A 217141-nucleotide genomic window follows, 5' to 3' on the forward strand; every position below is an offset into this window, starting at 1 on the left:
AAAATAAGATTTTACGGAAATGTGATCTTCAAGCAATGGTTAATACAGCCCACCCAGTTCACTGCCGTGTTTACCTGTTGTTCCGATATTGATATCTTTATACATGATACTTTTATATACTATGTTTCCCATATTCTTATGAAATTATAACTGTATATGCCATCCTGTCGTGGTGACCCCATGACGGAGCCATGTAAGCCACATTGAGCCTGCAAATGTGTGGGAAAATGTGGGATACAAATGCAATAAATAAATAAATAAATAAATAACACAATGTATTTTATTAGTAATTCAGTCACACCCTGCAAAATAGTTATCACAGAATAAAATACTGCATGGAACAGACTTGGACAAAGCCATGCAGTGTTTTCTGCTCATCAATGGGGTGATCAAAACATGGGGAAATAGCTGAGATTACAAAATAAAGTGTTTCCTGGGCACTGAATCTAGCTTTTGAGTATCTTTACATTGGAAAAGCTACAGTGAGGTGTGCAGAACTTCAGTTTTCGTTAAGGGAAGCACTGAATGTTCTCTTTAGCTCAGATCCTGGACAAGCTCTAGTTTGTACTTCAGGACTTCAGTTTTCTTCAATGGACAGAGCTGTAGTTAACTCAGTACTCTTTCAACCTCAGTCCAGTCAGGCAAGATCCTACAGTTAGGCTTCTCCTGCGATTTTGCTTTTAAAAGGGAAGATGAGGGTTGACACCCAAGTTCTAGTTCTGTTTCTAGTTTGCATTTCCTTAAAGGCTTATCTGCTACCATTTGAGTGGTTTCTGTAACGTTGAGATATCTGAATCTAAGCATTTATCATAGAGTTCACGTATGCACAGTATCAGCTCCTCCACATTGTGTCCAGTCAGTGCAGACATTGCAATGATCTTCTCTTCCACTCTCTCCCGCAGGAGTGGCAGGTTAACCCTAGACTGCGGCAAGTCAATCTTATTCCCCACAATAAGGCAAGGTCTTCTCGATAAGCCTTCTTCATACTGTTCCAGTTCGTACTTTAGGTCCTGAAGCTGAGTCCAGGGTTCTGATACAGACAGATCCAAAACATACATGAGAAAGCGGCAGCGCTCAATGTGTCTCAGGAATGCAAACCCAAGGCCTCGATTCTGGTGAGCTCCACGTATTATCCCAGGTATATCAGCAACTAGAACAAGAGAGTCAGAGGATGACAATACAATACAAATCAATATATACTTCTATCCCGCAAGTTCCATTAAAAACAAAAAAGTTCAATGTGGCATACAATCTAAAAGATACTGGGCATCACCAGATAGATTAAGAAGGAAATGCAGTAGGAAAATTCAATACAAATCAATATTGCTTGTAAAAAACCACAAAGAGATAAGTTGAAGGTAGAGAGTTCTACCATTGTGGAGACTGATATGAGAACATTCCATTGACTATCTACTATAATAAAACGCACCCTCAACGTTCTGAGGACACTGACGTCACTGCAGGCACTCAGACACCGATTCGTAAGTTCATGGTGGTGAAGCCAGAACACTCACCATGTCTCCATGCCCCGCCCTCACGTCACACGTGATGACGTCGAGGGCGGAACATGTACACAACCACGCAACATGTACACAACCAATGAATTGCAGCCGCCGAGGACATGCCCATCACCCCGCCCCTTTCACGCCATCGCCCCGCCCCTTTAACGCTACCACCCCACCCCCGGTCGCCCCCTCTTCCCTCCCATCACCTTCCCTCCCCCTATCACCTCCCCTCCCGCTACTATCCCTGGTGGTCTAGAGGTACCTGTTCGCTCGGGGCAGGAAAGAAAGAGCCCCCACTTTCCTGCCCGGAGCGCTGCTGCTAGCTGCCCTGATGCATCCTCTGTGAGTCGGGCTCTCGGCGTTTCAAATTGGCCGCCAAGAGTTGAAGCAGCCTCGCGAGACTTCAACTCTCGGTGGCCATTTTGAAACGCCGAGACCCAGACTCGCACAGGTTGCAGCAGGGCAGCTAGCAGCAGCGCTCTGGGCAGGAAAGAGGGGGCTCTTTCTTTCCTGCCCCAAGCGAACAGGTACCTCTACACCACCAGGGATACTAGCGTAAGGGGAGGGGAAGGGAGTCCCGTGCCCGCTAGGGCCCGTTTCATCACAGGCAGAAATGGGCCTTTTTTACTAGTAATCTTATAACTCACGCCTTTTGCACTTGGAAACTGCAACAACAGAGGCAGCCTGCAAAGCTAATGCCAAATACAATGGTAAGAAACCATACAGAATTTAAAAAGTCATTGAACACACTTTAAAAATGATTTGCGCTTTCACTGGAAGGCAATGAACCCTCAAAAACAGAGGAGAGACAGATTCATATCTCGATGAACTAAAGATCAGACGTGTGGCCGTATTTTGCAGTTTGTAATTTTCTTATAAAGGACTCATTTAAAACCACATAAACTGCATTACAGTAATCAAGATGGGATAAAATAAGAGACTTTCTAACAATCTATATAAGCTGTAAAATTAAAGCAAGGTCTGATTCTTCATAAAGTAACATAGTAGATGACGGCAGAAAAAAGACCTGCACGGTCCATCCAGTCTGCCCAACAAGACAACTCATGTGTGCTACTTTTTGTGTATACCCTACTTTGATTTGTACATGTGCTCTTCAGGGCACAGACTGTATAAGTCTGCCTAGCACTATCCCCGCCTCCCAACCACCGGCTCTGGCACAAACCGTATAAGTCTGCCCAGCACTATCCCCGACTCCCAACCACCAGCCCCGCCTCCCAACCACCGGCTCTGGCACAGACTGTATAAGTCTGCCCAGCACTATCCCCGCCTCCCACCACCGGCTCTGGCACAGACCGTATAAGTCTCCCCAGCACTATCCCCGCCTCCCAACCTCCAGCCCCGCCTCCCACTACCGGCTCTGCTATCCAATCTCGGTTAAGCTCCTCAATATACAACTTCCTCAATATACAGAAAACAGCTGTCAAAAGTTTAATCTGGGGGTTCAAATGTTAAATTCTCATCAAAAATAACTCCAAGGATCTTAAGCATTTTGTTTCTAACTGAAATAATCTCCCTTTTATCACTAAGGATGTTTCCAGGAATGGTTTATGTGAATTTACTTATGAACCTCAACATGTATACGCTGGGTGAGAGGAGATATGATAGAGATGTTTCAATATCTCAATGGCATTAATGTACAGGAAGTGAGCCTTTTTCAACTGAACGAAAACTCTGGAACGAGGGGGCACACATTAAAGTTAAGAGGGAATAGGCTTGAGTAATCTAAGAAGTATTATTTCACAGAAAGGGTGGTGGAAGCATGGAATGGCCTCCCAGTGGAGGTTGTGGAGTTGAGGACTGTGTCAGAATTTAAAAAGGCATGGGATAAGCATGTGGGATTGCTTAGGAAAAGGAAGAGTTAGGGGTTACAGAGGATGGGCAGACTGGATGGGACATTTGGCCTTTATCTGCTGTCATGTTTCTATGTTTCTACTAATACTAAAAGTTTGGTTTTATCATTATATAATTTTAAAGTAACCGCCATGTAGAGAGAATTTCAAATCCTTCTTCAATTGACCCAGAAATTGAAAAATTGTTTTATCAAAAGGAAGAAAGGTAGTCACATCATCAACATAAATGTAGGAGAGAAATCCTGTTGTCATCATTATGGGAGACAGAGGTGAGACCTGGGGAACACCACATTCAAGCACCCAAGAATTTAACAGGTTGTTACTCCCCTTCTTGACTTGGTATGATCTAACTTTCAAAAAACCACCAAAACACTTCCACACTGAACCTCCTACCCCATAATGTGTTAGTAAATTCTTCAGTATTTTGTGATCGACACGGTCAAACGCAACTGACATGTCGAACTGCATTATCAAGCCCCTTTGAGCCAAGCAGAGAAAATTTCAAAACAAATTTCATGCGGAGTCTAGGGATACTCATGGAGCAAGGCTGAAAATCACTAGGGCCTACGGTTGCAAACAGGCTCCACGTCATAAGAGACAGGCTGAGCTACTCCTGGTTTTATCCCAGTATATCCATCTAGAAGCCGACCAAATTTAAATTTCAGCATCAAAAGTGAACCAAAATCCAAGTTCGGGTTTTGTCCGAAAATGCCTGTGAATTTTCGGCCGATATCCAGAATTCACTTCTCCCCCCTTGTGATTACTTCCCCCCAATTCCACCTGTATGCCCTCCCCAGGCCTACCTTAGAAGTCTTGCTGGTCTGGTAGCATCTCCGGAGACAGGAATGAACCCTACTCGTTCCTTTCCTGTTTTGCTGCTCCATTGCAATGTCACATGATGTTTCGGCAGCCATTTTGTCATTGGAATCGGAATGGGCAGGAGACTCGCCTCCTGCCTGTGCTGTTTCTAATCGCAAAATGGCTGCCGGGACCTCCCATAGCAGTGTCACAAAGCTGCCACAGGAATTCTCGACAACCAATGTGATAGAGCAGTAGCATGGGGCAGGAACAAGTGGGGTTCATTCTTGTCTCCAAAGACACCACCAGACCACCAGAAATTCCTAGGGTATGCCCGTGGAAGTCTACAGGTGGGATGGGGGGGGGGGAGTCTGAGAACATTTTTGGTTGGGTGTGACAGAGAGTGTGTGTGTGTGTGCATGGGTGGGGGGAGGGTGTTCATTTATGGTTTCTGTTTCTATCAAAATTGAGCAGCCAGTTTCGGTCGCCGATTCAGTTTCAGCAGAAACCGACAATCCTGGATTCGGTTGAGCTCCACACCCATCTTTCTTAGAGAAACTGCCTCCTCAAGTCCAGATATGCAGCCAGCTGTTTCTACCTGTCACTCAGAACAAAGACCACTGTGGCACTTTCTCACCTGCAAGCTGTTCAAAGTCTTGGTACTGAATGATGCCAACATGAGGATTTAGGGTGGTAAAGGGGTAAGGGGCCACAGCAGGCTTAGCATTGGAGATGGTTCGCAATAGTGATGATTTTCCTGCATTGGGAAATCCCACCTGGAAGCAAATCGGAAAGGAGGTTAGCGCAATGCTAGAGTGTAAACACTCAAAAGTTCTGCAGCTGTTCACTTATTACACCACAAGGAAATAGCAGCATTATTTTAATATTGCATCATCTGTGATCCCAGCAATGATGTAGACACAGAGGGCCTTGGGGACATGGGCTAAGGCCCCCTCCAAACCTGCAGCACCCTGTTAAATGACTTGCAGGGATACCTAAGCCCCGCCAGCAAAAGAAATTCAGAGCCCAAGCCACTCCCCTCCACCTAGTGCAGCTGCCGTAATGTGGAATTCGGTGGTGTGCCTCTAGCCGCCGACACTGCCATTTCTTGTGCATGCTCAGTTTGAGCAAGAATTAAGTATGCTTGGGGAGTCCTGGAGTTGGCGGCTGGAGGCATGCCACCGAGTTCCACACTACAGCAGCAGCACAAGGAAGCGAGAAGTAGCTCTGAATTTCTTTGGCTGGTGAGGCTTTGGCATCCCTGCCAGCAAAGGTAGTTTTAATGTGTGCACTGGGGGGGGGGGGGGGGGGGGGAAGAGAATGTGTTGCTCTCCCAGTCCACCCCTGGGCCCCCCTCCAAAATTAGAGGGCTAGCTTCGCCCCTAGCTTCCAGCACTATAAGAGCACTTACATAGTTATAACAAGCTCACAGTCCAAGTCTGAGCACCAGGACAGTCTGCTCAATACAACACCCGAGTTTGCAGCAGCATCATACACAAATTTTATAGAAAGAGGATGGATTCAAAACAAAAATACTTAAGTGATCTCATGGCAGTTGATGCTATCATGGGCAGGAGTGGTGCTTAGAAAGCAACTCTAGCAGTGAGAAAGTAAGGACATTATTGGGCAGACTTTTAAGGTGAGTGTCCTGAAAATGGCAAAAGACAGATCAGGACACACACTTTCAACAGCAACTACAGTAGTTGATAAGTAAACTCAGTGCTGAGCAGACTTCCACAGTCTGTGTCCCAAAAATGGCAGACACACATCCGGTTCAAGTATGTGTATATTATTCCACCTGTTGGGCAGACTGGATGGATCATGAAGGTCTTTATCTGTCGTCACTTATTACGTAGGTAACTTCATCCAATCACCATACTCTCCTCACACACCAGAATTAAAGCAAACTTCCCAGCTTCTCCCACTACGCTTTACTTTGCTGGGATCAATCTTTGTACGGATGTGACACTTTGGATGCAAAAATAGAAACATACATGGACTCCGGCATGTCAAGCAAATACAGGTCAAAATTCGGCCACTCTCTACCAACTGTAATGTCAGTCTGGCATGTAGCCAAAGAATCTGAGGCCAACATCTCATTACTTTTGCCATGAGAATAACTTCTGGCTTTCTGACTACAGGAAGTAGAGAGATGGGTGACATATAGGCATATTTTCAAAGCACTTAGCCTTCCAAAGTACCATAGAAACTTTGGAAGGCTAAGTGCTTTGAAAATACGCCTCTTCTGATGCGTGGCTCACCATTCCAACATGCGCCATGGTCTTCAGCTCCAGCTGCAAGGTCCTCTTCTGGCCATTCTCTCCCATTGTGGCCGTTACTGGTGCACGGTTCTCATTGCTTAGAAAGAAGCGATTTCCTTTGCCTCCATTTCCTCCCAAGGCTGCAATGTACTCGTCCTTAGGCTGCGAGAGGTCAGCCACAACCATCCCATCCTCCTTTACCAGAGTTCCCAGAGGGACCTTGCATGTGGAAAAATGCAGAGATCACAACATAGCAGCTGCTGGTGCTACCTCTACACAGAAGAGTCTCAAGTGGCAGCAGTAAACATAGCAGCAAAGGATTACCTTAATATATAGGTTCTCCCCATTACATCCAAAACAGTTTTTGCTTCCTCCAGGCACACCATCCATCCCCTGATAAACCGGCTGCACCAAAGAAAGTGACTTTATCCGGGCATCCGCTAAAAAGGAAATAATCTTTCTTTAAAATTATTTCCAGGGATTTCAACATAGTAGTTACAGCTTTGGCAGCTTGAGGTTCCAGTGCTTCAACTAAGGTCTGAATGGTTCTGGTATCTCAGCTATAGCACACACTATATTAATATATACACCTTTCTGTGCCTCAATTAGCTACCTCAGTGTTCAGTTCCATATTAATCTGGCTTCACTTTGTTTTCAATCACTCATTCATCCCAACAACAACTTCTGGTTGTACCATCCTTCCACCATATTAGACATGCTGCTACGCATGAGTCCGTTTTTTTTCAGTTGTACGTCCCACTTTATGGAATGCTATGCCCCTCTGTATAAGTGAGAGTGGGATGTTTGACCACGGAAATTCAAATCCTGGAGATAAGAATCTTAAAAAGCTTGTTTATTGATGAAAAGACTCGACACAACTGTTGTGTTTCGGCCGTCAGGCCTGCATCAGGAGTCTCAGACGCCAGGAAGAACAGCTGATATGTGCAGTAGGTAGCACGTGATGTGACGGCCGAAACACAACAGTTGTGTCGAGTCTTTTCATCAATAAACAAGCTTTTTAAGATTCTTGTCTCCAGGATTTGAATTTCCGTGGTCAAACATCCCACTCTCACTTATACTTGTGTTTTCCCGTGGGGAGTTTGAGTTCTCCGCTTGGTAGCGGATTCTTCTGATGCTATGCCCCTCTACCTCAGATCACAGACCTCTTTAGCTAACTTTAAAATGGACCTCAAAGAATTTCTTTTTGAAGATGCCTTTCTATTTACGTAGATCGACTACAGTATGGGCCTGCCAGCCAGCAAAGATGTGTTACCCTTCCCTATTGTCCCAACTACAACCCTATCTTTCCCGTTATTTATTGTAGCGCTGTTCCCCCCCTTGTTTTTCTTTCCCATTTCTATTTTCTCTTTCTTACTTTCTCTCTTCTATTTGAATTTTTAGAATTGTAAGCCGCACAGATATATTGCTTGATTTGCGGGATAGCAAGATTGAAATAAACTTGGAAACTTATTCAAGCTCACTCCTGGACTGGATGCCAAAGTCCACTTACATACATTTTATACTGTCCAAAAAACATGCAAAGGAGTAAATCCTCCTTGCATGCTGTTTTTTCCTCAGTGATTAAAGTGAAGCTCACTTTGATCTGCTTCCAGTGTGAACAGATATATAAATGAGTCTGGAGTGAATGTGCATTCACTACGGTATTAGAGATAGAGGTGTTTGAGAGAACAGTATTAGTCAATCACAGATGGCATGGTTTTAAAAAATGCCACCTTACATGGCTTTCTGGAGAGAACAACAAAGTGCCAACAGCCACCTATCTGTCTTTCACTTATACAACAAGAAGTGACAGGAAAGATTCTTTAAACAAAAGCATGATCTTTTCTTACTGAACCCATATTCATATAGTCATCTGAACAATAATAAAGGTATATTCAATACAAATATATAGGTTCTGATATATATTTTGTATTGAATATATAGGATCTGATTCACATCGAGGAAAGCTGAACAAGTTGTTGACCCCTAGGGTCAAATCCCTTCTATCCTCATCCTCTTACCTTTTAAGATCACGTGGCCCCCATTACCCCCATCACCACCATCAGGTCCCCCAAACTCCTTCCTGGGCTCACTGTGGAAACAGCTGGCACCTTTGCCTCCTTTTCCTCCAAGCACAGAAATTCTGCGCTGGTCAACAAAGTATCGAGTCTAGGTGAGAGACAGGAGAAGGATCAGTTTCCAGGCTCTCATACCAGCAGTATTCCTTAGTGCACCAACATACCTCTTTCAAAGCTTTCTTGATCCCTCATTGAGTATTATTCATAAGCTTCCTTTTTCGTGTCCAAAAAACATTTTATTGCATTTACAATCTTTTTGGAATAAAATGTGTGTATCGTTTATTACAGGTACCCTTTCGAAAATCTTGTATGTTCTTGTTGTTCAGCAGTCTATGCTGAATTTGTGCTTCCCCTTATTAGAATTATCCCTGCCTGGGACTATGAGGAAGACATATTCTTCAGCGGCCTGTGTTGTGTGCAGGTTTTCCTTCAATCAATGTTGTGCCTACATGAGGTTCTGATGAGAACCAGCACAGCAGCAGAACCTCCAATTTATTTAAGTTCATATGGAGGAAGAGCTTTCAGAAATGTTAGACATTGCAAGTATTCTCAGTAGCCACTCTGTGACTCAATACGGTAACTAACAACAATACTGCAGAATTCTCTCTCAGAGCCAGCATCTGTGCCATGTGATATCATAAATGCACTGAAACCTATGCAGTACCATACTGACAGGTTCTTTGATATTATACAGGTTCCTTGATATTAACAATATGGCCAGACAGAAAAGCACTCAAATTAGAAGACATATATATAAATATTTGGCATATTTTCAAAGCACTTAGCCTTCCAAAGTTCCATAGGTTTCTATGGAACTTTGGAAGGCTAAGTGCTTTGAAAATGAGCCCCTTAAAGAGTGGTGGACACACAGGGGGCAAGTCTATAACTGGGTGTCTTCAATTAAGTGCCCATAGGGCACACGGTAGAAGTCTGTTCTATAAAAGAAAGTAGGTGTCTACTTTCCTTTATAAAATACTAGTATAACCAGATATTAACATGCCTAACATTTTGGTGCTCACACTTACAACAGCCATAGAGCTGGCACAAATATGAACGTTTAAGTGCAGTAGGTACATGAGTAACTTACAGTATTCTGCAAGTTACACATATAAGTGGGAGCCCTGCCTATGTCTTCCCCACTTGCAAATATGTACTATCACCTGTATTCTATAAAGGGCACCCAAATTTGTGAACGATCTTGAGATGCACTATCAATTATTGATGTTAATTGGCACAATTAGTATAAGTGTGCGCATCTGGCTGTGCACTATTCTGTAACACTGTGTGCCCAAATCAAATCCCACTGAGCGCAATTCAAAAGGGGGCATGGCTATGGGAAAATCTGCATGCAGTGCTATAGAATACCAGGGATGCACACCAGGAATTGCACCTGGTTTCAGCAGGTGTAAGGCCTGGCACCCAAATTTGGGCATGGGAATTGGCACTACGTGCTATTCTATAAAGGAAGCACAGCTTGAAGCAACCTTTATAGAAAAGTGCTGAGCACTGATTTTTGAGCGTCATTTACCGAACCCAGCCCAAAATGTAAGTTAAGTGGGTATTTGCAGAAATAGCACATACGCATGTAAATGCTTGTATTGTAAACATTTGCACGCACAGAATTGTCCTGACAGCTGTTCATGTATATAATAACCATGATGGCAGTTTTCAACTTCAGAGCAACTACAGTAATCTTTCATCTCAGAATTTACCAGTTTCTTTTCAGAAAGCTCTTTTTTCTTTCTTAGCTGTCGCTGGTTGCCCCATACTGCACAACTGCGGGAGAAGTTCTTGCACTGTAAAACTTGTTGCTGCAGCACAGATCCCAACAAAAATGATGCACAAGCGGGTTGCCTACTCAAAAACATGCCACCCACAGCCCACTCCAGCTGACCTGGAAAGAGAACATACAAAAATGGTATTTATCACAGCGGAAGAATTAGTGCATCAGTCAAGATTCAAGATGTCTAATGAGACAAACAGTACTAGCGGTCTAGCCACTTTGTGCCCTCTGACAAGGAGTCTGCTCAGCCTGGCACTGTAACCCATGAAATGCCGCACTGTCTTATCAGGGGAGCTCAGAGCTGTGCTGTGACATTACCGGAACTCAGAGTTGGCCGGTCATACTGTTGGACCTCAGGGGGGGGGGGGGGCTACGTGACATCAGAGGAGTACAACATCGCAGAAGCATTTACTTATTTGACTGTCCTCTCTTGACGAGCGGGGAGGCACGCCCTCGCCCCCCCCCCCTCACCGTGGTCCAGCCTCCTTCTCTCTCTCTGCTCCACACCCCCACCCCCTGTTCTGCCTACCTTCAATCTAATTTCTAAGTTCACCAGCAGCAGCGACTTAGACCAAGGAGGTTGAGACAACTTTCCCCGGAACTGTCCTTCCTACCGCCGCCTGATGCTGTCCCGCCCTCCTACTCCGTCCCCGACGATTTAACTTCCTGTTTCCGGTAGGCTAGGCGCTGGTGGTGTGATTAGTTCCGGGCTAACTTAGAACTTAAACAAGATGCACTAATTTAAGGGCAAATGGTGACCTATGCTGTTGATGTTCGTTGTTTTCTTCTTTTGTATTTTTTTGCAAAAAAATCTTTGAATAAAGAAACTTGCACTAAAAAGAAATACGTTTGGGTGAGGAAGAGGAAGTGAGGCTGGCCCGGGGCTCAAGATGCGGATAGTGGGGGGGTGGAATTGAGAGAGGGGGTGGGCTTGTGACTGGGGGGGGGGGGGGGTAGTGTTGTTCATTTGTTGGGTATTTGAGTCATCTTCTGCTTTGTCTGTCATTGTCACTTGGGTCGGCTTCCATTAAGTACCCGTGTTGGGGGTCCTCCGGGTCGGGTTGCCAACTAGATCTAGATTCGCCAGGACTGATTCAGTCCTGACTCCTGGGCTTCTCCCATTGCATTCAGTGGCTTGTTGTTCTGATTTCCCCATTGGATTCCCTAAGATAAGCATGGCTACAGGTCTCTGCGTGCATTGATCTAAGCCCAGGACTGGATCAACCCTGTCTGGCAAATCTAGATCTAGTTGGCAGCCCCTAGGTCTGGGAGCCTCCTGGAGGAAGGGCACAGGCCCCGTCCTTGGAAATCCCTAAGGAGAGATTTCTTGTCCTGTCCTGTGTAATCCAGACCACAGGTTGCCATAAGCTGTTCGTGTATCCAGTAAAAAGCATCACAACAAGCCTACAAAGCATCTCCTAAACTCCTGCTGCTGGACCCAGTTTTGTGCACCCATGCATGGACTCGTATATCTCTACATTTCCACACTTTTTATTTATTCACTTTTAAATATATTGCCTGCAAGTCAGAAAGTTATCAAAGCAGTGTACATTCAAGCAATAGTATATATCTTTTTGTTCTTGGAGGGCTCACAATCTAGGTTTGGACCTGAGGCAACAGAGGGTTTAAATTACTTTCCCAAGATCACAGGGAGTTGCAGTGGGATTTAAATCAGGCGCTCCTGGCTTGCAACCCACTGCTTTAACCAAGAGGCTTCTGCCTGGATGGCACTTATGTGCAAGAGACAAGATTGTAGCATTAGCTCCGTCCACTTCCAAACATTTATGTCTATCAACTCTCAGAACTTTGTTAAGCAAAATCTTCTTGTGAAGATGATGGCTTCCCCAAAACATCGAAAGCACAAAAATGCCTCTCAAAATCAAGGGGTGAAAAGAACTATGTTAGAACCTTGCAAAACAACTTGTTGAAAGAAGAAATTTCACTCACCATGCTGTTTCAAGAGATAATGTAGGTGAAAAATCTGATAAAAGAAAATGGTGATTATCTGATATGAAAGCGGATATATTATCTATCAAACAGTTATCTTCCCAAGCATTGACAGTGAACAAATGGAAAATTTATTTTTGAAAGAATTCACTCAAGGCAGTGTACAGTAAGAATAAATCAAACATAAGTAATAGACAATTACAGCAGTAAAAATATTCAAATAATACAATGTATGGTGTGGAGGGGCATTTTCATTTTGATGTCTAAGTCTGACTTTGGACGGTTTGCAAAAAATGTCCAAAATCTGAATAGGTCATTTTAAAAAAAGAAAAACATCTTTTTATTTTTTTTAAAATACTGTTTTGAACAAGGTTTTGTGATTTGGATATTTTGTTTTTTTGGTCCATTTTCGGGAACATGTTCAAGTGCAAAACGCACAAAATGAAGCCATTGGGATGTAGGAGGAGCCAGCATTTTTAGTAGACTGGTCCCCCAGACATCCCAGGAAAGCAATAGGGCACCCTAAAAGGCACTGCAGTGGACTTCATAAAATGCTTCCAGGTACACATCTCACCATTGCTCCCTTATCTTGTTTGATGAGCCCCCCAAAACCCACTACCCCCAACTGTTCACCACTATCACAACCCTTATGAATGAAGGAGGCACCTATATATAGGTACAGTGGGTTTCTGGTGAGTTTTGGAGGGCTCACAGTTTCCTCCACAAGTGCATCAGGTAGGGGGGAGGTATGGACCTGGGTCCACTTGTCTGCAGTGCACTGCACCCACCACTAGACTATTTCAGGGAAACCTGCATGCTGTTCTAATGGACCTGAGTATAACATCTGAAGCTGGCAAGTAATATTTTAAATCACATTTTTGGGGGGTGGGAGGGGATTAGTGGCCACTGGGAGAGTAAAGAGAGGTCATCCCTCATTCCCGCCAGTGGTCATTTAGGGCACCTTTTTGTGCCTTATTCATTATAAACTAATAATATGTAGTCAATCCCTAAATATACTGGTGAAAAAATGGGTGTCAATGGGATGTCTGCAGAGAACCTCTAAGGGTATATATTTCACTTGAATTTAATTTGTATATATTTCCTTGTTATTGGGGGTGAAAGAGGATTCAGCATAGGCTGTATATACAGCCGAGCAACGTATCAGTGAGTCACACCACTAAAAAGCGGCTCACCTGAATAGCTCTACACATCATGAAATATCCTCCAAAATCAACAAATTTTTATATATAAAGTGAATACTTTAACCCAAGTGATGAAAAATCAAATATCAATTTTTAGCATATTTAAGTTCTCCCCAAGCATACTGTGACCCCAATATTCATCTGAAGGAAAAGCAAAAATATCACTATAACATAATAGAGCCCAAACTTGAATATTAGCAAGACCTGATTTGACTCCAACAAAACACTGGAATAAAGAAACCCCACAGGAGCCAACTTATCTGAGCTGTGATTTACGCTGCTTATTCACTGAGGGGTTCAGCACGTCCTAAAGAAATTTCTGTTTCAAGACAAAGCTCTTCTTCAGGGACACCAATGTATGTCTGTATCTGTCCTCCATTCTTTTAATTTCCAACTGATAGCAAAAGTACCTTTTAAATTGGAAGTTAGAGTATGTAAATCACGTGATCACGTGTCCTTCAATTTTTTGTTGGAGTCAAATCAGGTCTTGCTAATAGTCAAGTCTGGGCTCTATTATGTTATAGCGATATTTTTGCTTTTCCTGCAGGTGAATATTGGGGTCACAATATGCTTGGGGAGAACTTAAATATGTTAAAGATTGATATTTGATTGCATCACCTGAAGACAAAGGATTATCTAGTGTTTGAATTTGGAGGGCCTTGATTTGCCAAGCATAGCACAATTTGATAGAGATTAGACTCCCCTATTAATTTAGAGGAGGTACACTGGGCAATTACAGAGTCCCTTGATGAAAGCACCAGGAACGGATGGCTTTCAAGCAGAGTTCTATAAGCTTTTGGGTGAGGAAGTGGTAGCACCATTGACAAACCTATTTAATGTGCTAATGGAGGCAGAGGCCTTGCCAGATACCCTAACCTTGGATCAAATCATTGTACTACCAAAGTCAGGCAGGGATCCTGCTCTCGCTAAATCTTACCAACCAATTTATTAAACTATGAAGTGAAACTCTTGGCCAAAGTCATGGCCAGTCGCTTGGCTAGAATGTTGCCAGTGATTATACATGACTCACAAGTTGGATTTGTTAAGGAGCAATCAGTAGCCAAGAACTTAAGACACATCCTAACTTCTTTGGAATACAAGGAGCGAGTAGATCAACCATCTTTGCTAATAAGTTTTGATACAGAAAAGGCATTTGATTGCGTTCATTGGGACTTCCTATATGACACGCTAGACAAATAAGGTTTCACTGGGAGATTTACATCTATGATAAAAGCTCTCTACTCCTCACTCAGGGATCAACTTTTGGTAAATGGATATGACTCAGAAAGCTTTTTTATCTGTCAGGGAACAAGACAGAGGTGTCCACTATTCCCTAGCTCACCCACACTGCCTGCAACTGGCCTTGGAGCTTTTCCTCTGCCACACCTCACCTGCTGGAAACAGAAACTTGCATCTGAGATGGCGGAATGTGTGAATCGCTGCTACTGCCACGGTCATTCCATTACTTAAGCAAGAACACTGGCTTTCTCTGTCTGCTCGTATGCCCTATAAAATCCTCACCGTGATACATAGCTTCATGTACTCTGGTTCTCCTCCTTGCCTCTCATGTGTGCTCATACCATATACCCCAGCTGCACCCTAAGCTCAGCTCATCAACAGTTTCTTGTGATATCAGATTTTTTTACACATCCATACACTCTTCTGTCTTCAGTGTTGTAGGACCAAAGCTCTGGAATAATCTCCCAGTCCCTCTGCAAGTAGAGGCTTCTTATCAAAGATTTAAATCAAATCTGAAAACACATCTTTTTAGGAAAACTTATGATAACCTAATCAGTGGCGTACCAGGAGGGGGGGGGGGGGGGTCCGCCCCGGGTGCACGCCGCTGGGGGGTGCCATGGCGCGCGCCTGCTCCCATTTCGCTAAACTTCGTTGCTCGTTCGCTGTAGCTCCCTCTGCCCCAGAACAGGTTACTTCCTGTTCCGGGGCAGAGGGAGCTGCAGCGAAGCGAAGTTTAGTGAACTCGGAGCAGGCGCGCGCCGCGGCAACCCCCCCCAGCGGCGTGCACCCGGGGGGGGGTGTCATTTCGCCGGATGGGGGGGAAGGTGTCATTTAGCGGGGGGGGGGGGGGGGGGCACATCAGCGCTCCGCCCCGGGTGCCATCCAGGCCAGGAATGCCACTGAACCTAATTGTGGCACCGTGATGCAGCTGTGACATGACTCATGGAGAAAACCTTTACTTTCTGTTTGAATTTGTACTTTCTTTTCTCACTTTATTTGCTGTATACTGCTTAGATGGTTTTCTGTATGTGGTATAGAAAATTTGAATAAACTTGGAAACTTGCTACAAATCCCTCTGGGTTCTTTTGTTCAGAAAAAGTGATATATCCATGTAAATTAATATTAGCATTTTCTACTTGAGTGATGAGGATATGTTAACCTGATACTAAAGATCATCGGAGTAGTGTACAGCAATATAAAGAGGGAGGTCTGAGCAACTGATAGTAGTTGGGGAGGAAATGGGAACAGAGGGCGATTTTTCTTGGGCATATTGGAAGGCATTCTACAAATGGCACCCAAACTTGGATGCCGAAAAAATTCAGGGGCCCTTTTACTAAGCCACGTAGGTGCCTACGCGCACCCAAACGTCAATTCGGAACTACAACCGAACTACTGCGGGGCCTGGGAGGTAATTTCATTTTTTACGCACGTTCAGTATGCGAGCTGAAAATTTTCCAGCGTGCACCACTAACCGGGCAGTAATCAGCATTTTACACACACTGACGATTACCTCCCGGTTAACATGTGAGACATTACCACTAAGTGAATGGGTGGCGGTAAGGCCTGAGGCCCAAAAATGGATCCGCAACAATTTTCATTTTGTCGTATGTCCATTTTTGGCCAACAAAAGGCCTTTTTTGCAGATGCACTGAAAAATGGACCTGCACACATCCAATACACGTGTCTACATCAGCGCAGGCCACTTTTCAGCACACCTCTCAGCGCTAAGTGCTATTAAGTATATAATAGGTCTTAGTGCGCATACTGTGCCTAATTTTTGGGCACCGGCCTTACACATGCTAAAAAGTAGTTTAAAGGCCGGCGCCCAAGATAGGTGTGCTTAGGCATTCTTTAATTCTGCGTGTAACTTTTTGGAATACACCCATGCCCACGACCATGCCATTTGAGATACGTGCTACGGGACAGCGCACAGCCAGATGCGTCGGCAAATTTAATGAGTGCAAATTAACATCGATAATTGATTGTTAGCACCCGATTAGATAGTTTAGAGCTCATTATCCAATTTATTTGGTTGTGGAACTTTGGCTCATAAAAGCTTTACCAACAAAAGCAGGAAAATAAGAGACCACAGCACGTCCAAGCATACAAAAAAGGTCTCCCGATGAAGTGCAAAGAAAATGTCAAAATTTATTCACAGTGGTGTTCCTTGGTCGGCTGGCACCTGTGGCAGATCGCCGCTGCGCACCCCCCCCCCCCCCAGGTGCAGCGATGTCGTCGTCCCCCCGGCGCATCATCTCAAGAACCCCCCCCTCCCAGGGTGCATTGCCTCTTACCGCCTGGGGTGCTGGGAGCTGCCGCGCAGCTGTCAACTCCACCAGTTCCCTGCTCCCTCTGCCCTGGAACAGGAAGTAACAACAAAGGGAGCAGGGAACCAGCAGAGCCGACAGCCACGCGGCTGCTCCCTGCACCCCCTCCTGCAGTGTGCAGCTAGGGTGGACCGCCCCCATTGCCCCGCCCTCAGTACGCCGCTGTATATTCAAAAATATCAAGGAAACTAATCCACATATTTCAGCACAGGAAATGCAGCTGTAAACATTGTGGAACTTTGGGTGCCATATATAGAATCCAGGAGACTGGGACATAGTGTTGTAAAGTCCTTTTTACAGTATTGCCATGGATAAGCAGCAGAAGGTAACTCTATCATGAAATAACCTCACAGCTAAGTGAAGGAAGAAATACATTCCTTTTAATATTTTTTTAATAAGATATCAACAAAATAAACACCATCAGCAATACGGCTGCTGCACTGTATTCTTCAAGCGACATGGACACGCTTTTGATGTATCAGAAAGGTGGGCAGGGTTGAGGAAGGAAAAGGTTTATGGGGCTCCTGCCAGTGATATCATTTCAAACATTACGCATGTACATGTTGTATGGTAGAAAATGAGACAGAGCTCATAAAAAATGAGAAAAAAGTAACCAGCATCACATTTGCTTTTCCCTCACACCCCTACTGATACACAAAATGACCAACAAATTCAATAAATATTTTGTTCTTAAAGAGAATTGGAAATAAGACAAAATCATATACAAATTAAAGGCATAAATGTACAACAATTTTCCAAAGTGCTCATTCTTATATACATATACGTATATATATACAGGACATCAAGATATTCTTAATGTAAGAATGTAAAGAATCGGCACAAAACATTGCACATTCTAATTTCCTTCAAGTCCATCAATCATTCCAGCATTTTGAAAGCCCTTTACAGTAATATTGGGCTTTGCACAAGTCTGTTTAAAGTCATATTCTGATAGGTGGAGCTCATAACATGTATCTTCAGTTGATCATTATAAAATCCACCACTATCAGTAAGGGCATGCAGTCAGCAGACTTGGAACGGTTTTAAACTGTGTTAGAGGTTCCTGTCTGATTGCAGATACACGTAAGAACACTTAATGATTCTCCAATCATCATTTCTGGTCCACTATCAGGCTTATTTTCGAAAGAGAAGGGCGCCCATCTTTCGACACAAATTGGGAGATGGGTGTCCTTCTCACAGGGTTGTCCAAATCGGCATAATCGAAAGCCGATTTTGGGCGTCCTTAACTGCTTTTCGTCATGGGGACGACCAAAGTTCACGGGGATGTGTCGGAAGCATAGCGAAGGCGGGACCGGGGCATGCTTAACACATGGGCGTCCTCGGCCGATAATGGAAAAAAGAATGGTGTCCCTGACAAAATCTTGGCCGACTTTACTTGTTCCTTTTTTTTTTACGACCAAGCCACAAAAATGTGCCCTAAATGACCAGATGACCACCGGAGGGAATCGGGGATTACCTCCCCCTACTCCCCCAGTGGCCACTAACCCCCTCCTACCCTAAAAATATTTTTTCCAGCCTCTATGCCAGCCTCAAATATCAAACCCAGCTCCATGACAGAAGTATGCAGGTCCCTGGAGCAGTTATAGTGGGCACTGCAGTGCACTTCAGGCAGACGGACCCAGGCCCATCCCCCCCACCTGTTAAACTTGTGGTGGTACATGTGAGCCCTCCAAAACCCACCACAAACCCACTGTACCCACATCTAGGTGCCCTCCTTTATCCCTAAGGGCTATGGTAGTGGTGTGCAGTTGTGGGGAGTGGGTTTTGAGGTATTCAGCACACAAGGTAAGGGAGCTATGCACCTGGAAGCTTTTTCTGAAGTCCACTGCAGTGCCCCCTAGGGTGCCCGGTTGGTGTCCTGGTATGTCAGGGGGACCAGTGCACTATGAATGCTGGCTCTTCCCACGACCAAATGGCTTGGATTTGGTCATTTCTGAGATGGGCGTCCTCGGTTTCCATTATTGCCGAAATTCGGGGATGACCATCTCTAAGGTCGACCTAAATGTTGAGATTTGGGCGTCCCTGATTGTATTATCGAAATGAAAGATGGCCGCCCATCTTGTTTCGATAATACGGGTTTCTCCGCTCCTTCGCGGGGGCGTCCTGCGAGGACGCCCTCAGGGAATCTTGGGCGCCCCGTTCGATTATGCCACTCCACGTGATGGTAGAATGCCCAATGCTTGTGTTCTGACAGGAACTCTTTTTTTTCTTTTTGGCCTTTAAGAACTGTCTTGCTTGGAGTATGATTATACAAACATTGCCATGTGCAGTTTCATGTGTGCCACGTTCAAACCAAGATGGCAGCAGCTGTGTAAAAATCTGGGATTCAATTATGAACTTTTATAATTACTTTAGAATGGTTATTTTATGAACAGAGCACAATTTTACATGTAAGAAAGATGTTAGAGAAAATGCATGACAGTGCTCCTGGAAGCACACCTTAAGGTTAAAAGGTCTTTTTGAGTTTGCTGATTAAAGACCCTTGCTTTACTGCACAGTTCAAATGGAACACAGTGCTAAGGCTGTGTGCTCTTTTTTGAGGCAACAACATTACACAGTTCTATTTTATTGCCCAAGGAAGTCAGCTTATTGGCAGGAATTTGCTTGGACTTCAGAATGCCCTTGAAGTGTCCCAAGGTCAATTATTTAAATCTCAGATGATGAATGAGATCCCTTCCCCCACACCCAAGATATTTTACAAACATCAAGAATGGAAAGACAGGAAACAAATCTTCCATAGTTTGTCAATCTACAGAACTATACAAAGCAGAGTATCAAACCATTCAAGCGCTGTCTTGTTCTTGGTGATGCCTGGCAGCTTCTTATGTAGCATGAAATGAACACTGTTTACAGACAGATGTGGAACCAACATATTACCATGAATGAAAACTGTCCATGCACCCAGGCATATGGTAGTTTTCAACTTATTGCTGGTAGTTTCCGTATTGGCTCTATGCACAGAAAATAAAAGATGAACACCAGTGTTAGAAGTAATAGTAATAATAACAACAACAACAAAAGAGTTATTTAAATGACTTGCAAAAGAAGGGCACGTGGAGAGGTAGGGGAAGTTAAAATGGGGATGAGAGGCAGAGAAGGTAAAGTGTGGAAGGGTGAGAAACGGGGAGAATAATATCAAGGGATGAAAGACAAAAGATTCAGGAAATGAGAAGGTAGAGAGGTAAGAGGAGATGAGCCAGTGGGACTCTGTGATTTCAGGGTACAAATTATATTACAATAAGAGGGTGGATCAAGCTGGTCCATTTATATTTATTCAAATGTTATATACTACCTTTCTTTAAAGTAGAAAGAAAACAGTTTGCATCGTAATTACATGAAAGAAAAAAGTAATACATTTCACATTACAAAAAACAAGAAACAAACAGTTTATAACACACTAGTTGAACCATGCCCGTTTCCTCAACAATGAAACGGGCACTAGGAAGGCTGTGATGTAAGCTTTTTTTTTCTCTCTCCCCTGCCCTCCCCTCCATGTCCAGTGATTCTTCCCTTCTCTCCCCTTTCCTCCATTTCCAGCAATTCTCCTCTTCCCTGCCCTCCCATCCGTGTCCCGCCATTCTCTCTTTTACTGTCCTCCCATCCCATCCATGTCCATCAATTCTCCTCTGACCTGCCCTGCCCCTCCCTCCCCTTGATTTCCCGCGATTCTCTCCTCCCCTCGATTTGTACCTGAACGTTCTCTGGCTGGCTGGTGCTGGCTTCATAACATCCCTCCTGACGTCAGCTCGCCTCCAGCGTTCCCTTCCCTCTCACTTTTCTGCCCTCTGACGTCATTACGTCTTGACGCAAGGGCGGGACAGTGAGGAGGAATGGAATTCTGGAGGCTGGCTGATGTCAGGAGATGTTACGAACCCAGACAGCCAGCCAGCCATGGAATGTTGGAGGTGCAAATTATTATGTAGGATTTACATAAACAACATTAACTAGCCTAATGGTTAGTGCAGTGGCCTGCGAACCCACTGCAGCCCCTTGACTCTGGGCAAGTCAGTTAACCCTCCATCACACCAGGTACAAAATAAGTACCTGTATATAATATGTAAACCGCTTTGATTGTACACAGAAAGGTAGTATGTCAAATCCCATCTCCATTAATCAACATGTCAGAGTGGAAAAAGGAACCCAACATTTGTGTACAACAGTTCTTCCCAATATATTCCCAAATATCAAAACTCACACACTGGGAAAGCCTGAGACAATAGTAATCTCATTAAACCAGTCTGAGTTTCCCAAAGGAAGTATCTGAACATAAAGTGAAGGAGTGGCCTAGTGGTTAGGGTGGTGGACTCTAGTCCTGGGGAACTGAGGAACTGAGTTCGATTCCCACTTCAGGCACAGGCAGCTCCTTGTGACTCTGGGCAAGTCACTTAACCCTCCATTGCCCCAGGTACAAATAAGTACCTGTATATAATAGGTAAGCCGCATTGAGCCTGCCATGAGTGGGAAAGCGTGGGGTACAAATGTAACAAAAATAAATATGAAGGTAATGAATTCCATAATGCTGGAGCCAGGGACATGTTATAGAGTTAAACAGGATAAAAGCTCTTGAGGAAACCAAATACATCGTGATATCTCAATATGTGATGAGAAAGGGGGGGAGGGAGGTGGTATACTACCAGTCAACAGGCCAGACTAAACAGACAAAAGAAGACATGCTAACAGAAAACTGTTTGGCAATAGAATAATATTGAGTAGTTTCAATATTAACTAGGTAAATATCACATCAGGAGACCCCACAGAGGTAAAGTTTCTATATGAATTAAGATGGGGGGAATTCTACAAATAGCACTGAAAATTTGATACCAGAAAAGTTTAGGTTACAGCATTTACACCTGCTCAATCCCAGTGTAAACGCTGGCACCTAATTATTGGAAGCTAAGCACGCAAACTATAATATTATATTTATTTATACATTCTTGTATCCCACTATTATCTAAAAACAAGTTTCGGATCAAAGTGGCTTACAATTTACATTTTGGTGACGTTACAAAAGTGTTGTGCAATGTTGAGAGGGCATCTATAGTTCATGTGGTTATTCCTAGAGCTTTTGACGAGATAGATTTGAAGTGGAAAAGATAGTGGTAGCTTTTGTGTTCAATTGTAGAGATTTGGTGATATTTATTCATATCGTTTTTGAAGAGGTAGATTTGAAAGGAAGGTGACGATATCTTTGTGATTAGCTGTAGAATTTTTTGAAGAGGTAGGTTTTCATCACGCATAACTTCTAGGAATATCCCCTGATCTGCCCATATTCCTCCCATGGCCACACCCCTTTAAGCTGCATACTAGAAAAGATAGGCATGGATGTTATAGAATAGCACCTAGGGCAACTCTAAACTGGTGCCAACTAAGTCCAATTATTAATTGTTAATGTCTTGTTAACTAATTGATTTGCGCACCTACGTTTTGGTGAACTGTACTGAATCCAGGGGTAAATGACTGCTTCATTGAGTAGCTGGCCCAGGAACCAAGACAGTGGCGTAGCTACAGGGGGGTCACGGGGGCCTAGGGCCCCCCCAAAATTGGCTCTGGGGCCCCTGGTTTGGCTGGCAGGAGTCCCTAACCCCTGCCAACTGTGTTTGTCCCGCGCTGGTCTTATATTGCCTGGCGCCCTGTCCTGTTTTCGGTGCCTAATGAAACTGAGCTATTTTAGTCCTAGTCTTTAATGGTATGCAGGATTTGGGGCAAGAGGTAACGGCAATGGGACCACTTGGCAACAGTGATCATAAAGTGATCAAATTTAACAACTGGAGGGAGAACCCAAGGATTAGGGGGCATGCGATGAAGCTACAAAGTAGTAAATTTAAAATGATTCGGAGAAAATGTTTTTCACTCAACATGTAATTAAACTCTGGAATTCATTGCCGGAGAATATGGTAAACGCAGTTAGCTTAGCAGAGTTTAAAAAAGGATTGGACGGCTTTCTAAAGGAAAAGTCCATAGACCATTATTAAGTTGGACTTGGGGAAAATCCACTATTTCTGGGATAAGCAGTATAAAATGTTTAGTACTTTTTGGGGATCTTGACAGGCATTTCTGACCTGGATTGGCCACTGTTGGAAACAGGATGCTGGGCTTGATGGACCTTTGGTCTGTCCCAGTATGGCAATACTTATGTACTTATTATGTAAATCTATTGTGCTAGCATTTTAACTTTCAAAAGGGAGATTATGATAAAATGAGGAAAACTGTCAAAAAGCTAAAGGAGCAGTGTAAAGGTTAAGCATTTACTTCACATGTAGATTGTATTTAAAAATACCCCAGTCAATCAATGGATGGCATCATGGAGGGTGTTCGGATCTCTCCTGTGTTTCTAAAAACCATGTCTGATTGTCAAAAGATTTATGCTGCTAAAATGGTTACAAACAGATCCACCAACTTTGAATGAAAGGCGTAATCCAGTGGTTCCCAAACCTAGTCCTGGAGGCACTCTAGCCAGCCAGTTTTTCAGGATATCCACAATGAATATTCATGAGTGAGATTTGTATGCACTGCCTGCACTGTGGATATCCTGAAAACATGACTGGCTAGGGTGCCTCTAGGACCAGGTTTGATAACCACTGGCGTAATCATATGCATGAGTTATTACAAATGGAGCACCTATCAGTACAGGTGGAGGGGCATTTTCGAAAGGGACATCCAAGTTTTGATTTGGATGTCCTTGCAAAATGTCCCGATCCAGGGGCGGGGAAACCCTTATTTTTGAAACAAGATGGACGTCCATCTTTCGTTTCGAAAATACCGTCAGGGATGTCCAAATCCTTAAATTTGGTCATCCCTAGACATGGACATTTCTGATTTTCAGCGATAATCGAAACCAAGGACGTCCATCTCAGAAACGACCAAATGCAAGCCATTTGGTCATGGGAGGAGCCAGCATTTCTAGTGCACTGGTCCCCCTGACATGCCAGGACAACAACCAGGCACCCTAGGGGGCACTGCAGTGGACTTCCTAAATTGCACCCAGGTACATAGCTCCCTTACCTTGTGTGCTGAGCCCCCCAAAACCCACTACCCACCACTACCATAGCCCTTATGGGTGAAGGGGGGCACCTAGATGTGGGTACAGTGGGTTTCTGGTGGGTTTTGGAGGGCTCGCTGTTTCCTCCACAAACGTAACAGGTAGGGGGGTGGGGCTGGGTCTGCCTGTCTGAAGTGCACTGCACCCACTAAAACTGCTCCAGGGACCTGCATACTGCTGTCACGGATCTGAGTATGACATTTGAGGCTGGCATAAAATATTTTGAAAGATGTTTTTTGAGGGTGGGAGGGGGTTAGTGACCACTGGGGGAGTAACAGGAGGTCATCCCCGATTCTCTCCGGTGGTCATTTCGGGCACCTTTTTGTGCCTTAGTCGTAAGAAAAACAGGTCCAGGTGAAAACGTCCAAGTGCTCATCACGGACGTCCTTCTTTTTTTCGCTTATAGGTCAAGGACGTCCAATGCGTGCCAATTGTGAGTTTGTGGTAAAAGGTCTGGACAAGCTCCTGGAGGAAAAATCCCGAAACTGTTATCAAGGAAATAAGCAGCATGGAATATCGCTGCTGTTTTGGGATCCTGCCAAGTGCATGTGACCTAGATTGGCCACTGTTGGAAACAAGATATTGGGTTTCATGAACTTTTGATCCGAGCCAGTATGGTTGAGGTGATGGAGGAGTAGAAAAGGTGATGGCAGAGGCGAACCCACAAATGATGAGGAGCAGACAAAATATATGAATAGAGATGGAAAATGGAGACAAGAGGTGGAGAAGGGAAAGACACATAGAGAAGTTCAACAAGAGAGAGGAGAACAATCAAGATCAGTTAGAGGAGGTGGGGAAGGAGGGAGAAATAAAAGAAAATGTAAGATGGAACTTGCCTGTTCATATCCATAAGGCCTCTGCTGTTGTGCTGCTGGGCCTGTCTGAGATGTTCTATAGGTCCCATACTGCTGCCCCTGGCCCTGCTGGTAGTTGGAGTACTGAGATGCAGCTCCTTGTGCCGGGCCTGAGAGAACAACAACATGCCATATATTGTATAGTGCCCCATTATGGGTTTCTGCCTGAAGCACTTTACAAACAGAATTCAGCAATTCTTATTAGCTAGTTAAATTGGCCCCATGTTGCATCTGCCTCAGAAAGCCCTGACTTTTCACCCTTTGGTGGGGGGAATAAATTTTCAATAGGATGTCTAAGGGGCAGGGGTTTCTGGAAGCGGTGCTTTGAAGATGAGGGAAGGAAGCACTGCCAGATTGCAGGGGTGTGTTCGTTTATTGCCGTCACTGCCTCCTCCGCGCGATGCTCCCCCCCCCCGCCGCCATCCCACCCACCGTTGCGTAGTTTTGCTGGCGGGGGACCCAAAATCCCGCCAGCAGAAGTCCTGTGTTGTCTGCTGACTCCGCTTGATCTTCGGCATTGCTAGCCTGTGCTGGGCGGGGTTCTGTGCGTCTGACGTCCTGCACGTGCAGGAAGCCCTGCCTGCAGAGGCTAGTAAATGCTGAAGATCACGCCGGAGTCTGAAGACAGGACTTGTGCTGGCGGGGTTTCGTATCCCCCGCCAGCAAAGCTACGCGACGGTAGGTGGCTTGGGGGGGGGGGGGGGGGCAGCTCGGGGGGTGGGTGTTGCACCGCCAGCATTTTGTGGGCTGGGCTTCTTTTCTTCTGATGAGCTTTGTTGGTTGTTTTGGGGGGGGGCAGTGCACGAGGGGGGGCGGCGCGGGGGTGGGTGGGTGTTGGACCTTGGTCATTCTGTGTGCGGGGCTTCATTTTAACTCCGTAGCTTTCGGGTGGTTTGCGAGGTTGGTGGCCAGCGTGTTTCCCTACTCCTCCCCCTGCCTGGATGCGGTCCCTTCTTTCATTTTTCTTTAGGTTTTCCGCCCTCGACGTTTGACGCGAGGGCGGGGCAGCGAGTCATGGTCAGTGGCTTCACCACCATGAAGTTACGAACCGTTCTGGGAGTCTGAGTGACTTCAGAACGTTGTCCTCAGAAGGTTGAGGGTGAGTTTTATTATATTAGATGCTTCGTATATGGAAATAGGCCCTTCTATAACTCCAAGGCTGTATACATGCCTATAAGTATGCAGACACACAAATGGTATGTACTTATATATGCACTGCACATAGGTGTTCCTGGAACAATAGTTTGGGCAGATTGGGATAGAGCTGCAATGTGTGTGTGTGTGTGTGTGTGTGTGTGTGTTTGAGAAAATATGCAGGCCCATGAATGGAAAATCCACACATCTTTGGAGCTAGTGTCAATTTGTATGAAAGCATTTGCATACTGCTAGGGGCTGGTTCTGGGTGGCCATTTTATGAAAGCACATAGGCTCCTATGCTACCTTATAAAATAGGGCTTTTCACATAGACACCCTGGGCCAATATTCAAAGCAAGTTAGCTGGCCATTGACCGGTTAAATCGCTTGGTCGAGGCTAGCTGCTAATTTTCAGTGGCACCTAACTGGCTAAGTGCTGCTGAAATTTGTGGTTAGCATCTAACGCAAAGTCAGCTATGTTGGGGGCATTCGGGGGAGGAGTCAGCACAGCCGCTTAAGTGCTGATATTCAGCCGTTAAGTGGCCAGGTTTAGCGCATAAAAGTCTGTCCTATTTTTATGCGCTAGGCCATGGCCACTTAAGTGCTGAATATCGACTTAAGTGGCTATGTGTTAGCCTGATATTCAAAGCCGAAGCCCGAGCAGGGCCTGCCTTTGAATATCTGGGAATAACTCCGTTGGCGGTGAGCAAAGCGCTCACTGCAGCCGGCTAAATATCGGCCCCTTTAATGGCTGATTTAGGAAGGTTAGCATTATTTTTATCCAAATAAAAAGCACCTGAACCCATCCATACCACAGACAATTTTCTTTCTTTCTTCAGACTAGAAAATGGAGAGATACTGACTCTTCTCACTATCAGACCCCAGCTGGGACTCACCATAGCCTTGCTGCTGTCCAGGGTAGCTTTGCTGATTCTGGTACTGCTGCTGTGGGTATGACTGTTGTTGTGCTGCTGCCCCCTGCTGGTAACTCGCCTGTTGCTGGCTGTACTGTGAATTCCCTAGGAGAAGAGAACCTGGGTTAGAATTGGTGTTCACAGATTTTCTCCTTTAGCAGAACTTCTGCTGTCCATCAGAAGTGGGACTGAAGGTTTGAGTTAATTAGAAGCGGACCGATATAGGATTTGTTTCCTGCCCGTTGTGAATTAAATTGTTTTGCTTAGGTTTTTTTTTTCTTTCTTGGATGTTAGTCTTGTTGGTTCCCTAGATGTGAGCTAGATGGAAAGAATGTTTTTTTTTTCTTTTGGGGGGGATTAATACTCAAATGCATTGCATTTAATTAATTCTGTTTGTTTTCTTGATTTTTGCTTAATGCACATTTGGAAAGTTGAATTAAGAAAAAAAGGTGTGGGACTGAGAAACCCTATAAAGAGGACGAATCAACACTCAGGTGCTGCTAATGTCTGTACAAGAATCCACAAAGAGACCACCTCACTGGCTCATATATAGCAGAGTGTCCCCGGAAGGAAGAAGAGAGAGGGATTGAAGGCATGCAGGACTCCTGGACATTTTTAAGGAGGTATGTTCTTTTAGCTGAGAACACACATAGGACTAGATTCTGCAAACAGAGCTGAAAAAATGAGTGCCAAGTACTATTCTATAAATGATGCCTCAAGTTGGGCAGCGTTTATAGAATAACAGCGCCAGGATCTGCGCCCAATTTTGGGCGTGATGATTTACACCAACTGAAACCTGCTGTAAATCCTCGCACCTTAAATTTGGCGTGGATCTATCACATTATATAACACTGTACACAAGTTCTAGGAAAGACCATACCCCTCCCATGGCCAAGCCCCCTTTTCAGATCCGCGCAGAAAAATTTTAAAGGCGTATCTTTATAGAATCCCAACTAGGAAGATGCATGTGTAAATTCTAATTATTGGCACTAATTGGCTCGTTCAATTACATTGTGCACACAAACTACTACTACTACTACTTGACATTTCTAAAGCGCTACTAGGGTTATGCAGCGCTGTACAGTTTAACATAGAAGGACAGTCCCTGCTCAAGGAGCTTACAATCTAAAGGACAAATGTACAGTCAGTCAAATAGGGGCAATCAAATTGGGGCAGTCTAGATTTCCTGAATAGGTTAGGTGCCAAAGGCGACATTGAAGAGGTGGGCTTTGAGCAAGGATTCGAAGATGGGCAGGCTTGGCGTAAGGGCTCAGGAAGTTTATTCCAAGCATAGGGTGAGATGAGGCAGAAACGGGGAGGAGAAGGGTACTGAGAGGAGGGATTTGTCCTGTGAGCAGAGGTTACGGGTGGGAACGTAAGGGGAGATGAGGGTAGAGAGGTATGAGGGGCTACAGACTGAGTGCATTTGTAGGTTAGAAGGAGAAGCTTGAACTGTATGCGGTACCTGATGGAAGCCAGTGAAGTGTCTTGAGGAGAGGGGTGATAAGAGCATATCGGTCCAGGCGGAATATAAGATGTGCCGCAGAGTTCTGAACGGATTGAAGGGGGGATAGATGGTTAAGTGGGAGGCCAGTGAGTAGTTTGCAGTAGTCAAGGCGAGAGGTAATGAGAGAGTGGACGAGAGTTCGGGTGGTGTGCTCAGAGAGGAAAGGGCGAATTTTGCTGATGTTAAAGAGAAAGAAGCGACAGGTCTTGGCTATCTGCTGGATATGCGCAGAGGAGAGGGAGGAGTCGAAGATGACTCCGAGGTTGCGGGCAGATGAGACGGGGAGGATGAGGGTGCGTTCCCAGATTTGCACGTATAGTTTTGAGCGCCATATATATAATTTGGGGGCTAACGTTTGTATAGGGCAATTAAAGCACAAAGTCTGTTGTCCATAGTCTGTACAGTAGTCAGGTACAGTCCGTAGTCAGGTACAGTAGGTATTTCCCTGTCTCCAGTGAGCTTACAATCTAGCAGGCTAATGCTCAAAACTGCCGCAGTAAGCCAACAGAGCAGAAACCATACTGACAGAACAGCACCAAAACTTGGCTAATTAATTCTCAAAGGAAAGGATATTCAAATGAAATGCATGCTGCAAAAGTGAAAGAAGGAGGGGGTGGGGGGGGGGGGGACGTGCTTGGCGCATGCACAGAACAATTTCGCTCAGCTCCTGTGCGCATGCACCTGGCAAACACGAACGTGAAGCACATATTGGCATCTGTTTTCTATGCCTTAAATTGAAACGTTTATATTTAAACGCAGGAGACAGGCACCAATGTGTACTTTTAGTTTTGGGGTTTGCTCTGACTTGCATACGTTTGTTTCTCACTACAAGCACTTAGGGGTTTGCATGGGCTTCTTTCAGCTTCCAAATTATATAAGAACCAGCAGATTTTAAAGAAAGAATCATGAGAAATCCTCTCAAAAGCCCTAATGCCTGATCCGAGCTGACGTTATTTTTTTCAGCAGTAAGGTGGCTTTGTTTTGCGCGCTGTTCTCTGAGCACTGGGAGGGAATAGGAAATGACCTCATTAATATCCGTTTGACTGCATTAGCATGCTATTTGTGTTAATCTTTGGCATACTCGTCTTCCATGTTAGAGCCTCCCGCACAAATGTGGGCACTAGTCTGGTGCAAGAGACTTCTAGTGCCCGCATTTGGTTCTGAGCATCGGGGCATAGGTTTGTACCTGAGGCAGTAGAGAGTGAAGTGATTTGCCCCAAATCACAAAGAGCTGCAGTGAGGTTGGGACTGGGCTTCCCTGGTTCTCAGCCTGCTGTTCCTCCACACTGTCAGTTTGCGCCATGAATCTGTACCACACTGGACATCAATGCATATTACAGTGGAACAGCACACATGTGGCATAGTTACATGGAATACCACTGTGCATGTATGGCTGTAAACGCAAAGAGCAGTTATGGCCAGATGTGCAATCTATACATTTGTAGAAACTACACCTGTGTGTGTTATTTATATTGATACAGAGCAGGGGATGCAGCACCTGTGTCTGCTGTTCACACTGATATGAATTGAGGAACACAGATGGGCTCACAGCACCTGTGTTTGCTAAACACAATGATATGGAGCAGACTGCACAGCATATCTGTGGTGGAACCTAAGTTTAGCTTGTGAGCTGGGAGCTGCACTGGGCATTTTCAGACTTGGTTTGATTGGTAACTGAGGTTACCTGTGTCCTAGTCCCACCCACCCCTAGGTAAACTCCCTTTATATAGGGCAATCAAGGGACAAGTATCTTCATTACACTTAATTGGCCAATCCTAATTCTTGTTATTTCCTCTCATAGTTCACTTTTTCACACTTGTGAATCACATCATTATGACCTTCATTCGGTGCAATATATGTTCTGCTTTAATCCTAAGGCAAACTATCTGGAACCTTAGAGCTTGTCCTATCTGTCTCCAAATATCAGCCTTGAAAGAAGAGATCAACAAACTCAAGAAGGAATTAACTACAATTAAAGAAGCGTCCAGGATTACTCATTTCCCAGCTAATTTACCACCACCACTGTCTCAGAGAATGAAACATCAGAGGAATAGATGGGTCACAGTAGGCTCTGGTAGACTAAGATCTGTGACACAGAAACACTAGCCCTTCCAAGTTTTGTCCCTATCAAATTCTTTTGCAGCGTTGCATCATTATGATAGCGAAAAAAGAAGTACTGTGGTAGAACCAGAGGCAATGAAAATAGTACAACCCCAGAAACATCCCCCAACTAATGACAGACTTGTGAAAAGCAGAAAATTATTACTGCTTGGAGACTCCATTATCAGAGGCATTAACTTAGGAGCACAGTTCAGGGGTTCCAACGTAGTGAAATGTCTTCCAGGATCTTCAGCTACAAGATGTACAGACCAAATACTGAAAGTGATCCAAGAAGAGAGCGAGGCTTCTAACGCTGATGTTGTAATTCACCTGGGGACAAATGACCTGGCCAACAATAGCAAGTTTACAGCACAGAGAGCGTTCCAGAAGTTTGGGGAGGGACTGAAATCTTTGGTTCAGACTGTGGCTTTTTCTGAAGTAATTCCTACGTTGGGGAGGGGAGAGGAAAGACTATGCAAAACAGAGGAACTCAATAAGTGGCTTGAGTCTTGGTGTAAAGAAGAAGGTTTTAGATACATAGGAGAATGGGGTAATACATTGAAAAATAACAGGCTGTACTGTAATGATGGGCTACATCTTTCTGTGATGGGAAATAGGATCCTTGGGGAGAAATTCAGACAGTATGTTTCTAGACATTTAAACTAGAGGGTGGGGGTGACAAAAGGAAACAGGGGATTTCGGAAAGTCACCCCAAGAATAAATATGATGGCAGAGGGAAAGGTCATGTAAATATAAAAAAACACCCAAACTCACTAAGCACATGGAAAGCTATGTGCACAAATGCTCGTAGTCTAAGTAAAAAGGTTCAAGACTTGCAAGTCCTGATGTTTGAAGAAAACTTGGATAATGTTGCTATTACGGAGACGTGGTTCAATGATTCTCATGAATGGGATGTGACCGTACTGGGCTATAATCTTTTTAGGAAGGATAGAAAGGGCCAAAGAGGTGGAAGAGTGGCTCTGTATGTGAGAGAGAATATCAGAGCGGCTGAAATGCGGGGAACCTGGGGAAAAGAAGAATCTTTATGGATCGTCCTGGAAAGAGAAAACGGAAACTGTATCCACATGGGAGTTATCTACACACCTCCTGCGCAAACGGAGAAGTTAGACAAGGATCTGATAGAAGATAGTCAAAAGATTGGTATGAAAGGGGAGATTTCAATTTGTCTGATGTGGATTGGAATGTCCCATCTGCAGAATCGGAAAGAAGTAGGGAGATTGTGGATGCCTGTCAAAGTGCCTTGCTCAGACAAATGGTGATGGAACCCATGAGGGAAGGGTCGATGCTGGATCTAGTGCACACTAATGGAGGTAGTGTTTCCGATATCCAGGTGGGTGCCCACCTATGTAATAGTGATCATCACACTGTATGGTTTGATATAAGGGCGAAGGCATAGTGCGGACGCACAAAACTCAAAGTACTGGATTTCAGACATACTGATTTTGATAAAATGGAGGAATACCTGAACAAGGAGCTGTTGGCGTGGGAAGGCGTAGGAGAAGTGGAAAAACTGTGGTCCAAGCTAAAGGCTGCTATAAATATGGCGACTGATCTTTTTGTGAGGAAAGTATACAAAAACAAGAGAAGCAGGAAGCCTTTATAGTTCTCCAAACAAATTAGCTGAAAAAATAAGAGCAAAAGAGGCTTTGTTCAAGAAATACAAAAGAAAGCAACGAGAGGATCACAGAAAAGATTATCGGATTAAACTGAAAGAAGTGAAGAGGGAAATATGGCTAGCGAAAGCGCAAGCGAAAGAAAAAATGGCTAAAGATGTAAAGAGAGGTGACAAGACTTTTTTCAGATATATTGGAGAAAGGAGAAGAGATAGGATTGGAATTGCGAGACTGAAAGATAATGAGAATGGCTATGTGGAGAGTGATGAAGATAAATCGAACGTGATAAACAATTATTTCTCTTCGGTGTTCACGGAGGAAAATCCTGGAGAAGGACTGCGGTTGGCTGCCAAGGGAACATCTGGGAATGGAGTGGATACTGCGCTATTTAAGTTTATAAACAGCTGGAGAATCTGAAGGTGAACAAAGCTATGGGGCCGGATGGGATACATCCCAGGATACTAAAGGAGCTCAGAGGGGTCCTGGCGGAACCTCTTAAAGATTTATTTAATAGATCTTTAGAGACGGGAGAGGTTCCGCGAGATTGGAGACGAGCGGATGTGGTCCCTCTTCACAAAAGTGGAGACAGGGAAGAAGTGGGAAACTACAGACCGGTAAGTCTCACGTCGGTGGTAGGAAAAATAATGGAGTCGCTGCTAAAAGAAAGGATAGTTAACTTTCTAGAAGCCGACAGGTTACAGGACCCGAGGCAACATGGCTTTACCAAAGGAAAATCCTGCCAAACGAATCTTATTGACTTTTTTGACTGGGTGACCAAAGAACTGGATGAGGGACGTGCGCTAGATGTAATCTACTTGGACTTCAGCAAAGATTTTGATATAGTCCCCCACAGAAGACTTGTGAATAAGCTGAAAGGGTTGAACTTAGGACCGAAAGTGGTGAACTGGATAAGAAACTGGTTGACCGACAGGTGGCAGAGGGTGGTGGTAAATGGAATCCACTCGGAGGAAAGGAAGGTGAGCAGTGGAGTTCCTCAGGGGTCGGTGCTGGGGCCTATTCTGTTTAATATATTTTTGGGAGATATTGCTGAAGGGTTGGAAGGAAAGGTGTGCCTTTTTGCAGATGACACGAAAATAGCCAATAGAGTGGATACCCTGGAGGGAGTAGAAACAATGAGAAGGGATCTCCGAATGTTAGAAGAATGGTCGAGGGTCTGGCAGTTAAAATTTAATGTACTATTCTAATTACCGGGTTTCCTAGAAAAACGATTCCTGATGACTCAACTGGTGAAAAAGTTATAGAAACCTAAACATATAGTAAAAAGTATCAAACAAACATTTTTTAAGAACGTTCTTTTTTCATATATGCAGTGTATAGTATTATATTGTGCTCAGTTTTTTTGGTGTATTACAATGACCCAAAGACTCGGGATGTGTAAAAGCACCTTACCGACATCATTGCACACCCTGCCTCCAACCTAAACATAGCACTCAAGTACTAGAGTAATTTCTGAAAAAAATGATAATAATAAAATACCAGCTACTTAGCTTAGGTGGATTTCAGAGGGTGGAGTGGTTCAACGGTCTCGATGTTATAAACAAATCAGGAGGTGAAGTAAGGTCCCGGTCAATGCAATACTTTTAAAATAAACAGTTAGTGCAAGACTACTCCATCAATCTTATGATCAGTGTCCAAAGTTTCCTACATGGGCCATGAAAACCAGGTTTTCGCTGAACTATCAGTTCCCCTGAAGATGCCGCTATTTAGGTTTCTATAATTTTTTCACCAGTTAACATTTAATGCCAAGAAGTATAGAGTGATGCACTTGGGGTGCAGAAACCCAAAAGAGAGATACCAGATAGGAGGGGAGAGATTAGTAAGCTCAACTCGGGAGAGAGACCTTGAGGTGTTGGTTCGGAGGATCTGAAGGTGAAGAAACAATGTGACAAGGCGACGGCCGTGGCCAGAAGGATGCTAGGCTGCGTAGAGAGGGGCATAACCAGAAGAAGAAAGGAGGTGTAGATGCCCCTCTACAAGTGAGGCCCCACTTGGACTACTGTGTTCAGTTTTGGAGGCCGTATCTTGCTAAAGATGTAAAAAGACTGGAAGCAGTGCAAAGAAAAGCTACAAAAATGGTATGGGATTTGCGTTGCAAACCGTATGAGGAGAGACTTGCTGACCTGAACATGTATACCTTGGAGGAAAGGAGAAACAGGGGTGATATGATACAGACATTCAAATATTTGAAAGGTATTAATCCGCAAACGAACCTTTTCCGGAGACAGGAAGGTGGTAGAACTAGAGGACATGAATTGAAGTTGAAGGGGGGCAGACTCAGGACTAATGTCAGGAAGTATTTTTTCACGGAGAGGGTGGTGGATATGTGGAATGCCCTCCCGCGGGAGGTGATGGAGATGAAAATGGTAATGGAATTCAAACATGCGTGGAATAAACACAAAGGAATCCTGTTTAGAAGGAATGGTTCCGTGGAATCATAGTGGAGATTGGGTGGCGATGCCGGTAATTGGAAACAAAACGGGAACTGGGCAGACTTCTACGGTCTGTGCCCTGAGAAAGGCAAGGAAAAATCAAACTCGGGTATACATATAAAGTATCACATACCATGTAAAATGAGTTTATCTTGTTGTGCAGACTGGATGGACTGTACAGGTCTTTATCTGCCATCATTTACTATGTTACTATCTGTGTCTGCATAGCATACAGTATGTGTCTGCTGTTCACACTGATGCAGAGTGTGGTTCACAGCACCTGTGTCTACTGTTCACAGTGATACAGAGCAGGGTTCACAGCACGTGTGTCTGCTGTTCACAGTGATACAGAGCAGGGTTCACAGCACCTGTGTTTGCTAATCACACTGATGAAGAGCGGGGTTCACAGCAACTGTGTTTGCTAATCACATGGATATAGAGTGAGGTTCACAGTTCCTGTCTCTGTTCTTCATACCCGTGTCTGCTGTTCACACTGATACAGAGCAGGGTTCACAGCACCTGTCTCTGTTCTTCACACTGGTGCAGTGTGGTTCACAACACCTGCTGTTCATACTGATACAGAGCGGGGCTCACATCACCTGTGTCTGCTCTTCACACTGATGCAGAGCGGGATTCACATTCCACATGAAGATAGCAGCGTGGAATCATTATGGATAGAAATTCCATGTTTGAAGGGAAGGAGTATTCTTTTAGGGCTGTACTACCGTCCACCGGGACAGAATGAACAGACAGATAGAGAAATGTTTACAGAAATTAGGAAAGCTGGCAAATTGGGCAACACTATAATAATGGGTGATTTCAATTATTTTATTTATTTATTTTATTTATTTTTGTTGCATTTGTACCCCGCGCTTTCCCACTCATGGTAGGCTCAATGCGGTAGGCAATGGAGGGTTAAGTGACTTGCCCACAGTCACAAGGAGCTGCCTGTGCCGGGAATCGAACTCAGTTCCTCAGTTCCCCAGGACCAAAGTCCACCACCCTAACCACTAGGTCACTCCTCCACTACCGTACAAAGTTGAAACAAGTAGAATATCATAACCACAATATTCAAGAGATTCTGCATTCATGAACTGCGAGTATTCCAGGGTGAATAAGGACTTTATTGGATGGTGGAGAAAAAAAGACCTCAGTAGAACCAGTCCTACCTCTTTTTAAAGGACACGCCTTTTAGATAGAGAGGAGACCTCTTTAATCATCAGTCTTCAAAAAAACTCCACATCATTTACTTTCATCTTAAATGTGCCAACACACCCTTCCAAACACTCATAGGGGCAGACACTGTAATTAAATGCTGTCAAGCAAAAAAACTCCACTACTTATATTGGATGGTGGACAGACATGGATTTCTTCCACTAATTAGTGCAACTTCTTAGTTCTCATTTCGCACCTTCCTTCTGTTCTCCTTCACTCCCGACAGGGAAGCCCTGTTTCGCCATGATACGGCTGCGTCAGGGGAAAATATTCTTAATAAACACCATCCAAGAAGGGTGTGTTGGCACATTTAAGATGAAAGTAAATGATGTGGAGTTTTTTTTGAAGACTGATGATTAAAGAGGTCTCCTCTCTATCTAAAAGGCGTGTCCTTTAAAAAGAGGTAGGGACTGGTTCCACGGAGGTCTTTTTTTTCTCCACCATCTTTCAATAAAGTCCATATTCACCTTGAAATACTCACGGTTCATGAATGTAGAATCTCTTTGAATATTGTGATTTCAATTACCCCAACATTGACTGGATAAATGTGACATCATGGAGATAAAATTTCTAGATGTAATAAGTGACTGCTTCTTGTAGCAACTGGTCCAGGAACCGACAAGAGGGGGAGCAATTTTGGATCTGGTCTTTGGTTGTGTGCAGGGGCATAGTGCGAGAGGTGGTGGTGTTGGGTCCCCTAAGAAACAGCTACTTTTAATTTTTGACAGGGCGACTATAATAAAATGAGGAAAATGGTTAAAAAGAAACTAAAAGGATCAGCTACAAAGGTTAGGACACTAAATCAGACATGGATGTTATTCAAAAATGCCATCTTGGAAGCCCAGGCCAGATGCATTCCATGTATTTGCAAAGGTGAAAAGAAGAGAAAATGATGGCTAGTATGGTTAAAAGGTGAAGTGAAAGAGGCTATTACAGCCAAAAGAATGGAAAATGAAGAACATAAGAAGCAAAATAAGAACTGGCAAGTCAGATGCAAAGCATAATAAAGAAGGCTAAAAGAGAATATGAAGAGAAACTTGCTGCACAGGCTAAAACTCATAGTAACAACTTTTTCAGGTACGTCAGAAACAGAAAGCCTGTGAGGGAATCCGTGGGACCATTAAATCAGGAAGGAGCAAAAGGGGCACTGAGGAAGGACAAGGCCATAGCGGAAAAACTGAATGAATTCTTTACTTTGGTCTTTAAGGAAGAAGATGTAAGAGATCTGCCTGTACCAGAAATGGATTTCAAGGGTGATGATGTGGAGGAACTGAAAGAAATCTCGATGAAAAGATGTACTGAGCCAAATCAACAAATTAAAGAGTAATAAATCACGTGGACTGGATGGCATGCATGCAAGGGTACTCAAAGAACTCAAGCATGAAATTGCTGATCTGCTGTTAGTAATATGTAACCTATCATTAAAATCGTCTGTAGTACCTAATTTTGGAGGGTGGCCAATGCGATGCCAATTTTTAAAAAGGGTTCCAGGGGTGATCCGGAAAATTACAGACCGGAAAGTTTGACGTCAGTGCTGGGCAAAATAGTGGAAACTATTATAAAGAATAAAATTATGGAACACATAGACAAACATGGTTTAATGGAAGAGAATCAGAATGGGTTCAGCCAAGGGAAGTCTTACCGCACAAATTTGCTTCATTTTTTTGAAGGTGTGAATAAACATATTGATAAAGGTGAGAAGGTAGTTTGTCTAGATTTTCAAAAAGCCTTTGATAAAGTTCCTCATGAGAGACTCCTGAGAAAATTAAAGAGTCATGGGATAGGAGGCAATGTTCCAGTGTGGATTAGAAACTGGTTATTAGACAGAAAACAGAGGGTAGTGTTAAATGGTCATTTCTCTCAATGGACGAGGGTGAACAGTGGAGAGCCATAGGGATCAGTACTGGGACCAGTGCTATTTAACATATTTATAAATGATATGGAAATCGGAATGACAAGTGAGGTAATTAAATTTGCAGATGACACAAAACTATTCAAGGTTGTTAAACCACATGCAGACTGTGAAATATTGCAGGAAGACCGTAGGAAATTGGAAGACTGGGCATCCAAATGGCAGATGAAATTTAATGTGGATAAATGCAAGGTGATGCACATTGGAAAGAATAATCCGAACCATAGTTACCTAACTTTAGGGCCTACCTTGGGGGTCAGCAACCAAGAAAAAGATCTAGGTGTCATTGTAGATAATACGCTGAAATCTTCTGCTCAATGTGTGGTGGCGGCCAAAAAAGCAAATAGGATGCTAGGAATTATTAGGAAAGGGATGGTGAATAAGACCAAAAATACTATAATGCCTCTGTATTGCTCCATGGTGCGACCTCACTTTGAGTAATGCATTCCGTTCTGGTCACCATATCTCAAAAAAGATATAGCAGAATTAGAAAATTTTCAAAGAAGAGCGATCAAAATGATACAGGGGATGGAACTCCTCTCATATGAGGAAAGGCTAAAGCAGTTAGGGCTCTTCAGCTTGGAAAAGAGATGGATGAGGGGAGATATGAATGAGGTCTACAAAGTCCTGAGTGGTGTAGAATGGGTAGAAGTGAATCAATTTTTTACTTATTCCAAAATACCAAAGACTAGGGGACACTCAAGGAAGTTACATGGAAATACTTTTAAAACAAATAGGAGGAAATATTTTTTCAATCAACGAATAGTTAAGCTCTGGAACTCTTTGCCGGAGGATGTAGAAACAGCGGTTAGGGTATCTGGGTTTAAAAATGTTTTGGACAAGTTCCTGAAGAAAAAGTCCATAGTCTGCTATTGAAACAGACATGGGGAAGCAACTGCTTGCCCTGGGGTTGGTAGCATGGAGTGTTGCCACAGTTTGGGTTTCTGCCAGGCACTTGTGACCTGGCTTGGCCACTGTTGGAAACAGGATACAGGGCTAGATGGACCATTGGTCTGACCCAGTATGGCTACTCTTATGTGCCCAGCAACTGTGTTTGCTAATTACACTGATACAGAGCAGGGTTCACAGCACCTGTGTTTGCTTATCACACTGATACACAGTGTGGCACAGCAACAGTGTTTTCTGTATATGGGAGGTTCATTCTCTACTGTTAGCCATTTCCTTACCTCCTTCGTAGTAATGTTGGGAGGATTCTTCAAATGACCTATCATAGCCCTGCTCAGTGTATGATGACTGTTGATATGTATAATCACCATGACCTATAAGGAATAAGTGTACCATGGTCACTGGCCATTAATAACAAATATCTTTTAAAAAAAGCACCCTACTTTAATTAAATCAGTCTCAACCATGACAGCTTAGCGATGGTCACTGTATAATCGAAGCAGTCATGTGATTGATAGAGAGACCACAGCAAGCAATCCTCTGGCCCCCAGAAACATTATCCAAAATATGAAACCTCTGAAAATATCCTGAAGAGGACATTTTAACCCCCATATATCGTCATCAAGGAAATAGGAAAAAATACTAATAAAATCTATTCAATCACAGTGGATCTGTTCATACGCATGGCTTTTGAATCTCTCTTTGACTTATTGTGGTTGATAATGAATGACATGTGAGATCACGTATGTAGATCGTTAGAGTGACGGGCCCCTCTTATTTCACATGAGGATACACTTTCCACACTGCTAAACCTTGCTGGATCCTTACCATCAGGGTAGTATTGCTGACTCAGGGGTTCTGCGGAACCTTGTCCGTGGCCATACTGCTCACTGTAATACTCCTCCTGGCCCATGTACTGCTGGGAAGAACCTAGAAAGGAAAAGAGTCTCAATAAGGCCAAAGGCAAGAAAGACACAACTTTTGTAGACAAACTGTAGCCTTCAATTCCTGCTTTTTGTTTGGCTAAAGAGCAGCAGTGATTCAATACTGGGTGCCAAATTCCAGTACACTCCATGGCTCCAAGATCCCAAAGGCAGCCTTCCAGTAAACCTAGGCATCATGAGGGTAATCCTATAACAGGGCATCTACTATGGATGCTGGTCATGGCACTTATTGTTAGCCTAATCTACAAAGAATAGGTGCCTACTTTTCTTTACAAAATACTATTGCTAGTAGCAGAGAACACACGTACATCTAGACATGACCATTTACATTCGCCCTATAGCTGGTGTAAATGCCCACATGCTCTCTGCCTATGAGCATACCCACTGGCAAAGTACACAGCCGTTTCCTTACCTCCTTCGTAGTAATGTTGTAAGCCTCAAAGCACAGTGTGTACTTTTCCATTAGTCAGTATTCTATGAAAGGTCATTGCATGCATAAATGACTGGAATAGAAAACATAAGAGAGGCAGAAGATCTGCGATGCAAGCACAGCAGAACAAGCATGGGACCAACAAATGCAGAAAATGATGGCAAGGACTTTAATTCAACCAAAGAACGCTTATGCCTGATGTGGCCACGTTTTGCCAAAAGGCTGCGTCAGGCAAAACTGTCTGAGACGTTCTGTAGGTCCCATACTGCTGCCCCTTCTAACAATCAATTTAAAAGAAAAATTACATATAAATAAATAAAATCATAATACAAACTTGCCTATATAAAACATGCAAAAGCATAAAATTACTTAAGATGAATCATATAGGACCCATGCAGAGCTAAATCAGACACGCAGCGAGAACAACATAAAAGTCTGTGAAAGACGAACGTGTGACAAGTGGGCAAAATATTGCATCAAAGTGTAAAAAGTGAAACAGGCTTGTGAGGCAACTAGTGGAAAACGATGACAGTACATTTGTACATACCTAGAGAGGTAAGAACTAAAAACACGCTTCTCTCTAGAGTAACACTCAGGATGAATTCTAAAACAATTGCCAAATCAGTTTAAATGAACACCATGAAAGCATCTAAAACCAGTTATTGAGAGATGATGGTGAAATGGAAGATCAACTTGTTGAACACTGGGAAGGTGTGATCAGATTAAGCAAATGGATGGTACACACAGAACTTCATTCTTGCACTTTACTAGAATACTGTAAACCAGTGGCGTAGCTATGGGTGGGCCTGGATGGGCACAGGCCCACCTATTCTTGGTTCAGGCCCACCCAACGGCGGAACCACATATCAACATCTCTCCTCCTCTGCGGCATTCTGGCATCTCCCCTCCCGTCGCTGAACCCCGTCCCTCCCCAGTGTATCTTACAGGCGTCCCTGGCGTCTGCAGTGATCCATTATTGATGCCTAAGCCAGCCCCGAAGGCTTCCACCGGCCGGGTCCTGCCCTTGCTGATGTCATTTCCTACTTCCTGTCTGGCAGAATCCAGCTGATGGAAACCTGCGGGGCCTGCGCAGGCAGCAATAATGGATCACTGCAGGTGCCAGGGACGCCTGTAAGGTACACCAAGGAGGGATGGGGTTCAATGACGGGCTGGTAGATGCCAAGATGCCGTGGGGCTGGCACAGGCAGCAACAATAGATCATTGGAGGCGTCTGGGAAGCCTGTAAGGTACAGCGGGGAAGGACGGGGTTCAGCAACGGGCAGGCAGATGCGAGACACCGCAGAGAAGGAGAGATGTTGATGAGGTAGGTGAAAAAAAAACCCTACATTTTTTAGATCTCCGGAGGAGGGGGTGTGTGGCATGGTGTGGAACAGCCTGTCTAAGTTAACTCTGGGCCCATCCAAAATACTGGGTCTGGCTATGCCACTGCTGTAAACACAAAATGATACCTAGAGGTCTAAGAGTTAATAAAGAACTGCGTATGTACAATGATTATAAAGAATGAATGAAATGGGAAGCGATTTTAAATAAATGCTCACTTGATCTTATGATTGTATTAATCCAAACCTACAATAAAAGGTTAGAACAGGTAAAGGAAGAATTAGATAAAGAACTAAGTACACTTAAAGAGCAGGACACTTGTTTTTACACACTCCTTGTTGATTATAATAAACAACTTGATCATCTCAGGGGTGAAATTAGAAAGATTAAATCGAATAAATTAAACTGTGATGAAACTGATTTATAAATAGAAGACAATTTACGCTTGTCATAATAAAGAGGGAATAACTGGGGGCGGGGTTATAGGCAGGTGACCTTTACCAAACTTAGGGCTCAGATTCAAGAAGCTATCATGAAGCTAAAAGCCCACTGGCAGAAAGAAAGACCAAGAGGATTAGGAGTAACTCAGATGAAGTGTTTGACCCTTCTGCCTCTCTCTATACTACGCCACCTAAACACAATGTAACGCAGCAGGTTTTTCAGCTAGGAGAAATGTGAAGGAGAGGATCAGTAACAGAAACTCGTCCACAGCAGGTCAGGAATTATTTGATATACAGAGGAAGAGGAAGGGGGAGGGAGAGACGGCAAGATGTGAGAATGGCAGACAGTACAGAGGGCAAGACTTGGTAAGGATATCAGAACCAAGATCGAGAGTTGTAAATCACTTGAGCAGAATATTAGATGATAATTAAATGCCATTATTGGAAAAAGGACTCTCGGTCATCCTTCTCCCCCACCCCCCATAATGCTTTCAACATTAGGGCTCATCTGTTTAAATTCACAAGAAAGTTAAAGATTATGGATTACTTTGCCGGTAAGAACATGCATAACACTGATATGTCCATTGTAAGGACTAACAGTACTATGAGTGGCTAATTCTTTGATAGACTCATATGAAACACTGGTTCTAATAGATATAGAGAGACGAAGCAAAAGAGAAGAAACCTTTCTTTAACATATCTAAGTATGAGACACTAGCTATGAACTCACTTAAAAACAACCCTAACATCATTATTAAGCAAGCAGATAAGCGGGTGCTGTGGTAGTCATGAACAAATTGGATTACATAGCAGAGATTAAGAGACAGCTGAGCGATAATATATTTTATGAGAAATTTAACAAAGATCCTACACCAGAGATTCAGACTATAATTACATCTACATTGGAAACAGCCAAATTGGGAGGATTCCTTACAGACAAAGAATTGGACTTTTTAAAAGTCCCCTTTCCGAGGACTACTGTTATTTATGTTTTGCCTAAAATTCATAAGTCTTTTATCTCCCCACCTGGAAGACCTATCATCTCAGTGATAGGTTCACTCCTAGAGCCCTTATCTGTTTTCATTGATAAAGTCCTTAGACCATTTGTACCGTCTATTCTAACCTATATAATTGATTCATCACATGACATTCAAATTCTTGAAAATATAAACATCAATGCTGATGTTTTACTTCAGACAATGGGACTGATATTGAGACCACAGAAGGGAGCCCAGCTAACTTCCGCAGTTGGCGGCGAACCCGGAAATTCAATGCCAGGGCCATATCCAGTGACCGGCACTGAATTTCTGGGTTTTATTGGCCGCTAAAACATAGCCGGTTAAGCTGATATTCATCGGCTGATCAGCTAAGTTATAGTGGCCAAAGACAGACCTGCTATTTACACAGGTCCATCTGGCAAGTCAACCAATTAATATTGGCGCTAACTGGCCACATCACGTGACATAACCGGTGACCGGGCTAGCCGCTAAGTAGTAATATTCAGCAAAGATACCCAGCTATCTTGTGCTGAATATTAGTGCTCTGCTGGCTTTAGGCTTTTTAATTGGCCAAGAGTCGTTCCTGGCCGGTCAAATGGTTTTAAATATCAGCCGGCATGGATATTGAATCTCTATATTCCACAGTTAGAAACAGTTGAGATCACTGGAAATAATCTAATTAAAAGAGAAAATAATTTAGGAATCCCTATCGTGTTTGTAACAGAATTGGCAAGTATTGCCTTACAGAATAATTATTTTTATTCTGAGGGCAATTACTACAAACAAATCAAGGGTACTGCAATGGGGGCCACTATGGCCCCTTGAATTGCAAATCTCTATGTTGCTGAATTTGAGAATACATTTCTGAAGAGCCATGCATTTCAGGAACATATTGCTGTATGGTGACATTAGATAATTTGGACAGGCAATGAAAGTCAGTTGGTCTTCTTTCATGAATGGTTGAATGGAAGGGATTATAATCTCTGATTTCAAATGAACTATGATAAATCAAAGATATCACATCATGATTATATATGAGAATGGTAAATTCAATACAATAGAGAAGTCAACGACAATTTGCTATTGAGAGATCTACTGCCCTCTGTGTTTGTGTAACAAGTACAAAGATTGCACTTACAATGCTCTATGTACTTCACCAAACCTACATTCTGTTGGATTATTTGTAGTAAATAATTAGCAGATTTTAGTACACACAGCTTCAGCTTTAGAAATGTTAATTTCTTTCTTCATCTCTCTCTCATTCACCCCTGAATAATTCACTGCTGAGTCACTTTAAAGTTGAAGTAACAAAACATCTGTTTACTCACAGTTTGTAGTTAGATTATAATCAGACAGGCTTATATATACATATTACTATACATTTGTATTATCAGCTCCTTCCATGTGCTTAGATGGTAATGGATGCTCACACCACCATAGATCCTCTCAGGTTAGGAGAGATCATGAGCTCCATGTGCTCCATGTGCTGCATGTGCTGCATCTAACCCCCACAGGAAGTTACATAGCTGTGTGACCTCTCTAAGTAATTCACATCAGAGGTCACAGAGTAATCACAGAGAAATAATAGGTGACAGGCAATGCATGTAAAATACAATTACATTCCAACAAACCCCTTCTCATGCATAACTGTCATGCAATTATTTATTCATACAAAGTCCAAGCTTTATACGCAGATTCACAAAATGTTCTCTGGGTAACGGTTTGGTCATGATGTCAGCTGTCATCTCACTGGTGTGACAATAGTGTAGACTGATGACCCCTTCTTTTGCCAACTCTCGCACGTTGTGGTATTTCGTTGCGATGTGCTTGGTGCGTGACTGAACCTTGTCATTCTGTGACAGTCGGATGCAGCTCTGATTATCTTCCATTATCTGGATTGGTCTCTTTTCAGCTATTCCAAAATCCAGCAAAAGTTTTTCAATCCACATCAGTTCTCTGCACGCTTCCGATACGGCCACATATTCAGCTTCTGTAGAAGACAAACTCACAATACTTTGTTTATGACTGGCCCATGAAATTTGTACATTTCCATACATAAACACATATCCACTTGTGGACTTATAATCAGAATGATCCCCTGCCCAATCTGAATCACAGTAACATATTAGTTTTGGATTACTATTGGCTGAAATCTTTAATTTACAATCAATGGTACCCTTTAAATACCTTACCATCCTTTTAACTGCAGTCCAATCTGATTTGGTAGGTGAGCTGACCCTTCTGCTCAAAATTCCTACTGCATTTGCTATATCAGCCCTGTATGTGGTAGCTAGATATAAAAGCTTACCTATGGCTGATCTATATTGGATGTTATCTGGTAAAGGTTCTCTTACTGTTTCATCCTTCAGAAAATCAGTGATCATGGAGTGCTTACAACTTGGGCATCTTGCATACCTAAACTTTCAATAAGCTCATTTATTTTCTGCTTCTGGCTTAGAAGATAAGAACCATCATTTTGTTTCTCAATTTCTATACCAAGATAGTATGACACATTACCAAGTTCTTTTATCTCAACATAGTGGTTTAAACACTTTACAATGTCCTTGTACTCTTGCTCACTTTTGCTTGCAATGAGCAGATCATCAACAAAAACTAAAATGTATGCATATTGTCCATTTGTGCACCTAGTGTACAAGCATTTATCTGCTTCACCTTGCTTAAATCCCAAATTTGTCAATATTTCATGCAATTTATCATTCCAACATTTTGCACTTTGCTTTAATCCATAAAGACCTTTGTTTAATTTACACACTAGCTGTCTTTGTTTGTATTTATGAAACCTGTTGGTTGTTCCATGTACAAGTCTTCAGTTATTTCTCCATGAAGAAACGCTGTTTTCACATCAATGTGTTTGACTTGCATGCCTTTTGAGACTGCAATGCTCAGAAGTGTTCTGATTGTCGTGTGTTTCACTACAGGTGCAAACACTTCATCAAAATCTTCTCCATATTTTTGAAGATATCCCTTTGCCACTAATCTGGCTTTATACCTTTCCACTTTTCCTTGTGCATTCCTTTTTAACTTGAATACCCATTTGCATCCTATAGCTTTCTTGCCAGGAGGTAATTTTGTAAGAATCCAAGTATTATTTTTATCCAATGCATCAATTTCTTCTTGTGCAGCTTTATGCCATTCAGCAGCTTCTTCTGCTGGCATTTTCTCAATCTCATCCCATGTTAAGGGCTCTTGAGCTTCTGCTGACTTTGTTAGGTAAGACAGTCTTGGGGGTGGAACACCTTTGTTTTCCCTGGATGAGCGTCTGACAACAGGTTGGTCTGACCTTTCCGCATCCTCTAAATCTGAGAGTCCTTCTCCAATTGATTCCCCTTCTCCAACTGTACTGTCTCCTGCGATGATCCTTTCTGTGCCTGCTTCCTCTGCCTGTTCCTCGCCAGATACAGGTGAGTTGCTTTCAGACATCTGCCTTGGTATGGCATTTATATACACTGGCATGTCTATTATGGTTCTAGTTTCATATTCTGGATGATAAGGCTCATCTGGGATAATCCAGCCTTTATCAACCCTTTTGTTTTCATCAAAATATGTAACATGTCTTATGCCAACAATGCCAGTTTTCAGATTCAAAATTCTATATCCTTTGTGTCCTGGAGCATAGCCAACTAAAATGCCCCTTTCTGTTGTGGAATCCAGCTTATGCCTTCTTTGCTTTGGTACATGAGCATATGCTGTACTTCCAAATGTTCTTATGTGTGACAGGTTTGGCTTCCTACCATGCCATGTCTCATGTGGTGTGCGCTCAGCGCCTTTAGTTGGCATTCTGTTTTGTAGGTACACTGCTGTGAGAATGGCTTCCCCCCATAGTCTTTTAGGGAGATTGCTATCTGACAGCATACATCTGGTCATTTCCACAAGTGACCTAAATTTTCTCTCTGCAACAGAATTTTGCTCTGGTGTATAAGCTACTGTTGTGATATGCTGAATGCCTTCTTGTTCTAGAAATGTGCGCATGCTTTGTGAAGTGAACTCACCACCATTGTCGGTCTGAAGAACCTTTGGTTTTCTTTCAAATTTGTTGCTCACCATGGCTACGTATTTCTTCAGCATGTCTGTGACTTGACTTTTCTCTTTCAGCAAATAGGCCACACAATATCTAGAGAAATCATCCAAGAATATTAGCACAAATCTGTTATTTCCCATGATGGGATATTAAACGGTCCACATAAGTCACTGTGTATTAAGTCCAGCACTTTATTACTCCTATTTCCTGTGTATGCAGGAAATGAGGGTCTCACACTTTTTTGAGTAACACAGTCTATGCATTTCTCAATTTTACCAGCATCTGCACTTATCTGAATGCCGGTGGCCAGTTGCCCACTGTGAAGATCCTGGATCACCTTAGAATCACGATGTCCCAGGCGGCGGTGCCAGATTTCCAGACTACATTTACCATCATTCTTCCTTACTTGCGCCATATGTGAGGCTTCACCTGAAATGTTCAGCTTATAAACATCATTATGCATAAAAGCTTCAGCATACACTTCATCATTTTTAGAGATTGTGCACTTACTGTTTTCAAAATGAATCACAAATCCCTTCTTATCTAATGTAGATACACTAGCATATTGCAAACTGCTTGGGGAATATACAAGACATCACTTACAGGAATTTCTTTAACTTCATTAGACACTTTGCATTTTAAGAATCCAATACCTTTTGCTTGGATCTTAGCAGTCCCTGCGTTTGCAGTTTTAAGAATACCTTCCTCTGGACACATTTCCTGAAAGAAATCCTTACAATTGGTTAAATGGCATGTGCTCCCCGAATCCAAAATCCAAGTACTTTCATTTGAATTATTATTTACCATAGTCAAAGATTTTTCTGCCATTAGAAAGCCCTTGTGTTTATCTTTGTCCTTCATACATTTCCTGGTTTGAAAATTCTTTAGTTCCATTGGCTTAGGTGAGCTAGAGGGAGTGTTTTGTGTTTCCTTACACCATTTAGATACATGTCCCTCCTTTCCACATGAGTAGCAAATCAGCTTGCCCTTGGGTGGAGTTTTCCCATAGCTCCGCCTTCCTCTGTTCTTTGCCAAGAAATTTGTTTCATTTCTCTCTGACTTGCTTTGAGAACACATCTCCTCAGAATCATTTATTATGCATTCCTGCCTTAGTTTTGATGTTGCCTGTTCAAAAGATTGCCCTTCAATGGCCTCATTTACAGACCTAAAAACATCAAACTTCTTTGATAGTGAGGTAAAAAGAAATGCTCTTTTCAATGCATCACACATGGGAATTCCAGAAAGTTCTAACTTTTGAAATGAAGACATAAGATGCATAATGTGATCATTACATTTACTTTTATCCCTTAATTTGGTTTCATTCAACTCTGCCAACCAAATTGGTTGCTGCTTTGCATATGTAGTTGCATACATAGTTCTCAGTTTATATAAAATGTCCTTTGGTGTATCTTTTCCCTCCACTAATATGGCTTGTTTCTCTGAGAGAGCTTCCAAAAGCATGCACTTCACATAATAGTTTGCATTGTCCCATTCAGCCATATTTTCAGCTGTTCTGTCTTGGTCTAAGCATATATTTAATCTTTTTGCTCGAAGGAGACATATGAATCTTAATTCCCACTGCCGATAATTAAACTCAGTTAATTTAGGCACCTTGAGAGAATAGAAAAATGGTGAATTTCTTCCCTCAGCCATTTTCTTAGCCTTCTGTCTGCTGTGTGGGGGGAGAGAGAGACAGACTGAATCTTTCCTTTAAAACTTAAGAGAAAAATGTGGCCTTTTTTTCTGCCTGGTAATATTTCTCTTCTTTTTCAATTCCTGGCCCTGGGCCCATAACCCTTTTGTTGGATTATTTGTAGTAAATAATTAGCAGATTTTAGTACACACAGCTTCAGCTTTAGAAATGTTAATTTCTTTCTTCATCTCTCTCTCATTCACCCCTGAATAATTCACTGCTGAGTCACTTTAAAGTTGAAGTAACAAAACATCTGTTTACTCACAGTTTGTAGTTAGATTATAATCAGACAGGCTTATATATACATATTACTATACATTTGTATTATCAGCTCCTTCCATGTGCTTAGATGGTAATGGATGCTCACACCACCATAGATCCTCTCAGGTTAGGAGAGATCATGAGCTCCATGTGCTCCATGTGCTGCATGTGCTGCATCTAACCCCCACAGGAAGTTACATAGCTGTGTGCAGGGTTGCCAGGTAGAAATGTTTTTTCCAGCCCAATCCGGGCCAGAAACCAGCCCAAAACCCGCCCAAACACAAACCCCGCCCCTGACACCCCCACCCCCGCGTCACCGGCCCCGCCCCCGCCGTCACCGGCCCCGCCTCCCATGTCATCGGGCCCGCCTCCCCGTCATCAGCCCCGCCTCCCACGTCATCGGGCCCGCCTCCCCGTCATCAGCCCCGCCTCCCCGTCATCGGCCCCACCTCCCACGTCATCGGCCCCGCCCAAAACGTCACTAACCCCGCCCAAAAACGTCACTAACCCCGCCCCCCGCGGCCGAAAAAAATCAAAAAGCCGCCCAAAAAGCCGCCCGGAAGCCTAAAAAACCGCCCAAAAAACCGCAACCCGCCGCGGGCAAAAATTTCCCGCGGCGGGTCGCGGAAAACCGCCCAATTGGGCGGTAAAACCGCCCACCTGGCAACACTGGCTGTGTGACCTCTCTAAGTAATTCACATCAGAGGTCACAGAGTAATCACAGAGAAATAATAGGTGACAGGCAATGCATGTAAAATACAATTACATTCCAACACATTCTCTTTAGTTATTGAAACCTTTTATCAAGCGCTTATTCCAACTTCAAATGTAAAACTGATTTAACATGTTCGCACAACACTCGAGTTCTAAAGTTCAATGCAAATCGTTCAAACCAGTGCTGCTTGCACACCAATGCTCTTTGAGGCTTTGAGCAGTCATGGTTTCCGCCTCCATTAGCTACCTGACCTGTTGTTTCTTTACTTCCAAGACCCAGCAGACAGTGAAAGAAGCAGATTTGCCTCGAGCTTTCCCTTCCCTCACAGTGTACCGCCCTCATGGAAACAGGAAGTTACATCAGAGGAAGGCGGGACACTAAGAGGGAAGGGAAGGCTAAAAGGCGAGTCTGCTTCTTTCACTGCTGCCACCACTGCCGCTTTGACTTTGAGGTACAAGATTTAAACACAGGGCGGTAGGAATAAAAATGGGGCTGTTGGGGGAGCTGAGGGCGGGCAGGTGGGGACCGGGGGGCTGCAGCTGGGGCTGGAACTGTGAGCCGCCAGTGGCGGAAAGCATGGCTTGTGGCACCTTCCGGAGGTCGGTGCCCCCCTGCTATGCTTATCGCAAGTGGGAGGAGGGGTGTTACAAACTTTTCTAACAGAACTAAAATTGGTAGATCCCTGGCGCCTCCTTCACCCAGAAGTTCAAGGTTACTCATACGTTTCAAGGGCACATGGTACCTTGTCCAGCCTGGACTACATACCAGTGGCGAGGTTCCTATTTCAGCAAGTAACACAGGCAGAGATGGGACCGTGGGGAATACCTGATCATTCTTTAGTATGGGTGAACCTGACACTGTTGATTGCCCGCCTACTTGGCACATAACCAAGACTTCCTTAGATATCTAGCTGATAAATGGGACCAGTTTTTAGAAACCAATGGACAGCACGCAGATCAGCCCTTATTTTGGGACACAGCGAAGGCAGTAATGAGGGGAGACGTGATTGCGTATGTTAGTGCTCACAAAGCCCACTTGACAGCTAGAATTATTCAGCTTGAATGCCAGTTGTCAAAGGCCAAGAGAGTATTTATACATTGTTCCTCTCCAGCAAATAGAAAGATTTATCATGCAGCCCAGATAACATTGAACACAGTAATTCTTGAGCACACAAATTATTCCATTTTGTTTAGGAAGTACCATTTTTACAAATTTGGGAACAAATCTGGGAAGCTTTTAGCACAGTTAGTCTAAACTGGGGGAAGAACAAGGGTGGTCCCCATCCTTAGAGACAACCAAGGGAAGGTGACCAGAGATCATGCCAGTATCTTAAAGATTTTTCAGGCACACTTTGCTGCCTTGTATGGAGGAGAAGGGGAAACCTTATCTCCCACAATGCTTAATGATTTTCTGATCAAAGCCTCCCTCACCACCACTCCAGAGGAGGGACTGAGGGATCTTAATAAGCCAATTCAGACTAAAGAATTGCAGCAAGCTATAAAGTCTTTAAAGACTTACTCAGCACCAGGCAGATTCTCGGAAAGGTTCTACAAATAACTGCAGACACAGTTATTGGGGCCCTTGATCTCCTATTTCACTCAAGTGGTTGAGGAGGGTTCCCTGACACCTTACTCTAATTCGGCCTTAATAACTCTGATCCCGAAGCCCAGAAACCTGCGAATAGGGCGGACTCATACCAGCCAATTTCTCTCTTGAATGTTGATGTAAATTATTAGCAAAACTTCTGGGAACTTGCTTGAGTACCCTTTTATCCATATTGATATCGGACGAGCAAGTGGGCTTTGTTCAAACCCGTCAATCGGTCCATTATGTTCAAAAGGTTCTGTTGGCCATGAAGCATTGTCGGCAGTAGGGGCCCCCAGCGTTGCTCGCAAGCCTAGATGCAGAAAAAGCATTTGACAAAGTTTGGTGGCACTATAACTTTGAGGAACTGGCCCATTATGGGTTTGGGGGATGGTTTTGTCAAGCCTTGTGCACACTAAATAAAGATCCAATGCCACAAGTTATGGTTAATGGGGAGAGATCATCGTCCTTCCAGATTAGACAGGGTACAAGGCAAGGCTGCCCTCTGTCACCAATGCTATTTATATTATCTTTAGAGCCTCTCTTGCGGACACTTAATAGTGAATCGCGAATAGCTGGAGTGCAAATATTAGACACTCAAATTAAGGGATTGTCATTTGCAGATGATCTCCTAGTAGTATTAACAAATCCTCAGAGCTCCCTGCCAGCACTCCTTACTTTACTTGCTCAGTATGGGAGGCTGTCAGGATTCTCCCTTAATCTCTAAAAGTCAAGTGCCTTACCAATTGGGGAGGGGGTGGGATCAAGTTGGGCAGTGGGAAGATGAGGCCCTTCGGTATTTGGGAGTAATCATGCCCTCTGACCTGACTACCCTTTATGAGAAGAACATACAGCCATTGCTAGTGCTGACCAGAACAAGGTTGGGCTTTTGGGGTACATAAGTACATAAGTAATGCCATACTGGGAAAAGACCAAGGGTCCATCGAGCCCAGCATCCTGTCCACGACAGCGGCCAATCCAGGCCAAGGGCACCTGGCAAGCTTCCCAAACGTACAAACATTCTATACATGTTATTCCCGGAATTGTGGATTTTTCCCAAGTCCATTTAGTAGAGGTTTATGGACTTGTCCTTTAGGAAACCGTCCAACCCCTTTTTAAACTCTGCTAAGCTAACCGCCTTCACCACCTTCTCCGGCAACGAATTCCACAGTTTAATTATACGTTGGGTGAAGAAACATTTTCTCCGATTTGTTTTAAATTTACTACACTGTAGTTTCATCGCATGTCCCCTAGTCCTAGTATTTTTGGAAAGCGTGAATAGATGCTTCACATCCACCTGTTCCACTCCACTCATTATTTTATATACCTCTATCATGTCTCCCCTCAGCCATCTCTTCTCCAAGCTGAATAGCCCTAGCCTCCTTAATCTTTCTTCATAGGGAAGTCATCCCATCCCCGCTATCATTTTAGTCGCCCTTCGCTGCACCTTTTCCAATTCTACTATATCTTTCTTGAGATGCGGCGACCAGAATTGAACACAATACTCAAGGTGCGGTCGCACCATGGAGCGATACAACGGCATTATAACATCCTCACACCTGTTTTCCATACCTTTCCTAATAATACCCAACATTCTATTCGCTTTCCTAGCCGCAGCAGCACACTGAGCAGAAGGTTTCAGTGTATTATCGACGACGACACCCAGATCCCTTTCTTGGTCCGTAACTCCTAACGTGGAACCTTGCATGTTGTAGCTATAATTCGGGTTCTTTTTTCCCACATGCATCACCTTGCACTTGCTCACATTAAACGTCATCTGCCATTTAGCCGCCCAGTCTCCCAGTCTCGTAAGGTCCTCTTGTAATTTTTCACAATCCTGTCGCGATTTAACAACTTTGAATAACTTTGTGTCATCAGCAAATTTAATTACCTCGCTAGTTACTCCCATCTCTAAATCATTTATAAATATATTAAAAAGCAGCGGTCCTAGCACAGACCCCTGAGGAACCCCACTAACTACCCTTCTCCATTGTGAATACTGCCCATTTAAACCCACTCTCTGTTTCCTATCCTTCAACCAGTTTTTAATCCACAATAGGACATTTTCTCCTATCCCATGACCCTCCAATTTCCTCTGTAGCCTTTCATGAGGTACCTTGTCAAACGCCTTTTGAAAATCCAGATACACAATATCAACCGGTTCCCCTTTGTCCACATGTTTGTTTACTCCTTCAAAGAATTGAAGTAAATTGGACAGGCAAGATTTCCCCACACAAAAGCCGTGCTGACTTGGTCTTAGTAATCCATGTCTTCGGATGTGCTCTGTAATTTTGTTTTTAATAATAGCCTCTACCATTTTCCCCGGCACTGACGTCAGACTCACTGGTCTATAATTTCCCGGATCTTCCCATTATCAGTTTGGGGATGAATTAGGTTGTTTAATTTGATATTAGCTCTCAAGTGGCTGTATACTTTCCAACTGCTTCCTCTCTTTCTACGGGGCTGTGAGGATTGGAAATTACAGAGGATTCTGCAACATTATATTTGGCAAGGTAAAAAACCTGGGCTTTCCATGATGATATTGCAGACTCCAATAAAACAGGGTGGTATGGGGTTACTTAACTTGAAATACCTGTCTGCAGCAAGTAATATGCACCATATTAATGACTGGTATATGTTATGATTGGGGTCAGAACCCCTCTCAAACTTACCTCTTTCCTGGGGGTCAGCTTCTTAGCTGGCTTCTGTTTCTTTTGTCTGTCCTGTCTGAGCTGGCTCTGTCTCTCTGTGCTGGCAGCTTCCAGCAGCATGGGGTTAATTGTTTCATTTTACCACAGCTGTGTGGGTGGACTGAGTTAGCTCTACCTGTCTTTGGGTGTACTGGCTTCAAGTGCTTCACGGTTTTGCATTGGTGTGGGTTGGGCCTCTCTGGGTCAGTGTGCTTTTGCCTAGGTCTAGGGAGTGTGACATCATCAGGGAGGGCCTTGTTAAGGAAGTGGTGTTGTTTCCTTCAGGGCCTTTGCAACAGTTGTGTTTGCTTTAGGTAGGGTGGTGCAGTGTGCACTTCTGACTTTGTGTCTAGTTTCCATGCTTGCTTTTGCTAAGGTCCAGGTTAGTGTTAGTGCAGTGTGCACTGGTGTTTGTGTGTTTAGCTTTCCTGCTTTTCCCTCTTGGTTTTGGAAGCATTGCTATGTGTAGGGCTTTGGAAGCTCTGTTGCTGATAGAAGTACTTCAGGGTTTGGTGTTGTTAGGAACACTGCAGAGTTTGCTGTTAGAAATACTTCTGGTGTTTGTGCTATTAGGAGCATTGCAGTCTTTGTTGTTGGTGTTTGGTGATTTAGAATCACTTTTGGCTTATGTGTTAGCTTCCCTGCTTTTTCCTTGTGTCTCCCCTGTCTTCCCTTTTAGTGCTAGGAGCTCTTCTGGTTGCTTGCCAGAGTAGTGCTTAGGAAGCACCTTGTTAGTTGTATCTAGCTTGCTAGAGCAGTGCTTAGGTAGCTGGTTAGTTTTGTGTTTAGCTTATTAGTGTAAAGCTCTGCTTGTAGTTTGGTGCTTAGTAGCACCTGTGTTAGCTTTGTGTTTAGTTCCCTGCTCTGTTAGTTTAGGGCTTAGGAAGTCCCTTTCTTGAGCAGGGCTTAGGAGCTCCTGTTTAGTATAGGGCTTAGGAAGTTCTTTTGTCAGTTTACTGTTAGGAACACTTCTGCTGGTTTAGGGCTTGGGAGCACGTAGATCAGTTTAGGGTTAGGAGCACTTCTGTTTCCAGTCCTGGTCCCTATGTCTTCCGGTATCCAGTAAGTCCTGTCGGCTACTCGAACCCAGGAGCTCAACTCCTGGGGGGCTTAGTAGCTAAGCGCAGGTGAAGCTGTGCGGACCAGTCCAGTGTGCTCCAGTCCAGTGTGTTCCGGACCGGTGTGTGTTCCAGTCTGGTGTGCTCCAGTCCAGTGTGTTCCGGTCCGGTGTGTGTTCCAGTCCTATGTCCTCCAGTTCGGGGGGATTCCAGTCCATGTGTTCCGGTTCGCTGGGCAGTGCCTGCAGTCCCTGCCGGTGTGCTTACCCAGTGTTGGTTGGTGGGTTTTGCCTGCTGCTGTCGCTCCTCGGCAGCAGCCCAAGGGCTCACGTTTGCTCCAGAGCCCGGCCCTGCGGGCTCTGAACTTGAGAACCTGACAGTATACAGACACTAACTACTTTTCCAACACTCGACTAGAAACAGGATTGCTTCCAGATGTCCATTTCACCAGTGTACTGCATGGCCTAACCTCCTTGCCCACAGGAATTTACAAAAGATATCACCAGAGAGATGTGGAAGTGGATTTGCAGGCGCCTGGACTTTTCGTCTAGAATGACACCATTTCTAGTGCTCAGTGATAACCTGGATTTCCCACCGGGACGAGGAAGGAGTCTTTTTATTTGATGGTGAGAGCAAGGCATAGTTTATATGCTCCAAATGGTGGACTTAGAAGGCAGACCCAAATCTTTTGAGCTATTGTGGCAGGAGTTTTGTACTCCTGCTTCAGATTCCTTTTCATACATGCAGGTGCAGCATTACATTAAAATCTTTATGTTGGACAGACCTAACAGAGGATGTAAGATCTTCTGGCAGAAACCTTCACATTAGGATCATAATTGCTGGTGCCATTGCTCTTTCATCATCGACAATTGTTGTACACGACTCATTCATTGATTACGCCTGACTAGCAAAACAATAGAATGTCGAGCTACACACTGCCGTAACAAGTGACCAAATATAAGCTTTTATACTCAATAGCTCGGCTTATACTACATGTGTCCTTCACAAGAATACTCTATATCAATTTGCACTCAGATTATATTTAGTGCCTAATCGAGCTTGTAAGACTGGCATGACCAGCAGGACATTGTCCCAAGAGTCATAGCCCCAATGCCCATCTGGGACATATGTTTTGGACTTGGTCAGAGGTTTAATTATTCTGGCGTTCCCTACTCCAGTATTTTGTTCAATTGTGGGGCATCTCCATAGCCTGTACTCCTTTACTCCTTTTTGGTGATTGTTCTTTGAATTTGCCGAACAGCCAAGGGAGCAACCGATTCCTGAAAAGAATGGTGATTGCCATCAAAGCAATTCTACTGCACTGGTGTAAGCCCATCGGACCAACAAAACAGTCCGGGAGAACTTTGATGATACATGACCTTCGCATGGAGCACCTTCGGATTCAGGATATTACCAATGGAAAGGGGCACCAATTTCAGGTTACATGATCCCCGTACTGGGAGACCATGACCCCACAGGCCAGAAGCCTGTTACTGAACATGTGAAATTGTTTTACTAGGAAAACTAAAAGTGCACGGTGTGAAGCCGCTGTAGTAGGAAGAGATAGGGTAGTTTTTTTTTTGGGGGGGGGGGGATTGAAGGGGAGGGTTGTGAAAGGCGTGAATTACCCAGAGGATACTTGAATATCCAGGTTGTTAGTCTTATTTAAAGCTGATAAAATCCCATATGTGCTTGTCCGTTTACAAAAGCTATTGTTATCTTCTGAGTTCAATAAAAAGAATTTATACATAGAATATGGACCAGAATGCTTAAATCTATGAACTGAGATTTACGCCATGCTTTCGTTGGTGTAAATGGATGTGCGTAGTTTTAGGCACTGAGATATCAACTAAGCATATTCTATCATCAGCACCTAAATCTGGGTGCCAATTAATACGCTTAGTCAGCACTGATTTCAGCGCCAATTTTTTTAGGTGCCATATATAGAATCTCCTCCAATATGCAGTTTTGATTTTGACTTCAGTCTTACTGCTTTCCAGCTGGCCCCGATTCCAATGATGTCATAGCTGCATTATTGCAACACATAACATGGCTGCTGGCATTTTTAGCTTGTGCTAAACATTAGCGCGCGCTAACCGTGTAGATGCCCATAGGAATATTATGGGCATATACAAGATTAGCGTGCACTAAAAATGCTAACGTGCCTCTAGAGTGGCTTAATAAACAGAGCCCATAGTTTTTTCAACTTTTTAAAAGTGTGTTTTTACTTTTTTTTTCAGCATTTTGATGCGATTTGAGGTGGGCATCTACTTATTGACTTAATATGACCTCTAATTTTGACTTTTAACATTTTTTTCTAAAACAGCCCTTTGGAATTTAAACAGGATTTTTTAAACATTCATTCTGCTATTTGAATATGACGTTCAATCTTTGGCAGATATTTTGTCTCTTATTTTATATTTTTGCAATTTTTTTTTTGTTTTAGTTTCTAATGATTTGTGATCTTTGACCTGTCCACTAGACATATAAACCTTTGGAAACAAAGTTAGGTTGAATTGCTAGAGAAACTCTGGAGGACTTGCAGCAAGGCTGTGCGTTTTCTGATATTTTCTTTTTTTAATAACTGGTTTTAGATGCTTTCATGGTGCTCATTTAAATTGATTTGGCAATTGTTTTAGAATTCATCCTGAGTATTACTCTACAGAGCAGCATGCTTTTACCACTCTAGTTATGTACAAATGCCACGTTAGTCTTTCACAAACTTTTATGTTGTTCCCTCTACATGTTTAATATAGCTCTGCATGGTTCCTATGGGGCCCTTTTACAGAGCGGCAGTAAGCCCAACGTGGACTTACCGCTCTCTGTTCCAGGACTATTGCCAACCCAACGCAGCTGCCAGTAGTAGTTCCACCCCGAGCACGCACCATTTCCAGGGGAAAAGGAAAACCCCGGAAATGGCTTATGCAGCGATAACCTGGCAGTAATCGGACTTCGATTACTGCCGGGTTAGCGCAGGAGCCCTTATTGCCACCTCTATGGGTGGTAATAAGGGCTCCCTGTCACACGGTCATGTGTGCTGGGGGCTTTTTTACCCACTGTGGTAAAAAGGGCCTTGGCGTACAGGAAAAATGGCCCCTGCTGCTAGCGCAGGGTCCTTTTTCCTGCAGATTGGTAAAAGGACCCCTAAATGATTCATCTTAGGTAATTTTATGCTTTTGCAAGTTTTATATAGGCAAGTCTGTATTATGATTTTATTTATTTATATGTCATTTTTGTTTTTAAATTGATTGTTAGTATGTGACTATAATTTGTTATTTTTCTACACAGTTTTGCCTCTGGTGCAGCCTTTTGGCAAAACATGGTCAGGTCACGTATTAGTGTTTATTGGTTGAATTAAAGTCCTTGCCATCATTTTCTGCATTTGTTGGTTTGCTATTTGTTCTGCTGTAAATGACTGGAATACCACCATTTATGTGCAATCTTACTGGTATATGAACATATAAGTACACACAGCACAAGAAAATGGGGACTTCTACCCATGCCATGTGTAGGTGTTTCCAGGGGCAGAGTTGGAATGTACATGTGTATTTTATTAAATGTATGGGTACACAATTAGAATACATAACTTCAGAGCAGGTGTAAATTTGTGAGTGGGTATTTGTGCATTAGAGGGGCTGGTTCTAGGTGCCTCTTTTATAAAAGCAGATCAGTGCCTCTGTTGCCTTTACAAGTTAGACCTATAATAGGTGCTTTTTTAGACTACATACATAGGTGATCTGTTATAAAATCTGGTTGTATATACAGTTGTTTTCTAGGTTTTTATTCTATTATTGTCTCACTTTTCCCATTATTGTGGTCTTAAGTAATGAAGGTTTATTTTTCCTTACTTACTTAATTTCCTCTTGATTTGTACATTCCTATTGCTAGATTTTCCCATATAATGAACTGAGGTTTGAGTATTATTTTCTTTGTGATTGTTTTGAGATAATTTAATTAATAATTGAAAAAAAATCAGGTGATATAGATTGCTTTTAATTACTGTTCACTGATTAGCTGGTGGCTTTTTGAATGCAATTCAAGATTTGGCCTATTTTCCTGGCAATGGATGTCGGTTGGGAAGGACATTTATCTGGTGGGGTGGGGGGAGAAGTGTCACCGTTTTGTAAATCCCATTGGAGTGTAAAGCACAGGCCCAAAAACTAAACCCCACACCCCAAATGAAGAACTGCATTCCTCACTCCTTCTTTAACCTTATAGCTCCATGTCAAGGAGAGAGGCTGAGCCAGTCCTGGTTTTCCACCCTGCATGCATAGAGTTGTAGAACAGAATGATATTGTCATGCTTCCTGCAATGGGGTAAAACCAGGACTGATTCACCCTGTCCCTGTTGAACTGGAGACATAAGGTCTAATACAGGGCTACCCAAACTATGCTGGAGCTTGCAGAGCCAGTCATGTTTTGAGGATATTCACAATGGATATACTGGAGACAAATTTGCATGAATAGCTCACCAAATGATGTAAATTTATGCCATGGATATTCTGAAAACACAACCAGCTGTGGGATCACCAGGACAGCTTTGGGCAGCCATGTCCTATCCCTTAATTCAGGGTTTCTCAATCCACCTATGACCAGTTGCATTTTCAGGGTGAATCTGCATATATTGGATAGACATCATGGAGGTAATTTTATAAATGGAGGTGGGCACCTCCATTTAAGTGCCCCGAGGCTGCATGGTAGGAGCCTATGGTATTATGGAACCTCAATGCTTAGATTCCATTATAGAATACTAACATAGGCTAGTATCGGTCTGTCTAACGTTTAAGCACCTGCACTTATAGGTACAGGCTTCCCACACCTTTCGTGCACAGTTCAAGATTCTCACTTTAGCTTTCAAGATCCTACACACCAGGAACCCCTCCCTACCTCTCTGCTCTCATTTCTCCATACACTGCTTCACATCCCCTGCATTCTAATCTCTCCTTTCATTTATCACATCCCTGGTTCACTGTTCCCATCTTGAGTCTACCCACCATTCCACTTTTTTCTGTTTTGCCCCCTCTCTCTGGAATGCCCTCCCCCCCTGACCAATCTGAGCACCCCTTTCCCTGGTTCCAGATCCTTCTTAAAGCCCACCTTTTCTTCCAGGCCTTTCCCTTCCTTTCCATCATAACTATTGATCGTAGCCTGGATGTCCGTCCTGGAGCACAGTTACCCTCTCCCTGACTTCTCCTCAACTTCTGACCTGTGCTATCCCTATTTACACTTTGTTGGAGTTCTTTTCCTTTATGTCATTTTTACTTATTGTACACCCATCTGATTTACCCCTTGAAGGGTGGTATATCAAATCCAATAAACTAAACTAAATGGGGCAGGAATGCTCTGCCCCTATACACGCCCCCTTGCAAATAAGTGCTATGTAAGATAAGTGGGTATTTGCAGAATAGTGTTTAGAAGCCTGATAGCATGTACACGGGTATGTGCAGATATATATGCATACGTGCTCTTATACATTTATGTGCATAACACATGTAAACGTGGGTACCTAGATGTGCATGTGAAGGGCAATTCTACAGCCTTTACCGTGATAATGCTGAAAACCTGACTCACTAGACATGTGTCCACCAGAGGGTTGACAAGCACTGCCTTAACTTACCCACAGAAGCCCTGCAAAACTATGGTAAAGCTGGATGCCATTCTCATCCTCACATAAAGACTAGTATTCCCTGTCTTACCTTGTTGGGTGGGTCTGTAAGGGCCCAGTGGTCTCTGGCTCATCATGCTGTTGCCTTGGTTACTCTGGCTCATCATTCCAATGGAAGGCTGGCCCTGATAGTGCTGGCTCCCTCCTGTTGCCGAGTTGTAATGTGAGGTTGCCGCTTGCTGGTGCATCATAGACACTAAACATATAGAAACAGCAGTGTCTGAAATGGAGATCATTCACCCCTCACAACCACTCAGAATTACACATGAAATCATTTGTCCCTTATTGCATTTGGAAAAGTTCAGTCTTATTGCGTTTAATGCAAGGTTCAGAACTAGAGAAATCCTTACTCCTTGAAGATTCATCTTTTCTTCTCAGAGACTGCATTATAATGGCAGTTGAATCCATTCTGGAAGACAGATTACTTATACCTAGGTTCTGAATCTACCCATTACAACAGGTGAATCCTTTATCCTTGCTGTTTAATTGATAGATGGCCTGGCTGCTCTGCCATCTTCCAATATATCCACCACAAACAGTCTTTGGTAATCTGTTGATACCCTTTGTTAGGAAGGTGTTGAATAGGTAGGTTTAACCAAAATTACACTTGCAGGGAGAGGAAAGGCCAACCTGGGGAAATAGGAACGGGGAGGACAAGTGGAAGGTCAGTCAGGAGAGAAAGGGTATTGTCTGGAAACCAGATTTATTTATTGCTAGCAGAGCAGCACCACACAGAACCCAGAAGAACATAAGAGGAACTTGGAAAAATAGGGAACATAAGTGGTCAGTTCCATTTCATTGGGGGCAGGATGAGGCAGTCCTGGTTCCCTGTCCACCGCCCCCCCCCCCCCCCCCCCCGCATGATGGGACTTGTTGTTTTTACTTTTCTAGAGTAAAGTGGTAGGGTAGCCGTGTTAGTCCTCTTCTAAAGGTAATAAATAGAAATAAAACAAGACAAAGAAAAAAAAATAAGATGATACCTTTTTTTATTGGACTAACAATACATTTTTTTGATGAGCTTTCAAAGGTAATCCTTCTTTTTTTTCTGAATTTCTGATCCAAAGAAGGGTTACCTTCGAAAGCTCATCAAAAAATATATTAAGTTAGTCCAGTAAAAAAGGTATCATCTTATTTTTTCTTTTCTTTGCCTTGTTTTATTTCTATTTATCACTTTTCTAGAGAAATTGGAATAACAAGTCCTTTCAGTAAAACCAGGACTGGATCAGCCTAGCCCTGATGACCAGGAGCCAACAGGTTACCTGAATAAAGGGGCATTCCAGAAAGAAAAGCGTGTTAGGGACTCATGCCCATAGGTGCTGGGTGGGAGCAAAGCAGAGAGATAATAAGAAAGAAGAGAGCTCATTATATGAGCAGTTAAAACACAAAAATAATTAACTAATCTGAGCTAGGTGACATACTGTATTTGCATTAGATTCTTTCTTTCTTTAAATATTTCTACTAATTTCAGGATTCACTGACTTTCTGCCCCAATCAAAGATGGCTGCTATAGGCTTTCTGCCCCAATCAAAGATGGCTGCCAAAGGTTTCTAGGAAAAGACTCAGGCTCTTATTGTACATGGTGTGCCAGTAACTGAAGAAAGTAAATTAGTGGCTTCAGACTGGCTGAACTTTGCCTCTCCAATGTTCTGGCCTTAGCAGAGTTCTCTAAATTCAAAATACACCAGGATTATCCCTATGTAGTACTAAAGTCTACTACAGTCACAGCAGCGGCCAAAAGGCTATCCAGTTATGCCTATGAAACCCAGGATCTATGGTTTCCCAAAACAGCTTTACAGAAAGGGCCCAGTTCCATATGCCTACACTGCTCATTTCCCCCTGAAGGATTCCTCTTCATAAAAGTAAAGGACAATACATGGATTGCAGGTGATACTTTTATTCTGTAAGTAGCTTTCAACAGAGTGGCACACCCTTTATCAACTCAGTGTAAAATGAGACTTCTTATCTAGCTAATACAGGAAATAGCACTCTCCATAGCCAGTGGTAAGTGACTGGAATTTCTCTGATAAGGTAAGTCACCTGCAGCCCATATACTGATTTTATTTCTTCAGTCAAGATGGACATTTGTCATTCTTTTAACAATCTCCATAATAAAATGCTGTAAAATTCCCAACGTGCCGAATCTGGCATTTGCTGGTAACTTCCAGTCTGGAGAACAGGCAGCTAAGGTAGTAGCCCATATTCAAGATGAAATGCCAGCTCTGTGTAGCTGTAATTGCTCTGGTAAACATGACCGCACAGATCAGAGCTGAACACCACTCAGGCAAGGCCTGCAAATCAAGCCATTACTTTTCTGTAATGCTTTGGAGTTTTCCAATGACATCTGCATGACATGGTGGAGTTTTGGCCTGCCAATGATGCTACTGAGTAGCTCAGCAAAGAGAACTGCCTCACCTGGGTTGGATGGCATGCTGAGATTTGCTCGGGAGACATAGTTGCCTATTGTGCCTTGGCCCTGCATTGGCACATTCTGGGAACTGGGCACCGTGTGGCTGAACCCAGGCCCAGAAGCGTGACTGCTGACTGTCATGCTCATGGAAGTGGTAGGCAGAGTGCTGTGCCCTGACTGCTGCATGGACACGTGGTTAGGACCTAGAAAGAAAAGCAAGTCACCAAGAGAGAGAGGTAATCCGGGTTCCAAACACACAGAATAAGTGCTGTGCAGAGCTCTGCAAAACGCACATCTGATTGCACTGGCCACTTTTTGTTATTTGTAAGAGACTTTAGCACTCCTGAAAGCCATAAATGTGAGAGCACTGGAAACCAAGGGGAATCTTTTATCTAGACAGCAGGTACTACTACTACTACTTTGCATTTCTATAGTGCTGCCAGGGTTACGCAGCGCTGTACAAGTTTAAACACGGGGAGGGACATAGGTTTCCTTTTTCATGAGCTACTTATTTAATCCTTAGCTGAGGTTCCCAGAGGACTCCAGCTCATCAGAATAGACTACAATGCTCTTAGGCTCTGTTCCCATATATCTATTATTTGGGGGGTGGGGGGGTGGGGACCAGGAGCAGATCAACTATTTCCTTGTCACATGGAAGCATCTAACAGCCCAGGTCTCTCACATGTCTACTGCTAGAATGACCATTAGTACATGATATCAGTTGTGTATAATTTAGGAACATTTTTGTGTAATAGAGTGGCCCCCTTTCTTGACTTACGTAGGGTAGGTATAGAAAGAAAGCAAAGCGAGGGACTGCCACATTTACTCATACTTCAGGAAACCTAAACTGACCTTTGGTTGCTCCATGACCCACCCAACTATCAACTCACAATTCGCTTCAATTTTACAATCCCAGATCATAGTTCAAAGGAAGCATGCTCTGATTAATATGGAGTGCTTTGACTGTAGTGTGTACACATATTGAATCTTGCTATTTGTCTGTCTGATTATCTCTTTGGACAAATAGAGGCTGCAGATAGTAAATAAGATGGGGGAAAAGCGATGGAAGGGGAAGGAAAAGACACGATGAGGAGAGAAGAAGGGGGAAGGATAACAAAGGCCCATAACATCAGCCTGGCAGAGAAAACCACAAGCAGCTCATTGATTTCTGCTTTGTATGGGTGGTTGCCCTTATGATGTATTGTCTTAGGATGGGGAGGGTCTACATGAATACGTGAAATGAGATGAATTATGCAGATTACTTTTGTATGCTGGGACATGATTTGGTTTTTGTTTGCCAGGCCTCCAAAAGTAGTTATCTCACAAATACTAAGCTTGAGGATTACACATAACAAAGAGAAGAAAATGTTTAAGGAATAACTGCATCCTTTGGATCCTACTCACCCTGTGCAGGAGGCTTAACTCTTCCTGCTTTGACAATGGTCATAACACAATTGTGTCCCCAGTGAGTTCAGGTAGTGAGGCACCAACACCTTCCTGCCCTTGACCACCACCACCACCAATCTGAGAGGGGCCATCCTACACTTATAGCTTAGTTCTTACACTTATCTTAGCTAAAAAGAGGCCGAGGAAGAGTCTATCCCATCCCCTTTTCAAGAGAACTGACAATTTGTTATCCAGGGTCTCTCCACTCAGCTCTGTTCCACTCAATGAGATAATCTGTATTCACAAAATACTGCATCAAGGGACTTCCAGAAATCCCCACCCTCAAGGGCCCTATCTTCCATGCCATTATGGGGAATGACAAAAGGAACTGATAAATAATTAATTATATGTTACACAGTGTTACATTGCTCCTAGGAATGCTATTGATAAAGAAATTCCTGTGTGTTCTGAGAAGTGAGTGAAAAGGGTTGGTTTGTTTGGGTTTTTTTTTTTTTTTGCATGTATGCATTGGTTTGTAAGCAGCCCATAGCTGGGGAGCTCACCATTACTGATTTGGCTGTGCATGAGTGAGGAAGGGGGCAGGCCACCCCCAATGGTATCGCCGAGGCTGTTCTGCCCATGCAGGGGCTGGTTTGATCCACTTTGGTTCATCCCTCCTGGGCCCAAGTTCATATTTTGGGTTGGTGGCTGGAAACAACATGAGAAGAAGCAGATTACAGAGTTAACCAACGCAACATCAAATGAAAGTAATAACTGTGCTTCCAGAGCAATTGCATTATAGAATACTAGCATAAGTCCGCAATTAAATACCTAACTTTAGGCGTCAGCACTTATACTAAGTAACTGGCTGGTGTAAATATTTGGAACTAACTATAGGCAGCCAGGTGTGTAAATGCAAGTATTCTATAAAATGTGCGTGTAAGTGCCAGGCATGCCCCTGACCAGCCAATGTCCTTCCTCAGTCCATGCCCCACCTTACAGTTGCACGTTATGGAAATTCTCCACACATTTTGTAGAATGCCGACTAACATCAGTTATGCACATACTCTCAAATTCTGTATATGGCGCTTTAAGTTGTGTGTACTAATTTGGCCACAGGGCCAAATTGCGTGCACAATTTAATTAACAAGCCAATCAGTGCCAATAATTGGCATTTAGTGACATTAATTAGCAATAATTAGAATTTACACACACAACTTTCTATGCGTATTCTATAAAGTGCTGTCTGTCAATTTCTAATACTCGCAGTTGAAAAGAGGGTGTGGCCACTAAAAAGTATGCAAACTGCTAGCCTAACTTATACATAGATATTTAGGCCTGGTTTTAGGTGGCCTAAATGGGTGTACCTAAATTTTAGGCACAAGAACAGCCACTAAGTGTATTCTATAAACTATGCCTACCTTTAAGCATGTTTTATAGAATCATGCTAAGAGCGTGTTTTTTGGTGCTACTTTTTGAGACGCCATATATAGAATTTGGCCCATAAATGCTAATTAGTGCCAATAAGCATCAATTAAATCCAATTCGCATCTAATTATTCAATTACATTATGCGTGTAACTGACCTTAATCTATAACTTGGGTGTTCAACTTCGCATGCTAAACATCAAGTAGGGTCACAAGTTTATCGAATGAGGGGGCATGTGTATATTTGTGAATTCTGCCCAAACTCTGTCCCACTAAACACCCACCTTCAAAGTACATGACACCATGGAATTGCACATATTTTTTACACCGTCAAGGAGTCTTTTACAAAGGTGCGACAGCGTTTTTAGAGCATGCTAAATGCTAGAGAGGCCCATAGCAATATATGGGATCTCTAGCGTTTAGCGAACACTTATTTTTAGCGCACCTTTGTAAAAGGCTCACCCAATATTTTATAAGAGGACATTCACATATGACCAGATATGTGTGGGAATGTCTTTATAAATTTACCTCCATAATCATCAACCTTTTTACTCAGATTGAAAATGGCAAATTTCTTCCCTGTGTTTTTTTACACAAGGGCATCAGGTACTTCAGCTAATGTAAATAATTCCAAGTAAATCTGGAGTAGAAGCCAGTCAGATGTTCCAGTGATTACAACTGCTACAAGCTCCCGCTCATAAGAACATAAGAATCGCCATACTGGGTCAGACTAAAGATCCAGCTAGCCCAGTATCCTGTTTCTAACTCTGGCCAATCCAGGTTGCAAGTAGCTGTCAGGGTTACAAAACGTAGCTCTTTGGACTGATTCTGAGACCAGAGTTGCTTCCTGCTCAGCCATATACCAGATTTCCAATAGGGCTTAGTAGTCATGAAAAGAACAGTACTGTAAGCTGGGGGGCAGGGGGACTTTCAGTCACAAGAAGTCATCACAGAGGAGGGCAAGATGGCTGCCAGCAAGGACACTGAGAAGTGAGCTCCATCTGAAACCATGATTTCCTGGCCCCTTAGGGAAGTATACCTTTTTTTTCAATGCCTAAATGGAAAGAGAAGCTTTGGGCACCCTCCAGCTCGACTGGTTCTCCCCTGCGTCAGATGGAGATAACTCAGTTCACACGTTTAAATGTCACTGTTGGGCTCATTTTTGAAAGAGAAGGACGTCCATTTTTCGACATAAATCGGCAGATGGATGTCCTTCTCACAGAGACGTCCAAATCGGTATAATCAAAACCCGTTTTTGGACGTCTCCAACTGCAGTCCGTCGCAAGGACGTCCAAATTTCAAGGGGGGGGGGGGGTGTTGGAGGCATAACAAAGGCGGGACTTGGGCATGCCTAACACTTGGACGTCTTTGACCCTTAATTGAAAAAAACAAGGACGTCCCCGACAAACACTTGGACATTTTCACCCGGACGTGTTTTTATTACGAATAAGGCACAAAAAGGTGCCTGAAATGACCAGATGACCACCGGAGGGAATCGGGGATGACCTCCTGTTACTCCCCCAGTGGTCACTAACCCCCAACCACCCTCAAAAAACATCTTTAAAAACATTTCATGCCAGCCTCTATGCCAGCCTCAGATGTCATACTCAGGTCCATGACAGCGCATGCAGGTCCCAGGAGCAGTTTTAGTGGGTACTGCAGTGCACTTCAGATAGGCGGACCCAGGCCCATACCCCCCCCCCCCCCCACACCTGTTATATTTGTGGAGGAAACAGCGAGCCTTCCAAAACCCACCTCAAACCCACTGTACCCACATCTAGGTGCCCCCCTTCACCCGTAAGGGTTATGGTAGTGGTGTACAGTTGGGGCTAGTGGGTTCTGGGGTTTTTGGGGGGAGCTCAGCACACAAGGTAAGGGAGCTATGTTTCTGGGAGCATTTTATGAAGTCCATTGCAATGCCCCCTAGGGTGTCTAGTTGCTGTCCTGGCATATCAGGGGGACCAGTGCACTTCAAATGCTGGCTCCTCCCACGTCCAAATGGCTTGCATTAGGATGTTTTTGACATGGCTGTCTTTGGTTTTGAAACTTGCCGAAAGTCAGAAACATCCATGTCTAGAGATGTCCAAATCTACGGAAGTCCAAATTTAAGGATCTGGATGTCTCTGATGGTATTTTCGAAACAAAAGAGGGACGTCCATCTTTTTTCGAAAATACGGGTTTCCCCGCCCCTGGATTTCGCCGTTTTGCAAGGACGTCCAAATCGCAACTTGGACGTTTCTTTTGAAAATGTCCCTCCACGGGTGTTTCCACTGTCTGCTGTCCAACCATCCCTGCTGCGGCTCCGTTGTCCTCCCGAGAGATTGAACAGCTCCCTGGCTGTCTCTTCGTCCAGAGTCTATGAGAGTGGAAGAGCCTTTTTCATCTGTCAGGTTGTGACTGTTCTTTTTACAAGTGCCTGGGAGTTAGGAGTCCTAATCAATTCAGGACATAGATTATATAGGGTGCATTATCTTTACCACGCCTTGGCAGGTACATAAGTACTCATTGCTTTACCATCATTGTGGGTAATTTAGCACAAGTGCGTCATCTCTGATTTACACTGTTTCTAGTGCTGCCAATATAATAAATTAGCTTTTATATTTTATAATAATTTGAGCCTTGTGTCTGTTTCTTTCCCAGTAATTATTTGGGGCTGCAATTAATTTGGATCTGTAGTAGGAGGGACGTTTAATTACACCTACCCAGCATTCCAGAGTGCTACCTTTCATATTTTCTTATCTGTGTATACGTTCCCTCATTGCCTCCCCTTTCCTTGAGGTGAAGTAATTGTGTTACCCCACATACATATCACTGAAAAATCATTTTTTAATGGACAATGTTTCCCATACACAAAACATTTAAGAAGGCCCATTTTAGTTTCTATTTAATTAACCAAGACTCAAGAAAATATCTAGCATGTTTTAGGCCTCCTACCTAGTGCCCTGCAACACCAGTTGAAAACTCTGTAAGTCAGAGGCTATCTTTTATGAATAAACTGGAAGGGATCCCTCTGCAGAAAGCGTATTTGGCAGGATTACTCCTTTACTGTTCTGTGTTCCTCTTCTACTCACTATGTCAGGGAAGAACATTCTAGGTTGGCCTTGGAGGCTGTATGACCAGTGCTTCTTTATAGAACCCTTTTGTGTAGGAGCTCTACCATGAAGCTCTAGAGAGCTCCCTTCCTCATCCCCTCTTTGGAAATCCAGGTACATAGGGCATAATTCCCCCCCTACCTGCACAGGTCATCACTGGGGTACGACTGGCCCTGTGATCACTGTGGTCCTTTGCTGGTTACAACCAGGTCTACGGTTGCCTACTTTTTAACAGAGAAAAACCTGACACCTGCCCCGCCCCATGCATGCCCCTCCCTCTGCCCTGCCCATGCACCTCCCTTGCTCAACCCCCAAGCCCCTTGCTGCACCTACTGTTTCACCCTTTCCTCACCCCACTCTTCTTCAACTAACTGTCCACACTAGGGTTACCATCTCAGAAGATGAAACTACCTCATATAGACATGTTCTATGATTAGTTCACAAAATCTACATAACAAAAAGAGGCTAATTTTCTATGAATATGTAATTCTGGCATGTATATTTTTCAGATTTTTTATTGGATTTATAAAACATTCCACAGCATAAAGAAGATTCAAACCTTATGGATAGAAACAGGTGGTATCTTATGACAGACTAGTTAAAATTATACTACAGTTTTGATGTCACGTCAGGCTAACACACTATCACGCATATTTTCAAAGCACTTAGCCTTCCAAAGTTCCATAGAAACCTATGGAACTTTGGAAGGCTAAGTGCTTTGAAAATATGCATAAATATCTCCACTGCAAAACACTATGCAGAAACTTGTGTAAAAACACACTCAGAACCTTATTGTAATATAACGGCACTAACTCCCTGGACTCAGATAGCAACAACCTTACTCGTGAAAAAGTGGCCCTAAAACACCAATACACCTCCTAGTGAGAAAACAGATCAAATGCGACTGCTGCAAGATCTCTACACAGAAACTACATGAGCAAAACACAGACAAACCCTCAACTAACCTGTTTAAAAAGGCATACCCTACTGATCCAACTTAAATGCCTGATCTCTGCAACACAACAAAACTAAAGTATGTAATGGACGTGACACAACTCTTCCGTTGTACGATTCCCTAATGTGGCTGTGCCACATGAACTTTATCTTACCACAACATCACTTTGTATTTGTTCACACTGGAGTCTGCAAATGCCTCTCCGGTACTATGTAAGCCACATTGAGCCTACAAATAGGTGGCAAAATGCGGAATACAAATGTAACAAATAAATAAACAAACAAATATGAAACGAGGGACCACAGATCAGTAATAGAGATATGAATGCAAAACACTGAACTGGAAAGCTCAAGAAATCAGATCCAGCAATTATACCAGAGAAATGAAAACTGAAATGTAAGATAACAGAGATGTGAAATTCTAAAAGAGAAAAGGAAATGGGACTTGATATACCACCTTTCTGAGGTTTTTGCAACTACATTCAATGCGGTTTACATATATTCAGGTACTTATTTTGTACCACGGGCAATGGAGGGTTAAGTGACTTGCTCAGAGTCACAATGAGCTGCAGTGGGAATCTAACTCAGTTCCCCAGGATCAAAGTCCACTGCATTAACCACTAGGCTACTCCTAAAAGCTGACAGATTGCAACTACTGTATTAACATGTGGAATAACCCACATTTTTCTACCTTGGTTATCTGAGCATTTTGGTTTTCCATTTACTTTGTTCCCAAATTCTCTTTTCTACCTTTCTTTCTTTTTTTCCTGTCTTTGTAGGGTCTCCTGTCTATTTGACATTTCTTATCTCTCCATGCCCACTGCTCATTCCCCCCCTTTCCAGCATTGCCCTTCCCCTGTTCCCCTCTCTTATTCACACTCCTTTCCAGCATTGCCTGGTCCCTAGACTCCCCCTGTGGCACTGCCTAGCATCTCTTCTCTATGCCCCTCTTCCCTCCCTCCCTCCCTCCCCTGTCCCCGCTTGCTTTGCTTCCCTTCCTCCCACACTCTCGCCGTCTCAGCCTCCACCCTGGGGCCAAGGCTAATCTAGCATTTTCTCCCTGTCTCTCCCCTGACACCTTTGCCCCAGTCTGGCATCATGATCTGTCTCCTCCTTCCCTCTCTGTTCCCATTGGGTCCATCGGTCTTCTTTCCCTCTCCACCCTCAACCATCCAGTCCTCCTCTCTTGTCCCCAGTCCTCTCCAAAATGAAGGGGCAGGCACATGAGCATCTAGTATCAATAAATGTTCCTAATCCTATAGGCAAAGTGGAGCACACAATTCAGGCAACTCAGCTGCCAGGTCTCCTCCTCCTTTCCTTTACAGCCTGCAGCAGCCATGTTCCCCTCCCTCCCACTGTACCATGGCAAATAAATAGCACTTGTTTGGTTTAACTACTACACTTCCCCAGTCCCAACCCCACTCCCCTCCCCCTCAATCAACTTTCTTGCCTTCTTTGGTCGTTTGGCAGGGTCAGTGGCATGGCAATTATCAAGTTCATGCCATGGGCTGCTTTTGCTCTGCTGCTGCGGCCCTGCCTACGAGGAGGAGGAAACAGGAAGTTACAAGGGTGGGCCGCAGCAGAAGAGTTCCAGTGGCTGGCTGTCGAGCCTGAAGGAGGAAGAGATTAAAGTTCCCTTGCCTGCGAGAGTGATTCTGACTCTGTAAGTTAAAAAAAAAGAAAAAGAGCAAAAGCAGCAGACTGTGGGGAGGGGACAAAGGAAGTTAAAGGGAGGGTCAGGCTCTCTGACGCTGAGCCGGCCTGACGGATGTTGGTAGGGCAGTGCAGGCTAGCTGGCAGCTGCCTTTTGCCACAACAAAGACAAGAGAAAAAAAATGGCTTTTTAACTGCTGGCTTGAGGGGTCTGCCATCAGCCAGCCTGGCCTTTCAAAAACCGACCAGGCTGGCTGAATACCAGCCAGTTGGCAACCCTAACCAGGTCTGCTTTTAAAATAAGCAAAACATGTTAATCAAGCTTCCTACCCTCATGCTGGATTTTTTAAACAGCCAAATTTTGGGGAATATTAATGATTCCTACGCTGGCTCAAGTGACTTTACCCCTGCACATGAAATACAGGCCAGAAACATTAAACTTTACACACGTCAGAGAAACCACTGAATAGTAAGATTTGTAGTAGTGGAGTGGAAGAGTAGCCTAAAGATTAGTGCAGTGGCCTGAGAACCAGGGGAACTGGGTTGAATTCCCACTGTAGCTCCTTGTAACTCTGGGCAAGTCACTTAACCATTACCCCAGGTATAAAATACGTACATGTATATAATACGTAAACCGCTTTGATTGTAACCACAGAAAGATGGTATATCAAATCCCATCCCATTTCCTTTCCCCCTGTATTTGTATCTCATGACTTGTGCAGCCAGCTGTAATGTAACACATGGCCTGTAGAACTTCCAGGATTACAAATGGAGTTTGGCTGATGGGCCGGATCTACTAAACATTTTTCTCAGACACATAAAATAGGAAGACCCCTTCAGTACATCTGGCCCGTGGTTGTTATACTGTTGACATGTCTTTGTCTGCTCGTTTGATGTTTACTCAGTTTTCCTTTGATAAATAAAAAATATACATATTTTTATGATTAGAAAGAAGAAACAGGCAGTGTGCCGCTGGTGGGCATGCTATGCTCCTCGAACATGAACATGTGCACGATAGGCAGACTGATACTTACAGCTGGAAGCAGCGACTGCATATTCTGATTAGAGTCTGCTATTGTGGCCAGGTACACCAGGTTCCTGTGCAAGATTTGTTGGTATCTGTGAGAGAGGAGCAAATGTTACTCACTGCAAGACAAGTTCAAATGAAACAGTGGGAGCAAATGTTACTCAGTGCACGGTAAGGTCACCCAGGGATTAATCTTCCAAACTCTTCTGCTTTTCAGGAAACCCAGAGTGAGTGTGTTTTAGATATATTTGTATACACTGAGCATAATAACCAGATTCAATCTTGTATTTTATTTCTTCTGAAAACCAGATCTATTTGGAGGTCAGAAGGATTAGAGCTCATAACCACTGTACTCATAATTTGTTAAACATGCAAGCTCATTTTCAAAGCACTTAGCCTCCCAAAGTTCCATAGAAACCTATGGAACTTAGCCTCCCAAAGTGCTTTGAAAATATGCCTCTAAGTGTCTCATGACCAAACAACAATCTGTATCTACAGTGCAGCCTCAGCTCTAGGACTTACATAGTAACATAGTAAATGACGGCAGATAAAGACCTGTTTGGTCCATTCATTCTGCCCAACAAGATAAACTCATTTTACATGGTATGTGATAGTTTATATGTATACCTGAGTTTGATTTGTCCTTGCCATTCTCAGGGCACAGACCGTAGAAGTCTGCCCAGCACTCTTCTTGTACTAAACATTCTGAAGCTAACGTCGAAGCCCCTTAAAATTTACACTCAAGCCCATCCATATCTATTTAGTCACGATCAGGGCATAGACCGTAGAAGTCTGCCCAGCACCGGTTTTGCTTCCCAATTATCGGCGTCTCCACCCAATCTCCGCTAAGATTCTGTGGATCCATTCCTTCTAAACAGGATTCCTTTGAGTGGAGAAGTAGCCTAGTGGTTAGTGCAGCGGACTTTGATCCTGGGGAACTGGGTTCGATTCCCACTGCAGCTCCTTGTGATTGTGGGCAAGTCACTTAACCCTCCATTGCCCCAGGTACAAAAAAAGTACCTGTATATATGTAAACCACGTTGAATGTAGTTGCAAAATATCACAGAGAGGCAGTATATCAAGTCCCATTTCCCTTTATCCCATGCATGTTTGAATTCCATTACCGTTTTCGTATCCACCACCCTCTTCGTGAAAAAATACTTCCTGACTTTTCTCCTGAGTCTGCCTCCCTTCAACCTCAATTCATGTCCTCTAGTTCTACCGCCTTCCCATCCTGACTTCCAAAGCCATAAGTGATCAATAGCATTAACTGACCTATAGACACAGGCCAATCCACATTTCAATCTGATATACATTCCCCCTCTCTCTAGACAGACAGGGACAAAGATATAGCACGGATTTGTGACTGTTTTCTGTCAGTGACATAATAGTCTCCACATCTTTCTATTCCTGTATCTGTTGCTGAGTTCTGAAAACACTGATCCAGTCCTAGTTTAGCCCCAAGGTCCGTTATATAACTGAAAATTAATCCTGCTTTCTTAGAGAAATCAGAGCTACAGCTCAAGCACCTCCCAATTCAAAGCCACAGAACAACCTCAGGTCTTCAACATTTTTCCTACTTGATTCTACTACTCATATTATTCACCCTCCCCAATCTTCTTGCCCACTGCAAATCCGTACACCATCAACTCCACTTTGCACCTCTTCCAGCTCAGCAGTCATTTTCTCTTCTAACTCTCATCCACCCCTCATTTATCTCACTGAGAGCATCACAAGCTTGCCACTTTCACAGCACCTCCACTTCCTCTGGGCTCTTCTCCTCATCTTCCTTTCAGCCAGAGGCATCACTCCCTATCCTGGCCCTCCAAGGCAGCTGCTACTCCATCTGAGCACTTCAACCCATCACCCCTGCAATCTTATCTCTGCTCCCTTCTTCCAGCCTCTTCTCTGTCTTTCTCTTCTTCCCTGTGGCATGTCCACTCTATTTCCAGTAAGCTTGCCTACAATCATGACCCCTTTAACTCTCATTTCCACCATCCTCTTGCTCTGTCTGAGTACTGGCTTTGCCCTAAGGCTTAAGTGCTCCTATATGCTGTTACAGAATTAGCACTCAGCACTGGGGCACTTAAAATGAGGTGCCAAGTTATAGAATTGCCACTAGTGGGTCCTCAGGTTTTCAGGATATTCCTAATGAATGTCTGAGATAGATCTGCACCTCTGTATACGAACCTCTCACTCACAGCAAACAGGAAGGACCTCTATGTAGACAGCGCGCTCAAACTGAAGTAGAGGTTGGCTAACAGACACTCCAACAAAGGAAGTAGTGCTTATAAGATGCTTTATTTACTGCTTGGACAAAGGGACCTCCTGTGTTGGAGTGTCTGTTGGCCAACCTCTACTTCAGTTTGATTACAAACCTCTCACTGACATACTGAGTCAGGTTTTCAGGATATCTGCAATGAATATGCATGGGATAAATTAGAATATACCATCTTTCCAGTGTGTGCAAATTTAGCTCATACATATGTATTGCAGTTATCTTGTAAATCTGGTTGTGGAATTCCTAGACCTTAGAAGACCACAAATGAAGGTCACCAGCTTGTTCTGTTTTCAGGATAAGCCAGTCCAGTTCTGGTTTTACCTCGCTGCAGGCACACAGGCCGATTCTCAGAACTCCTGCGGTAAAGTCTAACGCACAGATCCCATACCGACAGCGCAGAAAAATAGCTCTCCAAAGCTCTAAGGAAATAATATTCAAATTATAAGCATGCTGTAAAAGCAAATGTAAAGGAGAGGAACTTGCTTGGCACATGCACAGAAGTTTCTTGGTAAGCGCCCGCTCCTGGTAAACTCGACCATGAAACACACATCAGTGTCTCTCTTCTGCGTCTTTAAACATAAGCTTTTCAAATTTTATTTTTTTTGAAGGCTTATATTTCAGCACAGAAAACAGGTGCCAATGTGTGCTTTCACTTTCAGGTCTGCTCGGACTCGCGCACATTTGTTTCTCAATTCCACTGGCTTTCTTCCACTTCCTAAAGAAATCAAAACCAAAACTGGAAATCAAAAGAAATCCTCTCTTCAAACCTTCCACTGCCAGCTCCGAGCTGAGGTTACTTTCTCAGTGGTGAGAGCAGGGTTTGTTTGTGCACTGTTCTCTGAGCATTGGAAAGGGATAGCAAATGGAGTCACTAACATACATTTGACTACATTTAAATACGCTAAAGCCCTCTGGGCATTCCACACAGATTTATATGCGAGCTATTCCCACATTAATTGGCTTACAGCTGCCAGTAGTTTTTGAGAATCTGCTTGATGGACTTTTTAGGGGAACTGGAACTACAAGTCCACTCATGCAATATGGAGAGAAGGAGGAGGGTAAATAAGGACTGGATCACCTTGTCCTGAAACAAAATGGAGCCAGCAGACACCTTAGTCTAAATAAGAATTGCTCTTTGTGTAACATGTAAATCTGTCATGCTCTATATTTGTTTTATTGTCAATTTGATGTTTGTTTGTTGTCAGCTATTTTAGGTTTTATGTTTATTTGTTACCCATGTAGTGTTTTGGACAGCACAAGGTAGAAGATCTTGGAAATAAATAAATATCTGCTGTGAGAAGTTTGACATTAAATGAAAAAAAAAATCTAATTAAATGAAAAAAAAAAAATCCAAGAACTTTATAGTCCTCTAAGTCATGGTGAGCAGCCCTCTGTCACTAACCCATCCCTAAGAGTTCTGAGATATGCAGTGCTACATTTCTAACAGGAAAACCAGGAAGACATAGTGCTGAAGACTATTTACAGAATAAGTAAATGATGGGGATCAGAACTGTGCTTGATGTCTTTGGGTTTGGCTGGCCAGCCAGTAAGTCTGGCTAACAAACAAGCTTTCAGAGAAAAGAAAGGTCCTTACACCCTGAGGCTGACTTACAAACAGTGGCACAAAGAAATTTTGGACATCAAGAGTTGCTCACAAATTCCAGACCCAGTGAAGAATGGATTTCTGCATGTGCTGTTGCTCTTTGGTAAGTGCTCAGCACTTTGCTGTACTTACTGGGTGCATTCTGCAGTTTTGCCCTTGCTCTGATAGTCCATAATACACTGTATCAAGTGATGATTTTCATCTAGCATCTGGACAAAAAAATATAAAGAACTGATAACAGTTATCAGAAGAATATCACAACAGTTACATTTTAAGAATTCTGCTCATTTACATAGGAACAGAACACAACAGCAGGTAAGGAGGACCCTACAGCTGACCTAGACTACCCATCTGACTAATGTAATTTAATCATACATTTACCTGGGAAAGCTTGGCTCTTCTCCAATGTCTTTAATGGAAGAAGCAACGAACTAGCTAGTCACTCACACATAAGGACTAACACTTCCTATAGCAGGACTTGCTTATCTACTCATACCCTAGCTAAGATTATATTCATGCACTTTTCTAACTTCATATGCAAATTTCTTTTAAGTTGGCTATCATTATTTCCATCTAACATTTGTTATTTTTATCTTTTCTGTCTATATGTTCTACTTCCATTTAGACATTGCAATGTGTCTTGTGTTGACACTGTAAGTAGCATAATATGCCATAAAAGGCCAGATTCTATACATGGCACCTAAAAAATCTGCGCAAATTTAACCTATTAGAGCCCAATGTTCCCATAATAAGATCCCATGTGGGAACGTTGGGCACTAATGGGTTAAGAGTATTCTATAAGATTTAGGTGTGGTTTATAGAATACACTTAGTCGATACTGTAGCGCCTAAATCTATGTGCGCCCATTTACGCCAACAAAAACCTGGTATAAATCCATGTGCGTAGATTTAGGTGCACTGACCCATATTCTGTAATTACGTGCGGAAATTCTGGCACACCCACGAAACGCCCATTAACACACCCCTTTTAAACTACGCACATTTATTTTGAACTGTGCACTTTACAATTTAGGTGCAGTTCTTTATAGAATACGCTTAGCGATTTCCGCATATAAATTCTGATAATTGCCAATTAGTGCTTATTATTGCTTGTTAAATGCTGTAATCAATGCCAATTAGCTTGTTAAGCCAATTAACTTATGCACAGTGTTATAGAATCCATGCCGATTTTGGCGCCTAAATCTAAGCATACTATATAGAATCCGGGAGAAAGTGTATTGTTATTTGAACATTTTTTTCTGCTATAATTGTCTATTACCTATGTCCAGGATATTCTTGCTGTATGCTACCTTGGGTGAATTTCTTCAAAAAGGCCATATATAAGTCCTAATAAATTTTCTGCCTATACCCCATTGCTGAGACTTACAGCAGAGATGAACTACTTTGGTCTTTTGAAAAGCAGTGAAGTCAATATTACTTAAGAAATATGTACAGAGTCGATATGTTAATTATTTTATTCCACTACTGTTCTTCTTTGGTTTGCTGGTCCTCTTTTAAATGTTATTTGTATAGAACTAACAAGGTATTTTTGGAATATAAGCGTACCTGTAATGTAATGTAATACATAATGTAAAAATGCTAGTTAATAAAACCGTAATATAATGACAGTTCCATATATAATGTATAAAAAGAGCCACATCACATTATTAATTAATTTAGGAGTCCTTTTACCAAGCTGCGGGGAAAAGGGCCCTGTGCTAGCGGCAGGGGCCCTTTTTACTGCAGCGGGTAAAAAAGACCCCAGGCACACATGGCCATGCGGTAAGAAAACTCTTACCACGTCGCCATGCGATGGAGAGCCCTTACCACCACCCACTGAGCTGGTGATAAGGGCTCCCATGCTAACCCAGAGGTAACTGGGCAGCACGTGGCGATGCCCGATTACTGCTGGTTTACTGCCACGCAAGCCGTTTCCGGGGGTTTTCTTTTTCCCCTGGAAATGGCGCATGATTGGCGTGGGACTACCGCCAGTGGCTACGCTGGGCCAGCAGTAGTCCCGGAACAGCGAGCGGTTAGCCCGCGTTGGGCTTACTGTCACTCTGTAAAAGGGCCCCTAATTAATTTCTTGGGATTCATTAGCCTCGTTTATGAACAGATTCACCCAAGGTGGTGTACAGTAGGTATAGTAACATCAAATTTACAATTTTGTTAACAGCATAACAACAGTAAAATGACAAGTATAAACATAAATACAATGAAAGAGGGAAACAGGAAATTGAAACCTAATAATAGATCTACCATGAAACAGGATCAAAAATATACACATTTAACAGCACTGAAATTCAAATAATAAAAATATAATACAGTGTAAGCATAATAGTGATAGAATATCTAATAAGCACACAATTAGAACATTCAAATAACACTGCTATGATACTAATACTTTTCTACAATACAGCTTACCATATAGCTGAGGGACCAAATGTAGATATAGATGGGGACAAGATGGGTGGTACAGAACCAGTTAGGATAAATAAATGGGTGGATAAACTAAAGGCAAGTTCTTTGTACAATTAATCAAGATATAAGGAACTGATCTAAGTTACAGTGTGTGTAGCAAGCTAGTCCAAGTGCAGAATGGGTGTATAGTCAGTCATCCTTTGTATTTAAGGCTTGGGAGAAGAGCCAGACTTTTTTTACCTGCTTCCTGAAGTAGAGGTAGTCTTGAGTTATACGAAGACCCTCTGGGAGTAAATTCCAGAGCATGGGGCCTACTGCTGAGAAGGCTCACTAACGGTATCACATCGTACAATTTCTTTTGATGAGGGGACAGATAGTGCTGATCCTTGAGAGGAACTTAGGGGTTCTCAAAGGTGTGTAAAGGGCTACCTTATTCTTTAAGTACTTTGGCCCATTTTGTCTGAGGGCCTTGAAAATCAAACATAGGGGGGGGGGGTCTTTTGCGAAGTGGCGGTAAGCCCAACGTGGGATTACCGCTTGCTAATCTGGAACTACTGCCAGGCTACCGCAGCAGCCCGGTGGTAGTTCCCACCCCTGGTGCACGCCACTTTTGGCGCTAGTTTTGTAGCGCTGGTGTTTACCCAGCGGTAATCGGGCAGTGCCACGCCCTGCCCGGTTAGCGAGGGAGCCCTTACCGCCACCTCAATGGGTAGTGATAAGTGCTCCCTCCCGAAATGGCCACACATCAAGTGGTTCACTTGTGTCATGTTTACAAAGCTGGAAACTGGGTTTGTGAGCCCTTGGACCACTGCCGAGGAGCAGCAGTGGCAGGCAAAACCACCCCACACTACAGACAGGGCAGATCTCTGACAAACAGTTAGGCTTCACCTGCACCTGGCCACTTTTCACCAAGAGTTGAGCTCCAGGCTTCAGGTGGCCGGCAGGACTTACTGGACACGGCAGGACTGGATAACAGCTAGGCAGCACAGGGACAGCAAGGCAGGGAAAGGATAGGCTAAAGGACAGGACTGAAAGCTGCAAGCAGCCACTGAAATAGGGAACAAACACAGCTAGATAGGAGACTGAACTGAAAGCTGCAAGCAGCCACTGAAGCAGGGAACAAACACAGATAAACCCAGAACTAGGCAAAGACATACAAACAAGACACAAGACTGGGAAACAAGCAATACCCTAAACTAAACATAGACTAACTAGAACAGGCAAGACTTCAGGCAAGAACTACAGCAAGGAAACAAACTCAGGCTGAAGTCCAAAAGCACCAACATACCAAGGCCTTAGACACAATGCAAAGGCAACGCAGCAAGGTTTCAGAATGGCTAATAAGCCCAGCAGCACCTGGAGCTCACTGCAACAATCACCAGGAAACTACGGGTGCTGTGTAGGTTCAATCCAAGCAAGCAAGTCTGGCAGCCCGGAAGATCCAGACCGGACTCAAATCTGGAACAGGTGACGGTCCACAGCAGCCACCGGTTCTGGCCACCAGAGGGCGAGGTGAGCACAGACGTAACAACTTGCTACACGGCAATTTCTTTAAAAAAAAAAAAAAAAAAAGAAAGACTGCCTTTTACCCTCTGCAGTAAAAGGGGGTCTCAGAATGCGTCAAAAACACACGCTGACACCAGCACAGACCCTCCCTTTTACCACAGCTTGGTAAAAGGACCCCATAGAGTTTTAAATTTAGCCCTGTAAGGTACTGGTAGCCAATGTAGTTTTTGCAGGAAGGATGTGATGTGGTCACCTTCTATCAGTTGTGCTGCAGCATTCTGAATTAGTTGGAGCTGATACAAACTCTTTTTGGTTTGAACAGTATATTTGAGACATTTATATCCCACATTATCCCAAACAAGTTCAGGTTCAATGTGGCTAACAGCAAACAACTACTACTGTACAATGCAAGTAATGTGAGAATACACAAGAAATGGAGAATCAAAAAAAAAATCGCCTCTGTACAGTAACCAAAAGATGACACCTAACATGCTCAGGAACTAACAAGCACTAGTGCAGGTGAGGGACTGATCAAATAGAAATGCCATCAGCAACTTACGAAATACTAAATAATCATTAACATATGGCAATACATTTGGCAAAGAGTTCGACATCTTAGAAACCTGGTGGGTAAAACCTGCAGTATGAATAGATGTATGAAGATTCTTACAACTTGGATAGTGAAGCATGAGATATTCCCTAGACACAAGAAAAGACTCCTTGAAGGAAGGTCTGTCAGGTTCTGCATGTAACTAGGCAACAGGCCATACAAAATTTGGTAAACAAGTATGCAAAGCTTAAAGGTGATCCAAGAATTTATTGGAAGCCAATGCAATTTGAGCAGGAGAGAAGTTGCCCTAGAATAGCGAGGAGATCCACACACAAGGCGGGCAGTGGTATTCTGTGCTGATTATAATTTCCTGACTAGGGAGTACTTCAAACCTGAGTAAACAGCATTATAATAATCAAATTTAATAGGACTGTTTGGACCAAAGAACAGAAGAGTTTGAAAAGAAAGAGCACACTCACTTCAATTTCTGCAATGTACTGAAGACACAAGAAACCACCTTAGACACCCGAGGTTCAAAGGACAAATACTGGTCAATAGTTATGCCCAGGATTTTCATAGTAGTAGCTAATGGGCAAGTTATATTATCTATCATGAAATTCTGAATAACCACAGGGTGATAGGGATTAGTCAAAATCAGGCATCTGGTTTTGTCTTTGTTAAGTTCAAGTTTGAATTCAGCGGCCCAGGATTCCATCAGATTCAAGCTAGATTTGATGGTAGGCAAGATCTCTGAAGGCCAGTACGGAGACAAAAGACCAGCCTACTTTACTTGATAGTGTCTTGATTTTAGAAATCCACTGAACCACTGCAAGACTGTACCGCAAATACCAAAACAATCCAAACTACATCAAAAGCACTAGACATGTCAAATTGCAAAATTGAAATGTTCCTACCTAGGCTCAGTTCTCTCCTGAAATTGGCTATCAGGGTGATTAATACAGTTTCTGTACTACATGCAAGCCTGAACACATTGACATATTATTGGTATACTGGCCATTTACAAGCATATTTGGCAAAAAATATATATACACTAGTAAAAGAGGCCCGTTTCAGAGCAAATGAAACGGGCGCTAGCAAGGTTTTCGTCGCCAACAACCCCCCCCCCCCCCCCCCTGGCCAACCCCTTTGTTGTTCTGCTATTGCTCCGCCCCCAACATCATGACGTTTGACGCGAGGGCGGGGCCCGGAGCGATTTCCCACCCTCCCTGCCAACCCCTTCGTTGTTCTGCCAGTGTCCTCAGAACGTTGAGGGTGAGTTTTATTATAGTAGATAATATTTTGTCCTCCACCTTTTAAGGCACTGCCTATCCAAGTGGAATAGCTTTAGACTTTTTACAGAGGGACCATGCATAGGCAGTCCCTCATTTCGACTAATCTTTTGCTATTGTTTTCAATTATTTGGATTTCCCATCATCTTTTTCCTCAGGTAGATCGGAACCCTGTTTGAAATTAAATTATCCGTCCTTTAACGGTATCCGGAAGAAATCCATGCTACAGTGTTCCTTTTTGCATCAGAGAGTTAGGCTTTGGAACAGACTGCCTTTAGAAATTTGGAAAATAACACAATATTATTCCTTCAGGAAAGTGTTAAAGTCTTTTTTGATTGATGAGAAAGATGCTTTTTAGTGTCAATGTATTAGATACGCAACTGTAAATTCTCCTGAAAAAGGACTTATTGTTTGTAATCTGCTTAGAATCTCTTTTGAATTTAGCGGAAAACAGGAATCATATAGCATAGCATAGCAGAACTACATGTTGGCACTCACTTTATAGAATTGCTCCCTTACCCCTGGATTCTATATATGGTGACTAAGGGGCCCTATTACTAAGCCATGTAGGCACGTACGTGCATCCTACATGCATTAATTTTGAACTACCGCCTGGCTACCGCATGGCCCAGGTGGTAGTTTCATTTTTTACACGCATCCTCTATGCACACCAGAAAAATTTCCTGCGCGCAGTGCTAACTGGGAGTAATCAGCATTGTATGTGTGCTGATGATTACCACCTGGTTAACGCGTGAGACCTTAATGCTAAGTCAATGGGTGGCTGTAAGGTCTCAGGCCCAAAATAGATGCGCGCCAATTTTCATTTTTCCATATGTCCATTTCCGCCCCCCCCCCCAAAAAAAAGCCTTTTTTGCAGGTACACTGAACAATGGACTTGCGTGTGTCCAATACACACCTCTATACCAGCGCAGGCCATTTTTCGGCACACCTTAGTAAAAGGACCCCTAAAGTTGTGCATGCAAACCAGTGTGCATTGCCGATTTGTGTGCAGTGCACAACTTAATTGATTTATGAGTCGATCAACACTAATAATTGACTGCTAACAACCAATTATTGCCATTAATTGGCCTTAATTGGGATTCACGCACGGATCATACTCAATAACAATCTGTGTATAAATCCTAGGACGTGCTTTTTTTGAGGGCATGTTTAGGGGGTGTTCCTATGAATGACACGTATTCTTATAGCAGGGGCTGGATGAAATCTTCAGCTGGCAGGGGTTGGGGACCCCCGCCAGCCAACCAGGGGCCCAGTGCAAATTTGGGGTGGGGGGCAGGCCCCTGTGGCCCCACCTAGCTATGCCACTGTCTTATAGAATATGCCTGATCCGTGCCTAACTTAGGCACCGACATTTACACCCGCAGCCGACTTAAATTAGGCGCTATTAGTAAAGCGTAGATACCCTTTATAGAATACTACTTGAGTAAATTGTTGTGGTAGCTGTGTTAGTCCACTTTTAAAGGTAATAAATAGAAATAAATCAAAACATAGAAAAGAAAATAAGATGATATCTATTTTATTGGACTAACTTCATACATTTTTTGATTAGTTTTTGAAGGTAACCCTTCTTTTTCAGATCGGAAATAAGGAAATGTTGACAAATATCAGAATATATAAGTGAAACACAAAAGCATTCCGATTTGACAGTCTCACAGGAAGAGGAAGGGGTAGGTTAGGTGAGAAACAGGGAGAACTGGGTGGGTGAGGGACAGAGAGAGATGGATGGCTGACAAAAGAGTGACAAAGCAGTAGAATTTTATGGTTTATAGAGGGACAGAAAGCCCAGATCTTTGTTAAGTGTTGTCTGGTGGGTGTCAAAATATTTCATCAATTTGACTTCAAAGGTCTTAAGTTCCTGGATTGTCTGCTTTTGTGTTTCACTTATATCTATATATATAAAAGGCAACCCCAACGTTCTGAAGCCTCCACGGAAGTTGAGGCGCCCGAGATATCCGGTGTGCCCTGGAGTGTCTGCACTGCCCTCGCGTCAAAATGTCATGACGTCCAGGGCGGAGCTATTGACACTCCACGGCCGAAACGGCCCACAGCGAACAAGGCAAGTAGCTTCGACGGACGGAGGGAGGGCGAACAAGGCAAGTAGCTTCGAGGGATGGAGGGAGGGGACCCCTTGCTAGCGCCCGTTTCATTCCGCTCAGAAACGGACATTTTTTCCTAGTATTCTGATATTTGCCAACATTTGCTTATTTCCGATCTGAAGAAGAGAGATATGGTAGCGATGTTAGTCCACTTTTAAAGGTAATCAATAGAAACAGAATAAAATAAAACATGGAAAAGAAAATAAGATGATACCTTTTTTATTGTACTAACTTAATACATTTACTAACTTAATATATTTTTTGATTAGCTTTTGAAGGTAGCCCTTTTTCGTCAGATCAGAAGAAGAAGGGCTACCTTAGAAAGCTAATCGAAAATGTATTAAGTTAAGCAAATAAAAAAAGGTATCATCTTATTTTCTTTTCCATGTTTTATTTTATTCTATTTCTGTTGATTACTGATCTGAAGAAGGATCTGACCTTCAAGAGCTAATCATAAAATGCATCAAGGGGAAAGGGATTTGACATACCACCTTTCTGTGGGTTTTACAACTACATTCACAGCAGTTTACACAGGTACTTATTTGTACCTTGGACAATGGAGGGTTAAGTGACTTGCCCAGAGTTACAAGGAGCTGCAGTGGGAATTGAACCTAGTTCCGCAGGATCAAGGTCCACTGCACTAATCACTAGGCTACTCCTCCACTCTAGTTAGTCCAATAAAAAAGGTATCATCTTATTTTCTTTTCTATGTATTGATTTATTTCTATTTATTAACTAGAATACTGCTCAGAGCATAAATTTTTTTGTGCTGATTTTTCAGTGCAATTTACAGAATCTAGTCCTTAGTGTGTGAATTAGTGCATGCTAAGCTTCATTCCAGCATAATAATAGTTACCACGCTTGTGTTTGTAACACGGTGCATATGAATTCACATGCTAACTGCTAGTGCACTTTTGTAAACATGCCTCTAACAATCAATTCTTAAAGCAATGTAGCAACAAAGTGGAGTCCTCAAAGCTCATTTCTCTATAAACTGGTTAACCTATAAAGTGCCACCGGTCCCTTTGTACTCATTTGCCCTGTTTCATTTTTGGTGCAATAGTACATAAACTCTGTTTTAGCTGATACTTTTAATGTTCTACACAATAATTTTTATTGTCTAAAGACACCTCCTGTGTGCAAGAGAACTTGGGGGCCCTTTTACTAAGCAGCAATATCCCCAAGTTCAATTTAAAATAGTCTTAATATAGTGCCTAATTTCTTAGGCACTTACACCAAGATTCTATATATGGCGCCCATATTTGGGTGAACTGTTGACATGTGAGCGTATCTTTATTGGCTAAGAAGACATTAGCGAGCAATAATTGGATGCTAATAAATGATTATTGGCATTAATTGGCACCTGTGCACGCATATAGCTGGGTGCTGTTCTATAACTTTGGGTGCCCCTCAAAAGGGGGCGGGGCATGGCCATGGGGGGGGGGGGGTAATATTTCAAAATGTTATGCTCATTGTTACTGAATAATGGATCAGCACATCCAACTCGGGTACCAGCATTTATACCAGGTTTCAGCAGGTGTAAGTCCAATGGCCAAAGTTAGGGCACAGGAATCAGCGCTAAGCACGATTAGCGCCAATCTTTTACAGTGCCCATTTTTGAGTGCCATTTAGAGAATCCAGCCCTCCAAGCAAACGAAAAAAGGCTTTAGCGTTTTTGGGAGGTGAGAGGTGAGGGAGGGTATGAGGTAGGTAGGTTGACAAGGATTACTTATTAGTTTAATTATTCAGTTATTGTGAACTGCTTGGAATGATCAAAATGAGCTATGCAGGCAGTATGTAAGAATTTAAATAACTAAATAAGGCCCATGTCGCCTTTCAAAAAATTCTGTTGCACACTAAAAAGTATTGGCTGCATAAACTAATCCAGTACCAGGTGCCTGATCAGATGTAGTCTGCCACCAGGTGGCGTAGTTCTACAGAAACATTCTCATTGCATTTCAGGTAAGTTTGGATTCAATACTCCAATTGACCAGGCCTATTCCACCTAGATACAAATGGAATATAAATAAATTATTCAGAAGGGGTTTTTGTACTTAAGAAAAATCATTTTTATTAAATAAGGCCCTTGGTAGTTTGTGATACCTTTCTTTGGACCAATATAAAAGATGAGCTTTGGAGACCTCACAGGTCCCTTTTCCTTCCTGTAAATACTGCAAAAGACAGTTCTGGCGAATTCTTCTAAAGTGTTATACTGCAAAGTGGGTTGGAATCTGGTTTTCAGAAAAAGATACTTGGATAAAGGCAAATAAGTATTAAGATTTGTCATCTGCGCTGTGAATATGGAACTGATTTATAAAATTTAGGATTGATTACTTTTGTTTACTTCCAAGCACAATTCTGATGAATAATCACTGTAATATTTAATCATAACACTACAGCACAGATGTCTGCACTGCTCTCATTTGAGGTTTGTACCTTGCCTGATAGTTATCTAAAGGGGAAAGAAAGGACAGAGCAAAGCTGTCACTACCAAAGAAGTACGGAATGATTTTGCTCAAGGCTATTTACTGCCAGAGCTAATGATAGAGTCAGGGATAATTCTTTTCTAGTCCAGGCTCCTGGAGCACGAAATAAGAGTCAGGACTAGGAACAATCAGCTCTGCTGCAAACTCCTCCTGCTGCGCTCCATAATTTTTGTTGTTTTGATTTAGCTCATGCCTTTTCAGTAGTAGCCGACGATGATTTACATTCAGGTACAGTAGATATTTTTCCTGTTGTCAGTGGGCTCACAATCTAAACTCCCCCCTCCCCCCGTTTACTAAGCCGCGTGTTAATGCCGACATAGCCCATTCATTTTGAATGGGCTGTATTGACAAATGTCGCGTGGCTTAGTAAACATGGGGGAAAGTATGTACTTTTTACCAATGTGCGGTAAAAAGGGCCCTGCGGTAGCTGTTTTTGCCGTGCGCCAAGGTCCTTTTTACTGCAGCGGGTAGAAAGCCCCTAAAAGACATGGCCATGTGGTAAGATTATTCTTACTGTGTGGCCATGCGCAGAGGGGGCAGCACTTACCGCCACCCACTGAGGTGGCGGTAAGAGCTCTGGTGGTAATCGGGCAGTGATTACTGCTGGGTTAGCGCCATGCTAGAAATTCAGGAATTATTTTCTGTAGCACCAGAAATGGCATGCGCTCAAGATGGAACTACCACTGGCAGCCACATTGAGCCAGTGGTAGTTTCAGGTTGCCACATGGCAACCCTTTAGTAAAAGGGCCCCTAAGTGACTAGGCAAGGAGCATCAGTGAGATTTGAAATGAGCTTCTCAGATCTCAGCCACCTACTCTAAACATTAGGTTATTATTCCATGCCACATTCTGGTACAGTCGACATTTCTCTATTTCCTGAAGGCTTACAGTCTAAACCGGAGAGTGGTTTATCCAAGGTCAGCAGAAGAATCAGTGAGATCTCAACTCTGGCATTCTCAGCCTCTGCTTCAACCACTAGGCTGCTCTACTCTCTACATGAAACAAACATTGCTGTCTGAATATGATTTAAAAGTCTTAGGGGAAGATCAAACCCCCCTCCCCCCCCCCCAATAAAATTAGATTTTCTAAATATATTGTTGCACCAGAAAATAAGTACGAGCTTACTTACACATTAATTTATACAGGGGCAAAATCTATGGGAATCAGAAAATCTTGCTTTCAACAAAGTCTACAATATTGGGGCTTTGATTGTTCTTTGAAATTTGAGCAGCATCTTCTTCACCTCTCTTTTCCCCCAGAATCAATGCTACCTGTAGAAGCCAATACAGGTCCATGAATATCTGATTTTCACTGACAACTTGTTTTCCATAAAATAACCCCTTCGCTTAAAATAATAGTACAGCAAATTCTGAAATGATAGCACAGTGCCAGTAGACTGCAATCTGCATGCTTGTGCTGAAAAGTGCATGTTTCTAAGGAACGAGCAGACATGACGCTCCCTAACCCGATATTCAGCACCATTCCTAATTGTCAGCCAAGGGATCCACGCAAACACATCAGTCCCCCTTCCTTTCCTCTCGCGGAAGAATTAAGTAACTTCATATCCTGCGTATGTCTAACGTCCACCCCGAGAGAGGGATTCAATGAACAGTATGGCACGAATGTCAAGACAAATCTGCAAAATATTTCTCATGCTCCATAAAACTAAATATGTGTACATGTCTCGGTGTGTGTGTATAACACATCCACCTATCTACCTAAGTGAAACAGAAAGCTCTGTCATATCTCACATAATCCCAGTTAATATCCATAAAATACCGTGGCTGACATGACGAACTGGGCTGCACTTTTCAGCATCTGCCGCTGCAAGAACGAAAATCTTACATCCCTGAAAGAAATCCCTGTAAGTTTCAGCGCCTGCTGTCGTGGTTTCTGCCAGCAGATTTGAGAAATGAGCCGAGGAAAGGGCAGGGCGCAGAGCTTTTGCAAGATCCGCACACCTTGCTTTGTTCCACTTTCCCCCCCACAGTTGTCCATCTTTCCAATCCTTGAAATTCACTAGTTTCCTCCTCCCATTGAAGATTCATTAGCACCTTAGAAATAAACCAGTCAGAACGCAGAATAATGGTAGAAAAGCCAGCAGGAGCTTTACCTTTTGGATGGTTTGCTGGGTCACCTCACCTTTCCCTCTCGGGCGAGCTGAAGCAAAGGCAACCGACATGTTTGTTTAAATATTTTTATTTCAATCTTAATTTTTTTTTATTATTATCTGGCCGCTATTACTGGCTGAATGTTCTCATTCTCTGCAGCGAGCGGGGTGGATACGTGTCAATGGAATAATCTAATTTTCTTTGTCCTTTGGCGTTCACAAAGTAGGATGACTTTATTGGATAATATGCCTGAAAATTGGCTTATATAGCTTAGAAATGAAAATTATACCGAAGGAGAAAGGTCTTAAAAACCGCAAGTATCTAAAACGAGAACCGTGGGCTCCCCTAATTCATAGTGGTACGGTCGAATTCCTTGGAGTTTCCTGTTGCAGGCAGACAGCATCTATAATCCGGCAGGGTTTGCGTTGAGTGCGTACTGTGCGTCGCTGGCGGTGAAAGGGGCGACCTAGCGCCGAGTGCGCACCGTACGTCGGAGGCGGGGTAAGGTTGGAAACAAGGAGCAGCAATGCACGCGGATGACGTTGTGGCGTTTGGAGAACACGGGGTGTCACGCAGGCGTGCTGCCGGCCGTGAGTGTGCGCTTTCGCTTTGTGCTCGAGGCTTGCTGGTGTTGTAGCGTCGCCTCATCCTGCCTGGACATGAGCTACGACCGCGCTATCACCGTCTTCTCCCCCGATGGGCACCTCTTCCAGGTGGAGTACGCGCAGGAGGCCGTGAAGAAGGGATCAACGGCGGTGAGTGGAGCGGGATGGAGGGAGAGAGTGGGCTGTACCCAGTGAGTCGCACAAGGAGCGCTACCTGTTCCTCACGGAGCAGGAAGCGACCCCCTACTCAAATTGCCCCCTAGGTGATCGGAAAGTGACCCGCAATGTATGGGAAATGATTCCATCCTTCGCCCTGACTTCCCTCTAAGGGAGTGACAAGTTCCACCTGAATTACCCTTCATGTCCAGGGAGCGATCCCTCCCCCTGTTCTTCGTCCTTCTCCTCTTCTTCCTCCACCAAAGTGCCTTTCATGTCTTGGGAAATGAAACGAATCCTTCTCTTCCTCCTCACCCACTCCTCTGCACATATATTGCCCTATGATGACCCGGAAGTGATCCCGTGATGTACAGCAAATACTACAGCTTTCACTCTGACTTCTTTCCTCCCCCCCCCCCCCCCCCAATGAATCCCTGCCCCTGAAGACTTCCCCTCATGTCCACAGAAAGACATTATTCTTGATGCCCAGGGAGTGATCCCTGATGTCCAGGGAATAACTCTTTCACTCTTCCCCCCAAATTGCGCCTTCATGACCAGGGAGTGAGCCTTTCCTCCCAAAGCCTAAGGAATAACCATCCTGCCAACTACCCAATGCTGATCAGGGAGTGACCCTGTTCTCCCCCCCCAAAAAAACAAAACAAAACCCAGTCTGAACATGAATGTTTACAAAAACCAAATCATAACTGAATGGGCTGTTCCTTTGTTGCCCTTAGCTGACATTCATCATGGTCCCCATAGTCCTGGTTGCTTTTAATTTTGCTAAGATACAAAATTCTACTAGGCATGTGTTTGGATTAGCTCTAATTTCAATATGTGAAACTGTTTACAAACATATTATTTGTCTTTACTTTTAATTTAATCCTCATTTTTCTGCTTTGAATATCCTCTTAGAATTTTTCTGGGGCTTCTCATGCCAAAAACTGCTTTGCCCCAAAGAGTTGGGAATATCCAAATGAAGGCTAGACACTAGAAATAAGAGATCTGTGGCTCAAGTTATCACTTAAAAGGGCACATGGATGGATAGCTTTAAAGATGCTAGAAAGAGTAATTTCCAGCAAAGAATGACTGGTATGATTTTTTCATAGATAATTTACACTTAAGGAAGCCAGAATTTGTTTGCATAGGGAAATAGGGCAGCAGGCCTCAGTGACTTGACATTAATTTTTTCACAAGAACCTGCAATTCCTTAGTGTCCCTCCGGACAGGCCCACAATGTGACTGAGGTTGTGCATGCCTTCCTGCAGGTGGAGACTCAGAACTCTGACTCTATAGAGCCAATAACAACCCTGACCAGCTAGCCACAGGTCCAGTTTTCTCAGTCCCCAGCAGGTGGAAGGTGATGAGCCCTTCAGTCACCTTCCCTTTGGCTTTCTTTTTCTTTCCTGGTATTTTAGAACTGAGTAGCAGAGTTTTATTACTCTTACAACTATTTTCTACTTTCTAGTTTCCTTTTATTCTGTGTATTCTTGACTTTGCCTGCTTGTGGAGGCTGACGCCCGTGAGGGGGGGGGGGGGTCTTACAGCCTCGGGGGTGTCATACTCGGGTGGCCGGGTCCCTCCTCCCAAGTCCTTCCTATGGTCAGCGTGGCTCGCTGCTTAGTTTGGTAATTGCCTCAGTCTCTTCGGGGGAAGAGCTGTTTAAGGTGACCGCTTTCAGGGGGAAATAAAAGACAATAATTCAATAAACAGTATGGGCTGTAAATTCTACTTAGGTAATCTAATACTATAAAGACTGAAAAACAGCCAGACACAATCTCAAAGGGTCGTGCAAAGGGTAAATGTCAGCAATGACGAACAAATGGGAAATACCCTCAGAAACCAAGGTCTCTGCCAAGGTCTGACCACCAGAACACTGATATCTATACAAGATTTTTGTGCCTGTGATCTTATCTCTTTCATAGGGTATATTTTCCCACAGATTTTCAAATAGAACTGATTGCTCAAAACATTACTGAGTACAAAAAACTTTCCAAGCTACAGCATGGCTTAAGTAAATAAACGTAGCTTTCTCATAGCTGGCTTGATACCCCCCAGCTCCCTTTCCTACTTTTGGTGCGGCTGGCCTCGGGACGTCTCCAGTGTCTATGCAGGAGTTCCTGCTTAAAAAAAAAAGACGCACCACTGTTATGCAGCAGCGCAGGCTGCAGGGAGTCTGCCTGTTCTTTTAGCAGGGTCGGAAGGAGGTTTTCCTCCTGAATTTGTCCTATAGATGTACAAAGCCTTTCTTTTGCACAAATCAGGACCTCCCTCAGCTCCTTTGAGAAGATCCTTGGAGGGTCAGCTGGTCTCTGCTAAGTGTCCTAGGGAATCCTATGATCTGGAGGAAGACCTAGGTTCTGACCCAGACCAGGGGATGCCCTCTCTGGAGGAGACGGATTTTCAAAGTGAAGGACAGGTGTCTGAAGACTCTGGTCAGGTACTTGGGTGCTGAGTCTTTACTCCCTGGGGAGGACCCATCGGTGGTTAGAATTTTTCACAAAGAGGAGTTACAGGAGCTAATTTCTTTGGTGTCCTCTACTTTACATTTTGAGGAGGAAGAGGCTCCTGCTGTAGAGGGCTGTAAGGTGGATCTCCTAGTGAAGGGCATTCGTAGGCCAGGTAAGTCCTTTCCTATGCACCAGGATTATCAGAGAGATCTTTCAGGCACAGTGGGATATGCTGGATTCTTCTTTTAGGCTCACTAAGTCTATGGTTCGCCTTTAACCAGTTCTTGATTCAGACAAATCCCTTCTTAAGCCTCCTGTAGTGGACGCGGTAGTCTCTGCGGTTACTAAGATGAATAAGGTCCCCGTGGATGGGGGCACTGCGCTTAAGTATGTTCAGGATCACCGTATGGAGGCTTTGTTAAAAAGCAGTTTTGAAGTCTCTGCTATGGCAGTTCATGCAGCTATTTGTGGTTCCTTGGTAGCTAGAGCTTGTTTCCAGTGGTCTGAGAGGGTGCTGGATAGAACTTCAGTTGATCTGTTCTTAATTGACACCGAAGTGGCTAAAATTGAGATGGGATTGGCCTTTTTGGTGGACGCTTTATATGATTTGCTGAGAGTTTCATCACAGGCTATAGCTTTAGGTGTAGCTGCACGACGGTCCTTTTGGCTACGAGGTTGGTCATCAGATGCGGCTTCTAAGTCTAAGCTCAGTAGGTTTCCTTTTTGGAGTTCCCTGTTATTTAGTGAGGAGTTGGATAAGTTGGTACGCAGTTTTAGAGATACTAAGGTGCCATGGCTTCCTGAGGACCAGCCTAGGGCGTCTGCGCACGGTCCGTTTTTGGGATGCGGTCGGGGATGTGATTTTCACCAGTATAGACCAGGTAGAGTGGTTCTGGTTCTTTCAGAGAAATCTGCCCTTTCGTGGAGCTCAAAGGGGAAGAAGAGATAAAGGGAGCCCCTTTCCAGTCTACTGCTCGTCCTGCGCAATAAAGGTTTCGAGGTCCAGCCTCTGATTCCTATGGGAACTCACAACACAGTTTTATTGGAGGTGGACCCAGACTACCTCAGATCGGTGCGTGCTAGAGGTTATTCGAGACGAGTACGCTTTAGAATTTGTGCGGCATCTTCAGACGTATTCTGGAGTCTCCATGTCAGTCTTGCCTCAAGGTGGGTGCAGTCAGGGATACTCTAAAAAGGCTTCTGGAGCTTCAGGCTATTTGTCCAGTTCCCTCTTTAGAGCTCAGACAGGGCCGGTGCTCCATTTATTTCATTGTCCCGAAAAAAGAGGGTTCTTTTCAGGTCGATTCTGGATCTCAAAGTGGTCAATCGGACTCTGAGTAACCACGTTTTGTATGGAAACTCTTCGCTCAGTCATAGTTTGGTTCGAGCCAGAGAGTTTTTAACCACACTGGATTTAATGGAGGCCTATTTGCACATTCCGATTTGGCCCATGCATCAACATTTTCTGTGATTTGCAGTGTTGGGCAACCATTTTCAGTTTTGGGGGCTGCCTTTCAGCCTGGCTATAGCTCCTTTCATGTTTACAAAAATCATGCTGGTGGTAGCAGCGGCTCTCAGGGAAGAGGGGATTCTAATTCATATCCTTACTTGGACGATTGTGTATCAGGAGAGTCTAAAAGTCACAGGTCATGTGGTGCAGTTCCTATAATCCCTTGGTTAAGTGGTCAACTTGCAGAAGAGTTGCCTACAGCTGCCTCAGTCACTGGATTATCTTGGGGTGTGCTTCGACACTCAGCAGAGTTTATCTTCCCCAGTCCCGAATTTTCAAATTGCAATCACAAATCCGATAGTTTCTTCAGTCATTGGTGCCATGTGCAAGGGACTATCGTCCAGTGTTAGGCTCTATGGTGGCGATAATGGAGGCGAAGCTTTGGACCAGAGCACATATGAAATCTCTTCAGAAATCCCTTCTCTCCAGGTGATCGCCACAAAAGGATTCCTTGCAGAGGAAATTGCCACTGACAGCTCAAGAGCATGACAGCCTGTGCTGATGGATTTGGGTGCCCAACCTATCCAAGGGGATGCCTCTGGATCCGCCGTGATGACAGATGCCAGCCTCGAGGGCTGGAGGGTGCACTGTCAGGGCAGTATGCACAAGGTCTTTGGTCTCGGCTGGAGACATTCTGTTCAGTCAACCTCTTGGAGACCAGAGCGATTCAGCTGGCACTAGAAGCATTTCTTCCTCGTGGCAGGCGCGTCTGTTCGCATCATGTCGGACAACACCATGGCAGTGAATCGACAAGGAGGGACGAGGAACTGGAAACAGCACAGGTCATGAGTTGGACGGAACTACATCTGGTGGCTCTTACATCGTCCCGTGTAGCAGGGACAGAGAATGTCCAGGCAGACTTTCTCAGTTACTACAACATTCTGGATACTGGGATTCAGCGAAGCGGTGTTTCAAGCAGTCGTACATCTCTGGGAGCTTCCAGTCATGGATCTCTTTGTCTCCTCTATCAATGCGAAGGTGCCTCTATTCAGTTCCCAAAAGGATCCCAAGGCGCGGGGAGTGAATGCGCTTCTTCCGCCTTGGCCGGCGGGGCTTCTCTACGCATTTCTCCTGTGGCCTCTATTAGGGTGGCTAGTTTAGTGGATCGAGGCACACGGGTCGGGTGATCTTGGTGATGCTGGATTGGGCCTGAAGGCCTTGATATGCTGATCTCCGCCTTCTCGTCGACTCTCCTCTCAAGTTTCCAGAGGCTTTTGGTCTTCTGGTTCAGGATCTGGTAGCTCATCACGACCCGGATCGCTTTTGTCTTACGGCTTGGCTCTTGAGTGAGCGCGGTTGACGAAGAGCGAGCACTCAGCAGGTGTGATTGCCACGATGCTTCGGTCGCGGCAGCGATCTACTTCTCTTAATTATATTAGGACTTGGAGAGTTTTCGAGGCGTGGTGTGCTGTTCGGAACTTCTCTTCCTTTCATGCGTTGGTGGCACAGATCTTGGATTTTTTACAGCAAGGTTTTGAGAAAGGCCTGTTCGCTTAAGGTACAAATTGTGGCCTTGTCTTATTTTTGGGGACGCATTCAGGGGAAAGCCCTAACTAGCCATCCGGATATTTCTTGATTCTTATGCGAAGCTGGTCTCCTGCACCCTCCTGCTTGGGCTATCTTTCCGCTATGGGACCTTAATTTGGTTCTTTCAGTTCTCACTAAGTCACCCTTTGAGCCTTTGGCGTCCTGTACTTTGAAGAATTTGATGCTTGCGGCATGATGCAGTTTTGGTGGCTATTGCCTTGGCTAGGAGAGTGTTGGAGTTGTAGGCCCTTTCTTGTCAGACTCCATTTTTGGAGTTTGCTAAACACCGGGTAGTAGTATGCCCTGTTCCTTCCTTTCTCCCTAAGGTCTTGTCTAGGTTTCATTTGTCCCACTCTGTGAGTTTGCCCATTCTAGGTTCTTCCTCCGGGATGGAAGATCAGCAGCGCTTGAAGTGCCTCAATGTCAGGAGGGTCCTGAAGCACCATTTGAAGACTGTTTCTTTTGTTTGGAGGTGCTCGTAAGGGGTTTGTGGCTTCTAAACCCACCATTTCTAGATGGCTTTAAAAAAATGATAGCCTCCGCGCGCCTTCTTTCTGGGAAAACAGTACACGAAGGGGTGAAAGTGCATTCTACCAGAGGACAAGCGGCGTCATGGACAGAGGACTCCCTGGTGCCTCCTTTGGAAATCTGTAGAGTGGTGACTTGGTCATCTTTGCATTCCTTCTCGAAGTATTACAGAGTAGATGTACAGAGCTGTCTTCTGCTTTGTTATGATAATGAATCTGTGGCTAGCTGGCCAGGGCTCTTATTGGCTCTTTCTAGAGTCAGAGTTCTCAGTCTGCACCTGCTGGAAGGCGTGCACAATCCCATCGGTAACATTCTGGGCCGGTCTGGAGGGCCTAAAGGAAAGCAAGTTAGCAGGTAAGAACTAATTTCTCCTATTTTACCTGTTGTGGTGAGCTAATTTTTACAGTAATCCTGACTTCATCTGCTGCCCAGTTATGTTTTGGTTTTTGTAATGTGATGTAAACATTCATGCTCAGACTGGGTTTACATTTTTTGGGTTTGGGTGGTGGTGTCAGGGTCATTATTTCACATCATTGCATTATTTGGCCTTCCAGCTCAAGTTGAACTGGCAAGTACTGTTATATTGGTGTCACAACCATTTGGGGCCTCTCAATATTATTTTAAATATCTTCTAAAAGGCTAGGGGTCTTAGGCAGTAGCGCTCTCTAAACTTGATTTGTGTGATGCTAGAAATTCCTTCTTCAGCAGCTGCTGTGAATGCAGCCAGCCTGACAAGGAGACTCCAAGTCAAAACTGCTACTGACCCATCAAGCCGGCCTCTAGCCTGGTGTTTATAAAAGGGTAAAAACAAATATTGTTTGGTTTGAAACTTTAGAACAGGGGTGGGTAACCTCGACAACCCAGTTGAGTTTTCAGGGTTTCCCCAGTGAATGTGCATGAGATCTATTTCCATTCGCTGCCTCAGTTGTATGTAGGTAGATCTCATGCATATTTATTGAATGTACTCAACAACTGTTACAATTATATCCATCTTTATTACATATTTAATCATAAATCTAACAATTATTGTCTAAAATTCCCAATATATCCAATCATTCATCCACTCACACAATCTTAAATCCCTAAAATCAGTAACATTAATATACCATTGCAGTGCCCAGAATAATTGTGTCACTCATAATTACACCAAAATTTCAATAACAATATTACTATAGAGCCTGTCAATTACACAGTCAGTCAGAGAAAACGTTTCTTCATTAACATATTCTCTCAATCCACTTGTTACCAGTCTTTGAATTTCTCTATATCTTGCCTTTCAAAGACCAGCCCGCTGCTCATATAACAGTTCACCACCACACCAGGCTCAAACCAAAGTCTTGCTTCACAGCGTGAACCACTGCTGATTCACTGTTCTCTGTTATAGCAGGCTGACAACACAATTTCTCTCACAGCGTGACTCCATAAATCTAACAATTATTGTCTAAAATTCCCAATATATCCAATCATCCACTCACACATTATATAAATTTACTGCAACTATTTATTGAAATTAACCTAAGATAGCATTGATGCATATTTATTGGGGAGATATTGAAAACCCCATGAGATCTATTGGCATACAATGGAGGCAGTGCATGCATTTTCATTGGGGAAAATGTGACTTGAGTTGTGGCCCTCGAGGACTGAGGTTGCCCACTTCTGCTTTAGAAACACTGAAGGCCAAGTTGGGTAGGATGAGGAGCTCTCACTTCAGTAGCTAATTTTTGGCCCTGTCCATAAGAATAGGTTTTATTAGTATTTTAAAAGGGTTTTTTGAATTTGTTTTTAGGTTGGTGTACGAGGAAAAGAAATTGTTGTCCTTGGGGTTGAGAAGAAATCGGTAGCTAAGCTCCAGGATGAGAGAACAGTTCGCAAGATCTGTGCCCTTGATGAAAATGTCTGCATGGCTTTTGCAGGTATGGAATATATATATATGTAAAAATGAGGCCTTAAGACACATTCAGCTAGATGTATAAATTAGAGCGTGTAGTCTGGATCCCATTTTATGCAGAGGGAGCCATTATACACACAGTAGCACAGATTTTACATTGATGTTTAAAAACCTAAATTCAGCTTAATTGACATTTGTGGGTTCAGATGACTGTGCTTTGTGACCATTTAGTTTCACCTGGACTATTAGAAATTAGGGTAAAGCACTTCTTCCCTACCCAGTCCTCAGGACACACCCAGCCAGTTAGGTTTTCAGGATCTCCACAATGAATATGCATGAAAGAGATTTGCATATAGTGGAGGCAGTGTATGCAAATCAAGTTAATGTATAGTCATTGTGGAGATCCTGTAAACCTGACTGGCAAGGGGTACTCCAGGACTGAACTTGGGAAACACTGCCCTATACCCATGGATTTTTCTCCTATTTTATCTGCTCCAAGTCTGGTTCCTTGCCCTAGATAAGCCATGCCCCAGTGTTCCTTTCACAACTCTTCAGTCATAGGCCCTGGTTCGTGCACCGGGAGCTGGGAACTGGCTCTAAGATGTGCTTCTTTTCATTTGAAGGCCTCACAGCTGATGCCAGGATAGTTATAAACAGAGCCCGTGTGGAGTGCCAGAGTCATAGGTTGACGGTGGAAGACCCTGTCACAGTGGAATATATCACACGTTACATTGCCAGCCTTAAGCAGGTAAGGGAATTTGTGACTATACAAAGTGGTATTTAAAAAAAAAAAAAAAAAAATTACCTTGATCTGTATATTTTGAGTTCATCAGTTTCTTTTTATTTTGTCTAAAGGGGGAAAGAATTCTGTTTCTCATGATTTTATGGTAAAACCAACTCATTTGTCTTGTGATCCATGTTTATGGAATGCATTTCTAGAGCAGGTTTTTTTTATAAGCATTTTGTAAAAAAGTTGAAGCTTATTGCCTTAGCATCCGTACCACACCAGTCTGTAACAAGTAGATTTTGACCATCTACCAGTGGATGGAGACAGACACAAAATAGTTCTGTGTGATTCGCTCTAGAAAGGGATAGAATGTTCAGTATTCTGTCATCACTGGTTGGTTGACAATTTACCATGCAACTCCTGGACTGGTTTCTGGATTAGCTCATGAGCCAGTTGAACAGCTGAGCTTCCTTTTGAGCTGGGGGATGCCTTCCTAGGTATATTCTCCTGAGTCGGTTAGCTCGGGCTTTAGTTGAGCTAGAAGTGCCATGTTAGGATTAGTCTCCTGAAAACTGGGGGTGCTTGTTTTAAGCTTTTTCTCCTGAGCCAGTTGATAAACTGTGCTACAGTTGAGGTGGTGGTACCTTCTAGGGTTTAGCTCCGTTCAGCATTTTAAAATATGTGTATTGGTGCCGAGGTATGTCTTAGGTCTTTGAGTTACAACCCTGCTCCTTTATGACTGCAGAAGTGAGTCTTTCTAGGGAAGACAACCTGGAAGTGATAGTCAATTAGTTAATTTCATTATTGGGGTTGGTTGGTGTGTGTCTGTAGCAGCCAAAATTAATGGTGCTATTTTATATGTGGCTTTGGTCTGTGTACCACACAGTATCAGGCTCTATTTCCACATTAGCCTGATGTTTGAGGTACTCCCTCATTTTACTTGTCATGCTCTGTTTTTAGTTATGAAGCTGATCGAGCGCCATTAAGCATTCTCTCATTCACTATTTCACTTCAGCAGAATGTGTACATATAAAATTTGTTTACAGCTGTACTACTGTCTGCCAGGACAGACGGAAAAGACTGATGAAGAAATGTTTACAGAAATTAGGAAAACTGGCAAATTGGGCAGCAGTATAATGGGTGATTTAAATTACCCCAGTATTTGGATAAATTTTAAATCGGGGAGGTAAAATTCCTAGATGTAATAAATGTTTGATTATGTTACCCCTTTGCTCAAGAGGAAGCATTGGCTTCCTATAGAGCAAAGGATTATTTATAAGGTTCTTGTTACCACTTTCAAGGCTTTTAAAATGGGTGTCCCAGATTACTTGGCTTTCTCCACAATTCCGCATGGAGGATAAAAGCAAGAGGCAGATGTTAGAAGGCAAACAGTCTTGATTAAAATCCAAAAGCTCCCAGAAAATTCTGTCTTGATTTAGTTAATGCAATGTCATTGTATTGAACTTATCTTATAGATGAACCTCTGTTCAGTCTGTAAAAGTATTTGTCCAGGTCACCCCACCCCCCCCCCCCCCAACACACACACACAAAGAAACTATAGTCTTCAAAAACATGATTCTTTTCAATTGAATGTTGAACCAGAGGCTTTCCCACCACAGATCTCTTAAGTGTGCTCTTGTACTTCAAAATCCGTTTGTTGAAAGGTCACATAGTCTTCCCTATGTACAGATTCCACATGACACCAGAACTCTTACAATTAGTAAAACTTCTAAGTTCAAACTTTTCTATTGTAGTCAGGTGAATAAATGTTAAATATTCACCTCACACACTGAGCATGCACCACACTTGTGGTGTCCTGCAGCTCTCCAAGTGTGTTGTGGATTCAATCCTGGAAGAGCAGAATGAACTAACATCTTTCAGGTTTCTTCCTCTCTTGCAAGCAGTCGTGATACCCTTCCTCTGAAAATGCTTAGTCCCCTGGATAATATACCAGTGTTTCTGTAATATCTTGATAATGTCTCTTGACAGATGTGTGAATGGCAAAGCACATATGACTGTTGGTAGGTTTCCTCACTTTTAGGTTGAAGTAGATCATCTCTGTCAGCTCTAGCTGCTCTGTTGCATCCTTCAGTAATGGCTTCAAGGGGGTATCCTTTGGATCGAAATTGGCAGGTCATCTCTTGCCTGGTTTTCAAAGAAGCAATCCTTGGGGCACAGTCCTTTACTCCTTAAAAACTGACCATATGGGAGGTTCATTTTAAGTGTTCGATTGTGGCAGCTTTTAAAATGTAAATACTTGTTGACGTCTGGTTTCTTGTATAAGTTACTGTGGAAAGTACCATCTTATATGGTGTGAAGCTCCGCCCAGCGCATCCCAGGATACACTGGGCAGGGCTGGGCACTGTCGAAGGAAAAGGATGGAGGCAGGCTACCTCCCTCCTCCAACTCAAGGTAGGGGATGGTGGGGGTAGGGGGATTGACACTGGACCACCAGGGACCCCTTGTTAATGTTAGGGGGGGGGGGATCTGGAGACCCACTGGATCTCCAGCCCTCCCTGAACTGTGTCGAGGGGACCAGAGGTCCGGTGGACCTCCAGCCCCCCTTTCACTGGGGGGGGATTGGTCGCCCACTGGGCCACCAGGGATCTTTTACAAATGCTGAGGGGAGTTAGGGGGGGGCTGGAGACATTCCGGATTTCCAGCCTTCCTGAACCTAGGGGGGGGGGGTCGTCGGGGGGGGGGGGGGGGGACTGGAGCTCCGCCGGACCTCAGCTCCCGTTTTGCCTTGCTCGGGGCAGGGATAGTTGGGGTCTGGTGGTCCCATGGACCTCCAGCCCCTGTGTTTCACAGGTCTGGGCTTTTGACAGCCCAGACCTGTCAAACAAGTGCGGGAGGATTATGCTAAGCGCATGCTCAGGCACAATTCTCCTGCACTTCTACCCCATGATCAGAGATAATTGCATGCTTAAATTTGTATGTCATTATCTTTGATAATAGGTCTAATAAAGCCCCATGTTGTTCCAGTTCTATTTATAGAGCGCTGTTTGGAACACGCGGGGCCTGTTAGTTTGTATACCTGTTCTTTTCTTGATATTTTTTTATGTGTGTGTAAATGTTTTGATTATATAGTTGATTAGTAGCCACTTGTTTTGCATTTGGGTTCATCCATTTTTACATTCTACCATTAATAATGTATAATTTTTAAAGATCTTTTTTTTTTTTTTTTTTATATTTTTATTTATAAGTTTTTAATTTCTTACAAGTGCAAAACTTGTTACAGAAAAACAGCCAATTTTAAATTTTTAAAGTAAAAAAAAAAAAAAATTAAGAATAAGTTTAACAGCTTTCTTAGACCTCAATTAAGGGGGGGGGAGTTACATAATCAGTGGAGATTTAAAGGTATTATTGCCAAATTATACATAACGCGGTTTATGTGCACTAATTCGTCTCTCATCATTTTACTATATTTGCATGCAGTTGTTTCATGTCCAGAAAGGATTTCAGCTGTTCTGGGTCATAAAATACATACTTTATCCCACTGAGCTTGACCAAGCATTTGCAAGGATATGCTAACAAAAATGAGCCACCTAACTTAATGACATCCTGTTTCATTAGTAAAAATAATTTTCTCCGTTCCTGAGTTACCTTAGTAACGTTAGAAAATATCCACAATTTGTTTCCAAAGACCAGTTCTTTTGAATATTTAAAGTACAACTTAAATATTGTGTTAAAGTCCTGTTCAAATACCAGGGAAACCAAGAGGGTAGCCCTCTCCGGAACAATTTCAATAGATTGTTCTAAAATTGCTGATAAGTTGTTGAGATCTACTCCTTCTACTCCGAGGCCATCTTTATTTCCTTCTTTCCCAGCAAATCTTGCTGGCAAGTAATATATTTTACTTATAGGGGGAATAAGTTCTTGCGGTATTTTCAAATTTTCCAACAAGTATTTTTTAAATAAGTCAATAGGTGTTTTACCAGGAATTTTAGGAAAATTCAGTACTCGGAGGGAAGTGTATTTCCTCCTAGCCTCGAGCTAAGGGGCAATATCTCCTCATGGTTGCCTGACCTGCTCTTATCCCGGCTGCATAGGCAACCTTCGGCTTCTGACAAGGAAAAATTGTCATACCTGATAATTTTCTTTCCTTTAGTCACAGCAGACAAATCCAGAGCTCCACCCTTTTATGAGGTTGACACTATCAGTTCAGTCTCTTTAGGTTTCTTGCTGTGGTTGCCTATGCATTGTTCTGCTAGTTGACAGGTTTATGCCTCATTTCTATGAGGAAGGAAAAATGCCTTATTATTCTCTTTATGAGAAATATTGACTGCCAAGGAGCATACTGTCCTATGTGGCAGAGTTAAGTTTTTTCATACTCTTATCTCCACCTGCTTGTAAGTGGTCATAACTTGCAAGTCTCTGGATTCGTCTTCTGTGGCTAAAGGAAAGAAAATTATAAGGTAAGACATAATGACATAATGTTTCCCTTCTATCCTTCTAAGTCTGGAACTCTTTTTCCCTCTCAGTTTTAGCAGTACTTAACAGTCATAGGTGTATGTTACCTAATTTAGTCATAGCTGTGGCTAAAATTCATTTGTTTCTCTATTTATAGAATTAATTCTACTTCTTCCTATTGGCTTGTTCCCTTTTACCCTGGAGATTGTGCCACAGAACCTTGGTATCTTGCACTATTATAGAGCTTAAGTTATTGTCAATCTATCTCCTGGAGTGCTTACATGGAAGCGCCAAACTTGAGTTCTCTTAGTTGGAGATTTTCTGGTAATATTAATTACAGTAAAGCCCAATTGGCAAGCTGTTGAATGTGGACACTGCCATGTTTTTTTTCAGTGTAGTATTTTTTATTTTTGTTGCACAAATGCTTACTCATGTTCTAGATTTTTTTTTTTTATGCCTCTGATGCCAGTGGAAATGATTAATTCTTTAGGAGGCCTTATCTATCTTTCTCTCACTTTCAGATTCTGCTCAGAGTCGAGTTATATTTTAGCAGGAACATCTTTTCCGCTACACTTTGGAAACTCTGCCAAGTATTGTCCCGTTTGTCATTTTTTAAAGGAAAACGCCTCCCAATTCTAAAGGTGTCATTAATATAGACCTGGCTCTACCTTTCCTCTGGGTCTGTCTGTGCATAAGCTCTGGAACCCAATTATGAAGGCATTTTTTGTAGGTTGGAGTTTCTTGCAGAAACTTGCCTTGAGCCTATTACAATGCTTGTCTTATTACACTTATTTTTCTTATAGAACCTTTCAGCCTGTCCGCCTGTTGGTTAGACCGATCTTCTCAGGACTAATTCTAGAGGTTAGAACCACCTCAATCAATCTGCACTTTTTCTGATATCAATGTCTGTTATAAGTGGCAAGTTATAGAATCTTTGTTTCTGATGCGTACTTTCACTACTAAAAGAGCATATAGTGTTACATATTTTCTTTTGGGCTTTATCCTTTTTCAGTTCTGTTTTATGGTATCATGTGTAGACTTCTGATGCTTTGCTTCTACAGTTTGCTCTGGAAGGAAAATTAATTCTTTTTCTGATGCTGAGTTTCAGATTCTCCTTGGTATGTCTGTTGTATTGCGCTCCTGACACACCAAACATTTTCTGTGGAGAGTAGAAATGTGTACCCAGCAGCAGCTTATGGGTCTCTCTATTCTGGAAAGCATACATTCAAACACAACATCTGAGGTTAATGCACTTCTTGAAAACAAACCTAACTTGGGTATATGGGCTTTCCAACTACAGGGAACGCTTGGTTTCCAAATCAGGTCGTCTTTTTTTTTTTTTTTTTAAAGAAAAGGGGAAGGAAGAGTTAGACAGTCTTCACATAATTGGGGTTCTCAATTGTCTTTTGCTACCCTTTAAAATGCTGGTGACCATTCCAGTTCTTCATACTAGTGGACTATGTATTCTTTTTATCTGATTCATCTGTCTCTTCACAGATAGCACTCTTTTCTCTCCATTATGCGATGAATTTTTAGTTAATTTATCGTTACTTGGGTTCTTCACTGAGCCTCAGATTGAATCACATTTTCTTTCTGGAGGCAAGTTTTTACATTCCCCCAATTTTTCATAGCTTAACATCTGTATCTCTAGATATGTTCAGCCATGCTACTTTATATGTGACTCTGCCATTGTCTGATATTGTCATTCCCTAATATTCAACCTTTTCTTGATTTCTACCCTTTCCTATTTGGACATACTAACCTGTTTTGGTTTGTTGGGAGATTTTTTTTGTCCATACATAAGATTTCTTCTTCTGAACCAGAACAGGAGTCTAAACCCACTGTCCTAATTTTTTTCAGCGGCCAATACAGGTTACAAAACCCTGACAGATTCCCAACAAGTAACACGATTCTACTTTATCTCGGGAATAAGCATGAATATTCCCAAGTCTGTCTTTAATTACAAGGTCTGGTCTTTTCCGCCAAGAAATTGTCCAAAACCTTACATTGCCACATATACTACTACTACTATTTAACATTTCTAAAGCGCTACCAGGGTTACGCAGCGCTGTACAATTCAAACATAGGACAGTCCCTGCTCAAGGAGCTTACAATCTAAAAGACATGTGTACATATCTTTCCAAAGGCTGCTATATTGGTAAGCCTCTTTCTTTCACAGGTTTTGAGCTTATTACTTACATCTCTTTTGTCTTTTTATTCGGCTGTCTTTGCAGCTGTCCTTGTCTGTGTGATATTATTATGGTGGATATGTCTGGAATGTTTTTACGTTTGGGGAGCGTGCCAGGTGCCCTTGACCTGGATTGGCCACTGTCGGTGACAGGATGCTGGGCTAGATGGACCTTTGGTCTTTCCCAGTATGGCACTACTTATGTACTTATGTACTTATGATACATGTGGCTTGTATTCCTGCCTTTCTGCTTCTCCCTGGACCACTGTCTGTATCTTCCTTGTATATAAAGAGTTGCTTAATGGTTTGTTACAGTGAGCTGCTGCACACTTAAGAGTCTATAGTAAGTCCTACTTCAGATGAGTCTCCTCTAGAGCCCTTATCTTAGACTAGAACTAATATGGAGCCATAGCTTAAAGCAGCGGTTCCCAAACTATGTGCTGCGGCATCCTGGTGCGCCGCAGCGAACTGTCGGGGGTGCCGTGGAAAATCCTGACTTTCCTTCTGCCGACACCCGAACCATCTCCTCGCTGCAGAAAACATGCCTCACCTGCTCCTCTGGCTAGTGTCTCCCATCCTCTGCCCCAGGTCCGGCACCCCTTCCCCCCCCCTTTGTGTCTGCTTGCAAGCATGTCTCCCTCCAGTAGCATTTCTCACACTGCTGCTGGTGCCAGTCCCGAAGTCTGCTGTGTTCATCCCGCGCAGCAACAGGAAGTTACATCACAAGAAGCTGAAATCAGCAGATGGAAGGTTTCAGACTGTTGCCAGCAGCGTTGTGTAAAATTCTGCAACTGCTGGGGACCTCTGGAGGGAGAAACGTTTGCAAGTAGACAAGGGGAAGGGGGTGTTGAGAGAGGAGGAATCTCAATTTGGGGATGGAGAGGAAGGAGAAAAATATGCTTGGAAGAAGCAGCAGCATGGCAGGGAGCCTGAAGTGGAACTGAAGTTTGCAGAGGAGCCCCCCCCCCCCCCCCCCCCCCCCCCGGCTGCTCCAGATGGAAGGTGAATAGTGGAAAAAAATGTGAAGCGGGGGGGGGGGGCAGTATAGAACTGTGTGGCTGGGGAGACTGGAGACCTGTTTGGCCAGGGGAGGTGGAGACCTGTGTGGCTGGGGGGGTGGATACCTGTATGGTGGGGGTGGAGACCTGTGGTGTTGCTGCGAAAAATTGCAAGAATACAAAGGGTGCCGTCTACCAAAAAAGTTTGGGAACCACTGGCTTAAAGCTTACAGTAGCTATCTATGAGCCTAGGGCTAGAATTAAAGGTTGAAGGTTCAAGACCCACCTTATTACTTGCTATAATCTTCTAATCCCTTTTTGGCATGCACTGCATCTATAATTATGCTGTTCTTACTTTGCAGGTTGTTGTTTTTTTTTTTTTTAATCTCAAACAAATAAGCAGCTATTCTCTTCCTCTATCCCTTATGTTATCTTGGTGAAAGGAGTCTTTTCACAGGGACCAGATGTTTATTCCAGTAGTATACTTTATCTGGTGTGGCGAGCCTGTCCTAGCAGTGGCCACTCTTACATATCTCAGGAGTATTTCCAAGTTTTTCTTATCTTGCACCACGCCTACTACGAGGCTGAAAGGAACCAAGTTTTTTCTTTTATTCTGGTGTCCTGTATTTCTTAATTAAATGTTGCCTGCTATTCTTCCTGTGCTTTGTGTCTCTGTTCTTGTTCCTTTATTTGGGACCACCTTTACAGATATCTTTTTTTTTTTTAATGCAGCGCCTGCAGTCCCTCTCTGTTTTCCTAGACTATTGTATATTTTTCCAAACTACATAGTCTCATTCAGCAGGAGACTACTATACACACCTTCAACTTTCTTGTGATATCTTTGCCTCGGTTATCTACTGTGTCTTTCGTTCTTCACTTCTTTTGTATTTTAATCAGGAGAATGACTTCCTCTCTCAAAGATCCTACTCCATTGAGTTCAAATTTGGGGAAAATAAGCTATTGATTTCTTCTCTATACTGCTCTTAGTTTGTTTCCGATGTATTATAAAATACTATTTGGGGGACACTGGCAGTTTGCCATGCATAGTTTTAAGCATCTTGCTAGTCTTCAGATGGCCTTCCCTATTTCCTGGCAGGGCAGTATTAATGATATGTTCTGCACACGTTTTTCATTCTCTCTTCACGGGCCACATTTTTTTACCTGTCTGTGTACACTTTTAAGAATATTGTTCCCAGGGATGTTTTGGATGCTGAAACTTTCTTCTTGTGTTCAGACATTTTTGATATTGTTGGATCCACTGGAGTGAAGCCACAAAAGAAATCTACAGTAGCAGCATTTAATTGTTGAAAGGGTGACTATGATAAAAGGAGGAAAACGGTTAAAAAGAAGCTAAAGGACTCAGCTGCAAAGTTTAGGACTTTAAATCAAGCATGAACTTTGTTTAAAAATACCATCTTGGAAGCCCAGATCAGATGCATTCCATGTATTTACAAAGGTGGAAAGAGAAAATGACAACCAGCATGGTTAAAGTGAAGTGAAAGAAGCTATTAGAGCCTAAAGAATGGAAACAGGACCCAAATGAAGAAAATAAGAAGCAACATAAGCACTGGTGCGTTATATGTAAAACATTGATATAGAAGGCTAAAAGAATATGAAACTTGCTACAGAGGTATAATCTCGCAGTAACAACTTGTTCAGGTACATCAGAATCAGAAAGTCTGCAAGGGAATCTGTGGGACTTAGATCATGAAGGAGGACAAGGCCATAGTGGAGAGACTGAATGATTTTCTTTGCTTTGGTCTTTATGAAAAAAAGGTGATGACCAGGAAGAACTGAAAAATCTCTGTGAACCTGGAAGATGTAAAAAAGTAAAAGGTAGTAAGTCACCTGGACCGGATGGCATGCATCCAAGGGTACTGAAAGAAGTCAGACATGAAATTGCTGATCTGTCAGTAATCTGTAACCTGTGATTAAAATCGTCCATAGTACCTGAAGATTGGAGGGTGGCCAGTGTAAAGCCAATTTTAAAGGGTTCCAGGGGGTGATCTGGGAAATAGACCAGTAAGCCTGACATCAGTGTCGGGTAAAATAGTAGAAACTATTTCAAAGAATAAAATACGTAACACATTGATAAACATGGTTTAATGGAACGGAGTTGGCATGGATTCGGCCAAGAGAAGTCTTGCCACACTAGTTTGCTTAATTTCTTTGAAGGTGTGAATAAACATGTCAATAAAGTAGGGCTGCATGGTAATCATTAGCCGTGATTTTAAAAATTAATCGCGTCCAGTGATTAACCGCCCACCCAGTCTGGCATATCTTGTTGCCTCCGGGACCGCAGGCGGTTCTCCCCTCCTAGTCTACCTCATTGGTTGTGTTGCAGTAAATCTTCAGCTGGCATCGTATTCAAATTCTGCCTCGGCCTGCACTGGGCCTTTCCTTCTGGCCCATCCTGCCTCCTCCTGGGGCACGTTCCTATTTTCAGAAAGGAGCGCCGGGTCAGAAGGAAAGGCCCAGTGGAGGCCAAGGCAGAATTTCAGTATGCTGCAGGGTGAAGATTTATTGCAAGACATCTGATGAGGTAAGCCAGGAGGGGAGAGCTGTCACCGCGGTCTGGGAGAAATGGGCGGGAGAGCTAAGGAGAATGCGGGAGGGGAGGCATATTAGAGAGAATGGGTGAAGGCACAGGGGGAGCACGTGGAGGGGGAGAGAGAATGGGTGAAGGCCCCCCCCTCCAAGTTACAGTACTGTTCAATGGCTAGTGGTGTAGCTGAAGCCCCGTCAGCTGACGAAATCCACTTCCTGAGTCATCCCTTTCCTCCTTGTACAGACTCAGGAGTGAGGAAGCCACCGGGGTGCCTCCAGCCACCAATGCTTGCACTCCCCAAGCATACTCTGTTTGTGCATGAACTGAGCATGTTTGGGGAATGCTGTATCGGTAGCTGGAGGCACCCCGCTGACTTCCTTGCTGCTGAGCAGCACAAGAGGAAGGGGGGACACTTTGGCAGTGGATTTCTTTGACTGGCTTTGGCATCCCCACCAGCAAAAGTAAGATATCTAGTGGAGGGGGGAGGGAGAGGAAATGTGCCCCCCACCCCAATGAACAGCTGTCTGTGGCCCAACTTTAATAGTGCGATTAATCACAAAACTAGAAGTTAAAATTATACAATTAATCGTAATTAGACATTTTGATCTAACTGCAGCCGTACAATAAAGGCGAACCAGTTGATGTAATGTATCTAGATTTTCAGAAAGCTTCTGACAACATTCCTTATGAGACTTCTGAGAAAATTAAAGCCATGGGATAGGAGGCAATGTTCCGTTGTGGATTAGGAATTGGTTATTGGACAGAAAACTGAGGTATGGTTAAATGGCCATTTCTCTCAATGGAGGCAGGTGATAGTGGCCTGCTGTAGGGATCTGTTCTGGGACCAGTGCTATTTAACAAATTTATAAATGATGTGTAAATTGTAACAGTGAGTGAGGTGATTAAATTTGCAGATGACAGAAAACTATTCAAGGTTGTTAAGACACATGCGAACTGTGAAAAATTGGAGGAAGACCTTAGGAAACTGGAAGACTGGGCATTCAAATGGCAGATGAAATTTAATGTGGACAAATGCAAAGTGATGCACATTGGGAAGAATACTCCAAATCAGTTACTTGATGCTAGGGTTCACCTTGGGGGTCCGCTCTCAAGAAAAAGAGGTAGGGGTCATTCTAAACAATATGCTGAAATCTTGTGCCCAGTATGTGGCAGTAGCCAATAAAGCAAACAGGATGCTAGAAATTTTAGGAAATGGTTGGTAAACAAGACAAAATACTATAATGCCTCTGTATTGCTACATGGTTCAGTTCTGGTCGCCAAATCTCAAAAAAGATATAGCGGAATTTGAAAAGGCTCAAAGAAGCGTGACCAAATGATGAAGAGGACAAAAGGAAAGGCTAAAGAGGTTAGTTTGGAAAAGAGGTGGCTGAGGGGGAGATATGATTGAGATCTACAAAATCCTGAGTGGTGTAGAATGAATAGAAATGAATTTATTTATTTATTTCTTTACTCTTTCAAGTACAAAGACTATGGGACGCTCGGAAAGTTACATGGAAATAATTTTAAAACAAATAGGAGGAAATATTTTTCATTCAAAGAATAGTAAAGCTCTGGAATTCATTGCTAGAGGATGTGGTAACAGCAGTTAGTGTATTCGTGTTTAAAAAAAGGTTTGGACAAGTGCCTGGAGGAGAAAGATCCATAGTCTTGCTGTTGAGATGGGGAAGCCACTGCTTGCCCTAGGATTGGTAGCATGGCATATTGCTATTATTTGGGTTTCTGCCAGGTACTTGTGACCTGGATTGGCCACTGTTGGAAACAGGATACTGGGCTAGATGGACTATTGGTCTGACCTAATATGGCTATTCTTACGTTCCCTATTGCTAATTAGTATGAACAATTGACTGTAACCTCTAGGGTCCACACACGTTTTGTTTCTTTCTGTGAAGTTACTGATTTACCTAAATGTTTCTAGTCCCACCCTCTTTCAGGGCTGCTTTGCTACAACCTTAGATTGTAAGCCCATTAGGGACAGAAAGTACCTGCAAAAATAGTATATGTAAACTTCTTTGACTGTATCTGTAGAAGGCAGTGTATCAAGTGTGCAATAAACATAAGCTTATTCTGGACTAGTCTAGTATGGATTCTAAGAAAGGAGTTTTCTTTCCTTTTAGTCCCATCAGACCAGTCCAGAAACCTTTGGCATAATGTTTATACTCCTATTTTATTTTGAATTTCTTCTTAGGGTTAGCTGTACATTTTCAGGTGTGTTTGATCTACCTCTTTAGATGTCTGTTGTATAGTGCAAGAGTACCTTGCAGGCACAGATGATGCTTCCAGAAAGCTTTGACTGGAAATAGGAGGTGTGCCCAAAACCGATCATAATGCCACAACATTGAGGCATATTTTCAAAGCACTTTGGGAGGCTAAGTTCCATAGGTTTCTATGGAACTTTGGGAGGCTAACTGCTTTGAAAATGAGCTTGGTCGTTTCATTTGGCTAAGGAAATGTCTTGGTAAATGTTATGAATATACCTAACTCTGGCATTCAGTATAAATGAGCTCTATTGCTTTTGCTATTAGTAATACTGAACATTCTGTCCATGCACAGCGTCTTTCTAGGGCGAATCATATGGAACTGTTTTGTATCTCTGTCTCTGTCTGCTGGTAACATAGTAGACGACAGCAGATAAAGACCTGTAGGGTCCATCCAACCTTCCCAACAAAATAAACTTTATAGTATAAAGTATGATACGTATACTTGATCTTGATTTGTAGATAGTCATAACCCACTTGTTGTGGACTAGTCTGGTAGTACTGAAGGAAAGAAAATGATCAGGTAAGACATTTTTCCTTCTTTAATCTAATGTTTTCTGTTTGGTTTTACTCTGTGTATAAATATCTTATATGAGGGGCACTATTCAGTTGTTTTGTAAACCATTTTGGACTATAAAGCTGTTAAAGTAAGTCCAGGTACAGCTGTTAAGGTCTGTTTAACACTGGTGTTTCCTCTTCAGTGTAAGACTTATTCTAGATTAAAAAAAAAAAAAAAAGACAAATCACTCTTAAGTGTACTGTGTTCAATAGTTTGACATTAGGACTGGCGTTTGACTCTATCCTTCAACTTATGCCCATCACATGTAATAGAAATAAAGGATAGGTTTTCTCATTGTATAATATTATATCCACCTTATTTGATGTGGTATGTCTGAAGCTTTTGATCACCAGTTCAGTAGCAATCTAATCTTGTGGATGCCTAGAATTTTTGCACATGTTATGGTTACTATTGGGAACATATCCCTAAGTTTTAATGAGCATTTTGACATCCACCACTTCTGGCCTACTCTGAGCCCTGCCTAAAACGAATGTGCAGTGAAATGATTTATCACCCTTCTGAAACTTCAGCCAGTGTACAACATAATCATAAAAAAACATCCTGAAAATAAAAACAAACAAACCAAAATGAAGCTTAACACTAAAGTTTTAGTATAGAGACTTGCACGGGAACAGGGTTCATGAGAATCCCGCAGGAATAGGTCTGTGGGAGTGCTGTGAGGATAGAAGTAAGTTTGCAGGGTTCCCATGGGAATGGAAGAAGTTCCTATGGGGACAGGCTTACTTTTAAGCCTACTGCTTTCCTGCCGATCTATCTGGCTGTGCCAGTGAGGAGGAGGGGCTCTGGAGGAAGAGAGTCAAGGAGGGGAAAGAGCCATGTTCAAAATAAAGAGGATCGTGCAGCGCTAGGAGAGAACTGCTGCATTTGCTTACCTGCCTAGTGGATCGTGCCTGAGAAGGGTGTGAGTGTAGTCATTCCCTGGCCGGGGGGGGGGGGGGGGGGGGGGGGGGTAGAGGGGACCGTGGTAGAAGGAACCGACACTGTAGGTTGAAGCTAGGCCTGCAGGGTGTGTGAATGCGGGATGTATAGGCGTGGGCTCGTAGATTAGAGTCTTGTATGCAGATGGACACCAGACTGGTGAAGGAGGAATTGGGGGAGGGCAGAGTCGGGGCTGGGAGTAGCGGGGTGCTCTCGCTGTGTGCCATATTTCTGCCTAGGATGTCCGCGATGTAGATTGAAGGGATGGGGTGGGTGCTTACATCGACACCCAGTGCTGCTGACGAGCTCTGGTGCTGGTACTGCATGACTAACCCCCCCCCCCCCCCCCCCCCTTCAACTCGAAGCTGCCCTGGTCTTCCTTGATTGCTGGCACCCTGCCATGGACACAGCGAAGACCATGCAGAGTACTCTGTTCCTTTGAGCGTCCTTTGAGCTCTGTGCATTTCAAAATTCAAATTCAAGCCTCATTCTGGGGCTCCAGTGATGTTCTTAATCGCATGCCTAAGGGGAGGGCTCCTATAGGAGAGAAGGTGAGGGAAATGAGTCATGCTGCTGAGTGAGCAGCAGGCTCCAGCCGGATCCACTGCCATTGCCAGTGTATATATGGGCTCAAAGGCAGCAAGGCCATCAGCTGATTCAGCAGCACAGTGCCAGAGGACTTAAAGAGGAGGAAGCAGCTGACATGAGGAGCGAGCACACGGTGAGGAGGAGAGGAGTGAGGACAGAGGCAGCACGAGCTGAGCAGTGAACACACATCGCAGGAGGAAAGAAGGCAGCAGGAGCTGAGCACTGCTGTGGCAGCAGAGGATAGAGGATAGGCGGCAGTGAGCAGTGAGTCCTGACCCACAGAAGAGAACTGCACAGAGGTGGTCAGCAGACTACATTTATTTTTTTTTATATGCATAGGCAGTTTTATTTCTCTAAAGTGGTGGGAACTGAGAAATGGGTTTGTTTCTCTTGATCAACTGGCTGTTTGTATCAGAGCAGCAGCTAAAGCATACCCCCTTTTGTTGAGGGTTTTTAGTGTCTTGCTGTTGATTAAAGAGAGCTTTTCTACAAGCTGCATTGTAGTGTCCTGTGGTTTGTCTCTGTCACATTATGTTGACGTACTGATTTTTTTAAATGTTTGGGTAACCAATTCTCTCTATTTTAGTTTGGAAACTTCTGTTTATTGTATTTATTTATTTATTACATTATGTTACTTTCCACTATTCCAGGGTGTGTAGGTAATCATGTCCATCGACCAGCACGTGGAGATAGACAATACAGAACTGAGCACCACTACATAGCCCTCTGCTACAGCCCAGTTCCTCAGTATACTGTCTCCCAGCAGGTGGATGGACAAGACTGGCTCTGAGGCCTTGGCTCCTGGTCCCCAGTTGAGCATGGCATCCTGTGTTAGGGCAGACATACCTGATGGTCCTGGGTCCCTGTCATACCTCTCACCTGGGATCGTCTGCGCTTCTCCCTGTCTGATCAGCAACTGGTTCAAACAAAAGAAAATAAAGCGAAATTAATAGGGAGAAAAGAGAGAGAGAGAAGACAACTCTGGGCAGCTCTGGCTCTCAGCTCAGGTAATACAGACTGTGTGTGTGCAGGCCGGCGGTGTTCTGCTGTTGCAGGGGGATGGCTGTTGCCCTTTGCATTGGATTCTATGTGGTGAGTCTCCCAGGTGTGTGTGAGACTTTGGGGCATCGTCAGGGGAGCTGTGCAGACAGTTTTCGTTTTCCTCCGGCTTCACAGTATGGGAGAAACTTTGCAGCGGGTCCGGTGCACTTGAGATTGCAGCCTATTGCACGGTATGCCATGTGTTTCTTTTTCCAGGCATGCTCATCAGTATGGCAGCCTCCGCAGACAAGGTGAAGTGCTGCTCCTCTTGCGGGTGCTGATGCTCCTCAGGCTGCTGCATGCTGGTAGGCTGGTGACCCCGAGTGAAGGAGGTGATTCAGGATTCCGTCCGCAGGACAGTTGCTGTCTCAGCAGTTTGGAGGCCTGCTGCGGCTCCCTAGTCCAGCGTCTCGACACCTCACCTCAGCAGAAACATCTGCCATTTTGTTTGCTGCTGACCATGAGGTTCCCGCGCCAGCTTCTGAGGAGGTAGGACTCCAGGTGGGGGGAGGGGGCCAAGGGCAGGGTAAGGTCTGCTCTTCTTTCTGGAGTTTGTATTTCTGCTCCACCAGGCCTACCTACTGAAGCAGGGGGCCTCTTCCCAGGCAGCCTCTGCACCTCTAGGGAGTGTGGAGGTGGGAGTCTCCCCTACGAATCCCAAGAGGTAAAGGACCTAAAGGTGGGGCGGGCCACGGCCTGGAAGACTACCTTGCCGGTCAAAGGCGGCGTAGACTTGAAGGTCCTGCAGGATAGGAAGCTGGAACAGGCTTTTAAGCAGGCCTTTGAGGTGGCTGCCCTGGGGCTGCAGGCGTCCATTTGCAGCTCCTTTTGTTGTTCGAGCTTGTTTACAGTGGCACCAAAGGTCTAGCTCCTGGGACATTTCTAAGGCAGTCCGGCTGGAGGTGGGCTTGGCCTATTTTGCGAATGCTGTGTATGACATGCCAAGGGTGACTTTGACCAAGGGTATGTCATTGTCAGCCACCGCAAGACATGGGCTCTGGCTGCGAGCATGGGTGTCAGATGCTGCCTCTAAGGCACGTCTGGTCAAGTTGCCCTTTTGAGAGAAATTACTGTTGAGGGAGGACCTCAGCAATTTGGTTAAGAGGCTGGAGGAGACAAAGCCTCTGCGACACCCAGAAGACAAGCCTCATTCCTAAGGTCGCTTAGTTTTCTGGACAGCAGGAAATGCAGGCCTGGTTGTCTGTCCTTTGGTCAGAGGATGCAGCTTCAATCCCGGCAGTCTTCCTTTTGGGGGGGACCGGAAACCTATAGGACAGGCGTGTGGGCTGATAGGGGAACACCTTCAGGCGTTACAGGACATGTGGGCCACCGTAACCACAGACCAGTAGGTGCTGGATATTCTGCGCGAGGGCTACAAGCTGAAGGTCCCCCACCCGGTCCCTCCTCTCTTCTTATGGTCTCCTTGTCAGGGAGGTCACATGGACGGCGCATATCAGATCCATGGTAGAGGCCTTGCTGAGTCTTTGCACCATTGTGCCCATCCCTCCCACTGAGCGTGGGCTGGGGCAGTACTCCATCTATTTCTTGGTCCCCAAGAAGGAGGGCACCATGCGGCCCATTCTGGACCTCAAGGGGGTCAACAAGTGTCTGCAAGTGCCACATTTTCAGATGGCAACCCTCAGGTCTGTGCGAGTGGGGGAGTTTCTCACCACTCTTGATCTGAAGGAGGCATACCTCCACATTCCCATCTGGGGTCCGCATCAGCAGTTCCTTCATTTTGCAGTTTTGGGCCATCATTTTCAGTTCCGGGCTCTCCCGTTTGATCTGGCCACCGCCCCGAGAACCTTCTCGAAGGTAATGGTTGTGGTAGCAGCCTGTCAGCTGAAGCGAAGGATTCAGTTCACCCATATCTGGATGACTGGCTGATCCGGGGCATCATCCTACCCAGACAGCATGGAGGCCACTTCCAAGGTGATTTGCCTGTTGCAGTCCTTGGGGTGGGTTATCAACTTTGACAAGAGCAGGCTGGTTCCGTCGCAACAGCTGGAGTATTTGGGTGTCCTGTTTGATACCCAGCGGGCTCAGGTGATCCTAACAGAGGGGCGGCACAAGAGGCTGCTGCACCAGGTTCGCTCGCGCCTGCTCCTTCCCCAGCAGTGGGCCTGGGATTACATACAGGTCTTCGGGTCCATGACGGCGGCCGTGGAAGGTGGAGCCTTGGGCGAGGGCACACATTAGGCTGTTGCAGTAGTCTCAGCCGATGGTCTCTAGTTTCGGAGGATTAGTGTCCAGAATACGTTGGTGGTTGCTTCCCCAATCATTGACCAGGGGAGATGCCTTTCCGATCCTACATTGGTTGGTGGTGACTACGGATGACAGTCTGTTAGGCTGGGGAGCCCATTGCAGGAGTCACCTGGTTCAGGGCTCTTGGTTTCCGGCAGAAGCGAGATGGCCTAGCAATCGTCTGGAATTTTGAGCAGTGCATAGAGCTCTTGGAGGCCTTTGCTCCTCTATTGGAGGGGACCCCGGTTCGGGTCTTTTCGGACAATGCGACAGCAGTGGTCTATATCAGCAAGCAAGGGGGGACTCGCAGCTGACGGTGGAGTCCAGCTTGTTGATAGCCTCGATGGAGCAGCACCTATGGTACCTCTCGTCCACGCACATTGCGGGGTTGCGCAACGTGAAGGCAGCCTTCCTCAGTCAGCAAGCTCTGGATCCCAGCGAATGTGAGATGTCAGGAGGAGTGTTTCAGCAGTCATGCGTCGTTGGGGTGTCTTGTGCTTGGATTTCATGGCCACGAAAGACTATACCAAGGTTTCCCAGTTTTTCAGCCACTGTTGTGAACAGGATTCACTGGGTCTGGATGCCCTGCTTCAGCTGTGGCCAAGCTCAAGGCCTCCTGTATGCCTTTCCCCTTTGCCAATGATGTGGCAGCCCGCAGGGTGATCCTGGTGGACCCGGACGGGCTTCGGCACCTGTGGTCTGCAGATCTCATGCAGCTCCTAGACAGAGAGCTGCTGTTTTCCTCACACTCGAGGCCTTCTCCTTCAGGGTCTGGTGGCCGAGGATCTCTCCCCCTTTGGTCTTATGGCCTGGCCCTTGAGAGGGCTCGTTGGAGGAAGAAGGGTTATTTGGATTCGGTCATTGCGATCCTGCTCAGAGACAGGAAGTGTTCTACTTGGCATATGCCCAAGTCTGGCGTGTTCTTGAGGGCTGGAGTGTGGAGAGGGGGTTGGACCCATAGGTCCCATCCTGGTGTTCTTGCAGGAGGGTGTGCACTGGCCCTGGGTTGTTTGAAGGTTCTAGTGGCAGCCCTGGCTTCCGCAGTCATTTGTGGAACTTTTCTTTGGAGGCTCATCCTGATGTACTGCGTTTTCTGAAAGGGGTGAGTTGCCTTAGGCTGTGCTTCTGGGTGCCCCTTTCGGAATGGGACCTTAATCTAGTTTTTCAGGCGCTTCAGCCCCCGCGCCCCCCCCCCTCCCCCCCGGGTTTGAAAGGATCTTACACTGAAGATAGTGTTCTTTAGTATCAATTGCGTTGACCCGTCGTATCTCGGAGCTTCAGGCGCTTTCGTGTACAGACCCTTTTTTTGTTTTTTTGGAGGCAGGGGTCTCGCACACAGTTCCGTCCTTTTTGCCCAAGGTGGTTTCAGCTTTCCATGTTAATCAGTTGGTGGACCTTCCTTCCTTTCATTGAGAGGATGTGGGGGATCAGTTCGCCTCATTGAGGCTTCTGGACGTTCAGAGGACACACTTGAGTTACATGGAGGCTATTAATGATTTTCTTTGCTCAGATAGGCTCTTTGTGCTTTTTGGTAAGCAGAAGTTGGACCTCATGGTGTGTTAAGATGTCCATTGCCTGCTGGTTGAAGGAGGCGGTGGCCTCTGATATCCTGGCGAGGAAGTCCCCACCACAGGTGTTGAAGGCATACTCTACCAGACGTGCAGCGATGTCCTGGGCAGAGGCCTCACTGTCCTCTCTAATTGATATCTGTAGAGTGGCAACTTTGGCTTCCTTGTATACCTTTAGTAAACATTACCTAGTGAATGTTGCTGCATGGTCAGATGCCGTGTTTGGGGCATCGGTTCTGTATGCGGTGGGGTCAGCTGCCCACCCTCGTAGAGATCACTTTTCAATGTCCCACACGTTCTGGAATAATGGAAAGTAATGTAATGGAAGGAGAAATTGGATCTTACCTGATAATTTTCTTTTATTAGTTCTTCATACTATTCCAGGAGCCACCTCCCCCCCCCCCGGTGGTTCGATGCCCTCTTTCGTGACTTTATAGTCTGTCTTCGTGTCCTTCCAGGGGCCTTATTTTCGGGGTTGGCTAAGTCAGTTGCTGACCATGCTCTTGATAGGTGTTCTTTCTTCATTGCTTGCGGACCAATACTGAGGGAACTGAGCTGCTTATAGAGGGTTATGTAGTGGTACTCAGTTCTGTATTCTCTTTCTCCACCTGCTAGTCGATGGACATGACTACCGACACGTCCTGGAATAGTGTGAAGAACTAATGTAAAGAAAATTATCAGGTAAGACCTAATTTTTTCTTTTTGTCCTTTCTAAGCTTCAGTATATTATTCTGGATCTGGATTCTTTGATGGGTTGTAGTCCTTTTACATAGGCATTTATCATGATTGTTTGGTGTCAAGTGTTAGTCTATTTTTTGGCTACTTTTCAGCATGAATCTGGCTAGAAACATTTTTGCCACTGGCAAAACAAGCTGACCCTGCTACACCAAGCCCAACCCAATCCCTCCTCTGTGTTCTGGCATTTTGCACAATACAGTAGGAAATAAATGTTTAATTTTTATTTCTCCTGTGTTGTATTTTTTTTATTGAGGCTGACTTGATAGTTTAGTCCTGTGTAATTTTATGACAATGGAAAAGAAAGCCGACATTCAGAAATGTATTGATTCTTGAACTCGGCAATGGTCCATGCCAGAGAAGTACCTTTTGTGCTTTGCTCGAGATGCAAGACGATTCTCTTGGAGATCACGTGATGGGACCAATGGCTTCTGGACTCACAAGGACTATTGTGCAAACCGTATGCCAGCAGCAAAGATTACAGTAATACCAAGTTTTTCTCTAGCAAGTTATGCCAACAAAGTACCTGCGAACATCAAATCTAGCTGAGATAATATTTAACCATCTCTCTGACCTCACGTGCAACTTTCTTCAAATCAATCACCTTAACTTTCTAATTCTTCCTACTTTCTTACTCATCTATATGTTACAACTTTGCCTTACCCCTCACTACCAATTATAATGTTCTAGTACATATTGTGTTGTCATTGCAAGTAGTATACCATGCCATACTTTGTATTGTTGTTTGAATATTTTTACTGCTCTAATTGCCTACTGCTCATGTTTGATCTATTCTTACTGTACACCGCCTTGAGTGAATGCCTTCAAAAAGGTGGTAAATAAATCCTATCCTAATAAATAAATCTGAAGTGGCAGACATTGTGGTCACCACGTGTGCAACAGATGTGAGGCAATTCTTATATTATCATATCCATTGTTGCTAAATATGGGAATGTCCTAGACCAAGTCATGCCCTGTGGGTCAACTGTCTCTTGTCATCTTGATGGTGGTGTGGAGAAAGAGAAGATCACACTCATCGACAAGCTAACTTTAGTGCCACAGTTCAGAGTGACAGCTGTCCTCTGGACACACAAAGTAACCACAGCTATATGACTAGCTGTACAGTATATCGATAACTGGCAAACTGAGTCATGTATCTTGGCTACTTGATTACTGGACAGAAATCATACCTTGGGAAATATAAAACTGACAAAAGAAGTCGATTCTGAAAAAGTTTTGTATATTTGTGTTCACTACAGACTGTGAAGGATGCCTTTCAAGAAAACACTTGGATTGGATGTTCGTAATCTAAACCTTGTTTTGTTGCATGGATTGCAGCAGACAAATCCATATAGCACTGGCTTGCCACCTGAGGTAGCCCAACTTACTGACACCTCAAAAGAACTAGTGACATTGGCAAAAAGAACAGAACAAAAATTATCATTCAGCTGGTAACAACACTTAAACAATGTGTAGTAATACGATGGAACAGTGTTCTGTTAACACTGAAATCAGTGGCAACAAATCTCAAATCTCCATACACTGAGCGCTGAGCCAGGTTTTAATAGAAGAAAATTTTTTTCACATGCTGGCTGATATGAAATGAAGACTGTTGGCTGATGTCGTTCAAGTTTTGGAACCAGTTGATACGGCCACAAAATGCCTCTCTGACAAAAGCTGATTATTGCATCTGGTGTTGCCTACCAAAATAAAGCTGCAAAAACACTTCACTGAAAAGGCTTCTGACAGTAGCATCATCTTACAACCTAAAAAAACCCATCTACTTAATATGCTGAATAAACACAGTTCATCAGTTGCATTCTACCATGGCTCTGCTGGATTCACCTTTAAAAACAACTTTGGAACATTAGCACTTACCAAATATGCACAGGCACTATCCATCTTGAAAAAAATGGTGGATAGACTTCCAGCAGCAGACAACACAATAAGAAGATGAAACTAGAGGAAAATTCCTTGGGAGACCTCTTTTCTTTTTCAAATATAGCTATTCTTTATTTAGCTATTTCAATATTTTATCTACTTGTAATGACAATATTACTTGCAAAATACACCTTCACATTCAAAACAATACCATCTGCTTTTTCTCAGGTGGATGCATACTTGACTACTACTGACATCTTGTCTTGCTGGAAGTCAAAATCAACTAAGTGGAAAAGTCAAGTTGTCAGACGAGTCCTTGGAGTGCTTGCTGCCAACACATCACCCAAACGGTCATTTTCATCAGCTGAGCGAGTTCTTGAGGATAGACTAGCATAGCTAGGACCACATACTGTGGATGGACTTCTGTGTCTGAACGGACTAAAGAAATAACTGCCTGATATTCCTGACTGGTTACGTTCCTTTCTGTTTTGTATTCTCATTAAAACTCAATAAAAACTAGTTAACCTTCAGAAGTAGATGCAGTTTTTTATTTTTTTAATGGGGACGGGTGGGGACAGAGGAGATTCCGGCAGGGACGGGTTGAATTCTGTTCCCGTGCAACTCTATTTTAGTATTGGCTAAAAATAATTTTCACAAAAATGACCCACATACCCCTGCCCCAGCTGAAATAAGCCTAGAGATGAAATGTTTCTTCATCTGCAGTGTTATCCATAATGTATACTTTTCATAAAGCATCACCATAAGTGTTTTAAACACATTTTTTTAAAACATCTAGAACAAAAATGATTCTAGTCTTTGAAGTGTTTGAAGGTGTAGAGACTGTATGACTTAAAAATGTATAGCACCCCCCCCACCCCCCCAGTGGTTTTTACCTGTAACACCTTTGAATGAAGACAGAGCTGCAGATCATCACAGGAACATTGACACTGCTTGAGATTCCTTTTCCAGCACGATATAGTGGCTTTTAAAACTGTGAGGATCCTGTATGTCATAGACTGGTCAAATAGTAGAAAGCAAATTTAGGACCTATAGTGACACTTCCTCTTTTTGTCCTTAGCGCTATACCCAGAGTAATGGGCGTAGACCCTTTGGTATATCTGCCCTAATTGTAGGGTTTGACTTTGATGGAACTCCCAGGCTGTACCAGACGGACCCCTCTGGCACATACCATGCGTGGAAGGTGAGCAAATCTCATTGCACAGAACTTGTAGTTTCCTGTGGACTCTTTAGGGACAGTACTGTGAATACAATACATGTTACATATTATAGCTGTTTTTATTGCAACCTGTAATTCAGTAGTACCTGCTATACTGAAATGTATCATTTTAGTCAGTTATAGCTCGGGATAGTGGATATAAAGGCTTATTTGTGAGTTAATATGCTGGTTCTTGTCAGAAAGATGACAAATCTCATGAAGTGCTGCTCTGCTGTAAGCTAATGTTTTCTTAAACCATTCATATGATCACCAATGGAATAAACATCCAATTTTATAATTATAAGTGTATTTGACATACACTGACCAATGGTTTTAGTATCGGGAAAACTCAGCTTGATAATTATTTAGTCAGATAGTAGATGATGGCAGCTAAAGACCTAAATGGTCCAAGTCTGCCCAACAGTCACATTTATTATCAATTCATGATTTAAAACCATATGTGTACTTGGTCCTGAACTTTCACTGACATTTTCAGGACAGAGCGTAGAGGTCAGCCTGGCACTGTCCTTGCATCTTACTACTGGAGTTGCCATCAAAGTCCACTCCAGCTGATCCATTTTGCCATACATGGGACACAGATCATAGAAGTAGACCTGGCATTGTCCTTATATTCCAACTACTGGAGTTGCTATCAAAGCCCTCTCCAGCATATCCTAGTCTTCTCATACATGGAACACAGACGATAGCAGTCTGCCTGGCACTGGCCTTGGTTCTTGACAGCTAGAGTCGCCATCTAAGCACCACTCAAGCCATGCAAGCAGCCTTTATTTGTTTTTTGATCTCCTTTTTAATTAGGGATCCTCTGTGTTTATCCCACACACTTTTGAATTCTGTCACTGTTGTATAATATAGAATACAATTCAGTTGGGGGTGTTGAGGACCAGTGAAAAAGGATTTGGATTTAAACGCTATATGATTAGGAATATACATGCCATTTGTATTACCAGAAAGTACCCTCCGGGGTATAATTCAGTGTGCCAAGTTGATAAATTCTTGTTTTGCCATTATACGTTTAGTTAAGTTATTTTACGGTCTGTCACTGGGCTGACTTTCTCAGGCTAACGCTATTGGCAGAGGAGCCAAATCAGTGCGAGAATTCCTGGAAAAAAACTACACAGATGACTCAATTGAAACGGATGATCTGACTATTAAACTTGTGATCAAGGCCCTTCTTGAAGTAAGTATTGTTAATACCTAGCCATTTTTTTTCATAACGTTCAGAGTGCAGACCACTGCCAGTATGCAGTAAAGCTGAGCATTATTAAATGACGTGGCTGCTCTTATCTATGCTTCCTTCTCCTGTCTGAACAGCTAGAGCTGTGCTTTTTAAGTGGCGTCTTTAGGCCTTAAAGGGATACTGTGCAGCTTCTTTGCAGCAGAGTATACCTGAAGTGGCATCGTCACCAGCACAAGACAGGCACCGTAGCATCCAGCTTGAAGCGGGATTGGCCTAGTTGGCAGATGTTGTTTATGACATGTTATATATTACAGAAGCACCGTCAATGTCACGTCTAGTTGAATTGCCCTTTTGGGGTAAGTGGCTATTTGGAGAAGATCTTGGTAACTTGGTGAAAGAACTAGGGGAAACTAAGCTACAGTAGTTGCAGGAGAATACACCGAAAGCCTTTGGATCTCGAGACACCAGAGGGTACTGGCCTGGTTGTCAGCAATAATCTTACTTTTCTACGGAAAAGAAGTCATCCCCCAGTTAGCTAGGGTGCCCAATGCCTCCTGAGCTTTGCAATGATGTGAGGGTGGTCCACTCTTCTCTTCCTGTAGTGGGAGGACATCTTTAGCAGTAGTGGCCCAAAATCACATCAGACCAGTGAGTTCTGGATATTCTTACTGAAGGTTACACATTAGTCCCACCTGGTCAGTTCTGTCTTCTTGCAGACGCCTTGTCAAAAGGGGGAACCAAGGTGGTCTATTCTTGCTGGTTCTCCAGGCTATTGTTCTAGTTCCTCAGGTTGAACATGGACAAGGCAGATACCTGCACCTTTCCTGCAACCTTAGATCTCAAAGGTCTAAACTGCTGTCTGTGTTGCTTGGTGATGGCATATGCCACCCCTACAAAATGGCTTACCCGCTCTTCCCCCCCCCCCACCCCGCGGAGCCTGGGACCTCCCCCTCAGTCTTCCAACTTTCAATATGTTGCCATCAGTGTCAACCATATAGGCAGGGCACTGTCAGCGAGCTCTAAAGTGTGTTGTATACCTTGTCCTGCCTACTCTGATGCACTTCCTGTTCCTACTTAGGTGGGACACAGTACAGAGAACAGTTCTCAAGCCAGCCAGTGGTCGTCTGCTTGAGTGGCTGACACTGCCTCCAATACATTAAATGCTTGGAAGATCTGGGAGAGGGAGTTGGAGGAATGGGGGTGCCCACTGTGCCACTGGGTAGCAAAGAAGAGGAAATATATAGAACTTGTGGGTGGTGTTCTCTTGGGTTGGGAGAGATGCTGGACATGGTGAGTGGAGAGAGCCAAGAGATCAGATGAAGGGGGGGTGGGGTGGAGAGATGCTGGACTGCAGGGAGGGGGCAAGGGGAGAGAGAGATTCTGGCCCTAGGAAGAGAGAGGGAGAAGCTGGTCACTAGAGGGGACAGGGACACAGACGGGAGATGCTGGACACGGGAAGGGGCATGAGGATAGATACTGAGCGTGAAGGAGGGACAGAGGGCAGATGTAAGGACAGGTAGAGACACACAAAGAACGAGGGTAGACACAGAGGGAGAAGTGTTGGTGGACCATAAACCCTGGAAACGAGAATGCGGATGGGACCCGGGAGGAAACAGAGCAGAAGGTGGAAGAGACCCTGGGGTACAGTAAGGTAACAGGTTACTGGGACATGATGATTGTGTGGGAGAAATCTTTCTTTTTGGGTGGGGAAGCATGGAATTGTGGGTGGGAGAGGGAATTTTGAGGAGATAAGTTAGACCTGGCGATTGGTATGAAGGAGTGTGTGTTTAGGGGTTAGGAAAATGAATGAAATGAGGAGAAGTGTGGGAAAGGTTAAGACATAATGTGAATGACCTGGAAGACAGAGGATGAAAGGTATTGAAAACTGACAGGCATATTGGGAAGGAGATGGATCTCTGCAGGGGTGGAATGGAAATGAGGTTAAAATGATGGTGAAAGAGGCAGTAGGAGATGGGGTAGAGTGTAAGAGAGAAAAGAATAGGCTGGAGGGAAGGGAGGGAAAAAGAGCCAGGGATGGAGCTGGACTGGTAAGGGGATGAGAGACAGTGGAGGGTACTGAGCATAGAAATAGAGGACTAGGATGTGGATGAGGAAACTGGGGAAGGAGAGGGATAGAGGGGGCAATGGTAACACTAAAGGGGACAAGAGGGAGATGGAAAAAGCTGGTAGGTAGATGAGAGCTGAAGAGGATAACAGAAAGATAGAGTGAGGGTAAAATCAAGTGGGCAGGTAAAAACACGGAGAAGTGGGAGGGGGGGAACATGAAGAGATCAGTGGCAGACAGCTATAGAGAATTAAAAGACAAGAGGAGAGAGAAGAAATGGAAAGCAAACATGGACAATTTGGGCGAGGACTGACGCAAGAAATGGTAAAAAAAAATTAATACTAAAGGATTGGGATGTGTCCACTCTGCTAAACAAACAGAAAAGATGTACATTTCCCAGATTATAGGACAAATTGCATTTGTTTCTTTTAACTATTATTGCCCTGCATATAGAAGCTGACTGAGTGGTGGCAAGTGTGTGGGAGGGGGGTTGGGGGTTGCTGTTTAAGTTTTTGTGGTCCCCTATGGTGTGGATCTGTGTTCTGTGTGTGTGACTGAGGTGAAGGATTCTGCTATCATGGGGTGTCTGTAGAAAATTTTAACTGTCCAGCTGCTTCTGCTTTCCCAGATTGGTGCTATAGGGCCCAGTGTAATATTTATAGCATTGTCCTTTTCATAGGTGGATTAGTACTCTTAGGGTTTGGTATGTAGGTTTTGAAAGTGCCTTTACAGGGTTTGGTGGTGTTTTGAATAGTGCCTGGCCCTATTTGAAAGCAGGCCCTGGGCACCCAATATAAAAATACTTAAGACTGGTGGTCTCCACATCCTGTAGAGTCACCACACAAGAAAAGTCATCTGCCTGGCAGAGGAAGGAGCATGTGCTGTTCCTGAGGTGATACAATTGTGATTGGTGAATTGTAAGAAGGATTGCTCCATTGTTATACAACATGCATTTTGTAGTACAGAACAGCAGGTGGTTATATTGATTATCTCTGCTCCTGTGGAGAATCCAGACGTCAGGCCCCTCAGAAGAATTTATTGAATAATGCTATCAATTATAATGTTGGTTTTACAGGTTAGCTGAAACTAGCTGGAGGGAGAGGGTTTCTTTATGCATAGAAGGCCATGGTGCCCTATTTTCCTAGTTTAAAAAAGGCAGTGGAGAGGGCATGATGTGCAGAAATGGACTTTGGCGTGCTTTCCTGTATTTGGGTTTGCGCTCTCATTTTTCAGTAGTAGTTCAAGGTGAATTATGTTCAGGTTCACTGGGTATTTCCCTGTCCCATGGAGGGCTCACAATCTAAGTTTGTACCTGAGGCAGTGGAGGTGTAAGTGACTTGCCCAAGATCACAGGGAGCAGCAGTGGGATTTGAACTGACAGCCTCTGGATGTCAAGGTTGGTGCTCTATTAGGCCACTTCTCCACTACTTAGCTTAGCTAGCCCCCCTGTTGCCACCCCAAATATTTATTTCTGAAGATGCCCCTAAGAGTAGTTAGTCTTGGTTCAAGCAGGAGAATTTCTCACCACCCTCGATTTCAAGGTGTATTTGCACCTATCCAAGTGGCAGACACAGCAGGTTGCTATGGTTGGTGGTACTGGGCTGTCACTTCCAGTTCAGGGCTTTACCCTTTGATCTCCCTACATCTCCAAGGTGATTTAGCAAGGTAATGGCAGTGGTGGCCTTCCTTCGGCAGCAGGAAATCAGTTTACTCATATCTTGACTGGCTCATTTGTGTATCATTTTATTCGGACAGTAACAAAGTTGTCTTCTACAGTTGTTGGGTGATCAATTTTGAGAAGAGCAGACTAACTCCATTGCAGACACTAGGGGGGGGGGGGGGTCCTTTTACTAAGGTGCACTGAAAAATGGCCTGCAGTAGTGTACACGTGTGTTTTGGGCACGCGCAGAATTAGCGCACCTACAAAAAAAATTCTTTTTTTTTTTTGCTAAAAATTGCCATGCATCCATTTTAGGTCTGAGACCTTACCACAAGCCATTGACCTGGCGGTAATGGTCTACGCGCACCAGAAAATTAAAAATATTTTCAGACAGATAGTGGACGTGTGCCAAAATTGAAATTACCACAAGGACTACGTGCTAACGGGGTGGAAACTCCAGTTTGGTGCGCGTAGGCACATAGGTGTCTTAGTAAAATAGCCCCTGGAGTAGCTGTGCTGTCAAATAGAATGCTTAGGAGAGGATCTTCCTGACCAAGCGTAGGAGGTCAAAGCTGCTGCAACAGATTCATCTTAGGGCGGGGCCAGGGTCTGGAGCTACCTTCAGGTCTGGGGTTAATGACAGTGGCAATGGAAGTGGTGCCATGGGCAACGGCTCATATGTGGCTGTTAACAGGAATTTCTTCTGAGGTACTGGTCTTTGGTATCCCAGGCGTATGACCTTCATCTTTCTTGGACACTTGTTGCCAGATTATATAGTGGTGTTTGTCGGAGCTCCCTTTCTGATAACAGAATGGGAGGGGGTAACAGCATATGCCAGGAAGGCAGGTTGGGGAGCTCATTCTACCTGCCAAAATGCATCTTGACAGAACAGGAGTCTGTAGTTGATAAATTGCTTGGAATGCCTTATATAAATTTGCTCCCTTTCTGGTGGAGGCCCTGGTCTGTTTTCTCTAACAATGTGATGGGGATGGCTTATAGCAGCAAGCAAAGGTGGGACCTGTAGCTGGCAGATGGGGGTGGAGGCAGCCTCCCTCATGAGTTGGGTAGAGAAAAATCTTCTTTGCTTCTGAGCAGCTCACAGCACTGGATCCTTGAATGTGGAGGTGGATTTTTCAGCAGGCACTCCTTGGACCCAGGAGAATGAGAACTATCTAGCTAGGGGTTTCAGCTGATAGTAGACAGATGGGGTTCTCTGCTTCTGGACTTGATGACAACAACAGGGAATGCTAAAGTTAAGTTCTTTAGCTGGCAGAAGGAACCACGCTCGATGCCCTGACATCTACTGTGTCTTCCTTTCATGGACCAGGGTAGGCTACGTGTTAAAGGGATCACATTGCACCGGCTTGGCTGTGGTAGACAGAACTGATTCAACTAGTGGACGGGGGTTCTGTCTACAGGTACGTGGCTTACTGTAACAAGGCCTGCGTGCTCAGAGGAGCTGTGGCTTGGCCACTGAAAGAGTTTTGAAACAAAAAGGTTGTTCTGATTAGGTCATTGCTACCTTGCTTCAGGCTAGGAAACATTCTACATCCATGGCACAGGCAAGGGTGTGGAGAACATTTGAGGGCTGTGTTCAGTTCAGACTTTTTTCCTTCTATTCTCAGATCACATACACAGTGGCGTTCCTAGGGGGGCTGATGCACCCCCGGGTGCAGCGCGACCCCCCCCCCTTACTCTGCTATCCCTGGTGGTCTAGAGGTACCTCTTCATCTTCGGGGCAGGAACGAGCCCCCTCTTTCCTGCCCGGAGCGCTGCTGCTAGCTGCCCTGTATCCTGTCCTGTGGTGAGTCCGGCTCTCGGCGTTTCAAAATGGCCACAGAGAGTTGAAGCAGCCTTGTGAGACTTCAACTCGTGGTGGCCATTTTGAAATGCCGAGAGCTGGACTCACCACAGGACACGATGCAGGGCAGCTAGCAGCTCTTGGCAGGAAAGAGGGGGCTCTTTCCTGCCCCGAAGAGGTATAGCAGAGTAAGGGGAGAGGAGAGAGATGACAGGGGGGAGGTGAGGATGTGGAAGGGGCGGGACAGGGGACGTGAAAGGGGCAGCTTCCCCCCGGCGCATCTTTGCCTGCTGGGGGGGGGGGGGGGGGTGGCGCGCGTCTAACAGCAACGCTCGTTCCCTGCTCCCTCTGCCCCGTTACAGTAAATAACCCGTTCCGGGGCCAGAGGGAGCAGAGAACGAGTGTTGCGGACAGACGCATGGCACCCCCCCCCCCCCCCCAGCAGCGTGCACCAGGGGCGGACCCCCCCCCCCCCTCCCTTTAGTACACCACTGCACATACATTCTAGCATTTCTCCAGGTAGCTCTACAGAAATGAGTGACAGTGGATTCTCTCAAAGTTCAGGTTGCCGCTTTGGCCTGTTTCTGGGACTGACTACAGCCAACAGCTCTTGCGTCTCCCATTTGTGTACACAGAGTGGGACCTTAATTTAGTCATCCTGGCTCTTCAGTAGCCCTTCTTAAAAGATCTTACATTAAAGACAGCGTTCTTGGTGGTGGTTGCATTGGCACATAGTGTTGCTTTCCTTCCTACTTTTGGAAGAATCAGCATATCATCTTATTCTAAGGAGCTGCCTTTTTGCAGACAGGAGGAAGAACCTCTGTATTCTTCTTGAAGGGCATAGTGTCTTCATTAGATATCTGGAAGTCAGGAATAAGTCCTGCACGTCAGCCAGACTGCCTGTGCATTTTGGTAAACACAGACTGGGCCTTATGGCTTTCAAGCCCACAATTGCTAAATAGCTGAAGGAGATTAGCATTTCATCTTATTTGCTTGTGGGCTCATTTTAAGAGGAGCAACATCCTGGGTAGAGGCTACCTTACTATTCCTACAGATATTTTCAGCATGGTCTACACCAGTGTTTCTCATATCCAGTCAGGTTTTCAGGATATTCACAATGAAAAGACCTACATCTAATGGAGGCACTGTGTGCAAATCAAGTTCATGTGTATTCATCGTAGATATCTTGGAAATGTGACTGGCAAGGTGTACGCTAGGACTGGCCCTGGGCAACACTGGTGTACATAGCATACCTTTGCCAAGCACTACAGCATGAACAGTGCGGTGTACTCAGAAGCCAGTTTTGGGGCCTTAGCATAGTGGTTCTACTATGGTCCCCATCCCCTCTAGGGCTTGTTTTAGAATATCCCAGGTTTTAACTGATAATTTTCTTTTCATTAGTTTTTCCCACTGCTGCTGAAGCCTGCCTGAGTTTGAGATGTTTTATTTGGTGTGAAATAATAGGGTCCAATAACTCACCTTGCATATGCTTCCTGCATATCTTATGCTCTACAAATTATGTATAGCTAAGGTTCACATGTTTGCTTGTCTGGTTTCTTGTAGGTTAGCAAGTTGTTTAGGGTTGTTGCTTGTTAATGTAAGTAGGAAGGAGCCAGACTGGCTGGCAAGAGATCTCCGCTCAGTTTTCTAGCTCCAGGTTCATTCAAGCTTGTGTGATAGTTAAGCAATTTTTGCTTTCTCTATCCTGAGTTCCATACGAATCAGGATTTTGAGTGCTAAACTTCCATGGAAGGGGAGAGACTAGGTTCAAGAGCTCAAGTTCTGTAATTAAATTACCTAGTTGTGTCCTACTGCTACCAGAAAGGGTGGTATCTTTATTCAAGTTGTGGTGATAGTAAAATATTTACTGAGCTTTACACATCAGTTAATGATGGTATACACATCTTAGAACAGAATGATCCTGTCCTTTTAACTGCAGTGATTTTGCTACATACTTCCCCCTATATTTACAAACAGATGAGGGACTTGAGTCAAAGTCTGGGCATTAATCCCCCCCCCCCCCCTCAACTAGTCTCTAATATTTCAGTTTTGGAACACAGATGGTGTTTGTATTCCTACTAGTCAAGGTATGAGGGACTTTTGTCCACTTTTGATGCAATTATCTGCATGCACTTTGCTGCTAGGGCATCTTCCCTTATCTTTCTTTCTACCTCTATTACTTTTCTTTTTCTCTCTGTGCTTTTTTAGATGTTTTAATATGGATTAACATTGTAAGTCATATATTGTCAGAAGCCACCTCTGGGATGTTTAGCACCTTGATTCAACAAGTGCTTTTCAAAGCACTTAGCCTTCCAACATTCCATAGAAACCTATGGAACTTTGGAAGGCTAAATGCTTTGAAAATATGCCTCTGTCTTGGCCAGGCTAACTTCTATTGTTTGGTACCCCCATTCATTTTGAAACCTGTGTACAGGCAGCTGAATATTTTATTGCTGTAATTGACAAACCTTTAGGATTCACCTACTACAAGTATATGAAGCCTTAGATTACAGCAGCTAGAGAAAGCATCTGTGAAAGTCATTTAGCATGCACCTTTAGAACATAATCTTACTGGGTTTTTTTTCTCTCACCATACCAAGGTTGTACAGTCAGGGGGGAAGAACATAGAGCTAGCAGTGATGAGGAGAAATCAGCCACTCAAGGTAACACTAACAGCATCTTCCTACTGTTCAGTTGAATCACCTCTAATAGTATAACAAAGCTAATTCATATGTTGTGTAAACAGATGGAAAACTGTCACTGTTCTGTGAGTTAGGTCTATTAGTGTGCAGCCTGCCTGCAAACCCTGGCCATGCAGCAGCAGTTGTAACCCTGAAAGCCTCCCTCTGGTGCACTATTAAGTGTGCTCCAGCAAAAATCTGCCCCAAAGTTAAGCTGCAAAATTGTACTGTTTAGAAGGTTGAGTACTCTTAGATAAATTTGACTTGGGCTACAGAAGGGTTTTTTTTTTTTTTTGCCTAGAATAACCCTCGGATTATCTTGCAGCAGTGGCAGACAGTAAAGCTCTAATGGGGGGTTTTGTCAGGCATATTTCAAAATTACTGTACCAAGTGAACAGGATTAAGAGCGAGGGCTGTCACTTAAAGGAAAGTCTTACATGAATTTAGTTTTAGAGATGGTATATAATTTCTATTCTTGTCTTCTAGATCTTAAATGTTGCAGAAATTGAAAAGTATGTTGCAGAAATTGAAAAAGAAAAGGAAGAAAATGAAAGGAAGAAGCAAAAGAAGACAGCATGATATAGTTTAGTATATTTCAGAATGATTTATTCTATAATAAACCAAAGCTAGAAGAATTGATCATGGATCTTAAGCTGAATAATACCCCTGGCCTTCCCTTAGATTGCATTCTGTATATATTTTTATTATTACAACCTTGAGCCTCTGGTTTCCCCTACATACACCTGTAGGTTTTTTTTGGCATATTCTCAACTCCCACCAGTTGCAGTTTTCTAATAAATTCTAACCATTCTTAAGGTTTACTGAGCCTCTTCATTACCTAAATACCCAGGGTATCCACTACAGATTATAGTCATCCACTAAGAGGCAAATCTTACCTTTGAGCCACCCCATAATATTGCTTACAAAAATGTTAACTAGATGAAGTTTGTCCTTGTAGCACACCACCATCTTTATTCTCTGATTGAACTCCCACTTATCCAGCCAGGTTTTTAACCCATTCACTTTAGTGCTCATGCTAAAGGCCCTCAGTTATCACCTATGGGGCACAGACTCAAAGGCCTTTTTGAAGTCTTAACACTAGTCAACTAGCCAGCAAAAAATCAAGATTGACAACAGTTGTAGAATCAGGCCTGTCACCTCCATAATATGCAAGTCTTTCAGTAGAGAACTTAAAAACCCGCCTGAAGCACTGCTCTAGATTTCTCCCTTCAAGGTCACACTGCTACAGCACTTATCCCGAAGAGTTAATTTTACCTCATCTCTGGCCCAGGAATTAAGTTTCAGGCTTTTAAATGTATCTCCTGCATAGAATGAATACCTTTTTTTTTTTAGTGGAATTTTTATGATGGTACTAATTTTAGTGCATGCTTACACACTGAGCTAAAAAAAATTAGATTGTGAGTAAAGTTTAACTCATAAGCTGTACTTACCTTTGTGCTCTTGATACAGGCCAGTAGATTCAGATGCATACCCTTTAAGAGCCTCTTGTACCACTGAGCAGCAGTGGTGTAGCTACAGCTGCGCCTGGGTGGGTCCAGACCTACTCAGTTGTAGTGCCACACTGCTCTCTTCCATCTGCACTCCAGTCTCTGAACCCATTCCCTCCTGGGTGTCAGTTCAAATGTCCTTGGCACCTGCAGTGATTTATTCTTGCTGCTTGCACCAGTCCCTTAGGCTTACATCTGCTGCCTTCAGCAAGGGTGGGACTACTACTATATGGCAGATGGAAGCCTGCAGGGCCAGCACAAGCAGTGAAAATGAATCGATGCAGGTGCTGAGGACACCTGTGCCTACATCAGGGAGGGATAGTGTTTAGAGACAGGCATGCAGATGCTGGGACTCTGCAGCAGCAAGGAAGAGGGGGTAGCTGGACCCCCCCCCCCCCCCCAAATAAAAAAACAACCCAACAACTTATGTTCTTATCTCCTGGAAGATGTGGTGTGTAGGTGGGGGGAGGGGCCCATCCAAACTACTGTCTGGCTATTCTGTTGTGCAGTGTTACTAGTGGACACTGCTGAACATTAGATCCTGCAATGGAGCAGATAAGGTGGCGGAGAGGAGGCAGCAGCTGCTTTATCAAACTGACCTCTAAAAGCTCCTACCCAGTCTTTGACCAAAGGGTTTCATTGCTGCGAGTTAAGCAGCTGTGGCTACATGTTCATTTCTACACAAGATGAATTGAGAGAATCCGTACAAAGTGAAGTTTCACAATTACAGTATTAGTAATAATTATATTGATATCTACCCATAACTGGTACCTGGTTTACAGGACAGGTTCTCTTGAGTTAAAGAGAGTGTTGAAAAGGTTCAAATGACAGCCCAGCTTGTAGTATTGCATTAAGAAAATATTTAGCTGCCAGAGCAGGATATCTGTCAATCTTTCTCCCCATTAGGAGCCTGTGGACTGTAAGCACCTACCCTATAACACCTTTTTTAAAAAAAAAAAACCTCACCTGAACCCTGAAGTGTAGCTCAGTGTTAGCCCTTACATGTTGGTGCCTTCAATTCACAAGGAGTGGGCTTAGGTACATTTACATAGGCAATCTATGAATGTTATGCATTTTTATTTATAATTTAATTTACATTACAATCCCACTGAGATGTGCTAGTCTTAGTATTTAAAGTCTACAAAAATAAAACAAAAGTAACTTAATCCAGGTATAACATAAGATATCTGCATAGTATCATTATTCAATTAGCAAGATCTGCTGAACAAAAATCTTTGTAAACAGGAAACATGCTTAGAAATAAGATAGTTCCCACCTCATATACATGCAACAAATTATGTCTCTGCCTTTAAAATTTAGGTTCTGAACTATTTACATATCAGGGAAACAAAGCATGCCCTTATAAAGCACCATCTCTCATGTAGCTTCCTTGAATTTTAGTTTAATTCCCACTATTCCATCTTAGATTTAGTTCAGCTAAGCCAGCTGCTTAAGGGCTTATCACCAGTGCTTTTGTTACAATCATATTCCACTTACAAAGAAAAAAAAACGTGTTCTCTACCCTTTACTGTAAAGTACTCAACCTTTGAAACTGATGGAGTTGAGTTTACCCTCAGATATTCTGCTGTTGATGCCACTTAAATTTGTTTACTGTTAGAACATCTAATTCTTTTCAGCATGAGCATAATAGTTGCATCCCTGTAATCACTTCACACCCTCAGTCCGAGGTAAATCCGCAGCACCTTACTGCTGAATCACTGAATCCTTTCCACATGGAAGTAAAAACAGAGCAGTAGGCCTGTTGCCCCCTTTGTGTCTGATTTGGCTACTCAAAAGCCATCTAATTAGTGGTATAAGCTTTGGTTCTATGAAAAAAATGACATGTGATGTCATAGGACTGGACCATTTAACTGAAATAACCAAGCCTTCCAGAAGTAAAGTGGCTGCTACAAAACACATTCTGAAAGATGTGTAAATAGTCACCTTAAAAAAAAAAAAAAAAAAAGTTATGATTGAATTTAGGTCCAGAATTTGTACAAATGCATACAAATGAAAACAGCTCAAACTTTGTACTCCCAATGCTTACTGCAGCACTTTTCCTATGTACATTTTAGCTTCATGCTAGAAGCAAGATCCTGCAAACGTGTAAAACATGCAGAGGTGCACTATACAGTTCCAAATGCACAGCAGGGCACTAGTACAATACGTGGAAGAGATGGAAGCCCAGTTGGTAAAGGATAAAGTGAAAAAAAATCATCTCAGTTCTTGTTTAAACAGTTCACATCTGCCACTACACACGTCCTGTCCCAGCTCTGTGTGAAGTCAGGTTGCGCCTAGGAGCTCCGCCACCTCTCCCACCTTGAAAGCCACCATGAAAACTGCGCCCACGAAGGAATCTGCCAGATACCCCAAATGTCTCGGTATTCAGCTTTCTCTCTTCAGCCCATGTGGTACGTCTGAAATCAGACAAAAACAAGTGATCCAACTTACTCCTGAAACATATGAAGAAAAAAAAAAAAGGCAAAATACTAGATATCAATCTTCCACAAAAGTAACTATTAGCACTTTAACTGCTAAGATACCCAGTGACAGTATTTCCACATCAATAAAAAGTATAGTGTACCTGAGCCAGAGTTATAACTGCTGAGAAGAAACTGCTCATGTGGAAGTTGCCCGATTGGCTTGAAAAGCTTGTACTTATCTAGCTCTCTATGGTTTCAAATAGAATCCTTACCGGGATTTCAGCTCTGAAGAGATATTGTCAAAGAAAGACTTTGATCTGTCGTAGTAGCAGTTGGGTCCTAGTGGTTCATCTTCTGGATTCCCCTCACTATTCTGTGTTTCAACACCAGAATCCCCCTTCTCATCACCTTCCCTCTCGTTTTTATCATCTTAAATGGAAAAAAAAAAAAAACATTTTTGTATTCTAAAACTAAAAATGACCTACAAGACAATCACTTGCATGGGCTAAGATTAGAAGCTTATAGATATAAAACAGTCCAGATTTGGAACTCCTTTGCCTATAGAGCTTTAAAACTATGCCAACATCTTTTCATAAGAAACTGAAAACCTATTTGATAAAGCCTAATCTTCTCTTTTTTCCCTTTTAGTTGTAATCCACTTTGAACCAATTTACATTGGGAGTTCAGTTGATAGACTATAAATTCTCTATATCATATCAATCTTTCTATTTGTAGTTGACATAAGTTGTAGGTACAGTAAAGTATTTCAGTTAACATGCCTTGTACCATATTAAGGCTGCAATATTTTATTTGTGTACTATTCCGCATTCCCTTATGACAGGGGCAGACATATTAGGGGAGATTTGATATACTACCTTTATAGTTACAATCCAAGCAGTTTACATATATAGGTACTTTACTTTGTACCTGGGGCAAAGGGAGAGTTAAGTGACTTCCCCAGAGCCACAAAGGGAGCTGCAGGAGAATTTAACTCACTTCTAGGTTCAAAGGCCACTAATCATTAGTCTACACCCCCACTAGGAGAACTTGCACAGAACAGAAGATGACTACAGATATATAGCCTATCCAGTCTTCCCCATCAACTGTTCAGCCCTACAAACTCTTCCTCTCCGAGACACTGCTTGTCCCATGCTCTCAAATTCAGACATTCCTCATCTCTACCACCGCTGCTGTAGGCCACTCCTTGCTTTCACCACCCTTTCTGTGAAGAACTACTTCCTTACACTTCGATGACTTGTCAAAAGCTCTTTCAATTTATTCCACAGATTTTTAAAAATGTCTTCACCCTCTCTTTCCAATCAACTTTCTTCCAAAATATACATTTTTCTTTAGTATCCCAGCATGCTTTGACAGGCCACTGACCATTCTAATAGCTACGTTCTCCCAACTGTGCAAGCACCCAACACAACTGGAAAAAAAAAAACTATTCTACAAAAACAGAAATTCACACTATGTTCAACTCAAGGCACAGAATCCCACATTGGAGCATCAGATACTGTCTCCCACTCAACCAATTTTTAACCTAGCTTTTTGCTTGTAGCAAAAGTCACATAACTTTAGGACCTACATTAAGGACACTGAGCCTACACAGAACTGCAACGAGTGCTTTTAATACAATTTAAGTATTCCACATCTAGTGCTCACCCAAAGTTTCAGATTTGTCTGAGGGCCTACTTTCAGTAAAACCATGCTGCCTTGACTTTCATAAACTGCACTATCCTCTAAATGATTCAGGGCAATGTACTTTAAGTCACACAACAGCTTTTAAAAACATTTATAGTAGCTACTTAGACCTTTAAAGTTCAGTTTTCGCTTGAATTCTTTGTCGAGCTCTTCTCTGTTGAACTGTGCATTTGCACTTTCAAAGTCAAAATCCCCTTCAAACTTAATAATTTTTTCCTTGGTGGTCACTGGTCGGTTTTGCCCTCTGGAACGATTCCTTGTTCTCCTATTACCTAGGAAGATTGGTAATACACACCATGATTTAGTATGATTGGGGGGGGGAGGCGTAAAATGAGCATTAGAACTAATGAGAACGTGTGAGGGAAGGGACCCAGCACACCCTCTGGCAGGTTTACTTAGTCTTAACTGCAGTCCTGTTTGCTGTGGAATGCAGCTGAGCCTTAACTTGATAAAAATGTACCAGCAAAATCTGTATTATTTTAGCTCACAAAATGAACTCGAAACTGAATTTAGGCCCAAAAAGTATTTGCTGACTGGACAAAAAAACCAGTAGATGAATATATATTTTTTGATACGGCCATCTGAGTTGTAGCAGCTGTTTGAGCTAGTGCTGCTGTTACACATCACAATACATTTTGTAGCGTCATCTGGAAACTCTCACTTCTTTACTAATACTAAGACGCTGTGGGCAAGTAGGCCATTTAATACTGTAGACTGCAAACTTCTCGTCAGTCGAAAAAGTGGACAGCTTGAAAAATTGGAGTACCCCTGCCCTTTTGGTTACTTTTTGGGAGGGGGGGGGGGGGGTACACACATTAAAGCCCAGAGACTGTCTTCCTCAGTTAACTATGCCTCACAATTTATACCCAAGCTCACTACATGGTAAGGGACAGTCAGGGAATCTTACAATACTACAGACTTAGAAGTGGCATCTGTTACTTTACCAGAGTTTAAAAAGGCAAACTGTTATACGGGTAAGCATTAATCTCTACCTAATGCCATATAAGTCCCCATTATCATACCCACATTCCATACTGTCATACTATAATCCTATGTCCAATTGAATGATTAGCAACTATCTGTACACATCCAATCACTGAAGCATGCCCATCTCAGAACACAGACTGCAGCATGCACATTTCAATTCCAGCTAAACAAGAACCATAGTAGGGAGGGAGAAGCAGACTGGACTCACGCTGGCAGGCTGGTAAGGGGATGTGGATACATTTTAAGAGGCCAATATCTAAAGTTAAAGGGTACAGAAAAAAAAAAGTGGACTAGGGCACACATACTGAAGTGTATTATAAACAGAGTAGCATAGGCAACTCAGTGCTCTTATGATCTTCTGTCACTGGGCAAACCAGATGCGTCTTCCCCTCATGCAAGGTTTGATAAATACTAGGTACTAGATCACCATGGCGCTTAATTGAACCCTAGGATTTTGTTCTGTTGCTACTGAAGGTTACATGCATCTTGCATCCACTGTGGCTCTCAGTTTTAAGTCACATGGTGTGGGGTTGTCCAGGGCAGGCAAGTCTTGCACCATACAGCTAATGCCTTTCATTCCTCAGCAGTTGCTGGCTGAGGAGATGGAGGAAGAGTGGCTACCTTGTAAAGGGTTGGGACTGTTTGCAAAGGGTGCAGGAGAATGAGTGAAGAGTGGGTGAGGTATGGTGTGGGGGTACCAGTATGCTGCTGACAGCTGTGGTGAGGTTTCAGTGGTTGGCGCCTAAGTTTTTAGGATTCCTCCGTAACTGCCAACACTGAAGTCCTGCCCAACACATTTACTGCTAGCAAAGAAAAAGCCATTGGCTAGACAGTGCAAGAGCATTTTTTGAAAATAAATGATACACAATATGTGGATTTATAAGATGTGCATATAACTGCTGTGGCCTGAGTGAATCATACCGTGCTTCACAAATTTCCTATTTTCTAGCAAGTAAAGTCTGCCATTAACAAGACAAACTTTTCAGACCCACAAAGAACCAGGAGATCCAGCTGAGGTTTACCTGATCGCCGCCGTGGTGGCCTTCTGTTCTCATCGTTTACTTGGACCTGTGGCTGCACAGGTGGGGGCGGTGGTGGTGGAACAGGATCTACACAGGGGGACAATGCTGTCACTGTTTTGAACACATTTGTATATTACAGGTAGCAAAAAGGTATAAATCTCACTACTGCCCCAAGTTGCTAAGGCTTCCTTGCTAGATAGATATGGTGATTTTTTTTTTTTTTTTTGGGGGGGGGGGGGGGGGGGGGGAGAGAATGCAACAGACTTACTGCTTTGCTGGGGCAACTGGCTGCTGTGTAGATTCATGGTGGGCCCCTTCCCCTGTGTTCTTTTCTGGGTCATGTTATCAGCAGGGCTAGTCTGTACAGCTTGTTCTACCATAGGGCTTTTCCGTACTGGGATGGATGGGAAGCTTGTTCCTATAGAAAACAAGACCTGGTCATTTCGCTTGAAATAAGGTTAACTTAGTTTTTCTAAAACCAAAACAGAAAAGGGAAGGTCTCAAACTGAAGCATTAAAACAAAAATGCCTTGCACAGGTTAGTGATGTTATTGCTCCCCGATGGCTCAATTGGATATATTCCCTGAACGTAGCAGTAACCCTAGAATGGCAACTCTCAGTCTTAACATCTAACCAATCCAGTTTTCAGGAAACTTTGCATACACAGGTGGTGGGCCAGTGGTCAACCAAGTTTCCCCATAAGAACTAAGGAACTTGGAATCAGGAATGGGATTGGTTTGGCCTTCACCAACCAAACAAGTGTTCTACTGCCTATTTGCACTCACTGGTATCCCAGAGTATGCTGAGTTATTAACTATAGCCATCCCAGAAAAAGTCTAAGTATGCCACCCAAATCAGGTTGGTCAACTCTACCACTAAGACCTCAGCTACAGAAATTTAACTTCCTTTAGTAGCTTTTCCCCGCTCCTGCTTAGTTCAAAGAAAACTGCCAAATGCATTGAATGTTAGACATCAACGAGGTCTTGCACATTTGTCAAGAATTCAGAGAAGATACCGCTACAAACTAGAAACCAGACAGACCCTGCCACCTTAGCTGTACTTGATCTATAATTTTAGGTCTCATTTTGAAAAAGAATGTGAAAAAAAAAAAAGTAGCCGGGGCAGCTCATCTCATTCAACCACATGAAGACAGTGCCACTTTTGAGAACAATGGGCACTGGGCCCTCACATCGGACATAAGGGAGGGGGAGTGGAGGAGGAAATAGAGGAGAGGGAGTTGGCATTTTATATTACACACTTTCCTCAACAGCATGGTACTACCATTTTCAAAAACAAACTATTTGCTGTGTTCTGAAATTAAAGCCCTTTACAGCACCACCCACCCCACTGGGTAAGCCTCTTACAGATTGTAAGCAATGCACCTGTAATGGCCTAGAACATTCACATGGCTCCTCCAGCACTATGCTTTTGATATACAAGGCATCTTGTAGATTGTGCCCACCTTAAAAAGTTTTTGGTATACCCCCTTTCTGGCTTCATTTTGTTCATGAGATCTTTCCTTCTTTGGCAAGAAAATAGATGCAAAAAAAAGGTGCTGCACATTCTCTAAACAGCATACTTAGTCATGCACTCAGAGCCAGTTAAAAGGACGACAGCCATCAAGAGTAATGCTTTGTAGTAAAAGCTTAAGCAACAGACATGCATCTGTGTACATTTACATGTAGCATGCAAAATTCAAAACCTCAGAATTGTTCACCAACAGGCCAAACTGTATGCACTTAAGCAGGGCCACCAAGAGAGCCAGGTCCGAAGCAAAAAAAAAAAAAAAAAAAAAAAAAAATCAACCTTCACCCCCTCCCACCCCACAACAAAGACTGCTCTGCCAGCCACATATCCTTCCTGCCGTATCTTGCCTTCTGTGAGGTAACTTCTTATTTCCGCATATACTGGACGTGGCAGGAAGGACCAATGGACAACAGAGCAGTCTCTCTCAATTCCCAGCACTAGGCCCTCCTTGGAGGCCAGGCCCAGGGAATCTTGCTCCCCACCGGCCCTGCGGTCAATGATCACACACACAGGAGAAGGATGCACTGGTAATGTATCTCCCAACAATCTTTCCCTGGGCTACTTAAGATAACTGCCTGGCCCCAAGACAAAGACCACCACCAATGGGTCTTACACAGCAGCAGTTACCGTCACTGCTGTACTTAAAGTAATGCGAAGAGACCTTGCACTAGGCCCCAACACAAGAAAAACCAATTTACTGAAACTTCACCATACACACTTGCTGGTTGTATAGTGTAAAATGTTTTGACACTATATAATAATCTTCAGAAATTCATGTCACACTGACACTGCTTCTCCATTTCATCCTGTGTGTAATTAGCATTGAGCAGACCCATCCCAGAGCATGAGATTTTACTCTGACCATGGAAGAGGCTCATGACAAAAACAAAAACATGCTCCATAAGTACAGAGAAACTATTAGAAGAATTAGGAGATAATAATAGATTCATTCTAATCAATACAAGTACAGTGTGCATTGATGTTACCTCAGACCACATGCCAACTGCATTACACACATTACAACTAGAGCTGTACTGAACAGCATCTTTTGCTATTCAGCCAAATAGTGAATATGAATTGGCAATATATTTACATGAAAGTTTCTATTAAAAAAAAAAAATCATTGTTACAATGCATTTTAGGAACTACACTTTCTACCTTACAACTAAGAATGGCTCTCCTATGCCAGATTTCAGAAATACCAAAAGTTAGGTTTTGTGGGAAAAATGCTCACAACAGCAACCTCAATTGTACTGAATGGCCTTTCACGTGACACACTTGTAGAAGGAATGGCCAGAAGGGGTTTAGCATATACACTTAAGCAGGGCTGCCAAAAGACAGCCAGGTAGGAGGCAATCTTCAGCCCCCCCCCCCCCCCAAAAAAAAAAAAAAAAACTAGAGAGACTACTCTTGCCATCTGTGAAGTAGCTTCCTGTTTCAGCGTATAAGGGATGTGGCAGAAAGGAGGACCTATGACCAACAAAGCAGTCTCTCAATTCCCAGCACTGTGCCCTCGGAGGTTTGGGTTAAGTGATGATTCAATTTCCACTGTAGAACTGGGTCTTCAGTTCTTAGTAAACAGCTCAGAGAATTTCAGTTTCCATTTTCAGGTCTGAAGCTGTTGAAATTGTTCCAATCACAGTGCACTTACATTTGAGGATTAAGAATTCCATGCAACCCAAAATTAATCTGAAGAACATTCCAGAAACATCTGCAGTTTCATCTTTAGTTGGTTACATTATTTCAACTTTTCTGAAGACAGTAAAGTCTCAATTATCCAACCTAAACGGAACCCGTTATTGGATAAATAAATAAATAAAAAAAAGGCAGATAATATGGAAAATAATGGTAATCTCCTCAAACAATGCAGAACAAAGGCAGCAAAAGCAGGCTCCTGGCTCACAACAGTAGTAAAGTAGGGTCCCAGGTTTAGAAAACAGGAGAAGCCACATGTCGTCGCCGGGGGTCTGTTGGATATGCCAGATGGTCAGATCAGCAAAGGATTGGTAATCAAGACTGAAATATAATTTGCTAGCATTTCACACAGCTTCAGCTAGGCGAGCTTGTGCGACTTTCAAGGAAATGCTCAACGTAAACTGTAGTTGAAGTTACTGCTGATCCAGTGGTGATAAGATTCACAAAGTATTCCATTGTGCTTTCAGCAATTCATGAATAGGGATGTGTAAAATGCATCAATAAAGCTAAAAACTTACATTATCTTCAATCCATTTGTACACGACAAAATAAGACTGTCGAAATACTTTTCAGGAAACGTTTTTTTAAAAATCTAGAATGTGAGCTAATATTTTAAAGGCGTAGCCCAATGGTTAGTGCAGTAGACTGAGAACCTGGGGAACTGGGTTCAAGTCCCACTGTGGCTCCTTTTGACTCTGGGCAAGTTACTTAACCGTTTCCATTGTCCCAGGTGCAAAACAGATTGAAACCCACTAGGGGAAAAAGCTATAAGTATAAATGTAAACTACTTTCACTGTACTGCAGAAGGAAATATCAAATGCATTACCCTTTCGACAAAGCCCAGAAAATAGAGCCATGGATGTTCAGCCTATGTCCCACTGCTTTTTCTGTGACAAAATTCCTTGAAATTTTACACCCATTGCCATTTGTCAAGATGAGTGGTTTCAGCCATCTGTTTCTTGCATATTCTAATAAAGCATGATCAGTGCTGATTACTCTGTTCATCCGTCTGGTCATTCCCACTGTTTTCTACCATGGTATCCTGTGGTATCTTCCTTTGTCCAGCTTTTACTTTCCAGGTTATTTGCTCTTCAAGCTGGAAGTCTCATGTTTCATCAGCATATTTATGCTTTAAATTGTTAAAGAGGTTGTGAAGTTCTTTGCTTGGCCTACACCATGAGAAAGCTGTGTCTTGCATATGGTACCCCTAGCTTTGCTTGGATCTTTGTCCATTACTGTAAAGGACTTCCATACAGGACTTATCTTGTGATATTTACAGCACATTTTATTCATATTTGCTTTCAGATCATTTGGATGAATACAAACTATGCATTCGGTGTGCCATTTGGGGCCGATTTGATTCAAATATGAATATTCAGTACAGCTCTACTTACAACTGAACAGCTCCATCAGTCTAAAAGCAGCAACAGCAGCTGCTTCAGTAAGGAGGCACATGCAACCCTCCAAACTGACTGACAGGCCTAAGCTACTGTTACCCTTGCAGGAGAGGAGATGCGGCTTTGAGAGAATGTCAGGCTCTGAGACGGGCTGTGGTGATGGAGAAGAACTAGGAGTGGAAGCCACTGCTGAGGTTGGGGGGCTTACCAACTTCTCTAAAAAGAAATGAAGGAAAAGGAAACAGGCAAAAAAATATGAGCATATCAAAGTTAGAAGATCAGATTGACAGAAAAGCATAACACTTCATTCCTTATCTCCAGACCATTGCTTCCCAGACTGATAACAATTGAGTGCTGTTACCTATAAAGGTGGGTTGTTGCCTTAAGCCTGTCAGTATTTCTTAGTCTCAGCAGATGGTAAATGCAGCCCTGCTTAGAAATTTGTTGGCGTGCCCTTTTGGCCCAATGTTTTTTTTTTTTTTTGGGGGGGGGGGGGTGAGGAGAGGGGGAAGCCAACCACCTGATTCTTAAAGAGCTTTTCCCTGTGAGCTTTTGGTCTGCTGCCACTGACTGGGGTGCTTTTGTTGGGAGCTTGGCCCTGGCGGATGCAAACGCTGGTCTCTGATCCTGCCCACCAATTGGTTGGCGCTAACCATGGTCCCCTCTCCTACTTCCTGAGAGGGGTTGCTTGAGGCCTACTCTGGGAACTCAAAACTTCTATTTTGAGCTCAGTGTTGCTCTGTGCTGGGGGGTGAAGAGCAATCGACTATGTTAGCAGAGGTAGGGTGCGCTGGGCTCTGCACCTTTTCTGTCACCATGCTAATGGCAGCTCTTGCTGATATAATGCACCACTGTAGCTCTTGTGATGCCTGGTGCCAGATTGTCAGTTTCTGGTCTGCTGCATTTTTGCCAAGGTGGACGAGTCAGGCGCACATAATTACAAAGGCAACAACCAGTGGTAATTTGGAGAGCTCATGTTTCAGCAGGAACGTCTGCCATTTGCGTCCAAAAGTTAGGAAGCAGGGGCCTTTTCTCTGGAACTGTTGATTCTTTCCAGGCAAGTGGTGATGGTTGGGGAGGGGGGGGGGGTTACCCCCCTTCTCCCCAGAGTTTGTGTTGCTTTGTCAAGCTTTCTTCTTGAAGCAAGGCTTCCCTGTTCCTTCAGCCCTTTGAACCCTTTAGGGGGATGTACAACCTTGTGGGGGGGGGGGGGGCCCTTGGGTCTAAGAAGCAACAGTATCTCGTGATAGATTCCAGAGGAAACTGGAGAGTCATGGGATAGGAGGTAGTGCTCTAGTGTGGATTAAAAACTGGTTAGAAAATAGAGAACAGTAGGGTTAAATGGCCAGTTTTCTCAATGGAGAAGGGTAGATAATGGGGTTCCCCAGCAGCCTGTGCTGGGACTGCTGTTTTTTAACATATTTATAAGTGATCTAGAGATGGGAATAACTAGTGAAGTAATTTGCTGATAAAGTTATTCAAAGTTGTTAATCACAAGAGGTTTGTGAAAAATTACAAGAGGACCTTACGAGACTGGGCATCCAAATGGCAGATATTTAATGTAAAGGAAGTGCAAAGTGATGCATGTGGGAAAGAGGAACCCGGACGCTCCATGATGCAAGATTCCACATTAAGCGTCACCGACCAGGAAAGGGATCTAGGTGTCAACACTGATAAGTTGAAAGCCTCTACTCAGTGTGCAGCAACGGGTAAGAAACCAAAAAGAGAATGTTGGGTATTATTAGGGGAATGAAACAAAAATGAGGGAGGTTATAATGCCTTTGTATCACTCCATAGTGCAACCACACCTCAACTATGTGCCATTCTGGTTGCCACATCTCAAAAAAGATATAGTGGAATTAGAAAAGGTAGAGAAGGGTGACAAAAATAAAAAGAGGATGGGACAACTTCCCTATGAGGAAAGGATAAAGTGGCTCAACAGCCTGGAGAAAAGATAGCTGAGGGGAGATATGATAGAGGTCTATAAAACGAGTTGAGTGGAATGGGTAGACTTGAATCACTCTTTCCAAAAATACTAGGACTAGGGGGCATGTAATGAAGCTACAAAGTAGAAAATTTAAAACAAAATTGTAGAAAAAACTTTCTTCACTCAAAGTGTAATTAAACTCTGGAATTTGTTGCCAGAGAATGTGATAGAAGCCGTTAGCTTAGCAGGGTTTAAAAAAAAAAAGGTTTGGATAACTTCCTAAAAGAAGTGTCCATAAGTTAATATGGACGGGGAAAATCCACTGCTTATTTCTAGCATAAGCAGCATAAAATGTATTATACTGTTTTGGGATCTTGCCAGGTACTTGTAACCTGAATTGGCCACTATTGGAAACAGGATGCTGGGCTTGATGGACCTCTGGTCTGTTCCAGTACAGCAACTCTTATGTTCTAACAGCTCTGAGACAGGAAGCATGGGACTGACTTCCTGGCCTCCTTTCCAGAACTTTGATAAAAGTTTTCAGGGACCTTGGCCCTCAGGGAGCTTCCAGTCTCGCAAACCTGGGTGGAGAGGCTCCCTGATTGTTTAAGAGAGCTCAGACTCCCATCAGTAACCTAGAGATGGTTGCTTCTTTTTTTGGTAGATACCTTCTATAGGGCCTTGTCCAAGAATTTGGTTCTGGTGTTCTATCTGAGCAGTGTTTCTTTGGTTCAGAAATCCAGACTCCATCAATAACCCAGAGATGGTTGCTGCTTTTTTTTGGCGGATACCTTCTATAGGGCCTTAGCCAAGAATTTGGCTCTGGTATTATATTTTAGCAGTGTTTTCTTTGGTTCAGAAATTAGTCTGCTGACCTGGCTTCTAAAGTGCAACTTAGTTGCCTTTTCGGGACAAACTGCTTTTTGGAGAGTAGTTGGAGAAGCTCGTAAAGATCTTGGGAAGTCCTAATGCCTCATCTTCTGAAGAGCAAGTCCTTCCTGGTGGTGCATTCCTTGACTAAAGATGCTTCAGGGAGGCCTGCAGGTACTCACCCGGTAGTGTGGATCCCTCCCAGAGAAGACTTTTTGGTTCAGGGACAGTCCTTTCAAGGGGGCCACCATGGTGGCTGGAGTATGATCTTCCCATTCTGCACAATGAAAGTTTTGGAGTCTATCCTCTGTCACTCCCATTAAGGGTTTTATTTGCAGTTGTTCCAGAGGTGGGCCGAGACACTGTTGGACCAAGATACAGTATCTATATGTAGCATCACACCATACCTTGTTATGAGTTTATCTTGTTGGGCAGAGTGGATGGACCATAAAGGTTTTTATCAGTCATCCCTATACATTATTATGTATTGGATCTTGGACGATCTACAGTCTGGCTATGCTCTAGAGTTCACTTGGTTGCTTTGCAAGGTTTCTCATCTCTCCTTGCAAATCACCTCAAGATTTGAGCGGTATGCTAGACACTCAGTCTTGGCCCTGGAGGCAGTGGTTCCAGTTTTGCCAGGTTCTGGAAGTTATTCCATTTTGTGAAGCTGAAGAAAAAGGGTTCCTTCAGGCCTATTCTAGACTTCAAAAGAATCAACATGGCTCTCAAGGTTCCCTCCTTCCAGATTACATTTGTCATCATGGTGGTGCAGCAAATAGAGTAGGACTTCTCTGGAGCTTTGATATCTGCATATCCCTATTCGCCCGAATCAGATGTTCTTGTGTTTTGCAATTCTCAAGAGTTACTTCCAATTCAAAACGTTTCCTTTCTGTCTGATGAAGAAACCACAAACCTTTTTCAAAGTGGTCCACTTGAACAATGAGGGGGTTTTGGTTCAGCCTTATTTGGATGACTGGCTGATTTGGGCCAAGTCCTTTGGAGGAAAGCAAGTTAGACTGTAGAGGACTTTTCTTTGGTATTTTTCCAAAAGCTATCCCATTCCTTCAATACCCAGCTGGCTAATTTTTCCTTCCAGAGGCTAGGATCAGCAAGCTTCAGGGCCTATGTCCACATGCTCTAGGCCTCCAGACCCTCTGGGTAGGAAATCCTGCAGGTGCTCAACTCCATGGCGATGACCATAGAAGTGGTTCCCTGGGCAAGAGCTCATATGTGATCATTTTAGGTGGCTCTGTTGTCTAAGTGGAGTCCTCAGTCAAACAAAATGAGTTTACGCCTAGCCCTCCCAAGTCCAACCTGGTGCAATCTCTGGTGGTGGATGGAAGGAATCATTTAGCATGTGGGATCTAGAGCCTCCAGTTGGTGAGCTCACTGCCAGGGTCAGATGGGCTCATGGTCATTGGCTGTCAGTGGAGATATAGTCCATCACTTGGTGACCAGGGCCATTCATCTGGACTTGAACCACCTTGTTGATCAAGAGTTGACTTGCAAGTCCTGTCAGCAGTGGCTTATATCAGTCACCAGGAGAGCAAATCCAAAGGCGATGTCTTTTGGCCCAGGAAGCATCAACTCTTGTCCTAGGTGGAGTGCAATCTTCAGCATCTCAGTGTACCAGTGGCAGGGGTTGAACATGGAGGCTTCTTAGAAGAAATTTCTAAGATCCAAGGAAATGGTTGCTGTTAGAGGCAGCCTTTCAGCTGATAGTCACTCAATGGGACCCACCGATCATCTCCTGGAAACCACCACAAATGCAAAGGCTCCAAAGTCCTTCAGTCAAAGAAAGGAACCCATGCCCAAGGGATCAGACACCCTAATGTAGCACAGGCCCATCCAGGGTTTGCTGTATGCCTGCCATGGCCCTTGATAGGGATGCTGCTTCAGACGATAGTGGGTTAAGGGCAGGTGGGTTCTTGTGCCCTGGATTGGCAGTTAGCTGTGATAGAGAATCTGTGGCATTTGCAGATAGCCTATCCTCTTCCGCTACCTCTGTTGGACTCACTCCTTCAGGGTCCCATCTGGATGCCATATGTGGCCTGGTTCTCCCTTATGGCTTGGCTATTCTTCAGCATTCTCCACATTGCTCAGTTGAAGGAAGGGTTCCATTTCTATGTCATATGTCTGCATGAGAAAGATTTGCAGATTGGTGTAGTGACTGAGACATCACCCCACTTAGGGCTTCCGTTCCTGAGGGCCTGGATTTTCTTCAGGGTGTCTTGCATAAAGCCTTCTCCCGAGTCCACTTGGCAGCCCCGACATCCTTCCAGGGCCCAGTACAGGGTAGGCTGTTGGCCTTGCACACTGATGTGGCTAGGGTTTTTCAGGTCATTAAGCATTTAAAGCCGTTTAGGAGGGTGGTTCTTCCAAGGGCCCTGAATCTGGTTCTGGACACTGACTAAAGGTGCCTTTCAAGCCTCTGGATTCTGCATCTTTGAAGATGATCTTTCTGGCAGATATTACTTTGGTCCACTGCAACTCAGAGCTTCAGGCTCTCTCCTGTAGAGAACTAAGTCGCCTCATTTCCAAGAAGTTGTTCTGACCAGTCCTGTCCTTTTTGCTGAAGACAATGTGAATTTCATCTCAAATTGGGTCATTTCTTTGCCGGTATTTTACAGGAGAACCCAGATCCATTATATCGCCTGGATATTTAGCAGGCCCTTCGCTGTTATTTGAACAGAACCAAGACGTTTCATAAGACAGGCGGAGCTTAAGTATTTCTTGTGTTCACAGCTGAAGGGCCAGGAGCAGAACCACAGAAGACAAAAAACACATAGTAATGGAGGAGTGGTAGTCCCTGAATGATTTTCAGAGGACTGTTTTTATGAGGAGCTGGTTAAACTAAAAGTGAACAAAGAGAGCCAGATAGCATACATCTGAGTACTGAAGAACTTAGGGAATTTCTAGTAGGTCCGCTGGCCGACCTTTTCAATGCTTCTCTAGATGGGAGTGGTCCCGGAGGATTGGAGAAAAGCAGATGTGGTCCCTCTCCACAAAAGTAAGAGGTTACGAACAATAGGCTAGTAACTCTGACTTCTGTGATAAGTAAAGCGAATGCTACATACCTGTAGAAGGTATTCTCCGAGGACAGCAGGCTGATTGTTCTCACTGATGGGTGACGTCCACGGCAGCCCCTCCAATCGGAAACTTCACTAGCAAAGTCCTTTGCTAGCCCTCGCGCGCCCGCGCGCACCGCGCATGCGCGGCCGTCTTCCCGCCCGAAACCGGCTCGAGCCGGCCAGTCCAGTATGTAGCAAGACAATACACTTCAAGGGAAGACACAACTCCAAAGGGGAGGCGGGCGGGTTTGTGAGAACAATCAGCCTGCTGTCCTCGGAGAATACCTTCTACAGGTATGTAGCATTCGTTTTCTCCGAGGACAAGCAGGCTGCTTGTTCTCACTGATGGGGTATCCCTAGCCCCCAGGCTCACTCAAAACAACAACCATGGTCAATTGGGCCTCGCAACGGCGAGGACATAACTGAGATTGACCTAAAAAATTTACCAACTAACTGAGAGTGTAGCCTGGAACAGAACAAACAGGGCCCTCGGGGGGTGGAGTTGGATCCTAAAGCCCAAACAGGTTCTGAAGAACTGACTGCCCGAACCGACTGTCGCGTCGGGTATCCTGCTGCAGGCAGTAATGAGATGTGAATGTGTGGACAGATGACCACGTCGCAGCTTTGCAAATTTCCTCCATGGTGGCTGACTTCAAGTGGGCTACCGACGCTGCCATGGCTCTAACATTATGAGCCGTGACATGACCCTCAAGAGCCAGCCCAGCCTGGGCGTAAGTGAAGGAAATGCAATCTGCTAGCCAATTGGATATGGTGCGTTTCCCTACAGCCACTCCCCTCTTGTTGGGATCAAAAGAAACAAACAATTGGGCGGACTGTCTGTGGGGCTGTGTCCGCTCCAGATAGAAGGCCAATGCTCTCTTGCAGTCCAATGTGTGCAGCTGACGTTCAGCAGGGCAGGAATGAGGACGGGGAAAGAATGTTGGCAAGACAATTGACTGGTTCAGATGGAACTCCGACACAACCTTTGGCAGAAACTTAGGGTGAGTGCGGAGGACTACTCTGTTGTGATGAAATTTGGTGTAAGGGGCCTGGGCTACCAGGGCCTGAAGCTCACTGACTCTACGAGCCGAGGTAACTGCCACCAAGAAAATGACCTTCCAGGTCAAGTACTTCGGATGGCAGGAATTCAGTGGCTCGAAAGGAGGTTTCATCAGCTGGGTGAGAACGACATTGAGATCCCATGACACTGTAGGAGGCTTGACAGGGGGCTTTGACAAAAGCAAACCTCTCATGAAGCGAACAACTAAAGGCTGTCCTGAGATCGGCTTACCTTCCACTTGGTAATGGTATGCACTGATTGCACTAAGGTGAACCCTTACGGAGTTGGTCTTCAGACCAGACTCCGACAAGTGGAGAAGGTATTCAAGCAGGGTCTGTGTAGGACAAGAGCGAGGATCTAGGGCCTTGCTGTCACACCAGACGGCAAACCTCCTCCAATGAAAGAAGTAACTTCTCTTAGTGGAGTCTTTCCTGGAAGCAAGCAAGATGCGGGAGACACCCTCTGGCAGACCCAAAGAGGCAAAGTCTACGCCCTCAACATCCAGGCCGTGAGAGCCAGGGACTGGAGGTTGGGATGCAGCAGAGCCCCTTCGTCCTGCGTGATGATGGTCGGAAAACACTCCAATCTCCACGGTTCTTCGGAGGATAACTCCAGAAGAAGAGGGAACCAGATCTGACGCGGCCAAAAGGGAGCAATCAGAATCATGGTGCCTCGGTCTTGCTTGAGTTTCAACAAAGTCTTCCCCACCAGAGGAATGGGAGGATAAGCATACAGCAGACCTTCCCCCCAATCCAGGAGGAAGGCATCCGACGCCAGTCTGCCGTGGGCCTGAAGCCTGGAACAGAACTGAGGGACCTTGTGGTTCACTTGAGATGCGAAGAGATCTACCAGGGGGGTGCCCCACGCCCGGAAGATCTGTCGCACCACACGGGAATTGAGCGACCACTCGTGAGGTTGCATAATCCTGCTCAACCTGTCGGCCAGACTGTTGTTTACGCCTGCCAGATATGTGGCTTGGAGCACCATGCCTTGACGGCGAGCCCAGAGCCACATGCTGACGGCTTCCTGACACAGGGGGCGAGATCCGGTGCCCCCCTGCTTGTTGACATAGTACATGGCAACCTGATTGTCTGTCTGAATTTGGATAATTTGGTGGGACAGCCGATCTCTGAAAGCCTTCAGAGCGTTCCAGATCGCTCGCAACTCCAGAAGATTGATCTGTAGATCGCTTTCTTGGAGGGACCACCTTCCTTGGGTGTGAAGCCCATCGACATGAGCTCCCCATCCCAGGAGAGACGCATCCGTGGTCAGCACTTTTTGAGGCTGAGGAATTTGGAAGGGACGTCCCAGAGTCAAATTGGAGCAAATCGTCCACCAATACAGGGATTCGAGAAAACTCGTGGACAGGTGGATCACGTCCTCTAGACCCCCGGCGGCCTGATACCACTGGGAGGCTAGGGTCCATTGAGCAGATCTCATGTGAAGGCGGGCCATGGGAGTCACATGAACTGTGGAAGCCATGTGGCCCAGCAATCTCAACATCTGCCGAGCTGTGATCTGCTGGGACGCTCGCACCCGCGAGACGAGGGACAACAAGTTGTTGGCCCTCGCCTCTGGGAGATAGGCGCGAGCCGTCCGAGAATCCAGCAGGGCTCCGATGAATTCGAGTTTCTGCACTGGGAGAAGATGGGACTTTGGGTAATTTATCACAAACCCCAGTAGCTCCAGGAGGCGAATAGTCATCTGCATGGACTGCAGGGCTCCTGCCTCGGATGTGTTCTTCACCAGCCAATCGTCGAGATATGGGAACACGTGCACCCCCAGCCTGCGAAGCGCCGCTGCTACCACAGCTAGGCACTTTGTGAACACCCTGGGCGCAGAGGCGAGCCCAAAGGGTAGCACACAGTACTGGAAGTGGCGTGCGCCCAGCTGAAATCGCAGATACTGTCTGTGAGCTGGCAGTATCGGGATGTGTGTGTAGGCATCCTTCAAGTCCAGAGAGCATAGCCAATCGTTTTGCTGAATCATGGGGAGAAGGGTGCCCAGGGAAAGCATCCTGAACTTTTCTTTTACGAGATATTTGTTCAGGGCCCTTAGGTCTAGGATGGGACGCATCCCCCCTGTTTTCTTTTCCACAAGGAAGTACCTGGAATAGAACCCCAGCCCTTCTTGCCCGGATGGCACGGGCTCGACCGCATTGGCGCTGAGAAGGGCGGAGAGTTCCTCTGCAAGTACCTGCTTGTGCTGGAAGCTGTAGGACTGAGCTCCCGGTGGACAATTTGGAGGTTGAGAGGCCAAATTGAGGGTGTATCCTTGCCGGACTATTTGGAGAACCCACTGATCGGAGGTTATAAGAGGCCACCTTTGGTGAAAAGCTTTCAACCTCCCTCCGACAGGCAGGTCGCCCGGCACTGACACTTGGATGTCGGCTATGCTCTGCTGGAGCCAGTCAAAAGCTCGCCCCTTGCTTTTGCTGGGGAGCCGCGGGGCCTTGCTGATTCGCACGCTGCTGACGAGAGCGAGCGCGCTGGGGCTTAGCCTGGGCCGCAGGCTGTCGGGAAGGAGGATTGTACCTACGCTTGCCAGAAGTATAGGGAACAGTCTTCCTTCCCCCGAAAAATCGTCTACCTGTAGAGGTAGAAGCTGAAGGCTGCCGGCGGGCGAACTTGTCGAATGCGGTGTCCCGCTGGTGGAGAGACTCTACCACCTGCTCGACTTTTTCGCCAAAAATGTTATCCGCACGGCAAGGCAAGTCCGTAATCCGCTGCTGGACTCTATTCTCCAGGTCGGCGGCACGCAGCCATGAGAGCCTGCGCATCACCACACCTTGAGCAGCGGCCCTGGACGCAACATCAAAAGTGTCATAAACTCCTCTGGCCAGGAATTTTCTGCACGCCTTCAGCTGCCTGACCACCTCCTGAAAAGGCTTGGCTTGCTCAGGGGGAAGAGCATCAACCAAGCCCGCCAACTGCCGCACATTATTCCGCATGTGTATGCTCGTGTAGAGCTGGTAAGACTGGATCTTGGACACGAGCATAGAGGAATGGTAGGCCTTCCTCCCAAAGGAGTCTAAGGTTCTAGCGTCCTTGCCCGGGGGCGCCGAAGCATGTTCCCTAGAACTCTTAGCCTTCTTTAGGGCCAAATCCACAACTCCAGAGTCATGAGGCAACTGAGTGCGCATCAGCTCTGGGTCCCCATGGATCCGGTACTGGGACTCGATCTTCTTGGGAATGTGGGGATTAGTTAATGGTTTGGTCCAGTTCGCAAGCAATGTCTTCTTCAGGACATGGTGCAAGGGAACAGTGGACGCTTCCTTAGGTGGAGAAGGATAGTCCAGGAGCTCAAACATTTCAGCCCTGGGCTCGTCCTCCACAACCACCGGGAAGGGGATGGCCGTAGACATCTCCCGGACAAAGGAGGCAAAAGACAGACTCTCGGGAGGAGAAAGCTGTCTCTCAGGAGAGGGAGTGGGATCAGACGGAAGACCCCCAGACTCCTCGTCAGAGAAATATCTGGGATCTTCCTCTTCCTCCCACGAGGCCTCACCCTCGGTGTCAGACACAAGTTCACGGACCTGTGTCTGCAACCTCGCCCTGCTCGACTCCGTGGAACCCTGTCCACGATGGGGGCGTCGAGAGGTAGACTCCCTCGCCCGCATCGGCGAAGCTCCCTCCGCCGACGTAGTCGGGGAGCCTTCCTGGGAGGTGGCCGCGGTCGGTACCGCACGCGGTACCGACGTCGGGGACCTCAACCTGGGCGATGGGCCAGCCGGCGCCACGCTCGACGGTACCGGTGGCGCAAGCACCGCCGGTACCGGAGGGGTAGGGCGCAACAGCTCTCCCAGAATCTCTGGGAGAACGGCCCGGAGGCTCTCGTTTAGAGCGGCTGCAGAGAAAGGCTGAGAGGTCGATGCAGGCGTCGACGTCAGTACCTGTTCCGGGCGTGGAGGCTGTTCCGGGCTGTCCAGAGCGGAGCGCATCGACACCTCCTGAACAGAGGGTGAGCGGTCCTCTCGGTGCCGATGCCTGCTGGGTGCCGAATCCCTCGGCGACCCAGAGCTCTCGGTGCCGACACGGGGAGGAGACCGGTGTCGATGCTTCTTCGATTTCTTCCGAAGCATGTCACCGGAGCTCCCCGGCACCGACGAGGAGGACGTCGAATCCACCCGTCGCTTCCTCGGGGCCGAGACTGAAGAAGGTCGATCTCGGGGGGGCTGTACCGCAGGAGCCCTCAGGGTAGGCGGAGACCCACCCGAGGGCTCACCGCCACCAGCAGGGGAATGGACAGCCCTCACCTGCACTCCACCCGATGCACCACCGTCCGACGACATCAGCAGACGAGGTCCTGGTACCACCGACGTCGATGCAGCTATCCGATGTCTCGGCGCCGATGCAGAGGCCCGATGCCTCGATGCACTCGATGCAGGGGCGGCCGAGGAAGATGGTCTGGACGCTGACGACGTCGATGCACTCGAAGATCCCGGTGCCGATGCCGACGAAGAGCCCGAGAACAACACGTTCCACTGGGCTAGTCTCGCTACCTGAGTCCGCCTTTGAAGCAGGGAACACAGACTGCAGTTCTGAGGGCGGTGCTCGGCCCCCAGACACTGAAGACACGACGAGTGTCGATCAGTGAGCGAGATAACCCGGGCGCACTGGGTGCACTTCTTGAAGCCGCTGGAAGGCTTCGATGTCATGGGCGGAAAAATCACGCCGGCGAAATCAAAAGCCGAAATGGCGAAATTCGAAGCACCAAATTTAGAGGGAGAAAAAATCTCGACCGAGGCCGAAAAAAGGCCTACCCCGACGACGAAAGAAAACTTACCGGGGCAAAAAAGCTGGAAGTACGGGGAGGATTTACACGAAACCCGGCGGGGGGTTTCCGGAGCACTTCCCGACTAGGACAAAGCTTTCCCGAAGGAAAAAAACACGTTCAAACAAATTGGACGCGCGAGGTCGACTTTCCGGGGCTCGACACGGCGAAAACACGACCGTACCGAGTGCGGACAAAAGAAGACTGGCCGGCTCGAGCCGGTTTCGGGCGGGAAGACGGCCGCGCATGCGCGGTGCGCGCGGGCGCGCGAGGGCTAGCAAAGGACTTTGCTAGTGAAGTTTCCGATTGGAGGGGCTGCCGTGGACGTCACCCATCAGTGAGAACAAGCAGCCTGCTTGTCCTCGGAGAAATTAATGTACACACTTAAAACAGAATAGTAAAGTTTTTTGAATCCAATGGATTACAGGACCTAAGGCAACATGGTTTTACTAGAGGCGGGTCTTGTCAGACAAAGCTGATTATTTCTTTGACTGGGTGACCAGAGAGTTGGATTAAGAGAGACCACTAGATGTGGTGTATTTAGATTTTAGAAAAGCCTTTGACAGTTCCTCATAAGAGACTAAAACTGAGCGCTCATGGTATGGGCCCTAAAGTGAATGACTGGGTTAGGAACTGGTTGAGTAGAAGTGACAGGGTAGTGATAAATGGAGCCCACTCTGAGGAAAAGGACATTACCAGTGGTGTGCAGCAGGAATTTATGGAACAGCCTCCCAGTGGAAGTGGTGAAGATAAACAGTATCCGAGTACAAGACAGCTTGGGACAAGTACATGCGATCTCTAAGGGAGTGACAGTAGGTGGCATGGATGGACAGAAAATAAGAGCCATATGGTCTTTATCTGACCACATTTTTCTCCGTTTCTGTGTTTTGTCCTTCTTGGGTATACAAGATAGGGCGAGACTGCCTCCAAGGCTACTTTGCCCTAACTAGATGGATTAAGGTGGCCAGTGCATCAGCAGATCTGCTCATGGACAGGAGGTTTTCTTCAGAGCTAAAAGCTTACTACCAGGTTGCAGGCCTTCTCCTAGGTGGATCTTTCTTTGATCCCAGTGCAGAACATTTGCAGAGCAGCATTGTGGTCATCTCTTCATTCTTTTGTCGAGCATTATCATACAGGCGAGGCAGGAGGTTAAGTGCTGTCAGTTTCCTGCCCTTGTTAAGTACAGCTTTGGTACTTCCCACTTGTAGGGAATGGTCCGGAGATAAAGAAGGTGAAATCAAACTTGCCTGTTAATTTTCTTTCCTTGAATATCTCCAGTCCATTCCCAAACCCACCCTCTGAAGCAAACTGTTTCTCATGCTTTCTGTAGATCCTGGTCTGAATGACAAGAGTATTATTCCAAGTGAGACTCAGATGCTTTATTGTAGAATCTTAAAAATTGTTCAGTTCAATAGGCATGATTTGTGTCCTGAGCAACTGGCAGAGCTTTATCGTTCAATTGTATTGTGGTTGTTTCCTTTCCCCTCTAGGTTGCTGGAGGAGTCTTGTCATTTTGTTCTGGCATTCACAATAGAAATACTGGCAGGCTTAGTTGACACTCAGATCTCAGTCTCCCCAGCTACTAGTAGGAGTACATATACGCACTTGTAGAGAATGATCTGGAGATAGTCAAGGGACAAAAATTAGCAGGCGAGTTAGTTAATTTCACCTCTCATGCATTCTGAGAATCCCACCTGATTAAAATCAGAAAAGCAGAGATGGTCTTTTCTGCACTGTACTAACTCAGGTTTTCATGTGAAAAGTTGTACACAGATCATATCCATTTCAGAATAGTGAAAAGATGCCCATCTATCAACTTGGCCAGCTAAGAAAAGCTAATAGGTCAGTCACACCATTCAAAGAGATCTTTACCACACTTACTTACCTAACCCCAAGGATGAGGCATACTGCTGATTAAGCAGAGAGCTGGCTGCAAGCTGGCTATAAGATGGCATACCTCTAAAGGGATTATATGGCAAAGATGGCTGCAAGGAGGCAGCGGCTGTGCCGAGAGAAGACTGCAGAAGAAAAGAGTTGTATAATAAATGCAAAATACGTCAAACCTTTCCAAAAATAGAAGGACTAGGGGGGCACACAGTGAAAGTAAATTTAAAACAATCGGATAAAGATATTTCTTCACTTAATGTGTAATTAAATTCTGGAAAGGTTTGGATAATTTTCTAAGAATAGTCCAAAAGCCCTTAAGATCAACTTGGAAAAATCCACTGCTTATTTCTAGAATAAGCAGCATAAAATCCACTTTACTCTTTTGGGATCTTGCCAGATACTTGTTGACCTGGATTGGCCACTGTTGGAAACAGGATACTGGACTTGATGGACCTTTAGCCTGTCCCATTATGGCAATTATGTTCTTATATAACACGCAGATATGTATGAGCCATTTATCCCCTCACTACCTTCACTAGATTAACAGCCTTAGACTAGTTAAGTATAACATTTGACCTGATTTATCAATTTTGTATTTTACTTGTGGTAATTGATACTCTACCTTCCCTATTATATATCAAAAGATTACAATAAGATACTCATCAATTGTTAACTATATTTTATAACAGTTTACATTTTGAAGATCCACTCAGTATGGCTTAGAACACAAAAAAGCCAGCTAGTAATGAAAAGCCACCCTATAGTACTACAGCAAATGTCAAACTGTAGAGATGTTTTACAGAGAAGTTCTTAGCCAGGGACATTCTTCAGTAACTGCCTCTTGCAGTTACTTACCTGGACAATAGCAGGATCCTGTGGCAGTGCATGCTGGGCCTTTGGAGGCTCACATACTGTAATATCCTTAATATCACTGCCTCGGAAAATAATATATTCATAGATCTCTTCTCTGGGAGGAGCAGGTCTGTCTGTGGGTCTGTCTTCAGTACCAAAGGACCTCACTAATCTCAGGAAAAATAAATAGTGTGTTAAAAAAAAAAATACCTACTGTACATCACTTTTGAATGCTAATACATACCTCAGTCTTTAAAACAGTTTTCTACTTAACAGTATTAAAGATTGCAAGTAAACCTTTAGTGCATATACAGTAGAAGTCCAAAAAAACAGACTGCTCGGGGATCAGATCAGTCCCGATTTTTAGGTAGTACTTATGTTTTTAGGTAGTACTTATGTTACAGGGGCGTAGCCAGACCTTACGGTGGGAGGGGCCAGAGCCCGAGGTTGGGGGCACATTTTGAGTGCCACCCCGCCTTGCTTCGCCTCACCTCCCCGCCACCTCACACCCCCCCTCGCAAATACCTTTGCTGGAGGCCTTCTTCAGTGCCGTCTCCGGCACAGCCGCGTTCCTGCCCTGCTCTTCTTGCTCCTCCTATCCTGTGCACGCTGACGCTCCTTTACGTGAAACTGAGGAGCATCAGCGTGCACAGGACAGGAGGAGCAAGAAGAGCAGGGCAGGAATGCGGCTGCGCTAGAGACCGCACTGAAGGCGGCTTTGGTTGGCAGCCAAACCAGGGGCCTGGACATAATTTGCGGGGGCCCAGGGCCCTGTGGCCCCCCCATGTAGCTACGCCCCTGGTTATGTAGCAATCAGCCCCTCTTCCAGGCCTCCCTTCCCCCGTGGCTATGCCTCCCCTTCACCACCTTTGGTGTCTTTCCCCCACTGCCAGCCCTGTTCACTTGCTCTGTTTCCTGAAGTCTTTAGTGCTGCTGCAGCACCAGCCTTACTCATTGGCTACCTCTGGTAGGCAGCGGGCCTTTCCCCTCTGACTCATCTTGCCCTTCTGATGCAACTTCCTGTTGGAAGGGTGGAATGGATCAGAGGGGAAAGGCCTGCTGCATGCTGGAGGCAGCTAGTGAGTAAGGCTGCCATCGGTTCTGTAGCACCGAAGACTTTAGGACAGTAAAGCGGCGGGCAGGGCCGGGAGTGGAGGGTGGAGAGAGGGATGGATGAAAGGGGGAGGCATATCCACAGGGAAGACCTTGGGGGCTTGGGAGAGTGAGAGAAGCAAACACAAGTCCAAGAGTGGAAGAAGAAAAGCTGTATAGGGGAGTGGGGGGGAAGAAAAGATGTCCGGATTCTCAGGTGGTCAGAAGACAATCTTAAAAAGGTCCAGATTCTTCAGCAGTCTGATTTCTGGCCTTCTGTAATCAATTAAGTTATATATTCTAGTAAACAGCCAATGTAAGGTGAGAGCACAAAAGAGACTATCAGGATAAGTCCCCAACTCGCTAGTACATCCTCTAACTAGAATGTCGAAGTGTACTAGGCTTTGCACACAGCTATCTTGACTTTTGTGCACAATATCATGTATGCCCTATGTAGAAATGGAACAAAAAAAAAAAAAAAGATTACAAGGGTAAAATCCAAAATGTCCTATAACATTTGTATCCTGTATTTTCCCAAAAAAGCTCAGGTTCAATGAGGCTTATATAACGAATTAATGCATAACGCATTTTCGTTTCATTTCTAAGAAATGTACATTGTACCAGGGAGATAACTTCAGATTAGGTCTGGATTTGGTTATCAATGCAAGCTTGTCTAGAACTCTATTCCATTTATTCACCACACATATATAAAATGATAAATCATAAAACAAATGAGAGCCAAACAAGAGCTTGTTTTGCCCTTACCAGGGCTGCGTCAGACAAGATCCAAAGGTAGTTCCACAAAATACCATCTTTCAGGAAAAAAAAAGCTTCACTTCCAAAGAAGCAGCACAAAATCCAGTGGTAAAGGCGAAACAAGATCTTATTGGGCTCTCATTCATTTTATGATTTATCATGTATGTGGTGAATAAATTGGACCTTTTGGTTTTACCCTTGTGACCTGCTCCTTTTTTGCTCCGTTCTGGATATTGCAGATCGCATGCCTTTTTGTTTCCTTGGACCTATGTAGAAATGTATTTATTAGGGCTGCATTTCAATTAAAATTTTTAATTAAGTGCACAATTTTATTTCCCACAGTTGCTTTTTGTGATTCTGGGCAACTCACCCCAGGTACAAAATAAGCATCTGTATATATTAGGTGAAGTGCTTTGATAGTAACTACAGAAAGGCAATATATCAAATATCCCCTCCCCCGAAAGGGCTGAATCTCTCCCTCTAGCACCATTTGTTTCTGCATGGGTGGAATTGGTCAGGGAAAAGCTTCAAAACAGACCGAATCAGCATATGTGTAATGCTGCTGCTGCCAGGGACTCAACAGAAGACCACATTTAAAGGTAGACCGGCACAAGGGGGAGGGGAGGGATGTTAGACTGCACCAAGGATAGGTGTTGGGAATGGAAGACTGCAGAATAGAGTTGGAGGAGACAGGAGACGCTGCGATGCATTTTTTAAAATTGCAATAGCATTTATCAGAGTTAACTGTGATTAACTTGCAGCCCTAGCACTTGTGCACAAAAACTCATTAAGGAAAAATTAGGTCTTACCTAATAAATTTTCTTTCCATTAGTCCTTCCCACTATTGCAGAACCTGTGGGATGGTTGTATCCATCAACCAGCAGGTGGAGCTAGAGAACTGAAGACTAAGCCAAGGTCCAGCTCCTCAGTAGTTATGTAGACAAGCATTAAGGAGAATACGGAGAATAAACACAATACCACCTTAACCAAACTGCTAACCTAACACTAACCAAACAACTGTGTAGACCTCTCATCTCTAGATAACTTGTAGAAAACAGATATGCAGGAAGAACCAGTGAGTCTATTTGACCCATTCCTTTGCACCAACTAAACAGCTCAGAAACCTTAAGACCTAATTTCTCTTTCCATTAGGAAGTTCTCCACTATTCCAGAACCTGTGGGATGTTCAAAAGCAATCCCTAAAGTGAGTGGGATCCTGGTACAGCCACCAAGGACTGAACCTCTAAAACTGGCACCCTAGAGCTATACTAAATAGCATTTACTATTCTGCCAAATACAAATGAAAAATATTTGAACAAATATGAATAATAGGCACCAAGCTTTAACAATTACTAAAAGAAGCAATGTGAAATCAGAGATCAAAAAGTAGGATTTAGCACAGTAGATCCCCACATTATTCGTATTCTAATTTAAATCACTATTCGGCCAAATACGAATAATGTATTCGGGGTCAAAATCAACTCTAATACAACCTTAGTCCACCCTGTATAGCTTGGCAAAGGTATAAAGCGTTGACCATGTTGCCTTGCAAATACCTGCCAGAGACTGTAAGGTAGTCTCTGCCCAGGATGTTGCTGTATGCCTTGTAAAATAAAACTGCAAGGCCTGATTCCTCTAAGCAAATAAGCTGATGTAATAGTCTTTCAGCCATCTAGCAGTTGTGGGCTTGGAAGCCATAAGGCGAAGCCTCTGCTTATCAACAGTCTGTCCAACTTGCAAAACTCATTTGTGACTTCCAGCTACTGAATTAAGACTACGCACATCAAGAAGCTTCAAGAAAGAATACCAAGCATCTTTGTCCTCTCTGTGAAAGGATGGAAGCTCCACAAATTGATAGAGATGAAATGCTGATATCACTTTTGGAAGAAAAAGGAACCATGCACAGGGAGACCCCTACCGCCAAAAAGTGTAAAAAGGGATCCCAATGAGAGCCTGAAGCTCCAAAACCCCATGTGCCGACGTAACTGCCACCAAGAATGCTTACTAGGCGTAAGATCTTTCAAGCAGCCCATTCCTTGCAAGAATCGAATATTCAGGTGAGCCGAGACATCTTCTGTAGTCGGCCCTTGAAATAGGCCAAAGCTGCAAGCTGAACTTTGAGAACCCAAACTGTAACCATTTCTGAAGACTTGCGCCATCTGAGCAGAGAAGCGAGAAAGTCTGTGCTCAGAACACCAGCCCTCAAACGTCCTCCACAGCCTCACATACACCATGGACGCACAGCATTTCAGAGCCTAAAACAAGATAGCAACGACAATCAGAATAACCTTTTTATCTCAACCGAGCCCTGGACCTTGCTTCAGTAGGCTGTAAACCTGGATAGAGAGGATCCCATCCAGTCTGATCAGGTCCCCATATCACAGCCAATCTGGAGATACAAGACTTTGACCCCAGTGCAATGCAATCCTTTTCAACATGTGGCCTACCGTGGGTCGAGGAGAAAAAATACAATACACATTTCCAACCAGGGCTACAGTAGAGCATCAATCCCCAACGAAACTGGTTCTTTCTGATGAACTTGAGCACTTTGGCATTCCTTTTCATCACCACCAAGTCCAGAAGCAGAGAACCCAGGAGTGCCTGCTGAAAATGTCTGCCTTCACATTCAAGAACTCAGCAACATGAGCTGCCAACAGATTTTCCTCTGCCCAACTCACGAGGGAGGTTGCCTCCACCGCCTTCAGATGACTGCTGGTCCTGCCTTGCTGGTTAAGGCACTGCTGTCACATTGTCTGACAAAACTCAGACCAGGACCCCTGCCAGAAAGGGAGAAGTCACGTAAGGCATTCTGCACAGCCCTGAGCTCCTAGCGATATCATCAACTACCGATAACTCTTGTTCCATCCAGGTGCTTTGTGCCAGATAGATCTTGTATATAATGAGTTCCCCAACTCAACTTGCTGGTATCCATTGTCAGCATCTCCCATTGTGTTACTGGAAAGGGAGCTCTGAAAAATTCCTGGGCGACAGCCACCAATACATACTCTGTCTGGCAACCAGGGTCCAAGGAAGATGAAGGTCATACTTGTGACACTGGAGACCAGGGGCTGAGAACAGACTCCTGTAAAGGGGGCATTGGAGCTCTTGCCCATGGCACCACTTCCACTGCTGCTGTAATTAACCTTGAACCTGGACACCATCCCAGACCCTAGGCCTGCCTTAACAGAGAAGGCAATCTGTTAAAACCAGCTTAGACATCCTGCGTTCAGTGAAGATCTTCTCTCTTGGTGTGTTGAAAAGGATGTCGAGAGACTCCAGCGTATGTGATGGAGTTAATCTGCTCATCTCAAAATTGATCACCTAACCTGACTGCAGAAGATGGACAACTTTCACTACCACACTGTTTGAATAAGACATAGGAAGGAGCCAGTTGTCAAGATACAGGTGAACTGATTCTCTGGCGCCAAAGGAAAGCTGCCACCACCACCACCACCACCATAACCTCGGTAAACATTCTTGATTCCATAGCAAGACTGAAGGGTAAAGCCTTGAACTGGAAGTGACGGCCCAGCACTGCAAAATGTAGAAACCTCTGATGCAGCAGCCAAATGGGCATACTCAAGTATGCCTCCTTAAGATCAAGGGAAGTGAGAAATCCTCCAACTTCAACCAAGGCTATGACTGCTCTTAGTGCTTCCATACAAAAGCAGGACATTTACAGGCAGCAGTTTTGACCTTTGAGATCTAACATTGGATGAAAAGAGGCTTCCTTCTTTGTGATAATGGAGTATCTGCCTTGTCCCAGTTCAGCCTGGGGAACTGTAACAATGGCCCAGTGTGCCAGCAAGGCACCTCCAGTGGTGTGAACCTTAACTACCTTGGTTCCATTTCAACAAGGAGGCTGCAAGAAGAGGGACGTTCAGGTGGGAGAACTCCCAACTTGTAACCTGTAAGAATATCCAGAACCCACTGGTCTGATGTGATTTTGGCCCACACCTTCTCAAACTTCAGAAGACTACCACAAGAGGAAGAGAAGCATGCACCAGCCTCACATCACTGTGAAGCTCTAGAAGCAGTAGGTGCTCTAGATGAGAGAAGAACTTCCTGTCTGCACTAAAGGAAGATTGGCATGCCTGAAAGCAGATTTCTGACTGTATTGCTTGTACTGTTTGCTGTCTCAAGATCCAGAGCCCCCTGAAAACAGACAAGAGGCTTTTGTCTTATCCTCCAGCAACTGCAGTGGCTTAGTTTCCCCTAGTTCTTTCAGCAAGTTACTGTGATCTTCTCCAAATAGCCACTTGCCCTAAAAAGGCAGTTCAACTAGACATAACACTGCCCAATGCACCAACTGTAGACTGTAATCTGTAAAGTCAAATAGCATCTGCCAAGCCAGCAAACTGCATCCAGCTGGGCATGACGACACCTGTCTTGTACTGCAAGCTGATACCACTTCAGGCATGCTGTAGTCACAAACGAGCTGCACACTGTTGCTTGAAGGCCCAAAAAGGCCACTTCAAAGACCTGTTTCTGCAAGCTGCTGATACCACTTCAGGCATGCTCTAGTCACAAACGAGCTGCACACTTGCTTGAAGGCCCAAAAAGGCCACTTCAAAGACCTGTTTCTGCAAGCCTTCTAGCTTCATATGCTGTAGGTTATTTAGTGCAATGCTCCTTCCACCGATGTGGTCTTAGTCACCACAATAACAAGGGAGTCCACCCTGAAGCTGCAATTTCTCTTTGTCCTCCGGAACCAATGGGTAAAGGAGAGCCATGGCTCTTCCCACTCTCAGCTCTGCATCTGGTGAGACCCATTCTGCTGTAATCAGGTCTTGAATGTTTGGATGCATCTGGAAGGCTTTAGGACCTCTAAGCCCACTCATGCTCGAAGGAAATGGAATTCTCAACACCGAAGCAGAAGACTCCTCAATGGAAAGACTGCCAGTGCCTCAAAAATTAAGAGTACTGAGCTCCTCACCTCAGTACTTCAGGTTACCCCCCATGCTCAGGGGGGAAGCTCTCCCTCCTCTAACAGCTCCTTCAATGATGGCTCTGATAGACCAAGGCCACATCAGATAAGGAGGGAGAAGCAGTGAACACCAGTGAACACCTCCAGGAGTGGCCAGATGAGGTTAAAAGATCTTTTAAGAGTCAGAGGTTCAGCATGGCAAGAAACTGAAGCACCTCGCAGCAACTGACCTTGATCACCTAGAAGTCAGTGGCAACAGAGAAGGAGTAGGCAGGCATCACTTCTGCTTCCTATCTTGCAAAATGGCTGCATCTTACCCCAGATTCTACCACATAAGACAGAGTCCTTATTTGGCTAGCTGACCATGCACAGTGCTTGCCAGATGTACCTTGAGGAATCAGGTGCTACCAATGTGCAAGACAACAAAAAGGGGACATGAGCAAGGGTGCATCACTCCTGTCTTTCAGGTGAGCAAGGGTGGGGTCTGGTAGGTCTTGGGGTCCACTAAACTACCACAGAATTAACGTATTGGGTCTCGGGTGAAAGTGGAATCATCTCAGGGCTATGGGGAGGGAGTTCAGGACAGAAGTGGAGCCAGGTTGAAGGCGTCGGGAGAGCAAGAGCGGACTTCCACCAACGTGCATTTTAAACGCAACACACCAAGTAAAAAAAAAGGCACCGGTGGAAGTCCGTTTGGGGGAGCAGCCACTCCCCTGGCACCCCCACAGCTACACCACTGTATCAGAAATCATCTCAGGAGAATCAGGGGTGGGAGGGATGAGACCACTGGTTTTTTGTTTGGCTATGAGAGGGGACCCAAGAGTCTAATGGGACTTTATCCCTTCCTAGCAGTACGCGAGTCAGTTCCCACTCACATACTGGCAGAAGAGACATTTGCAGCAAAGAGCTACATATTACTGCTGCTGTGTGCTTTTCCCGACATCACACACCAATGCTGCAATAATTTGCATGCTCTTTGCTTACTGCATCGAGGAGCTAAAGTTGTAGTGTATGGCTGTTAACGCAAGCTTACTTCATTAGTCCCGAGCACAATACTGAGGTTTTAATACAAGGCTTGAGAAGGTGCAAGAGATTAGTTTGCCCTTCTGTAGTATGGTTACTGAGGGATTTCATCCCTGCCTGTTTCTTCCGTTTATTGTGAGGAAGAGAATGGAAAATTGTTTCATACCTGAATTTTCTTTCCTTTAGTCGCAGCAGATGAATGTGGGTTGTGTCCATCTACCATTAGATGGACATAGAGCACCAATTTGTACAGTGCAAGTGGACATCAGTCCAAGATATCCCTCCCTCACAGAGATGCAACCCAAGCAGAAATGCAGAATTTGAACACCTAACCTGAAAGGTAAGGTTAAAAGAAACCAACCTCCCACAAAACCTTGCAGCAAAAAAAAAAAAAAAAAACCTTTTCAAAAAAAGACCCAACAGCATCAGAAAAAGCGAACTGAAAAGGGTGGGACTCTGGATTCATCTGCTGCGACTAAAGGAAAGGAAATAAATTTATCAGGGATGAAAATTTTCCATCCCTTAGTGTCAGCAGCAGATGAATCAAGACATGTAGGATGTACCAAAGAAGAATCAAATGGGGGGGGCAGATGCAAGTCCAGCTGAAAGGACCGCGGCTCCGAAGGAGGATTCCTCCCGGGCTGAAACATCTACAAAGTAATGATTGACAAAAGAACACAAGGATGACCAAGTCACTGCCTTCCAATCTTATCCAGAGTGGAAACTCGCGTCTCCGCCCAGAAAGACGCCAAAGCTTGGTAGAATGGGCCTGCGTGAGTCCGAGACCGACCTGCGAGAACATACACCGAGGAAATAGCCTCCCGAAGCCAACAGGCAACTGCGGGTTGGAAGCAACCTCACCTTCCCGAGGCTCTGCAAAAAGGACAAAAAGATGGTCCAACTAGTGGAAGTTATAGTAACTACTGTAAAAGAGTATGTCGGACATCCAAAAGGTACAAACACCGTTAATCCTTGGGACACAGCTCCTTATCAAGGCCGGTAAAAACAGCAGGTGATTGAGATGAAAGGAGGAAAACACCCTTCGGCAAAAACGAAGGTACAGTCTGAACTGTTATTCCTTCCTCAGAAAAACAGAGAAAAGGATCTCTGCAAGAGAGACTGCAGCTTAAACTGCGAGCAGAAGAAATAGCCACCAAAAACACTGCCTGAAGAGTGAGAAGCTGGCTGCCCAGAAAAGCTCAAATGTAAAGGGCCTGCAGCGCTCACAAGGCTTAAGGAGAGACTCCAAGTTGGACAAGAAACGGAGGTTTCAAATATGACCCCCCCTTGAGGAAATGCACACCTCTATAATGGGCCAGAGCAGCTCCTGAACCTAGAGGAACTGGCTGCCAGACCTTTCTGAAGGCCAGACTGCAATAAAGACAAAATTTGAGGCAATGAAGCCTCTCTCTGAGCACCAAGACTCAAAGACATGCCACACTCGAGCGTACGCCACAGAAGTCACTGCTTGGCCTGCTGCAAAGTGATGATGACCGTATCTGAATCACCCTTCTTTCTCAAAGTCTGCTAAAGAGCCAGGCTGAAGATCAAAGTGGGAGGAATCCTCCATGAGAACTGGGCCCTGGTGGAGCAGATCTGGTGATGGAGGAAGGTGTAGAGGCTCGTCCACCAACAGACGCAGCAGGTCCACAAACCATAGCCACCAGAAGGCAAACCTCCTTCATTTAAAAGAATAACACCTCTTAGTGGAATCTTTCCTGGAAGCCAGCAAGACTCAGGAAACACCCTCCATAAGACCCAAGGAAGAGAATTTTAGGCTCAACATCCAGGCCGTGAGAGCCAGAAACTGGAGGTTGGGATGTAGAAGCGACCCCTCGTTCTGTGTGTGATGAGGGTCGGAAAACACTCCAATCTCCACAGTTCTTCGGAGGACAATTCCAGAAGGAAGAGGGAATCATATCTGTCACAGCCAGTAAGGTGCTATTAGAATCATGGTTCCACAGTCTTCCTCAAGTTTCAACAGTCTTTCCCACTAGAGGTATTGGAGGATATGCAAACAGAAGGCCTGTCCCCCAATGAAGAAGGCAGGCATCTGACGCCAGTCTGTCATGGGTCTGAAGCCTAGAACAGAACTGAGGGACCTTGTGGTAGAGTTGAGTGGCAAAAAGATCCACCGAGGGGTGCCCCACGCTCGAAAGATCTTGCGAACTATGCCCATATTTAGCGACCACTCGTGAGGTTGCATTATCCTGCTCATTCTGTCGGCCAGGTCGTTGTTTACGCCTGCTAGATAATAGGCTTGGAGAAACATGCCGTGTTGGCGAGCCCAATGCCACATTTAGACGGTCTCCTGACACACAAGGTGAGATCCGGTGCACCCTGCTTGTTGGTGTAATATATTGCAACCTGATTTTCTGTTTGAATTAGAATAATTTCGTTGAACAGTCGATCTCTGAAAGCCTTAAGAGCGCTCCAGATTGCTTGGAGCTCAGCTCCTGGAGTTTGATCTGTAGATACGTTTCCTGGAGGGACCATGCTCCTTGAGTGTGAAGCCCATCTACATGAGCTCCCCAACCTAGGAGAGATGCATCAGTCACCACCTTTTGCGGCTAAGGAATTTGAAATGGAAGTCCCAAGATCAAATTGGATCGCATTGTTCACCATTGAAGAGAGTGCACAAGCTCCGGGGACACTAAATGACATCTTGTAGACTCCTCGTGGCTTGATACCACCAAGAAGCCAGGGTCCATTAAGCAGATATCATATGCAGGCGTGCCGTGGGTGTAATTTACACTGTGGAAGCCATGTGGTCCAACAATCTCAACATCTGCCAAGCTGTGACTTGCTGTGACATCTGAACCTTGGACAAGCGAAACATGATTGTCCGCACGCACCCCCAGGAGGTAAGCTCAGACATTCCTTGTATCGAGCAGAGCTCCTATGAATTCCAATTGTTGAACAGGACGGAGATGGGACTCGGGTTAGTTGATCATGAACCCTAGTAATTCCAGCACCCGAATAGTCATCTGCATGGACTACCGAGCCTCAGAGATGCACTTCACCAGCCAATCGTCAAGATAAGGGAACACAAACTCCCAGTCTGCATAGCGACGCTGCGACTACTGCTAGTCACTTGGTAAGGACACTGGGAGCTGACAAGGCCAAAAGGTAACACGCAATACTGAAAATGATTGGTTCCCAGCCAAAACCAAAGATACTTCCTGTGGGCTGGAAGTATCAGGGTGTGTGTATAAGCATCCTTCAAGTCCAGAGAGCATAGCCAATTGTTTTCCTGAAGCATGCGAAGAAAGGTGCCCAGGGAAACCATCCTGAACTTTGTTCAGGGTCCTTAGGTCTAGGATGGGATGCATTCCCCATCTTTTTCGGCACAAATACCTGGAATAGAATCCCTGCCCTTGAGAAGGGCTGAGAGTTCCTCTGCAAGTATCTACCTGTGCTGAAAGGTGCTGAAAGCTGAAGAATGGACAAGTCGGAGGTTTTGAAGTTTGGAAAGTCAATTGAAGGGTGTATCTGAGCTGGACTATTTGAAGAATCCACCGGTCGCAGGTTATGAGAGGCCACCTCTGGTGAAAAATCATTAATCTCCCCCAACTGGCAAGTTGTCCAGGTCAGACATTTTTACTATAGTTTATGCTCTGCTGGAGCCAGTCAAAAGTTTGTCCCCTGCTTTTGCTAGGGAACAGCTGGAGTCTTAGGCGCACGCTGTTGAGAATGAATGTGCTGGGGCTGAGCTTGAGCAGGCTGGCGAGCCACAGGAGTGTACCCACACCTGGAGTAGGAATAGGGGGCACTCTGCGACCTACCAAAACACCTCCTAGATAAAGCAGTTGCAGAAGACTCACGGTGGGAGAGAGAAGACATAGCATTAGTGTGCTTCTTGATTTGGTCTGAGAACTCCTTGACCTTCTCTTTGAAAAGATTATCCTCCCGGCAAGGGGTATCCACCATCCGCTGCTGGACAGAACAGTCCATGTCAGAAACACACAGCCATGAGAGTCTACACATTGCTATACCCTGGGCAGAGATTCTGGATGCCACGTCAAAAGTGTTGCAAGTGCCCCTGGCCAAGAACTTGCGATAAGCCTTCTGCTGCTTGACCAACTGGCGAAACGGCTCAGCCTACTCCAGAAGACGTGCATCGACCAAGTCTGACAGCTGCCGCACCGAGTTCTGTAAGTAGATGCTCATGAAGGGCTGGTATGACCGAATACAGGTGATAAGCATGAAGGCCTGATACATTTTCCTCCCCTAAGAGTACAGGGTTCTAGCTTCTCTGTCTGGCGGGTGGGGGGGGGGGGGGGGGGGGGAAGCTGAGGCATAGTCCCTAGTACTTCTGGCTTTTTTGAAAGCAACGTCCACTACCATAGAGTCGTGGGGGTAACAGACCTCACCAACCCAGGTTCCCCGTGGATCCCATACTGGGTATCAATTTTCTTGGGGGCCACAGGGAAAGACAGAGGGAACGCCCAGGTCTAATGAGGACTGCCTTGAGTACCTCATGGAGAGGAACACTGCCTCCTTAGGAGGGGAGGTGTAGTCCAGGACCTCGAGCATCTTGGCTATGGGCTAATCCTCCACTTCTATGGGAATGGAAAAGCCTCAGCCATTTCCCACACAAAGGATGTGAAAGAGGCTCTCAGGTGGAGACAGTCTCCTCTCAGGTGGTGGGGAGGGCTCAGAAGGGATGCACAGAGGAAAAGTACCTAGGATCTTCTTCTGATGCCCAAGAGCACTCCCCCTCGATGTCGGATAACAGTTCCCTAAGGGAAGTCCGAGACCGAGCCTGCCTCGATGCCGAGAACCCATGGTCTTGGGAGCAACGTCGAGAAGCTGTCTCCCGCCTGGACTCTGGCGAAGCTTCCCCACCAACAGAGTGCCGGCCTGGGTGGCTGTTGACACCGGTGCCGCAAGTAGCGCTGGCGGAGGACACACTGAGGGCCGAGAACCAGGATGGGCCGCAACAGGAGGTATGGTAGGCGCAAGTACCCCTGATACAGACACACATCACTGCATCAGGCCATCCAGAAGCTCAGGATGCAAGGCCCAGAGGTGCTCATCGAGGGCCGCCATCGGGAAAGACTGTGGTGTTGGTTGAGAAGCAGGCTGCAGAATCTCGGCTGCTTGGAGCTACATGCATCGGCACCTCCTGAATAGAGGGGGAGCGGTCCTCCCGGTGTTGACGCTTCTCAGGTACCGACTCCCTCAGCACCCTGGAGCTTCTGGCACCATGCATGGAAGGAGATTGGTGTTGATGCTTCTTGGCCTTCACCCGATGCACGTCACCCATGCTCCTCGGTGCCGATAAGGACGACTTCGAATCCTCCAGTTGTCTCGGGGTTGGACACAACCATGGACGACCCCAGGGGGCCTGCACAGCAGAAGACCTCGAGACAGGTGGAGACCCACTCGATGCCTCAATGCTCCCAATGTAGGGACCTCAAAGCAGCCATCCTTACCTGGGCTCCTTGTATTGGTATGACACGACCTCGATGCAGACGTCGAGAGGTCGGACTGGGCTCCAAAAATCCTGGCGCACTGAGCCTCTCGGAAAACCCGAGTCCTCTTTCTCATACAAAGACAGAGGACACAGTTGGTCAGGTTATTAACTCAAGGAACCTTATTCCAGAAGTCTTGTGGGTTATCCATATGCTTTTGCATGATGAAGTAGGAAACAATGGAATCCGTTGCCAGTGAATGTAGTATAAGCAGTTAGCCTAGCAGGATTTAAAAAGGGTTTGGATGGCTTTGTAAAAGGACAAGTCCATAGACCATTATTAACATGGACTTGGGAAAAATCTACTGCCTATTTCTAGAATAAGCAGCATAAAATGTATTGTACTGTTTGGGATCTTGCCAGGTACTTGTGACCTGGATTGGCCACTGTTGGAAACAGGATGCTGGGCTTGATGGCCCTTCAGTCTGTCTCAGTAAGGCAATATTTATGTACTTATTAGGAGCAAACCAAACCAGGAGCCAGTGGAACATGTCCTTTCGCCTGCTGGAGATAGAGAATACTGGCTAGCCAGGAAGCATGACATCCATTAGGCACTGTACAAATCAGTGCTCTATTGCCACCTGCTGGCTGAGGAATCTAGAGATGTGGGTTATGTCCATCTGCTGCTGATGCTAAGGAACCCACAACTTTTTGGCTTCCATGAAGAACACGGGTTTAAAGAATGAAAACCAGAACTGAGGGGAGGTGTGCTACTAAGTGCGAAGTACTGCACTGTTGGCAAAAGATAGTAGCCACTGGTCAGACTGTGTGCATATCAGTTCATATGCGGAATGCTATTATGTACAAAATATTGATATTTTTGCAAGGAATCATTCCAGCAAATGTACACCTAATTCCACAAATACAATTTTTTGTGCACAAGACAGTTGCAATTACCACAGATTTGTATGTGTTAGGCCAACTGCAAACAACATACATTAATGAGAGAGCACACTAACCATCTGAATGTGAATGTCATTTGCTTACATAATTAGGAAACAAATGTTTTACACTATGCTATCTTTGTATTAGTAAACTGCATGCTAGGCTTTAGCACACAGCTGTAAAGCAAGGTAGCCGCATCAACCCTTCGACCCCTTGGGGGGGGGGGGGGGGAGTGAGACTTATACCCACCTCAAAGCACTCTACTGCAGGTATGTAGAACTCAACTACATAACTCATAGCTACAGCAGCTGTGCACATTATGGGCTGCACTAACATGTGACCTACCTATTCACCCATTAGGATTCTTAGAAGCCAAACTTACATTATGTAATTTACTAGATGTTAATTTTAGAATACACAATAGATAGTATGATAGGCTGCATCTGACACCTGCTCTGTTAAACAATTTAATCCAAGGGTCCTTTAACCATAGGTGCTATGGCATGGAATGTGCACCCCCCCCCCCCCCCCCAAAAAAAAATGGCTTGCCACTCCGCTTTCAGAATGGGTGTATTAAGGAGCTTGGGGAAGGAGCACCAGTTTCAGTAATAAGAGTGAGGACAGAAGCTTGTATTGGCAGGAAGAAGGGGGAATGTCTGGAGTGAGAGGTATAGCCATGATGTGAAGAGATTAGGAGGGCCGTGGAAGGGCCTAAAAACACAGAAATGGGAAGCTGGGTGGAAGGTAGGAAAATAAAAGGATTAGTTTCAGGAGAGGACGAGGTACACGGAAAGAATTAGGGCTGCTGAGGGAATGAAAAAGTAAAGTAGATTATTAGTGACATTTATATCCCATATTATCCCAAACAAGTTTGAGTTCAATGTGGCTTACAACAAACAGTATAGGGTACATGAATAATGCATAAGAAAATAATTTGTTGTAAGATGAAGATCTGGGATGTGATGAGTACAGAGTGGAAGTGAGGGTCAAAGGAGTGAGTGAGAGGGAAGAACAGGCTAGAAATAGGATAAAGGGAAGACTTGGAAGGGGTAAAAGGAAGATTGAAAATTAGTAGTTAAGTGAGAGTTGAAGGAAAGGAAGACTGGGATGGGGCTAAAGAGGAAAATCGGGGACAAGTTCTTACTATGAATGTAGTATGTTACATAACTAGCATTTACAGGGTTTTTTTTTACAATTCTATCCAGTCCAGTAGATAATCCAATGCTGAATAAGAACTATTAGTTATGATAGCAGTATTACTACATGCCGAAACTGGCTGGGAGGGCCCTAGGAACTTTTTCTTACACCTTAGCCAGCTAATTTAAAGGCAGGTAGGGGTGGTGAACCTGATGTACGAAAATGTCCTCTCTTTGCTTTGCCTTCTTTCATACCTTGCTTGTCCTCCTTTCCTGTCACCGTCTCAAATATTTCTATCCAGAGACACCACTGCTCCCTACCATAGGAGCCGGCTCTATGGGTGCTGTGGGTGCTTGAGCACCCCCAATATTACGTGTCCAGGGAGGGGTTATGTCCACTGGGCTTAGCACCCCCCAATAATTTTGAAAAGTTGACTCCTATGCTCCATACACGCTAATTCCAACCCTGCTGCCCTGAGTTCAAGTTTGCTACTCATTCACAAACCTTTTTTTTTATTATTATTATTTTCGAAATTGTAAAGAAAAACATCACATTGAACAAGATAAACCAAATATTACTATCCAGCTATAAAGTCTGCAGCACTATTGTAATAAAGAGCTTTTAGCCCAGCTGCACAAATTAAGCTTTGGGAATCGCCCGTACAGGCAGCAGCACAGTCCCGGAGAGACAACAACGATCGAAAGATCTTCGCACACTCCTGGAAATAACATCTAGGGATCGAGGCAACACAGGGGCTCACTAGGATGTCGGGAGACCCCGACAAAGTGGATTGAGCATACCTACACTTATAGGCGGTAAACCCCCTACCCAACGGGGGAGCCCGTGTGGGGAGGGGTGGGGGAGCTCCAACCCCAGCCGCCACCAAACCCAGAGCTCGAATACTGCAGAAAGCTCCCAGAACCTCCCCAACACCCACACATACAAGGGCGGCCAAGGTCCGCACCCCATTTCCCCGGTGACAGCCAGGCTCAGAGAAAGCCTACAGGACCGGAACCGGATCGTCGCAAAGAGCCTCCCCACAAACTCACCCTTCGCCAGGGCCACGGTGGAGTTCTCCGTGTCGATGGTGTACAGTATACCCTCATAGCGAATCTGCGCCTTAGAAATCAGGCTGATCTTACTGCCAATATATGGCGTTCCGGAGCTCATAGCGTCGCCGGTCCAGTACCACCGGATCCGGGGGGCCAAAGAGAATGGTCCTACCACAAGACGAACCAAGCCCAGAGCGCGCCACAGACTACAAAGCTCCGCCCACCCAGAGCGCCCTTAAATAGACAAGACGGGAGAAGAAGAGCCACGGCCGACGCCGTGTGCGAAAATACAGCTGGGCGGGGCTAGGCGTTGACGTCCACTACTCTCTCTCCATCCCTTCGCTTCGAGTTTGGCAGCGCCAACGGCGTGGCGCGTGCGTGAGTGGCTGGAGCTTCCCTTACGGCCTGGCAACTGGTGACGTCAGCGGAGTCTCCTAGCTGAACCGCCTTCATCAGCGCTGCTCTCTCTTAAAAGAGACCGGCTTGCACGCACTCGAGGCTCGCGGGACACCTTCAAGAGTCGACCGGAACGAGGTTTAAAGAACCAGTCACTCGGTTTGTATGGGCTCTCCGCAGTTATGCTGTTACCTAGTTTCTAGCCTGGAGATTTTGAGACAATCTTGGATCGTGGCGCATTATGGACCTGTAGCACCGATTTCATTGGGTAGCATTTGGCTTTGGGGTGTAAATTTCAAAACCAGGACTGGCCAAGAAGTCTCCAACCTGGAACTAGGTAACTTGGCATCTCTGGCTCAGGGCAAAATCAGAACAGCTTCAGCCACAGGCCAGGTGTTTTACTGTGTGCCAGTCAGATTCCATCCTGCCCTGCGGGAGAATCCAGTAGGTGGCGCGAGCAAGCTCCTGTATTTGTGTGTAGGGAGGGAGGGGAAAAGCGGAATTAACTGTAACAGAAGTTCTCCAAAGACAAGCAGGCCAATATTCTCACTGATGGGTGACGTCACGTCGGCCCGGAGGACTTTCCAGCAAAGTCCATGACAAAGTCTAAAATGTCCCCCGTCGCGCGGGCGGATGCAGTGCGCATGCGCGCATCCACTTTCCCGCCCGCCCGCCGTGCGGGCACATTCCTCAGTTTTTTCTTCTCCGCGTCTGAGGTGACACGGAGCTCGACGATCTCGTCTTCGTGTTCCTCCTGTGCCCGGAGGTGAAGAAAGAAGAAAAAAGCGAAGTATCCTTTTTTTGTTATCTTAGATTGTTTTCGTTTCAGAGGCACCGGTGCCGACGGCGTCGAAGGTGTCGACATTGCCGATGCCGGATGTTCCTGCATCAGGCCTTCAGCCTGTGGTGAGGTCTGTCTCACCGGTGCCGTCTCCGGTGCCGGTGCCTTTGACCTCCCAAGTTGACTCTCCCGAGGCATCGGAGCAAGAATCTTCCCCGGAGCCTCAGGGACCATCAACTTCTCGGCACCATCATAGAGGCCATCAAGCCTCTTTGTCGAGACGGGCTCAGATTCGGGCGGCTCTGTCTGAGCTTTTAGCCCCATCTGATGGTACCTCATCCGAGGATGATGAAGGAATGCATGGGGAGTTCTCTGGCGAGGATTCTCAAGGCATTCCATCTGACTCCACTCCCTCGCCACAAAGGCAGCTGTCTCCTCCCGAGAGCTTGTCTTTTTCATCTTTTGTTCGGGAGATGTCTGAGGCCATCCCCTTCCCCGTGGAAATTGTGGACGAGCCCAGAGCCAAAATGCTTGAGGTTCTGGACTATCCATCTCCACCTTCATCTTCTGCCACAGTTCCTTTTCATGAGACTCTTAAGGAACTTATGCTAAGGAACTGGGAGAAGCCTTTTCCAAGTCCAACCGTCCCTAAGAAAGCTGAGTCCCAATATAGGATCCACGGGGAACCCAGTCTCATGCAGACCCAATTGCCTCATGATTCAGCGGTGGTGGATTCTGCCCTCAGAAGAGCCAAGAGTTCCAGAAATTTCTCCTCGGCGCCCCCGGGGCGAGAATATGCAACTCTGGACTCTTTTGGGAGGAAGGCGTATCAGGCTGGTCTGCTCGCTTCCAAAATCCAGTCTTACCAACTCTTCACGAGTGTGCATTTACGGAACTCTGTGAGGCAACTTGAGAGTTTAGTGGATACACTCCCTGAGGAGAAAGCTGAACCCTTTCGCCAAGTGATCAGGCAGCAGAAGGCGTGTCGCAAGTTCCTGTCCAGGGGCATTTTTGACACTTGCGATGTGACATCTCGCTTTTCCGCTCAAGGTATAGCGATGCGCAGGCTCTCATGGCTGCGTGCCTCTAACCTGGAGGAAAGAACTCAGCGGAAAATAGCAGATATCCCATGCCGGGGGGATCACCTTTTTGGAGAGAAGGTTGAAGAGATGATTGATCATCTCTACCAGCGTGACAACGCTATGGATTCTCTCTCCCGCCGGGCGCCTTCTGCAACCACTTCCACTGCTAGGAAGTTTTTTAAGGGAAAGAGAAGTGCTCCCTACGCTTCTAGAAATCGTAGGTACACTCCTTATTCCCGTCAGCCGGTTCAGGCTCGACCCCAGCCCGCTCGCTCTCGTCAGCAGCGGGCACCGAAGCAGCCCCCTGCAGCTCCCCAGCAAAAACCAGGGACGGGTTTTTGACTGGCTCCAGCAGAGCATAGCCGAAGTCAAAGTATCTGTGCCGAACGACCTGCCGGTCGGGGGGAGGTTAAAATTTTTTCACCAAAGGTGGCCTCTCGTAACCTCCGACCAGTGGGTTCTTCAAATAGTCCGGTGCGGGTACACCCTCAATTTGATTTCCAAACCCCCAAATTGCCCACCAGGAGCTCAGTCTTTCAGCTCCTACCACAAGCAGATACTTGCAGAGGAACTCTCCGCCCTTCTCAGCGCCAATGCGGTCGAGCCCGTACCACCAGGGCAAGAAGGGCTGGGATTCTATTCCAGGTATTTCCTTGTGGAAAAGAAAACAGGGGGGATGCGTCCCATCCTAGACCTAAGGGCCCTGAACAAATATCTGGTCAAAGAAAAGTTCAGGATGCTTTCCCTGGGCACTCTTCTTCCCATGATTCAGAAAAACGATTGGCTATGCTCTCTGGACTTGAAGGATGCTTACACTCACATACCGATACTTCCAGCCCACAGGAAGTATCTTCGGTTTCGGCTGGGAACACAGCATTTTCAGTACTGTGTTTTGCCTTTTGGCTTGGCGTCTGCACCCAGGGTTTTTACAAAGTGCCTGGCAGTTGTGGCAGCATCGCTACGCAGACTGGGAGTGCATGTGTTCCCCTATCTGGACGATTGGCTGGTGAAGAACACCTCCCCGCAAGAAACTTTACAGTCTATGCGGATGACTATTCAGGTGCTAGAGATGCTGGGCTTTGTCATCAATTACCCCAAGTCCCATCTCGTCCCTGTGCAAAAATTGGAATTCATAGGAGCTCTGTTGTGCACACAGACAGCTTGTGCTTATCTCCCAGGACCCAGGGCAGACAGACTTCTGTCTCTGGTTTCCAAAGTGCAAGCATCTCAGCAGATCACAGCTCGGCAGATGTTGAGATTGCTTGGCCACATGGCCTCCACAGTTCATGTGACACCCATGGCACGTCTACACATGAGATCGGCTCAATGGACCCTAGCTTCTCAGTGGTTTCAAGCCACAGGGAATCTAGAGGATGTTGTCCGGCTGTCCACCAATTTTCGAAATTCCCTCAGTTGGTGGACCATTCGATCCAATCTGGTCTTGGGACGCCCATTCCAAATTCCTCAGCCTCAAAAAGTGCTGACGACGGATGCATCCCTCCTCGGGTGGGGAGCGCATGTAGATGGGCTTCACACTCAAGGAGCTTGGTCTCTTCAGGAGAAGCATCTCCAGATCAACCTCCTGGAATTGCGAGCGATCTGGAACGCTCTGAAGGCATTCAGAGATCGGCTAGCCAACAAAATTGTTCTCATTCAGACAGACAATCAAGTGGCAATGTATTACACCAACAAGCAAGGGGGTACCGGATCCCGTCCTCTGTGCCAGGAGGCCGTGCAGATGTGGCTATGGGCCTATCAAAACGGAATGTTTCTCCAAGCCACTTATCTAGCCGGTGTAAACAATGGTCTGGCCGACAGGCTGAGCAGAGTTATGCGGCCTCACGAGTGGTCCTTGAACATGACTATTGCCAAAAAGATCTTTCGAGTTTGGGGAACTCCATCGATAGATCTTTTTGCTTCCCAGGACACTCACAAGGTTCCTCAATTCTGTTCCAGACTCCAGGCCCACGGCAGACTAGCGTCGGATGCCTTCCTCCTTTTTTGGGGGACAGGACTCCTGTACGCTTATCCTCCCATCCCTTTAGTGGGGAAGACTCTCCTGAAACTCAAGCAGGACCAGGGAACCATGATTCTGATAGCGCCTTTTTGGCCCCGCCAGATATGGTTTCCCCTTCTTCTGGAACTTTCGTCAGAAGAGCCATGGAGATTGGATTGTTTTCCGACCCTCATTACTCAGAACGAGGGGGCGCTTCTACATCCCAACCTCCGGTCTCTAGCTCTCACGGCCTGGATGTTGCGAGCTTAGAGGTTGCCTCCTTTGGTCTCTCTGAAGGTGTCTCCAGAGTTCTGTTTGCTTCCAGGAAAGATTCCACACATAAGTGTTACTCTTTTAAATGGAGGAGGTTTGTCGTCTGGTGTGACAGTAACGGTTTAGATCCTTTCTCTTGTCCTGCACAGACCTTGCTTGAGTACCTGCTGCATTTATCCGAGTCTGGTCTTAAGACTAACTCGGTCAAGGTTCACCTTAGCGCTATCAGTGCTTATCATTCACATGTTGATGGCTTGCCGATTTCTGGACAGCCTTTAGTCATGCGTTTCATGAGAGGTTTGTTTTTGTCAAAGCCCCCTATCAAACCTCCTCCAGTGCCATGGGATCTCAATGTCGTTCTCACCCAGCTGATGACAACTCCTTTCGAGCCACTGGATTCCTGCCATCTGAAGTACTTGACCTTGAAGGTCATTTTCTTGGTGGCTGTTACTTCAGCTCGTAGGGTCAGTGAGCTTCAAGCCCTGGTAGTTCATGCACCATTCCTTGTCTTTCATCATGACAGAGTAGTCCTCCGCACCCACCCAAAGTTTCTACCGAAGGTGGTGTCGGAGTTCCATCTGAACCAGTCAATTGTCTTGCCAACATTCTTTCCCCCTCCTCACTTGAGCCCGGGCGAAAGCAAGTTGCACACTTTGGACTGTAAAAGAGCACTGGCCTGTTACGTGGAGCGGACGCGCCCCTTCAGAAAGTCCGCCCATCTGTTTGTTTCTTTTAATCCCAACAAGAGGGGAGTTGCTGTCGGAAAACGCACCATCTCTAATTGGCTAGCAGATTGCATTTCCTTCTCTTACGCCCAAGCCGGGCTGACTTTGGACGGTCATGTCACGGCTCATAATGTTAGAGCCATGGCTGCGTCGGTGGCTCATCTAAAGTCAGCCACCATAGAAGAGATTTGCAAAGCTGCGACGTGGGCTTCGATCCACACATTCACATCACATTACTGCCTTCAGCAGCATAGCCGACGCGACAGTCGGTTTGGGCAGTCGGTGCTGCAGAGTCTGTTTGGGGTTTAGAATCCAACTCCACCCCCCTAGGCCCATGTTTATTCTGTTCCAGGCTGCACTCTCAGTAGTTGAATTTGGTTTCAGGTCAATTTTGTTTTTTGTCCTCGCCGTTGCGGGACCCAATTGACCATTCTTTGTTGTGTTGAGTGAGCCTGGGGGCTAGGGATACCCCATCAGTGAGAATATTGGCCTGCTTGTCTTTGGAGAAAGAGTAGTTACTCACCTGTAACAGGTGTTCTCCGAAGACAGCAGGCAATATATTCTCACAACCCTCCCACCTCCCCTTTGGAGTTGTATTCCTCTAATTCTTGTAATTAACTGAGGAATGTGCCCGCGCGGCGGGCGGGAAAGTGGACGCGCGCATGCGCACTGCATCCGCCCGCGCGACGGGGGACATTTTAGACTTTGTCATGGACTTTGCTGGAAAGTCCTCCGGGCCGACGTGACGTCACCCATCAGTGAGAATATATTGCCTGCTGTCTTCGGAGAACACCTGTTACAGGTGAGTAACTACTCTTTCTGTGACCAAGCGAATAAGTCATCCACACAGGGGGTTAGCTCCTACAGTATCAGTGGACAGACAGATACAAATCTCTTTTAGTGCAGCAAATATTTAGGCTCTAGCTCTAGAGCTGATGTGAAAGCACCAAAGCTTAGCTTATGTGCATGTTCCTTCAGCTTTATGCAGCAGGCGGCCCAGTGCAATTACCCTACTGTTCCCCATCTCCTGGTTCTAGCAGAAAGCATAAAGGGAGGTGGCTTGCTGCAGCTGCACAGAGTGTGGTAGTATTTCAGGTAGTTACTGAAACCACAGCGCTTCTTGTACACTGTTCCCTCGTGCCATTGTTAAGTGTAAGCTAACACTACAGGTGATATGAGTCTTATAGAAAGCTAGTATCATCTACAGCTAGCTATACATTATCAGACCCAAATACTTGAACTACTGCAGGATGAAAGCAGCTAGTTAGTCTCCTCACTACTGGGACGATGATCAGAAGCAAAAGCAGGCGCTAGAGGCTGTTAGTGCCATACTAGCGCCTGCGTTTACTACCGCCCCAGCATCAGAGTCCCTGAGCACATGCAACATGCTCATGGGCTCTGACTGGAACTAGCTTTCAAAACAGGGCTATTAGCATAAGTATAATGCAAATGCATGCAAAACCTATTCATCCCCAATGATCAGCAACCAGCGAGTCAACGATTGGCTCACTGGCTGCGGCAAACCCTATGCCAGCTCCAAGCTGGCGTTAGGGTTTGCAGACCATTGGGGAGGAATGGTGAGTCATGTCCAGCATGTATTTGCATGCTCACTGACCCCCATCCCCCCCCCCCCCCATATAGCAGCAGCCCCAACAGGCACCTCGACCCGACCCCCCCCCCCCAGCAACAGGGGGCTGGAGGTGTGGGGGACTTCCGGTCCCCCCGAACCTGCTGGAGATCCAGAGTTTTTCCCATGTATGGTGTGAATCCCTGCCCAGCGCATCCCAGGATACACTGAGCAAGGCTAGGCAGCACCAATGGAAGAAGAGAGAGGCCACCTCCCTCATCCATCTGCAGGTAGGGGGGTGGGGAAGGGCCGCTAAACCAGGTGGGGGAGGATCTACCCGCGGCCCACTGGGCCACCAGGGACATCAGTGGGATGCTGGGGGGGTTGGGGGGGGGGCAGAGAATCATCGGCTCTCCACCCCTCCGAACCTGTGTCAGGGGGACCGGAGGTCCAGCCCCCTGTTGCTGGGGGGGGGGGGGGGTCAGGTCGTGGTTCCTTACCCGCAGCCCATTGGGCCACCAGGGACGAGGGATGCTGAGGGGGGGGTTTGGGGGCTGGAGACCCACCAGATCTCCAGCACCCCCTGAACCTGTGTCGGGGGGGGGGTGACCAGAGGTCTGCCGGACCTCCTGGCGCCGTTTTGCTTGGCTTGGGCAGGGGTAGTTGGGGTCTGGTGGTCCTATGGACCTCCAGCCCCAGTGTTTGACAGGTCTGGGCTTTTTGACAGTCCAGACCTGTCAAATAAGTGCAGGAGGATTATGCCTGAGCACATGCTTAGGCACAATCCTCCCACACTTCTACCCCATGATCAGAGAGAATTGCATGCTTAAATTTGCATGCAATTATCCCTGATTATAGGTCCGGTAAAGCCCTGCGCTATTTTTAGAGCACTGTTTGGAACAGCGCGGGGCTTTTGATCATCTGCCTATAAGAGGCAGATGCTCAAAACTCTGGCACTGTATTGAACAGTAGCAGAGAAATAGCGCTGGATCAGCGTAGAATAGCGCCCTAATGCTCAAACGCTGAGATGCAGTTATAGGCGCACTCATAGTGGACAGTGTCTGGCACAGCTCTTCAGTGCATGCCCAAAACGCCAGGGGGAGGGAAGGAGGCAACATCACAGACAAAAGTAGGGCCCAGCGCTACATCTCTACCAGATTTCAACTGCTCTGGAGTCAATTTACTGACATGAAAATCTAGATAACAGTGAACAACTGTTTCAGGATGCACAATAAAAAGATCCCTCCTGGCCTCAGCATTTCTCTTGCCTCCTCATGCCATGCAAAAGCAGTTGGAAAGCAGCTTTCCCTGAGTGCCCTTGCAGTTTTTTGTTTGAGGCTCCTGCAGGGATCTTTGGTAAATCTATGCTCCTCAACAAAACTCACTGCTCAACACCATCGCTTCTCTGCTTGAACCACCCCCCCCCCCCCCTCATCTTTGAACTGGCATAGGGTTTTCTGAGGTAAGGACACCCACCAACTACTTAACAACCCCTTCCTCTCCCTCTGCCAACCTCTGTCTTTGGCCCATGAGGTTTTGCATTGAGCTAGAGTTCTCAAATCCATCTGCACTGGGAGCTAGTTCCACACATCCACCATCCTTTTTGTAAAGAAATATTTTCTTAGTTTACATCTGACTCTTTCTCCTAGGCCTTTTTTGTTACAGTTCTTCCTTGCACAGGATCCAGGCCTTGTTCAATTGCATTTATACAAGAGGTATTGCAATATCTGTTATAGCTCTTTGCTGCTATTTTTCCAAAATATACTTTTTGAGATTTTAAGTCTAGCCCTACACACGTTGTGATGGAGACCATCTAAGGAGCACTCTTCTGGGTTTACTCAACCCTGTTTCTGTCCAGTTGAAGCATCCTACACAGTACTCCACATGAGGTGCCAGAGACTTATACAAAAGTACTGTCACTGCTTTTTGCTGTGGGCCATTCCTCGCTGTATGCACCCAAGCAGCATTCTGGCATTTGCCATCACCATTTAGATGATAATTTTTTGTAATGCTACATAACTCTTTTTCTCAGGATCGAGTCAACCGTATTCATGTACCTTTAATGTTTGGGACAATAAGATTCTGTCTTTTCCAGTAGTTAGATCTTGGACCACATTTGATACAGTTTCTATGGCAAAAGTGAGCTATCTGCTCTCTAGGACTGCAAAATCTTTTTGTTCTCTTGATTGCTGCCCAAATAAGCTATTGAATCATTCTCCACCAGAGATGCTGCCCAAATAAGTTATGGAATCAGCCTCCACCAGGGACTCTTCATTGGATCACAACACTTATGAATTGTATATTGCACTCAGAATCTATAGGCAGGATACATTTATTTTAAACACCATCATAATATAAATATTTGAAAAACAGGTGCAAGCAGGGCACCCATGCGTTTTATGTTTTATTATTATTTTAACTTGAAGTTAGACAAAAGCAATACAAATGAACAAAGATGCTAAAACCAAACTACTATGGTTTATAGCCATAATTAAGAAACCTTTGATGAAAGAAAAGAGGCCAATGTAGTCCATTTTTTTGATTCTGTCTGGTAAACCGTATTGATGAAACTGAAGAGCTTGCTCATATTTTTTGTACAATAGAGTCCAGTTTCACCAACTTTTTTTTTTTTTGGAGTGGCCTAGTGGTTAGGGTGGTGGACTTTGGTCCTGAGGAACTGAGTTTGATTCCCACTTCAGGCACAGGCAGCTCCTTGTGACTCTGGGCAAGTCACTTCACGCTCCATTGCCCATGTAAGCTGCATTGAGCCTGCCATGAGTGGGAAAGCGCAGGGTACAAATGTAACAAAAATAAAATAGATACTATTGGAGATTCTACATGGAATGTTGCTATTCCACTAGCAACATTCCATGTAGAAGGCTGCGCAGGCTTCTGTTCCTGTGAGTCTGACGTCCTGCACGTACATGCAGGACGTCAGACTCACAGAAGCAGAAGCCTGCGTGGCCACATTGGTGTCCGCAAGGGGCGGCTTCTACATGGAATAGCAACATTCCATGTAGAATCTCAAATAGTAGCAACAGTGGAGGAGTGGCCTAGTGGTTAGGGTGGTGGACTTTGGTCTTGTGGAACTGGGTTCGATTCCCACTTCAGACACAGGCAGCTCCTTGTGACTCTGGACAAATCACTTAACCCTCCATTGCCCCATGTAAGCCACATTGAGCCTGCCATGAGTGGGAAAGCAAGGGGTACAAATGTAACAAAAAAAAAAAATTTAGATGCTGAGTTGAGTATTATCTTTCCAGTGAGCACTGTTCAGTTTCACAGCTATGGTGATTAAGAAGTAATTTGTCTTTATTGGAGAGTGGAAAAGGAATGGTAGCAATTTCCATATTATGGATTTAGGTAGTAAAGGTAATCTAAATGGAAAGATGTCCTGTAATTTGGCCCATACATCTTGCCAAAAAAATTAAAGTATTAGGACAGTCATAAAGTAGATGCATCGGAGTTCCTTTTTGTGATTTACACAACCAACGTAAGTCTGATTTTGAAGGAGCAGTTGCTTTACACTTATGAGGAGTCCACAGAGCTCTATGATGCATTAAGAAAAACATAGATTGAGTAACAGCTGCTGATAAAGAAGCTCTAGGACCTTTAGACCATATCGGAGACCACCGATCATCTGAAAATGAAGCATCAAGATCTTTCTCCCATACTTGTTGAGTACTTTTACAGGAATATGTATTATAATTTTGAAAAGTTTTATAAAACATTGAAGCACGATGAGACAATGTACATGGACCTTCAACAGATGTACTAACATTTGAAACTCAACTTATACTATTTAACTCCCACTTATTTGATTTAATAAGAGCTTGTAGCGGATACCATTGTAAAAACAGTCAGGGATGTCAAAATCCAGTTTCAGTTGTGCATGTGATAGTAATTGGCTTAAAAAAACAACAACAGATTTTACAATGTTGCCTGATTGGCCAATTTAGCATTTGTTCATTTCTTCTCAACTTTTTATTCTTCCACAATAGTATATTATCTATACTATTAGTAAAATCTTTGCCAAAACATTCTAACTGAACAAATGCCAAAGAAGTGGTTTGTAACACCAGTTTATTATGGTGAGAGAAAGAACATAAGTGAATATTAGGATGGGCTAAAACTGTAAGGGGAACTGGATATGACATTTCTTTTTCCAGTTTAAACCATATAGGGGTGGTAAAGAGATCCTCCCCTTGAAACCAGTGATAGCCCTTAGAAAGAACAAAAGAGTTATGGTAATCCCTAAATTAACCCCTCCTTTATGTTTAGGTAATTTCAGTTGAGTTACAGAGATACCCGGGGGGGGGGGGGGGGGGGGGGAGGCGGTAGACTGCCCTAAAAAGGAGGCTAATGTACTATATCAATTGTCTTCAAAAAGCTGCAATGAAGTTCCACTGGGACTATACCTAATATATAATTGACTCTTGGTGCTAATATCATTTTAATAGTATCTAATCTGCCCCACCAATTTAAATGTAATGGAGACCATTTTTGTATAAATGTCTTTAAAGATTGAAGGAGTAAATTAATGTTTTTATCTATGGTTCTTTGAGAGATTTTCCTAAATATATGCCAAGATACTTTATTTATTTACTTTTCTTACATTTGTACCCTGTGCTTTTCCACTCATAGCAGGTTCAATGTAGCTTACATATTATATATAGGTACTTATTTGTACCTGGGGCAATGGAGGGTTAAGTGACTTGCCCAGAGTCACAAGGAGCTGCCTGTGCCTGCAGTGGGAATCGAACCCAGTTCCCCAGGACCAAAGTCCACCACTCTAACCACTAGGCCACTCCTCCACTCTTTAGATGAGAGAGCTGAATATAACATAGGAATGAGTTTAATTCTTGAATGTTTAAATCTTCACGTAGGGGTAAACATTCAGTTTTCCCCAAATTTATTTTATATCCTGGGATAAGCGAGATTGAAGATATTAGTGACAAAATATGAGGAAATATTAGTATAAATGAGTAAATTATCTGCATAAACAGAAAGTTTCACAGAATATGAACCAATTTGTAAACCTGTAATACTGTTATGTGATCTCAAAGCAATAGCTAAGGATTAAATGGCAAGGTTAAGTAGAAGTGGAGACAGCGGACAGCCTTGTCTTGTTCTTCTGGAAATTGAGAAAGAAGAAGATACTTTGTTGTTTACAAAAATACTAGCTTTTGGATGTTGATAAAGCATTTTAATAAACAGCATGAACCTCATGGAATCCTGGGCATCGACATTCAAGTTAAAACTCAGTAGAGATAAAACCCAATGTCTCATTCTTTTGTCCCAATACAATAATGTTCCCCCCTCGTCTATTAACGGACAGGGTTCATCCCTCTCAATCTCAGACCACGTGAAAATCTTCGGCATAACAATTGACCACAATCTAACGCTAGAAAGACAAGCTAAAGACACGACCAAGAAAATGTTCCACACTATGTGGAAGCTCAAACGTATAAAACCTTACTTTCCCAGGGATTCATTCCGCAACATGATCCAAACCATGGTGCTAACCCATGTAGACTACTGCAATAGTATTTACGTAGGCTGCAAAGATCAAATCATAAGAAAACTACAGACAGCACAAAACACGGCTACCAGACTCATCTTCGGAAAAACACGCTTCAAAAGCGTGAAACCCCTCCTAAGAAGCTTACATTGACTTCCTATTAACGCTTGCATAACATTCAAAATATGCACAATAGTCCACAGAATCATCTATGGACTCGCACCAGATTACATGACGGAACTTATCGATCTACCATTAAGAAACGTGACAAGAACAGCAAGAACCTACCTAACCCTTCACTACCCCAATTGCAAAGGTATAAAATACAAATCTTCACATGCCACCAGCCTCTCCTTTATAGGCACACAACTTTGGAACTCATTACCCAAAGACCTGAAACTCACAGAGAACTACCTACAATTCAGAAAAAAAAAAAGAAAACACATCTTTTCAAGAAATCTTTCTCCCCTGGATCTGCCTTATCCCACACCACCATACATCACGAAAAGTTCAGAAATGGAAAACAATAATATTAACCTCTCTCACAATATGCTAATATATCAACCTAAGCATTTATTGTACTTCTGTATTATGTACTAGACTTATACAAATCTAAATGTTTGTAACTGCCTTTTTATCAATATATAAGCCACATTGAACCTGCCATATGGTGGGAAAATGTGGGATACAAATGCAATAAATAAATTTTAACCATAAAGTTTGATCCAAATCCAAATGTTTCTAGGGTAATAAGAAGGAATTTCCATTCTACCCTATCAAGCGCTTTTTTTGCATCTAACATTAAAGCAACTAGTTTTTCAGTATGTTTATTGGCTATAGGGCAGTGGCGTTCCTGGGGGGGCTGGCACCCAGGGCGGATCGCCGATGCGCCCCGCCCCCCCTGGGAGCAGCGCGGACCCCCCCCCCCCCCCGGCGAAAGGACCCCCCGCGCGCCTGCCCTCCGTTGGGCCATGCTTCTTCTCTGCCCCGGAACAGGAAGTAACCTGTTCGGGGGCAGAGAAGAAGCATGGACCAACGGAGGACAGGCGCGCACGGCACCCCCCCAGCGGCGTGCACCCGGGGCGGTCTGCCCCCACCGCCCCCCCCATAGGAACGCCACTGCTATAGGGAGTATATTGCAAAATAATCTAGCGTTATCACTTGTGGATCTATTACTCAAATCCACATTGATCTGCATGAATAATGCTATTCATAACTTTTGATAAGAGCCAGTATTTTTGCATACATTTTACTATTAAGTTTTATTAAAGAGATTGGTCTATAATTAGATACTAATGTGGTATCTTTTCCAGGTTTATGTTATACAATAATTTTTGCTTCTGTGAATGTGCCTTGAACAGAGTTACTACCAATAATACCAGAAAAGAATTGTAACAATAAAGGAGTTAAAACTTTTGAAAAGTGCTCATAATATTCTGCAGAAAGGCCATCAGGTCCTGGATCTTTATTGGTAATGATTTGATTCTATTTCTAAACTTGTTATAGGAGCTTCCAGTTTTTTAAATTTGTTCTGAGGATAAATGTGGGAATGATAGACCATCTAAAAATTTAGAAATCTCTTGATCTGATGCTAACTGTTCATATTTATATACGTTTTTATAGAAATCTTGAAATGAATTAAAAATAGCTTCTTCATTAGTTATTGTAGAGTTATCTGATGCATTTTTAAGAGCTACTACATTTGTTTTACATTTTTTGCCTCTTAACAAATTGGCTAATAACTGTCGCGTGCTCGAGGACCTTGGCATACTGTCAGGCTTCTTCCCCGGGAGCACTGGGTTCGTGAGCCCATGGGCCACTACCGTGGAGCGGCAGTGGCAGGCAAGATCACCTCCAAGGTAGAGATGAGACAAAACTGGACCGGAACCCCGGACTGGAGTTCTACACCGGAATACACGGAACTGGAACGCACCGGACGGGTGCGCACTGGAGTGGAGCCCGCTGGACTGGAACACACTGGAGGGCCCCACAGGACTGGAACATACAGGAGTGAAACCCGCTGGACTGGAACACACTGGACCTAGGCTTCACCTACGCTTGACCACCTTTCCCCGAGGGTTGAGCCCTCAGGTTCTGGCAGCCGGTAGGACTTACAGGAAAACCCGGAACTGGAACTTGCAAGCAGGAACAGCAGGAATGAAGATCCAGGAGTGCCCCCTGGCACCTAGGCGCAGGCAAGGCCGACAGGCAGGGACTGTCCGGGTTCTGGCAGTCGGCAGGTTTAAACACAATGACTAGTAAACTGTACCTAGGCTAATAGAAACGCTATACCCAGGCAAACCAGTCATACACAAGAAACATACACAGAGCACACTCAGGAGACTTGAAAGCTATACACCAGCTAACAACAAAGCTGTGCCCAAGCTAGCAAGTCATGCACTGGAAACAAACACAGAGCACTAGCAAAGCTATACACAGGCTAACAAGCCACACGGTGCCTAAGCTGGCTAGTCTAAACAAACACAGAGCACTAGCAAAGCTATACACAGGCTAACAAGCCACACGGTGCCTAAGCTATCTAGTCAAACATAGAAACTCACACAGAGCAAACACTGAAACAGTGTACAGAGCACTCTATACACCAGGGCCCTAAATGAAATGCAAAGGCCAGGGCTGTAGTCTCTAAGTGATTAATAAAGCCCTTCCACACCAGAGGCACAGCTGCAGCAATCACCTTGCATCCAAACAGAGGCTTGACACACAGAGAAGTCAGCCCAGCGGGAGCCATCTTGGATACTGGCATAGAGGAGTCAGCGGCAGCCATCTTGGAAAAGGCATAGCCCACACAGGTGAGGTTCAGTAGGGCAATCAGCACACAGAGCCAGAGAGAAACTAAGACAGAGACAGACACAGAGACAAGCAGAAGCCAGCACAGCCACTGACTCCCAGAAACAGGGTAAGTCTGAGGGTGGTCACGGCCACAGACGTAACAATAACCTTCCCATCTTGTTATTTTCTGAATATTGAGCTCCCAATGAAGTTAATTGATGGGATGTAATTTTACAGATATTATTGTTATAATCTAATAATCTGTCAGTACTAAATGTACACTTTCTAATGTACTTTCACTATTCATGATGTATTGTAAGCCACATTGAGCCTGCAAAGAGGTGGGAAGATGTGGGATACAAATACAATAAATAAATAAATAACTTACATAATTATTGAAATATGTTGTATTTGTTTGTAGCATATTGAATTTCTAGAGATTTTATCTTCCCTTCTAAATGCACTAATTCCACATTTTTTTCTTTATACCATCTAGCTGTAAAACTTATGATAAGTCCTCTAATGCAGGCTTTTAATGTATCCCACCAATTAGTTAAAGAGGTTTCATCTTTTGAATTAAACTTGCAAAATTCTTCTATTCCTTTAACACAATCTGAAAATCCTGGTTCACTAATCAATTTAGCATTGAATCTCCATATTTATGGAATTTGTTTCTAAACCTGAGAGAGTTAAAGATAGATGAATAGGGGAATGATCTGAAATTGTCATCGGTAAAATTTCAGCATTTACAACATTGGAGACTAGGTCATCAGATATTTAAAAAAATCAATTCTAGAATGTGATTAATAAGGTAATGAATAAGAAGGACAAAGAGGTCTCCATATATCATATAAATGAAGGTCCTTCATTAAGTGTTGGAGAATGACTCTGCTTCTAGCTGTGGGGGCTACACAAGCAGATTTTCTATCAAACATAGAATTTATAGTTAAATTAAAATCTCCTCCTATTATAACAGGAATGTGAGAAAATTTTACCAAAGAATCAGCTAAAGATTTGAAAAACTGAGGATTATCATTATTGGGAGTGTAAATACAACAGAAAAGTACATGAGAAGAGCCCCATTTTGATTACATATAAGACCATCTGTCTTCATGATCTAAAGGAGAGAATACAATTGTTATACAGGCAGGGAAGATTAAAAAAAAAATAGCTGTACCCCTTTTTTCCCCCAAAGCAAGAGCAAAAGCTCCCAGTGTATATGTAGAGTGTTTAAGCAGACGTATGGGATTCGAATCAAGATGCGTTTCTTGCAAGAAGACAACATCCGGAGATATTTTAGAGATATATGTCCAGAATTTGTTTCTTTTAAATTTATTTTTTATTTATTTATTAGGATTTGTTTACTGCCTTTTTGAAGGAGTTCACTCAAGGCAGTGTACAGTAAGAATAGATCAAACATGAGCAATAGGCAATTACAGCAGTAAAAATATTCGAAAACAATACAAAGTATGGCATGGTATACTAGCAATGTCAACACAATACGTAATAGAACATTATAATTGGTAGTGAAGGGTAAGGCAAAGTTGTAACATATAGATGGGTAAGAAATTAGGAAGAATTAGAAAGTAAGGTGACTGATTTGAAGAAAGTTGCACATGGAGAATAAACATGTCCCGCTGCACTATGTGCAGCCCAAGTCACTCCTTGTGTGTGTGTGTGTGTGTGAGTGAGACTAACAAGTTAGTTACTTCTTCCATTAAAGGCCTGGTTGAAGAGCCAAGCCTTCACCTGCTTCCTGAAGTAGAGATACTCTTGTGTTAAGCAGAGCCTTTCAGGCAATGCATTCCAGAGTGTGGGGGCTACTCCGGAGAAAGCTCGCTTGCGGGTATCACATCGTGTAATGTCTTTTGGAGAGGGTGTAGTTAGTGAAAGTCCTTGGGAGGACCTTAGTGTTTTTGGCAGTGTGTGAAGGATCATCCTGTTCTTTACAATTTTTTTCTAAACCTGAGAGAGTTAAAGATTATTTAAACCTTTAATATTTAAGGAAATTATATTGAGCGAAGTAGCCATTTATACTACCACTAGAAAAATAATAACTAAGATATGTTTGCATTCACATAAGTAATAGCATAATGCGTTTGAGCCAATTATATGTTCAATCTCTATATTGGTAATAATATGCAATACAAAATAAGTATAAACCACAGCAGCTAACAAAACAGCAACAGTAAAGTGTGTCTGTGCATGTGCCATTGCAAGGTCAAACAACAGGCCACAGAGAGACAAAGCCGCCTCTCAAAGTATATTTAGATATTGCAGTAACATACAGACATTTTTCCATAATTTTGATTACTATAAAATCCTGAGAAGAGGAGTTTTTATAGATGAGATGATGAGCCTATGGATTTCGAACCAAGTACAGTCAAAAAATAAATGTTAAATCAGCCTTTTCTGAATATGTATACACAAAATGTGTAAAAGACATGTAAACAAGTACCCATTCAAATCATGTTGGAGAGACATTACTTAACGTCAATGAGTCCTCCATTGGTGAGAATATGTATTCTGTCAGAGCTTCTGGATCTTTGAAAGATTTAGTTATTTTCATTTTGCAGGAAAGCACACTCCATATCAGGCACCAATGTTTTTCAGTTGAGGACGAAGTGCCAAAAATCTTTTCCTACGATTCACCATCTGTTTATGCAAATTGGCAACAATACGTATCGAGTTGCCCTCATATTTCATCGGTGCGCCCTCTCAAATTCTAGGGGTGATGTGAAGGAAGTCAGTAGAATCTTTGGGATCCAAGAATACAAAAACTGAAAAATGTATTGGCCTTCATATCTCTCCAGTAAGGGTAGAATTTTTATATTATTTCTCCTGGACCAGTTGTTAAGGACTTCTAAATCTTTGTTCAATCTTTGAATTCTTTTGGTAAGTCTGGGAAGCATTTGTAATTGAGAGTCACGCGCCTTTAAGCATTCTTCTGTGCTGGCAATGTGTTTCTCATGCTGAATATTTTGTTTTAAGTTTACTAGCTCTTCTTTTAAATCAGAGAGTGTTTTTTTAAATTTTCTTTAAATCAATTCCTTTACTTGCAGGAGTTCTTGCAGCAACATTTGTAATGAGGCCTCCTCTCGAGCATCCACCTTTTGTTTACATGGTGATTGAGGTTCTTTTTTAAATCGTTTAAATCCTTGCGTATAAGGTTGAGATAGTGACTGTAGTTCGTTTTTATCTTGTTTTAAAGAAGCCATCGTATTATTTCCTCCAAATCAGCAGAAATCCTATAGTTGATGAGGAATATGTTCTTTGAGAAGAAGAGCTTCAATCTTACGCGGCCATCTTGATCAGTGCTCGCTAGTGCCCCCTAGGCAAGATACTTTTATCTCATATGCCAAAATTGCCGGATCTGGATCCAGTTGAACCATCTACATATAGGCCAATAACTAATATTCCACTATTTGTCAAATTAGTGGAATCTTTCATTGCTAAACTATTGATGGAATATTTTGAAAAATATCCAGTTTTGAATTCCTTTCAACATGGTTTCAGGAGCTTCCCTAGCTGTTTTAGCCTTTCCTCATAGGGAAGTCATCCCATTCCCTTAATCATTTTTGTCGCGCTTCTCTGTACCTTTTCTAATTCCACTATATCTTTTTTGAAATGCGGTGAACAGAATTGCACACAGTATTCTGGGTGTGGTCACACCATGAAGCAATACAAAGGCATTATAACATTCTCATTATTGCTTTCCATTCCTTTCCTAATAATACTTAACATTCTATTTTCTCTTTCTTAGCCGCCACTGCACACCAAGCAGAGGGTTTCAAAGTATCATCAACGATGACACTTGGATCCTTTTACTGGTCGGTGACTCCAAATGTGGAACTTTGCAACACTTTGCTATAGTTTGGGTTCCTCTTTCCCACATCCATCACTTTGCACTCAAATTAAATGTCATCTGCCATTTGGATGCCCAGTCTCGTAAGGTCCTCTTGCAATTTTTCAGAATCCTTTTGCAACTTAGCAATTTTAAATAACTTTGTGTCATCAGCAAATTGAATTACCTCATTCGTTATTCCCATCTCTAGATCATTAAAAAATATGTTAAAAAGCAGCGGTCCCAGCACAAATACCTGCAGAACCCATCTCCATTGAGAATACTGATAATTTAACCAGTTTTTAATACACAATAGGATATTACCTCCCCATGACTAATTTCCTCAGGAGTCTTTCATGAAATACTTTGAAGCGTATTTTCAAAGCACTTAGACTTACAAAGTTCCATAGGGTAATATAAGTGCTTTGAAAATCAGTCTCATAGTAACCTATGGAACTTTATAAGTCTAAGTGTTTTGAAAATGATCCCCTTTGTCCAATGTCTTTTGAAAATCCAGATATACAATATCAGCCGTCCCACCTTTATCCACAGAAAGCAGGCTATAAGTACAGGATTAGACCAAGGAGAGGAGGAGTCAAGATGGCGGCTCGAGCTGGAGGCTCCGCGGTTAGCATGAGCTGAAACTCTGTTTGTTCAACCTTATTTCGTCTCTCTATATGCCGCATACTAAGAGGAAGGGGGTGGTAAAGGGTTTACCACCGTCAGCCCGATTACCTGCCCCCGGTCAGCAAACGCTTCTGCGTTATGTCTCCAGCACCCCAGCAAGAACCGGTGAGAGGGACCCCGCATTTGGATTTGTGGAAGGAGCGACATCTCCATTAGGGGTAGAGACATCGCTATCCCCACCGGACTTTAACCCACCGCTTTGTCCTGCAATCCAGCGGTCGAGTATTGAGGACCCGAAGGAACCGGAAGTCGGGGACCGAAGGCCCTCAGACTGGGGTACTCTGCCCCAGGAAGCAGACGTTACAACCATGGAACAAGTGGTTCCACAAGCGGTAACTCTACAATCCATTTGGTCAGCCATTCAACAACTGACGACTCTGGCTACAAAAACTTCTCAGGATATGACTTTGCTGGTAAATAAAATAGATGCTTTAACGTTAGCTCATGAGGATGTTAAAATAGACTTGTCTAATCAAAAATCTGAAATCTCATCTCTGAAAGCAGTAACAGATACTCTGATAAAAGATAAAATTAAGGTTTCCTTAAAATTAGAAATTCTTGAAAACTATAATAGACGTCTGAATCTATGGATTTTAAATTTTCCTGTTTCACCTGGAATCGCCCCGATTGATTTCTTGAAAAAATATTTGATGGAAGTTTTGGCTTATCCTCAATCTGCAATTCCGCCGATAAATAACATTTATTATTTACCTGAATCTAAACAATCTAAGGCGAATCCAACAGAAAAGATACAGACACCTGAACTGAATTTACAAGATTTATCAGCATTACTAGAGGAATCTATATCAGAAGTATCAATGCGAAGGACTCTTTTGGTATCATTCGTTTTTGAGCAGGATATGAATGCCTTATTAAGACTTTACTTTAAGATCCACACAAGATCGTAGAAAAGCATTTCTTGTCTACAGAGAGGAGGTTAAAGCATTGGGAGCTTCCTTTGTATTGGCTTATCCATGCAAATGTTGTATTAAATACCTGGGAAATAAGTACATCTTTTTTGAACCAGGTCAGCTTAAAACGTTTATAGATAGTAAGAAACTGTCCAGATAGTGATTAATGAGTATTAAGAAATAGTATAAAAAGCTGGGGGTATACGAGCCAGGCCATTTACTTTAATGTATTACTTTTATGTCTCTCCTTTAACTAGATGTCTCCTCTCCCTATATAATTGTGGTCTAAGAAAGCGATTTATCTTTTCTTTTTTTTGTTTACTTTGCCTATTTTTTAGAGAAAGCAAAATAGTTGTGGAGATTAACATTTTTCCTTTTTGGATATGGATAAATGATGCTACTTCTCTAATTATTCTGCTGTATTTCCGATTTATAAGTATTATCTTGTAAATTTTGAAAACTTAATAAAGAAATTCAATAATAAGTACAGGATTAGAATAGATGTCTGATATCTTGAGATCATCAGATATAATCAGCACCAGACCCCCCCTCTTTTATATACAGAAATACTTCACCCTTGGCTTCTTGCAGCCCAAAGCATGGACCTTCCATCTTTTAGTGTTAAATTCCAGAGCATTCTTCAAGTTTTGCTATTTCCCTCTTCATATTGACCACACCTTCCACAGTATCTACCTTGTTGCAGATTGTGGTAGCATTTGGAAAGATGAAAACCTTACCCACCAGCCCTTCTGCAAGATCACTTATTACAATGATAAAGAGGACAAGGCCTGAGCTTTGTAGCATAAAAATGGTAATGGCCTTATCCTCAGAGAACTCTAGTTACCACTACTGTTGCCTCTCACCCAAACAATTTCTAACACACTCAGAGGGGCATAATCGAACGTCGCCGGCCAAATAGATCGCCAGCGATCTATGTTGGCGGTGGTGCTACAGCTGGCCGGAACCGTATTATCGAAAAAGATGGCCGGCCATCTTTTTTTTTCGATAATACGGTTTAGCCCGGCCAAATGCCGTGGAGTTCGCCGGGTTTGACATGGCCGGGTTTGTTTTTCAGTGATAATGGAAAGTAATGTCGGCCATCTGAAACCCCGGCCAAATTCAAGGCATTTAGCCGTGGGAGGAGCCAGCATTTTTAGTGCACTGGCCCCCCTGACATGCCAGGACACCAACCAGCCACCCTAGGGGTCACTGCGGTGGACTTCAGAAAAGCTCCCACGTGCATAGCTCCCCAAACCCACTACCCACAAATGTACTGCACCCACTAAATTTGCTCCAGGGACCTGCATACAGCCTCTAGGACTTATTGCTGTTGTATAACTTTGGCACACCAGTTCACACCTGAAGACTAATCTCTCTGAAAAAGTCCTTTCTTGAAATAAGCACGTTTACTCACAGTTAACTGCAGATCAGAGGTTGTGCCCCACTGGCAAAGAGTTCCCTGGTACTAAGATTAGCAGTAGGTCAGAGCTGGCACAATGGTGTACAATGCCCTCTTTCAGCACCATTCAAGGTAAGAACTACGTTCTCTAACGTGGGTAACACAGGAAAGGGAACTAAAACTGGCTTACAAAAATGGCCACTACCGCATGGACTACAACAGGAAACAAAACAGGGCACACTCTAGTTAGCAGGGGGAAAAAGCACCATGGGAGTAGAGCCCAGTACCCTACACCCACCACAATGCATTGCTAATGTGACTCTGCAGGGCACCTAACAGAAAAGGTGTCACAGTCACCCGAGAGCCACATAGCAACCAGGGAAAGGCTGTCGGAGGATACAACACATTCTGATGTTATGGAGGTGGGTAAGGCATTTGAGGCTGGCATACAGGCTGGCAAAAAAGGTTTTTAGTTTTATTTTTTTAGTTTGGAAGGGGATTGATGACCACTGGGGGAGTATGGGGAGGTCATACCCCATTCCTTCCAGTGGTCATCTGGTCAGTTGGGGCACCTTTTTGAGGCTTGGTCGTGAAAATAAAAGGACCAAGTAAACCCGGCGAAATGCTGCTTAATGCGGCTTTTTTTCCATTATCAGCGAAAGCTGGCCATCTGGTAGCCACGCTCATGCCTGCCTTCGCTAATGTACCGACACGCCCCCTTGAACTTTCGCCAGCGAAGCGACGGGAAAGCGGCGATGCTGTCAAAAATGCCGCTTTCGATTATACTGATTTCGCCGCTTTTAAGAAATCGCCGGCCATCTCCCAATTTGTGTCGGAAGATGGCCAGCGATCACTTTCGATTATAAGCTGGTCAGTCACTTTAGGACCCATACCAAAGGCTTTCAATTTATTTAAAAATACCCAGTGCAGAGCCAAGGCAAAGGCCTTGATGAAATACCACTCTAGGACACCCCAACTTAATTTCTTCGGCTGGAAAACCAGATTCATCTAACAGGATCTATCTCTAGTCAGGGCCGGTGCAAGGGCTTCTGGTGCCCTCTTGTGAACCTATAAATTGGTGCCCTCATTAATATTAATTGTAGGTCACACACACCCCTTGTCTCAAAGTACCTTTATTAACTGCTTTTTTTTTATTAAATAGTAGCACTGCACAACAAATAGAGGGTTTACAAAAGGTTACAACCACTTAGCTTTTTGTGCTTCCCATATCTAGATATACATATCATGAAATAAAAATTGAATATCACAAAAACAGCTTAAAAACTTATTGTAGCTGGTAGCAAAAACAGTTATAAACTCTATATTTTGTGCTCATTTTTCTACACTGTTCTATTACATATGGCCATATTTCAGTAAGGATATCCTGTTCCTGATGAGTTCATCTTAACTGTTGTTGTAATCTGCCTTGGGAAGCCTGTCGTTATAAAGATGGAATATATTGAAATTAAGTGGAAGTAAAATTAAACTCTTTCATTGGGACACATGGAATCAGATCATCTATTTTGTAGAAGTTTTTACCTTTTAGATACACAAATTGATTATTCTGTTTGAACATGTTTCAGGGGCAAGTGGTTTTATAAGTCAAAATACAAATTTTGTTTCATGCAGATCTATTATTTAAACATAACTAAACGGGCTATAAGTCCCTAATGCAGTCCATTGGTTTTCTTATATTTTGTTCTTGTGATGACATACTGTGCCAAAACTGAAAACTCTTATGACTGTGTGGTCGATGATAAAGGGAGCTCATTGTGAACACTGTCCACCCTAAAAGGTTGTTTTGTGGCTGTACATGAGAAATTGTGATACTGAATAAATAAGAGTATATTTGTGTTCCTAGTCATGCATCCAAAGGTTATATAATGAGGTGTATTTTCAAAACACTCAGACTTATAAAGTTCCATAGTAACCTATGGAATTTTGTAAGTCTGTTTTGAAAATGAGCCCCATACTATAGTAACCTATGGAACTTTGTAAGTCTTAAGTGCTTTGAAAATATATCTCCACATAACTTTGTACAGTATGTCTAAGTGCTTTGAAAATGAGCCCCATAATCCTTTCAAGAAAGCCAGTTAATCATTTATTAGTGGAACATAACCACAGAGGCATGGTATAGTATGGTTACATTTTCAATGCGGTAATACTAGGGCCCAGCTAAGAAACAAGTTATTTTGATTTAGTCTTCAGGGGCCCAAACTTGCTGTCCTTGTGCCATCACTATCCAGCTGGCTAGGCAGTGTCTTAAAAGGTGGAGGATAAAGGTTTTTTTTTACTTTTATATTGCACATTATCCCAAGCAAAGTCAGGTTCCACGTGGCTTATATTTGAAAATACAGTGAGACAGAATAATAGAATTCAGTTATATCACGGGAGCAAATAGATGGGTATGTCTGAAACATTTTACAAAGTTGAGATTAGCATATATACTCAACTGGGCAGTTAAAAGCCTGTCCTTTAATGATGCAGCATGTTCAGAAATCATAGTCATAAGTATAGACAGTTATTCAAATATTATCACCAGAACAGTCATCCATACTCACATTGCAAAAGTAAACAATTTCTACAGAGTACATCCAAAACTTATTTTTTATTTTCTCATTTCCATCTTCCAATCAGCAGATGTACAGATCAGCAGGACCCAAAGCAGTCCAAACAAGTAAAGTCAGAAACAACAGTTTATAGCTAATTGTTCCACTACCCTTAGGCTTCACCTTTGGGTTTATGTGCATGTAAGGACTGGATAAACAAAACAAAGTTTAAAGCAAATGCCCTTAATATGTGGTAGCAATAATGAAACAGTTATGATATATTCACATAATAAGCAGTCTTAAGCCAACAGATTTATTTTCCATTGAACATAATTAACTTTATATGAACTTGGTGGCAAATAGTGTGCTGAACTGGATAATGTTGGCACATTTAGACTGACTCTGGACTTCTGCATGAAGGTAGCTCTGCCCTCATTATTCAATATGTCTTTTAAATAGTAGTAATACAAAATATCAAGTGCATTTTTATAATATGCCACTGCAATCCACAAAACAAAAGGCTCAAGATCCCACATGCCATCTTTTTCTTTAGATCTAAGCACAGGGAAAAAAACCAAAGGTTTTAAATGCTCCCAGCTTTCAACCTAATTCATGTTTAATGTGGGGTATAAATGTCATAAGTAGATAGAAACTCTAAATTTTGAGCAACTGATTCCCATAACAGTGCCTATAATCAGCCCCTCCAAATGACACACTGATTACGATTATAACAAATTACTACTCTACCTATGAAAAGTTATTCCATTTTATAATTCCTCTGTGTATATCATATGGTGCACAAGCTGGTGTACTTGAAAATATAAGCAAGATTACATAAGCATGCTACCAACAATAAACAATGATAACATGGATGTAGCAGCTCATAGGTTTGTTTGCTTTGGAGGAGAGAAAACAGACTAACCTAATTGGCTTCAACTTTGTGACATCATCCCATCTTCTGTTTTTATCCAACCTCCTTGATCATAATACTGAAAATATTACGTACTTACATACCGGCAAGGGTTAACTGACGCTCTGACTGCAGCCACAGATCCTTCCAGCTACATCCCCTCATGCAGCAGAAACAGACTCTGGCGTGACAGGAAGTACATGTCAGGAGGACTCAGAAGAGGGGGACCCGAGGCAGGAAAGGAGACGCTGGAAGGACCTGCAGCGCAGCCCTCTGGAGAACAGGTGAAAGACCTGCGGCGGTGAACATAAGAGTAGCCATAATGGGTCAAACCAAAGGTCCATCTAGCCCAGTATCCTGTTTTCCAAACAGTGGCCAAGCCAGGTCACAAGTACCTGACAGAAACCAAATTATCTTGTTGGGCAGACTGGATGGACCATGCAGGTCTTTTTTTGCAGTCATGTACTATGTTACTATGTTATATTAGCAGCAACATTCCATGCTACCAATCCCAGGGCAAGCAGTTGCTGCCCCACGTCTGTCTCAATAGCAGACTATAGACTTTTCCCCACCCCTTTGGCCTCCACCCAGTCCACAGCAGCAGAGGCCAATGAGAGAACTGAAGGAAAAGTCAACATCAATACTGCCTGCCTAGTACCAGTCATATTAACCTCATATGTATTTTTTCCCTCTCTTTTGTGGAGCGTGAGGTTAGCAAGGCTGGGCACTAGGCAGTGTGGAGGATGTTGTTTTTATTTACCTGAATGTGTCCTCAGCTTTTCATCTTGTAGACCGCTTCTTGCTAGGCTGCATGACCTTGAGTTGGAGGTAGTTTTAGAACTGGAGTTAGTGGGGGGCAGGAAGAGGAACAGTGGGCAGGAGTGACAATAGAAGAGGAGCTCATAGGAGCAGAGCAGAGTGACTATTTTCTGCTCTGCTCCAGGGTCATCCCCTTACCAACTTTTCTCTGCAGGAGTCTGAAAAGTGGCAGAACTTCTGATAACGGTTCAACTGATATTTGGGCAATAGGTAATGTATATTAGAATGCCTCCTCTTCAACTTCATACAAATCTTCAATGTCATGGACATCAGTATTCCATTTCAGACTGCTTGTAGAATTACCTCCATCAATTGGACGTACTGCATTCTTTTACTTAAAAAAAGGGAAAGGGAATAGGACTTTATATTCCGCCTTCCTGTGGTTACAATCAAAGCGGTTTACATACTATATACAGGTACTTATTTTATACCTGGGGCAATGGAGGGTTAAGTGACTTGACCAGAGTGACAAGGAGCTACAGTGGGAATCAAACCCAATTCCCCAGGATCAAAGTCCGCTGCACTAACCACTAGGCTAAAATGCAGTTGACTATTTCTTTTGCTCTTTGTGATAATCACAGTGGCCACAATTACACATAATTGTGGACTAAATTGACAGTGGATAGAAACTTAAACTGAACCCCAAAAGCTTTTATTTTTATTAATTGCATTGTACTAGTCCTGTCCCTGTTCCTAAATTACTTGACTTAGGGTCCGATACAGAGAGTAGTGCATTAAAGCCACACACCAATAGCTGATTGCACAGCTTTTAATGGGAATGTAACATTTACAGTTTGCTAATCACATGCAAAGTAGCACTCAAGGTATAAGTTCTTCAAAAGAGGACAAACATTGCACACAATGTTCTGGGCTGAGGGCAGCTAGTATTGTGCACATGTCCAAGCCATAAAAAAAAAGTAGCACATTTGTGCATATGTTGGAATGTTATTCTATAGCTTTATTAACAGCATCACACAAATTAAGTTTTTGTAATACTGCTATTTAGGAGATGAAAAAGTGCCCAAGTAAGACCAAAGTTCTTTGGTTCAGTAGTTCTGTAGATGTTATTTCTACAAGCATCCCTTTACCTCAAGTCAATTCTCTAAAGGTAGGTCAGGTGTCCAAGGTGTTGGGAGTTATTTTAAAACACAGATAAATGCTCTTGATAGGAAAGTCTTTTTAAACTTAAACAGCTTAGAACTGTACAGTCCTGTTTTATGAGGTTACTTTTGCAGAATCACTTTTGCAGTTTTGGGTCACAGACTGATTACCATAATGCTGTTTTATACAGAAAGTTTTATCAAATTGTGCAATAAGCTCTAAAGTTTGCAAAACATGGGAGAAAGACTGATTTGATCTAAAAAGGTATGACGAAGGCATTCCATGTCTGTTCCAATTCCATTAGCTAAGGCTTCCTGTCCGAGCCCATATAACTTTTAAACTGGCTTGGTTTGAGTTCAGAGCTGTACTTGGTGTTGCTCTAGTCCAAAGCTTATTTCTGTGCTATATTATGGTCAAAGCTGTCAGATGTCCGATTTTTTCTTTTTTTTTTTTTTTTGCTTGCCTTCAATAAAGCACATACCTTTTAAGGTAATCTGGCATGGCTCTTTTTTTTTTTTTTTTACTTATTTTTCAAGCAGCCCAAGGGCTAGGTTTACTAAGCAGCGCTATGGGCCTGTTAGCATTTTTTAATGTGCATAAATGGTTTACACGCATTAAACACTAATGCACCCATAGAAATGTATAGATGCGTTAGCGTTTAACGTGCCTTAAATTTACACGCACCTTAGTAAACATACCCCCAAATTTGGAATGAACTCCTGTTTGTAAGGTAGCAACCTTCTTTTTTTTTTATTCCATAAATGTTGGAAAGCTAATTTGTTTTCCCATATCTGGGAAAACGTGATTAAAGTCTCAGATCCAAAATGATGAGAATATGTTTCTATGCAAAATTAGCCAAACAGCAGATCACCAAATCCAAAGGGAAGTGCAAGGACTTCAATAACACATGTAAAATACAACGCCTGTTGTGGCCACTTGTTGCCCAGTCGGCTGTATCAGAGGCAAAACTAGAAGGTATATCAACAACATGGTTCCCTACATAAGAACATAAGCATTGCCATACTGGGACAGGAGCCTGTTTCCAATATTGGCAAATCCAGGTCACAAGTACCTGGCAAAATTCCAAACAGTAAAACAGATTTTATACTGCTTATCCTTTAGATTGTAAGCTCCTTTGAGCAGGGACTGTCCTTCGTTAAATTGTACAGCGCTGCGTAACCCGGGCAGCACTTTAGAAATGTTAAATAGTAGTAGTAGTTATCCTAGACAAAAGCAGAGGATTTTCTTAAGTCCACCTTAATAATGGCTTATGGACTTTTCTTTTAGGAAATTATCCAAACCTTTTAAAAACCCTGCCAAGCTAATTGCTTTTACCAAATTCTCTGGCAATGAATTCCAGAGTTTAATTACACGTTAAGTGAAAAAAATATTTTCTCCAGTTTGCTTTAAATTTACTATGTAGTAGGTTCATTGTGTGCCCCCTAGTCCTTCTATTTTTGGAAACAGTAAACAAGCAATTCATCTCTACCATGGGAGAAATAAAAGCAAAAATGTATTTCCTCTTATACTAAATATAATACAAAGATCCACAATGTACATTTCTCAAACTAACATAATCTAGTTAATAAATTCAAAATAACACACTTTTTCTACCTTTGTTGTGTAGACAATTATTTTTCCATCATGTTGTTCCTAGTTTTTCTTTTCTGTTAACTCTTTCCAGGGGCTGCCATCCATTTCTCCACTCTCCTCCTGTCTTGTTCCGTTCCCTTATTACATCTGTCTCTGACATATTGATTTTTTTCCCTTTTAGCTCTTTCCTCCCTTTCTTGTCTGCCTCTCTATAAACTAAAAATTCACTTGCTTTCTCACTATGCAGTCATCCATCTCCTTTTTACTTTTGAACTACCAATCAACTTTCCGTCTCCTTTTTCATCTTATTCCTTCCCTGGCCTAATCCTTTCAGAAGGTTTTTGGTGCTTGATGGGTGGGATTCTTCTCATCACCCAGAAAAGAAGTGTCTAGTCTTTCTTAGTAGTTACTGTAACTGTGATGTAGTGATGTGTCTTGGCACACGTGGATCACTTTCCTATCAAAGTCTGACAGTTAAATGCAGTATAGTAAATCAATTCTAAATAAAAACTCCTGTTGCTCTATTTTAAGCACATTTCACCTCTGCCTGTCCCTTTTGCTGTCAATTAAGATATGTTAATGCAAATTGTGTTGATAAAGCCGTACATACTGTGCCATCATGTACTGTTTGAATATTTTTCACTGCTATAATTGTTTGCTTATATTCATATTATACACCACTTTAAAAGAATTTCTTCATAAAAGCAGTAAATTATATGTAACTCAAACTATATACATGCTACTATTCCGTGTAGTTCCCATTTATCAAACTAATTACAGTATTGTATATTGTTTTTAACTAGTCCATCTGAATAAATGATTTTCCATCATGAGTTTACAGAGAAAATGCTCATTACATCTTGCCCTAAATACAGAGCAAGAATATAGAGCCTTCTGGTATTTAAGTTACCAAGATAGGCAAGTTTCCACTGTTTTAGTTACCTTGCTGAGAAAGTTTGAACATTCTAGAATAGTTATTTTAGTATAGTTATACTCAAACCATGGTTAAATCCTGTGAGCAAGGCCATGCCAAGCCACTAAGTCCAGCATTGGCTGACTGCCCATTAAGTGACAAATCATAGGATCATTTTTTTAATGTATCTGCCAGTTATCTTAGGTCCTTTTGAGTGTTAACTAAGAGTTTTCCAAAAGCAGCTTGTTGATGGAGGAAAAGTCCTTAACACGTTAGCCTTGTCCAAATTCCACCAAATAACTCAAAAGGGTACGTTTTGAAGCTTCAGTATGTACGCTTAGGTGACAAGTATGAGCCCTTCCTTCAGTGAACGGTATCACCACTTGAGCAGACTAACTTGGTTATTGGGCAGAAAATAGAGGGTTGGGTTAAATGGTCATTTCAACGGAGGAGGGTGAACAATAGAGTGCCAGAGGGATCTGTCCTGGGACCGGTACTATTTAACATATTTATAAATGATATGGAAAGCGGGATGAGTGAGATGATCAAATGTGCAGACTGTGAATTATTGCAGGAAGACCTTGGGAAATTGGAAGACTGGGGATCCAAATGGCAGATGAAATTTAATGTGGACAAATGCAAGGTGGTGCACATTGGAAAGAATAATTCGAATCATACTTACATGATGCTAGGGTCCACCTTGGGGGTTGGCGTTGTAGATAATACACTGAACTCTTCTGGTCAGTGTGCAGCGATGGCCAAAAAAAAGCAAACAGGATGCTGGGAATTATTAGGAAAGGGATGGTGAATACGACCGAAAATACTATAATGCTTTTGTATCGCTCCATGGTGCGTCCACACTGAGTATTGCATTCAGTTCTGGTCACCGTATCCCTCCAAAAATTATAGTGGAATTAGAAAAGGTTCAAAGAAGAGCGACCAAAATGATAAAGGGGATGGAATTCTTCTCATATGAGGAAAGGCTAAAGGGCTGTTCAGCTTGGAAAAGAGACAGATGAGGGGAGATATTAAATCCTGAGTGGTGTAGAACAAGTAGAAGTAAATCGAATTTTTAATCGATCCAAAAGTACAAAGACTAGGGGACACTCGAGGAAGTTACATGGAAATACTTTCAAAACAAAATAGGAGGAAATATTTTTTCACTTAAGCTCTGGAACTCTTTGCTGGAGGATGTGGTTAACAGTGGTTAGCGTACCTAGGCTTAAAAAAGGTTTGGACAAATTTCTGGAGGAAAAGTCCATAATGTGCCATTGAGACAGACATGGGAAGCAACTGCTTGTCCTGGGATTTGTAGTATGGAGTGTTGCCACGATTTGGGTTTCTGCCAGGTACTTCTGACCTGGCTTGGTCACTGTTGGAAAACAGGATACTGGGCTAGATGGACCATTGATCTGACCCAGTATGGATACTCTTATGTTCTAATTAAACATTTCTTGTAACTGCTGCTTCTCAGTAGGGATTTTGACCATTCTATGCAGAATTGTTATAGCATCAACAATTGAGGGATTCTTTTCATGAACAAGCTCACTTTAGATTTCATGATGAAACAATTTCAGGAGGACACGCCCCCCTCCCCCAACACAGTTGCTGTTTATCTGTTTGGACAGGGTTAGAAGACCATTCCTAAACAGCTGGGGCTCCATCCATTCACTGTCTTTCTACAAATAGACAATGTTGAGCAAACTGATAGAGACTCTATAGTTTTTATCTTACCAGCTTTACCCCAGAAATTTAAAAAAAAAAGCGTGATATTTGAACATTCTCAGGCTTCTTGCCGTTGATACATGAGCTTTCACACTAGCACACACCAGGAAAAATGAAATAGAATACTGTTCAAGAGAAGACAGCTAGAAGTTACCATTGTAGAGATCATTGTTTCCTACTTCATCATGCAAAAGCATCTGAATAACCCACAAGTCTTCTGGAATAAGGTTCTCTGAGTAAATCAACAAAGTTAACTTCTGTCATGAACACCAAGCATAAGCTCTTAAAAAACTACAACTGCCCAGCCTGGGGAAGTTAAGATATGTGGTTGATTTGCTTTACCAAGAGAAGGGCACAGCAAAGGCGACAAGATAGTAGCAAACTCTTGCTGTGAACTTTTCTCGAGTCAGTAGAAGTTTGATTGGCATCATCTATCTTGTTGCCTTCGCTGTGCCCTTCTCTTGGATTTTCCATTGCGGAGGTCCGCTTTCTTCTGTGTTTGACGTGATTTGCTTTACCAACACCTGGATGGTTGCCACCATTGGTGGAACCTTAATTTTTACTTAAACAGAAGGTTCTATAGAATTTATGGCTATCCATTTGAGCTAAACATGAGCCAGAAGTAGACCACTGAACTGTGACGCTACTTATTCGAATCAAAGAGCTGAAGGGAGCTGTTTATACAAAGACACCCTCAAAGGTTAGGCATAAAACCAATTCAAGGTGATGTGAGCCTGTTCAACCCTTACAGAAAATGTCTAGTTTAAGTTATTGCTACTCAAGGAGGTGCCAATTAATTAATGATACTTATCACTGAATCACTTTTGTCTAATAAAAGTAAGATGTTCTAAGTCATCCTGTGGTGTTCAAATGATACACTCCCAAAGGAAAAAAAAAGTGTTCATTAGACAAATACTGGCAAACCTTGCCCTAGTACTTCTCCCTCCTTCTGGCATATCTTGTATCCTTTACTCAGATTCTGATGTTTATTAGTTATGACAATTTTAATTGTCTCATACATTTTCTTGCTGTAAGTACATCAAGCCCAGCATCCTGTTTCTAACAGTGGCCAATCCAGGTCACAAGTACCTGGCAAGATCCCAAAAAAATACAATACATTTTATGCTGCTTATCTTAGAAATAATACACAACCAAGTAGTGGTGGAACCTGTGATATTCAGTGCTGTCAATTAATGAAGGGGACGTCTCATACAGTCACTAGGGCAATCTTTTATCACCAGAACGGTGAACCCATGTTTCGTGACAATGTATAATCATTGACTGCCCCCAACCTCCTTTCGTGCAAAATATCTTTCAAAACAAAATTTCTTTCCAGTGTTTAAGTGTCTATATATTATTTTTGTATTTTAATTTTTTCTTTTGCTAGCTAATCAATTGCAGCACTCGTACTCCAACTGCTCTCGATTGCAGGACACACTAAAATGTCTTCAAACTTAGTACAGCCACAGTCTATGTAATATCATTACTACTACTACTACTTAACATTTCTAAAGCGCTACTCGGGTTACGCAGCGCTGCAGTTTTACAAATAAGGATAGTCCCTGCTCAAAGGAGCTTACAATCTAAAGGACGAAATGTCAAGTTGGGGCAGTCTAGATTTCTTGAACAGAGGTATAATGGTTAGGTGCCGAAAGCGACATTGAAGAGGTGGGTTTTGAGTAGGGATTTGAAGATGGGCAGGGAGGGGGCTTGGCGTATGGGCTCAGGGAGTTTATTCCAAGCATAGGGAGAGGCGAGGCAGAAAGGGCGGAGCCTGGAGTTGGCGGTGGTGGAGAAGGGTACTGAGAGGAGGGATTTGTCCTGTGAGCGGAGGTGTAGGAGCGTAAGGGGAGATGAGGGTAGAGAGGTAGTGAGGGGCTGCAGATCGAGTGCATTTGTAGGTTAGTAGGAGAAGCTTGAACTGTATGCAGGACCTGATCAGGCACATCTCTTCCAATACTTTGCCTCGCAATTCACTCTCTGCAGCTGTATATCCATACTATAGGAAGCAAACGGAGCTGTGTTACTTATCTATATTTAATCCCAGGTATACTCATGAAATTTTGTTTTGAAAGATATTTTGCATGAAAGGAGGTTGGGGGCAGTCAATGATTATACATTGTCACGAAACATGGGTTCACCGTTCTGGTGATAAAATATTGCCCTAGTGACTGTATGAGACATCCCCTTCATTAATTGACAGCACTGAATATCACAGGTTTCACCACCACTTGGTTGTGTATTATTCAATTGCATATAGGTGGTACCTGGCCATTTATTTTTTGATAGTGATTCTATCTTAGAAATAAGCAGTGGATTTTCCCCAAGTCCATTTTAATAATGGTCTATGAACTTTTCCTTTAGGAAGCCATCCAAACCTTCTTTTAAACCCTGCTAAGCTGTTTTTACTACATTCTCTGGCAACAAGTTCCAGAGATTAATTACATGTTGAGTGAAGAAAATTCACTCATTTTAAATTTACTACTTTGTAGCTTCATTTTGTGTCCCCTAGTCCTAGTATTGTTGAAGAGTAAACAAGCAATTCACTTCTACCCATTCCACTCCACTCATTATTTTATAGGCCTCTATCTGTATTTTCTCCAAGCTGAAGAGCCCTAGCCGTTTTAGCCTTTCCTACTAGTAAATGTATTTGAAGAGAAGCAACAGGCGATCATTTTCAATTAATAATTATGTGAAGAGATCAACAAAACTGGTTCCAGGTTCTGCTCGTCTGTCACGTTTCTTGACTAGTGGCAGGGTAGAACATGTTGCAACTGTAACTGCAGTTTCTTCTTTTCTCCCAAATGTTTTTCCCGCTCAATCTTTCGTGAAAAATCTGATTTTCTATCAGTTGTGGGAATGTTTTTCATAGCTTTGTATTTTGTACAATAGGAAATGCATTTTCTTCTTTCTCCAGTATTGTATGTAAATTCTGGGAGCAATGTCTCCAACTGGGAATAGGTTGATGTAGACTATGTTAACAAGGAACCTCACACCTAGGTCAGGGGATATGGTAAGCCTGGCTTTTTGGGGTATCCAGTTCAGTTTTCGCCCACTTTCTATTTCTAGTCTGATCACTTGTTCTGGTACTTGAGGACAGTCTCTGTTTTACATGTGGACCAAGGTCAGGTATGTGTGTATATAATTTTCTGGGCAGAAATCTGTAGAAAGTGAGCCTGGTCTCTTTTTGAATCCATGCCTCCACACAGGTGATTGTAGCAGTGTTTTAGGGCTTTAGTGATAAACACAAAAGAATCCTGTATGGAAAGAAAATGGGACCACACAAACTTTGCAGTGCTTAGATGGCAACTCCAGTAATTGGGAAGCAAAACAATTGGTGCCCTGATCATGGCTGGACAGATTTGGATGGGCTGGAATGGGGCTTTAATGAAAGCTTCAGTAGTTGGAGAACAAAGCCAGTATCAAGCAGACTTCTACAGTCTGTGCCCTGAAAACAGCAAGGACACATCAATATCAAGTACGCATATGTAGTAGGGATGTATAGAATATTCATATTTGGCTGAATATGAATAATGTATTCAGAATTGAATGGAAGAGTAATTTAAATTAAAATATGAATAAGCTAGGGCTCTACTATGCTAAATCTTACTGAAATAAGCACTTGATCCCTGATTTCACATTGCTTTTTATTATTTGTTATGCTAAAGCTCAATGCCCATTATTAATATTTGGTATTTGTATTCCACCAAATCATAAAATATGCTATTCAGTACCACTCTAGTATTGCATCATATAATATTGTGAATAGAAAGAACATGTCAGAGTTATGCATCTGTTATGGGGGTGTTGTGTACACTGTATCTCTTTATAGAACTGGAGGTGCAGATTTTCTACCGTGATTTTGTTTGAATTGCATAGCAGTGTTACTATCAGACCTCTAGCCCTCACTCCCACATAACAGGATATATGTAATGATGCATTTCCTGTCAGGCAGTGCACCTGAGCATAAATCTGTTTTATTGGCCCAGAAAAGGGATAAGAGCGTGTGCACAGGGAATTAAAAAAAATGAAGGGGGGGGGGGCATAGATACAATGAATATAGCTGCTACCAGCAGGACTGAGGAAAGACAGGAGTATATATGCTAGAACCAACATGCATAGGTAGTAGTCTTTTTTTTATAGACCAACTCCATCGCCCTCAACTTTTGACCTTCAAAGGGGAGAAATGAGAACTTACCTGATAATTCTTTCCATTAGTCCTTCCAGGACCTGTGGGAATAGTTATGTCCATCAAACACCAAGTCAAGATAAAGAATACAGAACTGAGCTCTGCCTTATATCCTCAGCCAGCTAGCCCAGATCCTCAGTATTTACTTAGACAAGCAATATGGAAACAATTCAGAAGAACATAATATAACAATCTTAACAAATGGGTACATAGACTGACAGAACTCCTCCATGGAAAAGCTCTGCCCTCTGGACCTCATGTAGACAGTGGACCAGGTAGAAATAAAGCCACTAAAAAGCAACCAACTTCACATCTCTTCACACTGCCTGAAAGCCCTCAACAATGAGTGGGCTCCTGGAATAGTGGGAAGGACAAATACAAAGGTAATACGTAAATTTCTCCTTCCATTATGCATCTTCCATTACAGGACTTATGGGATGTCCAAAAGCAAGGAGGGTGGGGCCCTGGTCCTACCACCCACTCACTCACAGAACCAAACCATAAAAAAACAGCTTCTGAACACACAGCAACATCCACCTTATGACTTGGTGAAAGTATGCCACTCTGCCAATAGCTGTTGGGGATGGCAATGTGGTCGCTGCTGTACTCCTCATAGAATAAGCTTGCAATGCAGAAAAGGGCTGCTTCCTCACCAGCACATATGCTGAGGCAATAGTTTCTGTCAGGCACCTGGCAATTGTGGGCCTGGACCCCATGAGACCCAATTTGTTTGCCAAAGAGCCTATCTGACCTTCTAAAGTTATTTGTGACCTTCAGGTAGAAAGAGCACTCTGTGAACACCAAGGAGCTTCAGGAAGGAGAACTGAGCCCCTGAGGGAATCTAATGGTGGGGTTAACTGCTGTCTGATAATCTTTTTTATGCAGTTGGGGCTGTGGTCTCATATATACATTCTGAGCACTCCTCAGGATGAAATACAAGACTGCCTGTTAAGATCTGTTCATCCCAACTGAACTGACTTTGAAGGACAGTGGTACAATGCAATTATTGCACAAGACAGCAATATGCACCCACACTCTTTACCAGACATGGAAACCAAGCATGCTTTTGCATAAATGTGGTCAGTTGGGCAACTGTAGAAGTGAGCATTTTACAAGGGGTACTGCTGGAAGGCATCTAATTTTTGTGAGGAGAGAGACATGTGACTGAACAAAAGAACTTGTTTATTGATAAGTTTTGCTGATGTAACTAGTTATGGGTTAATGCTGTAATGGTTAGACATGATAGGATAATTTGGGGTCTTGATATTGGGATCACATATTTGCATGTAGAAGGTAGGAATTACATGATCTTTCTAGTAACTTCTAAAGCTTGGAAAGGTCTCCCTACTGAACAGGATAGAGGTAGCCAACCACAAAGTCAGATTGTATAGCAAAAATAGCTTAGCTACATGATACAAAACTGCTGAGTAGCATGAGGAAGGGGGCACAGAATATTCTAGAACAAAGGAATGGGTGAGAGAGAAGTTTCTAGTAGTTGGGTGGGATAACATGTGTGGACAAATGATTGGTGACAATGTATAGATGGGTTGTCCTGAGATTTCCTGTTGTATTGTATATGTATTAAAACAAAGGTATAAAAGCAGGTGTAAGGAAAGATAGGGGGGGGGGGGGGGCTGAGTACTTCCTCCAAATCAGGAAGCTAACTGGTTGGCTAGCGCGCTGCAAAGCAAGTCTGAAATATAAAATAGAAACACTTGTGTTACTGAACTACACATTCTTCTTCTTTGGAATAAACTTATTTCTAAGTAACTTGTGAGTTCTTGTTTTTATTTGTATAAGGCAAGGCTAAGAACCAGGTCAGAGAGTGCATCAGCTATTAACTGAGGTAGGGTGTGTAGGGGAGACAGATGGCAAACTGACCTGCACAGCCCCCACCATTCCTGCAAAACATTGTACAGATTGGTTAACATGGAATGCCAACACCACCTTAAACAGAAAAGAAATCATCATCCTGAGAGAGACCCCAGGATCTTGACGAAAGGGCTTGGAGTTCCAAAACACAATACGCTAAAGTTATAACCAGTAAGAACACCACCTTCAGCATCAGATCCTTCAAGGTAGCCTTCCTGAGGGGCTCAAATGAAGGTTTCTGAAGAGCTTTTAGAACCAAGTTGATAATCCATTTCAGGCATGGCATCTGAAAGGGGGTATGCAAATTGCCCACTGCTCAAGAAATGGACCACAGCTGGATGTGCTGCCAAAGATGAGTTCTGTAGATGACCCCAAACCAAGGCTGCTACATGTGCCTTTAAAGAACCTAACACCAAACCCTTGTGCAAGCCTGACTGAAGAAATGCTAATATGTGAGCAATTTAGAAGAGAAAGGGGCAATCCCCCTTTCTTCACACTAAGCTTCACATCTCCAACATATACTGCCAGAATCTGAATAGCCTTTCGGCCTCAACCTAGTTCTTCAAAGGCCAAGTCACAACAGCAAAGGGGGAGGGATGGTCCATAAATTCTGGGCCCTGCTAAAGCAGTTCCCAAACCTGCGGAAGCTTGAAGGGATCGCCATCCAGAAGCTGCACAAGATACGTGTACCAAGGTGTTGAGCCCCTCCGACAACTGAAAAACCAGGGCACTTTTGACATCTCATCATCTGAGTTCCATTTCCCTTAAATCAATGACCATGAATGCCAGCCTGTTGGGCTGGAGGGCCAATTACAAGTGTCAGCTGGCACAAGGTGTCCAACAACTCAATCAGCTGAAAAGTATCACTGGATAATTCCCATTCTCCAGTATGAGAGAGTTCCTGCTGAGGAAATCACAGCTTCCACATTCAGAGCCCACAATGTGAACAACAGGCCTAGCCTCTCTGCCTAGCCTAACAGCAAGCTGGCCTCTACTGCCAACTGTGGGTCCCTCCTTGTTTGCCGATGTATGCTACCACTGTCACATTATTGAAGAACACCGTTATTGGAGATCCTGTCAGTATGGGAGCAAAGGTCCAAATTCCAAGTGATAGGCCTTCGAGTCTATGTCACCCAAGTGCCTTGTGCCAACTGAAACTAATGGGCCCCCCAGCTCAAAAGGCTGAAATCCGTCATCACCACCTTCCACTGAATTATGGGGAATGGAACTCCAATGGTGACATTCTTCAGCAACAACTGCTACTACATACTTTGGCTGTCTGTGTTCAGAGAAGCCAAATACTGGAAACCTATTGCTGCTATACCAGCCTTATGAACCTGCAATCCCCAAGGACCCTCTCCTCTGTGTTGATCAGGACCCCTAGATATTACAGAGTCTGCATTGGAAGGAGTCTGCTCTTTTCAAAGTTGATTATCCAACCCAATGACTGAAGGAGCTCAATGACCTTTGATGTCACCTCCATGCAGTCCTAATATGAGGACATGCAAATAAGCCAGACATCCAGGTAAGGGAGATCTCAGATTTCCAAGGTCATGGTAGCGATCCTGGTGCAGTGGGCAGACAGAAGCGCATGACCCTGAATTGGAAATGATGGCCAAGCACAACAAAGAACAGAAACTGCCAGATGGTAATATGCCTCCTTGAGGTCAACAGCAGCAAGGCTCTCCCACTTGCACTGATATAACTGACCTCAATTTCCACGTGAAAATGCAAAACATGGAGGCAACTGTTCAGGCTCTTGAGGTCAAACATCAGCCACATGGGTAGGAGTACCTACTCTGGCCTTGTTCAGAAGGAGGAAAAGGCACAATAGCCTGAAGCACCAGCAAGGAGTCAATTATACTTTGGATTTGGGCCGCTTTGGCACCTCCTCAACAAGGGAACTGAGAGGAGTGAACAGGCGCGAGAATTCCAATTTGTATCCTTCCCGCAGAATATCCACTAGTTTATTATTTTGGCCCATGCTTCCTGAAACTCCTGAAGGCACTCTCTACCTGAAGTGAATTGGCCTGGCCCAGTTAGGCGCCTGTGAAACAGGCTTCCCGTCTCCATGAAAAGAAGACCAATGCAATTGAGAGAGACCTTTAGCTAGATATCTCCAGAAGAACAAGTAGAGGACTTTGGCTTGCCCTCTGGTAATACAGCTTAGTTTCTTCCAGCTCCTAAACCAAATTTCTGAGGTCTTCAAACAGCCACTTCAATCAGGTATTACTTAAAAGCTGCATCAGCAGCCCAATTCCTCAACCAGAGCTGCCTACACACAGTAACTGCCAAAGCCATACCATTTGTCATGGCAAGCAGCACATTGTAAACAGCATCTAAGTAAGCCAAACCAGCTTCTAAGTGGGTGGCATGGGAGCTTTCCTGTGGCCTGGCCTTCTGATAATGCTTCAGGCATGCCCTTGCCACAAAGCAGCTGCAAATGGATGCCTGAAGACCCAGGGTGGCCACTTCAAATTCCTGTTTCAAAGCATTCTTGAGCTTCCTATACTGCAGATCCTTCAGGGTAATACCCCCCTCAAAAGGCAGGGTAGTCTTCTTGGTCACAACTGTAACCAAGGAATCCACTTTAGGCAGGTGCAGCTTCTCTTTTTCCTCAGGCAGAAGGGATAAAGGTGCACCATGGCCCTTCCCACCTTAAGCCTTTTGTCCAGGGAGACCCATTCTGCTGTAATCAAATCCTATCAGGATGCATGGGGAAGGCCCTTCATAATAGACAAAGACTGTCCCCCTTGACAGCATTGTAGATGGCATGACAATGGATAGGGCTACTAGTGCCTCTGAAATCAAGAGCTCAGACTTCTCCTTGTGAAAGCCTCACAACTGTTGTTACCCTCCTCCAAAGGAGGGAGCTCTCTTTCCTCTAAAGGCTCTCATGGAGAGTTTCTCTGACCAGATTGAGGCCACATCTGACAGAAGAATGAGGAAACAAAAACCTCAGTCACCTCCTATTGGTCTACACAGGACTTCTTGGGAGCAGATAGGACCGCTGGCACACCAAATGAAGGGCTCTCTGCCTGTCCCTGCTTCAGTAAATAGACCCTATGGAGCAGTAACACAAATTCTGGGGAAAACAGCCCATGGAGATTTCTGCTGGGCCTTGAGAAAGAAACATGCATGCCATGGAAAATCCAAACCTAGTGCTCTGCCTTCTTGACCCTCCAAACTGGCCGTCAGTCCTGCATTTTCCTGGAAGGGTATACTGCTACTGAACTGATGATGCTGGTACTGCCTGCTGCACACATTCCCCAGCCACAATCATCGCTGGCAGAATCCACCCTCGGGTTTCCCAGCTTGCACACCCTACAGTGGCCCAAAGATGCCCAGTGGGCTCCTCAGCAGTAACACCACTTAAGTGTGTCTATGGGAGCCACCATTAAGGAAATATTGCTCCACACCTGATACAGTTTTACAGGCACAGAGGGCAAAGGTCCTGCCCCCCCCCCCCACTTCGGAGATGACATGACAGTCCTAAACACAGTTCAGGCAGTGAAGATAGCCAGTTATCCCCTGCTCCCTCTCTATAAGCCTTGCCTTGACAGTAGACATTGCACACCCTCAATAGATTCCAGAACACTTTATAGTGCTTGCAATTTTTGAGGTTGTGAAGTAGGCACAAGAGAAAAAAAAAAAAAAAAAAGTTGTCAGGTGTGTGGGGGGGGGGGGGGGGGGCACCAGAGACAGTGATCTGGCACCACTAGATACAATATCAGACACCGAGCAGGCTTAGTTTGGAACCAGCTAACCAACTGGACCAGCAGCAAAGAACTCAGAACCAGAGGCTGAAGAGCATGTCCATCCACCTGTTGGAGACAGCATACAGAACTGAGTTGCATCATATCCTCAGCCAGATATCCCAGTTCCTCACTATTGTCTATCTCCACCTGCTGGTTAAAGGACGTAACTAGTCCCACACATCCTGGAAAGTGGCAAGACGCATAATGGAAGGTCAAAGTTTTGCAACCTTTACATAGTATACTGTAAATCCTGGGCTCTACAAGTAAGCCCAGAAAAGAGTACTGTAAATGTAGTAGATATATATTCTTGTACACTTGAGGTAGGGGATAAAATAGCCAGTTGCTTGTTTTATGCAGATCTGATTTATATATCATTTTATTTTAGGCCTGGGATTGAGGATCTCTCCAGTACTATGGGGGAATACAACTTTGTATATATTGGAGTGTGGGTTCAAGATGTGTCCCCCTCACACCTAGTTCTTGTCTAAGTTATTTACATGCTTGATTGCAGCACTAGTACTGTAGTGTGAAGAGAGACAGATTTTTGTATCCTCAGCCACCACCTAATTAGCTGAAAAATAAAAATATACCAGAGCCCACTTGTTAGAATGACAGGGGATGCTGAACCCATCACAGATTATCTCTCCTTGCATAAGTGAAGGCATTTGCTCAACAACAGGCGTGCTCATGCACCCACAGAGCTGGCACCTCTAGCATACATTTATGAAGTATTTAAAAATAGTAGCCCTTATGATCTATTCATGAGTATATACTGAAATAGCCAATGACAGAGTTCAGACACCACTGTGATAACCTCTTCATAGAAGGCCAACTCACCTCAGGTGTATTATTGAGAGGTTGTAAGTGGCAACTGCTTTCCCATCAAACTAACCAAAACTAATCTTTGTGCCGCAATATCCTGACAGCAAGACAAGACTGTTACGGTCATTTGAAAGAAGTGCACTTCCTAATTCTTTCAGCTATAGATATCTGCATGTATTTTAGCATTGTGTAATTGTAAGGCAAGAACACCTAGGCACACGTTTATTAATAAAATCATCTCCTTACAATACTTTTAAGTACAAATCAAGCAATACAAATATGTATGACAACGTTTAAGCTACAAGACTGCCAGGAAAATCGTTATGAAGTGAAATTTCTCTCTTTCGGAAACCTGGAGGATCCCATGAATAATAAAGAAGGGATTCGGCAACCGGGGACCTAGCAACTGAATCACACGAGAGCAAGTCCCATTCTACTTCCACATCTGGAGGACATGGTATGAGGATTGAGGAGGGAGCGCAGCGATAACCAAGTACTTTCACTGGAAGCAATAAAATAGAATAGCCAAAGCTTTCAGCAAAGTTACGGAAAAAAATATGCTCGTCTCCATTTTTTCCATATAGAAGACAGCAGTGCTTCCTAGACGTGCGAGCACGAAAAAGAAAAGAAAAAAAAAAAAAGCATGCTTCTCAGTAGCCCAAGCTGCTTTTTACTGCTATATGTATGTCGCAAATAAATAAATAAATAAATGTTAACGAGTCGGAGGTCCAGCCACTGCTGAACTTCTTAAACAGGTGGTGAGATTTAAGGGGTATGAATATAACAAATTATCATGCCGTAAAAACGAAAACTTGTTAAAATATCAACACTTCAAAATTAAGTGCGATTCTTTAGTTATAAAGTAAGGGTTAAAAACAAAACAAAAGGTGCTCTCCAGCAAAGTAAAAAAAAAAAAAAGCACTGGAAGTTCCTTTATAGCCTAAAAGATATCGACTATAATCTCGCACAGTTAGATATGAAATTGATTCATGCAGCTACTCTGCTCGTTCTAG

At 44.1% G+C, this 217141-nt stretch overlaps 4 protein-coding genes across 5 annotated transcripts; 1 reads left to right on the forward strand and 3 right to left on the reverse strand.

The window, feature by feature from the left end:
* Window positions 1-262: 262 nt before the first annotated feature.
* MTG2 (mitochondrial ribosome associated GTPase 2) lies at window positions 263-10937 on the reverse strand. Its single transcript, XM_030213132.1, has 7 exons — window positions 10826-10937; window positions 10226-10407; window positions 8457-8604; window positions 6760-6875; window positions 6436-6654; window positions 4812-4950; window positions 263-1150 (listed from the first exon to the last, which is right to left on the reverse strand). The coding sequence occupies exons 2-7, from the start codon at window positions 10379-10381 to the stop codon at window positions 756-758; spliced, it is 1173 nt and encodes a 390-aa protein (XP_030068992.1). The 5' UTR covers window positions 10382-10407; window positions 10826-10937; the 3' UTR covers window positions 263-755.
* Window positions 10938-19120: 8183 nt separating this feature from the next.
* SS18L1 (SS18L1 subunit of BAF chromatin remodeling complex) lies at window positions 19121-88950 on the reverse strand. Its single transcript, XM_030212226.1, has 11 exons — window positions 88865-88950; window positions 76517-76593; window positions 72508-72592; window positions 64911-65055; window positions 62967-63164; window positions 60586-60750; window positions 39526-39627; window positions 38979-39071; window positions 26956-27078; window positions 24908-25035; window positions 19121-19983 (listed from the first exon to the last, which is right to left on the reverse strand). The coding sequence occupies exons 1-11, from the start codon at window positions 88931-88933 to the stop codon at window positions 19957-19959; spliced, it is 1212 nt and encodes a 403-aa protein (XP_030068086.1). The 5' UTR covers window positions 88934-88950; the 3' UTR covers window positions 19121-19956.
* Window positions 88951-89408: 458 nt separating this feature from the next.
* PSMA7 (proteasome subunit alpha 7) lies at window positions 89409-131673 on the forward strand. Its single transcript, XM_030212651.1, has 7 exons — window positions 89409-89617; window positions 97425-97551; window positions 98150-98274; window positions 121310-121432; window positions 122526-122645; window positions 130772-130834; window positions 131339-131673. The coding sequence occupies exons 1-7, from the start codon at window positions 89522-89524 to the stop codon at window positions 131429-131431; spliced, it is 747 nt and encodes a 248-aa protein (XP_030068511.1). The 5' UTR covers window positions 89409-89521; the 3' UTR covers window positions 131432-131673.
* A 1747-nt stretch (window positions 131674-133420) lies between these two features.
* LSM14B (LSM family member 14B) lies at window positions 133421-174124 on the reverse strand. Of its 2 annotated transcripts, XM_030211420.1 has the most exons (9): window positions 173903-174124; window positions 157561-157724; window positions 156704-156836; window positions 143214-143330; window positions 138765-138914; window positions 138497-138583; window positions 136598-136759; window positions 135056-135212; window positions 133421-134777 (listed from the first exon to the last, which is right to left on the reverse strand). In XM_030211420.1, exons 1-9 carry the CDS (start codon window positions 174021-174023, stop codon window positions 134612-134614), a joined length of 1257 nt encoding a protein of 418 aa, XP_030067280.1. In that variant the 5' UTR covers window positions 174024-174124; the 3' UTR covers window positions 133421-134611. The 2 variants fall into 2 exon arrangements, with proteins under 2 accessions (XP_030067280.1, XP_030067281.1); XM_030211421.1 differs by lacking the exon at window positions 143214-143330.
* Window positions 174125-217141: the final 43017 nt, after the last annotated feature.

The sequence above is a fragment of the Microcaecilia unicolor genome, chromosome 8 (genome assembly GCF_901765095.1).
Source record: "Microcaecilia unicolor chromosome 8, aMicUni1.1, whole genome shotgun sequence".
Taxonomy (NCBI): domain Eukaryota; kingdom Metazoa; phylum Chordata; class Amphibia; order Gymnophiona; family Siphonopidae; genus Microcaecilia; species Microcaecilia unicolor.

What these genes read in the sequence shown, in the direction of transcription:
- MTG2 (XM_030213132.1), bottom strand. Translation starts at nt 10,381, where the DNA reads ATGTTTTTGAGTAGGCAACCCGCTTGTGCATCATTTTTGTTGGGATCT. An exon ending in GGGCCACGTGATCTTAAAAG is followed by an intron (nt 6,876 to 8,456) that starts GTAAGAGGATGA and finishes TTTCCTTTTTAG; the next exon opens with CGGATGCCCGGATAAAGTCA. An exon ending in GGGAGAACCTATATATTAAG is followed by an intron (nt 6,655 to 6,759) that starts GTAATCCTTTGC and finishes TCCACATGCAAG; the next exon opens with GTCCCTCTGGGAACTCTGGT.
- SS18L1 (XM_030212226.1), bottom strand. Translation starts at nt 88,933, where the DNA reads ATGTCGGTTGCCTTTGCTTCAGCTCGCCCGAGAGGGAAAGGTGAGGTG. An exon ending in CCCAGCAAACCATCCAAAAG is followed by an intron (nt 76,594 to 88,864) that starts GTAAAGCTCCTG and finishes TTTTTTGTCCAG; the next exon opens with ATGCTAGATGAAAATCATCA. An exon ending in CCAACATTACTACGAAGGAG is followed by an intron (nt 27,079 to 38,978) that starts GTAAGGAAATGG and finishes CTCTTCTCCTAG; the next exon opens with GGAATTCACAGTACAGCCAG.
- PSMA7 (XM_030212651.1), top strand. Translation starts at nt 89,522, where the DNA reads ATGAGCTACGACCGCGCTATCACCGTCTTCTCCCCCGATGGGCACCTC. An exon ending in TGATCAAGGCCCTTCTTGAA is followed by an intron (nt 122,646 to 130,771) that starts GTAAGTATTGTT and finishes CACCATACCAAG; the next exon opens with GTTGTACAGTCAGGGGGGAA. An exon ending in GGAGAAATCAGCCACTCAAG is followed by an intron (nt 130,835 to 131,338) that starts GTAACACTAACA and finishes CTTGTCTTCTAG; the next exon opens with ATCTTAAATGTTGCAGAAAT.
- LSM14B (XM_030211420.1), bottom strand. Translation starts at nt 174,023, where the DNA reads ATGAGCTCCGGAACGCCATATATTGGCAGTAAGATCAGCCTGATTTCT. An exon ending in AGGATCCTGCTATTGTCCAG is followed by an intron (nt 156,837 to 157,560) that starts GTAAGTAACTGC and finishes TTTCTTCTGCAG; the next exon opens with TCTTCTCTCGGCACAGCCGC. An exon ending in GCCACCACGGCGGCGATCAG is followed by an intron (nt 136,760 to 138,496) that starts GTAAACCTCAGC and finishes CAATCTTCCTAG; the next exon opens with GTAATAGGAGAACAAGGAAT.